This window comes from Diplotaxodon limnothrissa, linkage group LG20, assembly GCF_057381915.1.
Source record: "Diplotaxodon limnothrissa isolate DT_005_m linkage group LG20, D_limnothrissa_male_GT1.1, whole genome shotgun sequence".
Lineage (NCBI taxonomy): Eukaryota > Metazoa > Chordata > Actinopteri > Cichliformes > Cichlidae > Diplotaxodon > Diplotaxodon limnothrissa.
This window is the reverse complement of record NC_140615.1, coordinates 21135126-21423483: the sequence shown is the minus strand read 5'-3', so window position 1 is coordinate 21423483 and position 288358 is coordinate 21135126. Positions and strand designations below refer to the sequence as shown.

The following is a 288358-nucleotide window of genomic DNA, read 5'->3' as shown; positions in this document are numbered from 1 at the left end:
GTGGTATTTGCCCGCAAACAATACCTTTCAGCTAGCTAAAACAGAATATTATGCTATCAGCGAGCAACACGGCTAATGCCTTTCACACAGCTTTGTCTCAACTCCAAAGAGCCACAGAAGTAAAAGCTCATAATAATAATTGAAACAATCTTTGAAAAAATGACTTACCAAGCATGGCAAACAACTCAAATATGTAGAGCAAAATGTTCTGAAACGGCTTCACTTCAGCTTCGATTGGAGCCGTGCTGGGGGCGGAGTCTGTGAATTTACTCTGTTGGTGTCATAGCCCCTGTAGGAGTTCAGAGTTAAGAGGTCAAGAGTTAATGTTTCCATTGTAACACCCCCAGATTTGACAGAGAAACACTCATTTTTAACACTCGATTTTAACTACTATCATTTTACACCTCAGAGTTACATTAAAAGAATGTGACTCTGCTTAGAGTAAAATTAACTCTACTTTTGCAAGAAGACTATTAACACCAAAACATTTAACACTTTTGAATTTGCTGTGTAGTGTGTTTAGAATCTGTGTATAATAAAATGCTTCACTTTTGGGAGTAAAACACTAACACAACACAGCTTAATGTCTCAGTGGCAATAAAAATACAAATTACATTTTTAGTTTCCCACAAGAAAAGTTCAGTTAAATACATTTATATTAAAATGTGTTTATTAAAAGACCTTTCATTTCTGTTCTTGTAATAGTATAATTAGATATTTAACATAAGTTTGTTATCAGTGTATTTAATTATTTGTCGCTGCACCATCCTGGAAATAAACATATTAAATCACATTTACCAACCTGCTGTCATCATATAAAAGCTGCAGAAGAAACATGCTGTTGCCACTAACAGGCGGCTCCAAAGTGTGCATTCTCATTAATTAGCTGATTAAAAAGCTTAGACTGTTCACGTTGCACACATATAAAGTGCATCATTGTCATGCAACAGGTGCCAAGTGGGATCAACACTTGCAGATGTATTAAAGCCACTTGCAGCTGTGTAGTCATCATTCATGTGTCTAAACTTGAGAGGAGCACAATGTACGGGCCTCAGAAACCCCAGAGTTCATACTGAGGATGATGAGATGAAATAAAATGGTGAGACAAACCAGAGACCACCATCAATCTTCATTGGTAGTGCCCACTGTGTCCAAGTCTGAAGAAGGTGCATCAGATCAGGAGCAGGCTTGTCATTTTTTGACACCAAAAGATTTTAAAAATAAATTTTCCTTGTTGTGGTCATTATTTCTCAGCTATCTTGAAGGGAATGTCAGCCAAATTTAAACCAGGCATGTTTTCTGATGAAACTTTGGATCATGCCTTGCTCCCTATCTGCTGATGCAACTGTCAAGCTGGAGGTAGGTGGAGGTTATTCGACATTGAGGAAGCTATAAGCACTGTAAACTTTAATTTTTGTTTATTGTCTGTCATATACATGACGTTATAGAAGTGGATACACTTATTAAACATGGCTGTTTAAAAATAATGAGGTCAGAGTAAATACAAATAATCCCTGTGAGCCAAAAGCTCAAACAGTTTTTTGGACTCATACTCTTGGTATGATGTCAGTGAGAGGGGACATTACTAATTTGGTCACCTGAGGCACATAGCCCTGGCTGTGAGTACAGGAGATACAGCAACCTTCTGCCTGCTCAGACCTTCTGTTTGTGAAGCTAAGCCAATCAAAAGAAAATTGGCTTAAAGGTAGGGGATCTGAAACACCTTGTTTCAGAGACAGTGGACAGTGTGCAGAGCTGCACAAAGGCCTAGTATAAGATACATAACGATTATAGAGCAGAATAGGTCCAGTTTAAACTTAATAGTGCTACTATTGATTAAATGTGTGCCTTTCATTTTAAGTAGTTTAGGTCTTCCCGTTATTTATAGTTTCCATTCCCTTCACCCAGCCCAGGTTTTAAACATTAATTGTGTAGTATAGAACAAAGATGAGATAATGGACCACGCAGTGGTGATTATTCCAGCCAGTCAGCAGTTCTTTATAGCGCCGCTGAACATGTGCTGTTTGTGTGTAAAGAGAAAATTAAGTGCTCCTTTCATTCATGTCCAGATGCACATGGATGCTTCAACAATTCTCTGATTCTTCAAGTTTTGATGGCTGGTTTGACAGTCATTGTGAGCACAAATTTCCATCAACAAAAACAAACACATTACTGTCAATCTCATGAGAAAACCACAGTGCCAATCATCAGTGATGTAGAGAGAAAGATTAAGTGACAACAGCCTTCTCCCAGACATAAAAAAGCCTTTTATTGAGAATTCAAACAGGTGTCATACTGGTTTCTAAAAGGCAAAACAAATGACAGACTACTGAGCCGTAAATAGCACAGCAGACGATGGGAGATTGGCCATATGTCCACTGTGTGTGCGAGCGCCAGCTACACTGGCTTGGTTTGAGATTGGATTCTTTTGGGAGCGTCCCAGTAAAAGCTCCTCTGGGATGGTGAGAGATTCATCTACAACATCCGTTCACTCAATTTTGGTCAGCTGAAATGCTTAAACTGTGTACTTTTCTCCTCTGAGGTTTGCATGTATTAAAATGGCTATTTTGTTGAGTGTATCTGTCACTGCTAACTGATTAATAGAAACACTTTTGGTCCACAATGTTTTCAACACTGATATAAGTTTAAAAATCATATTTATGTGCCTCATTAGCCTTTTTTTTTTAGGTCCCTTTAAATTCAGTACCAAGAGAGTGCAGGGTCTGGGGACTTGTGTGTGCATGTGCATGGGTGTTAGCCAAGGATAGAGCATTCTCCGAGGAGGACGCAGCTCCATCTGGGCCAGAGTAATTGGTCTGCTATTCATATTCAGCAGTGTAATAGCCTCTAGCTATTCATACAGTCACACATGAACTAGTTACACTGAGGACAATCAAAAGATGGGTTGACCCAAGCGTCAGACCTTCATGAGGGGTACTGGGACAACATGTTGAGAAAATCTAACCTGGTTTGATGGGATGTATGAAAAGATAAATTATTTTAAGACTGAATTCGTCAAACATTATTCACAAGCTCCAAATCTGCAGCATTTAGCAGGAGATTTATAGTCTCTGTGGTGGAGAAATGCTGTTAGACTGTGCTAGTTATGAAGGCTGAAAAAGAGTGCCGGATCTCAGCAAGTCAGTGAGTCTTACATCATGATGAACAGCCATTAATAGATCCTGCTGCACTTCGAATGAAAAAAAAAAACTGCCCTCCTTTCCCTGAGAAAGGCCTGCAGCAGTCCTGCTCTCTCAAATGCATGCAGTGAATCATCAAGTGCAGTGGCAGATTATAGCAAACTGTTACCATGTTGAACAAATAACTATTTTAAAGTACCAAACAGCTGAGCGCATGTTCATGTATTTGTGCATAAACATTTCCTTGGCAGTCGCAGACCACAATAAAGCCTAAACTGGATCTATTTCAGCCTTAAAACCATTCCTCACCACCATCAGTGCAATGAACTGTAAAGCCCCCTGCTGTAAAAGAAAGGTGGAGCTGATGTTTTTCTTCTGTAAAAACACCTATAATTACCTGCGTAATGGAAGAAAGCCCCCTTCATCATCTGATCATTCCTCAACAAGATAAATACGGTGGTCAAGGCATTTAGAGACAAATGCTATCCTCTTGGTGACGAGGGTTTTGAGAGGTGTATTTATCATGGTTTGAAGTGGTGTCTGAGTCCAACCAAAGTACTGATTATTCAGAGTGAAGAGGAGCTGCCAGCCCATTACCTCCCAGGAAATAACAATATGAACACCCGCCTCCCCGGCCCTTCCCTATGTAGTCTGTCAGAGCTTGTCAGCTGCAGCACCATTCATTCAATCTCAACAAGCACCAGGATTCATTCCTCGTCCTGCGCTATCTCTCCCTCCTTTCACCCGCACTCTCCCTCACGCCGCCTCGCATTACCTCCCAATGTCTTGCAGGTTGCCCCCTCCTCCTTTCAGCCCCACCCCACCCGCTCACTTCCTCCCATTCTGCAAGCCTCCGCTGCTCCACCCCTCCACCCTACTTGGTCCTGATGAGCCATTGTGAGATTCAAGCAGATGGATGGGGAACAAAGGGGTGAGAGGGGGGCCCCCTCTGCCTGTCCCCCCTTGTATCACTGCCAACCAGGCTCTGGGTAATCTTCTCAAGCTTTCACGGCAGAGCAATGAATAACCTCAGCCTCCACTCTGAGACCCAGGCTCTGCCGCAGCCGCCCACCTCTTATCTCACCCTCTGCAGACTCGCCAGGGCCGGCTGCTCTCCGGATAGCATCTCTCACCCTCGCTTTCTACTCACTGTCTCTGCCCTCCACACCCAATCAGGGTATTTTTTTTTTTTGTTTGTTTCTTGGGGCGTGTTACAAGGCCCAAAGATTAATTGGGGCTGTGGCTGGATGACATCTGGTCCCAGCTTCATAAAAGTCTGGGTCCTCGAGGTCTGCCGGGTTTATAATGAAGTGTATATAAGTTAATTTTCTCATCAACAGAGCATTAATCAGAGCTTTTTCAATGACCATTTCAATGCTGATTCTGGCGGAGCTCAGGTTACCGTTTGGTAAATTTGATTACTAGAACTGGAGCAGAAAAAATAAAGCTGACGGGAGCGTTACTATAATAATAACTATAATAATAAAAAAAACAATCTGCCAACCTGTTTGCTGGGATATATCTAGAAATATTTTCATAGTGTCAACAAATCCTACAAGTATTGTCTGAGTAATAGTTTCTTTCTTTGCACCACAGACCTTTTCAGCTGAAGAGTGTTTCTACTGATACAGTTTCTTCAAGCTGAATCAACACAAACACAAAAAACAACAACAAACTGAACATTTTAACATTCATGAAGGTTTAACTTATAGCGGCGTGTTTTTCAAACTTATAATGAATGGCAATTTTGGCAGCTAGCGTATGATTGAAGGCCACAGAAGAAAAATGCACTCAAACACATTAAGTTAGTGCTTTTAGTGTTGTGTTCAAAGAACAATGGATTTTGTTGGTAACTGTCATTTTCAATGTTAGGAAGGCTCAGTCTGCTAGTATGCTAAAATGGAAAATGGAAACTGAAGAGAAATGTCTCCTTAGTCTAGTTTTGTCCGGCCTTATTTAAAATATGACATGAACTGCTGATGCTTCATTTGTCCTTGTCGCACTTTTGGGCCAGACAAAATGTTACCAACGGGTGCCACTGGCCCACAGCCAATTTTGGCCTATTTAACGAGGTATTCATGTGCAATAAGTACCACAGCATTAAAGAAAAGCAAATTAACAATACACATTGATGAACATCATCCTGGGGGTGTCAAATCTTGCCATCCTGTCAGATGCTCCCAGCATTGCAAAGACATACAAAAGGTGTTGTTTGACATCAGTGCCTTGATGCACTGAATGCAGCATTATTAGCTACCACAAGATAACTTCGCTTAAACAGTGATAAAGTCTATATTAGAATGTTAGGGATTATCGTGGTAGAGTATCTTTGTGCAGTTTGGAGGCTTTTATTTAGTTTATTTTACTACTTGGACTTTATTTGCTCTTTTTTGTTCACTTTTTACTTTCACTTGCTGCAGTTTAGATGACAAAAATTACTTGATTAGACTTTAGAAAAGATCATGGTATAATAACTGACTGAATGCATTCAAATGTTATGTCAAGAAATCCTTAACGTTTGAGATGAGGTGAGAGGAAAAGATCTGTTTCACTATTGCAATAACCCAGTGCACCACACCAGAGATGGCAAAGGAGGTCAACGTCATTTTCTTGACAAAATAAAAGTATTTGGTGCTCTTTGAAAACAGCATAACATAAATAAATTCAGGAAAACTACTGATAGTCCCAAATGTATTTAAGCCATTCATTGCACTTCAAATTAAAAAGGTTCTTACATTAAATACTGGGTCAGTGCTATTTTGTTGTTACTCTATTCATGGATTTGCATCATTCTTTAAAATACATAAACCTGCATACTTCTTCATACAGATTCTAATGATATAACAATAATTGTCTACTTGTTTCACAGCACTTGTGAGTGAACTGATCTAGATCTGAGCAGAAAGCTCTTCAGACACTAATAAGAGCTTCATGCTTGAGCCTCCACACCAAGAACAATCCACCTGTTCTGCTTTAAACTGCTCAACCACTCCACAGCTTCCTTGCATGGCCCTGTTAAAATATTGAGTATGTACTTAAGTGCTATTTGGCCAAGTGTCATTTAGGCTAAGGGGCTCTCCATCCACAAAAGATGTCTTGAAGAGACTGGATCAGAGCTGGTAGCGAATCACAGAGGAATACACAGGTGTTAAATTATTTACTTGCTATGAAATATTTATACTTTTGTCCCACAAACTACTAACTACGACTATGAAGTAGGGCTGTAGTTACAGTGAGAGCAAAAGCAATTTTTTATGTGGCATATTTCACTAAGATAATAAAATGATGAAGATTATTAAACCAACTCATAGTACAAATGGGACATTTTTATGTTTAGGCGAACACGCAGAGTGGATGTAAAGTATGCGTCGCTGACATTTAACTAATAACACAGCATTTATATAAGCTCAGACTTTAACACGTAAACATCCTGTATACAGTTTATAGCCCATCAGGCACTTACTTAGTTTCTTTCAAATGCAACATTTGGTTCTTCTTTTGTATTGAAAAAGATTTATTTCAGCATAAAAACAAAGCCCGGTGTGTGTGTGTGGAGGTGATCAACTGAAAGCAAACTGTCTGTAAACCTTCCATTTTGCTCTATAAACTGTGATGACATTATCTGATTAAATTATAGCTGCACTGACTTTCAGAAACCACTTGCCTGAATCTACAAGATTAGCCCACGATTAATGTTGGACACTTAATCCTTTAGTCAAATTCAACTGTTCAGAAAGACTGAAGAGGGGGAACACGTTTACTTTCTCCTCCTCCTACACCTGCCACCTGCTGTCGTCTTACAAGGCTACAGAGTGGAAAAGCAGCCTGTTAAACTACATAACTACACCGTGCATGTTTGCATCCTTTGTCCTTTCAAAACAGATAAAATGTTGAGAGCATTAAAGTCTGTCGTGGGCCTTTACGCGATCTGAAACACAAGAGCAACTGTGGTCCTGTGCAAAACACTCAAGGCTTAACAAACAGGCAGTGAAAGCACAAGAAACTGTCAGGGAATTTATGAAGGGAAGAAGAAATGTCTTTACAGAGGTCCTGACCCTGCAACAGAGCCAGAGTGAGTCAGACTGGGTACAAATTATATTCCGTCTTACTGGGTTTTTGAGGCACATCCACAGTTCTCTGTGTGTGGTTTTTACACACAGTCCAGGAATCAGCACAGGGAGATCAATGGCCCACTTTTTACTCACACTGTGTGTGTGTATATACATATATATGTCAAGCATATATCTAAATTGTTTGTATATTGAGTGCTTTAAAATATGAGTAACCAAAAGTTTCAATACTCTGTCTGAACGCCTCCTGTGTGGCACAGATGGTGCTGCTGCTGCTGCCATACAGCTAACAGAATGCTGGGTTATGAGAACCTAGTTTGTTTCTATTGATCAGTAGTGTAACTTTGTCTTTAATACAATGAAAAGACAATTATTTGATATCATTTGTTTCATGGAACTTTAATTAAGACACCTAGTTAGGTACGGATTGTTGTAATGTTAGAACTTTCCAGATTTATAAAATCCTTTATCAGAATATTATATAAAATTTTGCAGTTTATGATGATCTTAAACTGTCCTTCCTCTGCCCTTTGGTTTGCTTTCAGTCTGAATGCACCACCATATGATGGTAGAGGGCATTGAATCTCAGCATAAACATAAACACCAACCTATGTAAAAGTTTATGCTGCTTTTAATGCAATGTTTGGTATTTGATTCACACGTATTTCCTTCACACGTATTTCCATCGATGGTGAGCTTTATCAGAACTTCACCTATAAATATAAACAGCAAACAATGCGCTTGACTTAAATTTGACTGATATCCTCCTTAAAGCAGACTGCTTTGTCAGAGTTGTAACACTTTGGTTTTCTATTGTACTTGTGTCTTTGCAATGTGAGCTGGATGTCCTCCACAAAGCTCAGGTCGTTTCCTCTGAGCGTCCTTCCTCAGACGCCTCAGGACAGTGAAGTAGAACTCTTTGTTACCCCTCTGACTCTGGGGGATGAATTCATGCTGCACAACCCTGTGAAAGTCTTAAAGGCCAGTGCCTTCAGGCTTGAAAACTGGCCTCTTCAACTGTTGATTAGTCTCCTAATTATAGCTGGAGTCCAAGCCCTTAACCCTAGTGATGATCCTCAACATTAAAGTTGGGTCACTGTGAAAGAGAATCTGATGTTTGCTCTCTGTGAAGAAATCTATAATATATAATCACTGCTAAAGAGGTGAATGCCCATATTAAACATGGCCAAAGTAGCAAATAACAATGTAAGCTAAGTGAAAGTAATGTGCAGGGGACAACCAATCGGAAGAAAGCTGGCTCAGAAGGAGGAGGAGGAAGGGTGCTAAAACAGCTTGTTTCAGATGGAGTAAATCTCAGTAAAAGTGGCTGCACCAACGCATGTTACAAGATTTTTTTTTTAAAAGGTTATTTTATACTGTCATTCATGCAAAGCTACTCTAATAGGATCCAAGAATAACAATACAGGGTCAATAGGTGTTGGTTAGAGGGTTCAAAGACAGGACACAAAGGCAGACAATGTTTACTGTTGCAACAAACTGCAAATATGCATAAAAATCAAAAGTGAGGAGCTGGAGGAAGGCAAGTGGAGCTCAAATAGACAAACTAACAAAGGCAACAGAAAAGAGACATCTGGAAACATTCTTCAGAGATTTTGGTTCATATTGACAAGATAGCATCAAATAGTGGCTGCAGATTTTTGGCTGCACATCCATGATGTAAATCTTCCATCATACCACATCCCAAAGGTGCTCTACTGGATTGAGATCTGGTGACCTCACTGTCTTGTTCAAGAAACCACATTGAGATAATTTGAGCTTTGTAAAAAGGCATGTTATCCTCTTGGTGGTCACCAGGGGATGGAAATGGACAACAACAGCACTTTAGGCTGTGGCATTTAAATGATGTTCAGGTCCAACAAAGGATTTGTGCCATACTATTACACCGCCAGCAGCCTGAACTGTTGACACAAGGCAGGATGCAAATATGCTTTCATGTTGGTTACACTGAATTCTGACCCTACAAAAATCCAGATCATCAGGCCTGGCAACATTTTCCAGTCTTCTATTGTCCATTTTTGTTGAGACACAGGAAATGAAATGAGACACAGGTGGAAGCAATCAGGCGCAGGTGAAAACAATGAGGGCAGGGCAGACAATGACAAAGATGGGAAAGGACCAAAAGCAAGAAGTAACAAACAAATAAAAAACCCACGAGAAAACGAACCCTGAACCTAAAGCAGATAAGTAAAACCAAAACACAAATAATTAATAGCGAGACTTGAAGAATAACGATAAACACGATGTGAGAGAAACACAGAGGGAAAAAGAAACGCAACAAAACCAACAAATAAAACGTGGACCACAAAACACAACAAAGACATTACAAAAAACTGGCGCCATGACATGCGGAGCTGAAAGTGAACAGGTCTCCTTTAAATGTTTTTGTGAATGCAGGGTTGACGTATTTGTGCACAAACTGATGAAAAACCATATATGGCTTTGTAAGAATCTTGACTTTTTTCATCTTGAAGCTTTAAGAAGATGAAGCTGCTCTCCTGTAGCATGAAATAACATCACAACTCAGTGCTAACCATGTTACACGTACAAATCTGCTGGCAATGCTTTTCTTTTATATGCGTGTCATGAAATAGCTCAACATAGGCTTTTCAAAACAACTCTATTTTTATATTACCTGTCAGAGGAGTGTACATTCATGTGTCACATAAAGAGAGCTATCATCAGAGCTTTATGGATGTTTATGAAAGATGATGAGGAACACAGAATTGTAGCCTTATTTAGACAAAAAGGGTTTGCTGGGATATCAGACATCATCAAGTGACACTTTAGTCACACACTGAGCAGTTGTTTATACATAATTCCTTTGTAGTTTCAGAATCCCATTCTGCGGTTGATCATATTCTCTTCTATTTGTGATCAGACGCTGACCTGTTGTGCAGAGATGTGCATATTTACTCTATTCATAGGCTCCACGCAGCACACATGCTACAGGCACATATTCATTACTAAGTAGCCTGTGGCGACTGTCATGTGCAGACAATGGTAGGAGACAAAAACAGTCTAAGGAATCTTCCACACTTGTAGTCACACTGTGGAGATAGCACAGCCAAGGAGCAATTTATTTATCATATTCACATAATCTTATGAGCGTCGTATGTAAAATCACAGATAAGCCTCCTTATGTCGCTCAGATATTACTGCAAATGAGCATGTCTGAGAAATGTAACACCTTGCACAGACTCTTGCATTTTAATTTCTGTGGCATCTGTGACCGGTCCGTCTTGTCCCTAACCCCCTCGGGGGACCCCCAACCTATCTGCTGCAGATCCCCAAAACCCTGGAGGAGGGGAGGGAGGGGGGGGGGGCGAGCAGGGACACATTTGATTGATGATGGTGTGAATTAAACAGAAAGAGATGGAGAGAATCCTTTTATCAGGCCAGAAACACGAGTGGATTAAAATGTAGTTGTACAACCCCTCTGTATAATGCAGCAGCCTGGCCGCATATCACAAGGCAGCAGAAGCCAAGATGAGAGCTGCTTGTTATTATTGTCACCACCACGACATGAAACTTTGCTGAAGCAGGGAAACGGGGCAGAAACACGGGACTCGGGGCTGAAATCGAAGCTGAAATAAATGATGAAAAATGATTATTGTAGCTTTTGCTAAATATTTGGCAAAAAATCCCAACCTAAAACCTGCTGTTCTCTCCATTTTTACAGCTAACAACTGGAAATCTTTGAGTTTTTGGCTGAAAAGACAATTGAGCAATGGCCATGTGTCAGTGTTTTCTAACATTTAATTGAAAGCAAGACTGAATAACAAATGGTAACTCAATTGATCATTAAATTGACTTTTTCCTTACAACATTTTGTATCCTTTTATATAAAACCTCAGCATTTTCATAAAAGTTAAATTATCTTTGCAGAAGCAGATAATACGGTGCTTCTATTGCAATGAAAGTACAAAAATTTTTTAATGCTCAATCCTCTGATGACTTTCTTTGGTCTATAAAAGTAATATGCACTTCATTTGATGTAATCATGCAGGGACAAGCCCTTGACTGTCCTTAAACAGCATCACTGAGTCAAGTCCTCCCTGACCAAGTCTGAGACTTTAATGGACCTGCAGCGAATCTCCGTCTGTGCCCGACTTTCACTGCTGCTCTGCTGATGTTATGTGCCACTGCATAATTTATTGCTCTCTTTGCAGGCCTCTTCCTGCGCGTCCCCTTCTCGTGGTGCAGGTGAGAGTTCAGCTGTTTGGTTTAACACATCACTGAGAAAGGTCTTAGACCAGGCTCCATAACAGCAGACCCCACATGTGACAAATGCAATTAGAGGGAAATATGCAATTACTGCAATCCCCACTCTCTCATGCGGCCAGACAAGGACAATTTGTCAATGAGGCCCCAGTGGTATCTCCTGAGCTTGGATAGGGACCTGCAGGTACCATTGTCTGTGCCTCCTTCTCAAGTGCTGGCCTGTGATGTTGGACTGCCTTAAGCCCCTGGGAGGCCTGGCAGAGGAAGATGTATGGCCAGAGAAAAGATATAGTGTTCAATAATCAAAAACAAACCCCTTGTCTTTGACTCCTTCTGTTAGGGGCTCTTTTTCCCATGGACCACAGAGAGGCTGCATTTAATAACTACTGTCTGCAGAAAATGTTACAAGGAGCAACAGATAAAGTATTCATTTGTTTGTTAAGGTCCTGTTTCAGTCAATTCAATTATTACAACATGCCATATTTGTTAGCCTGTTATTACAAACTAGACAGTTCTGTTAAAAAGCCACTAAAACTAAACCTGCTAACTAACATGCTAACAAGCGTCCATATACTCCCCTAATTCATGCCTTTGTTAAATTTGCACCAGTCAGCATTTAGGCTTAGGGTTAATAGTTAAGCTAGTCCTTAGTTTAGTGTTTTTATGTCCACCATTGAAAGAATTGTGCAAAAACCTATTAAGCCACAACCCCCTTCTGTATTTTACCCTTGGACAATCACATTTGCATTCTGAAAGCTTTGACTTTCATGTGTAGAAACAGCAACAATGCTACAAAAAAGGAGATGTAATAGATAAATATGGCCTTAAACTACTTCTCATCAGGGTTACCATCGGAAAATGACTTTTTAAACTAAAGCAGGTGGCTTTATTTTGTGGACAGCAAACATAAATTAAATTAACGCTGCAACCATCCTGATGTCACTCATTGGTTTGTGAGGCCCTTATTGATCTTGCAGCCTCAACGTTAGCTGCCATGTTGGATCTTTGGAGCCTAAAACATTTGGATCAGAGTATGAAGTGGTGAGTTATGAGCTCCGTCCACATGAGTGCATCGCACAGACACCGAAATCTCCTAATTAGTTTTAAGTTTACGTTTAACTTTCACACAACAAGCCATACTGCTTCTCATATAATAAAATTTAAATACTCAACACAGAAAAGTCTTGGGACCTTTTTAAGTTCCATGACTTGAAATAATGGTGGTGGAGCCAAGCAAACAGCTAGTTTGCTAGCCGTAGGTGTTGGTAGCCACCTGTCAAGCAATCCCCTGTAGAGTTGTTGCAAAGAGGTGAACCTGTTACTGAGACCAGACCCAGCTTTTGTTGGAGGTTATAAACCTGCTTTTTAATAGAGTTTATTTGGACATGTTATCATAGAAGTATATAGGGCGAACTCTCTTTTGGAGCCAGTGGTGGAAACTGCAGGTTTCTGCACTTTTCCCAGCCTCCTAGTTTGGCTACTTGGCTACAGCCTGACAATATATTATGAAAAACAAAACAAACAAACATGATGATGATGTCACCAACTCAAGTTTTAATTTTTTAAATTTTAATCCTTTTATCGTTCCAATTATTTTATCATGACATCAGTGCACTGCTATTACTCAATATTACTTGTTTTTAAATCGCTCTTTTCGATGTCCCAGAGCAACCAGAGGTCCTGTGGATCTCACAGCAGGCCAATCAGCTTGACCAGTTCACCTGATACAGATAACAAATAAAGCGAGTGGTTTAATGTCTGTATGTGGCTGCAGATTGAAACAGCAAAGCACTGAACACTGGCTGACATGTGAAGCAGATGACCTGCTGCATGCCTTTGTGCCCTCTTTGAATGGACATGATAGATAGAACTGGAGCAATGGAGGCGAAGACGATGACAATTTGAGCACTGACCTGGTTTTCACTGTAGTCATCATAAAACACAGAGCCAGCATCCTGGGGACATGCAATAACATCAGGCCTTTGGTGTAATTCACTATCTCAGTGTGTGGCTATATAGCAAAACCCATTACATTTGCCTTGTAATTTGATGTCGCCCCGGCAAGGGATTCAGGTGACTGCGACCCCCGTTAATGGAGTTCCAGTGATAAGGACAGGTCTGTTTATTAGCCACATGCGGTCAAGCATGGCATGAACAGCTGAGCGCTGGCAGGTGTCAGGCCCTGCGAGGGCTCAGGCACCGCTGGCAGGCCTCGGCGCTCATTTCACGCATGTTATTGTCACACTAGCTAGGTTGAAAAAGGAGGTCGCTGGGTGCACAACAATATAAGTGCTGAGTGATGAGGTTTCCTCAGAGTCACAGTGGTGTGTACGACTGCCGGCAATCTGGGTTGTTTGTGGAAATCAATGAGTCATCTGGAGTTTTGTTTTCAGTCAAGACGGAGGAGGAGCTTTATTCACGGAACATCAAGATTTATTTTCTCGTTTCTGGAAGCCACCTAATTTCAAAAGACCCCTTGGAATTTACAAATTTACACTCTTGCACAATACCAGAACGTAGTAAATGATAAGTGAACATTAAGACAGAAAAACAAAAAGATCACCCACTGAAAGGTTATCTCTTCCTGAACGCGTGCTTGCAGACATTTACAGAGCCTTGAGGAGAAAATGAACTTCAAATTAAAATGTCTATTTGATGCATTATCCTAATAGGGACGGATGGGGAAAGAGAACTCTGCGGTGCTCTCATCCTTCAGCCTGAGGGGACAGACTTGGAGAGTTGTCATTACCAACTTAGCCCATCAAAATGAGCCTGTTGGGAGGTGGATTCACAGAGATTGTCTGCTGTTTTGACAGGTGTCTGTGCTGGTTAATTTATCAGGCAATTACAGAATAAATGGAGCTATCTTTACATGGGAAATATGATTGATTCTGTAAGAATTGCACAATAATTTAATTTCTTTTAAGAGTTAGATTGTTGGGTTTTGACTTGAGTATTGAAAAGAAAGCAACTTAACTGTAGCTTCAAGTATGTAAATACAGGTATATTTTATGGAATATATGATTTATTATATTTCTATGATGATCTTAATTTGTTTTCTTATTTCCAATATTGCCTTTTCCATAATGCTGCACTGTAGTCAACTCCACTTATTTTCAAAGATGCCAAATAAATACATTTCATTTAATATTGTTCACACAGATCACGTAATTGTTAGTGTAAAACGATTTCTTATAGCTTCAGAAACCGGAAGCTCTTGATTACTGTGATCAACAATCCAAACCCAAAGACGTATCACATGTAGGAGAATACAGGTGAATTACCATATTATTACAGGAGTACTCGTGGCTACAGCTGGAGAACCTTTCAAAAGGATTTATATTGCTATACTTTGTTTTCCAATGAAAAGCAAGATTTTGTTTTGTGTTGGAAATCTAGTGAACCAAATCGAGCCCAAACTCTCTCCCCACCATCTCAGCTTGATTTGTTTAGTTGAATTCACATTTTTTTAAAATCTTAACTGAATATTTTTTAAAGTTCACAAAAGTAATCTACACTTATAATGACAACATTTTAGTTAATAAAGTTCATTAATTGCCAGATGTTTCCAAATTCATGAAATAATCGTGTGCAAAATAAAATTTGGGGATTTGCTCTTGCGCAGCAGTGATGCTATCATGCTGATGAAATGTGTCTACAGACACACAAACACAAACTCAAAGGTACTAAAAAAAATGCCTTTTTTAATTTAATTAAATGTGGCATTCCTCAAAGGTCCACTAAAGCTTCCAATACATACATGTTTCACCTCAGCGAGGTCTTTCAAAAGTATGTCAAATGTTTGCCTTTTTGCACAAATGTCGGTGGATGACGCCCAGATTTTAACTTGCATTAAAAAATATAACAATGTAAAATGTATTATGGTTGCCTGTTAAAGTCAATATTGATTCTAGAATTTTGTTCACTTTTAAACCATTAAAAAGCTTTTCTCTGCATTAAATCAAGACCCTGGCTTGACTGTGATGGGTGATGCTGCTGGACGGTCCAAAGCCTTGGCTAACAAACAAAACTGACCAGACGTCTCCCATTAAAGTCCCCAAAACTCTGGGACAGAGTGCACAATGAGATCATACTGGCAACTTCTTTAATGTGACTTAAATCTGTTATTAAATTACCTGTATTCATTTTTTATTTGATCTGTCTAGCTTTTCCTTGTTATTTGCCTGTCTGCATAGCTTTGATTCTTTTTTAATAATTTTAATGCATTTTATTTGGGGCACTTATTTCCAATTCTATGTAAGAAGGACTTTCTTAAGAAAACTAGCATATAAAAGCAAGACTTACTACTAGTAGTTCCCACTAGAGTAGTTGTCTTCTTAACATTTTGCTAAGAAAGACGACATTCACATGCACATTGACAAGGTTAAATGAATGAAGTATGTTTTAGGGCTTAAAAATCAGATAATTCTCACATTTAATAAGTTGTATGTTGGAATTTTGGACATTTTTACTTGAATATATCAGTAACAGGTTTTTAGGAAAATCTTTATTTGCTATGAAATTAGCTAAGTGACTGTTTAAGTAATCGTTCAGGTTCCAGACTTAAAAATCTCTGCACTTTACAGTCTGTGCATCACAGCCATTATTGATGGGCCAGACAGCAGACGGGCAAGTAGCCTTTATGCAGCCTATATAAAGTGTGACCCAGGAGCCAGGGCTTTCTGTATGTGTGCCAACGTGGACGTGCTTCCAGCAATAGTCATGTTTCTGCCAGCTGCATCATCTGTGCCTGCACAAAAGCGTGCCCTTTGAAAAGCGCTCAACACACACAAAAGCAGTGATGCGTGGTGCACATGCCTCAGTGTGCAAACGTGCATGCTCACATTGCTCTTTGCACAACTTCAGATAACCAATAAAGCAGAGTGAAAAATATAAAGTGGGTACATTTCAGGAGATTCAATTTGAGTGTTTATTTTTTTTTAAACACTTCTTTAGATTAGATTAAATTGTTGCACACGTATTCAAAGAGATGTATTACTGAGGCTGGTTAGAAAAGATTTGAGGTGAAATCTAAATATGTAGCAGTAGATTGAAGCAGAAGCAACAGAGCTCATCTGTCCTCTAGCAAGAGACTCACTGTGAGTCATACCAAGTGCACACATCACTGTAGAGACACTCAATTATGATTCAAATCTCCATAACGGGGCAATAAAGCCATTTGTCATGTGACCATCTGCAGTGCATCTCCTCTGATTCTGCATGAATATAGTTAGCCCCTGTGAAAGTGCAAAGAGTGGAACGTGTGGATTTATTAGTGCCAGACTCAAACTGTAATCACCACAGAATCAGTGCTGTGCTGATAGATTAATTTCATTTTCTGTGAATTTCTGAAAATCTCCAGCAGCTTAGAAACAAACCCGAGCCCTGTAGCCGGCTTTGTTATACTTTTTTCTCCTTTAAATTTCCAACAAAGTGTGAAGGGAGAGAACAACACCAGTTTAGTCCCAGCACCGTAATTATCGCCTGTTTTCGTCTCCCAGGGATGTTCACGGACAAGGGCCTCATAACAGGTGACAGAATGCCTGCCAGCCGCCCCCGGTTCCCCGCCCCCACCCCAGAATGGTGACTATTATAAACCAAAAACGTATGCTCTCAATATATATGCAAATGATGCTTGGTCCCAAGGTGAAGTTCGCAGAGCAGCAACGCTGCTTGCCTCTGTTTTGCTCATTTGCAAAAATGTTGAGAGTAACAAAGACCACAGGAAATTGAAAAATTGTTACTAAGTATTAGAAAAAGCAATCATTTTCCCCAGGCAGCCTAATCCTGTGGAAATTGATCTCACCTCTCTCCCTGACACAGTAAGAAAAACACATAAGTTGAAAATGCCTGCCTCAGTGTTGCCTAGTGGAAAATTTGTTTGTTGCAGATTTCTTTTATTTATTTATTTTTCTCTAATATAACTGCACCGTGGCGCGATGTCAGGAACCAGTATCTTTGTTTGTCCCCTTGGCTGCAAACAGGTGTAGAGGATCTTCAAAAAGAAAATTAGTAACCCATGTGTAATTGTTTTCCAGACTTGCTCCTTCTGCCGGACTGCTGTATTCATGCTGCATTCATGCTGCGTGCGTGCAAATCCGTCCATTTATTATCTAATTTTAAACAGGCTGATATCATCTCACTAATGCATTGGCTCTTCCTTTGCATGGAAGTACAAATTAGAAACGACAGTCTATTACCCACTGCTCTGACCTTTGTGATGGAACATAATGTGAAAAGACCTACAATACCTGTATTTGAGGGAGGGCGAGGACACAGTGGTGATTAATTAACCCAATTAATTTAGACTAAGATTATCTGTACAATTATTTCTCGATAAATCAGAGCAAGGTGTGATGATGACGATTATAGTTAAGGTTTAATTACTGCCTTAGAAAATGAAATTGCTTTACTAAGAACACACTTACGCATTTTGCAGAAGAAGAATTGCTCTACCACACAATTGTTTACACAAAATGTATTCATTGTTAAAGACAGATTAACAATTTAGAAATATGCTTATAGGATTTCTGCAAGGATAAGAAGATCAATACGACTTCTACCAATTAGAAGGTATTAAAATCCACCAACCAGCACCTTCAAAACTCACAAATTTACCTCCTTTATGTGGTTTATTTAGACTACTACTTGGAGAGCATTATTAACTTCCTGGAGTCTCTGCTGGTTGGCACATGCCACCTCTTATAGAGTTGTTAAGTGTCATTTTTACACTTCAGTTTTAGCATGGATTAAACACAGTAAAGCAGACTAATTAGTGAGGATTTTTAATCACTTATACAGAGCCAGCAAAGCTGTTTCCTGTTTCCAGCCTTCACAATAAACTAAATTAGCCAGCAGTGTTCGGAAAGTTACTCCTGTGAAGTTTCCTGCCCGGCATCAACAAGTTGTCAACCTGCAGCTTGGATTTACTGACAATCAACAGACTAATATTGTTGTTAGTGAAGCGCTGAAATTCTCACACCATCCTGAGAAAATCTAGTTTATTCAGGAGGTTTATGATATCAGCAGGGAATTGACAACATATAGGACAACTTTGAAGTCAGCCTTCTCTTTGGAAACACCTCCAGCAAACACACCCTGGACCACAAAGTCTATTGAGCATAGACACACACGTCAGTGCTGTGTCTATAATTACTGTAATTACTGGGATTAGTAAACATAAGCAATCATTTCAAACTGTAATTTGAAAAAAGCAATCCCGCAACTGTACTACGTTACTATGTAATCTATAAATCAAGCATTACTTCAGGCAGGCCACAAAGTCAAACTCAGCTACAGTTGCTGCTGATCAGCTGATCTCAGTGCCAGGCACACTAGCTGATAAGCCTCTAAATAACAAATGGTAAATAGACTGGTTCTTATATAGTGCTTTTCTACTCTACCTGGGCACTCAAAGCGCTTTATTCAAAATCCCTCATTCACCCATTAATACAAGCACTTTTTTTTAAAACATGTAAGTACTTTCTATCCAACATTCACACACATTCAGACTTCGACGGATGCATCAGAGAGCAACCTGGGGTTAGCATCTCGCCCAGGATATATTTGCCATGAAGATGGAGCAGCTAGGGTTTAAACCACCAACCTTCCGATTAGCAGATGAAAGTGCTAATTCCTGTAGCTATGGGAAATAAAGTCCGCTTACATTTGCTGTTAATCTGCCACCCACTTTGCAACCCACCTCTACCCTAGCTCTTCTGATCATACTGCATCTAAAGCTACATCCACTTTGGAAATGTTTTGAATGTTCTGAATCACATTTTGCTACTGCAAGCAACTGCAAGTGTTTACGAGCGGAAAAAAGTGCTGGAAATGAGAAGTAGGTGGGATCCCAGATGAAATTTTCTGTACTTCTAGGCCAGTGACCAAAGTGAATTTCCAATGAGAGTGAAGAATACAGTGAAGAAAGTATAGTAAATATATTTATGGGTTGCCTAGGCAATCAGAAACTGGAATTACCAGCTTGAGGTTTCTGTTACTGTGATTTGGTAGTATATAAATAAAACTTAACTTTAACTGATTGGAATAGGGATGTCTGCAAGCGACCGGTCATCAACTTCAAAAACAATATCCATTGAATAAATCACTTCCATTGTGTACATAGCTTAACTGACTCAGTGTCATCTGTTGTCACTGATGCCTGCTCTTTTCCGTACTGCAGTCTTCCTCCTGCTGCACATATATCCATTGAAGTGTGGGGAGGTCCCAGAACAGAGTCATACTGTGAATACAGATTTCTTCAAATGGAAACACTGGTGGTTTTTTGACTATAGAGGTCCCCATTGCACTGAAGACACTGTTAACTTCCTATTTACTGTGCACAAAGTAATAAGTTAAGCTTTACTTTGATATCAGATTCTTGAATTAGATCAGGATTTATTTTTTTATAGTGAACAAAGACAAATTAAGATACTTGGTTTAAACTTTATTTCCTTTTTAAAAAAATAAGTATTTACTTTAGGTACCTAAGCTTTTTCTTAACACTGGGTCATTCAAATGTGACACTTAATCAGTACCTGGTGCATTTGAATTTGATGCCAATGGTCCAAATATGCAGTATGTGGAGAGCCATTGGTGTCACATCATGTTGTTGCATTGCCTCAAAGTTGAGATCAGAGAGCCAAGGCTTCTGGTGTAGTCAGCAGCCATCTGGACCAAGGCTTCCTGTTCTGTCCACTGGTAATGGTTTGTGAATGCAGACAATAAAAGTAAAAGCTTAAACAAAGAGCTAAAGCATCAATGGTTTTGAGATTACATTTTGCTAACTGAAATCCCTGTTTTGCAACCCAAGTCTGACTGCATGTGACCAAAACCTGCTTAAACACGATTGGTTATTAGCATTCAAGACTACAAGTGGACTACAACCAGAAGCCTTCTGGTACCAATAAACTACCGAGTCTGCATATTCATATCTGTCTACGTAGTTTAAGATTAGTTTAACTCAGTACCTGTCAGCTTCGCATCGCCAGTGGTTATTTATTGTATCATCTGTTCAAGTCACTGAATTTCCCTGACACTCCATGGTCTCTGGTCATCACGTTGCTGCTGTTTCTTTCTTCCCTTTAGTGGCTGACATGGGAGCTCCTGACTGAGGTAGAGATTTCATGTGGTTTATTGCTCACTTTCACAGGGATTATTTATTGAACTGCCAGCATGGCCCCTGCTCTCCACAGCCACCCAAAGCCTCTGTGTGACAGAGGAATTTATGTCACATGAACAGCATACTGAGCTCGAATTTAAGTGTTATTAAGAAATATCACTCATGCATAGGATACTATTTACAGTAATACATTCACACACACTGCGACTTCCTTTGACGGCACTTGAAGAAAAAATGATGATAGATTGTATGCAGGGTGTAAGGCTATAAGAGAGAGCAGGGAGGAGACAGAGGGGGAACTAGGTTTCAAGTATTCCACAGGCTAAATGAAGAACAAACATCCACCATACAAGACAGTGAAGGGGAAAAGATTATCATCTGGAGATGAAAGGCAGAGAGAGAGGGAGAGAGATCCATTCACTGCCACACAGCTGTCTTATTTGCAAGGTGTTGAGAAACCACTTTTTTTTCTCCAAGAGGATGAAAAGATTCTTCTGAAGCCAAAAGGGTCTGCTATCATTTTTGGGCAGCTTGAGCAGTAGAGATGTTATTAGCATAAATTATCTCCCCCACCAAAGAGATAGGAACATGCTAGCTCCTTTCTGCTTTTCACACTTAATTGCCCTATTTACTGAACAGTTGCCCGTGGACAACAAACGCACACACGCTCGGAGATGCATACAGGACAACAGGCAGACACAAGCCAAATAGGGCATGAGTGATACACGGAACTATCTGCCAAACAGCATTAGATACCGTGTGACTGGGGAGGCAGTTAGTATTTAGTATTTAGTATTTATTTATTTATTGTCATTGTCAAGAACAATGAAATTGCGTTTGGGGCTTCCATACAACCCAAAAAAAAGAAGAAAATAATAAATACCCCTTAAAACCCAAGTGTACATATTTAACCCAGTGTGACTCCAATGCAATAAGACAATCCTTAGCAATAATGTTCGTAGAAATTCAGACAAAGACCTGAGAAACATGACAAAATACAACAATGCAACCCATTCAATATTATTGTACTGTGAGATATGATATCAGATATGATAGTTATCTATTTAAGAAAGAGGGGGGGGGGGGGGGGGGCAGGAGGGGGAAGAGAATAAAGATATGATGCACCAATGCAGACCAGTTCATTGCTATTAAGAAGTTGGATATGGTTATTGTCCGTGAGAGGGGGGCAGAGAGTTCAGGAGCCTCACAGCCTGTGGATACAGGCTGTTGGCCAGTCTGGATGTTCTGGCCTGTATAGACCTGTATAGACCTGTACCTTCTCCCTGAGGGCAGCAGATGGAAAAGGTGGCGCGCAGGGTGATGTTGGTCCCGCAGGATACAGTTAAGGTCCATTCAGACTTCATGTTAAACTCGAAATCTACAGCACATTCATTACTGGTTTCCTGACCTTCTTCACTGAGCCACGTCTCATCACTGTCAGTGTAAAAGGAAGGTTTGCACCAAATGGAGTGAAAGAGCTGTGGCAGAATAAGGAAATAAATTAGAAGTATTTTGTAATTTAATAAATACATGTTGCATATTTAAGTTCTTTTTTTAATGCCATAAAATACCATTTCTCCATTTTGGTTTTGCCGATTTATTTAGTACACCAACAGAACAGTTAGATTCTAGCATCTGTGCTCATCATTCCTTGCAAATTATTATTATTTTTATGTAAAATTGAAGAGGGGGTATCTATGTCCTCAGGACCCCACAGGATGCCACAGACATTCAACTGTCTCTACAGTTTGTGTACCGCTGGGAAAGTGCTGTCTGTGGAAAATGTTTATGTCCAGGGAGTCGTTAACGAAGCTCAGTTATTTTAATCAGCTGCCTAAATCCAACATTTCCGACACTGCTTATTGACATCATGTCTTGTTGTGGTGTTTAACTGCCTTTGTGGTAACATGCTTTCGACAGTTTGCAGTGCATGCTGCTCTGCTTCTTTGTTGAACTTTAAATAGTCAAAATATCTCCACACTACTGCACAATTAATCCTTTTTTTTGGTCTTCATCCTTTAAGTCTTGGGTTTTGTCTGTCAGGATGTCTTTTTCGGTAACGCTGTCACTCAAGGTTTCGTTCACATTTTCTGTTGTCAATTGTTTGTTATGTCACTCACACTCTCAAGTAAGGCAAAAAATAGATGTTTACACTTAATGGACTCTTAGCTTTTCTTCCACTAACCCAACTGAGTCTTATTATATGAGCAGCTCAGGTTTCAGGTTTTATGTGTGCGAATCTCTGTGAAAAATCAAGTTTTCTGTGCAATAACTCTTTAATTATGTCAGGAGAAAAGACACATCTGTAATAAAATAAATGGATGGAGTAATTCTGTGGTGAAGCAGTGTGAAGGAACAAATCAACTAGACTGACTTCATTTATGTGGCTGGGCAGGTCATCTCCATAACCCTGGAGGGCCATACAGGATGTTAATAAGGCTGATAGTATCTCAGCCCTCCCACCATCTGACCAGAAGAGAAGCCCCTCCAGCCCCTCCAGCCTTCGGGGGTGCAGTCACTATGGTAACATCCTGAGGCACTGACCACATGTCAGTGGGAGTCTGGGGGCCATAAGTGGCCCAGAACTCTGGCATTAGGAGGAGAGCGAGGATGTGGAACAACTGGCAAAAAAAAAAAAGTGTCATGCTGCTGTAGAAATGTTTGAGGTGTTGTTTTTCACAGTTCATCTCTAACATGTAGCAGACTTGTGGCATGTATTCTATAATTTAACATTAAAATTCATATGAGATTACATGTTGCAGTAATTAATTAGCAGATCATATTAAAGCCATGTGGGGAACAGCCTGAGCACAGAATATTTAATGAGATGTTGGTGTAAACATGCTGGTTGATGCCTTTTCCAGTTACAGGTGGTTTTATTCCACAAAGCCAAATTGCCAGCCATCATTCTGGGAGATGTGGACGATATCAATATTCAAGACGGTTTTTCACCGGCATTAGAGCATTATAGCGTTTTTACAGTTTGTCTGTTTGTTAGCAGGGTTACTCTAATTTGCAATAATTTGCATGGAAATTTGACCAGAGTTGGAACTTGGCCCAACTGTTTGAAATATGGAGTCAAGAATTTATTTGAAGAATTCACTACTACTGTAAAATAGTCCAAAATAGTGCAATAAATCTTCATGCATAGATATCAGATTGAAAAATAATAAAGAAATTGCAGACATTGTCTTGATTTTTTTTCCCAAAAATGTCATAAGCTAATCTAAACCCAGATATCTTTGTGTAGATGTGTAGATGTAATTTACAACCTTAGCGGAAGTTTGTAGTCTGTCTTCATTAAAGGTTATGCACTTTGCAAGTACCTGGATTTCTTAACTGGATTATTCAAAAATGCTGTTTGATCATAATTTTATTTAAAATTAAACTGAAACACAGTTAAGACTAAACTAGTAACACGCCAACTGCTTTTTAAATCTGGAAGTAATGACTCACAGTGCAATCTGGAAATGGTTCCTGCAGCTTCTTGAGATTTGCACAACTTCCCCCAAAATCTGTTTCTGTTCATCACAATTTTTACAATGTCTCAAACTTCAAGATCACAGCACCCCCCCCCCCCCCACCCCCCACCCCCCACCGTGACATCTCAGTTAGTTTGAGGTCAGGATTCAAAGCAACTCACTATTCCAAATCATGAATTTTCTGTTACTGATATAGTTGTTGCATAGCATCTCTTAATGTTATGGCCTTTGACTGCTACCTTAACATTCCTCTTTAAGGCTTCTTTACACAATTGTAAAATTTGTTGTTGCCTGAATTTTTGCAATTAGGCAGCAAAATGGATTGGACCCAATTTTGCCTCAACTGCCTTTGTTTTTTGTGGCATAGATTGAGCAAAGTGCTGAAAACAGCCCTCCTTTGGTCTTTATTGACATGACAGCATCATCTCCACCATTCTCCTCTGCCCTCTGACATCAACAAATCACTTTTTTCCAGAAAAGTTCCATTTATTGGATATTTTCTTTTTTTTTTTGGACCATTCACTGTAAACCCTGAATATGGGTGTATTTAACAATGTGCCCAGGACTAAATTGGAGACTTACTAAGAAAAGACACCTTCTTTAGTACTTATGGTAAAATGTCAGATACACTTTTTTCCTAACTGTTTAATATTTGGGCTTTGTCCTACTGCATTACTTTTTAAAGCTTCTGGGAAACAACAGCAAAATGTAAACATTTTGTTGCACTTAAAACTGAAATCAGTTACAAGTGAAATTTTAGGCACTTCATCTTGCGATGACTCTATTTTTTATTTATTTTCTTAAAACTTTTTAAATATTAATTAAAAGATTTAAGAGGGTAGGAAAAAAAAATTCATATCGCTCCCTAACAAAAATAAATGTTACCCTTAACTAACAACTCCTTGAGCGTATCAGATCTAAAGTTCATGCTTCAACGACATACTGCACACTACGTTCTGTTGCATTGTACAAAGAGCAGAATAACAAGAGCTTTTGCCAGAGGTGCGCTGTAGTTCAGGAAGACACAGACTGCAGGTTTAAGAAGCTGCAGAAAAAGGTCAATATCAGTCAAAGAAAGGTTCATTCTTCATTTAACCTCCAGGCTCTGTGGAATGAAATCTGAAGAATAACTCAGCAGCTACACAGATGTTTGTTTTTTTCTCTCTGCAACATTAATGTATTATCACAACAAGAAAACAGCTGCAATTAGATCAGTCAGAATAGATTACACTGTGAGAAATACTTCCTCAGATGACTCATACCAAAGAGTGTTTACTAAAAAATGTATTTCACCAGAAAAACAAAACTTCACCGCAGTTCGTTGTTTCAGACAGTTATTCTTCCCCTGACCTTGCTCGTCCTTGGCTGTGGACTATAAGCCTGGTGACAGCGGCGTCAACTTGTCCTGTAATGTACAATCACATATTTGTGATAAATCCTGACCGCACAGATTTAAACCGTCCACTCTTGGCACCCGCTGCGGCCGATCCACAGGGTCACCGTTAGTGGAGAATATGATTTAGGAGGCCCGCAGGAAGTGGGCACGCCGAGACGTCTGAGTAAATCTACACCACCTTTTACCACTTTCAAGCTCAATTTTAAGAGTATGATCAACATGGAAAATCCATATTTATGAAATTAGTCAAAAGGTTCTCAAGAAAACTGACATTTTCAGGAGAATCCACAAGTGGCTCTAAACACTGAACATGTTCTCCTGATGTTGGACTTCTATAATATCTATAACAACTACTGTTAATATCCAAGATGCAATCAATAAAAAAGTGATAGTATTACCAGTTAAATAAGGCAGAATGTTGAAATAAAAGAAAAAAAAAGATTAATCAAGTTAATTGCCAGTAAATTAACCACAGCTAATTCTGACATTCAATTAATTATTAAAAGCAGGGAGAAGAGAAAGGTCCAACAAGCCGTACCAAAATAGCTTTTGATAGCATGAAAACTGAAAAGAAATTCTTAAAGCTGTTCAATTTGTAGATAAGTAAAATACTGTTGTTGTTGTTTCAGTTACAAAATACTCTACAAGCTACAGTTTTGTGCAGTCATTTTGTAGATCAACTGTGATCTGTTAAAAGTACACGCACATATAATAACAGCTTACTGACTGTCTACAGAAGAACCTGAAACTGTGCTTCTTAAAATTCTTCTTAGAAAATCTCAACTGACCCACATTTTGTTTTGTAAGTGGATTTTACATTAAACATTTTCAGGGCTTCACTCTAAAAAAAAGGGAAAAAATAAAAAGGAAGCTTCTTTTTCAGATTAGTTTTTATTCAGTGGTTTTACTGGTCTGACCCACCCAAAATAAAACTGGCCATATGTGGCCCCCGAACTATGAATAATTTGACACCCTGATGCACAATCAATTATCAAATATGTTATCTGGTAAAAGCTTTACACAGCTGGTATTTCATTTTTTTGCTGTTGAACTGAATATCTTGGGGTTTTCACTGATATGTAGAGTAAACAAGTAATCTGAAGATTTTACCTTGGGTTTTGGGAATCTCTGGTGGGTATTTTTAAAAAAATATTTTCTGACATTTTATAAATAAAATGTAAAAATAAAACATTTTATAAATAAAATGTTCAGTGAAAGAAATATCTGAGAAACTTTTGTATCATACTGAATTTTCTAGCACCGCTCAAGCCACAGGAAGAGAAAAGCAAAGCACACATGGACACACACAGATCTGATGTTACTTACAACAGAAAGAGGAACAATTTTCTTTTAATAGTCTTGACTCATATTTGTACAATAATGTGTTATTTAGTCAAACTAGTGATGTGATGCGAGTGCTTCCTGTTGACAGTGAATCAAACAGGTGCATCATTTGTGTTTTCTGCTTTGTGAGGCAACTGCAAGATTTTGTTTTGTCTTTTTTTTTCCCCGTGTGATGAAATCTCTAATGAAAAATGATGCAGCATAACAATCACGGTGTGAGCTAATGAATTCACACAAACACAAACCAACCCAGAGATATGCAGCCAATTTAGTGAGCACGAATCTAATTCTGGATTTCACCCTAATCAAAAAAGATGTAATTAATTAATCAGATAATTCACTGCCACGCATGGCAGGACACACATCTGTGCACTGGTAATGGGGAGGGAGAGAGCGAGAGAGAGAGGGGGAAGCTGAGCTGTGCGGCGCTTGTACTTCCCTGTAGCCAAGCTCGTCAGCAGTGCTGGAATCCAGTGCAGCTTTAAAAAAGGTCCAGCTCTCCCAGACGCTCTGATAGCCTCTCCTCTGTACTGTATGTGTGCTCTCAGCATGTGAGTACAGTGCGGCGTGTCGAAGGGATGGAAAGATCTGAAGCTGTTTGTGGTAAAGGAGGTGACATGAGGGAGGCCGTGCCTGTACAAGACAAACATAAACTGTGCCACTTCATCTGAAAACAATGGGGGACAGGACACTGAGTGTGTTCTCATCCACATCTCCATTGTCTACCCTCCTCTTTTACTCCTCCTCTGAGCATGGAGCATAAGAGGGGTGAAAGGGGGAGGGGAGGAGAGGAGGAGGGGGAGCAGCAGTGGGGGCAGTGGGGGTCTGGCTGTGTTCTTTCTCCTCTGTCTGTGTGCGAATGCACAGACGGTTCAGTAGTAATTTGATGTGTGTCCCCGGGGACATTTGATGGATTAAAGCTAAGCAGCTCCATTTCGCAGCACCACCTGATCTTCCACTGCCTGTGCCCCATATAAAGGCTGGCGTGATTGCTGATCTCAGCTAGTCTGACAGTCTCTCTCTCTCCCTCCTCTCTCTGTCTGTCTCCATCTCTTCTCTTCCTCACTGGTCCCTTAAGCCTGCTGCATCACAGGAGCTATCCAGTGCTGAACAGGATCGCTTTTATTTTTTATTTTTTTATTTTTCCGGGGGAAGCTGGGGGAGCCAGAGAGTATCACACAGCATTGCCGGCAGCCTTGTTGTCCACTGGTTTCCATTTTCTTTCTTATCTTATGTTTTTGGCTCTTGTCTTCACATTAACCACAAGGATTATCGTCAAGCCAGCTCTGCTTGTGTGCTTCCTCAGAAGGGTCTTTTCAGTTCTCTCATGCGTTTTTCTCAGCTCTGTGTTTTTATCCATTGAAACATGCCCCGCTCATTTTTGGTAAAGAAGATCAAGCTTGATGATTTCTCTTCGTCCAATGTGGCCACTTCCAATCATCATCACCACCTGGACGACTCGTTCACTTTTGCACGCTCCATCACAGACTCGGTGACCAGCCTCGGGGTTCGTCTCAGCGAGAATGGTGAGTTAACATGCCTCCAGTCCGAGCTGCTCCAGTTAAAGATGTGCTAGCGCTCCTGCCTGTAAACAGCTCCGGTGCTGATTTCAGCATGCCTGATATTTCCACACTTAGCACAGATGGTATCTTCTTTTTCTTTGTTGTTGAGTGAGAATTTCCTTTGAGTCAGCCAACAGCATGTTTGTAGCATGTAAATTAATTTAGATGTTACATTAAGCCAGCTGATTTTTGCACTGGTATCCTAAATAATCCTCTCCAGAGGCACCCCACCCCCACCAGTGTGCTCCCAGACTTTTGTTTTTTGACTCTAGTGAAGGACAGACGCAATTCAGGTCAAAGCCACGGATTAGTTTATGTAAATAGGGAGCAAAACGTGTGTCTAATCAGGAGAAGCTCCTGTTACGTATTTGTATGACTGCACCAACCTGTGGTGGCTGAACGCACATGGGCTGACTATATCTGGTCATCATGTGGACTAAAAAAATTCATGAATATGAGCGATGAGCATCAGATGATACATTTGTCCTTAGCTGTTATTGTCCTTGAGTTCCGATCACGGTCCGATCCTCCCTTGCCCCCCTCTTCCCATCCAAATGGAGCATGCACAGTCTCCCCACCCCCATCGCTCCACTACATCTTTCTCTTCCTTCCGGGCATTTGAAAACTAGCAGGGGTTAGAGTTTCAGCCGTGCAGGCCTATCGCCGCCACAAGAGACATTAACACAGTGTACAGTAGAGCCAGGAGGGAGGTGGGGAGTTGGGTTAAAGGGATAGTGAGGGGAAGGAGAAAAGGGAGACAAAAATGCTTGGGGCAGCAATGAGGCCGATCACGTGACAGATGTACAGTAAACACGAAGAAAGGCACATAGCTGCACTGTGGACACCACACTCACTGCTCGCACTAAGCTCCCGTCAGAGCTGTGAGGCGACCTTCACTTTCACGGTCCGCTTTAAGCCTGCCGCTTCCATTTTGTGGCCACGTTTGGTGGGCCATATGTGAGTCTTTGTTGTGGTTTCTCGGGATGTTTGCATGGCGAGAGAGGCTTCACGGTCCACGGCTAAATGCTGTGTTCATACCCACCTGTTATTCAACCTTGTCAGCAACAAGGTGAAATTCAAAAGACGGGGGATTTAAAAAAAAAATGTTATTCGGGGCAAAAGAGACTGAACAGGTTTACAAAACTCTAAATAACTTCCAGGTGAAGACTAAAAAAAATTATGTCTGTTAAAACGTTTTTATATATTTAATCATATAGTGCAGCTTACACTAATTCTGTTTTTTAGTTTTCCTTCTGCAAGATTTAAAATAATTAGAAATCCATTTGTATAATTTTTGTCACTCTCTATTGTTCTTGAATCTATTGTTCAACACCGTGAATAATGCATTATATTAAAAAGAAAGAAAACACAATAAGGCAAAACATTAATTTTGACAAAAGGTATTTAATTCTAACAAAAGAATTGTTCTTTTCATGCCGAGTTAAAAAAAAAAGGTAAAAAAAAAAAAGAATCCTCAGCGTGGCTGAAATCCCTAACATCAGCACTTCTGCCGTGCCAGGAGAGTTTCTTCCCCCCATTGTGGAGACATTTGACTTGAGTGTCTGTCGAACAACAAAGAGGGGTGGCTGAGAGGGTCCATTAATTACATGCTTGCTTTGCATTACAGAAATGAGTCTATGGGCTGTAAAGGCTGATACAGCTCGAGTCCTAAAGCTTCGTGTCTGACCTTGGGTAATTGAAACATAGTAAACAATTCCGCTTATACTGATGCAGCAAAGTATGCTTTGCTGATAAAAAAAAAAAAAAAGCAGAAAAAGCCCATGCTGCGATTTGTAGCATGCAATTATATTCATAACATTTAATAGTGTGGCTGCAAAACAGGTGGATTTAATTTCTGAAGCAGAAGCAGCACTTGCCTATTTAACTGTAATTATAAGAATATGTTTTTAAAGGATAAATAAACATGTGTTTTTTCTAATAATCTGGTTTTGAAAACAAGTGTTCCTCTCTTTCTGACAAACACCATCTGTGCATTTAAAAAAGTGAAGCCATGCAGTGCAGCACAATAATGTGTGCGCAGGCCTGGTGTTTTCCCTGTCCCCGGGTGTCATGGTCATGTCTTTGACAAAGTGGGTGTGTGAACTCAAACCCTTGGGAATGGAGACGCTGCAGTAAGAGAGCACTTCAACTGATTTCTTAATGGCTTGTTTCTTGGAGGTACTTCAGTGTGCTCATTGCTGCAGACAGGTGACCTTCTTCACAAAAAACGTGCATGATGCCATTTTGCACAATATCAAGCACGCACTCAATAGACTGCTATTGTGTGTTGCAGGTACTTGATCTGTTTCTTGCATTATTTCTGTCTTCTCCAGCACTCAGCTGTTCTAACAGCTGCACTATTTTTACAGATGATAGCCTATTGATCACTTCAAAACTTTGAATTTCATTAAAAAAGAAGTCAATACCTAATTTCCACTGCTTGCTGCACACGGTGCAGGAATGGCTTTTTTTCTGCAGTTATGCACTATTTGTCAGGGGAAGGAAATTTCACCACATTTTATGTTTGCTCGCTTATGTTTAACCTATAGAATATCAAGCCTGAAGGTAGTATATGCTCCAGAGATTCATAACGTAAGGCTAGATCGAGTTACGTTTTGATGCATTTAGCTGCCAGCCAGCCTTCTAGCTCCTGTAGCACTGAGCTGCTTCGGAGAGAAAGGAAAGACTTGAATGATGCCAATAAAATATATCACTCTGAAACCATGCTCTGCGCAGTTTAAATCACTTAGGGGCCTTGCTCTACTGCAGGGCTGCCCAATCCCAGTCCTCGAGAGCTACTATCCTGCAGCTTTTAGATGCATCCCTACTCCAACACAGCTGAATCAAATGAATGGCTTGTTATCAGGCCTTTGCCAAACACGATGGCATGCTGAAGAGGTAACCAAACCATTTGATTCAGCTGTGTTGGAGTAGGGATGCATCTAAAAGCTGCAGGACGGTAGCTCTCGAGGACTGGGATTGGGCACCCCTGCTCTACTGCATCATGTTTAAACCTGCTTGAAGAAGTAGCACAAAAGACCTGCATTAGATATGCATGTATCACATTAGTCTGTTTCACAACAAGCAAAGAAACACATTTAATTTGTTAAACCTGTATAAAAAGCTTTAAAATAAAATAGTAAAAAAAGGGGAGATTTTTATTCTAGGATTTAGTCTTAAAATATAATTCTCTTTGATGTCAGCAGTCGCAGTGAAAGACGGGCCAGTCAGTGAGCCTACTACATTTAAGAAGGATTTTAATATGCATCTTCCTACACAGGAGACTTCTTTGATGAGCTATTATCTAGCGCTCATCTTTATTGTAAAATTGCAACCTCTCTAAACGCAGCTGAGCTTGCACGTTTCCCTGCATCACTGAGCTATTGTCTGTACAACCTGTGGGTTGTGGAAAAAATGAAATTAGCTCTGCCACTCAGTCTTTCACCATCATGCAACACTACAATCATGTAATCATTAGCATGTCACTGTGTCCTTACTCATCACAACCCTTGGCCAACTGTGTTTGTGTGTTTCTCTTGTCCAGGATACATCCAGGATTACATCACGCCATCTGTATACCAGGGGGAGAAGAAGATGGAGCACAAGCTTGCTTCACCAGTGTCAGACCCCCTGTACACCCAGGTGAGCAGCGGAGGGGAGTACTGTGACCCTGACCTGAAGCACCCCGACAGCCCCCAGTCTGGCATGACCGCCAGCGGCTTCTACACTGGTGAATCGGAGGCCCTGGCCGAGGGTTACACCATGGATGCCTTCTTCATCTCTGACGGGCGCTCGAGGCGAAAGGGAGATGGGGAGAGTCGTGGTGGAGGCTCCAGAAGCAGCAGTGCCAACGGTGGGGCTCAGGAGAGGGGAGCCGGCACGCCTCGCCACACCTGCAATGAGTGCGGCAAGACGTACGCCACCTCCTCCAACCTCAGCAGACACAAGCAGACGCATCGCAGCCTGGACAGCAAGATGGCCCGCAAGTGTCCCACCTGTAGTAAAGTGTACGTATCCATGCCAGCGCTGGCCATGCACATCCTCACCCACGACCTCAAGCACAAGTGCGAGGTGTGCAACAAAGCCTTCAGCAGGCCGTGGCTGCTTCAAGGTCACATGCGCTCACACACGGGGGAGAAGCCCTTTGCCTGCGCCCACTGTGGCAAAGCCTTTGCTGACCGTTCAAACCTCCGCGCCCACATGCAAACACACTCTGCCTTCAAACACTACAGATGCAAGCGCTGCAATAAGACCTTCGCTCTCAAGTCCTACTTGAACAAGCACTATGAGTCAGCTTGCTTCAAGGGCTCTGCAGACGAAGATGACTCTGGATCAGACAACTAACCACAAGGAAGAAGTAAAACACTGAACCCCTGTTGTAGGTTCACAACCAATAACCCTGTTCACTCTGCCCTCCATGCCTTTTTTCTTCCCTTTTTTTAGAAAGCAATATTTTCACTGAGATTACGTGAAGAAACTAATGATTATGGCAAAGACAATTTCAGAAGATGCTGGATTTTTTTCCCTGCACAGTAGCTAATCGTCCACAGAAACATACAATCAAACAACCTTCCCCCAAATAGAGACTGTAGATGATAGATGTACACAATTCAGCAACATGCTTGCCACGGATGTGGGAACATGGAAACACACAAAGACATGCGTGCACACACAGACACACACAGACACACACACACGATAATATATGAGGCCTGGCATGTGAATTTTTATCAATGACTAATATGATATTGATATCAATAGTAATAATATTTAGAATCCTGATATTTTATAGGAAATAGTAATGAAAAAAGAAAAAAAAACATAAAAAAGGACTAACAGTGTTCTTTTGTTTTTTAGAGACAAAATGACCTCTTGTATTTTTATGCTGCTTTTTATTTGCTAAGAATTGAATTCTTTTGCAACTGCCAACATGAACTTTTTATGAAAATGTGAACTATGACAGTATTTGCAAAAAAGGGAGATCATTTTAAAAGGTAAAACACACAAACCCCTTTTCCACACCAGTGTTTCAATTCAATGGATGTTATTTTTCTATTTGATTTTTCTAAATTTATTTTTTTGTGCTGATTATCCCTTCTTAATCAAATGCTTCTTTGTAACTGTGGGTACTCACAAAAAAAAAAGCCGAGTTAAATAAGCTATTTAAGATCATAGGTCATCCAATTCAATTCTGCAAGAGCAGTGGTTTTAAAACGTTGGCCTGTTGAACAGGTTATCACGCACTCCGCCTGATCAAATTCATAGTCTCACCCTGATGCACAGACACTGAGAGCCAGACCAAATGATCTCGTCGTTATAATAAGTGCCATGTGCGGTTGACTCGTCTATAGCAATGAAAACTCGTTGTTCTTCCTCCACCGTGGTGGCTTCCATAAACTCCAGTCTTTACGAGCAATCTTCACCCAGTGTTCGAGGTGCTCCCCCCCCCTCCGCCAGTGTTACCTCAGAGTGAAGGTATGGACTCACCCACCCTCAGTTACAAAGTGACAGTCAAATTTTTCTGTTTGTCTGTTTTATATGTCGCTAAAAGCTCCGCCCACAGTTTAGATGCATCCCATCTATTTATCATGTAAATACTTTATTTATTTACCTATTTATCTATCTATTTATTTATTTACCTGATTTTGTGTATTTATTGAAGACTTGCTTATTTATCATGTATTTATTTATGGTTTATAATTTTTAAAAAAGGAACATCCATTGACCTTGTAAGATGCTGCTGATTTTCAAAGAAAATGTTTATATGCATGAAAACTGTAGAGAGTCCATGGGACTTAGTTTTTTAAAGAGGAACAATGTACAGTAGCAGCGCTAGAAGACTTCAAATGAATGACTGCAGAAGTATTTTTGTTTTTGTGGCAATAACTTACCTGACATAGCAATTGACATGTATAACAATCATAACTCCACCTAGGGCAATAAAATGAAACAACTTTATCTCACGGTTTCTCCAAAGTCCACCTCCCCCTCCTCTTCCTCCTCATTACTGAAGATTTTCCGGGACTTTCTGTCTTTAAATCTCAGGCGACAAGGAATTTTTATAAACGGCCGACATAGACATGGATGTAGATGTAAAAACAAGTCAAATGATGTAGGTGTAATCAAGTTACACCAAGTCTGCAAAGGTGAAAAAGCAATAATAATTGTGAGAAAGTATCAAAATCTGTTTGTATTCACCTGAAAGTATTACTGTTGTTCAGACCAAGCAGGTGCAAAAATATCTTCTGGCAGCTTGAGTAACTGAATTGCTAGAAGGTTTACAATAAATCTCATTTAACACACTGACATAATAAAGCAATTAAATATAGTTAAATAAAGTCGCAACCGATCCCAAACGTGTCACGTGCCGTTGAAGGAAATCTCTGAGGCAGAATAAAGCTGGCTGCACGTACATCTTAACCAGCACTAATGAAAATGATCTTGACATGAACTGCCTTGGTGGAGAAAGTTTTCAAGACTGTTGCAATAAAACGACGCGCTGTAATGCACTTCTAACTCCCACATCATTTGTCCCGCATCCCTCCCCACCCCAACAGCCGTCCTCATCCTGTCCCAACTGCTTCTAAACAGACGCAGCGAGGATGAGATGTGCTGAAGTGGGATTGGCGGAGGGTGGCGGAGTGTGGGAGGATAACAGGTGTTTGCAGACAGACTGCAGATAGGGAGCGTAATTGAGTCGGTGAGCGACCTCCAAGGGGAAGGTCAAGCACCAGCAGGCAAATGCACTGTCAGCTATTTGCATATTCCAAATGGATGGCACGATCACAGTAATGCTGAGCTTGCCCTTAATAAAACAAAAACACAATGCTGAGGATAAAAGAGCGTAAAGATGAGCTTCTGCTCTGTTTGTCCGTCCTCTCCTCCCCGTTTCACCATCATCCTGTCAATGCTCGCCTAACCGCTACAGCTGAATCACTGCATGAGAGCATCCAAACCACCTGTCTCCTGATTAACTTGCCGAACACACGTCGCTGTATTAGTGAACTAATGCAGAGATCACTGCTTCCAACTTATTCTATGTTTTACATTTCACCATGGCATATAAGGCATCTCCAAAACCTTTACTAAGGCAGAAGGCACCGAGATCATTAAAAAAAGATTGATTGGACATATATTATACCTGTAGGCTTCTATCTAAAACTGCGAGTATTACAGCTAGTCCTCAGAGAAAATACTAATTGCAGAGAGGGAGGCACAATTTGATTCCAAACTACTGATTTAGACGTAGGGAAACATTGTTCCTCTTTGATAATTTTGTAAATATATTTGTAAATATATCACAGCAATAATATGACAATGCATGTAGACATTTAATTGCTCTTTTTCTATTCATGCTGTCTTTTTTTATTTAAAGAAAAAAAAAAGACAAATACAGGTACCAATTGCAGTCTGGGTGGCCACATGAATCAGGGAGTGTCTTGATTAAAAAGCTATCTGTTGTAAGTTACAAACAAAAAAACCTTCAAACTCTGTGTATTCTCAAAGATTTGATCATGTTCTGTTTTTCTTTTTAGTTGTATTTTTTTTCTTTTTAATTTATTTTCTTCTATTTATGTGCCCGGCTTGGCTGCGCAATGAAAAAGTGCCAAAAAGTATGATTTCCATGACAAAAGCCTTCAACATATGGTTGGCTGCTTGAAACCTTCCATATGGTCCTCAAAGAAAAAAAAAAACTGATTAAGATTTTCCACTTTCATCCTCTCTTTCTCTCTATTTATCTTCCTTCTCTCTCTCTCTCTCTCTCTGTCTTTCTCTGTTCCAGCTGAGTATGAAGAAACTTAAGCCATGATTGCTGAGGGGTGTTTTGATTTTATCTTGTTCTGCTACAATTAATAATGATGACAACAATAGCAATGATAACGTTAATAAAAACAATAGCACAAGGAACCTGCAAGTCCACTCTTCCCTTTAAAACAGTCAAATATGATTTTATTAAATGATAACGGGGTGTTTTTGTGTTTTTATTATCAACACATGCACACACACATGTATCCTGCAGATGTTTGCCCACACACTTAGAAAATGGCCAGCCTGGTATCTGTTTGGAGTATCCCTTAGTCAACATTAGCAGAGTGAGTAATTGTAATTATGACTATAATGTGCCATCAGCTGTAGCCTCCTCTGTCAATGTTTGAGGGATTTTATGAGCTTTACTGTCAATTTACTAACTTTTAATTTCACCGCTCGGAGGCACAGAAATGCCAATATCCTTTGTTTTTCACAACAGCTCGGAACGGGAGTGGTCAGAGGACCTGACAGCACCAATGTAGCTTTGAATAAGAGTTCCTGAGATGTCGGCGTTATCAAAAGCAGAGGCATCTGTTCCACCACTATTAAGCCCTTCCTGGTCATTAAATTTTAATGGAACATTGATTTTATGCTGGAACTACTCTTTCTGAGTGACTCAAAAGCCAGAGAAAAATATGGAACAAAATAAAAATGAATCATGACAGCGAACAGGGATTATTATTCTGGGGCTTTTCTTGATTGGTTTCCAGGGAATATACAACACTTGAATTCAATCGCTTGTGTCCTTCAGTGTCCTCCAGCAGCACAGCAGCAGTATAATGAGACAGCAGGCAGAGCAGAGCAGGGGCTCAGAAACAAGACGCTTAGCTGCACACTCCTTCCTTCAACATGGGGAAGCGGTGATTATCCTGGCTCCTGCCTCCATGGTAGTTATCCTAAAGTTAAACACGTAACAAAATAAAGCGGCATATTGGTTTTCACGTGTGGAGTCAAATGACAAGTTTATAGCCAAGTGCTGATTAAGCTCGCAGCACTGCAGACCGCACATCAACATTCACATGCGGCGCTCACTCAAACTTTACCCCGGCAGATGTTGTCCCTTATCAGATTTTATGATGAAAGTAAATAACTGATTTCATTACACGGCAATGGACTGTAAAATGGGGACCCACAGAATCCAATTACATCACCCATGGGTGTGCTGTGTGTGTAACAACAGCCACTGTGAGCGATCGCCATCAGGAGGCAGGTAGGGCAACTGTGGCCCTGCATACTATATCACACCCCCTCATCTGCAACGCTCCAAAACCCGGCACACAGCCAGCACCTCCCACTGCCCTCTCGCTGGCAGCAGATCAGGTAAATTATTTAAAACAACCTGCAAAATTGAGCGTGCTACACCCACACTTCAAAGATATTGACTTGAGAACACCATCATCTTCTGAGTGACTGTCTGAGAGAAAATATTTCTGCCTTCTGAAGGAGTAAGGGGTTAATAAAATGCTACCGCACAAATCTAGAGCAACAGGAACCGTTAAACCTCGCACACTGGAAAAAGGGTAACACTGCACACAAAATGAAGTAGCTGTGTTTTCTTTACTAATACGTCAATATATTTGCCAATTTTGCTAATATGTTATCTGCCTTAATCATGCAGCGTTTGATAAAGGTTTGATTACAAAACTGTGATTTAATTTTTTTTTACTATATTATGACATTTGTTAGATTAATCAGTAAATTGGGAATCTAATAATAACAATAATCTTTAAAGTATAGTATGTGCTCTGTCCAGCATGATCTTGTCTAAAAAGTTGAACTTTAAAAAAATCTATCAAATAGAAATTAACCTGGAAAAATTTTAATACTCAAGTATCTGTGCAAGAATTTTTAAAGCAGAAGTACTAAAATACTTTGTTGTTGAATATTTATTTTAATTCTTTAGCAGCTTTTAAATGAAAGATTTGAATATTTAAAAAATCCAAAACACTCCTTTCCTATATTTTAAATATAAACTAACTGAAAAAAAACATCTGCAGTTTTTTTTTTAATTATTAATTTGATGTAGTTCAAATTCTGATTTGCTACTCTGCACAGGAAAGTCATACACAGGCTATTGTGGTAAACACGGCAAACAAGCAGAGCTTAAACAACAATTTTGTTAATCAGTGAGTCCTTTCAGGTGCTCAGTCCCAAACATTTCCAGGTTCTGGCTTCTGACATGTGAGACAAAAGAGTTTTATATAAATAAATATTTCAGTGTTTGGGGCACATGCCGAGATCTCTTTTTTTCCCACTGTTCATGGAATAAATGGCTCATTAATTCATCAAAGATCGGTCATAAAATAGACATGGATGCTCCTGCTGAATTTACAATCACTCTTTATTTCAGTTGCTGCAGGTGTCTCTCAGTTACTGGCTGGTGAAAAAGCAAACAACTAATCATTTTTGTAATTATCTAAATTATCATTAACTAATTCAACTCTCCTTTATCTGGTGCCGGCCCTTGCTCTGACCCTTTTCATACATCTGGCGCCATCTGTAGGCTGTTCACCAACTGTCAGCGTAAACAAAAAAAAAAAAAAAAAAACAGGCTTTGATGTTGATGACAGTGCTGTCAGTTCAACTGGATGATTCAGCTGAAGGAGAAAATCTGCTCTGCATCGTTTTCAAGCTCCTAAAATCCACATGCAAACAGTGCCCCACTGCATAACCAGCAGGTATGCACCCTGACCAAAGTCACTCAACAAGAGGTTGGTAAAACCAGCCAGGACCAACCAACTGTAACTGCCCCTTTAAGAGCTAACAGTTTGTCTTTTCACATTCTGCATCACAGGAGAGATGCTCATTAAAAGCGCCTCCATTCCTCACTGTTTCATCAAGTGAGACTGCCAAGCTCTTTAACTCAGTGTTCTTGATGTTTGTGCTGTTTGTGTAAAACCCATCTGTTTCCTCATCTCTCTGTTGGCAGAGGGTCCACCTCATCCGTATGCTTCTCTTTTTGAAGTCATGTCAAAATCGCATTTTTATGCATCTTAGATATCCAACTTGTCATCAGCACTCAGGCAAAAGTCAAGGAGGTTATTCCTTAAATAGCTCCTTTTTCCTTCATATACAATGTACGCAGTAACAAGGACAGCACTGCATTGCATTATAATTAGCAGAGCTGCAATAATTAGCTGATTAGCGTATAAGTTCATCAATCAGCAACTATTCTGATTACAGAAAAATAACAAAGCAAATTTTAGACCAAAATTCAAAATATTTACTTCTTAAATGTGAGGACGTTTACACAAACTTCAGATTTATTTATTTTTGTTCTGATGAGGATTAAAAAATATTTTACAGAATTTGCTGATTATGAAAAGGGCAGTTCAAACCCATATTCAATTGTTGTGCTTTTTTAAAGCATACTAATTAATGTCAGTTGAAACATGATAAGAAGATAGTACTGAATTGTGTTCAACTCGATGAATTCGGTAGGCATGTCTGATTATTTTATCACAGCCTTTTTGTCAGGTCACTCTAAAAAGGACTAGTGATTCATCTGAAAATGGAAATGTGCCTGTAAAATAGCAAATATGACCTTCATCGTTTTTGATGGAGACGCATTAAATGATCACGGTGTATAAATTCTGACCAATCTTGTAGGAGAACTGACTCTTGTGAACAATGAATCAACGGATGGACAGACAGACGCTTTGCCACATAAAAAATAATCGTTAACTTTCTTTATTGTGTGCTTTTTCTCATTTTTTTGTGAATGAATTACACTCAGAAGATGAGCGTTGGGTGCAGGCGACCATAATTGTGTAAAAGCTAACTAACAGAACAACTATCTAAGATTTTTCAGTACAATTGTGGCTTTAAAATAAAAACAATTTTCTAAATAAACATCAACATATAACAATATAACAACAATAACAATAATATAATTACAACAATATTAAAGAACTCAAATCATTTTCTGTCCTGTTATTTCTTGTTTAGCCAACTCAATTTTTAATACCTTTGTAGTTCAGCATATCACACTGGGAAAAAAAATTACTATAACTATTTTTGAACACACACATTGTCCTATACATGCATAGATAAACAACGAATAATTTAATAGGGATCACTTTGCATGAGCGTTACTGTCTGTCTGATTTAAAGAGGCCAGATGCTTATCCATCAGCTGTTATGTGTTCACATGTGTTTAAATATTGGCTTGCTTAAGTAAGTGGAGCGCCCTCTGTTGGGTTTGAGTTAAACAGCAGTAAAGACTCAGTGTAGTCAGTCACCTCCAGGTTAACTGATATTTACTGACTTTTGGAGGTTGTTTTGTTTTTCTTTTATGACTTCATGAAATGAGATCATCTACTGGCCGGTTCTGGTCCTCAGAACAAACTGTTTTGATGTGAGTTGCTGAGTTATAGAGATACACTCTCTGGTCACTTTACTAGCACACCTGTTCAACTGCAAATATCTAATCAGCCAATCACATGGCAGCAACTCAGAGCATTTAGAAATGTATACATGGTCAAGATGACCTGCTGAAACTCAAACTGAGCATCAGAATGGGGAAGAAAGGTGAATTACGTGCGGTATTTTCACCACACAACCATCTCTAATGTTTTGAGAGAAAGGTCTGAAAAAGAGAAAATACCCAGTGAGGAGCACTTCTCTGTGTGATCCCTTTAGCAATGCCAGAAGTCAAGAGGAGAATGACCAGACTGCAATCCTTCCTTGTATCAGTGGTTCAGGTTGGTGGCAGTGGTGGTGCAATGGTATGAGGGCATATTTTCTTGGAACCTTGGGTCCCTTAGTACCATGTGAGCATTGTTTAAACACCACACCCTACCTGAATATTGATGCTGACCCTGTCACACATCTTCTGACGGCTGCTTTGTCAAAAAACTCTAATCATCTCTTGGAACAGGAAATTCACATCATGGATGACAAACCTGCAGCAACTGTGTGATGCTATCATGTCAACATGGACTGAAATCTCCAAGGAATAGTTCCAGCATTGTCGAATCTATGCCACAGAGAATTAAGCCAGTTCTGAAGGCAAAATGAGGTCCAACACAGTACTAGCAAAGTGTATCTAATTAGATGGCCAGGGAATGCAAGTTATACCTTGTGGTGCCAAAAAAGAAAAGAAAACTCAGCAGCAATGTCTATTGGAAGAAATCATGATTTAGTTAATCAAACTTGCGTGCAAATCTCTTTCTATACCAAACCAGATCTGCCAATCCTATGATTCTGCAGAAGAATCACCTCGAGCGCCACAAGATGAGTGACGTTTACTTCTTATATGTTTAAGGGAAGACGGAAAACTCCAAAACCTGGAAACTCACACCAAACAATCTGGGAAAAACAGCACTATTGGAAGGAGGGAAATCATGTTAATTTGATTTTTGGATGAACTGTTTCTTTTGGCTTTACAGTTGGAAAAAAATGTCTCTGTGCTTTTGTTTTTGCTATAAGGTCAATGAACGGTGCACTGAGTGTGACTGCAGTTTAATCCACATCTAAATAACCTCTCTCCGAAGCACCACTTGTTCTCTCTCTGTAGATGAGATTTGGGGTGCAAATTTATTTCAAGGCGAGGAAGATCATTAAACAGAAATCTCATTCTCATGTACTTGAAGGAGATAGTGCAGAAAATAATTTCATAGATTTCGGCAGCGACAGCCATCGGCGAGTAATCAACATCACTGAGCGAATCAGTCACACGTTCGGCCGGAAACACGCAGACATCCGCTGTTGCTAAACTGTGCTAAGATCTCACACACATTCATCTATCACAAAGAAGACTGAAAAGCAGCATCAGAATAATTATCACTTTAAAAGCATGTCAACTTGTAAAAAAAATAATACTGCGTAGATAAATATAGCTCACTTCCTTGTCTGAAAGCTGGCAGGTAATTTTCTCCAGCTGCTCTAAGTGTGACAATCCCACGGGGACTGAAATCTAATATTAACAGCAAATCATTATGTGGGAACTGTTCTTCCGTGACCTGCCGCTGTACCTGTGTGACTAACTCAATCTAAGTAATTGAGATATGTTAACAACTCACATACCACCCTGCTGTGACAGCAGAGGGTCACGCAGAGTGTAGTGGGACTCTGAACACACTTTAACGCTGGAGATGATTTAAATGTCTATACTGCTTGACTGACACGGTCTCTTGTCTTCATGTGACGCTGGTTTCTTTTCAAACGGCTTTTGATTGGCGGCAAAGCAACAATTCGACTATGGTATGAAGTGGTGAATGAGAGGGGAGAGACATGTCACCGTACTTATTTACTATACTGCAGTTATTCATGCAGGGACACTAAATCGTGGAGCCCATGTCAGCATATTATGATCCATGTCACTATATTAGAGTTTAAGTGGGGTTTTCAGTATTCTGGTGTCAGCTAAATTGCTCTTTCGGAAACAAAGTAGAAAATGTGAGGCAGTTTTCAAAGCTAAGCTGTTCTCCAGTGAAATAATAAACAGATTGCTGTTTCTACACAATCACCTGACAATGAGGCAAAAAAAAAAAAAGAAGCTGATTACACCCACTGCAGCATAACAGGATCCATTTTGTTCATCTTTAATCTGTAATATTATATTATATGCTGATACCTCTGTTAATGATTACACACTATATATAGGCCACTTTCATGTTCTAACTGATCCCCGTGTGACCAATTAATCACCATAAAAGGCGCTGCCACTGCATTTCAAAGAATTTCTAATAATTCAATATACTGGGCTGCCTCTTCTGTCCAAGAAATCAGTTTTAATTGTCTCATTAGAAGATGATGCTGTAGCTTGCTGTAGCTGTGGCTTGGAGAAAACAATAGTTGTTTCCGCTCCACTGCCGCAGATCTTTTGAAGTTTACTTACCTGTGTGAGCCCAGACATCCTTTTTTTCCCATGTAGCCACAGCAACCTGGCTGGGTCTTTGAAATCCCTGCAAAAATAGAATATGAACAAGTGAGGAGGAGGAGGAGGAGGAGGAAGAGGCCCATATCGTGCAACAGTCCACAAAAAAAACAGTGACCTCATTAATAGAAACCACTGCCACCGAAGGGCTCTGGGGTTGTTGCAGCTCTACATAACTGCACGATTAATTTCTGGAGTGAATTTTAATGGGACACAGCAGTTTTGCAGGCATGCGTTATATCTACACGTCTTTAAATGCTACCAAACGCACACCTAAAGTTTCTACTGTGGTTGAAACCCTGTGACCGCTGCCCTCGAGAGGGCATGGCAATTGTGTGATTGACAGAGAGAATAACCAATCAAAACCTTTCATTTTTAACAACAGGAAGTAAAGAAACAGTCGAGTGTACTGTAGTCGGGGGGTATGCTAAATGTTTCGGCTGTACTGTGGTGCAAAATCTCCGCTGAAGCTGGTGTTTTTAACCGGCAGAAATATGTCGATAGCGCCCAGTGACCGTGGACCGGCGGGCGGTGACCAAAGCACCGACAACAGGTCGATTCACTCGGACACCGTGGAGGAGGTCCATAACATCCCGATGCAGGTCATCATCAGACCATTTCCTCCAGTGCTGGACGAGCAGAAAGTCCAGAGCCTGATGGACACAATAAGGGTGACACGGTTGTTTTATGTTATCATTTGTTTGTGGATGATGAAGTTTCAGGGTAAATATTGGCCTCAGTTTAGCCACACACCTCTGTAGTGACAGGTTTTACTATAACAGTGCCAAATACGCTAAACCAGGCACTGTTGCGTTACAAGAAAAAAACCCCCCCAAACATCTGCAAACATTGGAAAACGTCTTTGTTTTCCAAGTACCTTTTTAACTTCCCAAACACTGCCCCAACTCCTCCCAATAAATGACGTACTTGTGATGAAGACCGTTGGCGCCCCCGGTCCAGCTGAAGACATGGCAGTTTTTTTCCTGCATTAACCTGCATGGCTTCTCTGCTTTCTCCACTTTCACTGTATGCAAAACAACTACAGAAAAGTGGCTGTTACGTCATTAAAAAGAAAATCAAAAGAAGCTGGTATTTTATCAAGTGTTGACTTTTGTATTTTTGAGCCAATCACAATATAGGACATTGTTTCAGTATGATAGATAGATAGATAGAGATTACACAGGATTGGTGTTAAATGGTGGGATTTTCTTCAAAAATTAATATATATTTAGTTAGAAATAGTTCCTTCCTCACTTTATTGGGAAGATTTTAGAATTATTTTAGTCCTTTGGTTTATCAGATAAATAGAATATATGTATGACACTTTTTACTTTTTCTTGTCGCTTAAATTTCACTCCACACCTTGTTGTAGGCTTTAACTGACACTTTATCTTTCCTTCCAGGAGACGGCAGACATCAGCGTTGTTCCTCCTATTGATGTGCTCTGGATCAAAGGCAGCGAGGGAGGAAATTACTACTACTCCTTTGGAGGCTGTCACAGGTTTGCTGCCTATCAGAGGTTGAACATGCAGACCATTCCAGCAAAGATCATCAAATCTAACATCTCAGACCTAAGCACTTACTTGGGGGCTTCAACGCCTGATCTGCGGTGATGCTGGAGCAGCTTGGAGCTTTCCACCCCACTCCACCCCCCGCTTCAAATGTACTTGCCTCAGGTGGATCATACATAATATGGCTGTAACTCTCCTGTTGGTGACTGCGGAGCAAAGGCTTTGCCAGCAGGGGGAAATGTAGCTCTTTAGTTAAATATGTTACATTTTGTGATTTGAAACAGCTTAAATGTATGCATGTTAATTATGTGATAGCTTTAATGTTGCCAAATACCATCTGCACATACACATTTAACAGTTTTCTTAAAGTTCTTTATTTAAAAAATATGACAGCTGAGATTGGGCTAAGATAAGTTTTTTTTTTTTTTTTTTTTTTTTTTTTTTTTAACTTAAATCGACTTATAGTGTGAAAGTATGAAAGAGAAAATGAATTTAGCACATCTTCATCTTGGCTATAAAATGAAACCTTAGCATCGAGCCCAATAACAATAGACAAAAGTGAGAGTGTCGGTCATCTTACTTCATGTAAGGAGAAAGGCGAGATGAGCTGTCGGAGAAAACGAGGCACCAACTATTCCATAAACCCAATTTTAAAAGTATAGCCCTATATAAAAGAATTTACTACAAGCTCTCAATTTTGCTGGTTTTATTGGTGATCATGGAATAAATATTACAACTAATTTACCTACATTTATTAATGATTCATTTTTTAAAAAGAAATAAACACCAGTCTTAAATTAAATGAACCTTTTATCCATTTGCTTTTTTCCAGTCTGCATTCTCAGCTGTTTGCTAATATCATAAAGATGATGTGAAGAAGATTTTTATAATAACAAACTTCTTAAAAAGTGACATAAACAAAGACATGCTACATATGTATACGATTCAACGCTACAAAAAATTGTAAAGAGAATACGACTTGCATCAATTTTTTTTAAAGCATGTAGAGCCTCTATTTTCTCTTTTCCATCATCCTCTATGGTGTCACAACTCTGCTTCATCTAAATCTTTGCATATATGATGCCAGTTACTCATTATTTTGATGCTAGTTGTCTGTGGATGCTCAGATGCAAGTAGTGATCAGCTCAACCCCGTCAGCCTTTTAAATGATGAAGCAGTTGTTTTAGCAGTGTGTTTATTCTGTAAACATAATCGAGTAACCCCCCCCCCCCCCCAGTGGAAGATGGTTGGAGATGATCAGGTGTTTTCACAGCAGACGTTTCTACTTGTCAAAGTTGGAAAAAGCACAGCTGTTGCTGATAAAATGAACAACTTCTCATTTCTGTCGAAGCTCTCCTGTGACAGCGAGCCAGCCTGCACAGCGCGGCAGCAGAAACGGAAGCAGTGAAACTGAATTCAGCTATCATTAATTTTACTTATGTGCTTTTACTGTTGTGACACTTGCTTACAAAAAAAAGCCTGTTGTATCCACCAGTGGCTTTTCTTCAAATTCACCTCTTGAGGTGCTTCTGAGTACTGAGGAAGATTTAAATACACCTTCCCTGTCGCTGGTTGAAGTTATTTTTGTCTGAATTGTATCAGAAGGTCCCCGTGGATCTAGTTATAATTTTAGAATCAAATAGATGACTTTATGTTGCAGCTGCATATTTTCTTTTCAATAACTAAGAGACAATTACTGCAAACTGCTGTTTTTCCCTTTTTTATAAATCCCTGTAGCTCTGGTGTCACACAACCCTGCAGTTTTTCAGTCATATTCACCCACGTTGTTCATGCACAGTCAACTTTGATTTTGATGTTCCAGACAGCATAAGACAACGAGTTAATAGAAAGGAGCCTATAGACCAGATGGCTTGCCGAAGGAGTGAGGTGTTATGAGAACATCAAGCTGACAAAATGCAAGATGTTAAGTCTTGCTGAATCTGCTCATTGTGCTTGCCGTCAGTCTGTCTCTTTCTGTTGTTTCTTTTTTTTTTTTTTTTTTTTGCCTGTCCCATTTGGTTCTTTAGCCATCAGCATTGTTGTCTGAAGACCAACAAGGATACCCAATGGATTTACTTTGCCAAATGGATCTTCGTGGCATTGCCGTATTGGTCCATTTGGTCGATCTTTGTTTTTATTATTTATTATATTTTATTTTCAGATGTTACAGATGGGACAGACATGAGTGAGGGATAGGAAAGGGAGAAAGAAAGAGGAAGGAAAGGAAAAACAGAAGGGGAGAGGGACAGTGAGAAAGGGGGGGAGAAAAAAAATAAGAATCTCCTGGATCACCTGTTGAGAGAAGAATAGAAAACAAGCAAAAAAACAAAAAAAACCAAAGCAACATACTAAACACAACACCATCGCATTAATCTAGCTAAGTGTAAACAGCAGTAAATACTAAATATTCAATGTTGTTGTGCAGTACGCAGGACAGATGTGCTTCGAAGTAGTAGCCAAGAAAGGTGTAATTTAAGTCTACGAGCAGTGAACACCCGTGTGCATACCTGTGTGGATCAGCGTGCTTGTATTCCAAAGGTTTCTCCATGTAACGATCTGCTAGGGAGTGTGGGGGGGGCATAGCCCCGTCCTCCAGGGTATGAAGCAGGTATGGAGGAGATCAAAACTCCAGACATCCAGAGGCCCCCAGAACACAAGAGACCAAAGTGATCCCCAGTGTTGTTTCAAAGTGATCCCCAGTGTAACCGTCCAGATTGTGTTTTGACAAAGAAAGCAGAGGATCCTTCAACGTACTGGTCAGCTCGTATCAAATACTTTAACCAAGGCGATCTCAGATGCATACGAAAAATAACCCTGATTAGTTGCTCGCTCTTCAGGCTATGGTTCAGACTACAAATGTTTCTGTCTTGCCCTGCCTCACATAAATAAATGCACACCTCTTTTAACCACACAAACAAACAAAACCCAAAGAAAGAAACAAAAAAAGCAACATTTTACAACTTCAACCTAAAGTGCTCTATCTATGCAAGATAGCATGGGTGCTGTGTTTATTGTTGTGGTTGACCTTCAGGCAGGCCTTGCTTACTAAATCAAGCCAGACAGCAGTTCCTTTGCCTCAGTCTTAGAGGAAGGAACTGTCGTCTTACAGAATAATATAAGTACGCTATACATTGAGTCGTGGCCTTTCCAACATCAGCTGAGAGCAACCTGCTGATCTCCCTTTGTGGCCATCGAGGAAGTGAAGGGAGACCCGGTGCAGCTTTTACCGAGAGGCCCCTAAAGGACTCTAAATTTCACCTTTGAATCGTCGCGTGTGAGAAGATTTCCTGTGGCTCCCTCACTGTCTGGAAGTAACCGTATCCTCAAAGGGGTTTTGACACGCAATACTGGTATGAAAAAATACATTGCACCTGTTGCTTCAGGGGAGCGGTTTCCATGGGTGGTTCTGCACACTTTATCTTTGAGGATTTAAACAGATCAAGGGGATTTGAGGGTTAAGAAGAGGAACTGTTTGAGGCAAATGGATGGATTCTAACACACACACACAACTCACAAATGAATTTTGTTTTTGGGAGAGGTGGTTGGTGACGTTCTTGCCAATTGTTTGCCCGACTTGTGTTTCAGCCAATTTCCTGTTTCCGGGCTTAATCACATGTTGAAGGCTGTCATTATTCAGAAAGAGAGAGAAACGCCTACAGTTTATGAGTATTTAAAGAGCCTGCTCCTGTACCTGAGGAAATTGTTTTATTGATAAAAACAGTGCAACACATTGATCAATAAAACATTATGTGACCACAGCAGCGTGACGAGGCACCAGGATAGCACACGGATAAATTGAGGCCACGCCACTTCCATAGACTGGATTTCCATTTCTCCTTTACTTTTTGGCTGTTTGCTGATGTATTGCTTTTACTGGTATTTACTTCATGTTTACAAGCCTTTTATTTGGTGATGCTTTTTTGCACTGAACAGGGTTTGATGTAGTTACAAATATTTTAAAAAAGAAACACCGAAACAAATACACAGAAGTGGACAAATGAAACAAAAACTGGCTATTTTTGTATCAAACATCAGCATGAATAATAATGGAAGACTATAAAACAAACTGACTGATATTAAAATTTATGTTTTTGATGTGCACACTTATAAAATAGTTCTGACAGTATCTTAACTGTCTTTCCTTTTTTGTGCTATTTTGAGGGAACCCATGCAGATTGTGGGGCTCTAAGCAATAACTTTTATAATGAGGAGGTTAGGAAGAGTTAATAAGCATGTTGGACTTTAAAAGCTCTATTCACATTAAAAGCACTAATTAAGGAAAAGGTCATTAGATGAGTATCTTGTTTATGTAGCTGTTAGAGTGGCTTCTGCTTTAAAAATAAAAAATAAAAACGTTAGACTTCAGTAATGAATGGCTTTTGAACCTTTTCTGATTACAGCAGGCTTTGTGTCTGCAACACATAGACATCAAATATCTTGAATTCAATAAAAAAAAAACAACAACAACCAAAAAACATCAGAACATGTCTTTCATCTTCACTTTGTTTTCGTCATATCTGCTGGAAAAGAACTGGAGTATCATCTTCAGCATCCAAATCCTATTGAAAAACATTTTTATCATTGTTGAAATTATATGCCTGTAATGGTATAGAACTGTATGAATTAAAATGATGCAATTTTCTACAATACTAACCAGCTTATTGTTGTGTCAGATATTCCAGTAAAAATCTGTGTAGAAATCAATTTTTCTCCATGTTTGTGGATTTCATTTTTGTGGCAGATTCATCTTGAAATGCATTATAAAGTCATCAATCTTTATCTAGAAAGTGACTCAGTGGCGCAGTCAAACTGCTTACATACTATTAAGTTGATTCTGGCTTCCTTGTTTAGTTTGTCCACATTTTAAAATGAAGCTGAAAAATGATCTCTGGTTAGCCAGCTCACCCATTTGTTCCACTTGGGGAGGCATTACAGCCAAACCCTCTTGAAAGAGTTTAGGTTTAACTCCGTTTAAGTCGATGAGGACTTCTCACAGCTTCCTATCCGGAATTCCCTCAGACTGCTGGTGGCTGCAGGCGTGTAATTTGTGCCAGATTTGCAACGCCGTATCCACCCTCTGACCTAAAAACAGAGACACATTGTGCACAAACCTTCTACTCTATGTAGCTTTGTGAAAGTGTTCATGTGGCTTAATGACAATAGGCTGTATTTCACTCAGCCTGCAGAACTGTGATGTGGCTCTTTTGGAGAGTTTCCACTATAAATGATGATCAAAGTAATTGGAAAGCATTGTCAGTGATCAATTATCGGGTATTTAACATCTGCTTACTTCTCAAGAATTGCTCTGTAGACTTTAGTTGGAGGTGTAGGAAAAAGCCCAAGACGCCTGTTGTGGCATCGGCTAAATATGATACAGCCAGGGAACAAACAAAAACTCTATACAACATTTTTGCTCAGCTTGCATGTAATAACTTTAATGCAAAACAGAACTATTGTTAAAGGGAACAGAGTCTTTTCATTTTCAAAACCATATTTGCATTATTGGACTTCCTTAGAAAACCTACACTTTGGTACAGCCCCTCCATTCATTCACTTATGGAAACTTACTTTTGATTGGCTGCCCCTCATAAACTAACGATTGTGAAAAGGAAAGTGTGCGTTAATGAAAGTATGAATAGCAAGACTCATCTTCTCAAAACTTATTCATAAACCTAAAATCTGTAACAATTTTATTTATACAGCGCCAAATAACAGCAACAGTTGCCTCAAGGCACCTTATATTGAAAGGTAAAGACCCTACAGTAATATATAGAAAACAGGGAAAACCCTAACAATTAGATGAGACCCTATAAACAAGCACTTTGGTGACAGCGGGAAGGAAAAATTCCCTTAGAAGAAATCTCCGGCAGAACCAGGTTGAGTAAGTCCCTTCTGAGGTTAGGGGAGGAAAACAGGACAAAGACACACAAAACTCAACGCATCATGGGAAGCCGCTGGCAGCCTCGGGGTATTGCAGTATAACGAAGGGAGGATTCAGGGTCACCTGATCCAGCCCTAACTATATGCTTTAGGAAAGGAAGCTTTAAGCCTAACCATAAAAATTAGAGATGGTGTCTGTCTCTTAAATTTGAGAGTTGGTTCCAAACAAGACAGGTCTGAAAACTGAAGGCTCTACCTCCCATTGTGCTTTTATATACCCTAAGAACCAGCAGTCTGAGAGCAAAGTGCTCTATAGGGGTAATACAGTACTATGAGGTAATACAGTACTATGAGCTCTTATGTGTGAACTACAATTTCAAAAGATCTTTGAATGGGAGGAAGAAGCACGATGGTAAGTGACACAAGAGAAACGAAACAGACATTTAGAAACCTCTTGAGGTGGGTGATGCACCCAAAATCTAAGGTCAAATGACCGTGAGCATCTTTTTCCAATGAATCTTTACCTAGCCTTAGTGCTGCTGAAAGAAAAAGTCCCCAAATCCTAAAAGACCCACAATAAATAAGTCCCTTCTACTGATATTTTAATTTTTTCCAGCCTGTCTGTGGCTGCAAGCCTTGAGCTACTGATGATGTAATTTGATCACAAATGCAATACATCATCTGTAAAATGGCTAGTTTCTTTCAGTGTACCCAACATCACTAAACCGGACAAAATACTGCATTTACTGGAATCTCTTTGAGCTCCAGATTTAGTGTTAAAATGTGTATTTAGCACAGCAGGAAAGTGTGTCCGAGGTCAGCTCAAAATAAACTTCAGAGCCCATGCTGATTGTAAAAAAAGAAACGTGTCACATTGTGCAATAGTGTTGAGCCCACTGATGTCTTTTTAATAGCTTTTGAACAACAATGGAGCTTGATGTCACAGAGGAATAAACTATAATTGCTAATACACATGCAACACTGGTTAGTAGGAACTATCCATTGTTGATTTTCTAGCATATGAGTGGATTTCTTGACAGCAGAACAAACACAGTATCACCAGACATGCCCTTTGAAGGGATGTATTCATTAAAAAGGGCATTAATCATCTGTTTTGTGTCAGCAGCACAGGACATCAAAGGAATGGGGCAGAGCACCAAAGTGGTGTTGTCATGCTCTGCACAGCCGTCAGTGACATAAATCAGAATTTAAAGATAGAAGACTGGACAATACTGTGCCTTTGCCACCTCAGAAAGAAATAGAGTGAATTTCTTTCAACTTTTTTTTATCCGCTCTAATTGTGGAGTTAATTAGACACTAGCTCTTTGAAGTTGCACTTGAGCAAATATCTGTTTTGATCTAAATGTTCATGTCAGCGTATTCAAATACTCAGAAATGTCCATTTTTGATGTACAGTGCTTAACAAATTTATTAGACCACCACCCAATGTAAGGTCTATGCCACAGCCGCCCTACAGTTACAGTACTGATAATTAACCAGTTCATTTTTCATGGTTCTGTAATGGTTAACTCACCAGTAGGCACACCTACCTAAAACATTTTTTTTAAATGCTGAAATGTAATTATTGTAATTATTGATTAATTTTCAAATATATTGTTTTACAAGAAGCAGAACAAGATAGTAAAGTACTTCATTATCATTATTATTATAAGTATTATTAAAGCCACTTTTAAATGACTAACCATTTTATGCTTTAGTAAATTTACATCTATTTCACAAAGTATATTTTCTAAGTTTTGTTGCAGTAGAAGTGCTTTTGTACAGGAAAAAAAATGCATGGTGTGACTGTAAGTAGCAGTTCCTGCACCAACCTTCTTAAAATGTCGGTGTGTGGCATTAATAACAGATGCAGCCTGGTCCTTGGTAAAGGAAAATCAATGGTTTATTTCTGTTTATCCCAAGAGTGTGTACTAAATGTCATGAAAGTCCAATCAGACGCTGTTTTAACTTAGCACCAGACTCATTAGACTAGATACCTCATAGAAAAAGAGAACTTGAATGCAGGACACCAGCAAAAGAAAAAAAGTTCAAATAATTTTAATTCAAGGATAGAATCATACAGGAAAGCGTAAGTCATTAAGATAAAAAAAAGGAACTGGCAAGAGGAAGACATGAGAAACACCTGGAAGGACTAGAAAGCTACGCTACAGGAAACAACAATCTGGCCTAAAACAAAGGCGTTGGTTACCTGGCATATCAGTTGTACCTAAAGCCAGAAATGTCAGCCTCACCAGACAAAAATCACAGGATCTTAGTCCCGATTCTCATCCTCTTTAAAGACCACAAATTTATATATAGAATTCTGCACCCCTGACAGCCATCAACAGAACAGCAAAATGTGCAACAGCTCACACAGAAAACCTTCATCTGTGTGATCTGCTGTTCTCAGAGATATCTAAAGCGCAATGATACAGACCTCAGTGGGTGGCAAACACAACATGCTTTTACTTCATCACTCTAGATAATTTGAGCTTCTCCTTTTTGCAAAGGCACAAAAGTCTATCACAGTTCCATGAAATGCGAGAGTTGTTCTCAGAAAGCTTAATCTTGGTGCCAAGTCAGAATTCTCACAAACTACTGTAGGGCACGCGAACCGGAGCAGCTGCAAATTCACATACTGCACAAAGATAATAAATTCCCGGCAAGACTTCCTGATAGATGTAATTAACCGTACAGCAATCTAATTTGTTGGTTAATAGTTGAGCGGCTTCGTTGACCTTTAATGTGTTATTACTGGATCATCAGATTTCAAAACAAATTAAAATCGTTTGGCGTGTCTTCTTCTAGCTCATAATATTTTTAATTAATTCAGATGAAGTTGAATCTCTGGAGAGAGTATCTTAATTCTGAAGCTGAACATTCACACAGCCTTTAGCTCTGCGGGGTCCTGTGTTTGATTCATTTTGTTTTGTAAGCCCTCCCTCAGCAGACAGTTTGGGTGTCTGACTGTTGATGCAGCTGAGACACACTGAAGTGGCTGAATGTGCTGCCGACTTGCCTCTGCTCATGTGGCTTCAGAGACACTGAATCATCCGTTTTGCACCACTTTGTTTTTATAAACTATGGGCAGCAACTGATTAAATTCTTGTGATTCCAGGATCATCTGTTCATTGTTTGTTTACTCTTACTTAACTTTCTCCCACTGTGACCTGTGATCCTCAGTAAGAGCTAAAAACAGCTTTCAATATGGGGACACAACAGTATTTACTCAAGCTAGTCTAAGTCTGTTGCTGTGCAGTAGATATAGTTAATGTATTCTCCCAAAGAAGAAATAAAAATAAAAATACTTTATTCTTGTTATCATTGTTACTACTAGTACTACTACTACCAAATATGACAGTGGAGAAATCACTTTATAAACTGCATGTGTATGCTTTAAGTTAATTTCGTCTTAGTGTTTACCGATGTGCTTCACCAGCACACAGAAACAGACCTTGGTGGGCGGCAGAAACAAATTTACTGTAAAATAACTAGAGAGCAAACTTCAGTACCTAAATGCCTTTAAAGCTTTACACATTGATCAGTGCTTTGAATTTTGAACATTTCTAATCATGCAACTTCTAATGAAGCATTTATTATATATTAATTAAGAATGGTTGCATCTCATGCACTGGAATGTAGTAGATTTAGTTCAGTACTACACCTTGTACTTTGAATGCTTCTGTGTGATGCTACTTTACAGTTAAAATAAGTACAAATAAAATAAAACAAAAATAAATAGAGCAAAAGAAGTAAAGTGTTTTTTTTTACCCCACTTCCCCTTTACTAACAGTTATTAGTTTGGTTTTACATACAAGGCAAATCAGGAAATTAAAAACTTTAATATTTTTAGACTTAATGAATAATTTAAAGTGGTTTAAAGTAAATAAATACAACATTGCCATGCCACTTAATAAATTCTACTATTCCTACTAGCTACTACTGCTATTACATTAGATGTCATATTCCCATATGCTCCACCTTTTTGGTGACCACACTGTGTTTGTGAGTCTCCAGAGATCCCTTTTTCTTCTAAAAACTCTCTCTTGAGTCTCTCCTAACGTTTCCCCTTTAAGTGGAAATGACCACAGTTTATTGAGTCCGTTTCACTGGAGAGGCTAGTGTAACTGTAAATGTTGCTGTCAGCTCCTCCCATCCAGCTATAAGAGCCCAGCTGACCAGGTAGTCTGTGTCCATCCCTGAATAGGCCCTGCAAAACGGACTTATGAGAAATTGGTGAGCTTTATTAGAGCCGTACGTTTTTGGTTGTACGTAACAGACTTTTGAGATGTAGGTAGGGACGGTCCCTGAGGTTGTTTTCCGACTGGTTGCACAGCGGATCTGGAGTAAGGACTGGTAACTTTTTCAATGATGACTTTTGCCATGCTGCGGCCTGTGGCGACGCACATGATCTACTCGGACTTCACTGTCACCTCCGAGGACGATGAGAACCGCAGCGAGAGCGATGGCAGTTCGGAGCAAAGTTACTGTAGCTCCACCGACAAACGAAGACGGATTTCCAGCAAACTGGAAGGAGACTCCGCGGTGGTCGTGAAACAGAGGAGCGCGGCTAACGCCAGGGAGAGAGGCAGGACGCAGAGTGTCAACACTGCTTTCACGGCTCTCCGGACTCTCATACCCACAGAGCCCGTGGACAGAAAGCTCTCCAAGATTGAAACTCTTCGACTGGCATCCAGCTACATTTCTCATCTGGCCAACGTGCTTCTGATTGGAGACGGTGGCGCAGATGGGCAGCCGTGCCTCGGCGGGGTCCATGCGCAAGGAGAGTTTGGGGAAAAGCAGCCGCGGACCATCTGCACCTTCTGTTTGAGCAACCAGAGAAAAGGGGTAAATGTTTTATATGTCAGAGCTCGATTTAAAAGGCTTAGATTTAACTGCTGGGTTAAAAATTCCAACAATTTTATGTCAATAATCGTGCGCAATGAAATGCACCATGCCTATTACTTAGCAGTGCAGCTCATTTTTTAACCTATGTATTTTTTATGCTGATGTTTGTTCGCAGTATAACACAGTGTATTTCTTAACCATCACTTTAAATTCCTCACACATAGTGTCTTTTTAATTCTGCAAGAAAACCAGAGCTACGCAAAACACTTAGTTGTTGATAGGAACTACATTTATTCACGTGACATCGCTTTTGTAAGCCTTTATGGCGCAGATTTTTTGTTTTTTTGTTTTTGTTTTTTTGGAGTGCTTATATATGACCCAAGAATGTCTTTCTTTCCAGATCAAAGATGGAAAAGACTGTTTGAAAATGCGAGGGCTTGGTCCGCTGCGAATGACGCGCTGACTGAAGACCAGTGAATGACTGACAGCCTGAAAACCCTCAAAGACTTTCTCAGGGAAGAGTCGAAGCTGGTTTTGGAGAGCGTGCTCATCTACATGTACACATGCTGGATCAAATAATGGAACCAAAGAAAGGAATATTTATACTTGACTGGAAATTTACGCATAAGCCTTTCAAAGATGCAGTGCATTTTTAAAAAAAAAAAAAGTTGTGGATTATTTTTTGTTTGGTGTCTTTTTTGTTGGCAACATTTTAAATAAAATATATTTTATAAAACAAAAACAATTCCGTCTTTAAAAGAAAAAAAACAACAACAACACATTTGACTCAAACAAAATGATTTGAATCATATCATAATGTAGTTCAGATTTCCTGCACTAAAGAGGAGATTAATGGAGTGTATATATCTGAGACCAACAATCTGTTGAGGTCTTCTATTTCACCACCCACTTTAAAAAAAAAAAGAGTACTTCCAATATACAATAAGCAGCTGCAGTTTGCAAAATTGCTGCTCTTTTCTAATAAACATTTGAAAACATTGACTCTAATAGCAAATTTGGAGGTATAAATGTTTTTTTATGTCTTTGCTGAAAGATGTCAGACATACAAACATTTCCACTGTTTACAGTGATGGTGCCAGTGTGTTGTTTATGAAGCCTTGCAGACCCACGGCAAAAGGTTCGGGGTTTCCAGTGTCACTGAGTGGTGTGTTTTTCCCAAAACTCATGATTGGTGTTTTTTGAAGTCTGTTATCGATTAGTCACGGCAAATAGTAGCCCACACTCTGTTCAGAGCCCCCAACACAGCTGTTGGTATGTCAGAGGGATAAATCACTGCTGTGGGCCCAAAAGACAGGGAGATGGGGTGAGAGGTCAGAGGTCACAGTGTAGTATTGAAGTGAAAGCTAAGTGACACTTAGTGACTGCAAATGATGCAAATTTAATCTCAGAGCAGATTTTCAAGATATGTATCTTTTTATCATGTCATTTCTTATTAGTAGGAAACATCGCTGTATTTGATATTCAGGTTCTCACATCGCTATCAGCATGACAAATGATTACTGTTTTATTTATTTTCAGCTGCAAAAGAGAACTTTCTCTTGTGCTTGCCATCTTTTCGTGCACTCTGGTTTCTGTAGCACATAGCAAATTCAGATAGCTTTCACTGACAAATGCAGATAAAGTAAATGCTATCATAAAATGTCCCAGTAAAGTGTTCAGGCACCACATGCTGTCAGAAAAGCTCCAGTGTCCCTTGGCACTTGTTCTCTGAGCCCCTGAAAATCTACTGGAGGGAAGGAAGACCAGTCTTCCAAAAGATTTTCCCTCATTTGACATTTTGAGGATGATGATGATAATGATGATTATGATGATGGTGATGATGTTGGAGACCACTGTCTAACATGTTCGTCCACAATCTCCATAGCTATGCCAATATCAATCACATATCTATCACATTATCCCTTTTCAAGCATTCCAGTAGATATCATAATACTCCAGTGGAGGGGGCATTATCCTCCCAAAGGACACCTTTCCATGAGGATAAACAAGCTTTAAATGGATAAAGGTGATAATTCAGAACTGTAACTTGATTTGTAGTGCAGCTTTTCTCTAAGACACATACATGCACATCAGATAACTGGCAAGATGAAGAGTAGTTCAAATGCTTATTAAGTATTTACTTTGATTTATGTTTGCAGTGCTTTTATTACCTATAAACACTTTTGGATTAATTTTTCCAATGCGTGGCCTTCAATAACTTTATCTAAACCAGTATGATCCCCTGAAAGATAACTAACTAACTAACTAACTAACTAAATAAATAAATAAATAAATAAATAAATAAATAAATCAATCAAAATACAACCAGACTCAAATAGTGGCTGTGAAATGCTCCCCACAGCACAAAAAAGATCCCCTACCTGTAGGGGTCAAGGGTTCAACTTTTTCCTTTAATTTGCCATGTGTCTGTATTTCATAATGCTGCAAAGCAAAAGCCGCCCAGTCTCTGTGGGCTTCTTCTCCAGTCTGTAATGAAAGCTGTAACAGGCAGATTGCAGCTCAGCGACACACAGCTGAGCCCAAGTTCCCTTCTGGCATCTCTTTGAATAAGACTGCAAACTCAGTCCTCTGAATGACAGAAGAAAGCTCCCTGGTGAAACAGGAGGCTGTATGGAAAGTTAATTTTAAGGCAGCTAAAGGTGCATGCTGGGGGTCTGAGTTTCCTTTGCCGTCCCTCCCCCACCTGCTGTGTCAGGATAAGTCGAATTTGTCCTCCTCACCCAGGGACTGGGCCTCCTCAGATGGCTCCCTGAGGCTCCCCCCGGCAGGAAGATGTCACGTAGGCAGAGGAAGGGAAAACAACACGCAGCCGACCTCTCTGAGGAACTCTCTGTGCGGCGGGGCTTTGGGTCATCGCCAGTCTTGACATCATCCGGCACTGGGACCCAGATGTACGGATCTCTAGTGATGCTTTTCAGAGTGAGCGAACAAAATACTGAGTGTTCAATCAAATCAACAATTTTTTAGTTTTTACTAAGATGAAAGATTAAAAAAAACATGACGGAGATGATCAGAAGGAAAGGGCGGGAACAAAGAACCCAAGTAAAGTCAGTAAAAATCAGTCTGGATCTGTTTAACATGTCTGACAGGCGAGCGTCCAGAGGATCCACCTGGAGATCACTGCAAAGGTTTACCGCTTCACTTTGGTAAGTTTTTCCTCCTCCTCGGACATCCCAGTCCCAGCAGAGAATTTTAGCGGAGCTTAAATGAAGCCAGACGGCAGTTCCACCTCCTCCTGCCAGTTTTATGTTCTGTGACATGACGATAATAGATGGAGCTCTGCTGTCTTACCTAAAACTACTAGAAACAGAGCATTTTCTACTAAATTAGGTAAATTATTTCTGCTGTATCATGTATCTTCATCAAAGGAAGGTTTTATATTTTTCTTCTCTTTTTTTTTGTATGTATAGCCAACTGGATACTGGATTTTTCACATATTGCTCATTGCTTATTTTTCCAAACTTTCAAGCGAAAGCATTTTGGACTTCCCCAAATAAGTGTTGCATGACTTGGGTATGAGATGCTACAATAATGTTTAATTGTGCAATAAAATGCAAAGCTCCAACTGCACTGTGTGTGTACAATGTGTTTCTTTGTAATTCTCATTGAGAAGCTCAGCGCTTTATTGTACACTACAGATTTATGGTACAGAGTTATTCATGAATAAAAGTAGAGAAAAACTGGTGTCATTTTAGATCTCGTTGTTCTTCTTGGTGATTGACAGTTACTTAAGAAGAGGAAGTGGCACATTTTGGAAGCACAATTTAATGAGTACAACTGAGCTCGGTCTATGAAAACACCTTTGCAAATGAGACACAAATCACGGTTCCGGCAGCTCAAAGTGTTCCTGTCCTTGCCTCACTAACATAAAATAGAAAAAAGTTAAAATAGATGATCCAGAAACAGGAAGGATGTAAAGCATTTTTCAGCATCATCTGGGAGCCCAGGACTGATTCCCACATGGGTGCTTAGCTTCATCATTTTGTAGTCTTGCCAGAGAGCTGTTGTTAGACATAAACCTGCACATGGTAATATTTTAATGGCTTTTGCTCTCAGAGTCTGCTTCAGCATGTTTCAAACACTCGCTGGCTGGAGAGATGGCCCCTGGCTCCACCTGCATGTCAAAGATATTGATAGTTGTGAGTCACTTAGTGGTTCCAGGCTGAGATACCTTTCTTCTGATTTTACTGAACATGAACGCTTTCCCAAAAAGGAGGAAGAGGAGGTAGAGGAAGTCTGTCTGTTTGACCGTCAGCTGAGCTTCGGCGGGGGAGAAGCTCGCCAATGCAAGGAGACAGTTGTGTCTCCTCAAACATGCAAGAACAATTGTTTTCATGTGCCAGACAACTTGGCAAGGCCTTCAGAAGGAGAGGGAGGATGATGGAGAGTGAAGGGTGGGCGGGGAGAGCTGGTAAAAGGAAATCCCAGAGAAGAAATTAGGGAACAATGCACACCGTCTTAACACTGCTCTGTTCTGTTTCAGGCTCGGACAATCAAGCTTTAGGAGTCAGCAGGCTGCCAAAGCCCAGGGCTTGAGGTGAGAATCCAGCAGCACAGACTTGAGGGGTTTTTTCTTCCTTAAATAAACAATTGAACAGGCAGCATGATGCATCTCTGCAGCGTGTTGTGCCTCACAAAGACAGGATTTATTTCAGTCAGTTTCAAATGAACTGACCAAAACAAAACAAGACATTATCCAGATCAAATGGGAGGGGAAAAAAAATCTTCCCCACCATGTGGAAGCGTTCATTATTGGATGTTTAGAGGAAGTGTTTGTGTTCATGTAGATACATTTTCTCAGTTTCCCGCAATAAATTCTGTCCCACTATTTCACTATCTTCCCTTTTAAGTTTGGTTTTATTGCTTTTTCCTTGTGATTTTTTCTTGTTGGTATGTTTTCCTAGTTTATCCTGTTTTTATTATCCCATACTTGCTGTTAAATTTGTGGTTATCATGACATATGTTTAATTTTATCACTGATTTTAATTTGTTCTTTTTGTCATATGATCCCTGATGATTTTCTTCACATGGAAAGGACAGAGGATCAACTTCTGTCATGTTGCACCTATGAAACTTTATATAAATAAAGGCAACTTGACTAAATGAAAGAATTGTACAGAATGATTTTTTTTTCCTATTTAGAGGCTGCAAAAGGTAGCTGAAAACATGACAAACTGCAGAGTTTTTAGTTTCAAATTTTACCTCTGTTAATCACTTTGGAGCAGACAACCTTAGCTACACTAGAATGGCTGTAGGAACTTCATTCTTACTAATGTCAAGCGGGGGGGGGGGGGGGGGGGGGGGGGGGGCAATAACTGGAAATAATGTAACTGTACAGACATCTACAGGAAAATGGACCTTTAGCTCTCTTCATCTTTGACCTCAGTGAATACCTTTCTGATGAGTTTATGGTCTCATTTGCTAGTTTCAAGTCCTACTGAGCACAACATAGGGCTAATTTCATAAATTGTGGTCAAAATTACAGTCATAAAAGACAATGAAGCAGTCACATTTGGTTCTAAAAACTGTGTTTAAAACACAATTCATATAGAATTAATATAATGATTATTTTCTTGATTTTAGGACCTAGAATTGTGAAATATTTGTTGCATATTTTCATGCTAGAGACAACCATAAGGCAAGAGGCAGAGTACACCCTGGACAATTTGCCAGCCTGTCACATGGCTAAAACAGTGAGGCAGACCATTTAAAATCACTAAATAACCTCATAACTGCATAAATTAATGGCTGTTTTTTAGGTGCAAGTTTTCAAAATACAATGTATTTAATAATTTTTGTTGTTTTTACATATAAACCTTGTTTTGTAATATGTATTCGGTTGTCCTGCTGTGTTTTATTGTGTTTATGTTTCAGTGTTTTCCCTCCTGTTGGACAATAAAATGAATTGAACTAAGAATAATATGATTGGTTTTAAGTGTCTTTCTCTTTCTTAATTACTGTTTCAGGAACAATGTTATCGTGGAATAAATTAAAACAGGGTATTAGATCAGTCTATAACGTGACCCCCTGCTAGCACAGGATCACCGGTACTGTTATGGCCCATCAAAGAGCTATATATCTGTCAAACCCTAGTAAACATGCATGGTCTTCATGGGAAAGTCTCTGTGTACAGGGCCTGTGGGAGAGATGGCGGAACCATTGGGATGTTTCATTTCAGCAAACAGAGCAAACAGTCAGAGGATTTCCTCAATCAGAGGCGAAAGAGTTTGCAGTGAACAACCTCGCTGACAGAAACATGGAGACCTGCACAAGCAGCTGGGCGTGCTAACAACCTCTGGGATTTACTGTGGCGTGCAACACCCTTTAACAACAGGACTAAGAGGCAGAATCAGACACACACACACACACACCATACATTCACTCACTCACATTTACACCAGCAATTAAACCTTCAGAGAATCACAACTTCGATGAATCTTACAAGTTTTTGTCACTGACTTTTATGACTGCACTATTTCCTTATAACACATAGTTTGCATGAACTTTAAGACTCCCTTGAGCTTGGTTATGACGCTTTTCTTAATCCAGCACAGGAATATCAGCACATCTGCAGCGCAGAGATATTTAAGAAATGTGGAGTAGCATGTTTTTGTATAAGCTATTTATTTCTCATGCTGGGATTATTCCCTGTCACAGATCTGAAACCGCTCGCAGCTGCACTTAATGGTGTCCAATAGGAAGTGGCCAAAAAAAAAGAAAGAAAAAAAAGAGAAAATCCTCATTTCCACCAATGTTCTGCCTTAACATCAGTAAATGTCTATGTCCCTTTGCCAGCTGCTGCTGAATGAGGTATTGTTTAATGCAGATGGTGGAATCCAAAGACCTCACGCTTCCCTTTTCCATAAAGCGAGCCTGCTATTAATAACCATATATCGACCTCCTTTGTCAACAAGAGCGACGCGTACAAATAATATGCTTCAAGGAAGACAATGGGGAGTTCCCTGTGTTAAAAACAACAGGATGAGCCAGACTCATAAGAGTGTGTGTGTGTGTGTGTGTGTGATTAATGTGAGACAATCTGTCTGTGGGAGAAAGATCTTACTGACAGCCTTAAGATCTGTTTCATATCTAACATGTTTTGCATTCTTCCCTCTGGTCAGTGATACATTTTTCTCAAGGTGCAGCTGTACTGACCAACAAGACATTAGGTCCTGCACACATCTTTTACAGTTACGGCCACAATTGTTAGACAAAGACAATTTTTGTAATTTTGCCTCTGTGCACCACCACAGTGGATTTTAAAGCGAACAACCAATATGTGATTGAAGTGCAGATTTTCAACATTAAAACATTTTATATAAAAAATCTTGCATTACCTGTTTAAGTATCACACCCATTTTTATATATAGTTCCCCCATTTTCAGAGGCTCAAGGTTAACTGGACAGACAACATTTTACATATGAGCATTGTTTTGAACGCTGCAGTCAGAAGTCTGAAGTCTAGAACCACTGACATGATAAAATGCTCTGTTCGTTGAGATGCTCTGCTCAGCTTTTACTGCAGTAACCTTCAGCTGCTGCTTGTTTGTAGTTCTTTGTGGATTTAATCTGTATTTAATAACTAAAAAGCATGCTCAGTTGGGTTGAGATATGTTACCTTGATTCCTGGGTTGTTTTTGGAGTATACTTTAGGTCTTTCCCCATTTGCATTGTGCAGAGCTGTCTGGTCAGTTTTGTAGCATTTGGCTGGATCTGAGCAGTACAGCCCTGTGAATTCATTCTGCTACTCCTATCAGCAGTTGCATCACCAGTAAAACACTAGTGACCTGGTTCTACTGGCAGCCTTATATGCCTATGCCATAACATTGCCTATATGTGGCATGTTTCAGATCATGAGCTTTTTTTCTTCTTCTTCATACTGTACTTTTTTATCTCCATCATTCTGATAAAGATTCTCTTTTTTTTCATTTGTCCAAAGTTTTTGTTGTTGTTTCGTTTTATTTCTGAACTGTGCAGACTCTTCTGTAATTTGGCCTTCCAGTTCTTGAGTTTAACAACTGGTTTGGACCTCATCGTAAATACTCAGTAATTCCATTCATGAAGGCGTCTCTTGATTCTGTGGTCTTTCAGGTTTTTTGGGGTTGCTGAGCTGACCGGCCCATTCATTTATTTTGGCTACTCCTAGTAGTCCTAGTTCTTGCTCTCTGTCTCTCTGACAGGTTTATCTCATTTTTTTCATGTGACAGCCTTTTTTACTTACCTTAATTCTAATACTTTAATGCTTTAATACATTTTTTAAAATAAAAACTTTATGAATCAAAGCTGATTTAAGATCACCTTTAGTGGTGTCTAAAGGCAAATTGACAAAAACTGTCCCTTTGTCCAACAAGTTATGCACCAAACCTTTTTATGTTTTGTACTGTGAATGTTGTAATTACACATATAATGCTCATAAATTGGTTTCCTTTGTCTTATTGTATTATTGTTTGCTGTGTTTTCAGGTGGGAAAGCTGGTCAACCACAAATCCTTGTGTCCGCGTTTCAAAGTGTTTAAAGACAAACAGTGAAAGGAAACAAGAAAGGGTCTTACATGGTAGTTAGCTGCAGCAAAGTGTGAATCATGGAAAGTATAAAAGATTATCATGGCTTCTGCGTCTGAAACATGAAGCCGAGCAGGAGTACCCTAAATCTCTCTTTTTTAAAACAACCAGCAGGGGAGACACCTGGCCTGCAGCAGCTAGATTTCTTACTAAAATGAAACAAAACAAAATGAATAAAGTCTTTGGCTAATTACTTGTGTTTGACAACTCATAAACTCAACAGGAAAGTGTTAACAGTAGTCAAATCAGACATTTTACCACTGCTTTATGACTGAACATCTTTTTCCAGCCAGAATTATTGCCATCTGGTACCTTCATATAGAGTGCTTGTTTTTATGCACTCCTGCATTGTCCTAATTTTTCCGACCTGGACCTAATATTTTTCATGTCAGTTTTCTGAGACATGGATGAACACATCTGGCTTAACTAGAAAACACTTTGGAGCAACTCCTGTCGTTTTACGTCTACTAGATAAATAGAGATCAATAAATCTTTTTGTTTTGTTTTGTTTTGTTTTTTTGCCTGTCCCGTTTGGCTCTTTTGCCATCAGAATTATTGTCTAAAGGCAAAGAAAGATGCCCAACGGATTTACTTTACCAACTTGACCATCCCAGCCTTGCCATAATGGTCCATTTGATTCACCTTTTATTGTTTATTTTATTTTCACTTGTTGAATACGGGACAGACTTGACTGGGGGAAAGAAGGGGAGAAAGAAAGAGGGAAAGAGAAACAGCTGAGAAGAGGGACGGGGGAGAAGGGCAAAAACCAAAAACCAACAGAATGAGCAGAAAAAAAAGAAAAGAAAAAAAAATGCATATATCAATCACCTGGATCACCTGCTGAGAAAGAAAAAAGAAAACAAGCAGACGAGAACAAGAGTAATAGAATAAACAACATCACAATGATATATGGGAATATGACAGTAAATACTAAATATTAAACATTATTGTGCAGCACATAAGATCAACAGAACACAGTGTGCTTTGAGGTAGGAGCCAAAAAGGGTGTAGTTTGTGGGTGTGATCACCCGTGTGTACACCTGTGAGCATGGACGCGCTTGTTTTTTTTAAAAGGTTCCTTCATGTAATGATCTGCTAGAGGGTGTGTGTGTGTGTGTGTGTGGGGGGGGCACAACCCCGTCCTCCAGGGCATGAAGCAGGTATGGAAGAGATCAAAACTCCAGACATCCAGAGGCCCCCAGAACACAAGAGACCAAGGAAGACTAACAGAGGGGCAGCCGCGCCACTGTCCCAGAGAGAGCTGAGGAGAGTCCCAGATGAGGGCTCTCCTCAGCTCTCGGCCCCCGGCCTCTCGGCCGGGGGCACCCCACCTCCAAAGTGGCCCGAGCGAGCCCCAGGCTCCAGGCCCCGATATGCGGCCGCCAAGGAGTGAGCCGGTGTGTACCTGGACGCCCATCCCCGGACACAAAGAACCACCAACGCACCGATGTCTGAGGGAGTCCGCCACTGGCAGGGGAAGTGGTGGTAGGGGGAGATCAATAAATCTGCTAAACTTGACATAAAAATGCCCCACATTGCCTCAAATTATACACCTGGTATTTTCTTAAAAATTGCATCATCAAAAATGTATTTTATTCTAAAATGACTTGATCTGACATGAGAAGCTGGACTTTATATTTATCTCTGACGCAGGACAGCGTGAGAACAAAGTCTCACAATTTTTACAACCTTGTCCCCGACGCTGCTCTTTTTTCGGTACTGTTCAGATTTCTGGCCGAGGAGGTGGTGCTGCTGCTATTTTTAAAAATTCATTTTTATCTCAGATGATCTCTTTAAACTCCATTCAGATGGTGAAAACCAAAATTGGATGACTTAACCCTTTGTATGGTATTTTAACATATCATCCACTTGTGTCTGCTGCACTTTTTATCTTAGACTTTCAGGACTTTTTATCTTTGACTATTAAGTGAGGCAGCATTATCATTGTCTGGACTTTAACAGACAGCGATACCGAGTGTGAATGTGCTTGGCTCCATTCACCTTGCAGGACATGCTTTGGACTCTGCCTTCATAAATGCAGTCGCTTTCAGTGACCATAAAATCAGTCAAACACATTTTAATGTTACACAGAGATAAAACAATTAAGTACAAAATGCAGGTTTTGAACTGGCCTGGCCCTATCTGAAAAAGTAATTGCCCCCTAGCTGGTTGTGCCACTCTTGGCAGCAGAGAACTCCAATCAAGCTTTTGTGATAATTGGCAATGAGTCTTTCACATCACTGTGGAGACATTTTGACCCACACTTTAAAGAATTGCTTTAAATTATCCACCTGGGAGGTTTTTGAGCATGAACGGCCTGTTTAAGGTTATGCCAAAACAACTTAATAGGTTTTAAGTCCAGACTTGGGCCACTTCAGAACCTTCGTTTTATTTATTCATTTATTATTATTTTTGTGCTGGTGTGTGTTGGATCATTGTCCTACTGCATGATCCAGGTGTGCGTGAGTTTCAGGGTGCAAACAGTCAGCTGGACACGTTTTTCCTGGTAGAGAGCAGAATTCAGGCTTCAATCAGTTCTTTAGTTCTGGCCACTCATAGGAAGGCTTACCACTTATCAAAGTTTTCTCCATCTATTAGTCATGGCTCTCTGCATGGTTCACTGAAGTCTCAAAGCCTTATAAGTGGCATTGAGACTGATAGACATCAATGACTTTGTTTCATATATGTTCTTGAGTTTCTTCAGATGGTGGCGTGATGTGCAGCTTTTTCCTTTTCCTTGAGTCAGAAGTTCTCTCATTAATCATACCTGGACATGGCTACTGAAACTGAACTCAGCTTTTCTAAAAAACAGTTAATCTACGATTTAACGAGAGTGGAAAAAACCATGTGTGCTTTTTCATAAAGGGCAAAATTTTTGGACAGCCTCTTTTCTTCAATAAATGAACTGTATTTACTGAGGTTATCTCTGTCTGATATTAATTTTGTTTTATGATCTAAAACATGTTAGTGTGACAAATGTGCAAAAAATAAGAAATCAGGAAGGCAGCAAAGACTGTGGTACACACACACACTGCACCACATGGGGGCATGCTTTTCCACTCAGTAAATACCTCCCATCAACATGCTCGGCTTAAAAAGCCCCTTTTACAGGAAACTGGTAAACTATGACTCACTTTCAAGGAAAATGAGAAACACTTGTTACAGTGAACTTAAGTGTTGACTGACTTGTAAAAGATGTGCAGGCTGACATTGGTCATCAAGGTGAGTTAAATCTGAATTTTAGAGCATCATCAAAACTTTTTGCAGGTGCTTCCAAATATTCAAACTGTAGCTCTCTTCTCTCTGAACGCCGTGGTTTGTTTATCTCAGCTGTTGCTGTTGCATTATGCGAGCCAGAGTAAAAACGATATCGAAAGAAGCTGCAATGAAGATGTCTCACTTGAGTGTCCACTTTCTGAAAAGGACAGCAGTTTCCTCTCTGTGGCATGGTACAAGGTTAGTCATTTACTTCAGGCTTAAAAGTGTAGATTGTATTTTGTAGATGCAAATTTTGTAAACATCAAAACTGCTTGTGTTTGTTATTTAACAGGTAAACAATGGGAATAAACATGGCATTATCAGGAGGAGTAATGGTGAGGATCCAGTGTACTACAACTTTTCTCGTGAGGTCACATTTGGGGAGAAGCAGAATCTACTTCTGCGTAAGGTTTCACCTGCCGATTCAGGCGATTACGAGTGTACCATCAGCGCAAATGTAGGGGGTCAAAACCGGAATCACAAAGTCAGCCTGATCGTTAATGGTAAGCTTTCAATTAAATATCGCTGGCAGAAATATGAGTTTTCGCTACCTCAGGTAGCGCACTGGAACTGAGCTACATATGAGCCTAGACAATGTATTGACATATTTGTTGATCCTGAGAGACAGAGTCAGACTTTATGATTAACGAGTTTATTATGGCAAAGCATCGTCTTCGTACAGGGCAATTAAAGCTCTGTAGGATATACAGAATGTTAAAGGTTTATCAGGAAATGTGAATATTGAACAAATGTTTGCTAATTTAAATTTATTTATTGATAAATGTACAGTGAGGTGTTAATGAAACTGTATATGATAAACCTAAATATACTGTAAAATATATATACAAATATGTCCTCATATGGGACAATGATTTTATAACACAATAAAGCCATCATTGCTTAACAAAGTATAAAACACCACTGAGCAGACCTGTAAGTGTAAGTGGTATCAAAGCCAGTGCATCATATAATTCTCACACAAGTATCAGGAAGTTAAATCTATCTAACAGTCTTACATAATTTAACCCCCGCCTTACCTCTGCAAACTGTCATGATGCCACATCAAAAGGCAGGAAAAGCATTTCCAGAAATCACATTTTTTCCATTTCCACTGTGACATTTAAAGAGCATATTTTCCATCCAGGCTCTTTTATTAATTCAAGCAAACAAATTTCTAATGGGAAAATGTTTAATTAAACCACATTTGTAACCCAAATGCAGAAATTCTGCATAACTGATATCACAGTTTTTCAGGAAGTAATTTGAAATCAATTCAAACTGATATGTAAATAACCTCACTTTGTGCTATAGTGATTTTTTATTTTATGTCGTCTAAATACAGAGTGCGTGCCCACAGCTCCACTGACAACACTGAATTATTTGAACACAACAATGACAACTCCGACCAGTCCGCCATGCCCAACACAACTCGTGGACCTGCCGGTCACGTGGAGCATAGCTGGCTATGCAGCAGTGGCCCTGGCCAAAATAGTTCTGTCTCTAATCGTCATCTGGGTAAATATAGTCTTTTATTTTTCTGCACACAGAGGAGAAATTAATCAAAACATTTAGGGGATATTTTGGTACATGCAGCACTTCAGATACTTAAATAGTTCTAAGCCTATTTCACTAGCGCCTGATCACAGACACCATGGGGTAAATAGATTCAAAGATGACTTCTAAAGTCACAGCCACTTAATAATTTGACAGTTGCTAAGTCTTCTAAGTAACAGCTGAACCAAAAACATTTGTTCATGACCTCTTAATGACACATTAAACCGTTTCACATTGTTCATTTGGGGAATTTTCCTCAGTGTTTCCAGTAATGTGGCTTTTGATTTTTGGGGAAAAGAACAAACAAACAAACAGTGTTTTGTTGGTGCATACATCCCTGCTCCTTCATAAATAATAAAAATAAAGTTATTAATTTCCCCCCATTTCCTAGGTCACAGTCAGCAACTTGACCCCTTGCCCCTAAAATTGACCACATTTTGGTCTTGCAGTGCCTACCAGAATGACTAGTACTGTCTTTTTTATTGAGAAGACAGTTTCCAAATGTAAAGTAAACAAATTGAAACGAAAGCAAACAGAGAATTACACAGGACTCCAACTGTAATTTACAGGCTCATGATTGCTACCATAAATTGTTGCCTTTCAAAAAATCATCATAGACAGTTTAGAAAGGAACTATTGGTTAAGTTAGCTAAGTTTAATCAAAACAGATAGAAAAGGGATAAGACTTGATTTTCAACGCACTTGCAAAAATCAAACATCACGGTCTTTTCTGGTTTCAAAACAGAATCAGCGGTGAAGCTAAAATTTCTTCCATGTAAACTGATATTTAAAGTAGGATGTGTAGCCTGAGCTGAGGGAGCAAAACAATTAAAACATCTATGTCTTATCAGTTTTTATCAAGAAACATTCACGCATTCTGTCTGAAAACGTTGTGGTTTTAGGGACCTAGAAACACATCTGGTGGAAACATATGTAGGTAAAAACAGATAAGGCTGAAACTAGAACTGTGTGGAAAAAACACAGAGACAAGTAAAGAAGAAATTCAACTTTTTAACTTTGAAACTCAGATATGTTTTTAAGTGTCCTTACTTTTATTTACCAGCCCTAGAAAAGTTCAAGATGTGGTTAAAGTGAAGGCTTTCAGGTTCAATTCAAAGGGTTTAGCTGTTTCCTAATACCCCATTTCCAGAGGCTCACAAATCATGATGCAAAATAACAATGTCAAATATAAGGAATTCCTCTAATTATTGGATGAACAATTTTTTGTAGTCAACGACTGACAGAAGTATAGAAGCCACATCACTAAATCCTTGTCTTTCCACTCGCCATCATCTGCATTAAATGCTCTGCGTGGCCTTTACTCAAGCCGCCTTCAGTTGCTGCTCTCTGCGAGTCTTTTGGGGTTTGGTTTTGTATTAAATGACAGGTGTATTTAATCAGGTGACTGACTCGGCTCTTGAGTAATATCCAATTTCAAATTAAAAAACTCTTGGGGGTATTTTTTTGTATATGTTGGGTTTTTATCCATTTGCACTGTGGACCACAGTGAATCAGTTTTGCAGCATTTGGCTGATTCTGAGGGGAGAGTGTAGCTACGTACACTTACCAGTTACATCATCAATAAACACCCTGGCTCCACTGGCAGCTGTAGACTTTAACAATAATACGCCTACATTCTCAAGAGTGTTATTCACTTAGTTCATGTGAAGTTGCTCATCTTACCTAGAAAACGATTCTGCGATTTTTTACTTTAGTTGTCTTCATTGTCATTCTTCTTAAGAATGTACCAGATTTTTCTGTTTTGTCCTTTTCTTACTTTTTTTGCTGTCTTTTTTATTTTAATTTATTCAGAGGCCTAATGATGGCCTCCCTGCTCTGACATCTCTTTGGAACTCAGATTTTAAATTACAGTGAAAAACTCTATAAACATAAATTCAACACTTTAAATCTGCTTTAGATGATAGGTCTGCTTCATTTTGCAATGAAATATCAGGGGAACAGAGCTCACCTGTACATGAAACTTGTGCCAGTTGTGCAATTAATTTTGAGCCTCTGAAAATGGGAGATTATCTATAAAAATAATTAATCCCTAATCAGTTAATACAATGCTTTTGTTAAACCCCTTGAATTTAACATAGAAGGCGCCACTTCAATCTTGACTGTTTGATTTAAAAGCATGGTAGTATACAGATTTAGAGTATATTTCCCAGACTTTGTAGAAGTAAAAATAAAGAATTTGTATACAAGTCAAGAGAGCCTAAACAGACATTTTCAAGAATATATTTATGTTTGTGATTACGTGAACACAACAATGTAAACACCGCAACAGAAGAAACGACTGTGTATGGTATGATCACGCCCGCCGTGTTAAAAACACAGGGAAGAAGGGGTTGTTGGGTATTGTGGTGTGTTGCATGTGCGGCTGGCAGCTTGTGAGCTGCAGCCGGGCCAAATAAAAATGGTCTTTACCTTGCAACTTTATTGCAAGGTAAAGAGCAAGTACTTCATGAGAATCAGAAGGAAAAATTCCCCTTTAACAGGAAGAAACCACAAAACCACAAAACCAGGCTCACAAAGCCAGGGAAGTTTGATAATGACTAATGATTAAATGTGGAGTGGTGTATAAACATGAGAGTGAAAAGAGGTGAGTGAAGAAGAAACTAATAATGCCTAATTTCATTTAGTACAAAAATCAAACTAACTAATGAAGAAGTCCAGGAGCATATCTTTTAGTAGAGGACAGACATTACAGAGATAATTAGAGTAATGGCTTAACGTCACTGTTGACGTTACCTCTAATATTCTAAATACTATGTAAATAACCCAGTTAGTGTGAAAACCCCATTTCCTGTTAGTCAAAAATGTCACTGCCTTCCTCCAGTTAATAATGTGCACCCATGCAACAGTTTGGTTGATGTGGTTCATGTTGTTGAGAAAATGTAGGCAAACACCCTCTTTCTCTGCACTGCATTTCCTGTTTAACTCTGATGGTATTTCTTCCTACAATCAAAGCTGACAGTCTTGTTTCCAGCATAATTCCCTCAATGTATCTTGTACGTACATATATATATTTTTTGTGTGTGTTTCTTTGAAAATCCAGGTTATTCGTCTCAGATCTTCAAGGCAACGATATAATAAGTGGCATAACTGAACCAACAATACAGACCCTCTACACACAGCCTTCCACGCGAGCGGGGAATTTTTTTCTTTTTAATTTATTCTATTTCTAAATGAGTTTTGTAAGACTCATGTATTATTTTTTTTACATGTAAATTGTAACACAGTTTTTGAGACCTCTACATAATGAATGTAAATTTTCAAATGTAATAAATAATAAACACTCCGGTTTTAACAAATTCGTATTTTCTGGCAGTTATTTCATGTTTCGGGCGTTACAGGTTTAAAAACACGCCTCGTCTTTTTATTGGTAACAAGGAGGTCAACGTTAACAGGCAAAGGTACACGATTCGTTTTGTTTCCTGTGTCCTAGTTCTTTTCGTCCACCACAATTAGTTTCAGAAATCAAACGTCCACAGAAAGCAAAAGTATTGTATCAACTCTTTAAGAAGTATAATCATTTTTATGCATAGTCCTTTATTTTACAAAAGCTCAGAAGTATTTCTAGCCTAGTATATTCTAAACTAGTATATGTTTTTCATCTTCAGATGAAAACCTTTGCAGCCTGCCTGAAATCTAAGACCTACAGACTTCTAGGGTTGCTTTTGCAGTATGCTTTGAATCATTATCGATTTGCACTGTGAAGCACTCTCTGATGATCTGAGCAAAGCCCTGTGCACTTCAGAATTCCACTTGCTGCTTCCATCAACAATCTATCCTCAATAAACACTAGTGACACAGTACTTCTGGTAGCCTTACATGCCCACACTATGACACTGCCTCCTCTGTGTTCAATAATGTTGTTTGGCTTGGGGTGCTGTTTCTCTCCTTCTTCATACTGATTTCTTCCTGTCCTTCTGCTACAAGTTAATCTTGGTTACATCTGACCAAATGTTTTTTTCCTAGAACTCTTGAGGTTCTTTTAGATGCTTTGTGGTGAAGTGTGATTTAGCCTTCCTGTTCTTGTGTGTAACCAGTGGTTTGTTCCTTGTTCTAAACCCTCTGCACGAAGATGTCTCTTGATTTTAAACTTTGATGATGATAAAACTGGAGAGTTCTTGACTTCATTAGATTTGTTTTTCTTAACCATGGAAATAACTCTGTCAGCATGCACAGTGGTCTTGGGGCTTTTGTGGTTGCTGAGCTTGCAATTGCATTCATTCTTTTTAAGTATGTACCAGACTGTTGATTTGGCCACTCCTGACAAATTATCTAATAGTTTTTTTCTGCTTTTCAACCTAATCATGGCGTCTTTCACTTGCATCAACATCTTTTAGGACGTCAATGTTAGAGTTCCAAATGCATGTTTAACACTTGGAATCAACTCCTGATGTTCCAGTTTCTCTTAGTTTGTCGTGAAATAGCGAGAGAACAGACCTCCGTTGTTCAATTCCTCCTGAAAATGTGGCACTATACATAAAATTAGCTGGACATATAAAACTACTGCTATAGTCAGTAGTTTTATAGTTTCAGTTTCAGTAACGTACAAGAGGAAACCATTTTCTCTATTTTTTAAGTCTTGTTTATAAAAAGTTAAACACACCCTTACTGCTTCCATAGGAATTAAGAGGCCAAGTAACATTGAGGGGTGCTAATCACATTCACATGATTAACTGATCATCAGTAGGTGTAACCACCTTTATAAATGCAAAACATTTGGCAGTTTTCTGGTCTGGAGCATTCAGGTGTGTGTTAACACAATGCTACAACCTTCCCCTGAGTGGAGTTTTGTGCATATTGATCGATCATTATACAGTTTTGTTTGAAGAGAGAGAAAGACCAGAAAACAAGCTGGTGCTCTTTTATGAGGAAGTAACACCTATAACTAAACTTAGCACAAAAGGTAAGGAAACTTGTTCTTTGTTGTAACAATGCTTCTTGGCAAAAAATCTTATACTTTTGGAAAGCTTGTTTATTTCCCATCAAGTAGGTTGAGTTGAGTATGTGGGCTGCACCCATGAAAAGCTTCCCAGATCTTTTCTGCCAATGCCAAACAGGTTATGCTGTAATTAACTCTTGTTTGGTGTCATTTATTGACATGACTGAAGTCTGAAGAAACAAGATATATCATAATTTCACAATGTATTAATTTAATGAAAGCATGTAGCATGTGGAAAGCCATACACAGCCACAACAGCCTTGTTGTAAAGCACAGGCGTCGAACTCCAGGCCTCGAGGGCCGGTGCCCTGCAGGTTTTAGATGTGTCCTTGATTTAAATGGTTAAATTACCTCCTTAATATGTCTTGAAGTTCTACAGAGGTCTGGTAATGAACTAATCATTTGATTCAGGTGTGTTGACCCAGGGTGAGATCTAAAACCTGCAGGACACGGGCCCTCGAGGCCTGGAGTTCGACACCCCTGTTGTAAAGGCTCACCTTTCAGCACACTCACTTCACCAGATGCACCTTGTTTCTTTTCCTCACCTTTGATTGGGTGTGGTGCTTGCCCTTAATTGCATTCACCTGTCACCCGTTATAAAAGGACTGCACCTTATACTGCTGAGTTCATGTATTATTTTGAGTTACTTAAATCACACTTTATGTCTTTTCAGAAACAGCAGTCCATGTGTGTCTTTTCTTTTGCTCATTATTCAATAAAATGAGAAACTTGCAAGTGATTGCTGACTGTGCCAGTATTTGTCTCAACTCAGCCAGCGTGGTTTCATTGGTCAGTCTGGCAAGAACAGCACATCCAAGCAAATCCCACAAGTGTTCAGTGGGGTTCAGGTCAGAACTGCAGGTAAGCCATTACATGGACTCCCAAATTCCAGAGGTAGTCTCTGATAAACCCCACCCTGTGGGGGTGAGCGTTGTCATCTTGGAGGACAGAGCTTGTTCCTAGACTGTGGCGATATGGAATTTCCTCTGGTTGCAGAATTCCATCTCGATATTGCTCTACAAAGAGATTGCCTCCAGTCATAACGTGGAAAACAGGCCTGGCTGTGAAGGGCAGTCGTGGCAGGTCTACTGGAATGAGACCTATGAGACCAGAGATTAGCTGTCTTCAGTCTATTCCAGACTGTCTGGGTAGAGAGCTGCCAGCCATATCATCCTACAAACTTTGACTGAAAATCTGCAGGACAGCCTACAGTTTCCAAATCTTGACAGGGTGGTGAAGTTGCCCTATGGCATTGACCCTATCCAGATCAGTCAAATGTGGGCTGCTAGGTGAAGACACCAATTGACCACCGTAGCAGGTCCATGCTCATGGGTGCTGCTAATCAGGCACTTGGCTGTCAGCACCTCAGGTACCAGGGGGTCAAAACAAGAGTCAATAGCAGAATAACCAGTTTGGCATTGGCAGAAAACATTTGTCAAGTTTTTCATGGTTTAACCCACATACTCAACTCTGCTGCTCAAGCCACAAATGTACTTTCCTTACGAACATGGAATTGGTTAAGGGGGGAAATAAACAGGATTTCCAACATGTAATATTTATTGCCAAGAAACATTATTACATCAAAGAAATAAATCAGCCAAATAGAAATTTCCTTACTTTAAAGTTTTCAAAATTAAAATTTCAAAATTAATAGCATTCATTTTCACCCCCACAGAGCAGCTTCTTTTCGGTGTTATGACTGCAGTTTAAGTTGCAGATAATAAATATTTTAAACTTAGACACAGACTGAATGCTTTCTCCTTACATTATTTTTATCATAAACTCTGATAAAAAGCTCTACTGCTCCACTACAGATTCACATTTTAAAAACATGCTTAACTGCTTTCTTGCTGAAGATCAATACCCATCATGTCTGCCTGTATCATTATGATTAACTCATCCATTTTCTGGATCAGTAGCACAAAATATATATTTTTACAAAAACAGAAATGAGACTTCTGTGTTAAGAGGAACTAAACAGATTTACTGGCATTTCACAACACCGAGCTCTTCCTGTGTGTACCACCTTTAATTCCTGTTTAAGAAGTGAAAGTGTAGCATAAGCTTGTGCTCTACAGTCTGCACAGACTTGGACTATTGTTGGTGCAGGATTCTAGCAGCTAGAATAAATGGTTCACTCGGTAGAGTGGAGTAAATACCTACCTCTGAGTTCTCCTCCTGCTTTACAAAGTCAGACACAGGATACACGTCATTGTGTTTGTAAATACGGATTAGAGATTTTACAAGAGGTGAGGTGTCTCACTGGGAGCAGCATGTACAGTGTGGAAAATAATGTGCAGAGGCCACCATCTACTGGCAAATCATCAGAAAACATCACAGTCTGGCAAACCGGCACATCAGCTGACTTTTTTTTTGTGTCCCGTTTGGATCTTTAGCCATCAGAATTGTTGTCTTAAGGACAAGAAAGATGCCAAGCGGATTTATTTTACTAAGTGGATCATCATGGCCTTGCCATATTGGTCCATTTGATTGACCTTTATTACAATTGTGAATTTATTTTATTTTCAGTTGCTACAAACGGGACAGACATGACTGGGGGATAGGACAGGGAGAAAGAATGAAAGAAAGAGAGGGAGAGAAAGAAAACCAAAGGGGAGAAGAGACGGTGAGAAGGGGGGGAAGAAAGAAAAAAAAAAACACCTGGGTCACCTGTATGGAGAAAAAAAACAGAAGAGAAAGCAAACAACAAAGAGCAACATAATAAAAAAAACGGCACCATCACAATAAACTAGCTAGCAGTAGATATCAGTAGATACTAAATAATAAACGATATTGTGCAGCACGCAAGATAGACAGCGCACAATGTGCTTTGAGGCAGCAGCCAAGAAAGGTGTAGTCCGCGTCTGTGAACACCCGTGTGTACACCTGTGTGCATACCTGTGTGGATCAGCACACTTGTATTCCAAAGGTTTCTCCATGTAACGATCTGCTAGGGAGTGTGGGGAGCCACAGCCCCGTCCACCAGGGTATGAAGCAGGTATGGAGGAGATCCAGGCCCCAGATATCCAGAGGCCCCAGAGTACAAGGACCCGAGGAGGACCACCTAACCCTAACCCACCAAAGGGGGGGGGGGGGGGGGGGGGGAACCGTGCCACCCTCCTGGGAAGAGCTGAGTAGAGCCCCAAGGGAGAGGTCACCCCGCAGCTACGGAGCAGAGGCCAGAGGGGGTTGCAGTGGCGTGCCTGCGGGCTCTGCCGGCAACCAGCTGTGCCAGAGAGGACCGAGCTTTTAAATAATGTATGATGTGGTCTAATAATACAATGGCATAATGGCCTATGATTACAAAATGTTTGGATGCACTTTCAAATTGTGCATATGTGCTGTGTTTAATGCACCTGAAGAGCATTCAACATGAAAATAGAGTCAGGGGCCACTAGTGCAATGCTACCATTACACTACCATTAACAAAAGTTATATACTGAACAGGGTGTTCAGTATATAAGTAAGTACATTTTTCCAGCTCCAAATTAGGTTAAACGGAGCAGAACATTTTACAAAGCAATGATAATGAAATTACTTTAGTCAACCAGTTGGGTGCTTAGTCAAGAAAGTAACTTAAAAAAAATAAACTTCAATGAATCTTCTAAAACAGACCCCAACAGCACATGCTGACTCACAAAAAATAGCACTGGAAAGAGGGCTCAAATGTAGGACACTGAAGCCAGTTAAATACACAAACAAAAAAGGCAAGCCTTTGATGGCCAATGGAAAAACCAAAGATACAAATTCCAACAGGTGAGTAAATAAAACAGAAATTCACACACGGGGCACAAGAAGCTAGGGAAGGCCAGCCAGAGAGCAAACAGTGAACCAGTGTTATAAATGTGGAGACCTAATTAGGGAATTATGTGAATGCAGGCACAAGTAGGTGGGTTTTAAGTTTTGTGTCTTAATGGAATAAAATGATTTCTATTTTTATGTTGTCATCACATGTAGTGGTTAGAAAACATTTCAAGAGTCTGCAGGGCGAAGAAGGAAACGGTTAACAATGTTTCTGTCTTCTACCCTTTAAAAGCCGGCAACCTTTGACAACTTCTGCACATTTCAGCCCATTTTGACCTTTAAAACCTCTCATTTTTATAATAGGGTTAATGCATAGAGGACTCAGACGACCTTCAAAAGGTGTTTACTTAGTTTAAAACCACAAATCTCTCAGGCAATGGAAGAAAGGGTTATGTCCTTTATGTTTCCTCATATTTATACTCTAATGGTATTCTTTGTGTGGCAGCATCATGAAGTAGTCACAAAGTTCTAGGGAAAACAAACTTACCCATGGATGCTGACACAGTAAACACTAAATACAACACAAGTGGATGATTTTTGCAGCAAATACATAGCAGCAAAATAAGTTTTATTTGATCTTTTTCAAGTCTTCTTTGAAATTACTGTCAACAGTTTCTGAGAATAAAAAGCTTTTCTGCACTTTGCAAATAATGTTTGATGTTTTTCTTTTTACATATGTTTTATGGATTTAGAGAATAGAATAGAATAGAATAGAATGCCTTTATAGTCACAATACAGACGTACAATGAGTTACAGAGCATCTCCTACTCAGTGCAAACATGTGGGAGGAGAAAGGGAGGTGAGGTGCACAGTTTCAGCACTATATACATATGAACAGTAGTTAGAAAAAAACATTAAATAAACAAGTAAATAAAATAGTGTTATGTATTTACAGTGTGGGTTATTGCAGGTAAAATTAAGTATTGCACAGTGGTGGTTTATAGAGGGAAGTCCTTGGAATGGGGGGTGGAACTGTGTTATCAGTGCATGTATGAGTTCAGGGTGGTTACGGTACTTGAAAAGAAACTGTTCTCGAGTCTGTACACCTGAACACTTCCCCTGAGGGAAGCAAGTTGAACAGGTCAAAACCAGGGTGGGAGCTGGGGGATACTACGATACCCACCCAAGCCTCTCACCAAGGGCAACTTCAGACTGAGACAGAGTCCAGCCCCTTTCCAGGAGAATGGTTCCATAGCCCAAGCCATGCGTTGAGGTGAGCCTCACTATATCTAGTTGGTACCCCTTAGCCTCATGCACTAACTCAACCCACCAGAGAGGTGATGTTCCATGTCCCAATTTCTAGTCTTGGTAGCCGGGGATCAGTCTGCCAGGGCCTTCACTCCTGGTACGGCCACCAGACACTTGCTCTCAGGCACCCTCCCTGGGCCTGGCTCTAGGCCAGGGCCTCGGTAACCCTATCCCGGGCCGGGTGAACTGTTCCCTTGATCTTGCACTCATAGGGCTCTTCTGAGTCGCTCTTTGTCTGGTACCTCACCCAGAACCAATTTGCCATGGGAGACCATACCAGGGGGCAAAAGCCCCCAGACAACATAGCCCCTAGGATCCCTGGGACACACAAACTGCTCTACGATAAGGTAGCGATTCACAGAGGGGTAGTGTAGTTACCTGAAATAAAAAAATAAAAGTTACATTCTAAGAAAAACAGCAAATTTAAATACTTTATATTTAAAAACTAAAAAATGAAGTAAGAATGCATTTAATGTCTTTCTGTCTTTGTTAGGTTTAATTTCTTTATTTTTTTTATTTTTTTGATGTACTGTATTTGAAAACTAAGTGTTGAAAATTGCTACAGTGGAATAGAAGGACCTTAAAGCACACCATCTTTATGACTTCTTAGTATGACATTTCTTGGTATAGTGTATTCATGTTTAGATACTTTTACAAGCTTAACAAGCAACTCTGAGGTAGTCTTGTGTGACTAGTTTGTGTCTCTCTGTCCATCTGGAGCACAGAGGAAACTTGCAGGAGGAGAGTGGAGAATGCACAGGTGTATCCTTTTACTCTTGAAGTATAAAAGAGCCATGGCACACAGCTGGAACACACACATCATTTAGTTATTTAAGTTCACCAGCAGCATAACCTGTTCTTTAACTTGTACACGTCTGAAAAATAAAGCTCACATTACCCGGGGTTGGGCTGGGAAAGGCACACTGTAGCTGCTTCCTTGGCTGGAGTTTGGCGTCTTGTCTTGTCCTGTGTCCTTGACCTTCTTGCTTATTATTGGGTCTTCTCTTTGGTTTTATGGTTGCTTATTGTTATATTAGATTTTCAGATTATTTTATATCTCAAACTTTTGCTCCTCTTTATTGATACTTGTATTTTTGCTTAGGGCTTATTTCATATAATATATATAATAATAATATAATAATTCTTCAATAGCCTTGTTCCTTTCATCTGTGTGAAGTTTAAGTGGATTTTGGTATTTTATTTGTGTTTAGTAAGTTACTTCCTGTTTTATTTTGGTAGTAGTGATGGGATTTCCGGCTCTTTTTAGAGAACCGGTGTTGTGCCAAAAAGTGATTGTCTGCCAAAAAGTGATTTCCAATGTTTCTGTGTATTTTTTATGTGTAATATCTTTATGTATGTTTGTAAACAGAATTCGGTGAACAGGGTTTACAAAGGGGTTAGACATAGAATTAAAAAAATATCTGTTTTTCAAGTATCTTTACAACTCTGTGTCATTGTACTTACATTATAACCAATTCGGTCCTTTATCCCCACTTAAAATATTTTTACAAAACTATTGTAATAATTGCTGCCATTTCTGCTGTCCTCTTGGCCAGCTTACTCTTACAAAAGACATTTTTAATGTTAATGATATTTTTTAACTGCATAAATAAAGGTTATATAAAAGTCAATGCCAAAAACTGATTGCAGCTTCTACCTTGTTACATGAATGTTGTTTGTGGCTCAAGATGACTTTCTATCATCCATAAGGGATGCATTTGACATATGTTTCACATATTATAGCCCAGCAAGTTACTTATAGCAGTTTAAATACGAGCAATCAGTTTTTGGCAGACAATCACTTTTTGGCACAACACCGGCTCTTTCGGCTCGGATCACTAAAAAGAGCCAGCTCTTTCGGCTCTGAACTGGCTCTTCAGGTGGTATTGTTGCTTTAATTAATTTATTATTAACAATAATATAAAATTATGCACAAAAGAAATTACTAATGTAAAAAAAAAAGTGGTTTTATTTATATATGTTTATGTATAAATATATGTGCTGGCCCCTAGAGACAAAGCACGTACAAATTCCAAAAAGCACGTACAAACTCCAAAACACATTCCTAGAGTTAACTGAACTTCCAAAACAGAGCTACCTAGATCACTTAAATTACACAATTGAAAGCATATGTGTATGGTTTGTGCATTTATACACAAGCACTCATATATATTCAAATAATTTAAAAAAAAAAAGTTCATTTACCTGTTACTACCACACACCAAATCCGGTCGTTGGTACTTGCTGGCTTGTGTAGCCACTAGGTAACAAAAGCTCAACACTGCGCCCAGCATCCTGGAACACGTCTGTTGTGTTTTGTACGTGTTTTGGAGTTTTTACGTGTTTTGGAGTTTGTACGTGTTTTGTCTCTGTAGGGGCCACCGTAAATATACTTTTATTTATTCACTCCACATAAAATGTAATAAATAAATTATATATTACAAAAACCAACTAGTCACAGTTTAGCTTTTAACTATTTAAATTTTCAGCTTTTTCCTTTTAAACAAATTTAAAATGAAACAATATTAAACACTACAAACCACAACACAATTAAATATAAATTAAAATATGAAAACAAAAAGAAGATGCACATTCTCTGTCATGAATAAACTTTCTGAATCCTTTATCATCTGCAACTGAAAATAGTTGTGGATGATTACTGTACCTTTCTAATGTGACGTTGTTGTCCCTGGCTCTCTTTCTCTCTCTCTCCCTCCTGCTCGGTTCCTGTGCTACTGCGAGTAACTACCACCCCTCCCCCCTCTTCCCAGCGCAAAGCACAAGACTCGCATGCGGAGTGAAGTGGAAAAAAGTGCAAGAGAGGGTGAGAGAAAGAAAAAGAAAAAAAAAAACCACGGCTTGCCTCATTCATGTCAAAGATCCGGCTCTAAGAGCCATTTCCTACACGTCACTATTTGGTAGTCTCGTGCCTTTCTTGCTTCTACTTTTCTTCCTGTCGCTCTGGTTTCACTGTTTTTGACTTACCTATTTTAACTTAAAAAAACAAATCCTGATAACGGGTAATGTGTGAAACAGTATAAATAGCCTTGCCCTCAGTCGTTGGGCATCTGTTAGCCCTCCCTCTTGTTCCTTGTTTATTCTGAGTTTTGTTTTATTTTAGGTCACCTTTCTGTTTGTGTTGTGGACTTTGTATTTATTTACACTGCTTTAACAACTTTATTTAAGGTCGGTTTTGAATTTCGTCCTGCATTTGGGTCCAAATTCACCTTTGGTCTCCTTGTTGCACTTGAGCTATTTCTGAACAGCGCCCATTTTATTTTTCAAAAACGCAAAATCAGGCCAGTAGTGATCCACCATGTCAACTGCACAGTTTATTCAGATTTCACTTTTGTATTACAGGGATAAAATAATAATAGAAAAATGTCAAATGCTGTGTGAAACAAAAAATGTGGTCTGTTGTAGGCATTCAGTTGTTTTTTGACTGCGGGAAAGTGAGCCGTCATTTGTGAGCCGCGGTCAAGCCAAGGAAATTTATGCGGCGGATAAGAGGCGGCTGGCCTCTTATCCGCCACATAAATTTCCTTGCGCTTTTACACAAGTCTTTACAGTAGCGCCTTTTCGCTTTATATCCTGATTGAAAGCCTAGATCCGCGCGCACACAAATTACAATGGAACAATGGAAATACAGCCATCGTGACAGTCTGGTTGCATATTCAAAAATTCATTAAAAATCATTCTTAACAGTTGATGCCAAGCTTTCAACACAATCCTCTTCTGGAACACCTACTTTACCTCTGGGCCAGGTTTTACCCAGATTTACTGTAATATTAGTCAGAAATTACAGGAAATTTGTATTCAATGCAATACAGTTAATACACTACAATTATGTCTATTTCAGAAATTCATTAAAAATCATCCTGAACACTTGAGGTCCAACTTTCAACACATTTCTCTTCTGGGACACCTACTGTACCTCTTTACCAAGTTTCATCCAGATCTACTGTAATATTACTCAGAAACGACAAGAAACTTGTATTCAATTCAATACAGTCAATACAATTATGTCAATTTCAGAAATTCATTAAAAATCATCCTTAGTAGTTGAGGTCCAACTTTCAACACATTCCTTCTCTGGGACACCTACTGTACCTCTGGGCCAGGTTTCATCTCAATCCGCTGCATCAATAATTGTTTAATATTGATGGATCAAAAGTGCTGCTGAGAGAGTCATAACAGGGACTATAAAGAGACAGCATATTTGCTTGTCTTCACTGACTCGCTTTGAAATCCAGATTTTAATTTTGGAATATTAGGTGTACTTGTGGTTCCTATAGAATTTTAAGGTTGAACAGGAATCAGTCTTCATCTCTCAGGCCTCTCTTCTGTGGATGCAGCTTACATCATTCTGTACAATACGATAATTTTTAATTCTACAACTGTTTATAACCTGCATAGTTCACATTTCTGTATAGCTGTATATCTCATATTTCTGTATAGTTTTTTTTTCATATTCTGTATAGTTTTTCATATTTATATCCTGTTCATAGCCTGTACATAGCTTGTACTCACTACAGCCTGTACATACTTATAGTTATAGCATATTCATAACATACTTCATACCGTGTACATTGTAACATACCATAATAGACCCATTTCTGTAATATACTTACATACCTATATTATTGCTAATATATATTGTAATATATCTATATCATGGCTAAAGCACTTCTTGATGGATGCAAACTGCATTTCGTTGCCTTGTACCTGTGAAATGTGCAGTGACAATAAAGTTGAATTCTATTCTATTCTATTCTATTCTATATTAATTCAGAAGACAAACACCCGTCTCTGCTTTTGAGATTAGCATTAAAACCCTCAGTTTTGACAATTAATACAGTTATAGTGGATCAGGTGACCCTGAATCTTCCCTTATTTGTGCTGCAATAAGCCTAGGCTCTTGCGGGCTTCCCATCATGTATGAATTTTTTCCTTCTTTGCTCGTTCTGTGTTTATACACCTCTCTGCATTTAATCATTAGTTAGTATGTATCTCTTGCACAGTGTATATGTTGTCCTGTCTCCTTTTCATCAACCTCAGCCAGTCACAGTAGATGGCTGTCTCTCCTTGAGCCTGTTTCTGCCAGGTGTTTCTACCTCTTCAAATGGAGTTTTCCCTTCCCACTCACACTAAATGTTAGCACATATGGGGTACTTAAATTGTTGGGGTTTTCTTTGTATTATTGTTGTGTTTTTACATAAAGTGTCTTTAGGTGACTGTTGTTGTGATTTGGTGCTGTATAAATAGAATAGAATAGAATTGAATAGAATACTGTACTTCAGACCGGGAGATTGGCAAAATGTATAAATAGGATGGCGATTAGGGGAATTGGAGACAGCTGTGTAACACAGCAGGGATACATTGGGAATAAGAAGACAGTGGAAGTAAGACTCAACACAAGAAAGAGACAAGAGGCCACCAAACTAAAACACAGACTAAGACACACGAGCTTGACACAGACAAAACCATAAACAGACATAAATCTCCATTGTAATTTGTGTGTGTGCGCGTGCGACTGTTCGCGCGCGTGCACGGGTGCGCGGGTTTAGGCTTTCAATCGGGATATAAAGCGAAAAGGCGCTACCGTAAAGACTTGTGTAAAAGCGCAAGGAAATTTATGCGGCGGAGAAGAAGCGGCTGGCTTGACCGCGGCTCACAAATGACGGCTCACTTTACTGCGGTTATTATTTTTGCAGTCCGGCAGTTTCCAGTGTACTTTTTAAAATGAACGTATGAGCGGTGACATTTCCATCGCTGCCCCTGAAGATACCTCACTCCTGTCATGCAAGAGTCCATTCAATTGGGAAATTTGGCAGTAAGTCGACTATCCCATTTAACACACCATCACAGGAGGAGTTAACCTGTAGCAAAGCGTGTGGTTAATCTTCTCTGTGCTCAGCCACGGGCTTCAAAGTGCTGCCTCACAGGTTGCTCTCAGCCAGTCTGGACGTTTCCTAAACTGAGCACAACTTCAAGCCAGGAATGAGAATATCTGTACTGTCCAAGAAGCTGTGGTGCGTCCACAAACAGCTAATCCTTGTGCTCACTCCGCTCGTGTTTCTGCCTTTACTTTTTACTCTACCGGAGAAGGTGAGTGAATTTCTTTGTGCCACAGTTATGCACCCACTGTTTTCCAAAAAACTTACACACAGAAAGCACGGTTGTCCTATTATAAATGCATAACACAGGTGCAAGCAGGAGATTTATGTTTAAAATCAGACTAGTTCGCAAAGGGTTTGGTCCATCTTTATACTTGTTTTGATTAATCAGAAACTTACAGACATGCTTATATAAACTGAGATTTTTTAAGTAATAAATTTAGTCAATAATGCTAAAAACACTCATCTTCTACTGTCACTACAACCTCAATGCTTTTTACTCTTGGTTAAGCACAATAAAGCTTTTGCTGGGAGTATTTTCACTGTGCATACTCCGTGAATCATCTGATTCAGCCAAAGAGTCAATAATGCAAACCTAAAACTAAAAAGTGATTATTATGTTAATGCTTTCATGTTAACGATGTAAAAAATAATGTTGTCTGTCTGAAACACATATAATGTGAAGGATACACAAGTTACTGAAAACATAACGTGTAATCTGCTTTCTTTTTTCTTGTTAAGTCTTTGCTTTGTTTTTTAGCTGTTTTTTTGTATTATTGCACAAATATTATTGACATGTTACTGATCTTTTTAGGAGGGAAAATGTCTTTACGTGGTGGTGCTCATGGCTATGTTTTGGTGCACGGAGGCTCTCCCTCTTGCTGTCACAGCCATGCTTCCAGTCTGCCTCTTCCCAACACTGGGAATTCTTCCAGCCAAAAAAATCTGCCCTCAGTACTTCATCGAGACCAATTTTCTCTTCCTCAGCGGCCTTGTGTTGGCATCATCGATTGAGGAGTGGGGCCTGCATCGCAGAATAGCCCTAAAGGTCCTCAGTATTGTTGGAGTAAAACCAGCCTGGTGAGAAAATAACTTTATCAGAAGGCAGTTTAAAGCTGATGAGGATTCTGTATTTATCCCATTTTAAGTAATACCTGGAACTTATTTTATTTCCCTGTGTTGTGAACCTCTGTGCTGTCCAGAAATACCTAAGTCACCCTACATGTCCTTTTCACGTCTGTTTAAATAACATTGTCACAAAATATGGTAGCTAGTTAATTCAGAAAATTCTGCAACAGGGAGGGATATAATAATAAAACATAAATGTCTGAATCTTTTGCACAGAACTACATTTAATTATATTTTTATTTTCATACTTAGGGTTGTTTACCGAGTTTAAGATTGTGGACTGAATTGTTTTTCCAGGCTCATTCTGGGAATGATGCTGACCTCATCCTTCCTGTCCATGTGGCTCAGTAACACCGCCACAACAGCCATGATGCTCCCTATCGCAAATGCCATCCTGGAGAGCCTGTTTGGTGATCTGGAAACCCTAAAACAAAAGTGCAAGTCTGTCGAGGATCACGAGAGTGCCATAATAAATGGTACGCTGTCAGTTTTCAAACTTATACTGATGACAAATCAAGGTTTTCTCTGAAATTTACATCTTAATATACTGAATGAAAGTGATTATCCTTTGAGAGAAAACGTTTGGCCAATTTTAAATCTTTTTTTGGCTGAACCAAAACATTGTTTAATTCAGTCTTATTGTCTTCATAGTCATTCAAGCAGCAAAGGGCATTGCTGTGACAGGGGCGAATGAACATTAAACACTTCATCTTCGAATGAATAGTGAATGAAGACAGGTTGAACGTTTATCATCCAACTGTGTCTCTTCACAAAATGTTTCATTCTTGAAAGATGATTGTTGCATTGTTTTAACCTTGTTCCCAAGAGCCTTTAATATATAATCTAATATGTGAACTTTGTGCAGCGTTTCCAATGCACTGTCTGACAACAAGTTAGTGAATCCTGAAGTAGTAATGGATTAAGGGGGCTTTGTTGACTCAAAGTCAGCTATTAAATAAAACAAAAGTACACCACTGTAAAAGAGCTGAAACTCACAATTTAACTCATGTTTGGACACTTTGAAGATTGAGTAAGTTAGTTTCACATGTAACCCTGAACCCTGTCAAAATCTATTTGATTTATTTTCTTGCAGGTCAGTCTACTGTAAAGCTGCATTCACTGCCCTCAGTGCCAACAGAAAAACAAATAATGGCAACAGAAGGGTAAGAAGCATTTGTGTTTTGTTTTATATTTTTATTTTAAAGACATTTCACTCCTCTGATGTCTTTGCTAAATCATTACACAAACAATAGATGTTGAGCTTTGCTTAGCTTATGTCATGGTTGGCTGTGTGGCAGGCAAGCAAGCAGGAGTGGTGGACCCAAAATGCAGAACTCAGACACTGAAGTGAAACTTAAAGCGCAGCTTTATTGCTGAAAATTGAAAAACCTCGTACTAACTAAACTCACCAAAAGACAAACAAAAGTCTGAACAGAGGAACTGAGGACTGAAACACTGGAAAAGAAATACTAAACTGGAGCAGGAGACTCCATAAAACAGAAAGAAACAGACAGACTTGACACTGAACGAGAGACACAACCTAAGAACTAATCGCTCACAAAGAATAACTGAAACATAGAATAATACTAATAAACAAAGCATGACAAAAGGATCAGACTACAAAGGAATATAAGAACTGAAAATGCTGGGTCAAAGTGACCCAGGACTGTGACAGTACAGTACCCCCCCCCAAAGGGTCTGGCTTCTGACAGCCCTAAACAAAAAAAACAAGAGCGAGAAAACAAGAGAAACAAAACACAAGGATCCCAAGAACAGGAATTACTCAAAACAAATCCCACTGGGTCTACCATGAGTCCACTAATCAAAAGGTTCAGGAAGCCGACAGCACAAAAGTCAAACAAAGGGTACTCAGGGGGACGGCCCCGCGGAAGGTAAATGGCCTATATTTATAGTATTTATTTATTGTCAAGAACAATGAAATTGCGTTTGGGGCTTCCATACAAAAAAAAAAAAAAAAGCGCATTACTAGTCCCTAAGGACCCCAAAGCGCTTTACATATCCAGTCATCCACCCATTCACATTTACACACTGGTGATGGCAAGCTACATTGTAGCCACAGCCACCCTGGGGTGCACTGACAGAGGCGACAGGTAGCGGAAGGCAGCGGCAGCGGCGACGACAGAGCTGGTCCGGAGGCCGCCCACGATGGCGACGACGCCCAGCCAGTGGCCTGGAAGGCGGCCGGCGATGTTGAGGGGCTGGACGTACATTGGACCGGGCGAAGCTGAAGGCTCTGAGGCAGGACCAGATGAGAATGGCGCTGCAGGCGGCGGCGTGGAAGCCGGAGACGAAGGCGCTGCAGGCGGCGGCGCAACAGGCTGGACGGATCCCTTGGACCCTTTAGCAGAGGGTGACAGCTGGGCAGGCTCTCCAGAAGCCCCAGCGTATGAGGTAGATGCAGGGCCAGAGGTCATTGAGACCACTGGTTGACCAGGTGGGTGAGAGTACAGCAGGCTAGGGGACTGAATTGAAGTCTGAACTGGTGGCCGTTGAAACGGTTGTGGTGAGAGTGGAGTAGGTGATGGAGTAGATGACTGCACTGGCGGCCAGGCGGGTAACTGGGCTACAGGCAACGGGGACACTGGAAACTGAGCCGAAGGTGGCGACTGAGCAGCTAACTGAGCAGAAGGTGGCTGCTGGGCAGGTAACTGAGCTGAGAGCAAGAGAGCAGATGACACTGGTTACTGAGCTGCAGGCAGCAGTAATGATTGTGATGGAGGTTTAGCAGGCCGGGCGGCTAGCTGAGCTACAGGGGCTTGAGCTAGTGACTGAGCTATGGACTGGAAAGATGACTGAATTGATGGCAGGGTTAAAGACTGAGAATACCAAGCAGCGAGGGTTTCTAAGAGGGTGGCTGAGTCTACTTTGCCGGGGCCACCAATGCCAAATAATCCAAAACAGAGCCTCGCTCTTAGTTCTGTTATGATTCGAGACAGCTCACTGATGTCTGGAAAACTCGGGGGGAAACTTGTAGTTGACAGGAAATCATCAAAAAACACTACCTGAATCAGTCTCTTGGGAGTGTCCACAGCATGAATTACAGCCCGGCAATAATCCAACAGCTGCTCTAGCAACTCCTCCTCCCAGCCTAAAGGTGAGTCCACTGGGTCCATTTTGTGGTCGCGTCGTTCTGTCATGGTTGGCTGTGTGGCAGGCGAGCAAGCAGGAGTGGTGGACCCAAAATGCAGAACTCAGACACGGAAGTGAAACTTAAAGCGCAGCTTTATTGCTGGGAAAAACCTCGTACTAACTAAACTCACCAAAAGACAAAAGTCTGAACAGAGGAACCGAGGACTGAAACACTGGAAAACGGAGACGAAACACTAGAAACAGATCACACAGCCAGTTGAGGGTACAACACGATAGGGAACACAGGAAAACACAGGGCTTATATACACAGGGAGTAATCAGGGAATGGAAAACAGGAGGGAGACACAGCTGGGAGGGTTTGGGGTAACGAGACACGAGGAGCAAAGCTAGACACACTGAGATGAGGATCAACCTTTCACAATAAAATGGAAAACAAGAAACAGACACAGACTTGACACTGAACTGAACTTATACTGAACGAGAGACTCAACCTAAGAACTAATCGCTCACAAAGAATAACTGAAACATAGAATAATACTAATAAACAAAACATGACAAAAGGATCAGAATACAAACCATAATACAAAGGAATATAAGAACTGAAAATGCTGGGTCAAAATGACCCAGGACTGTGACAGCTTACTGCGAAGACTGGAAATGAGGTAGATGTAGTTCTAATGGCAACAAAATCCAAGAAACTATCCAGGTGCTAGTGCTATGAATATAAGGCAAGTTTAAAATACCCAGGATATATTTTCCTCTCTAGCATCATTTACCCTGATATCACGTTAGATGAGAGAGTGGTGTGATGTTCACGTTTTTGTGGTGTTATATGACAGAAGTGGCATATACACAGCCAGACAGAAGACATGTGGACAGGTCTACTTACAGCAGAACTGCAAAGACAAACTATAATATTAGAAAAGCTCTGTACAGTAGTGTAGTATTAAAAAGTGTTGCATGAATATGACGGTGCTGTGGAATGCAAAACTGAAAAAGTGTCATATAAATGCAGACCTTGCAAGTCAACAGACTTATAAGTAACATAATTCTGTCATTAAAATATGAGGACCTGACTGTAACTATAAATATGTTCTGTTAAATTAGCAGGCGATGCTGTTTCATGTGCATCTAAGAGTTTTTGCCTTAGTTTTTCATCTTCAGCCCAGGCAGTGTTAACTGACCCGTAATGAACAGATGAAAACCAAAAAACAGATTTCAGATTGATAAATTTTCTTGGCCTTATGCTTAGGTGCCCTGTTTCAGTGTTGTAGTACTATAGTTTAGGTTTACAGAACAATACGGTTGCTTTAAATTGCTTATAGCAAACAGGTAAAAAGGACCTGTCTTGACTGAGGCTCATCATAGAAAGAAAAGAACTTTAGATGTTCTAGTCCTAGAACATGCTGTTACCGAAGCACTGAAGCCTGTGCATTTTTCAGGAATGGAGGCAGTGATTTTGTACATGATGATCTCTGATTGTGAACATGACCTGCTTTCAATCAGGCTTTCACAACAAGGTTAACCCTTAAGTAACCCTTCTAACCCTTCTAAGCCCCAAATCCTGCTTCATAGTGCAGGCATCATTCCCTTCGTCTGTGTTAAATTTATTTTTTAATTACTGAGCTTTACATTTTACAGACTGTGAAATACAAAACTAAGCCAACACATATGAAGTTTGCGGATTCATTTTGCCATACAAACTAAAGAGTAATATCCAGCTGTGCAAACTCTGAAGTTTGTGTAATAATTCACATTTTATGTAAAATAATGCTTCTGAAAGGACTGATACACCAGAACTGACGGACCCGAGGACAGCTGAGGAGAGCCGAGCAGAGGCGCAGTATCAGCTCAAAGTCTGGAAGGGGTTTTTGATTTGTATCCCTTATGCTGCCAGTATCGGAGGAACCGCCACACTGACGGGCACGGCACCTAACCTCATTCTGATTGGACAGCTGAAAAGGTAACTCTTTTGTTTTTGTGTAGCATTTAAACAATGCTGATTCAGACACAGAAGTGATATGTTTCAGTGTGTTTAACAGTTATAATTTTGTCTTTCACAGCTACTTTCCAGACTGTGATCTTATCAATTTTGGCTCTTGGTTTGCATTTGCTTTCCCACTCATGCTCCTCTTCCTGTTTTTGGGATGGCTATGGATTGCATTTCTCTACGGAGGATTGAATACAAGGTTGTGTATCTTTTCTTGCTAAATTTTTCAATAACACCATCAGCATTACAGGATACAAAAACTGGACCATTCCATGAGTAAGGTCTTTATTTTATGAAAGCCAATGTTTACATTATGTGTTCAATTTTTTGCAGATTGTGCATCACAAAACAAGACAGGAGAACCCAGGCAGAAGCCAGAGCCAAGGCACTGATAAAGGAAGATTACAGAAAACTAGGGCCCATAAAGTGAGGACTCGTGTATGTCTTGAAATCTCATGCAATAGATGCTGGATGTAAACTTTCTAGGACATAGTCTTTGACTTACTCTTATTCTGCATTCATGCTTTCAGCTTTGCAGAGGGAGCCATCTCTTTCTTTTTTGTACTGTTTGCCGTTCTCCTCTTCACAAGGGATCCAAAGTTTGTGACCGGCTGGTCTGTGTTTTTTAAAAAAGGGTAAGAGAAGCTGACTTTTAAAACCTTGTATGAAAGCTAGCACATTGTATTCTGGTTCTGTGCTCTATTAGGTGTCCATTTCAATTTTGTGCTCGTCTTGCTGTCCTTCAGGTACGTTTCGGATGCAGTCACCGGTGTCATCATTGTGTCTATACTGTTCTTTTTTCCTTCACAAAAGCCTTCCCTGAGATGGTGGTCCGACCCTCAAGGTTAGTGATAGCATATCTGCTAAAATGCCATTTATGAGGCATCATTGTCTCATTTCAGTTCTATTTGTTACCATATATAGGATTTTCTGTCGCAATATTACAACTTTGATAAGTCAAAAGTTAATATCTAAGACCAGATATTTGTGGAAAATTCAAAGATTCTGTGTCTCTGTTTCTAGAACAGCTTTTGCAAAACACAGAAATTAAGCTGAGGAATGTTAATAATATAGATTAGAGAGTCTGAGGAAAGTTCCCGTCTGAAAGTGAGACTGTAGTTTCTCTGTTTCTGTGATTAGAATAATCTCTTAAAGCTATGTGGACACACTTTGGGTTTTTTTCTTTGTGTGTTTGTGTACTTGTATTTTGGATTACTCGTGTTGTAGCTACATGCCTGAAACGTCCATTTAATAATCAAATTCTGGTGAATCTTTTTGTCTTGGTGGACAAAAAAAATGTCTTATGGAAATCATTTTATTGATTTGGTTAACTCCAAAATGTGAATACAAATGCGAATCAGCATCCACTAAAACGGAGAAGCGTGTGTGTATGTGTGTGTATGTGTGCGTGTGTGTGAGTGAATGCTTATGTTATGTTCAGCTGGTCAAATAAACAACTTGATGCTGGAAAAGAAAGCAAGCCATGTGGTTCATCTGTCACTGAGGGTCACATTATTCGAATAGAGTGGGTTCACTCTATGTCAAACAGAGTAGGACTTTTAGCTCATTAAACTAAAAATAGAGCAAATAAATACAAAAATATGGTAAAACTACAAAAGAATATTTGGTAGAAAGCACTAAAATGTGTATGTTAACATGCCAAATATATTATATGGTAGACTATATGGTTTGCTGCTAAGCAGTTTGGTAGTAGTTTGATTTTCAACTCATCCATATGTTAACGTGTTCTTCACCACAACCCTAAACCCAGAGATACTTCTTCCGCCTCTTTAAGATTCAAGATTTTTATTTGCCATTTGAGCACAGGACCAACAGTCCATGCACACTGGAATTCTTGTGCAGAGCTCTCCGGGTCAAGTCAAACTTTTTACAAGATAAAGACAAAGCAACTAAAAAAGGAAAATAGAAATAAAGTAAGGAATGGAGATGTTATACTGAGGCAGAATCTTTTACTACTCATTATAAGGTTAACAATTAAGTTTAAGGATTTTAATCTCACATTGTATCGGTGCACAACAGCCTTTACATTTTTCTACACATGATAAACATTTTCTAATTGTTTTATCTCACATTTTTCCTCAGCTCTAAACACTCCTTATGTGCCTCTCCTTTCCTGGAAAAAAGCCCAGGAATCGGTTCCTTGGAATATCATTATGCTGCTTGGAGGCGGCTTTGCCATGGCCAAAGCTTGTGAGGTAAAGATGTTACATATAATATGTATGTAATACATATAATACATCAACAATGTTTCCTGTCTCTGTGCTAAGTTAAAACTGCTATGTGGTGCCTATGGTGGCAGCCAACTTTTTAGCAAATATTTTGGGACCATTTCCCCCAAAATACCAAAGGAAGCTGTTATTTTCAGTTTGCTTACTAATGTTTCTTTAAACCTCTATAGTTTAGAGTGGAAATGGAGGAAATTAAAGTCTACTAAGTCTGTTTATTAAAACGTGTCTCTGCTCTCCTTCGGTTGTCAGTGCTTTGTTTGATTCAAGTTCTCTGTTTTGGTTTCTTATGTTGTTATTTGATCTTCAACCTTTCACCTCTGTCACGTGGCATTCTGCAGGAGTCTGGACTCGCGTCCTGGATGGGAGGCCACCTCCAGCCTTTGGCTCAAGTCCCTCCTGCTGCAGCTGTGATGTTGATCACTGCTTTCCTGGCTTGTTTCACTGAGTTTGCCAGTAACACTGCCACCATTATCATATTTTTACCTGTCATTGCTGAACTGGTAAGGCTGGTCTTCAACCTAAATATATAAAATTTTGCATACAGTTTTAGACTGTATGCGAAATTAAAGTGAAAGTACAGTATATCATCAGATTATTTTTTTTATTCCTGTGTTATATTTTAGCTGAGAAAAATATCTTCACATATCAGTTTACCTGTGTGAGGTACAAACTCATTGCACCATGTCAGTGCAATCAAACTGACACAGATGACCATCAGGGAAACAAACTGGACGACTGTCTTACAAGATAAAGAAGTCAAAGTGAAGGGTGAACACTTTTTGCTGTCGACCTTGTCCTTTATGTCACTCAGAGGTTTAGTGGTCTTGTTAAACTTTTGCAATAGATGTTCTTATGTTTGTAGACTGTTGGACATTAACTGTTGTTAGACAATTATTATCTGGAGCTTAAGTACTCCAAGACAATGGCTACACAGGAAGAATAACCACTTAATAGCATGTATATAGGCTAGGTTTAAACTTTAGGATACTAAGCTGTTATTACAAACACAAACAGGCACAACACACATTTTGCTTTTACTGTATTTGAAGTTGTACACGCGCTAAAATAATAATTTAGTTTATCTTCTGGAGCTAACAAGTGAATGGCATTTCCTATATTTTTATTTTTCTCCCATTCTGCAGTACCTTCATTAGTGGTGTTATTATTTGTTATTTAACTGGTTACTGAATTCCCATCCTTGAGCTGAGTATTTTGGCCATCATCATCTTGTTTTGAAACTGGAAGTTACAAACAATGGGTGGCGCTGACAATAAGACTTAAAACTAGTGATTAAGACCACAAACCCATCAACAAAGTGTTAAAATAGTTTATAGATCGAGGGAGACAAACATCCATTTTCACACAGATCCCAATACAATTGTTTTGTAACTAGCAAAGTTGCCTCCATCTTGGTATACAGTCTATAATTATATAGAGTGAACATGTGATCACGTTAACACTAGCATTTAATAAAAAAAATAAAAATAACTATTCTGTACATAGTTAGTTCATATAAGTACTGTAACATGATTTTTCAGAAATGTAGTCAGTGATGATTAAGGCTTTAGGATTTAAACAATTTGTAGGCTAGGGTCCTAAAGCACACAATAAAAGAATTGACTGATTGACCGTTATTGCATTTACAGCCCATATTCGTTTCTTAATTAGTTTCTTAATTTTTTTAAATTAATTTTGTATATTAAATGTTAATTGGACTCCAGAGAGCCATGCAAACCCAACTCCTGTATTATCTGTTTTTGCAATGTATTGCTCCAAAATGAAGTATATAAAACTTTTATGCTTCTGTATTTTGCTGCCTTTGCCAAATGATAATGAATGTTCTTTTCACCTTTGTCCCCTTACTGTACTTTAAATTTAAGATTCTGGATTTTCACTCTGAATAAGCATAATGGGCCTTTTTATACATCCTGTCATAAACATCTTTTCCCTCCACAGGCTATTAATGTCTCAGTGAACCCTCTGTACTTCATGATACCTGCCACAGTAGGATGTTCATACGCCTTCATGCTGCCAGTGTCCACACCACCCAACTCAATTGCCTTTGCATCTGGACACCTTATGGTGAAAGACATGGTAAGATCCTCATTGGCTCTTGACGTTGAAAATATTACACAAAATTACAGCTTATGTTTTCCATTTCTGGTTCCTCAGGTGAAAACTGGCTTTGTGATGAACATCCTGGGTATCCTGTCAGTCACTCTGGCAATGAATACGTGGGGCATTGCCATGTTTAATTTGAATACTTACCCTGAATGGGCTCTCCCATTTAACAAGTCTGCTCTTGTGACCAATGCGCACTTATCTGTGGCTCAGTCGCTTAATGCCACGTTGTGATCACACACCAGATTTTAGCAAGAAGTTATTATAGAAGAAGTACCAGAAGAGTGAGCAGGGAGGAAAAACTGAAGTAGATACAGTTGTGATCAGAGGTTTACATGTACTCATCGTGGGCATGTGTGTCTCTGTAATTTAGGGCCTTTAATGATTTCTTTGAATTCGAGATTTTAATGGGTGGGATGATTACACAGCATACATGTTTCATTGGAATATTTGGGATTTTTGGTCATTAGACATCTACCAATGACAGTGAAGAATACTGTTGATTGACATAAATAAAGTAGTGGGTCACCTAGGCAACCAGGACCTGAAATGTCCACAAGTGACTAGGTGGCAACTTTAAAGCAATATATGCCGTGAAAATTGACCCCTTCCAACTGTACATATATTTCACATACATCACATTGGGAAGACAGGGAGAAAAAAGAACTCCACCCAGACTGAGCAGGCAGTTTGAGAACAGAAAAAACACAGCAACACTGAGAGCACATGAACACACCATACAACAGAAAGGACGGGCATCGGAGGCATTTGGAGGGGAGGAGGGGGATTGTACATCTGTCTGTCTATATATTTGAGCCTGTACATATACTTTTGACTTGTGGATTAGAGAAAATCCAAAGTAAATTCAAACTTAAGATGAGATAACCTTTATTAGTCCCTTGTGCACCTAAATATTTTTTTAAGTCATAAAAGACGCTGTAAAAGTCATTCCACCCATTAAAAAGTCTAGTTCAAAGAAATCATTAAAAGCTCAAAATTACCATGACATTCATGCCTATGATGAGTGTATATAGTTCTTCACTACAATTGTTTCTGTACTGTCACAGTCAGAAAACACATTTTTCCAGCTGTTAATGATGCTTTGAAAAGGTTATCATATATATATTTGACTGCCTTTTTAGGGTCTCAAAGGTCTAGATTTTAAGCTGTGAACAGATTTGGTACAAAAATGTTAAGTTTTAAAGACAATGAAGCAATACATGAACTCAGTTAATGAGAGTTGATGTATTGCTAAGTTTAAAAACTGCTGAAGTATTTTACTCTCTGCTTTCTTAAAACTGAATTAGAGCAACATCTAACCTCAAACACATGCTTTGAGCACTGAAGAGTGTTTTATATTTTTTAAATAATCAGTCAGACTGCGGAGTGTGCTGTTTGTATCGTTACTACAGGCTGACCTCTGCTGGAAGAAGGAATGAGACTGTGAATAACACTTTTTAAAGTATATATTATGGTTAAAATCACTAAAAGATTGTTACTTGTTTATGTTTCACATGGCACACTGCTAAAGCCATACCACATAAACAACATTTTAAATCATTTTCTTTATTATATTATGAATCTTGACTAATGAATGTGTAACTTTTGTTACATGGTGATCTGCACTCATATATTGTGCTGTCATAAATAAAGCCAGTTTGTAACTTGATGTTGTTTATGTATTTGTTATGCACAGTTTTGTTTTGTTTTAAGTGAGTTCCCCTGTTTGTATCAGGAAAGTTTTTTAAACTCTTGCTGGAACATTGCGGCCCCTGCACACACACATAGACACACAGTACAAAGCACAAAATTCCTTATAATGTTCTCTTGGTGTTCTCACATGCCCCAACAATTGTTAACTTGTGCAGTAATGTGCTGGTTATTCAGTGTAAGCGTTGCCACAGCAAAAGGTCTGTAGTGTTTAAATGTGAAATCAGAAAAGTTATCCAAAGCTAACAGACTGTAACCAAATGTACTAATTTGTACAACAAATACAAAGGTTACAGGCAAATAACCTTTGACCCAAAGCAGATTCATAACTGTGACTTGATGCTTTTATTTATTTTGTGTGTTTGTTATTCATAAAATTTGAAACAAAAACCAATTAGTATTTAAGACTCAAAATAAATAGGCCTACCTTTTTACCACAATAAGTAATTAAGTATTTTGTGTATCTTCTCTAACAACTCACACTGTGTTCACAGCCGACAGGTTAGCTTACTTGAATAAGTTAAAGTAGGCTTTGAGGAAGGCTTTTAGGAGCCATGGGTACTGTTGTGATATTTTGATACCACGGTTAGCATTTACAGGATATTGTTTTATACAGGAAAACTGTTACTCAATAAGGCCCATCTACTAGTTGTTTTTCTCTTTCTCTGTGACCCAAGAATTAATGTGTAAGACTCACAAGCTGGTACCCCAAGGTCGAAAACACCACAGAGACGAGACCACTTCCTTACTCCCATCCTCCCTTCTTTATCTCTTAGAAAAAGGCTCGTTAAAGGCCAGGTGGTTTGTTTCAGAATTCACTAATGAAAGAACTCTGTATTTTATGTCTAGGAGTGTATTTTGCTGGGATGATCATAAATTGTAGCTGAACTGATAAACTACACAAGGGATACTTTGCTCAGAAGGCAGGAAGACGTTTCCTTATTTAGTCTGTACCGGTTTGAACTGAGAACTTGCTGACACACGAACCTTTTTTTTCTCTATATAAACTGCTGTGTACCAAATAAACCTTTGAGTTGATTCTGGGAAAGCAATCTGAACAGTTTCTATATCACTTTGTTCTCCTAACTGCTCCCGATATCGTAACTAACCCAGCTGAACGGCATACCTGAGTGTTACTTTGAATAATTAGGAGTCTTATAAGGAAAGGACAAAACTCTGCTTATCGCTCACGCCACGGAGGAAACCCGGGACGGCAATTTCCTTCAGGTACAGCTTTCATTACAAACAGATATGCCAGCACCGAGTATCCATCATAGTCCTGAGTCCTGACTCAGTTTTGACTTCTTATGATCTTTTTAAACTTTTATTGTTTTTAGGGTGTCTGTCTGCCTTTGGGTTTATTGATTAGAATTGAATTCATTTGTGTTAGTTTATTCCTGCCTACTCAATTGTTTTCTGCCGATTACCCCTGTGTATCTTTCAGTATAAATAGCATCAGGTGTCCTTTATTGTGGTGTCTCATGGATTTGTTATTCTTCTTTGGATTTTTGGATTTTAGGTCCCTTTGCCCATTTAAATATGACAGCCCCTTAAACCTGAATTCTTTCTGATGTTCACCTGACTCACTTGGTTCCAACAGAAGTCTAAGGAAAAATAGCTTCGATCTCCTTCGAATGTTTGACCTCATTAAATTATTTCCGTACGTGTTTGTGGTCTCAACACTAGTTTAAACTCTTATTGACTATAATAGAGTGAACATCACAGTTCCTATTAGAGTCCAAAAGGGAACTAAAACAGGGTGTGCTTTCCTGGAGCTGGTGTAACAAAAGTAAGCCAGGATGTCCAAGCTGTTATGTAACAAATTAACAATCCCAAGACACAGTGCCAATAAACTTCCTACGTATTCAAGACCTGTGTGAAAATTATAATCCATTTGGTAGGTAAATAAACAAGGCTTTCGGATTGAAGATGTAACATTAGCTTGTCTGCAGTTTTAGGGTCCTCCAAGGAACCTTGTGATTTTTTTTGGCATTGCTTCCACCAAACCGAGTAACTAAGGACACAGTGGACAAAACGTAAAACACAAGGTGGTTACTGAATGTCAGCTTTTATTTGTTTAAACTTGAAGCAATTCTGATGTTTTCTGATGTTCAATTGGACAGAAAAGAGAAAACAAACCCACCTTCATGGATTTCTTGCCTCCATTCAAGAGCTAAAAAAAAAAACATGTTGTTGCTAGATATAATTGCCTAATATAGCTTATTCTCAATTATATTCTTAATTCTTAGCACCCAAGCTCAGCTGACACAAGACAGAAAGTAAATTTCAGTGGGGAACGTAACAATGACAAACCAGAGGAAAGATGACACACAAAAGTGTTATGTCATCTAAACTATTTTCAGTTTAGAAGAGGAGTTATAAGCAAAGTGCTCTGTTACTTGTATTGTCAGTGTCACCATCATCAAATCATTCTGAAAGCGCACTTTGGTTAGTGTGACCTGCCACATAGGGCTTATGAGTGTGTCATGCTCTCCATATGATTTTGTGTCATGTGTGGTTTAGATGCAGAGGGACTATCTTTTTTATTTTCCCACGTGGAACTTGTAGGCAACCAACATGACAGTGACTGTTGCGCAAAGTTCCCCTTTTTAGCCTTTACAGTCCACCAACACTTCCTGTTTATTTTCTCAGGCTCCTAATTTCTTAGAGAGGATGAAGATGATCACAGAAAATTTTGTTTTGCTTGTCAGGTAGGAGTTGATCAATTTTTTTGTTATTTAAATTATTTATATTTAACTGTTATTATTATTATTATTATTATTATTATTATTAAAAAACTTTTGTTTTCCACTGTGTCTTTTACAAACCCAGGCATTGAAAATGCATTATTTGTAAAATAACACGATAGGGAGAAAATAGTTGCATGGTTTTTTGTAACGTGCAGAGGGAAGAAAAAAATAATGTTTTAGTTTAGCATATGTTTCAATACTTTAGCCTTATAGATGTTGTTGTTTCTCCTCTGATCTTGAGTTTCTATAGATTGAGCATAACGTGTTGCTTTTTTAGATGTTTTAGCCTACTTTCCTTTGTCAGACAAGTTCTACTTTAGTGATTTCTTGATTCAACTGGACTAACAATTCAGGGCTGGTGGGAGGAATTAAGCTTTCCAAAAGAGTTAATTTGTGATTTAGGGGGAAATTACTTTTTTTTACATAGAGCCAGGTTTGAATAGCCTTTTTTCCTTTAATAAATGAAATTATCATTTAAACGTGTATTTTGTATTTGTTTGTGTTGTTTTTTATCCAATATTCAGATTTGTTAGACGATCTGAAACATGAGACAAATATGCAAAAAAAAAAAAAAAAAAAAAAATAGAAAGGGACAAATACTTCTGTACTGTTTAGTGTTAATAAGAAATGCTTAGAGCCACTTCTCTGTTGAATCTTTAAATATTCTAAATATAAAGTGTTGTATTGTTTTCTCCTCAGAAAGAGAGCAGGATCTTGCAGACAGGCCTTAACGTCTCTGCTGTCATACCTCTGGGAAGTTTACTCAGCACCTTCTCCTGCAGGCAGGGACATCCTCACTCTGCTGTCTCTCTGTTTCACACTTGCCTGTGTTACTGGTGGCTTGCTTCACCACTGGCTGTCAAAGAGTCTGAGATATGATTACGAAGCGTCGGTTCAAACTGTCAGTATCTACAGCGTGAGCATGTTTCTGGTCTCCTTCCTGTGTCATCCCCTGCGCTGTGTGCTAACAATGATTCTTCCTACAGTCTGCACCAAACAAGGACGGAAACTCCTCATCACGGCCTCTGTCATGATTTTGGTGCTGAATGTCATCCCTAATATCACAGTAAATGTGGGAGCAGTGGCACGCATCCTGAAATGCACTGCTGAGGGTTTTGCAAAGACTTTATTAAACTCATCTGAACCTTTGAACAAAGCCAAGACAGACCTTGTTGAAGAAGCCATCAAAGTAAAGTGGGAGGACTTGAGCATTGTTACCAACTTAAGGACTTTGGATCATTACACACATATTGATGTGTCAGATGTCAAAAGCATGTTTACTAAGATAATTGGGAAGATAGAGGTCAACTTCTCACATGCCAGGAACCTCCTCAGAGAATACAAACTGCTGTCAAACCGGATTCTTGCTGCCGTCTTTGTTGCACTGCTGATCGCTGAGTCTGCACGCTACTTGAAATCTTATCTGACATCAGTTCATTTTGATAATGGGTACATCTCCAAAGAGCTCTTGCAAAAAATGCCAGTTAATGAAAGGCCAGCTAAAAATAAAATCAATCTTGAAAACTGTAAAGTAATAAGTCAGGAATGTTCCTCTTGTTTCGTATCACTGATTGTGGTAACTTTATATTTCATTGCAATAACCCTAATAGTAGTTTTGGATCATGTTGTGTACTACATAGTTCAGATGATTGTGCCATGGTTGCTGGATTTTCCACCTACATCTGCTGTTATAAGTGTCAATTATAAGGTAAGACAGCACTCGCTCAATTTAATCTTTTTATTTTCTTTTTGGCTTTTTGGAGTCTTTTATAAATTTGTTTTTCCTTTTAGGTTCAGTGGTTCCCCCCTGCGTTTTGTATTATCCCACAATCCTGCATCAAACGGGAGCTGGTAAACTTCCACAGGGATTACAAGTGGAATTTCAGCCCTGGGCCATCTCTCTGTGATGTGACAACTTCAGCTCCAAACCTGGGAGTCACACTCCTGCTGGGATGTCTCTGGCTGATGAGCTACTTTCTGGTTTTCCTCGAGGTTTACGCAAGGCGGTTACGCAGAAAAATCTCTGCATCCTTCTTCAGAAAGCAGGAGGAGAAGAGAATAGCTTACTTGATGAGGAAAATGCATGTGAAGCAAAATAAAAAACACAGAAAAGGGCACATTTCTGTTCATGTGCAAGTTTGAATGACATGTAACAGCTAATGAATAGACTGCTATGGCAATGGGTTGCATGTTTAGCCCATTTGGATCAACTTATCTAGTGGTACTTTCACTTTGTGATGTAACCAAAGTCGTGTGGATGTGTAATTTTGTATATTGGTATGATCTGTCCTGTTAGCCTTTTAATTCCGAACTCTAATAGAACAGCTTTGCTTGATTCACAGTTCAAAAAGTTATCTTATACTGGGCTTTGGTGCAGCCCCTCTCTTTATTCTCTATCCCTACTCACACCCATCAAAGCCAACTTTAGTTGTTTTTTTTTTATTTGAGGCTTTTTGCAAACAAAAGGTTCATGCCCACAGAGCTGTGTATTTGTGTCGTATTAAGGCTGTTCAACGACTTCATACAAGAGTAGAAATAACAGAGCTGTCTCAATCCTGACCTTTTGGCTCACAGGGCTCACAATGTTTCTTGTTTCATTCGGTGGTCTTCGTTGTTTCTGTTTTGCAAAATGTAAACTGAATACAGTGCATCCTGTGTATGAGTCACAGTTATAACACCTTTCCTCTGTAAGCGAGTCAACACTCAACATACGCCTCTTCAAACCCTGTGGTTCAAAGCGATGCACCAACACTTCTGCTGAATCTGCATCTTGTTTTGGACAGAGACTCGCCTGGTAACTTTTCCCCCCCATGATATCATCACAGAGCAATGTTTTCCGTGTTCTCTTTTATTTCTTTTATTTCTCTGCAAGTTAGCCTTTTTTTGTTTTGTTGTTGTTTTACCATCCAGCCCCACTAGATGCCACCATGGTGCTTTGGACAGCTGGGGACAAAGACTAATAAGAGGTGGTAGTTCCTGTCAGGAAATGAACAGTAACAGGTCGGATCTTACAGTTTTTGGAACACTATACTGACCCGAATACCTTTAATAGATTAAATGAATCTGTTTCATCCACATGTTCAATGATTCGTCAGCTTATTTTAATCACAGTGCCCCTATTTCCTTTCTCTTTTGCATATCAGTATGCTCCTGCTTAAAATTCCCATGAGGCTGTGAGGGTTTATTTTAAGACCTCATCCCAGAATATTAATAGACTTCTTCATTGTCTATTTTTACTCCTGACTTTTGGCCACTTCACAATTGTCTCAGCAGTGTAGAGATGATAATAATAAATTATTCATGTTTTGTCTGATATTATGAGTTATTGCTCCTGTGTTACCGTATAATAAATAAAACAAAATAAAAGAAATCACTTTATCATCCTTTTTATGTATATTTTTCATAAACTCTGACTGATACCTTTGACTTGACAAATAATGTGGCCTTCTAAACACACTAACTATAATCCTCATTAAGCTTTCATAACATGAAGCAGTTCAATCAGAAAATTACCTGTTCTGTAAGTTTTTTTCTTCTTTGACACTGTTACATATTCATTACACGCAGTCTGCAGACTGAAAATCCAAGAATCTGCGTGCATTAGTATTCTCAGTGACAGCCTTGTCCAAAGACAGAGGGTCAAAAAGCTTTTTAATCTGTTTTCAATCACTTCTGATTTTGTGGATGACCAGTGTTATCATTTTTTCTGCTATGGGGAGCGCAACTATTTAACAGTATCAGCTCTACCCTCACATGTATAATGCCAGAAGCTGTAAAAGCGTTCCCAAATGTGCATCATGGGAATAGCAAGACTCTTAATCTTAGGATGTCTGTGTCTGTTTGTCCCTCTGGGGAGAAGAATTATTCTAATTCTACACACTTTAGAAAACTGGAGAATTTAATGTAAATTATACAAGGAGAAGAGTTAACTAAATTACATCTGGTGTCCACAAAGGCTGTACTTAATACAGCAATTAGTGCTATTTTAATTGCATGTTCAATCATTCCAGTGGATGGTGTGTTGAATTGCATGGTGCCTGCGCTGTTCTTTCAGTAATTACAGGGTTATAGCCACAGAAGCTGACATGATGTTCAGGGCTTGGATGGTAAGATAAAATTGATTTGTACGTGGTGACTGTAGGAGGTGGGTTTGGATATAATGGTGTGAGATGGAGGGAGGAGTATATTGGGAAAGGAGAGAGAGGGAGAGAGCGAGTGAGACAGATGTGGGCGACTGGAGCAACTCTGAAAGAGGATTAAGCAGTCACTTATATTTCCTGGGATACTGCACCTGGGTACTGCCTTTCACAAATGATGGTAAGCTGCCAATTTTTTCCCTTTATCATCTCATTATTTTATTTCCCTGAACTAAATCAAATCCGAACGTGCATTTTTGTTCCTTCCCGAAGAGTCTGGCATTTGTAGGAGAACTGGGAAAGTCTCACATTTTTGATCACCCTAAATGTATATTGCAGCATTACCTTGTGAGATGATTTTAAATGGTTACATTGCTGGAAATTATAGATTTAGTCTGCATGATGGCTTTTAATGCAGAGGAGAACAATCATTTCAATTTTGAGGGTTACATTTTTTTTTTTATCACATCCAAGCATTGAATAAAACCAGTGTTTAATAATGAACTGAATGAAGACAACATTAGCATTTATGAAGATGGGAGTTTAGCTTTTTAGAAGCATAATTGTAGCACCTTTTTAAATCAAGTTGCTGCTATTAATGTGTGCATTGATGGCTGTTAGGACTATTTCTTAAAATCTATTATCATTTACAGAGCTTGCTACAGTTATTTCATGAAGTGTGACAAAGTGATGTTTTCAAGCCTTGTGCCAGAATAATTGCAACAGGAGTCCATATAGGGAGGAGATTAAAGTGAGTGAATGGATCAACAAAGCGCTAGACTAAACATTTCACACAGTATTCTTATTTAAAAAGTGTAACCTTAACAAAATGCCTCATTTAACCCAAACTAGCTTGAACTTAATTGGCTAAGGTTATTGTGTGGGTCATTGTTTAACAAAAGCAATTTGTCAATGCTCATGTTTGTTCATCTTATAATGTATTATTATATTTTGTTGCATTTAGGCTGTCACACCAGAAAACCTTCAGGCGGTCTCTGTTGTTTCAATTTGACTTCTTGTTTATTTATTTACTAATTTTAAATTATTCTTATGATATGCCCCTTTTAATCAAGGCGCATCCGTACACTGGTTTTAAACTGTAGCTGGGAGAGGGAGTATTACACTTTTTTAAAATCTAGACAAGAATTAAAGGCTTTTACGAAAAGAATTGTAATATTGAACACCCTGCAAGCAAAACTGCTGTCTAATAATTTTGTTTCTCCACATTTTTGCCTTGAGGATTCCCATTTTGCCCCTGAAGATTAACTGAATTTTGGCAGCTGGACTTGAGCAAGATGGAGAACAACACAACCACCTTTCAGGATGTCAGTCGGGTTCTAAATCTGACAGAAATGCCTCTGAACCCTCTTGAAGAACAAGTCATAACGATATTTTTGACCATGCTCATTTGTGGAGTTGGGATTGCTGGGAATATCATGGTGGTGCTGGTTGTTCTGCGCACTAAACACATGGTGACCCCGACTAACTGTTACCTTGTCAGCTTGGCTGTCGCAGACCTCATTGTGCTCCTGGCTGCAGGCCTGCCTAATATCTCTGATGTTGTAGCCTTCTGGATATATGGCTACACGGGATGCTTGTGTATAACTTATCTTCAGTACCTGGGCATCAACGTGTCATCCTGCTCCATCACAGCGTTCACTATTGAACGATACATTGCTATTTGTCACTCCATAAAGGCACAGTTCATATGCACTGTTTCCCGAGCCAAGAGAATCATAGCTGGAGTGTGGATTTTTACCTCGCTCTACTGCACGATGTGGTTCTTTTTAGTGGACACAGATGAGACCGTCTATACCAACGGGGTGGTCGTCACCTGTGGCTACCGTGTCTCCAGAAGCCTCTACATGCCAATTTATTTCCTAGATTTCACTCTGTTTTACGTGATCCCTCTCATTGTGGCCACTGTGCTGTATGGGCTCATTGCCAGAATTTTGTTCATGAGCCCTCTGCCTTCGCATCTTAACGACCGAGCCGGAGGCGGGTCAGTTCACCAGGGGCACTCCAGTACCACCAACAAGGCCAACAAGGGTGCAGTCTCTGCAAGAAAACAGGTACTGCTAAGGTTATAAAGACAAGAAGCTTAGAGCAAAAAGGAAATAAAAGTAATAAAAGGGTTTTTTCTGAGTGGTTCTGAATAAAAATCCATAAACAGATTTAGGTTCAGTCCTAATAGGGTGCTTGTTTGGGTTCAAAGTGGCTTTGTGGATGGGTTTGACTATACCACAGCTAAATAACTCAACAGCCTGACAAGATAGTTCATAAACACGCTGAGTATTCCCAGAGGAGGAAACCAGTCTCTGCCATCCCCGCTAACCTGACCTTTGTAGTTTTGAGTGAACTAATAGAAAACTATTAGAGTGTTTGCCATGACATTTGGATTGGCCACTCACATCCCCCTCAAGGTGGGCTGTAATTGTTTTGTTCTTCAATTATGTTTTCATCTAGCCTAAGGAAACAATTGATCAAAATTTTCATTTGTCCAAATTATTTGTTCATAGCCAAAAGGTACCAACAATTCCCGTCAGCTTTCACTGATGCGACTAATTAACAAATGTCTTCAGGGCTAACTAGCAAAAGTAAGCACTATGAATGTCTTCAAGGACTTAAACTGAGTGCTATGATCTTCATATCAACGTATTATTTATCATTTGGCTCTCTGTGATAGCAGACTTTCTCACTGTGGTTGACAGGGTCTTTTATTCTCACTGCAAGCATGTTTGCAAACTATCCTGTCCTTATGTACAGCCTTAGAGCTATTTATGTGCGTCATGGATTCATATTGGGCATCCTCTACAACACTCACTTGACAGTAAACTCTGAGTCACGGCATGCAGTATGTCTGCTGAGATAATTCACATAATTGTATTCTTCCTCATTGTTATTCCTTATTTCCTTCCTCTGCTGTCTCAATAGATAACAAAGATGCTGGCTGTTGTGGTCATCCTGTTCGCTCTGCTCTGGATGCCTTACCGAACGCTAGTAGTGGTCAACTCCTTCATTGACCCGCCGTACCACAACACCTGGTTCCTGCTCTTCTGCCGGATGTGCATCTACACCAATAGTGCCATCAACCCCATCATTTATAACCTCATGTCGCAGAAGTTTCGTGTTGCTTTTAAAAAGCTCTGCAAGTGCCACTGGGGCCACAGGGAGGCCGAGTACAATGTGCCGATGTATTACAGTGTGATGAAGAATTCGACCCATGAGTGCAATGAACCGGTCACAGAGCAAGAAGAAGTCAGTTATCACATCACCCACAGGTCCAACATGACAGATGATGAAGCTCTCAGCATTTCTTCATGAATTTTCCTGAAGAAATGAAGCGTTTCAGTGATTGTGCGTGTTTTATCGGTCCATTGTTACTGGCTGTGGGTGCATGATAAATTAATTATGACAATGTTTAGGTTTTCTGTTATTTGCACCTGTTAAAAAATAACTACTGTGAAATCATTTTACGTGTGGTTTAATAGTTGTGGTACTTTGTGAAACAGTATTGTAACACCTATGTTGTAAATATCAGTAGAGTCTGTTAGTCCATGCGTTCATGATCTCAGTTACCTCGCCAAAGGAGGTTATGTGATTGATTCAGTTTGTTTGATTGCATGATTACTCAAAATGTTATAAATGGATTTGCATTTTACCAGAGGGGGGCAAGGCCCAAATGAGAAGTTATTAACTTTTGGAAATGCTCAAGATCCAGGACTTTTTGGAAGGATTCTTTATCGCAGCACTTTGGATCATATCTTCATAAATACATATCGAATTGAGTTAAGAAAAAAATGGGAGACACTGTCTTGATGTTATCAAGAAAATATCACAAAACATTTTGCAGCCACATATCCTTCAGTGATTCGTTTTACGCATAACGTGGAGGAAGTTTTTAGTCTTGGTGGAGCTATGAAGTCTCCAGCTCCTCTTGTTACAATGTGCGCTAAACAAAATGTATTCGTTCTTCCAAATGCTTTGTTTTAAGACACACTGGGGATTTTATGTAATGCATGCTTTGTGTGCGTAGCTTGCCTCAAGACATTGTCCAGCCTTTGTAACTAGTTGTGTCAAGAGCTCGTTCTCTACAGCTAAGCCTCTGCAATACATGGCTCTACAAATGTTAATAACAACTGAACTTCTGCTCTTAGTGTGCTGAACAGTCTGAAGTGGCCTATACTTTGCGATAAATCACACTTTTTACCAACACCAATGATCCACACACACCACAGTCCATTATTTTTCTCTTTTTTTCCCCACAAAGGACTACATTTACTACATGGAAACAAGATAATATAAACAGCTTAAAATTTACTTTATCTGTGGGCACTGAGCATTTCAGACTGTGCAAGTATATCTTCCATTGCATCCTAATTTCAACATGACTAGAGGTCCATGAAGCGAGAATATTTGAATTCCTGCACAAATATCGACAACTTTCAGTGTTTCAAGTACATAGTAGCAAATTCTTTTTTCTTTATATCCCATTAACCCTCATCGTCTCTTCCCTGAATTTAGACTAACGTATAATGCTAAAAACTAAGCAAATCTTATCCCCTCATCCATCCACCAAAATTATTCCAGACTACAAATGTCATGGTCCTGCGACCATGACTCAGTGACTTTATGTTTATGTACTTATTGTTATTACTTTCATTATTATTCATGGCTGTTTTGGGATGGTTTGTGTTTGGGATTTTAGACACTGGGTTCTGGGTTTGTGCTCCCTCTGTTGGTCCCTGGTGTTAGTGTTCCCCTGTCTCGTCAGGTTAATCAGGTCCAGCTGTTTCCCCCATCTGTGTGTGATTTCCCAGTGTCTCTTTGTGTATTTATACCGTGTGATTTCCTCTGCTCCTCGTCGCGTCGTCTGTGTTCCTACCTGTGTTTATCCTCTGCGTGCTCTCCCTGCTGTTCTCCCTTCGTGTTCAGGTTTGCCACTCCTTTGTGTAGTTTCACCCAGTTTAGTTCATCCGTAGTTCTGTTTTGCCATCTCCTCTTTATGTTTGTTATTATCAATAAATCACCCTCACACCTGAATGAGTGCTGCGCTTTGAGTCCTCCTTCCACTCGCCACACGGCCGCTGCCCCGGACCGTGACAACAAAGGATTTTTTTTATGCAGGACATGTTTGTATCATTACATTTTCAGTCCTGCAGGAAAGAGGTAATGATCACAGAAAGCCTGATGGCAAACACATCCGTTTTGATTCGAAACATTAAAATACAGCCAAAGGAGATCTAACAACAAGCAACAGTATTAAATAAATATTGTGATGCTAATTGGCATCAACAAGTTTGCACTCTCCCTTATCTTCTTATTGTTGTGGTGTGCTGCCAGCTGTATCAATGCGTGTCTTTGCACCTAAATATATGCAGGTCCATTTGTCACTTAGTATGTAAAGAACCAGTGTGAGGCCCATGTATTAAACATTTACAAATGTTTTGCATATATTGCAGTTATCTATTCTGTACTTGACTATGGAATTTTGTAAACAAGCTTGTGTTGCCCTGTGAACTGGGATTAACAAATCCCCTTTACACATCTAAATGTATTCATTATCTTTATGACAGTTTTGTGTGTTGAATTAAAATAAATCCCTACCATATTATTCAGGCATTTCTTTTAGAAAATAGGGATTTAATGTAGATTTGCTTTTGTGAAGTTGATTCACAAGTACAGTGGGGAATTAATTATTTGATCCCCTGCTGAATTTGTTCTGGTTTGCTCACAAAGAAATGAACAGTCCCAGAAATGCAGTAGTTTCAATAGTTTCATTTTAACCCTCTCAAGGCAGGCGTTGCAGATTTGCAACAGTTAAAAACTAACAACCTGATTACCCCACATACATATTTTATGAGGTTTTTTTTACTCAGAAGTACCACTGCAGGACTTGGTTGTGCATTAGCAACAAAAAGTTCAATTTGAGCCTGAGAGGGTTAATGGAGAGAGACAGAATATCAACCAAAAATCAAGAAAAAATGCATTACAAAAAAATTTATGAACTAAAAGTGAAATAAGTATTTGATCCCCAAGCAAAACCCTACTTGATGGGGAAACCTGCATTGGCAAGCACGGCGGAAAGATACTTCTAGTAGTCGGTCACCTGGTTTTCACACATCACAGGGGGGATTTTGACCCACTATTCTTCACAGAAACTCTCTAAATCCTTTATGTTTCTTGGCTGCCATTTGCTAAATGGCAAAGCTTCAGTCCTATCCACTGATTTTCAAAAGGTTTTAGAATTTCTTCTTCTTTAGCCACTTCTTTGTTACCTTGGTGGTATGTTTTGGGTCATTATCATCCTGGAAAGACACATCCATGCCCCACCTTCAGTGTTCTGGCAGAGAGAAAGAGGGTCTCAGCCAAGATTTTATGTTACATGGCACCATCCATTGGGCCTAAGTGTGAGAGCTGATGTTGTTCGCTACCCTTAGAAGAAAACAGCCAAAAAGCATAACGATTACACGTCCATGCTCGGCTGTGGGGGTGGTGTTCTTTGGGTCATAAACACCATTTCTCTTTCTCCAAACACAGCAGATCGAGTTGATCCCAGAGAGTTTGATTTGTGTTTGAGCACAGTATTTCCTCCCACGATTTCTGTAAATCATTTAGGTGTTCATTGGCAAACTTGACAGGCCATATCTGTGCCTTCTTCAGTAGGAGGATCTAGCAGCACTGCAAGACTGTGTAGCCACATAATGAGTTGGAGAATCTGTAATTCACTGGCTTACTGATTGTAACAGGATCAAATAACAATTTCCCCTACTATTGTTCTACAGGATATTTCAAGCAGCACATAGCTATTGTCCGTTTTCATCACTCTTAATAACCTATATCTGCTCACAATATGAATTAATTCCATATGCAGAGTTTCATAGTGAAGCACCACAAGAGCCTGACAAAGAGAATGAGGACGGAAACCTACAGCACAGAGCCAAAGAGAAGCAGCAGAAGCTGTTGACTGAACTCTAGGGTGTGAAAAAAGGAGCAATACTGTGTGTGTAGGTATAATAATAATACCACATGATTTATAATTCTCTCACATTGTTGTGGAGGACTTCTGACCCACTCTTCTTCACAACGTTGCTTCAGTTCATTGAGGTTTACAGGGATTTGTTTATACACAGGGCTCTTAAGTTCCTGCCACAGCATTTCAATCAGGTTGAGATCTGAACTTTGACATAGTCATTAAAAGAACTTGATGATTTCTTTTTCAGACATCCTAAAACAGATTTGCTGGTGGGCTTGAGAGCAAGCAGCTTGTCCTGTTCCATGACAGGATATACTGTGATAGGTCTCCACCAAACATGGTGCTCTGTATTATGGCCAGACATGTCCATTTTGATCTTGTCTGCCCAAAGGATACTGTTCAAAAAGCCCTCTGAACAAACCACCCAGTGACTGGGCTGTTTAGGTGCAGCTTTGCAAACTGTTGACATGTAGTTTTTAAAGAGAAGAGGCTTTCAGTTCTACACAAGCCGTGCTTGGTTTTGTTTCTCAGAGCCTTTCACAGTCTGACATTGGCATGAATTTACTGGGACATCACACTCCTGAGAAAATTGTAGCAGACCAGACCAGAAACCTGCCAAAATTGTTTTTACAAAGACAAGAGTACTGTATGGGTGACGTAAGGGTGTAGACATTAAACTGTGTACAATTCTGTGAAAATTACACTTTCTTTAAACTGTAGAGTAAATACACATAAAAATGTGTAACATACTCAATCAAAATCAAATCAAATCAAATCACTTTTTATTGTCACATCACATGTGCAGGCACACTGGCACAGCACATGCGAGTGAAATTCTTGTGTGCGAGCCCCACAAGCAACAGAGATGTGCAAACACAACAACACAAACGAGCAAAATACAAGAATGGCCAACCTGAAACTAATAAATATATGTACAATATATAATAGTGTATGCATTTCTGGATGTGTATACTAAATATTTTCCTACGTGTGTGTGTGTGTGTGTGTGTGTGTGTGTGTGTGTGTGTGTGTGTGTGTGTATACACATTTTTACAAATTAAATAGTAAAAAAATAAAATAAAATAATAATAATAATAATAATAATAAAATATATAAAATATACAGAGTTGAATATGTGCAAAACAAGTGGCATTTATATACAGTGTGGAGTGCATAATGTTGAAGTTCCAGTAGTGAAGCTGAGGTGTCTATGACGTGTTCAGCAGTCTGATGGCCTGATGGAAAAAGCTGTCTCTCAGTCTGCTGGTACGGGACCGGATGCTGCAGAACCTCCTTCCTGATGGAAGCAGTCTGAACAGTTTATGGCTGGGGTGACTGGAGTCCTTGATGATCCTCCCCGCTTTCCTCAGGCACCGCTTCCTGTAGATGTCTTGGAGGGAGGGAAGCTCACCTCCAATTATCCGTTCAGAGCACCGCACTACTCGCTGGAGAGCTTTGCAGTTGTAGGCGGTGCTGTTGCCATACCAGGTGGTGATGCATCCAGTGAGGATGCTCTCAATGGCACAGCGATAGAAGGTCCTGAGGATGCGGGGGCTCATGCCGAATCTTTTCAGTCTCCTGAGAAAGAAGAGGCGCTGCTGCGCCTTCTTCACTGTTTTGTTTGTGTGTACTGACCACGTAAGATCCTCAGCCAGGTGTACGCCAAGGAACCGGAAGCTGCTCACTCTCTCCACAGCAGCGCCGTTGATGGTGATGGGGGTGTGTACTTCTCTGCACCTCCGGAAGTCCACTATCAACTCCTTTGTCTTTGCGACGTTGAGGGTGAGATGGTTGTCTTGACACCAGTGGGTCAGGGCGCTGACCTCCTCCCTGTAAGCCGTCTCATCACCGTTGGTGATAAGACCCACCACTGTAGTGTCGTCCGCAAACTTCACAATGATGTTGGAGCTGTTAGTGGCTGTGCAGTCGTAGGTGTAGAGTGAGTACAGGAGAGGGCTCAGTACACACCCCTGTGGAGCACCAGTGTTCAGTGTGATGGGGGATGAGGTGATGCTGCCCAGTCTGACCACCTGGCGTCTGTCAGACAGGAAGCTAAGGATCCAGCTGCAGAGGGAGCTGCTCAGTCCTAGATCCTGCAGTTTCCTGTCCAGCTTCGAGGGAACGATGGTATTGAATGCTGAGCTGTAATCTACAAACAGCATCCTCACATACGTGTCTCTCTTCTCCAGGTGTGACAGGGCAGTGTGTAGTGTCAGGGCTATGGCATCATCAGTGGACCTGTTGTGGCGGTATGCAAACTGTAGAGGGTCCAGTGAGTCGGGTAGTGCAGAGCAGATGAAGTCCCTGACCAGCTTCTCGAAGCATTTGCTTACGATGGGGGTCAGGGCTACAGGTCGCCAGTCGTTCAATGAGGAGATGGTGGAGGATTTGGGTACAGGGACGATGGTGGCCATTTTGAAGCAGGCTGGGACTACAGACAGAGAGAGGGAAAGGTTGAAGATGTGCGTGAACACTCCAGCCAGCTGAGCCGCGCATGACCTGAGGACGCGGCTGGGAATCCCGTCCGGACCAGTAGCTTTGCGTGCGTTCACCTTCCTGAAGCACTTCCGCACATCCTCCTCAGACACAGTGTGCGCACTGACGTCATCCGCAGTGCGCACACTGTCCGGTCTCATGGTGTTCGCTGTGTCGAATCTAGCGTAGAATACGTTTAGATCCTCACACAGAGAGGCCGTGGTCTGCGGTGTGCTGGTTTTCCCTCTAAAGTCTGTGATCGTGTTTAGTCCCTGCCACATACTCCGAGGGTTGTCATTTGTCATGCATTGCTGTTCTTACGAAGTGTGTCAGACTATATCACTTTTTTTTTGCTACAAGAAAAACAGGAAAAAATACATCAATTCCTGAAATAGATGAAAGGCTGCAGGCTGCTGTTTCAACACCGTCCCCTGTTTGTTGTCAGTTTTCATAGAAACTGCCCAGACATGCTAAAGAAATGACTCAAAGTAACGCAGACCAAATTTGAAAGAGATCTAATTTCTTTTAAAGCAGCTAGTCTGACTAGTCTTGGTTACCACATGTTGAATTGTTGTTTAAAAACATGCTGTGCTTCAAGCTGACAGTTGTTAACATGGAGTTGTCTGGCTGTAGATTATTCAGTCAGAAAATAACTAGCAAGGAGGTTTACTGAAAGCAGCCCTCTCCATACAACAATTCTTTAACCTTTAAGGGACAATTTAGTATTTTTTTTTTTTATTTTAATTTTCCTCTAGAGTTTTCTTTGTCCCAACGATTCACATCTGCGATCCTAAACAGATTTGTCAACTGTCAGTTTTCATGTTAATACTGTTATAACCTTTAACAACATCAATGATTCCCAAATGTCACCAAAACAAGAAAAACATGCAAAAAGCTCAACAGTTGCCATTGTTTCACATCAAATTGAAATGCTAATGAAAAGTAGCTCATTTGAAATTTAAATGCAACTGAGAGAAGAGTGAAGTGTTTAAGGGGTGAAAATACAAAGATCAGATAATGCAGAGTGCGTTTATACAGAGTCAAAGTTCCTGACGTGTTTTACACAGTTTCTCTAACTTAGTGGAATCTCCTATTCAGTGTTTCTTTTATCAGTCTTTATGGGAAAAACAATTATCTGCAATCAGAAATTAAGACATTTCTGTTAAAGGGCATTTACTTTTTAATCACAGAACACACAAAACACAAACCACAGCTTGAATAATGAAAAACAAAAACTGGATAAGAGCTGAGTATCTCTTCAGCAGACAAATATGCACAAAAAAAATACGAAGGATATGAAGCCATTTTAACTCAAATTCTAATATTAGAATATTTTAAAACTCTAATTAAGTGGTTTTGATGGTTGAACTTAGCCAAACGGGAAATTAAAAAGTTCTACCACAGGGGTCAAACTCCAGTCTCGTGGTTTAAAGTCATGTGTTTGTGCAACTCACCCAAACAGTTTCATCAAACTGAAAATGTTCAAGTTACTCTAACATAGGCACACACATTGACAAGAGTGAAATGAGACACAAGGTGATATTCTTGGTGGTTTTATGTCATATTAGTATAATGTTGACACAAATGCTACAAAAACATAAGCTCCTTGGCAGAAGTAATAATTTGACTGGCTTTTAATGATTTGTGAAGTAGTTCTGATGCCTGTCCTTCTCATTACATGCACAGTCATTAATAATCAGGCTCCATCTTATCTTAAAGATGCCATAGTACCATATCACTCTCTCTATCAGAATGCTGTTCTAATCTAAGGTCTTTAAAAGTAGAACAGGAGGCAGAGCCTTCAGCTTTAAGGCCCATCTTCTGTGGAAGCACCTCCCAGTTTGGATTTGGGAGACAGACGCCCTCTCTGCTTTTAAGATTAGTCTTAAATCTTTCCTTTTTGACAAAGCATTGGGGCAGGATTGGCTGACCCCAAATCTTTCCTTAGTTATGCAGCACTGTGGGCTTCCCATGATGTGCTGAGTGTTTCTTCTTCTCTCACCATTTTCACTATATTTTATGCACCACTCTGCATTTAATTTTTAGTTATTAATAATTATTAATACCTATTAAAGGCTCTCTTTCACAGCTTGCCTTTGCCCTGGCTTCCTCACTTTACCCCTAGTTGGTTGCCCCTCCTTGAACTAGTTCTGCCAGGGCTTTCTTCTAGTTAAAAGGGAGTTTTCTACAATCATAAGGGGCCCAAAATGTGAAAAGAAAATATTCTTCACACATTCTTCCCACCCAATAAACCAAGACCAGCAGTGATATGTATGTTGATAAAATGTAACCGTATGGCAATTATAGTGCTAGCATTGGAAAATACATTTATTGAACCGAAGGCATTGTGTATTATTGTACCTACAATGATCATTTCCAGGCCCCCAGTTTTATCTTTAGCCTCCACGGAAGTATCTATGCATGATTTACAGTTCATAACAATCCCATGTTTGTGTTTAGTTTACCTTCTTTAGCTCTCCATTAAACCACATTTTTTTTCTGATTGGCTGCCCCCTGTAAACAGACGCTTTAGCCAGCAGTTGGGTGTGGGGTGCCTAGATAATAGGGATAGCCACTCTTAGTGACATCATACATATCCAAGAGTGGAGACTGGTGTCTGAAACAGAGCAGTCTGAAGCCTGGGATTTTGGTTTATAGGTGTTACTTGCACATACACCATTATTTAATACTTTGGAAATGTTCACTATCAAGGTTCTGAAGTAGGATTTTTTTTCAGTGCACTGATTCCACATTTATGGCTCTCCTAATTTACAGCCCTTACATTTGATAAATGTAACAGATCTGATGGGAATAAAGCCTAATGTGATTAAGAAATGAACCAAATTGTGTTTTATTTGTGTCACAGATGAATCTCAAAAAGCTCCTCTCAGCCTTTTTGTAAACATCATGCAGGTGATGTTGAACATAAAGAAAAGAACAGGCAGCAGCAAATGTTTTATATTTTAAACCCTTTTGATAACGGAGAACACGAGAAGCTGCTCTTCTGTGAGGATGAATAATTTGTTCATTTGTTATTATTCATTTATTTAATAACATGCGACTGTCGAGAGCTCTTGTCTTGTCAGTATCAACATAAATAATCAAAGGGCAGCCAGAGTGTTTGGTGTTGAACAGGAAGCCCATTACACTGTAATGAAGAGCCTGCTTATTTTTTCTTATCCATTAATCCTCCCATGTTTGAATGAATTAGTCTCTTAGAAGGTCCTTTAGCAAAAGTACAAAATGCTAGAGAGCCGACTTTATTGCGACATGAAGCTGGAAGACAGGGGATGGGTGAGCACATCTCACACTTTTCAGTACCCTCAAAGCAAAACTTTTGCTTTTGTTTTGTTCTTCAAAGGAGTCTGATGCGCACAGAAATAAACACCCTGGAGGTCTTGAGGTAAATAATATAAATCCATAAACATAACTCAATTTTTTACTGACCTTTAACTTAAAAAAAAAAAAAAGAACAAAAGCTCTTCGTGTTTTTGAACGCGGGCACCAATTTTGTAAGATGAAAAGGGAGCTGAACTTAGCCAAGCTGATACTTGATGTATATGCACACACGTTCAGTTTCGTTAAAGTGTGCAATACAGTACGCAAATATTTACCCCATAACTGCTGTCATAGTAATCTTTCTTACACCATTTATATAATTTCTTTAACTTTTTCAGGATCCAGTTATTTAAGTTGCATCTATAATGTATATGTTTGTTTTTAGCTCAACTTGTGATGCTTTTATTCTGAAGGTTTGAGTAACTCCTGCAAGCAAACAGCAAGCATGAGCATGTTTTGAAAGTCATGCTAATCAAAATGCACTTTAGCAGGATATTTTTAAGAAAACCTTTGATGAATGGACACAAATTTTTGTGCATATGGCCAACAAGAAATTTATTAGTTTTATCTTTGTTATTACTTTAGTAGAATTTCATTTTGCCAGCTGTGTCTTATATTAACATTCTCCATCTTGCTATTGCAGTGCATTTAGTTTTCAGCATTGCTTTTGAGACAAATCTTTGAATAAATCAGTTTGTCTGCCTGTAGTTCAAGAGAACAGTCATTTGACAAAGAGAGCACACCCTCACATTTGGCATTTGACAAGTCCTGTGGGTCTGAGATCTAGCTCCAAGAATATTGGACATATTAAAACAACTTAAACAGCCAACCCTATATGGGATTTACAACCTCATGCATTGAAATGTATCAGTTGAGCCATCAGCTGATGTGTCCTGGCATTTAATTAAAAAATTCATTGAATCTTGTTTTGACTTTATTTTTACTCCTTAATTAATTGTCCCTCCCTTTGACTTATCTCTGTGTTTATGGCTTCATATTCCTGGTTTGTTCTCCCCCACCAAAGGCAGGGAGTGTGGTCAAATTTTGTGTGATTGTAAATGGTAATAAAGGCTCGAGCTGATTTAATTTTGATGAAAATCGGGTCAAGCAACTAGTCCCAATGTTGACCTTGAAATTAAATTTTATAAAGCCATATTGAGAATAATATATGATATGAAAGGGCATGGAGAGAATTATACAACACTATTTTTATTTTTTCAGTACAATTACCTCTCTATTATTCCCTACAATAATACCCTAAACCCACATTGTATGAATATATCTTCAAATCTCAAGTTTTTCTGGCTTATAAAAGCCAAAGACTTCAGTCAGCTCTGCTCCCTCACATGGGTAAAGATAATAAAATATACCATTTAGTATGTAATGCTTTAGTGTCATAAGTCAAAAGTTAGACACTGGCATGTTGTTATAAAAACAGGCTAATGTCAGCATGTTGAAATAAAAACATCATAAAACATTAAAGTTTTAAGATAAGATGAGATAAGATAACCTTTATTAGTCCCACACGTGGGAAATTTGTTTTGTCACAGCAGGAAGTGGACAGTGCAAAAGTTATGAGGCAAAAATTAGAATACAATAAGAATAAATACAGTACACAACTGTACAGAATAGAATAAAATACTATATACAGTAGAATAGAATAAAATAAATATACAATAAGATAAAAATAGAATACAAATACAAATACTATATACAACTGAGTAAAAATACAACGATGACAGAAAGGATTATTGCACTTAGTATTATTGCATATGTATGGATGTGTGTGCTTGATCAGTTAAAGTCTTTATTATGGAGTCTGACAGCAGTGGGGAGGAAAGACCTGCGAAATCTCACCGTCCCACACCGTGGGTGCCGCAGTCTCCCACTGAAGGAGCTGCTCAGTGCTGTCACAGTCTGCTGCATGGGGTGGGAGATGTTGTCCAACAGGGGGAGTTGTCTTCTCTGGCTGCTTTTGTTATAGTAACTGAGTTTCCTTGTGAGTCTTCTGTGCTTTTACTTCCTTTATCTGAGTTTACTCCTTTGTGAGTGGTTGTTTGGCTTTAATTTTTTTCCAACCGAGCCCTGTTCCTACATCTGTATCACTGTGTAATTAGTCCTCCATGTATACAGTCTTGTCTTTTCCTTTGTCATATTTTCTGTTTTCCCTTTGGAATTCCACTTTTTTAAATAATAATAATAATAATAATAATAATGTTTAAATTCTTTTTTTTGTTTACTTTTCCTTGTATGAACAGATTGAGTACTCAATAGGACTCGTAAAAATTTTCAGTGTGATATTTTGCACTGCTTTTTACATCAAACAAATACACAGGCTGAATCTTTCCCTCATCTCTGCAGCTCAAATAAAATTCATACTGCTTGGATATATACACTGAAAGAATATATCATATATCCCCCTGTGAGTTTTCCTACCATGTGATGAGCCTCTCAGAATCAGGGTCTGATTAGCATCAGAGACCTGACTGAATGTGGAGGTTGTGGGTGAGGTTGCTATGAGACGGCCTGAACTTCATTCCTGGACTATAGATTAAAGTAATGATGGGTAAGAAGTATGCAGCTGTATCGCAGCTGTACTGTTTGTTCATGTTTACAGGAGCTGAACAACTCTTTGTGTTTGTCTGTGAAACCCTCTTCCTTCCATCTATGACTGTATCATAATCACAGTCAACATGTTTAAGTTGTGCTTTAATTTAATGCCCTCACTTGTTTTAGATCAAATTCTTCCAAAACTGGCTTCACGGATTTACTGGAACTGGTACATTACAACACATTTCACTGCACCTGTGGCAGGCAGTGGCCATTTCATTATAATGTTACCAGATACTGATACATATATAGATACTGTTGGTAAAATAAAATACTAAAATAGTGATGAAAAGTACCTACAGTTAGGAAAATTTGTTGAATTATGTAGAACCTTTGGTATGACTTACCGTATTAAGTAACACACAATAAGACACATAAATGTTACTACAGTAGATGCCAGATGTTACAAGTCTGTGACTTTTATTGCAGTCCTCTTGCACCAGGGGTTTGGTGAAGGTTGAAGTAGAATAATGCTTAATTTGAAATATCACAATTGTGTCCATTTATTGAGTCATTTGCCTATCGAGAGCCTACAGAGAGAGGTTTGGAACCAACGCAAACATACTCATGTGCAGTCTTCCAAACTCACAACTACACAGCGAAGGGAGTGGAAGCAGGTTTACCAGGAAAGGAAGAAGTGAAAAGAACAGTCATTGACTGAAGTGAATCATTTTCACTCAGTTTCACTTCATCTTTTTGTATATTATAAGATGGTGTGAAAAAAATTTGCATCCCTTCCAGATTTCTTTTTTTTCTGCATGTTTATCACACAGGTTTCAGATCAAACTCATTTTAATATCACACAAACATAATCCATGTAAATACAAAATGCAGTTTTAAATGATGATTTCATTTATTGTTTATTTTTCATTTATTGTCTGGCTCTATGTGAAAATAGAATATGTAATCAAGCATTTGTGATAACTGGTAATGAGTTTTTTTTTAACATCACTAGGAACAAATTCTAGCCTTGTTTGCAGAGTTGCTTTAATTAAGCCACACTGGATGGTTTTTGAAAGTATGAACAGCTTGTTTTTGGACAATCTGATTTATGTCCAGACTTTAACTACAACGCTTTCACCTGGGATGTTTCATAACATTTTGCTGCTGCATAACAAACAAGTATGGTTGGGGCACAAAGTGATGTCTGGACATTCTTCTTCAAGATTTTCTGGTAGAGAGCAGAATTTATGGCTCCATTTGTTACAGCAAATCATGCAGAACCTGAACAACCCCAATCCATCACACTACCACTATTGTGGTTTTTTTTTATTGTTTATGTGATGTTCTTTTTGCAAAATGTTAGATTTACGTCTGATTTAATGGGACACAAACCTTCCCAAAAGTTAAATTTTTGTCTGATCACAACAGAATATTTTCCCAAATAATCAAGATGCTTTTTGGAAAATATGAGTCTAAACAATAAAAGGTGAATCAAATGGACCATTATGGCAAGGCTGGGATGGTCAATTTGGTAAAGTAAATCCGTTGGGCATCTTTCTTTGCCTTTAGACAATAATTCTGATGGCAAAAGAGCCAAACGGGACAGGCAAAAAAAAAAAAAGAAAAAAGAAAAAAAAAAGTATCTCATATATGTTTGCAAAAGGTTTAAACTGAAAAAGACCCAATTACTTTTTTTTAAATTGACATTTAGGAATCACTGTACAATACCATCAACTTCAACAATTTGTCACTACGTGCATTTTTCTTTTTTCTGTATTTAAACAACTAAAATATCCATACAAAAGGAATGAAAGAAGAAAAAAAGAGGAAAGAAAGAAAAAAAAATATGAGTCTTTGTGTTATTTTTGGTCAGCAGTGGTTTTTACTGGGGAACTCTCCCATGGTCTCTTTCTTATTGTTAAATCATGAAAGCTTACCTTAAAGTTACAGTGTGTAAAATCTCACCACTAGATGTCAGTAGATATAAAATGCATGTTCACGTCTGTTTATTCTGGAGGAACCTGTAAAACTTGGTAAAAAGAAATCCGATATGAGTCAGTGACACTCACGTCTGTCTGATGACAGCAATACTGAGGTTAGTTGTTGAGGATCCTCTAAACGTTTCCCTTACTCAGGTTAGCTTTCACTAATATTTTAAAAAATTTAAAGAATACAGAAAAATACGTAATCAGGAAGGAGGTAAATTTTTCACAGCATTGTAACGTCACTCTCCTCCACAGCTCGCTGATGGACCAAGAAGAGCATACGCATCTCTGCAGGTACATACATTAGATACACATTTCAAAGCTGCCCATGGAGTAGTAGCAACATGCTACCACTACTGAACCATCATTTTTATGATATGAATTTTTATTACAAGTCACCAGCTGCACATATGGCCCAGGTTGTCGACCCCAAGCAAAGAAATACAACAAGAATGACCACTTGACTGTTGGTCTCCAGCTATCTGTGTCTGCAATGGAGTATAATCAAGACTTGATAGAACAAATCTGCTGAAGAGGTCAATGTGAAGAGCTGTGGAGCATGTGGGAGGACAGAGGTCTGATGGAAAAGGCAGAGTGGCTGAAGCTGAGCTGGAGAAGGTTTGCTTGGCAAAGATTGGATGGTTTGTAAAGACGAACTGATTTGGTATAAACAGCAGACACTAAAGCCTTGATTATACTCAACTGCCGACATGGACAGCTGTAGACCTGAATCCCGAGTAGACTTTCCTCTCATACTTCCTTCTTCACTTGAAGTTCGCTTGAAGTCTGCTGCCTGGGGTGCATGTTTAAGTGATACACTACAGCATAAATTCTCTGTAGCCAAGTCCAGAGGATCACAAAAAAAAGAAAAAAGGCACACAGATCATCATCTGATGGGGAAATTTACATCACTTGCACCTGAGTGGACAAGAGTGGAACGAAGCGGACTCGCCGTCATGGAAAGTGTGATCGAAACTTAAGTGCAAACTAAATTGCATCAGAACAAGAGGCCTGGCATGGCTATCAGTAAAGTAGTGAAAACAATGTAGTAGAGAAGAGCTCAAAAACCAGGGTAGCTTTTCTGCATGATGATGAGTAGGTGAGTCACAGGTGTGCATACTGATTAAGAGGAACTTTGAGAGCAGGACATCAGGATGCCAGACTACCACACACAAGAGGATGAATAGTGTATTCCTGGGCTGTGGTCAAATGGTTAATTTTGCATATGAACCTTCCTCAAATGAGTGAATCAACCTGGAAGTATCTGAACAGCAGCCATAACAACAACTAGTTTTAATGTCTTTTTTTTTTCACTTCATGCCATAACCTGATGACTTGGGCTGGACCTTGAATAACAACATATGTTAAATCTGCAACATAAGTAGGCAATGATAAAATCTGCTTCTAATTAGGGGCATTTCCAAGATTTGTTTTAAATGCAGTGACATGGGAGGTGTCTAACAACCTTTTGCAGGCTCAAGAGAAATCAGAAAATTTACATTCATGCATAAAATCCAATAAAATTTCCTGAAAACTGGTTGAAAATTCACACATCTTTTTTGTACAGTTTGGGTGAGGTTTGACACACCATCCAAACCCCACCCTTAGCCCCGCCCCCTTTAAATAAGGTACTCTGTAAGCTCTACGACTATCAAAATGATCCGAGTGAATTCAGTTAGAATCAGGTCTGTCTGTTGCTTTATTGCCAGCCTTCAGGGTTAAGATTAATGACTTTTACTTCAGACACAGAGAGCCATTATAAAGGTATGAGTCACATTTGATCATGAGCAGCTAATCAGTGTGACAAGCATTTCATTTCACTTTACAGGCTAGATATTCCCCTTTCTTTAAAAATCAAACCTGTGTAGGAAATTCATGACTATCACCGATTCTCTTTTATTTGATCTGCATGAAACAACACAGTATTAACACGTTGGGCAAAGTATCTACAAAGATCTTTGTGTGATCTTTCTGTAGTTTTACCACTGCAATAATAATAATAGATTGCATTTATATAGCGCTTTTCAGGACCCCTCAAAGCGCTTTACAATACCACTATTCATTCACTTGCTCTCACATTCATACACTGGTGAAGGTAAGCTACAGACTGACAGAAGTGAGGCTGCCATATTGCGCCATCGGCCCCTCACCAGTAGGCAAAGTGTCTTGCCCAAGGACACAACAACCGAGACTGTCCGAGCCGGGGCTCAAACCGGCAACCTTCCAATTACAAGTCGAACACCCAACTCTTGAGCCACGATCGCCCAACTGCAGATGTACATTAATAAGCAGCTTTGTAAGAGTCTGGTCTGAGCAATGCTGGTGCCTTTTCCTCATGAGCTGTCTTTTTGATGATTTCCTTTGAGATTAAAGACAAATGTTTAGAAATTGTAAGACTTTTTTTTACTGCCTTCAAAAAAAAAGAAAATTATATGACGTATATGATGTTTTTTTTAACATGTCTGAAGATGTGCATTAATATGTGAAGATACAGATGTGGCATTGAACATGGCACACTATGAAAGCATACAGAATGCTTCAGTTGATGTGCTTTCACCATGATTGAGTAGAAACATTTCAGTGTTGATTAACGGTATTTAAGGTGTTGTAATGTGAACTTTAATGAGACCCTGCTGTATGTTCATATTTATGTTTGAGACAATATTATTGCGTGAATTTATACATAAAATTCTAAAGCACACACAAACGTGAGTGAAGCAGGTCATTTAACCTAGATAAGAATTTCAGAATCAGAATCAGAATCAGAATACTTTATTGATCCCTGGGGGAAATTATTTTTTGTTACAGTGCTCCATTTTAAACCAACATTAAGACAAGACAGACAATACACTAACTAAGAATAGTACAATATATACATATATATACATACATACATACATAAGTCACTCATAAATAAATAGTTGGAAAAGAAACATGTGTAGCTGTAGCAGCAAACAGTGTGTTAAGTGGATGCGTTGTACAGGGAGATGGCCACAGGCAGGAATGATTTCCTGTGTCGTTCAGTGGTGCTTTTCGGTAATCTCAGTCTCTCACTGAACGAGCTCCTGTGACTGACCAACATGTCATGGAGTGGGTGGGAGGTGTTATCCAACATTGGTATTTTAAAGGTAAATTAAAATATGCAGTAGTTTGTCTTGTAAGTGCATCCGCAGTTCTGCCTAATGCTGCTTCACGTGAATATCCATCAGACAGACAATGTTTTCAACCAGCTGACAACATGTACTTTTACTGATTCCCTGCAGTATCAAATAAAAACTGTCCATAAATACCTGTATATCAAATAAAACATGACAAATCACAATAATGAAATCCATATATATACACACAGGAAACATTCTGTTTGTATGTGCAATATCTGTGATGATTCAACTGAAAGGTAGATGTTTGCGATTTAGTGGTGTCTGGATGTGCAGGGTGTTGTGCTGTGGAGTCTGATGGCTGATGGCACCGAGGATCCCCCTGAGCGCATTAAGACACTTGTCTGGATGAGTCTGCAGCCAAAGATGCTCCTGAGCTGTCTCAGCTCGGCTACAGAGGATCAGAGGATGGATATTCTTCAAACAGAGCGGTCACGCATACTCTGTCAGTGTCACCGCCACTACCAAAGTAGATCCATGATGTCCACATTTATACCTAAAACTGTCTGATAGTGTTAGACCTACACAAAAAAGCTGTGTGTTGATGTAGTGTTGATGAGCTATTATTATTTGAAGTGTTAAATAGGTTCTAGTGTTCTTATATATAATTAAACAAATACTGGTTTTCTATTAAAATGTGTGAACACTGATAATAAAGTTTGAAAATGATTTATACTCATGATTTAGGTAAAATAATAGTTGAATATTTTCTTTATTTTTTTTTTCAGGACATTTTGGGGCCTGAGGCAACAACGCAGAGCGCATAGAAATTACAAAAGTAGGCCAAACTAAGTAATGTTGCATCTAAGGGTGTATTGTTGTTGCCTGATGGACAAAAAAAAGCAGTTAGCCTTTGGAACAGTACAATAAAGTGTATGACAGCATTAGATACTGATGAATATCACATGCAAAAGAAGAGTGGAGTCGTCAAATCACATCCAGAATCAAATTATATATGCTTTTTGACCACAGCTTTTTGTCTGCCAAAATTCATACAATCAGTAAAACCTAGTTCTAATGGGTGTTCAAAGCACTCCGGGTACAAACACCGCTCTCTGAGAAACAGTCAACCCGGATCAATACATCTTGCATTGCAATCAGAACAGTCTTAAAAAACACACACTCACTCTGAAGTTTTTATGAATCGATTGATTGTATTTTTTTTTTCCTTTGGGACCAACAGAAACATCAGTAGAGTGCTATAAATGAATATTTTATATGTGCCTTGAGGGGAGAATTTTTCACTACAATTCTTCTCTTACCTGTATCGCTGCTTTTTACTCTTCACTGTTGCCAAATATTGCTCACGGGGAATTTTTTAAATCACTGGGTTTTTCTCATATCTTGAACAGCAGTTACCTTGCAGTGTAAATTTCCTGAAAAGACTTTTGTTTTTATTTTATATTATGGTTTGTAATCAAAGAATAGAAGTCTGCTTTAATGCAAATAAGCCAACATTATCATGAGTGTGCAATTTGCTGACATATGTGAATCCTTATATGGAGGCTATAATTATTATTCCTTATACTAAAGCAATACTTGTTATTCTGTCACTGATAAATTCAAAAAGTGTGAAAAAAGAATCGAGCTGAAAATGTAGAGGTACTGAACTGAACAGTACTGAACAGGCCGATCACAATATTTGTGGACTACATCAATGAGGCAGTTCATTACTCAGTAACTCAATGGAGAAGCTAACTTTTTAAACTACAAGTTACATTAGTTTTGCATTGCCCCTTAAAATGGTCTGAAGTGCATTTTCTCAAAAATACCAGTTAGTGATGTAAACCTGAGGTTATAGTCTCACATCTACACAAATCCTTGTCCAAATTAGGACATGCATACACTCTTTCTCTTAGTTTTTATGTATGAACACAAAACTTGATGATGGCTTGAACCCAACAGAGTTCAGTGAATGTTTTTGCAGATGCTACAAGGGTAGATGAGTATATGGAGGATCTCAGGAGAGCTGATGCTAATGGGGGTGGGCGGGAAAGAAAAAAAACATCTATCATGTGGCACATGAGAATGAACAGTAGTGGCTGGGTTATAGCAGAAGCCTTGAGGCAGAACTGAGGTGCAGATGAACCAGGTGTTTGTTCCCCAACAATGAGACCTTAAACATAACAAACCACATTACAAACACAGATCACTACATGTGGCATCTGGTTTCAGCAGCCCCTGCTGCTAATATGCAGCTTTTCATAGACAGCTACACATTAACCTGCAAGTCAAACCAATGTTTGTTAAACTTTATTACTTAACATCAGCCTAAAAAATTTGTAATCAATAATATAATATAAGTTTTTATTGTCATTGCCATTACAAAATTTGCTGTGTACACGAAAAACAATATTTCCACACACCCACACGCTCATGCTGGAAAAACAATACATGCAAATAACAATTAGACATCCTCACATGCTTGTGTAATCACGCCAAATACCAATATGTCACACCCATTTCCACACTTACACATAAATCACCCACCTCTGTCTACGATAACTGCAAAGTACTCTGATAGGAGCATCAAATCCTGTGCTGTAAAAATAAAATAATAAATACGACTATTGCACCTGATGTCTACAGGTTATTGCACACGGATACGACATGACATGCAATACTGCACATACTGTTACGAAGCTGTTACACCTGAGCCTGACCAGTGTGATGTAAATGTTATAGTCAGTGGTGTAGTCCTGAGATTATTAAGATGCGGATGCTTGTAAAGTGCTGAGCGCTCTTAGCAAGAAGTGTCTTCTCGATGTCAGACAAAGTCATCACCTTAGCCTACAGGTTATCATTTAAAATAAAAGTTTGTATACCTAGTTTATTGCTGCGTTAATTACACTTTGTGCCACCTGGGACCTTTAAAACATGTTCAGGATATCTGGGAATCTTAGACTGAACACCTTAAGGAGTAAACTAAAATCCAGTATTCTTACAGATTACTTTAGGTATCTCTTAACTTCTATTCTATGTCTTATTCATCAGTACAAGATGGGAAGCTATGGCACTAAATACAAATTGCAGTTGTGGCTTTGCTGACATTTGATTATAAAAGTCACGGTAGCTCAACGGTGGCTCAAGGTAAAAATGTCTGATTAATCAACCACTCTGAGAGGAACAGAATGACAAAGGTGCAAAACAGCAATCAATACCTGGTGAGACATTTCACTCAAAATTATCATAAATCATAAATGTCAGTTTTGTGGTGGCTCTACAAGACACCAGAATTCAATATCTGGACAACATAAACATCTGTACAAGATTTCCCTTTGGGCGAAAGAAGCCGACAAACCGACCGACAGATCATCAATACCGTCTCTAAAGCTGAACCACTATATCGGCACTGCTAAAAATAAACAACCTTCCACCTTTTATCACCAAGCTCTTTTGTCAGTTTTCATCTAATCTCTCAAGTTTTAAAAAGCATGGTGTTGTTTGATCTGCCAAAGCAGACAAAAGACATATAAGACCAATGAAAGCATGACAAGCTGGTACTGTCCTTATTAGACGTCTCACTGGAGGAACTTAATTCTGAATGACAGCTCCATTTCACTGCCTGTGTCAACCTTATTGCATCTCAGTGTCCCGCAGTTGTATGGCCATGGCTGCTGTCATGATTAATCTGCTCCATCTCCCCTGACATCTGATTTTTGTGCCATAACTCAGCCGCTGACTTGAGGTGAGTGTTTTTTTCACACTCTGCTGTTTCTGCTCGTGTGTCTATAAATAAGACTTTTGCTGCACTGTAAACTGCCCGGAGCAGATCCCTGTTGATTGAGTGCTAACTTACTACTTAATCTCACAGTAAGTACATGCTCTTACTATGCCAGCCTGTGGAGGGAAAATGTAATAACTAAAACGTTATACTCGGCGAGACTGTCTTTTGAAAATAAAGGATTATCCGATTTGACAAGTGTGGCATCTTGTTTGTCTGAATTTGTTGCCTCGGCCCAGTTCTCCCACAGAAATAATGAAATAAACTTGAACTCAGTGGCATCTGAAAGCAGAAGAGACATAAAAATAAACCCACTAACTAGTCGTGCTTGGACTAAAATCCTTCTCTGTATATGTGAAAATGAGCACAGCTTCATTTTGATTTGTTGCCGAAAGCAAAATGAAAATATTATTACTATTTAATAAAGAACCAGTTATGCAGACCAATCTTAGTACTAATGAAAGAATAAAAAATATACTGAGACTATAGCTTCATAATAAGCCTGTGCATACATATCGATGTATACAATTCAGGTTTGATAACAATAAAAAACAGCTAAAATATATCAACTTACTTTCTGCACTTGCCCTACAGCCTTAATTTTTACTTCACTTGACCTCCTCAGTAAAACGCACCTGCTCCCCTACGTCTCACTCTCTTCACTCCCTTTGTTACTGTTTACTTTTTTCCCCCTCTGTCTTATTTTTTTTTTTTTTTACAGTACCTTGATTTCTAACTGAAGTATGAAATATTTGCCTTAAATAATTTCCCTGATAATCTTTGCACTGTTCTCATAGATTTCAAGCTGCATCATTGTTATGGTTGATTTTACCTCCAGTGCTGAACTGCCTCCCTTCTCTCTTTCTCCTTCCATTTCGCTCGTGTTGTCAGCACCTCCCCCCTGGAGGCATAGCTTCGACCGGTCTCTTCTGGCTTCCTGGTTGGTACACCTGCAGTTGGTCACTCATCATCTACTTTTTGCAAGATTTTTCTGCCAGTTATGTGGCACTGACTGTGTGTGGCAGCATTTTTTCAGGCCCCCTCGTGGTATTTCCTGTCTACTTTTAAAAGTTTGAAGTGTGTTGTCCTAATATCTCAGATCTTCTTTCAGTGCATCAGACAGTGACCAATGCCTCCAGGCTCCTCTGGTTTGGATATATGTCTGCCCACTCTGCACCTGCCTCCCCTTGGACCGTTCATTCATTCATCCATCCATTCATCCATTCTTTCCCCCTTATCCAACTCAGGGTCACAGGGGCTGGAGCCTATCCCAGCAGCCATAGGGCGAGAGGCAGGGTACACCTGGGACAGGCTGCTAGTCTACTGCAGGGCTAACACATAGAGACAGACAACCATTCACACCTTTGGGTAATTTAGAATTACCAATTAAAGTAAACCCACTAAGTGCATGACTTTAGGAAGGAAGTCAGATTACCTGGACAGAGAACCCATGCAGACACAGGGAGAACCTGCAAATTCCAAACAGAAAGACATTGGATTAGAAACCAGGACCTTCTTGCTGTCTGCCAACAATGCTAAGCACCATGTTGCTGTGCTTCCCCCTTAGACCATTATTGTGTATTTGTGAATAAACATTTTAAACTATTCTTTTTTAACTACCGTTTACTTACCTGCCTCACAAATCTTCTTGTTTATGTTTTTTATATTTATGCAGAGCGCCTTTTAAAGGAGACTGTTGTTGTTTTGCTCATATTAAAAATGGCCAAAATTTCAAATAATGAAGCCACTGTCTGTAGTTTAATTTTTTCTACTCTTAGACATCAGTTTGCAGATATCATTAAATGATCATCTATGGCACAGAGCCCTGTCTGAGCGCACGGAAGTCCTACATCTTTCGTTTATCAGGGCAGGTGATAAAAAGAGAGCTGGGTTGAAGGGAAATTGATAAGCGCTAGAATGAATTGTTTCAGGCAGTGGGGTTTTCTGAGAATCATGCAAATGCACACCAGCAGAAAGCACAAAAACAAGGAAGATACAAAGCAGAAAAATAAAACAACAATTCAAAAAATGCACGATAAGTCTGAGAAATCGATAAAGGTAAAAAGGAAAACAGGGCAGGTTAGTCGTCATTAGGCTCAGGTAGGAGAGAAACACAAAGGAAAGCAATGAAAAACAGTGACAGTGATGACAGCACAGACAATCCCAAAGGAGGGAAAGGAACAAAAGCAGACAGTGAAACCAAAACAAGTCAAAAGAAAAAAAACAACCTTCAAAGTAAAACAGGAAGTAGCTAACAAACAAAGAACTATCAATGACCCATGAAGACAAGCCCTGATGACAGAGACAAGGGCACAAGGAGGGCACAAACACAAAGAAAGCAACAAATATAACAGGGAACAAAATACAACGAGCACATGTAGGTCCCCTATGTAGCATGCAGCTTTGAGATAAAACATTAATTTTAGCAATTGCAGTCCAGATGTAGATATGAGCTCAATAAGTTCAATAAGGAAGTTCTCTGGTCATTCATTTACCTGCATTCACGCTGCTCTTTTTTCTGCATTACTTCCTCTTTCCCACGCAGTCAAAGATATATATGTTGTCATCACTCTGGCCCAGTCTTTTTCTCACCTGCGTTCTGGGAGCCAGTCAGCCTCTGTTCCACATAGTTTAAATCTCAATGCTCTCCTGTCATTCTGCCTTTCAGACTTTTACTTCCTGCCTCCTCTACATCTCCACGTCATCCTGACCATTTCTGCCACCACCAGCGTCTAAACTCCAGGAGGGTCCTCTTCTATTCCTTGCCATTGTTGGACTCCACTATGCTATGTGGCTTCATTGCAGTCTAATTACCAAATACATTATTACTCTAAATTTCAATAACTCATGCTCAGTTCCTTCAAATCTTGACTTATTGAGATTTGTAGGCATAATGTTGCCTGCATGCTACCACCTTAGTTTAGCATGCTAAGATTCTGATTAGCACTAAAAACAAAGTATAGCTAAAAGTTGTTGTTAAATTTCAACCTCATGGTGGCAGTAGAGGAGAAGCTCAGGGATCACTTAAGTCAGTATGCATCATCCCTTTAAGACCACAAGTACCTTCACAAATTTTAATGCAGGTTCATATTATATATAGCACTAAAACTTTAAAGGCACCCACTTTAACATGGTTAAAACACACACACACATTTAGAATACTGTTTGCAACCCATCATGAAAAGGATTAAATTACATTTTTGTGGGGAGATCCTATGAATAAACACAAATCAGAGCCTAAAACAATATTGTTTTGGTGCAAACTGAATTTAACCTTAATGAAAAGTCACACTGACTGAAATAAACTCTGAACTGTGCTGTGGCTCCAGCAGGATCCTGGGTAGTGAGAGTTGAACTCTCAGCTGGTCCGGCCTTGGACTTGGTAGCAGCTTTGTATTGACGCTGGGGGCAGATGGTCTCTCTCTCTCTCAGAGTCAGGCGTCAGCTGTTCACAAGCACAGATGAGGGACTTACTGCGGTGGACATTGATTTCACACACAGCTCTCAGAGAGAACAACATAAACTTTTGACAAACTATGGACCTCTCTCTTCTTCCCTGGGGTTAACAGCTAATGAGGATATTTTGTTTTTCGCAGAAAGTTTACTTCTACAGTGTGAAGATATGTGGCATTTGAGGTAGGTCACAGAATTTTTAAAATTATGTTTTCATTTAAGAGACTGTGGTTTCTTTATTGTTTGTAGTTATTCTGTTCAGCTCTATAGATAATCATACTGACTGTTTCTGCAATGAAAACAAAACATTTTTTTGTCACTGAATCTCACAAACTAGTAGAAAAATAATTATTTTAGTGGCTTTTCCTGTATTGAAGCTGTGATTTTTTTTTATGTTTTTAATGTTACAAGGATTATTTAGCTGCTAGAAAATGTGTTTATGCTTTTATCTATATAAGAGGACACAGGAGTTGACAGGAGGATCCCTCACCTGCTAAAGCCCCTATAATTCCATTTGCTGACTGTAGGATCTGCCTGAACAGCTAATAAAGTCTTTACAATAATACACCCTGTAGCTAGACAGCTGCACTGTAAGCCAAGATGAAGAGTGTGTAAACACGATCTATGCAGTTAATAATGAGTGTATAAAATATCTAACAAAATAGTTTTAATTTAGCTGATAAGTAATCCTATTCTGTTTTTCTAGTGGAGGAAAATAGGTTTATGCTTTGCATAAATGTCTCCATCTTTGAGTGAAATGTATACCCCAATTTCACTCAAATTAATCAGGAAATATTTTTCTTTTGAATATTCATAATAACTATCCACAACATTAAAGTGATGCATCGTTAATTATAAGCTACAGTCCTTCTCCAGAATGCAAACTTTTAAATCACTATGTACTTAAAGGGTTTTCTGAATGCAGAACTCATTTGTTTCTGTACTGTTTTAGCTAGTTTTACTTATGCTAGAGGCTAGAGTACATCTATTCCACCATATAGAATATACTGTATTATTGTTGAGCTGTTTTTTTTCATTATCTTGTGCACTAAACTTAACCATACTTAACCACATGTTCAGGACAATACATACGTATTACAATGGCATCAAGTCACAAGGTCATTTCCTCATCTGTATCCTGTTCTTGAACAAAAGAGAAACTCAAGGGGAACCCCAGTTTCCTCCTTTGGTTCCTGAACAGGGAATTGGACATGGGAAAGAGCAACATCCTCTCATAAATTCACCCAAATATGACTGATGCTTCATTTAAAAACTTTATGATGTCTCATATGGAATGGAAGTTGTGTTTTCATTGGAGAAATTTCCGGGATAGACGAGACTTGATGTTTAATAAATCTCAAGTTAGTGCAGGAAAAAATAGAACTGGGTCTGTGTTTGTCTTTGCTGTAGAAGTCATAAACAGTCTTTTCTTTCTGCAGGTGCACAACAGGAAACAGTTTAGTACATGCTCTTGGTTCAGGAGCTTCCTCTTTCCCTGGATACAAAATGCAGGCCGTTCCAGTTTTGTCCTTTCAATGAGCAAAACAGATTCACGTCCACACCAGCTGCTCACCACCAGAAGTAATAACCCTCCAAGATGGCACTCACTTCACTCTATGTTACTGAGAAACCAGGAGCTGGCTTAAGTGAAGTGGACATATGTACACTTGAGATTAATATGAAGTATGAAGTCATCCCATCTATTGTGTGCTCTGTTTGCCTTTCATTTGGCCTCATCTACTGCTTTTCCGGTACGTAATCATAATGTTATTAACGTCAAATTTAAGGAAAGACTACTTAAATTTTTTACATCTAACTGTCCACTCCGCTTTTAAATGTTTCAAGAGCTCACCTGATGGCTTAAAGCCTCAGTGGCAGGTGTCTGCAGGCTGCCAGGGGTTTAGGGTGGATAAGCCCAAAGCTAGAGAAGGCAGATGGGTAGTCCTGTGTCTGAATTTGACAGAGACAGCATATATGAAGTGCTACCTGTTACACACTCATGGTCTAAAGTTAAAGCTGAAGTCTGCTCCTGTCAGCACTGACAGTGATTTGTTTTTATGTAGAGGTACACAGGGAGAAAATATACTACAGTATTAAAACCAATATTTATTTGGTATTACTGAGAAAATATGCAGAGAAAAATTCAATCAACACAAAAACTGAGTGTGATAAAGAGTGTTGTGTCACAAGGACCTGCAGCCTAAAACATGTGACATTACGCAAACACACATGCTGCCAAAGTCTGTTTTTCCAGTAACACTAACGCACTGTGAGGAAATGTATAACTGTCAATAATTAATAATGGGGAATTTAAAAAAAGCAGTTTTAGTGGTGCAGACAAAGAGAGTGCTGTCATAGTTGTATTCACTTATGCAACTCTGTGGTTAGTGATTGCCATGCACATGCAAGTGGCCTGCCCACAGAGACTCAAAGGACACCAGAATACAAATGAGTCATGTGAAGCATTGGGCAAATGTACAGCAGAATTACACTGCAAACAATGAGTTTTGTCTACTATCATCCACAACCATCCACCCAAAAAAATTCATCAGAAATCTAAAACATTGCCATAACTGTCTTCACCATACGCCTTTCCATATCACAAAATAAATATCTTTTGTATTCATAGACACTAGTAAACATGTCTCTCACTATAACTAAAGGTAACCTGTGGTATTAGCCACAAAACTGTAAAGGAACGAGAGCAATCACTGTAGTCTCCCCACCTGGAGCTGGAGATGAATTGTGGAACAAATTTGTGAATGAAAAGGTATTTTAGTGTGTGAACCATCAGCATCTGCAGAGTCATCCAATCAGCTCTTATTGTTGTGGCTCATATAAGGTAAAAAAGAAAATAGTGGACCTAATATTTCATCTACCTTGGATAATACACATTTTTAATCTGTTTTTTACAGATTCTTTTATTGTTTTTGTTTTTGTTTTCTTAAACATCTGTCCTGTCCTTGTAGCAAGCAGAATCATGGTCTGAATGCTTTGTTGTGCCAAACACATCTGCTTTCCCAAGAGGAGCACTATGGGCTCTCTGTAGGCTCCTTTTGTTAATCTTATTGTTTTATTTATTTTATTTTTTATTATTCATGCTATTATCTATGTGGATATTATGCTGAAGCAGAAAGGACATGAAAGATAGAAAAAGAAAAGGAGAGAGAGAGAGAAAAGAGTGGGTATGGGAGGGAGGAAAGCTGGGAAACAGACAGACATGCTGGGTCTCCAACTGCTACATCTAAAACAAAGCACATTTAAAAATCCCACCAAAACTACAATAAAACTAAAATAATATTATTATTATTGCTAAGTTACAGTGCGTCACTTTATTTCTGTTCACACTGCAGCTGTAAGAATGTGACTTTCCCAACTCTGAGACTAATAAAGTTTATTTGATTTTATGAAGAATAAAAACATGTTTGTTTGATGTGTTTTGGGCACAGTTAACAAAAGAATCTTTGCAATGCAATTTTTTACAATTACATAACTGTAACTTTAATATAACAGTTAAGGGGACATAATAAATGACTGAAGTGTGGTGCTTTACATTATTGCATTACTAACAAATAAAATGTAGTTACATTAACCCATTACATCCTGCAAAATCCTGAAGAAACATGACAAAAATATTAGGTGATCTAAGCACATAAGCTAAACCTAAAACCTACAAATACAAACCAATATTCCTTAATTGATCCAGTGATGCCTATGCTTTGCCTGCTTATTAATCAGTATTAAAACTAACACTGGAGCTGGTTCTAACCTTCTTTTATTACCCTCCCCCAGGATACCGCTGCTTCAAGATGGTCATGTTCTTCTCAGGCTTCCTGTTAAGCTCGGCAGCCATGCTCCTCTTGTACCATAAAGAACCTGCACTGAGCACCCAGCTGCAGGCAGAGACCAAGGCGGGCATTGGCCTTGGTGTGGCTGTGCTGTGTGGACTGTTGACCATGTTAATGACAACTGTGGGACTCCTCATCAGCGGCTTACTTCTGGGAAGCCTTCTCTCCCTCTCCATCTTGGTGGTTATTGGACAATTTCACAGCCTTACTCCAGTTTGGGTGCCTCTCAGTGTTGTTCTAGCTGCCAGCATGGCCGCTGCTGTCTTTACACTCCAGTGGCAGAAACTATTCAGCATAATCTTCACTTCTGTGTTTGGAGCAACTGCAGTCATGCTGTGTGCAGATTACCTGGTGGGGGCATTTGTATTGCCAGATCAAGTGTATGATATATTTTCTCAAGCTGCTCCACGACCACTCTGCTGGTTTGACTGGGCTGTCACTGGAATCTGTCCTGTTTTGAGTCTCACCGGAGTGCTGGTGCAATGGTGGTTTACTGCCAAAGGAATGTCACACAATGGAAGTAAGTTTAATTCAATCTCTAACTCAAGGCTGTATTCACAACCTCCCTATTTGATGTTGTGTATTCATGTTTTATGTTTTTTTGTTCTCCCCTTTTAATGCATCCAGGTGCACATAAAAAACAGAAGAAATATGCAAAAAAACATGCAAATAAAGAGTCAAGGAGAAGACCTCAGCATCACCGCCAACGGAGGCCTCCACCCCTGAAACGCTATGCTGGGGATGTCCTGGCACCGGTCAGTGGCTGAGATTCAAATGGTTGATGTGCTTTTTGGTTCATATTTTATTTATCCATTCCAGATAATAATAATAACAGATGCCAAGGCACTTGGTTGTTTATCCATATCTACATAAGTCAAAAATGTAAAAAAATCTTTATGTTTTTATTGCTATTTCCTTGAATTATAAGAATCAAGTCAGTAATGTTGTGAAGAGCATTTTTACCAACTCTAAGTCATTAATAAATATTAAACTTAGCTATGTACCTAAAGGATTTAGTTATCCTTTGCTTTATTGCCTCCCACCTTTACTACTGCAACTTCCTGATATACAGTGCAATTTCCCAATTTGCATAGCCTGAAGCAACAATATAGGGCTACCCTCTTGTGGTGTCACCACCCAGAGGAGGGGTCAGACACAATGTGTGTTGGATGGCAATCAAGGGCTGCCAAAGTGCTTCTGGCAAATTGTCAGGCAACTCAAGAGGAGAAAGCAGTATTATACTCAAATGGTGCATAGTGCAGGTGGGAGCTGCAAACTTCAACTCAGCACATAGGCAGTGGAAGGAATACCTCAAGGATCACATCAATCCCATCGACATGGATGGATGAGGGGGCAACTTGGCCATCACTAAGGTGAGGTCACCATGATAGTTAAACCACTCCTTCTTAAGGCACTGGATGTTGTGTGACTGACACCCACAACATGCCTTTGGAAGGTAGAGACAGTGTCTCTGAATTGGCAAACTTGGGTGGTAGTTCCTCTCCTCAAGAAGGGGGACTGGAGAGCATGCTCCAGCGTCATGGGGGATCACACTTCTCAGCATCCCCAGAAAGGTCTTTGCCAGGGTGCTGGAGAGGATAGTCCACCCATAAGTTGTGTCTTGGATCCAGGAGGGGCAATGCAGTTTTAGTCCTGGCCGTGAATTCCCGATTAGCTCTTTGTCCTCTCAAGAATATTCAAGAGTGAGCAGGAGTTTGCCCAATCAGTTTACATTTGTTTTGTGAAGGCAATCGACTTCATCCCTCGGGATATGCTGTGGTGGGCACTTCTTTTTATGGACAGAATTTCTAGGCAAGTGACAGAAGGCTCCCACTTTGGTGGTTTAATGATCTCATCTCTGCTTTTTGAAGATGATGTGGTTCTTTTGGCTTCATCAGATGATGGCCTCCTTTCAGGAGGTGGTTAGGGTAAGAGAGGTCTGGGCTTCTCTGCTACCCCCACGACCCAACCAGGGATAAGCAGTGGAAATGGATGGATGGATGGATTTTATTTATCATTTATTCTTGTTTTTGAATTCTTTTTTTTTAAGTATACAATTGTTTATGTTGCTCTGTTGCTGTTTTATTTATCGTATTTTAATTTAAGTTTTTAGGTAGTTTTGGGTTTTGAAATTGGGTTGCTGGAGACCTTGAATGTAAATACGTTTGCCTGGAAATGATTTGGGTTATCTTCTGTCTCTTTCAAAATATGCTAGATAAATAAAATTGACATGACACAAGTATACATTAGTATTAGCACACTTTTCATACATGAACTGGTAAACAAGGCCCACTGCAGCTTTGTGGAGCACCAGAGTGTTCTAGGTTCTCACTGTGTATAATTTGTCTCCATGGTAAATGGCCAGTTTAACAACAGTGCATCCTCCTTTTGTTTGCCTTGCAGAGTTATCTTCAGAGCCTTCAGGAGCGTCAGATGGGAACCGGCTCCTCTAAAAGCACCGTCAGCACTATCACACACACTCTAATTGACTTTGACTTTGAAACAGGCTCCATGGTGCCTCTGACCACTTCCTCTCCAGTCTTCACAGTTTGATTAACATGGCTTCAAGCAACTATAGGTTACATATGTCTGAGGAATAATTAATCATTTGAATTTTTGACCATCACAAACACCTTTCCACAGTTTCAACTTGTGGTTTGAATCCTTATTACTGGCTTCATCAGATAACAATCAGCATGCTCAGACTGATATGAGGTACTTGGAGATCATCCCCTGAATGATGACAAGACAAATTAATGCAACCTCAACACAGCATCAGGCCCATGACTACTAAATCCTTTGAGCAGTTTAACTCTCAGATGAGTTCTTTTGTTTCATGCAATATCATTACAATCTTAAACACTCTGCTTATGTCACTGTGTACATACATAGATCAGTAACACATCTAGATTGCACTGAAATGTAATCATTACAGCTACAAAAGATAAATGTGTGCCAGCACATGCAATGAAACCAAGGATATACATAAAACATATAATTCTGAACGGTAGACCAATAAAATGTTGATCAGACAGCTTCACAGTCAGCTGTTTTGGGTATTGTCTTATGTTAAGAGTCATTAAATCAGCAACGTGATGTTTATGCAATCATACCAAAGATAAGAATGTCAGCAGCATCGAAAACACTGATGGTATTAAAACTGTGAAGAGTGTGTTTAGTTGTTTATGAGTTCAAGTTTGAATTTGAAAACCAGATGATGTGTTATTTCATCTTTGAAGGTTACATCCTTATTTTTAAGAGATTAAATAAAACATGCTTTTCCTCTGCTCTGTACTGTTATTAATCCATCTATACTCCTCTGGTGTGTTGTCCTTCTTTGAAGATATCTGTTCTGGAGAGGCTAGATCAAAATTCTCCTATTTGTAGGTCACAAATACATTTGACTCAGAAACTGTATCTCCTCCAAAAAATCATGACTAGGTCACAAAAAAATCCACACGCCTTCTTGGAGTAATTGTGCAGCTGTTTTCTGTACACCATTTTGTCACTGCTATAAAAGAAGAATGCAGCTGGCCAGCATTACAGAGCGAGATGTCATTCATGTTTACATTCTCTGACCTTTCACAAACAAGAACCTCTTGTGTCTAAATGTTAAATCCAGTTTTAAAGCTTTTACTTCAGCATTTCTTTAGCATGTTGCATGTTTTGGAATCAGAAGTGACCAAATTTAGACAAATGGGCTGAGTTATCTACTAATATTACCATTAGCTTGATCCGTAAACTGCATGGATGCATCATGCAGACACAGATACCTTATAATTAGTGCTAAGCGAGCCATGTGATTTGGTATATAAATGTATTAAAAATGCTCCAAAAGATACAAACAGATTTGAGAAGTTTTTCAGAGTTGATAATAGACAGCTACCAGCCTTGAAAGTTTAAACAGTTCAAAAAACCTGTAATTATTATGAGGGATTTAATTATAGAGAACAAAGCCATTTTTGTACTAGACTGTAAATATGCCATAGCTAAACTTTGGCCTTTTAACACTGGAGTCTCTGAGTACAGACTCACTTTACGGAGCCAGCCTCAAGTGGTCACTTGAGGAACTGCAGTGTTGACTTCGATTTGCAGTCCCTTCTGGATGTTGCCACTTGGTCAATGCACTTTGTTCTATACAGTTTTATGGTTGTGGGGTTCAGGTTAGCAGAAAAGAAGAAAACAAGAAGTCTATGAACACTATGAAAATGGGTCCAAGATTTCTGGAACATTGTTTTAATTATAATTTAATTTTAATGTATGAATATGTCAGTTTTGTTCTTAACCTTCCCTTTATTCACACTTGTTTAAACGTTAATTCCACTTTTTTCCCACCCTTTGTTTTTTCAGTTAATGTCGCTACTGTTCAGCTATGTTAACTTTGCACTTTACGTGCAAGGATTTAGAATAGAATAGAATAGCCCTTTATTGTCCTTGTACATGCATAATGATATTATGGACATTTTTGTACAGAATGATGTTTATCGTAGCAAAAAACTTCTCCACAGACATTTTAAAAGAAAGTGGAAATGACATTTTTCACATTTTTGAGCCGTTGTCTTCTGTCTGAGTAAATACAGTTTCAATTTTTTTGTTCCTTCTAATTTTCATTTCATTTTGAATTAAAGTTTTCATTTCAGTGTAGCTTCAGCTAGTTTCCGCTGGTTTGCACATTTCACAATTGAGCTTTTTATGGTCTGACGATGTCCAGTTTTAATACAGTCTTTTTTTTTTATGTGGGTGGTATTTGTTAAGGGCAAGTGCTAAGAAGTCCAGAATAGATATTAGAACACAACAGTGTAATCGAAAAATTACGGTCACGGAAAAACACATACAACAAAGTCTTCTGATGTTTCCAATAGAACCACACGGCAGCAAAATTAATTCTTAGTTTTCTGAATGCACAATATAATTTTCAATCAGCCTATTCAAAGTCTGATTTTTATTTCAGTTATTTCAATTGTTCACATCGAGTTGTAGTTTTTAGTTTCATTTTAATTAATTATAATAAACTGGTGCCTAAATAAAAGTGAACACAGAAGTTAGGTATTTGGAAGATCTCCATGTGGTGAAAACCGCCTGCTGATCTTGTTCACGTGTCTGAAGTTGACTTTCTTATCATGTAAAGTGACCTTATCCTTCAAAGACACTGCATGCACAACTACACAGGTGTTTTCCACCTGCTCTGACTTCTTAAGACTCCTGCTTTGTTAAGAGCAGCGTGAGCTTCACAAAAATCTGTTTTGGTTTTATTTGATTCGTTTAGATTTTACCAAGACTCCTTTATCTGGCATTTGTGGCCAGACGTTAAAAAGGGCACCCTAACAACATTTGATATAACTCATATAATATACTGACATAATGTACACATACACCAATAAAATGCAACCGGGGGAAGGCTACAGAGAAGTATTCCTCACGTGTTCTGTGATTAATGTCCTCTCCTCTGTCATCCTGGTTGATTGGTCTGTTTATTTAATGTTAAAGTGGAAGAGAAGCAGAAGTATGTATAATTAAAGATAACTATTTTAACTAGTTACTAGTTTATTTGTTAGTTTAATTAGGTAAGTGGAAGCTTTAGTATTCCTTTTTTGCTCAACATGACAGGACTGAGAAGCAAATATCATTGCACACACCCACATAACCAATACCCATACTGTGAGCTTGTTTCACTGTTATTAAATCAAGTCATTGTGCAGATAAGGCTAATGTTGAGTCCCCAGTGGCCTCTGGTGGCTCAGTCATCACACTGCATCCAGCGCAAGGCAGTGTTGAGAGGGTAGGTCTTCTCCACTGCTTGGTAGTTTTGGTTTACACGCCAATACTCGGTGCCTTTAAATATGTATACATAACCATTAGTCCACGTTAGTGCAGCATCAGTGTTGCTGGGCATCCCTTTGAAGAGTTGTCCAACTGGTTTAGGGTATGATTTGAAATCCGTCGGAGCAATTTCATCCCATTGCCAGTATCCAGAGCCCTGAAATAAAGAGCAAATTATTGACTGAGTTCAGATATCAAAAACAACAAAAAGACTGAAAATCATCTTACTTTGAAAAAGATAATCTTCTGGTTCTTATTGAAGTAAAAAGCAGAGTCAATATTTGCAGGGATGTTGGACAAACGTTTGGGGAAGCCCTGGTCAAGTTTGAAGCCTGTGTATCTCCATAATTTGTCTCCTGTGAAAGGATGTTTGCAGAGGAAAGACACTTGAATTCAGAAAACACACCAAACAGAACACACAGCTGGAATTAAACATTCTGAACGCTGCTGATAAAACTACTGAATAAACCTTTCAGAAAGTAGGATTTGCCAGTTCGCGGAGAGTGAACAGCTGCACTGAGACTTCCTGGCAGCTCCTTCCACAGTGCGGAAATCTGGATGGGAGTGTTGTAGTCAGAGTTGGACACTGTCCACACATACTGCCCACTGAAAAAGTATGTCTTACGCAAAGGACCTGCAGGGGCAAAATGTAGGAGAAAAAATATCTTTAGAAGCATCTTCCTGTTTTGTTAAACAAAATACAGAGCAAAGCATATATAAAGGAATTTGTATTAGAGCATCAGAGTCTCTGTACCCAACATAACTGCATCCACAGTGGCCTTGCATGGATTTGGAATAACTCCTCCTGGCCTTGACTGTCCTGGATTTCTGGATTCAGGAATCTTCTCTGGCTTTCCTGAAAAGGGATAGCATTGCAGGTTGCATAAATAGTACTTCAAAGATATATTCATATGGTGCTGTAATAACATTTTGGCAATACCGTATAAAGCTTGGATCCCTTGTATGTCATCTGGATGAAGCTTGAAGTCAGAGCGGTATCCATTGTAAACAGGTCCCATCAGTGCATTGTAGTACTGTGAGTGGCCCAGGCCTAGAGCGTGGCCAATTTCATGAGCTGCTACAATCCTCAGGTTGGAGCCAGAACTCTTCCCTTCTGTCCACAGTTCATCCTCATCGAAGTGCACAATGCCAGACTCGGGGGCATCAGCATGCGCTAAAACACGGCCTAAAGATGAAGCAAGGATTCTAATTAAATACCAGAAGTCACTCAGATCACAAAACTTTGGAGTTTCTTTGTTCATATGCTGGTCCTACCTCGGCCATCAAAGGGTACTGGACACGTCTTGTCTTTTCTGTGAAATGAGATTTTGATGTCTGCTCTTCCTTGATCCAACTCTCTGAACCTTAAAGGTGACACATCACTCCAGTACTTAAAAGCATTCTGGATGGCCATGCGAGTCTTTCCCTGACCCAGATCAGGAGTGTAATTGTAAATGCGGTACGTCAGCATTTTCTTACGCCAGTAACCTGTGAAATTATAATTCAAAATCCTTTATATGCACATAAACTACACATTAAAAATCCAATATGTATACCGTTACCTACCCAGGACTCGATATTTGAGAGATTTGTTATCGAAAGAATCCTCGAGGCCACATCGAGGTTTATTCATCATTGCCAGCGTGGCTAAATCCAGTTTTCCTGATACCTGCAGGTTGGTCACTTTCTGAAACATTCTGACATTAAAAAAAAAGTTTGAACTTTCAACTGAAATGAAGTCTAAATAGTAAATGAGGACAATGTAAACTGATAAGATGGTTAACCTTAAAGCTTCCGCCATTTGCTCATGTGAATAATCTTGAACTTTACTGTCCAGTGGGATGTGCAGGTAGCCATACTTCTTTAAGTAAACCTAAAAGAATGGCAGACAGTGTGAGGGATATTAAATTATTGATCTCTACTAAACAGATTAAAACAATTGTTCTTTCTTTTTTGACATGTTACTTGACTATTTTTGGTGACTGAAACTAAATAATCTCAGCATGGGTGAGGTGAGGTTGACTGAATATAGATGCTCCATTACCAGCTGAGGAATTACTTCCATTTGTGCCAATTATATAGAGATCTGGCCTTACAGTGACATTGGTGAGCTTAAGACAATTAAAAATCCAGTTTCTGCTGATCTCTGTGGAAGTAATGTTAAAACTGGACAGCAGTGCATGCTCCAAGTATTTCTATTTTAATTCTCAGTGAATTGTATGCAAATTCTAGACTCGGAGACTGTGATTTTTACATTAATATTTTAGATTATATTCCAGCAGATCCAGCTTGTTTTGTATTTTCTTACCATGGCTTCTGTGGTATCTTTTCTGCTCAGGGCGATAGATGAAGCTGTTATCAACAAAACAAGAAGCACCATTAACTCCAGTCTGTATTCCATTTTCCAGTTTGGGTCTTTTTCCATTACTAGATAGAAAAAACAACAACTTTGAATCCAATGCGGCAAGTTGATCTTTTCAACTGATAAATAAGCTGTGTGTCTTTCCAAACATCATTTTATCCATCTTCTCTGTGTTCGTTCTTCTATAACTGTGTCAAAGTTGGTGTCTTAGTATTTATACTGTCAAGTGTCTGTTCAGGACCTGCCTCGAAACCACATAATAAATATTTACAAGGAATGTGATGTGTCGACTGCAAAACACCAACACATATTTCAGATGTTAACCACCTGATCACGCCTTCTGACACCATCATTTAGAGCCATTTGTCTTGAAGGGTGTAAGAATAACTTCAGAGTAATGTTGTTTACGTCAAAGGAAGCAAATAAATTAAGAATGAACTTTTTTTAGAATGTGGATGAGCTGCCCACTACCTAATAAAGGTGCCGTCTTGCGACCAGTTATGTCATTGTGGTGGAAGACAAGCACTTTCTTGATTTTTAATTAAGCTGTATTACTTTATAACGGATGTCTGTGGTAGATGTAACAGAAATGCTACCGAGTTGCTCACATGTGATTCATGTTTGTGAAATCTGCACTTTATTCCACAATATCTGAGCGTTCTTTATCCTGTGGTTGCCGTATAAAAAACAACAACAAACCACACATCCTCAATGAGACAACAGCTAATTATATTGTTCTCAAAGTAGGAGCCCATTCAAGCAAAAACAATGACACCCCCGTGTAACCATTGCTACAAATCGTGTCTGAGACAGAGTACGCCTCCTCCTCTGCTGTTTCATTGTGGAATAAAGGCTCATAAAAACCGAGACGGCAAAACTCCTGGGGTTTAAAACATTTACATCTCCTGGTGAGACCATCCCTGATTCCTCACCAAGAAAGAGAATTTTTATCTAGCCTCTCTGGCTCTTTAAGGCATAAGCTTTGTCATTGATTGACTAATTCTAATGGAGGAAAGCAAACATATTAAAGTGGATCTATCATGATTTTCTTGTATGCACCATCAAGATGGTGGATGCCTCTATTAAACACAAAGTTTAAAAAATGAGATCAGTGTTATTGTGTGGTTAATAGCTTACATACACGCATCATGGGCATGAATGTCAGGGCAATTTGGGGTTTTTACTGATTTGTTTGAACTGCTTTTTCCAGGGTGGATGATTGTGCAGCATACACCTTTTCTTTAATCCAAGTGGGGTCAAAAGTATACATCCAAACTGTCACCGTCAGATGAGAGGACACTCATTAGGATATTCATGAACAACACAGGAACCACCAAGGCTCAAACCTCCAATCACACATCTGGACCCATCTGGCCGCAATGACTTGGAATGGATAAAGCAGGCAAACATTAAGCTTCTGAAATGGCCTTCGCAAAGCCCTGATCTCAATCTTACTGAAAATTTGTGGACTTTGAAAAAAGCCAAGTCTGTGTCAGGAAGCCAACCAATTTAAAAGAACTCTGTCAACTCTGCCAATAAGATTAGTCAAATATCAGCCAGAATTATACCAAAGTTTGTTGATGGCTACCAAAAGCATTTGGTTGAGGTGCAACTTGCTAAGGGACATTTAGTCAATTACTAGAGCAAGTTTTATGTAAATATCTGAGCCTGTATGTTGTATACTTGTGTACCCTGTGTGGATTAAAGAAAACCCAAAATAAATCCAAACTTGCACACCTAATTGTATGCTGTACGATCATTCCAACCTGGAAAAAGAACGGGTTAAAGAAATCTTTAAAAGCCCCAAATTACTATGGCATTCATGTCATATGAACATTTGGCCACAACTGTACAGGTAATCCCTGTGAGCCTGCCCAGGTTTCAGACTGGAAAACAGCTACCAGTATAGACATTCAAACATATTAATAATAAAGATAGCCTATATAGGGACTTTCCTGCTTATATCAAATACTGGACAATCGTCAGAACGATGACTTTGAAGTTTTTATAAGTGGGGTTTAATTTATTTAAGCTTTAGGTACATTTTTATCAAATGACTAAACATAACAGAAGAATATATCGACTTAAGTTAATACAGACCCCTTTGCCTTGACTACATGTGGATGACTCATTCTTACTTTATGTTACATCCCAGCGGTCCATTTTGAGCCAGAAAAATCATTAATATAACATCCTCATCAGGACCACTCATCCCTCAAATATAGGCTATCAACAATTCTACAACAGCACACTTTTTTTTTGTTAGTTTTGACCCTATGCCAAACCCTTTGCATGAAAGGGGTAGTCCAAATTTGTCTGGCCTGTCCAGCATTAAGTGTCTCTGTCCTGGTGTTCCTGGTGGCTCTCTAGATCACTCAATGTGCTTCCTACCCTCTGTATTTTTTAATGGTTTTTTTTTTTTCATATTAAAGCAAATGTTACTCAAAAGGATTAATCAGTGTATTTGTTTCAGCTGCTCCCGTCAAGGCTCACTATGGCATATCATCTATGCACTTAGTGTAATGGTAGCAAAGCTGCACAAAGGCATACAAGGAGTAGAGGAACATGTCAAAGACATGGCTCATGAGTCTGTTTGTAAAGTGCTGGAACAGCAATGGAGCTCTTTGGATACATTTTTGTTTTTTCAATAGGAAGAGGGCCATGTGACACATCAAACTTATTGGTAATGTCACAAGAAAAACAATGGTGTGCTCGGTTTCAACGTAACTTTATTTTTTCATGAGTTATTTACAAGTTTCTGACCACTTATAAAATGTCTTCAATGTGCTGCCCATTGTGTTGGATTGTCAATGCAACCCTCTTCTCCAACTCTTCACACACTGATAACAACACCGCAGGAGAAATGCCAACACAGGCATCCAGTATCCGTAGTTTCAGGTGCTGCACATCTCGTATCTTCACACCATAGACAATTGCCTTCAGATGACCCCAAAGATAAAAGTCTAAGGGGATCAGGAGACATTCAACTGGCCCACGACGACCAATCCACTTTCCAGGAAACTGTTCATCTAGGAATGCTCGGACCTGGCACCCATAATGTGGTGGTGCACCATCTTGCTGGAAAAACTCAATATCCAGTGGCCTTGAGGTTTCCATTGATGAAGAATGGACCCACTATCGTTGTACCCCATATACCACACCAAACCATCACTTTTGTTGTTCCAACAGTCTTGGAGGGATCCATCCAATGTGGGTTAGTGTCAGACCGATAGCGGTGGTTTTGTTTGTCAACTTCACCATTCACATAAAAGTTTGCCTCATTACTGAACAAAATCTTCTGCCTGAACTGAGGGTCCTGTTCCAGTTTTTGTTTTGCCCATTCTGCAAATTCTGGGGCCGATCTGGGTCATCCTCGTTGAGATGCTGCAGTAGCTGGAGTTGTAAGGTTGCCATTTGTGAGTAGCTAATATCCACAGAAGGGATGTTCGACTAATGCCACTCTCCAGTGACATGCGGCGAGTGCTACGCTGTGGGCTCTTGCTGAATGAAGCTAGGACAGCCACTGATGTTTCTTCATTAGTGACAGTTTTCTTGCTTCCACATTTTGGCAAATCCAACACTGAACCAGTTTCATGAAACTTAGCAAGCAGTTTGCTAACTGTAGTATGGGAGATGGGTGGTCTCGTAGGGTGTCTTGCATTGAAATCTGCTGCAATGACCCGGTTACTGCGTTCACCAGATATCAACACAATTTCGATCCGCTCCTCACGTGTTAACCTCTTCGACATGTCAATGGCTGTGAACAAAGAGAAACTTGTAAATAACTCATGAAAGAATAAAGTTACGTTGAAACCACGAGCACCATTGTTTTTCTTGTGACATTACCAATAAGTTTGATGTGTCACATGGCCCTCTTACTATTGAAAAAACAAAAGTTGTATCAAGATGGCCGACTTCTAAATGTAATTTATAGATAAAAACAAAAATATAGATCATCACCCCTAGTCTTATTTTCTGAGCAAGTAAATGCTTTTTAAAACATATTCCACTTTAAAAACACAAAAGCACTTTACACAGCTTGTATTTTAATAAAAGTAGTGACTGTGAAGACTCAACATTAGTGAGACTACAAGAGGGCATCCAACCATTGACAAGAATGTTAATTTCCAAAACAGAAAGGTTAACAAACCAGATTTTCTTTGACAAAAAAATTATTTTTTCCATGTTTATTTTTTTCTGTAAATGAGTCCTCGTGATGTGATGAAAAGTACAAAACGGAGAGGACAGACACGCACAAAACAATTCACAATTATCCGTTTAAACATATTTATGGATGAAGAACCTCTCCTGTACAAGTATATGAGGAATCACAATGTTATTTATCAGAATCTATAAAACAACCTTGTCCGTGGTTAAGATGCGACACCTGCTATGCAGACGGTGCTGGGGCTGTGTTCACTTCCCAAGTTCATAACAAATATCAAATAGGTACAATATGTTTAATGGAATCTATGATCACAAAAGCTGCAAGGGTCCCTTCTTGTGTGTAGTTTGTACGTTGAGTTCATCCAACTCTTCTGCTGTCTTTTATTGCTTCAGGAATCCTGCTCCAGCTGCTCTAATTCCTCTTGTAAGGCCTTTGCCCGACCCAGCTTCTCCAACTGATCCTTTGTTGGCTGTTTTATTTCCCCTGAGTCCACTTTCTGCTGCAACTCCTCAACCTGTCGCAGCTTCTTTTTTACGTTTTTGATCTTCTTAGCCTTTTCAGCCGCCGCTGCTGAAGAGTCAATGGAAGAAGCCGCAGAAACAGGCGCCGCCGTCTTGTTTGCAGACTTGTCGCTCTCTGAAATGGACACATTCTCGACAGCGTTGCTCACCGACTCCACGTCCGCATCTCCATCCTGGCCCTGCTGCTGCTGCTGTTTTCGTTTTTCCTTACGTTTCATGTTGCGTTTGGCAGACTTTGAGAGACCAGCTGTGTCACTGTCCCCACACCCGGGGATCTTCTGCTGCTGCTGTTGTGTTGGTTGTGCTGCATCAGTTGGGTTCAAACCAGGGGGCAGATCTGGTTTACTCTTAAAAAACTTGACATACTTGTTTTCATACCTAAAGCAAGAGAAATGCAATTTAAATAATAGTATATGAGTAATTTTTATTAACGATGCAGCCCTACAAATGCACAAAAAGAAAGTGTGTACACTGTAGGGAAAGAAGAAGGGCGCTTACACAGGGACTTCTTCCTGGGGCACATAACCGTCCTTCACTCGCCTCGGCTTCCTCCAGGTTCCATCAGGTCGCTGAGTAGCAGCAATGTATTTCCCTGAAGCGAAACAGGCAAAGCATTTTAGAGATGACATACACCTTTGTGCAGGAGTGACCTGAAAATGTCTACTGCTTCTATTCTCACTGGATATTTTCCATGTTTTCCCAGAAAGGCAACACTGATGATTTAAAAGAAAGACTTGGACAGTGTGAGATTCCTGCAGCCCCAAGGCCCCGACCAACTACATGTATTAACTGTGAATCTTACGTTAATACAGTGCTTTTTATGGATTTCCATACATTTTAGGCATTTTAAAACCCATAAAATGTGATACTAACATGTTCCTACTTTGCAAGATTATTTTAGCAAATCTCAAAAGTCCACCATAAACCAAGGAGCTAACTCTAACTTTAAAGGTCTCTAACAAATCCTTATGCTAAGAGAGGAAAATAAAGACATTTTCAGCTGCATTTACTTTTTCCCCAATTTGTGGACTCTAAATTGGTTTGCATTGTTCGGTTCAGTTCAAAGTTACATACCAAACTTTGGACAGCTTAATACAAATAAGCACACTGCAAGTCATTATATTTTTGAGTGCATGGAAAAAATGTTTCAAAAGGCACTAATACCACAAACAAAGCCAAGGTCTAAGCAGTGAACCATGAAGCCTAGTAAAAAATAAACAGGTGACTTATAGCAATATACATTCCCTTTAATGTGTTTAATATGTGCATCCAAGACAACAACTTGATGTAGCTGAAAATAAAGAAAAGAACATTAACCAGTCAACTTAGTTTACAAGTATGTGCATAGAATACATTCTTCATGTCACATTGTGAACCACTTAAAAAGTTGTACACATATCAATCGAACGACCCCACAGTCACAGAAACTTCACACCAAAACACAACACATGCAGAATCATTACAGTGAGCAAGTGTGAAAGTGGCTTTACTGCAGATCATCTCAACAACAGTGCTAGAGTTTTCTTTAAATGCAGGGACATATTTAGTTTATTGCACACAGAGGTAAAACTTGTTTAAGGACTGTTATAAGGTTTACACACCACTAGATGTCACTGTGCTTGTTTGGAAAATAAGTGAATAACAAATCAAATTTATCTGCTTTTATTAATTCACAACTCTCCGTTATTTTTAACAATTGTACAGTCAAAAAATGTTTTTTATTTACTACAGATGTTCTTTGGATTAAATTACAGCCTCTAAACGGACTTAATACAGTGACAGTCTAACACAACATCAGCTTAATTCACGGCATCAGCAGCGTTAGCTCTAGCTGTTGCGGCCACTAACAGATTATCCCTCTACACGGAATTTAAAGTCAAATATCCAGATGTTTTCCTAAGCACCATGGAAATGTGTGTCTGACACCTATAAGCGTTATGTTAAACGGTGATTTAACTCTAATAACTAAAAAGTGCGCCTGGAGTGTTTAGCAACACGCTAACTAGCTTTACGGAAGACTTAGCCATTTTTAGTTACTAGCATTAGCTAGCTGCAACATAGAAAACCTTCAGTTGGCGGTGTCGGGGAACTATAAACGATGAATGCTGCAAAGGCGAAAGACGGGCTATCTCTCCCCTGTAGCTGTAAGATTTAAAATGTAAGATACATTTTCTTTGAGACAAAGGTCTGGCACATGCATCAGCCTTACCAGATTCATCTGTCACATAGGGGGTTGCCATTTTGGTGTAGTGAGCTACTCCGCTCCCCTCGCTCTGGATTACTATCTATCGGTAATGGTGTACCCAAAGGTCCCCTCCTTTACCTCGCTCACTCACAGCACCACACTTACAGCTTTTTAAACATCTGCTTTAAAGTTATTTCGCCGCTCGATGTGTGCCCGATCATGACAGCACATGTGTATGGCTGTTAAAGAGGCTGGCGGGCGGTGCAAGGTAACACAACGAGCGTACCCTATTCTTCGACTTCGGAAATGACGACGTGGATTCTGGGTTGCCAGGTTTGGACAGTATGCGTATTGTTCTCACGTTAATAAAAAAATACAAAAAGAAAAGTCGTGTTAAATTTGTTAGTTCTTAAAAACCTCCCTTCTTTCTATTCCAAATGCTATTTTTTTCTTCTTTCTGTATTTTTTGGAAGTCTGTCCTTTGGAGATAAATCTAATCAGAATCAGAATCAGAAAGGGGTTTATTGCCAAATGTTGAGCAGGTTTACAACATTAGGAAATTGCTGCGGTGCTTCAGTGCAAACATAGTGTAATAAATAGCACTTAAATAGTGTCATAAATAGCACTTAAATAGACATGAAAAAATAAAAGTAGGGATAAGAATTAAAAGTGCTACGTAGAAAGATATGTGCATGAGCTATACATGAGATATATACATGAGAATAAGAATTAAGAGTGCTACGTAGAAAGATATATACATGAGTGCAGGTGGTGATCAGTGCCAAACATGGAATGATGCAGTGACACAGCGTAGGGTCATGTGTTAGTGGTGGGAACAGTCATATGGTTATTGTTCATGTGTCCAACAGCAGAGGGGAAGAAATTGCTGTCAATATCAATTTGATTAAAAAAAAAAACCTTCTCTATTTTCTCTCTATTGAACTAACAAAGATCCAGATTATACTTTCCAGTATGTACTCGTGCTGTTTTTTTGTTGCCCGATCTTGTACACTTAATCTTTTTTAAACCAAAAGAATAACTCCTTTTGAAAAGCTGTTAAACGATAACAGATTGATATTACATTGATAGATTATTAAACATTTGTATGGCAGAGCTGCCATAAATTAGTCAATTGTTCACTTCGTTGATTAAAAGAAAAGTAATTTGCAATAGTTCTGAGTTATTTTCATGCAAAGTATAAAAATATTCATTTTCAGCACAAATACCATTTCACTATGTATTATTCTGTAACTGTTAGAGAGCCAGACACAATTGGAATTTATTAGCTCAGGTAACAATGAATTGCTTCATCCACTGATGGAAAGGACCCTGGATGTGCCTGTAAAACTTTTAATTATTCTTCTATTTATTTTGTTTACTATTTTATTATGTTGTTTTGACATAAGCCTGGGCATCAAGTGTAATTACAATGTACTGGGGGAAATTAGTCTGAAATATTTTAAAGTTTCACTTTGAATTTTGCACTTTTTCTTAAATGCATTGTTCTTAATTATTTTGAATAATAACCAAAAAATGCATGAGTTTATTCACTAATGCAGTTCCATGCAGCTGTAAAAAGAATTGCGGTAAAAAATAAAAAAATAAATTTTATATATATATATATATATATATATATATATATATATATATATATATACTAAAACTAACCTAAAAACTAAATGTACTAGCGAAAAAGTAAACTCAATGAAACTATATATACTCATAAAATGAGTAAAGTTCAAACACAGGAAATGTGCATTTGTTGACTCTACATGTGAGTTAACTACTAGTTAATACTTTTTTGTCTGACTGTAATATCAGGGTCTTTAGGGTCCACACGACTGCTCTGCATGTCGTGCAAGACACTCACGTTAACCTAACCCTACTAACTGCATGTATGTGGATAGGGGGGGGGGGGGGGGGGAGCTAGAGTACCCGAAGAAAGCATGCAGTCTACGCAGAAAGGCGCTTGGCACATGATGGATGGTGGAACTCAGGACCTTCTTGTTGTGAGGCAACAGTGCTAACCACCTCGCTAAATATAGATAATAACTCAGCATTTTTATTTACAAAGGAAATCCTACATAAAAAAGTAAAACCAAATATTCTTGTAGAACAAAAACTAAATTTAAGAAAGCTAGTCGATCTTGCAAAAAAAAAAAAAAGTAAAGCGAAATAATACAAACAATCCTAACTACAGTAACTATGCTGTAGCACATTTCACATCCTGTTTGAATGTTATAAGGGGCGTTCTTTCAATCCAATCTGGCAACCCGAAGTAGTCTGGTCGAGGAAAATATTGCCCACAGCAAGACTACTTGGCATTAAAGACGGCTGGTGGTAGGAGCTGCGGACACTCGTTTCCAGAAGCTACTGTTCACTTGCTGCCGCCAACAAGTACGTATTCGTGATTTTTAGATCATATTTTTGTGCTATTAGACTGAAAAAACATGCTTTAACAGCAGCGGAGTATTTAACGCTAAAGTTAAGCAGCCGAGTGATGGCTAGACTTACAGCACAAACCCGACTAATAAAAGCCAAGCGGTCTGCTAGCTGCGCGCTAACGTTAGCCAAAGCGGCATCCAGAGGACCCTCCAGAGAGGGGTTGTTTGTCTGATGTGCTGTATTTAGCTATGCATACATTCTCCGTGTTTTTTGGGGAGCTAATTTAATGCGACAGAGATTTTTTTTGCGGTCAGCGAGGCAGAGCCTTGCAGAGATGCTATAAACGTTAGGTAATGTTAGCACGCTAACGGTAACGTAACCTCCGGACTTCAGCCAAATACGTGCAGTGAGCTGCTCTCTGATGAAAGACTGGACCGAGACCCCCATTGTGCAAGTTGCTTTCAGTCAAGAGTTTGCAAAAATGCGTAGATATTCATTAAAAGCGAACAAATAAAACAGTGACATTACATAACAGGCTGAATTGAGCGGATCGTTCCGCTACAATAAACGCGAAGTTCGGGTTTTTTTTTATGGCCGATCTTTGTCGTGAAGGTCCTTTCACAAAAGATTGGGATGTTTTTGGGGGTTGTGGGGAAGCCTTTCCGCTTCTGTAGCGATCCTTATTACTCAGGCTTTGAGCTGGAATATAATGCAAGATGCTAGTTAAGATGCAGCAACGGATGAGGGGGTATTTATATCTCTCTCCCTGATTAGCCAGCTACACTTAACGTCTTATAATTAAAGGAGGTAGTCTAGGTTTTCTAGTCATGCCCGACAGGTTTAATTAACTGTGAACCTAGCGATCACTGGCTTCTCTGGCAGCAATTCAACAGAGATTAAATTACAGCAAAGAAGAAAAAATAAAAAATAAAAAAACAAAACTACCTGGTGATTGGATTGTGTGTGTGTTGTTTATCAGTGCTTTTCCTCTTAAATCTGCCACACACGCATGTACCTTCCTTGAAGCCCAAACTTTTTTACGTCATGAGTGCTGTGTTGGCATTTTCTTCTTAATGGCATCACTCAACAGGAGTGCACCTGGCATTCTTGAACGCTGGAGAACCATCCCTCTTGATAAACACAGTACATCTCGGTGCCTTTGCATGAGTGGCTTGTGCAGTGTCACTTGTTGATCGTGCGTGTATATGTGAGTTTGACGTCTGTAAAGGTGTGGTGGAACTGGGACTATGGCATGCCAAGTCCTAATCAAGAGGGTGTTGGCTTCTACAGCCTTTTAAGTTTCCGTTTCTGGTGAACCAGGATCAGAAAGGGAAACCTATAAGCTACAAATAGCTGGTCCATAAAACTGGATCCAGACTACTGGAGGTCTGACTGAAGCAATTTTAAGGCTAGAGTGGGCATAATTAAATAAAGTTCACATAAAGCAGCAGTGAGACGGGCAAGAGAATGTGTCTGCTATATTGATTACTAAGCATGATGACTGTAAAATTTCCAAGAGTGTAATAGGGATTTGCAGATGCTTTTTTTTTTTCCCACAATGAAGAAATTGCAAAATTGTACTTTCGGTAGTTTTGTCTAAATTAAGAACCCATGTCATTATACCAAAACCAAACCTTATGTAATTTCTGACATCACCGACTCTTATTCTTCCTGTTTAATTTCCAGTAAAGAAAATAAGTTGTAAAAGTGTCCAAAGGTATTTTAAAAAAGAAAAGGAGAAAAAAGTCATTTTAGACTTCAGACCCAGTGTAGCCGTCATAGAGACTGCCAGAAAACTTAGAATATTCAAAGTAGTTTTAAATCACACACACAATTTTTTTTTTTTTTAAATACACTTTCAGATATTTGCACACAGTTGTCACCAGCCCAATCAAACGCTGCACACTGCAACACCATTGCCAGCACAGCATTATCACCCACCACTCCTGTAGACAACCGAGAAAAAGGAAATACCCCTAAAAATGTGTTAATCTGAAACCCTGCTAAACTTTTCTTCCCAACTATATGCAGCTTTTCTGCCAAGGACAATATGAACTGCAGATTTTTATTTATTTATTTATTTATTTTTCTTGAGGACTCTCCGCCAGACAGACAATTTATTGAAATCTGTTTTTCATTCATATTTCATAGCCAGAGGAAATGGATTTAGTTTGCATTCTTTCTTTTTTTTTTTTTTTCTTTTTTTTTTCTCAAATCATCGAAAAGGGAATGGTGGTATCTGCATTTTTACTTGGTACAGCATGACCACAGTTGGGGTTTCCTTTTTTTTTTTTTTTTTTTTTTTTAATTTATTTTTTTTAATGTATTTTATTATTCCTACATTTAGATACTGACACGAAACCACTTCTTTATCACTAGTTCTGAGTTGTTCTTTTTCTTTCATTCCACAGATTTAGTGAGGGTAGAGAAAAGGGGAAAACTTAAATCTTTGACTGAATGGTGACGGTCTGGATCTGAACCTTGTTCTTCCAACCCTTCTGCCAGCTCTGAGCTTCATTGAGCTCTTCCCTACCGAAAGCAACTCCAACTGAAAGTTTTGTCACATTTGGACCTGTTAGCTCTGCATCAGCTTGAATATATTTGAAGGAGTATACACTGTAGAAAATAAACAGCAGAGATTTTCTTGGATACTTCTGTGTGACAACATGGCAAAGAAAAACAGCCAAAAAGGTAAGGGTTAAGACAAAATATGTAATGTAATTTATTGTAAAGTACTTGGAAAGTTCTTGATTTAATCACATATCTTTATAGTTTTCTTCCAAGGAACCAGACTTTGTTATTTATTTTAAAGTGGTTTTCAGGAATAGCTCTCCAGGTTTTCTGAAGGTCTTTCAAACTTTTTCTTTGGACAATGACTGCTTTTTCACCCGTTTTCAGTTAAGTCTTTCTACCTGACAATTTTCAGAGGAATGATGTGTTTGTTTTTCAAGCCACTTAACACTGTCATATGAATCAAGCATTAAAAGGTGCTTATCTGAAAGGAGGAACCAGTGTTGTGTCCACATATACCAGAAAAGGTTTGCAAAGAACCAATTTTATATTGCATCTTTAGGAACTTTTTTTTACTAGCAGCCTGTTGCAAAAGCACATCATTTGTTCCCATTGTTTAGTTCAGTCCTTGAAAAATGCCAAGGATAACACATTTAAGATGTTTTTTTTCACCACCGAGGTGATTTTGTGCTATTAGCTTAAACCTTGGCATATCTCAGGAGTGTTCTTCTTTTAAAATATTTTTTTTTTTTTGAAAATGAGGAAACTTGAGAAGCAGATGTCAAAAGAACTGGGAGGCATTAAAAAAAATCTATCTACAGCAGATGAACGGTGTCAACGACAGAAATGGTCTCAGTAAAAGGGTGGCTGTTAAGAAGCCATTCTTAAGGAAGGAAAATGGCAGAGAAACAGCTGATGTATAGCAAATTACACGTCTTATAGACTGATGAATTCAAATTTGAAAGTTTTGGTTCAAATAATCATCATTAGCCATCTGTAAAACACAATTGAGGTTCTGTAACGTTTTGGGGCTACATTTCAGCCAGTGGTGTTGGGGACCTTTTCAAAATTGGACTTACGAATGCAGAAAAGTACAATCAGTTTTTGAAACGTCATACGATGCCGTCTGGAAAGCATCTGATTGGTAGTAGCTTCATTCTTCAGCAACACAATGATCAAAGATGTTGTTAATGCTGTAAAAAGGATACCTGGATACAAAAACAACCCCAGACCTCAACATTATTGAAGCAGTGTGGAATCTATTTGATAGAGAATTGATCACAACATCCAGACAAGAGCTTTGTCTTTCATGAAGCCTGGAGAACTATTCCTGAAGATGACTTAAAAAAACAAAAACAAACCTTCTCTAAAAGAGTTCAGACTGTGTTACACAATAAAGGTGGTCATGCTAGTGCTGACTTTCTCTCAATACGATATAGCCTTTATACTGCATTTCCATGTACCCGTTTCAACGAATTGCTATGTCCATTTCCCTAGCAAAAGGGACACGAAGGATGGTGCAATACTTTTGCACAATACTGTATCTCTATATGGTGCACAAGAATTGAGTTACAGATGGGTCACAGCAATAAATTATTCAACAAATAAATGTATGCATGATTGTTTTCAGCTAGAATCTAATGGAGTTGTCCTGAAAGTACGTGCAGATGGCTGTACTTTTACAGCGAATTGGAGCTGTGGATATTTACAGTGACATTAACCTACTTCCATGCATGAGAAAAACAACTTTTACAAGGGCTCAGCAGTTTCCTCCCTCTTGTGTCTTTCAATGGCTAGAGATTAACTGTGGACTTCACTCTGACTCTTCGCATTCAGCTGAAGGCCTTTTGTTTATCATTTTAAAGATTAGTGTCATCTGACCTTACAGGAAGAGATCTCATTTTACCTTGACTCAGCTGCTTGTCTCAGTGAGCCAGATTTATTCTCCTCCTGCTAGAAGAAACTCTGAAGTTTTTCCTTCTTGAAAGAATGTCTTTTTGGATGCTATCATTGGTTATTAGTCATTAAAATGAGATCCGTGTTCCAGACAGTTCAGGCACAGATGTGATGAAGTCTTCTTTTTTCTTTTTTTTTAAGCGCTTCCTTTGTGCTTGTATCTGAAGTAGTTGTGCTTAAATAACACATCGTTCCACCTCCACAGTCCTGTGAGGCTGGCATCTTCATTTTTCATATTTGTTTATTTGCATACAGGAAGCAAAATCTATTTTCTCAATTTCATATGTAAATATTTTGTTTTTTATCATGTAGATTAACATGTCACGTCACATGTCTGTTTCACAATAATAATTCTGCTGCTGTAACCTGATTAGTATATTTATAAAGGTGGCCAGCAACTTTGTTTTTTTTTTTTTGTTTTTTTTGTTTTTTTTCCAGGAAATCTCTAAAGATGTCTGCTGGTGGTTTTGTTTTGCAAATGATGCTCTACAGAGGTTTGCAAGTACAATTGAAGGGTTAAATGGACAATGCAGTTGAGTTTCTACTATATTTTTCCAGATACATCCGGAGTGGTGTTTGATACCCGTTCAAAAATGGTCATGTCCCAGGGTGGAACGGCTGAGAGGATGAAGGAGAAGGTAAGAAATTTACACACTCCTCAGGAGTAGTGCTGCAATTTTCTTTCTTTTTTTTTTTTCCTTTTTGTTTCTTTTTTTTTCTTTCTTTTTTTTTTTTTTTTTTTGGAGGCCTTAATCTGAAACATCAAATTGCAAAATATTTGTTCTCATTTGTGGATATGGCTGTAGATGGAATTAAGATTAGAATGAAATTATAGAAGAATCACAAAATACATTCAAGAGATTACACGAGGTTTTAAATTGCTGAAATTGCGTCTTTTTTTTCTTTCTTCAGCAAAAATCGGCACAATAATTGAACACAGTTATGAGCTTTATATTAATTTAAAGATAATGTACACTGCATAAAAGCTCAACTGAAACAAAATGCAAATACCTGAGTAAACAGATATCTGTAGACCTGCATGTGAGTCAGTGCTATGAGCTTGACGTCACTGTCTTGCAGTAGATCAAAAATAGCATGTCAGCATTGATAAATAGAACTGATAACATTGGAGGCATGATTTTGATGGATTGTACTATCTCAAACTAGTTCTCTATTCCCATCTCTAACCATTGGATTCTTATCTGCTGCCAAAGTTGGACGCTTCTAAAGCTTGACATTCAGTTTCATTTACTGTGAGATGTGTACAGCAGGTTCCTGGAAAGTAGCTTTTTGGCGACAGTAAACATGAGAGGGCAAATTGTCAGAGCATGATTTATGTTGAAGTAGAGCAAAAATCAGATTCACCAGCTTAACAGATATCTTATCTTGAAAAATGAGAGCTATATAGGTATGTATCACTTAATCCCATGCCAGGAAGCATCTTTAAAGCTGTTAAACTATAATTTAACAGTTCTGGGGAGTTTTATATAGGATCCCAAAAATTATTTTACATTTTTGTTAAATTAAATGGTGAAAAGCAAAAATATTTCATTAAAGCGTCCGATAGATACACTCACTGGCCACTTGGTAGTCCCTACTTTAATTCTTTGTGGTATTGGTTCAGCAAGGTGCTGGAAACATTCCTTACAGGTTTTGGTCCATATCAGCATGATGGCATCAGACAGATTCTGGTGTTTGTTTAGATTTAGATCCATGATTGCGTTATGCTGACTGTGGAGGCTTTTTGAGTGCAGTGAACTAATTGTCACGTTGAAGAAACCAGTTTCAGATGATTTCAGGAACCATTCACCACACTTCTCCTAAGTCACCTTTCTTCCTCATTCTGATGCTCAGCTTAAACTTCAACAGGTTGTCTTGACCTTGTCTACATGCATCATATGCTTGTCTGATTATATAGTTGCATTAACAGTCGAATTTTCGAACCAGTCGAACAGTTGTATTGACTAAAGTTGCCATGGAGTGTCATTCTTTCACTGACCAAAATGAAAGCTTTGTATATTTCTACATTAATAGTGTATTATTAAGAGTATGCATTCATGTCCTACAGCCACTTCTTACTTAAAGTGTATTTTCAGTAAATGTTTGAGGGCCCTTATGCTTGTCAGTGCTAATGTTCACTATGCTTCACAGATCAGTGCTGTCAGGGCGGTTGTCCCCAACAAAAGCAACAATGAGATTGTGCTGGTGTTACAGCATTTTGAGAACTGCGTCGATAAGGCCGTGCAGGCTTTTTTAGAAGGTATGAGGACACCAAATCTCTGAAAGTTACTGTGATGTTGTGTGACTGGATATTTCTGTAAAAGTGAATTTGTAATTTGGTATTTAATGGAGCTTACTTCACTCACTCCACAAGTAGAGTTGTGTTTACATACACAGGTCGTGGGCATGAATTTCACTGTAATTCTGTGCCTTTAATGATTTCTTTGAACTGTCCTGTAATTACAGTGTACATGTTAACATGTACACTGAACTTTTTTTTTTTTTTTTTTTTTTTTTTTGTCTTTAACCTTAAATTGTTTTCACCATCATGCCTGCCATGCTTTGCATTCTGTAGTTGCGTATCATTTGCATGCCTTTGGTTTGGCAGGTTTAATTATAGCAAAGGAGCGTTGTGTCTCTACGTCAGACTACTCTTTTGTTTCCTTAGTTAGCCGTGTCTAAACAACGCCTCGAGGCATTCATATGTTCAGATGGTATTACAAGATTTTCAATCTGCCATGTGTCAGCGTGTACCTTCGTCATCATTGTTTGGTTTACACCGCAGGCAGTGCAGCTGAGATCCTGAAGGAGTGGAATGTCACTGGAAAAAAGAAGGTGAGAACCACAAAGCCTACGTCTTAAACATCTCTTTGTTGAGTTGGCATATTTATGTCACTGTTTCTTAGTAAAAGATTTAGTTTCAAATCATTGATGACATTTTAATCTGCTCTCATTGGTTCTAAAATGCATGGATTTGTTTAGTAAATTCTTCTGCCAAAAGCTTAATTTTCATTTAAATCAAAGCTTTCTCTTTTCTGCATGCACTGAATTAGTTGATATCACTGCACTGATACTAAAAAGATGATAAAAAAAAAAAAAAGAAGGCTAACACTGATATCCTACTGTTCAGCCCAAGAAGAAAAAGAAGCCCAAACCTCAGCCAGAAGCCCCAGCAGAACCTGCTCCACCTGAGGCCACATCGCCCGAAGAGGGCAAGGACGAGCTGAATGGCTTTCATGCCAACGGCTCAGTAATGGACGGAGAGTCTCTTGATTCGCTGAGTGAACACTTGGACTCTGCCTCCCTGGATGCAGCCGAGCTGGACTCTGAACCTGCTACATCCGAAACCACCGGTAAATGCAACTGTTCGGCTAAAATGTGATGGATGGATAGAGTAATTTATGGCCATGCAAATTGCTGCTCTTACAACCTGAACCTTATTTGACCCTTTAAAGTAAATCTGTTCCTGGACAAATATTTTTGTTATATGACTTAACTGCAGGAAGGTTACCTTAAGTGAGCCAAGGACACAGTGTGAAAGTCTCATTAGATTTTTATCAATGAAACTTAGATTAGAGCAGAGCCTGTTGCTACATGCTGGTAAAGAGTTATTTATTACTTAACTTGAAGAAATTAATTTGGTGTTATCTATTCAAAATCAAAGTTCAGTGGGGAAGTGTGTACTTGTAATCTTAGTGGTTTAAAAATGTCCTCCTGAAATGTGTGACTAGGCAGTTTTTTTGTGGGGGGAGTTAACTTTTAAAGTGAACCACATGGTCTGCTGACTTAGCCTGAGTGGGCAACTTGCTATTTTATTTTATTTATGATTTAGCCACAAGCTCTTCAGGCCCATTTGACTGTTTCCGTGTGCTGGTCGTTGGTACAAATGCAAATAAATCTTAAAGAGAGAATTCTTAATCAAATTATATCCAGAGGTCTTTCAGTGTGCTTTGGTGAATGCCATCCCTCATTTCCCTTCATAAGAGTTGCATGCAACCAAAGCATGCTCAAATGCTGTCAGAAACCAGTGCAGCAAGTGCTACAAGCGTACTACAAATAGAAAATACCAAGAACCTTGTCCCTAATAGATTCTGCTTCTTCACATGAGGGTAGTTTTATAATTATTTACTTTGTGTCCTGACAAGTACTTTGTTTTCTCACAGGTGCAGAAGCAGAAAGTCAAGGTAGTGCTCCAAGTCCCACCTCTCAGCCAGGAGGAAGAAATCACCAGGCTCCCAGAGGCAATAAGTCACGACAAAGGCCAAACTCAAATTCACATCATCCCCCTGCCTCATTAGCATCTAACACAGATGAGCAAGGATCATCAGGAGTAAAGAAGATGGGTTAGACATGGCTCTTATTTCCAGAAGCCCATTTTATTCTATCCATATTGTTTCTTTGTGCCTCACAACCAAGGGCAAAGGTAACATGAAAACAAATGTGTCATAGCCCCAAAACTCTTGCTTAACTTTTCCTTATTCTCTCCTTCTCAGCTTCCAACATTGATCGCTCTGTGAAGGACCTGCAGAGATGTACTGCATCACTGACTCGCTACAGGATGGTGGTCAAGGAGGAGATGGACTCCTCAGTAAAGAGGATGAAGCAGACATTTGCTGAACTACAGAGCTGGTATGGGAATTCATTTTAAATCTGCCTGTTGTCATACAGTTGATGTTGAAGTAAAATTGTTTTTTCATTTAACAATCAAAAAGTATATTGATATTATATTGACAATATTCTGTGCTGTTAATAGTATATTTATAAACACTACTTCCAAATAACATAAAATCATAAAGCTAGTCTGCAGGTCTCTACAGATGTCTCAGGTAGTTTGATCTAAAATTAATGTCTGAAGTTGTAAAAACACTGCTTTTAATTTTGTGTGAACTTCTTTAAACTTTGTCTTGCTAAACAGGACCCACAGTGGGGTTTTTTGTTGGTTTTTTTTTTTTTTAAAGTGAGTGAGTAGAAACAAATCAGGAAATAATTGTCACTCCTGTGACAGTGTCAACAAGCCTCTATATTCGTAAGACAACCCTGAAATAATTTAGAATCTTTGAGTCTAAATAGACCGTGACGAGAGATGCATTAAGAAGAAAATTGTTTCAGAAAAGCAAAGAAGAATGTAAAAATAGATCTTTGTTCCAATTTGATTTCTCAGATTTGTGTTGCATGTTCACTAAAGCAGTTCAGACATTATTGCATTTTTATAGGTGCTGTTCAGTTACCTTTGTCCTTCTTGGTGGTGCAACTTTGCATAATAGTAAAAGAGGTCCATGTGTTGAACCTTGGATTGCTTTCATAGAGCCTCTGGTGTGTGCAGAAAAAAAGACTGATTTAGAACACTTTATTAAAGAGAATAACAAACTAAATATTTTACATATTATTTCATTGTAGTAATTTGTCTTTAATCCCTGGATTTACACTTGCAGTTGAATTTTTTTTTTTTTTTTCACATTAGGCATACAGTTCATGTTAACTGGATTTACAAACCAGTTTAATTGTCCAGTTTTAGTGGTTTGTCTACTTTAGGGTGTTCTTTAAATGGCTTACAAACTTCATAGGTACTGCTGGTCTGAGCAAGAAGAAAAATCCATGCCCGTTAAGCCCCTAATAATTCATCTGGATAAGATGACTGTCGTGATCATTCTCATGAGACTTTAGTAAATGCTGAAGTAGCTGGCAGTAGATTATGAGCTCACTAATAACTAATTGGTTGAAGATTATCTGGGTTTAGTCCAAGCTGGCAATTACAGAGTATCGTCTACAAAACCTCAGGTTATTAGGTCTAACTCGGCAAAGCAAAAAGATTAACTGAAACATTTGCACGTTGATAAAGTGTATTCCTTATAAATTCTCATAGAGCGCAGCCATTGTTCATCTTTCAAAAGCTGAAACCTGATGCTGTGGTTGACTGTGAGGATATCCATTCAGCTCCACTCTTGGCTCCAGACCACTGCTGCCACTGACTTATAAAACTTTTAACAGTTATTCACTTTTACAAAGATAAAAGACAGATCGGTTTGTTATTGTTCAACACCTACAACTCTTAAGAGGCTCTTACTTCAATTCCGTGCCTAAGACTTCCACTTCTGTGAAACACTCATGAAAAAAATTTTTGTTTTATTGTCAGTAAACTAGAAGATTGTATTGAGGCAGCCGGTACAAAAGCAGGTAGTTGGTTATTGTCGAAAATGGATGATAAGCACCGCTGTGTCGTATTTCAACTTTTTAGAAAGAAAAGCTACATTGTGGCTTTCTTTTATTTGTAATCTGTGAACAACCATCAGCTGAGAAACAAAACTGAAGCGGTATAATTAGATTTACAAGTGTGGACAAGAATTTTAATTTCCATATTTGCTTTGTGCGTTTTATTATGAGTAATGATGATACCATCTATCATCATTACTCAGACACTCAAAGTTTGCCATGGGTGTAGTCTAATTCTCGTTAGTATCTCACAGCAACCTTTGAGGCATACAAGATGGCCATCTACGTAACGGCTGACTCTGTAATGCTACAGAGAATGGAGCGAGATGTCCTGAGTGTAAAGCTCAAACTCCAGTAAATGTGTTATCCCATCAAGACTGAAGCGTTTATGCCAGCAGTTGTGTTCTCAGGTTCGGGTTATTTGTTGTCTAGCAAGATTACTCAGTCATGAACAGATTTACATGGATATTTTCTCAGAGGTGGAGCTTTGTCCAGTTTAGAAGTAATCAACTTTTGGAGTCTGGATCCAGGAATTTTGGAAACTATTCTTCACCATGAGAGGAGTCAAAATTGTGCATTTCCTTTGGTGTCTCTATAAATGTATGCTGAATTAAAGTGATAAAAATAATCATTATTGATGTTCTTAAAATATTAAACTAATCAATATTCCAATATCCTTCTGGCTTAATTTGTGCATGGTGTGGAGGAATTTTCAGCCTTGGCAGAAGTCTGCTGTCCCCAGTGGTCTTATTGTTTAACCATATTGGTATTTTGCTGCAATATTAGTGCAAAGTCGGCATGCACAATCTTGTTTTAGAGAAGATTCTAGAAAGTTTACCCTCTTTTCTTTATTTTTCTAGTTTAATGGACAGAGAGGTGACTCTGCTGGCAGAAATGGACAAAGTGAAAGCTGATGCCAGTAAGTATTGTATTTTCCAGTATGCTTGTCACATACCACCCTGCAGCTGCTTGTGTTCTTCTCATGATATGATCACCTGACTCAAAGGCCCCAAGACTCTGACCTAAATCACTTCTGGAGGTTGTAAAAGAAATCTTATGGAACAGCAAGTCCCAGTTTCTTCTAAACTGCAGTGTTGCCTTAAGGTCCTGATACACCTAGAGCGTGCGTACGTGCGTGCGTGTGTACGTACAATGTAGGCCTCATATTTGTACAACTAGGCCATTCTCTCTTATTCTGTCCTCTCAGTGTAGAGTGTTGTGTGTTCCAGGCCTGGAAAAAGTGAATAGTGTCAGGTGTCAAGGGAGACTCAATGCTGTCTTTGTGCAAGGCGTGTGGTGAATTGAGAGAAAAGCAAAGAAACTCTAGTCCTCATCCGATGTTACAAAAGCCAGGTTTTCTCAAAAGTTACTTTACTCTAAGAATCTCTTCCTTCAGGAGAAAGTGATACAACTGATAATATATATGTATATTTATTTTAGATTATATGTTTCAAATAGAGAAAAAAATAAGTATTTGTTAAACCTCTTTCCTGGCTGTGGGACTGTATCAGTAGTGCTAAGGACCAGTGGGTACTTCAGATGTCCTCTTTAAGATTAGTCTGAGTGGGACATGTCATGTGCTTGTTGAAAACACAGGTGTATGATTGTTGCTTTTACAGCCGTGATTGGACACTAAGGAAGGAGAGGAAAAGACTTGTATCAATTGACTAAGTAGCGAGAGCAAGCTAGAAAGGATTGGGAAAGGTTAAAGTGATTAAGGATAGAGATTGAAATGTGCTAACAAGTGAGCAGACTATGTTGAGAAGATGGAAGGACTTTGAAGACCTTCTGAATGAAGAAAATGACAGAGGAGGCTGGATGGAGGAAAGTTGGGTAAGGGAGTTCAGATGAGAATGAAGTGAGGACAGCCAAGAAGATGATGATGAGTGGAAAGAAAGCTGGATCAGGCAATATACCTGTGGAGGCATGGAGATATTTAGGAGAAAGGGGCTATGGAGTTAGTAGATGATGATGATGATGATGATATTAGTAGTAGTAGTATTAAGTAGGTTAACAGAATCTTGGAGAGTGAGAGCATGCCTGAGGAATGGAACTGTACTGGTACTGATTTTCAAGAACAAGGGTGATGTGCAGAACAGTAATAACTACAGAGGGATAAAACTGGTGAGCCATACCACAGAGATGTGGGAAGAAATTTTTGAAGCTAGATTAAGTAGGCTAGTGACAATTAACAAGGAGCAGTATGGCTTCATCCTGAGAAAGGCCAGTGCAGATGCAATGTTTGCACTGTCTTTTTGGATCTAAAGAAAGCTGGTGAGGTGGAGGTGGAAGAGAGCCTGGAGAGGTGTGGGTATGTGTTTTCAGCCTATGCTTTGGAGAAAAGAGAAATGAAAGTTATTAGATGTAGTTAAGATACAATGAGCAGAGGTGGACAAGTTTAAGTACCTGTACTAGTCATTCAAAGCAATGAACAGGGTGGACTGGATGGAGTAGGTGGAGAAGAATGTCAGAGGTGATTTGTGACAGAAGTATAGCAGAAAGTGAAGGAGAATGTTAACAAGATGGTAGTGAACACCTGCTGATAGCACTAACCAGTGGCAGCGTGTAAGATTTTCACTGATGGTGACCACCAGGTTGGGCAGATTGAGCAGTTTAGAGAGAAAATTAGAAAAGCAAGGCTAAGATAGTTTAAGCATGTTCAGAGGAGGGATAATAGATATATTGGGGGGGAAAGGATGTTCAATATGGAGCTGCCAAACAATAGAAAAAGAGACTGTACTGAGAAATTTTGTGTTTGGTGAAGATATGAAGAGATGACATGTCTTCAGAGGTATGTTATTTTTCTCACAGAAGAGAATGCTGGGGGTGGGATGTGCGCAGATGGTCCGTTGTGGTGACCGATAAAGGGAACAGTTGATCAAATAAGAAGCTGTATTAGTGCAGAAGCTCAGAGATTTAGACCAGCGTTTATGTAGAGTGAGTGGAGATGCGAGTGGTGACGCCTATTGTTAAAGACAGTATTGCAGGTGAATACTGCCATACCTCAGCACCAGTATGAATGGAGTCAGGGTTGTGGTGAGGTCACAGTTGGCAGCCATCATAATGGGCCCTCAACTGAAATCTTTGTCATTTTCTTTGAACTGGGGACCAATTGCATATTTCTGCAGGGCAACCCATTATTCTAGTTTGAGCTTCATATTTTGTTCTTTGATTCTAGTAGAGCAGCTTTGGATGAGTCATTGTTCATTATCATCCCTTTTGTCTTATACTGGGCCCTGGTGCTGTCTCTCAGGTTATCATTACCTGAAACAACCTGTTTTAGTTCCCATCCCTTCCTCTTTAAGATGCTGTTCTTTTGATTGGCTGCATTTCACAAACTGACGGAGTGATGAGTATTTAGATGAAACTGAAAGATTACGAGACCTCTTTATTTTAAACTTAAGCAAAAGAAGAGGGTCGATTTTGAATGTATTTTTACTTTTTGAAGAAAGGAAATTCTGTCTTGTCTTTGCTTCCTAACACACAGGACAGTTTGTCTTTAAGAGAAGGCACAGTTTTTAAAGTAGTGGGTGGCCTCAGACTTATTTTGTCTGCCAAATTTCCAAATTGGCTGCTGGACGTGTCTCACAGTGAGCGCTAATGCAGCCAACTTTGGACTGACTAACTGAAATGTTCCTCCTAATTTAAAGTTTAGAGTTTAACAGCTCAGAATCACTTTAGGTGCAGCTCTGTTTTTAAACTTTTGCTTAAATGTGTGGAAGACATAATACAGGCAGACATTTGACTGCATAATAAAAACCCTCCTTAAATTCTTTCACATCTGTTCATATTTTTGCTGCTACGTTTCAGTGATGATCTTGGACGCTCGGCAGAAGAGAGCCGAGGAGCTCCGGCGGCTGACAGATAAGTCGGCATCCATGTCAGAGGAGCAGCTGACTGAACTGCGTGCAGACATCAAGGTACCTGCACAGCACAGCTGCTCCACTTTGATGCTGTCTTTCAGCATCAAAGTGGTGTTTTATTTCATAACCGACTGAATGGGAAATTGGTGTTTATTTTTAATTAATCTACAACTCAAGGCAGATTCTCCTACTTATGCTTACAAAAGTAGAGATGAAAACAACAAATTTTGAGACACAACGTGGGTGGGTTTTTTCCCTGACTTTTATTTATTTATGTTTTTATTTGCAGCACTTTGTGAGCGAGCGTAAATACGATGAGGACCTTGGAAAAGCTCTAAGATTTACATTTGATCTTGAACCGCTGAAGACGAGCATTGCAGGGTTTGGATCAGGTACAGTATCAAAGTCATCTCATTTATTTCTCTTACTGACCTGTGTTCAGCTATGCCTCACGCTCGACTGGGACACACCTTTCCTTAAATCACAAAATACAAGACCAGCAGGCTAGAAATGACTAAAGCAGTAATTATTATGATATGGCAAGCATGCAGTACTGAATGAGCAGAGCGCTATTTTTATGGTTGGAAACTATAGTGGAGCAATAAGGAAGCTTTGATAATATTGTTAGCAGCTCTGTTTATTAATTAACCTCTGAAGAGGAGGATGTCAAGTTGGCTGTTATGAGGGAGAAAGAGGTTTGTGCGTGTTCTTTTTTTCTTTCTTGGTCTCTGCATACTCGGACCGGTCTGCAGAAGCTGCTGTCCCATCATGTCAGACATTTGGTTTATTTGTATTTTGACCGTGACTGTGCTAATCAGAGCACTCTTTAAGCAGTCTTATCTGACTCTAAAATCTTAACCCAAAAATTGTGATTTCATGCTATTTAAGGTTCTGAGAATGCCTCTAATGTAGATCTGTCTAAAACAAGTTTTTAACACTTTATTTTATGCAATTAGCACACTTTTTTTCTGCTTGGTGAGAAAGGTTGCTTGGTTTACCATTTTTGACCATAGCCTATATTTAACAGAGGGACGTAGACACCATGACTTCACGTACAGGTTTTGGATTTCACCTTTTGAAGACTCAACTTGGTGTTTTTGCTACTGCCGTGTTTTGTGCTGTCAGAATTTGCCATATTTAGACCATTGGTACAGTGTTAAGTTGTCACCTTAGAGCCCAGTCACACAGGCCTGTGCAAGACCAGATGGTGACCACCTGACAACCTCTGGTAACTAGGAAACGTATTGCCTAACTTGCTGGCAAGTGGTTGCTGTTGGTGGGTGAAATTAGTCAGAAAGAGGTGCTGCACTGAAACCACCTCGTGACCACTTTGGTTGCTAGCAGTTTGTTGCAGTTTCACTGTGCAAATTGCAGTTTTTTGTAATTTGTATAACGTCTGTAAAATGCTCTACAACTACTCACCAAGTGGTAGTGAAACTTTAAGAAGTGCAACAGCTGAATGTTCTCCCCAGAGAAAAGCAAAGGTTTCTCCTTATGAAACGTCTAGTTTGGAGATAAGGCAAAACTTTTACTTTGAAGGTGAATGCTGCTGTTTCTTTAATCACATTGCACTTTTTCCAAGTTTTACTACAGCTCAGTGAAAAGTTTACAGCGTTTGCAGACAAGCTGGAAATCCATCATGGCAATCTACTAGCAACCGAAATCATAGTAACCAGATTTCTGGTGAAGCCTCCTCTTTGCAACTGTTTTCACCAATTGGTAACCACTCTCTAATTTGTTAAGAATGCACTTTTCTTTCCCTAGTAAGCAGTGGTCACTTGGGGTCACTGACCATTCATGCCTCTGTGACTGATGACTAAGGCTTGTAAAAGCTTTGTTAACAAGTTGTATTCATAAACTGTACAAGTGCAATGCACTGGGACAGATCATTCATGATGTTCGATGTTCATTAGTGTTACAGAAATATAAATACTAGAATTTCACTCACCAAAATTAAGGCATAAACTTGTGGGAGGGTTTTTTTTTTTTTTGTTTTTTTTAAAAACCTCACAGCAAGCCATATTAATAATTAGATAAGGCATTAAAGTACTCCAAAAAACAAACACAGTGGAGTGGTCCAGTTCAGTGACTGTCACTGGCATAGGTGAGGCCTATTAGCTGCAATTTCCTGTTTTAAGACACACCTGTAAATGTAAGTCTCAACAGTTAGAAAAAAATGAGTCACTTTAAATATCTTTTCAAAAGGAAAACTATTAATAGATCCCAAATAGTTTCTATAACAGGGTGTAAATGTGTTTTTTGATGCTGCCATTGACTTAGTTTTAAGTAACCATTAGAGGAAATGTAGATTTTGGCACTTCTGCATTTGCTTCATCTTTGAGCCCCAGAGGTTTCCGCTGAGTGTTGACTCACTATGTCGATTTTCTCACAGTTTACCACCCACGTACAGGCTACTCAAACCGATCCCGCTGTAGCTCCACATCATCTTCTGTCGCCAGCCCCACCCTGCCGGAGACGCCTGCTCCTACCCAGATCCAGAGCAACCACCCAAGTGAAACCCGTCCTCCACCAGCCAAACAGGTCAGCTGGAAAGCTGTAGTTTGTCAGACATTAGACCAAATGCTGGTTTACTTCACTGACAAACTTTAAACTCTCCCCCTCAGATTTTCCAAGGAAACAGGCGTACCTTCCACGGACAAGGTTATCACACAGGTGGTCAGCGGTATAACGGTGGTTCCTACAATGACAGGAACGCTGGTCGTGCAAACCACCGCCATCAGAATGATGGTGCCTCCTCTGGGCCTACATCACAGCACTCTAACAACTCAAGAGGTCCCTCGCATTCCTCCACATCCTCTCACAACCAAGACCGACCCTCTCACAATGGGCTTCCCCAAAGGGTTCCACGAACACATGGTCCTTGACATTTAAAAAAAAACAAAAAATCACAAGCTCAATCAAACCCATCAACTAACCCTTGAACTCCTCCTTCTCTCCACATACCCTTCCCCAACCCTTCACCTCCTCCCCACCTACTAACTCCTTTTAATGAAGAATAGAATACAAGTTTACATATTTCTGTCAGTTGAGCTGTAGTGCCGCCTCGCCACATCAATCAATTCATCCTTCAAACTTGAAAAGCGCTCACTGTTCTATAATCGCTCTTCCTCTTTCTTTTCTCGCTCCTGATGACGGTTAACAGTTTCTATCTTTAGGCCCCTTTTGAGAGATCTTACTGTCATGCTATTGTCAGTCTCTGATATTAGTTTTAGCAGTTAAAGCAGACTGCCAGAGACTGACATGATTACCTGCAACAATTTGTGCACTATTGAAGTTGAACTCTTAGTACTTTTTCTATTTTTACTGTGGCTTTGTCAGCTCTCTGATTCGAACCTCAGATCTTATTATTCTGCTTGTCTCCCAGAACCATTTCAATGCCTTCACCACGGAAAGCGTTGTGAAAGTGTAAAAGCAGTTCTAGCATTAGCTGGGACTTCTGAAGAGTAGACATGCAATCAACACTACAAACTGTCATTAATCATTGCAAGGTAAAGAAAAAAGAGACATATCAAACTGTAATCCAGAGCTTTTTGTACGGCTGCTACAAACTGTAGGGAACTTGTTAACGCTAGGACTTGGCTGTATTAAGAGTAACACTGTGGACACAGATGGTTACCCTTTTGAAAGGAGTAGTTTAACATTTGTCAGTGCGCTTTCCCTCACTCTTTGCTCTGAGTTGCATAAGTAGATTAACACACGTGTACACTAAATATGAATCTGGCAGCTGATTAGATTAGCTTGGTGTGAAGGCTGCAGAAGGAGAGTAACTGCGTTGGCTGTCTTAATGTGGCAAACTGCACCTCTAAATTCACTAATTCACACAATCTTTTCTGGGGTTTTGCACAAAACTGGGATTTTTCTGGGGGGTTAAGTTTGAGGCTAGCTGTTACTCATTTCTGGCTTTAATGCTGAACTGATTGGCTGCTGCTTGTAGTTCCTTATTTAATGTAAGCACAAGTGTGTTATCTACCTCCTCATCTGACTGCATGGAGGTGATAAGTGCCTATCCCAGTGTCAAATGTCAAACTACTCCTTTTTAATATTGCCTAAGGCAGTGATGTATCGCCCTCCCACTGGCCGCCGGAGTTATCATGTGTGCTGTTTTTTGTTTTTTCTTAGCTAGCTGTCCATTGTTTTATAACAAAGAGGGCTCATTACCTTTTGTAGAATAATGTTAAATATGTAAAAACTCTCAACAAAGGAAAAGTCCTTTGTGGTGCACATGCTTTTTCATAGTTCTGAACATTTATTCACAGGCCGTTTGTTCTTTGTGTTTTTCTTGTTATATGCACACGAATGGCATATTAATGTCGTGCTTGCCTTTAGTCACAGACTTCACATTTGCCTTTCTAGAAACATGGATGTCTGCATCATGATGGCTTTGTAAACAGACGGTACTCATAGAGCAGATATGTGATTTATGAATATGTGCAAAAACAAAGTGTAGGATCTATTCTTCCCCTTCTCCTGCCTGACTGATATAGATATCAGCCATTCACTGATTTATGGATATTGGCATGTATGCTGTGTGATACAGAAACTCTTTTTTTTTTTTTTTTTTTTTAAACAACATAATGCAGAAAAAAGATGCTTGGGGTACTAGAATTAAAAGTTTGTCCAGCAGTGTGACTCCATTGTTTACAAAACTCTCAGCAGTGCCTGCTGCACCACTGAGAAGATGGTGTGGAGTCGAGAAGTGTCTCCACATTAAGTTACGACCTAGTTTGTGAAATACATTACTGGAAACTTAATAATGACCCCTGTATTTTCAATTTCAGTAGATCCCATATTTTGTGTGTGTGGGGGGGGGGGTATTGGCTGATATGTCGATATCTAGCGTCAGTTGGCTCTTCTTTTTATGTCCACTCTGTGCATCTATGGAAGTAAAATTGAGTAAACTGATGAATGCATTAGAGGGTTGTATTGATTTCTTAGATCTTTTTTTTTTTTCTTTTCCCTGCCAAGTAGCTGCTGCTGTTGGGGCTCAATCTCATCGTAGTGTCCAGTTTGTGAACAAAAGGCTGGCGAGTACCTCGTCGCTCATCCTTCGACACTACCCGTTTCGAAGTCGTTCTCTCACAGTGGGCTCTTAGTTTGGGACATGGACCCCCTGGTGATTCCTCCTCTTATAATCCTGTAGTTAATGTACATATGAAAGGCTGTAGTGGAAAATCGGTTGTTACATTATTGCTGCATCTTCTTCATAACATATTGTCTTCCTTTGAGCAGATTTTTTTTTTTTTTTTTTTTTTTTTTAAAGGGGGGTTTTTGGTTCTTAAAAGAGTTTCTGGGCATATGGAGCTTTTTTTTCCTGCCCCATTGAGATTAACACTCTTTACGTAGTTAAATTAGTGAGTATTTGTGTAGAAAAGAATGCAAACTGGTTTCTGAACTTTGGTAAATGTTTTCTAGCTTGTCTTGAAAGGATGATTTAGCGTTATGGGAAATGAGCTTTTAGCTTGTTACAGTAAGACAAAACTATCTGGAACAATGAGTTAGCTTGGTCTGGCATCAAGCCAGGAATTGGGTAGATTCCTTTCACATTAAACGGGCCCAGATTGTGGGTTTTTTTGTTGTTGTTTTGTTTTCCCTCCTAACATTTTTTTTCTTTTAAGACAGCTGCTTCAGAAAGAGAAAAAACTAGCAGTTTTTGCTTTTCATGCCAGGTGCTTCTTTTTTTCTTTTTTTTTACTTTTATTACAGCATTAAGGTTGCTTCTGTGTCTTTTCAATGATATTTCCATTCTTGCTCCTTGGGACCACTGGGTGGAAAAATAAACAACCACTGCAACTGTGGCCCTGTGCAGCAGCAGTAGTTGCAATGAGTGTTTCCAGTTTTCTGGTCTCAGGAGGGCAGTAATGAACCACCCGTCTGTTTAAAAGCAGCTCTCAGGTGTTGTGGTTTGTTTTTGGGGTTTTTTTGTGTTTTTTTTCTTTTGTTGTGGTTTGGGTTTTATTGTTTTGGGGGGGGGGGGGGTTGTTTTATTTTTACTTGTATCCATCCTAGACTACAGTAAAAAACTTTTCATTTCCAGTGTAACTAAATTGTCTGCTAAGCACCTCAATAACAGAAGTCACAGCTGCATAGAGCTGCAATAACAGAGTCACTGGATGCATCTGTCACACTGCTTGTGAGCTATCCTATTGCAGCTGTGTAAAGTAACAAACTAGAATCGTTAAATGCAGTAAAGTTATGAATCTAAAGTTATTGTTTTTTACAAATGTTGTAAATCTTTAATTCGGGAACAAATTCACCCCTTTTGAATATGGTTCTCTGGCACGCAGCCTGACCCTGCAAAATAGTCACATGTAAATTTAAAAAAAAAAAATCTTCAAAACATTTAATGTGATTTATGGGCGTCGGATGTGCTGATTAGGTGCATTGTGTTACAGCTGGATAAAGCCAGACTGGCCTATGCTAAGCAAAGCTAACCCTGTTCAGATAGGCAATTGCTCTTCTCATCCAAACTTGCTGGACACTCCATAAGACGGCGAGCGCATTTCCCAAAATGTTTCCTTTTAAGTGCATGCACAGCTGGTAGGGGGGTTATATCATCACAAAGATCTGTATAGACTGAAGTTGTACCAAAATCTGAGCCAGCTCATCATCGACGGGCTGCGGTATGAAGTGATTTAAAGCTGCAGGACAAATGCTAAACAATTCATTAATTATCTCATCTGCAAAGTTGTTTGCCTTCCTTCAACCACCCTTTGTTTTACATTCCTAACTGTAGGGATATTAAGTTATCGCCAAAGAAACTATCGTCCTGTGCAACTTTTCTGCCTGTTTTTTTTTTTCCTTCTTTTCCTCTGCCTGTAAAGAATTCCCACTGGGATAAATCAAACAATTCACATTCTTTTTTTTTTTTTTTTTTTTTTTCAATCCTTTATTTGTTTCCTTACTGTATATACATATATGTAGGTATATAATTTGTGCTCACATAGGGCATTGTATGTGATATTCATATTAGGCCTAATGGAGGTTAAAACATAAAGTTCATTAATTTCTTCCAGTAAACCCTTTGTCCATCTTCTCAAAAACCTTTCTGAGACAACTGTAAACTCAAGTGCCTTTTTCTCTTTTCCCACTGATTTATCAAAGTCCCCTCCACCAGAGTATGGACCAAAGACATCAACCGTCCCCAACTACCCAGCCCTCTTTCTCCCTCTCTCACTGAATGGCACACTTTCCATTTACTACAAATAAACAGTTTGCAATACTGAGTGTGTATGCTTTGTTTTTTGTTTTTTTTTGTTTTTTTTTAATTTATAGAGTTGCATTATAGAGTTTTCCATTACTGTCTAACCAGACCAGGACCTTGTGGCTTAGATTTCATGACTTCATAAGAAAAAGAAAAAACCATACCCAAGGATATCATGGTGTACATCTAACACCCTTCACATGCTACAAGCTGTTAATCCCTTAAATATGTACCATTAAATCTACAAGAGTGACAAAAGTTGAATAATGTTCCCTACTCCTTTGTTGGTAAATATGGACAGAACGGATGGCAAACAGATAAATGACATCTCCATGCAGTACCAGAAACATCAGGTAGAGGGAACCGTTACATTCAGAATAAATAGACATGATTTGGGAAGGTTTGAGAGTCTTTGTGTGATAACTGAGAGCCGTGAACCGAGTATCCTGAGCTGATATCTGAAGGGCACTTATGCCGAATTAGTGAGAGGGTAACTTAAAGAGAGTTTTAAAAAGCTGCACGTCTTCTGGCTTCCTTCAATGTTATTCACTTTCTCCTCTTGCCTTAGCAGTGCAGGTTTTTCTCCTTCAATTTCATCAACACTTTGTCTGCAGTAAAGGTATTTCCTTATCTACAAAAATTGGGGTTAAAGGTATGAAGATTGTGTTGCGAGACCACATGGCTGGTTCCAAATTATTCAGATTTCCTGTGTGATATACTAAAGATTATTTTTTTTAAACAAGTCAAAGGTTTCCACGCAAATGTAAGTGAAATAAAAATATTGTAGTAGTGAATGAGACATGCAGTAGCAACGATAGCATAATGCCAGAAATGGTATACGCATTGCAACAGATTCAAAGGTGGATGGTGAAAAGAACAAACTAAATTAATTGTTAAATTTAAATGATTCTCTGAACATCCATGGATTATAGTTTCAATCTATTTTAATCAAGATTTTCATGGATTCGTGCACATTCTCCACTTCCTGGTATCAAACAACAAACATTTTACAGTGCTCAGGATGACTTCATCTACATGCAACAATTTTGACTTTTTCCTTTTTTTTTTTTTTTTTTTAACAAAAATGCTTCAAATTCATATTTTGAATGATCACTTTCCCCCCTGTAAACCTCTCTGATATAAAAAGCTTACATTTAGATATGATAAAAACAACTGAGTCACTGACTCAAAGCAAATAACTATAAAATATGATACAAAATAAGCAGCCCGAGCATCTTCAGGTCATGGTGTTGCTCACAGTCCCATCACAGAGGGAAGCACAGCAGCACCCGTGGATGGAAGGAGAGTGCATTCAGTCCACTCAGACGGACTATCTCATGTCCGAATCTGGGACTTTCCAGTTCAACTGGAAGCCTTTGTCGTAGACTTCGTAGAGCACTTTCGTCACGTAATGATTCCCTCCTTCCTGATACAGCTCCAGGTACTTCCTGTAAAGCTTCAGGGCCGTGCATGAGTCCTCCGTGCTGTCGTGGGTTTCTCCCTGGATGTTGAGGCCTGTGGACATGAAAAAAAAGGTCAGGAATGATTAAAATGAAAGTGTTCAGCTTCAGATTACAGTGTGGATATGAGGAATTGACACGTACTCTTTAGTGCATGAACTCAAAAAAGCCTCTAAATACTTTGTTGTTCAGATTTAATTCCAAGATGGGTTTGATGACAACTAAAACATCATGAACTATACTGACTTCGGTAACATGAGCGGATTATTCAGTTTACATATTTGGATCCTAATCCCTCTCACTGTAATAATGTGATTTAATTCGATTAAAGACTCATATTTGGATTATTTGGATTTGATTTTGTTTTTTTTGTTTCTACTAACTTACCAAGAAAATACCAAGCAAGGAATTTCAGAGAAATCATCCTCTTGTAGGGCAATCGGAAGAGGTCGACGGTGTCGATAACTTGATCTTTGGGAACCTTAAGAAACAGAAAATAAAAAACATTAAAATCAAAGCACATCTATAAAAAAACATCTCTAAACTATATGAACTAATTTGAAATATATAACAGATGAAATAACGTACCACTAAATTAATGACACGAAAGTCATTCTGCAGGCCGTGGCCGACGAAGCGAACTCCTGCATCGATGAGGAAGCGTAGCTTCAGGTAGGTCGACTTCAGCGTGGTCACGTGCTTAGAGGATACTGTGGCATCCAGGTCTCCAGGTTCGATTCCAGAATATTTTGTCAAATAGTCGACCACCTGGAAGAACAAATTGACAAGTTAGCGGGTGGATCCTTGAAACATTATATATTCATTCTTTTAGGTCATCGTGGTCTTTTCTCTCTGCAGCTTCTCACCTGCTCCTGAGTGGAGATGTAGTCATCGATGAAGGGGACCCCCTCGTTGGGTCCCTGACCCCTTACACAGGTGATCCTGGCCACAGACATCTGACTGGGCGTGATGGTCGATTTGGTGCCGTCGCTATGCAGCACTGCTTCCTCCTGCAAACGCACACATTCAGGGGTCAATTTTGTTTTAAATACTTGAGTCAGATTAGCTGAACTACTGAAAATATGTATTAGGAATATTTAAAATTGTTTTTGATCCTATATTATAATTAATGATGGTATCATAGCCAGACTTACCTCACTGAGCTTTACAAACTCAGCGTCCAGCCCCACCAGGTCACCAGCCTGCGGCATCTCACTGACTGTGAGTGGGATGAAAGTGGCGTCTGTCTTGCTCTGCTTCTGAGTCCGATATAAGTCGGATTTGACTTCAGACTGATTGTGCTGAAACTCACTGCGGAGGTCGTATTTGGTGTGGTAGTTTCTCTTGGCGTAACACAGGATGGCTGGCACTTTCCAGCTCACATCAAACTGTGCAGCCTCAGTCTGAAAACAAAAGGAGAAACATTTTTAAATGACTGCACACATTAAAGTTAGCATGAATAAACAAGCAGGAATCTTATCTAGGATCCTTACCTGCTCAATCGGCTCAATGAGGAAGTCATTGAAGAGGTACCACTGCTGGCGAGAGACTCCCTGAAATAATAAAATCATTTTGAATGTTAAAAATGAAACTTTTTGTAGTCAGCAGATGTCAAATTTTCTTATCTAAGCGTCGCTCACCTCTTTTCTTTGATGGTAGGTCTCACCCACTTTGATGTGTGCGACCAGATTACCACCCGCGCCAGTGTCCAGGATGTGCGGCACCGTGGCCACCAAGTCATACAGAGAAGCTCCCTCCGCCTGTTCAGCAGCACTTAACTAGTAACAGAAAGTGCAAATAATTGTAAGATAAACTTTTTCATTTCACAACAGTTGAGAAATTCATGTGTTACAGAAACAAAAACACTAAAACCAACCTATAGTTCAATATCTACAGATTAGTGTAATAATGTTTTAAAAATATTGCTCCTGGAAATATGGTTTTAATCTTGAAGTGAAATTTTAACTTGGTGATGAAAAGTTACTCAATTATTTCTTCAAGTGCAAAGATCAGCTGAAAATCTAAAGTCCTCACCTCCTCGCCCTCAGGCCAGCTGCTGATCTCCAGTCTCTGACTTTTGCTGAGGGACATCTTGAGAGTGGCGGGGATCCACACGTGACGCTGATCCTGATCTGTCTTCTGCATGGATTTGTTGAAGGTGTACTATAAAAACAGAAACATGGGCAATCATGTAAATAATGAACAGATAAATCATTACTTTCTTTTAACTGTATTTAAACACGGTGAATCAGTGGCTTACCTCGGCCTGAACCTTCCAGAATTCAGCCTCTTTGCTGCTGTTCACCTCACAGTTTATCACCAAAACATCTGGGAGACGTCGAATGTTGCGTGTCTGCACCTACAGTGTAACACAAAGAAATGATTACCCTGCACAACAGGTAACAATCAACCATAAATGAATTGTCATTATGAGTGAATGAAAGCTGTAACTCACTGTGGGCTGATACTTGTCACAGTTTCCACACCATGTGTGAGATCTCTGCTGCAGGCAGATGCTTTTCTTCAGGATCTCAGCAAAGTCGTGCTCCTTTATTCTTTCTCCTGAAGTGTCAAAGTACAATGAATATCAGTGTATACATCAAATCAAGCAGATATTTCCCTCTGCTCATTCAAAAACTAAATTCATTCAAACCATTATATAATCATTAATAGTTCAAGTTTCAAAGACAGAGTAATTCACAGTCACAGATATCCATGCTCTCAGTGCTCTCAGACTCACCTTGAGAGTCAGGGTAATGCATGTTGAACAGCAACATGAGGGAGGAGTAGACTGTTTCTATGCCACAGAGACACGGGCTGCGGTTCTCAACTTCAGAACAAAACAGCTCTCTAATGACAGAGTCGCCAGGGGAGCCCAGAGAACTGCAACACAAACACAAATCAGTTTCAGAAACCAGAAGGAAAACTCTGCATTTATAAACAAACATAATGATAAGACTGGGACAGTGTCCAGTAAGAATGCAGGTCAACAACGATGTGTTTTACCTGCTCCTGGTCGTCCTGTAGGCCCGTGGATCCTCCTGCTCCTGTGTCTCCTGGAAGAGCTGGTAGAGGATGAAGTGATTCCATCTCTGGATTAAGCGACCTAGCTTGACTGTTCCTGTCGTCTCCTCATAGTTTGAGAGGATCAGGCCCATCTCTTTGGCTTCAGGGACGTTTCGAAGTGCTCTGAGGAAGTTGCTGGCCTTAAGGAAGAAGACATTAGAGGTTACTTTGGGCAGTCACAACAAAATGAGATTTCAAAGTAAGAGCCTTGTAATCCCCAACAGATTGAAAAAAAAGAAAGAAAGAAAGAAACTTACCTGACATGGATCTCCTTGTGACAAATCCAACATGTGGAAGAGGAAGCCGAGTTCACAAGCCAAACAAAACTCCTTGTGGCACAAATGATTCTGAACAAGGCAGCGAACTGGCTCCAGGAAGTATAACACCTAAGATGCAAACATAAAAGACCCATGGAACATTTGACAAATTGTCTCATATTAAAAATTAAATGTACACATTGTGAATCTTCAGCTTCTTACCTGGATCATGCAGTTACAGTAGGCGTTGGGAATCTGCGGCTCCAGGCCAGCAAACAACGTCCTGTTGTAATGTTTGAAGTCAAAATCTTCCCGTCCACGTTTAGAGTATTTAATTGTCACCTGAAGCACAACAAACACATCTTCGTCACATGCTTTGGAAATCAAAGCTTGTAGCAACACTCTAGAAATTGTTACATCTTAAAATTAAGTGTATCTCTATGAACACCAGGGTGAAATGTAGCAAGTCCAACCTTTCTGTACTTTTCGGGAACAATGTGAAGGAGCGGCTCTTCATCACTCTCTGTTGGAGATTCAGGGATGTGGTTGTAATAACCAGGTGACCCTTCTTTATTTGCAGGGACCTGCAAACAACAAACAGGAAAAAAAACTTAAAATACACCACGTGGAGATGGGTTTAACTTTTTTTGTAAATTTATTACAATATTGTAAAAATGACAGTTTAAAAGAGAAACAAGTTTTTTTTTACATACCTGGTTACAGGGGCAGGCAGAAGGATTTTCCACATAACTGTTGAAGCCAACAGTTTCAATAGTTTGTGGGATTTCTGGGTCCATCCCAGGAACCCACCTGTTGAAAAGAAACATGTTTTAGATGGAAACCTTTAATGGGAACTACGTGAGACTCTAACCATTTATATCAACTGGGGAAGACTCGACATTATCTTACAAACTTTTATTGAATCTGAAAACAATATGTATGAACGCTCTAATGCAAACTCTTCAGTCTCGTTAGTGATTGTGTTACCTTGAGCTGGGTGTAGCCTGGGCAGTGGGGATGGGAGAGCAGGGCTGCAGGTTATGATTCCAGGCCAGCTGAGGCTGTGCATCCACAACGCAGGGCTCTCTGGAGTAGACGTTAAACATAACGTCCCGAGTATCGGACCAGAGACGCACACATCCCCCCGAATCTCCAAAGGCTAAGGCTTGTTTGCTGGATGAGACCTCAAAACTTGTGAGACAGTGGCCGTTTGTGTTGACGTGGAAAATATCCGCCATGTTGGCGAGGCCAGTGGGCTCACAGAACTGACACTCACCTGGAAAAAGACACAGAATGCAGGCAGTTATAGCAAAGCCACAAATCACACAAAGAAATTGTGTGTCACATTTATTGGCCAAACATAGTAAGACTATGCTACAGAAAACTGGACTAAAGAATCCTGAAGCCAGCTTCATACCTGTCTGTGAGATGATTGCGAGCCGTGACGTGTAGGTAGGAATGAAGCGCACAAAGAATGGATCCACATGCACCCAAAGGGGGGTTGCAGCTCGCATCATGCGGAGGTCATACACCATCAGGAAACGTTCATTCAGCCCTCGGCTGGAGAACCCACTCACAGCCAAAAGGTTTCCGTGAACATCAAAGTCTGACAGGCCGCCAGGAAATGCGTCAAACTTTTGTGTCCTAAATGTGCGCAAGTCTCGAAGGGTCACCTGTTATCAGCAGAGGGTCAGTGTTAGAGAGATATAAACCAAACCTCATCAAACTGATCCAATCAGGGGATACTTACTTTGCCAGAAGGGTGCCCAAAGACGAAGAAATGATTGGTCTGACGCATTAGTGTCACTCCAGGTGCCTCCACTGTGAACTGGAAGGACAATCAAGACAGCAGACAGTCAGACACTCGCTGTGAAGTCAGTTGTATGATGTGCCAGTGGTGTAAGCATAGATAGTTGTGGATTTTGATAAACATAAGCCTGGTGTCTTACTTTTTGAGTTTCTTGAAGTGTGTTCATGTCAATTTCAACCACATAGTTTTGTAATCCCCCCATGAGCAGCATGTTATCAGTCATGAGGAGATTGTGCATATCAGCTCCTTTCTCCATCCTGCAAAGCACCAAAAATGGCCATTAATTCAATAACATAAGGAATAATTTCACAGCTTCAGATCATCAACAGTCAATGTAACACTTACCGATAATCAAACATGACGAGGCCTCCACGAGTGTAACATCTGAGGTTGCACTCAGAAAGGAACAGCACGCCTGTTTCCAAACTCTGTATGTGTCTGATGGCATCAGTTGCGTGCACTTGGAAAGAAGAGTAGTGTGCCATCGTAGGTCCAAGGAAGGATTTTACATGACCCTAAGAGAAGAGCACAAATATTATTACAGAGTGCAACATTTAAGGTGAATGTAGAAGAAACAAACTCTGCTGAAGCATCATTTTGGCTCTTACCGTGTAGTTTCCCATCCAGAGCATTTCCTGCTGCTGGTCAAAATGTGTTGCAGTGACGGGGATGCCAGCTTCTGAAACTTTACTGTGCAGCTCAGAAAAAATCCCCTTCCTTACATGCACAGGTTTAGGAACGGTCACAGCCAGCTCCTGTGTGTACACGCCCATGTCTTGGTGGAGGTTTGGATTCAGATATGAGTTCATGGAGGGTTCCAGTCCCCCAGGAGTCCACCGAGGAGAGCAGTGAGGAGTCCAGTGAGGAGAGTTCATAGTCCTGTGATGGTTGGCCCAGTATTCACCTAATCTTGTGCTGAGAGCTTCAAAAATCTTCTTGAGTTCAGCTAAATCAGCCTGCAGAGGAACTGGAACTTCTGTAAATAGTAGTGGAGAGAGCCGAGTATTTAACCTCCACTGGGATTCAAGGCGGTCCTAAGAGTCGTTGACTGTCCCTGTATTCAACGTTAGGCTCACAGGTTTTAGGGTCTGAATCAAGGTGGGTGTGGCTGAGTTTACATGAATACAGGTGTGAATTCTTTGGGAGACGTGGGCATCATATCATCATTAAGCCCACATTAAGGTGTCAGAGGGGGGTTGACCCAGTTTTTGCCTGAGCGTATTGTTTCTGAATTGCACCAAGATAATGAGTTTGATCAGACTGGGAGGACCTCGTTTAGCACGCTTAATCCACACCTTGATTAACAGCCGTCGTCAACATGTCGTCAAAAGCACCAAATTCCTTGGTGTCCGAGATGCACCAGATGTTGAGTTTGATTCTTCTGAGCTTCTCCAACAAATCTGCTGCATGTCGGACGACAGTTATGTTACACATATTGTAACAAACTAACCATGATTTAATCAATTAAGTGGTCCTTTAGCATGACTGTTGTTAAAATTCACTGGATTAATGTCAGAGTTCAGTCTTGATCCTGTGTATCCAGGTAGTTGTTCTGAAGTGGTGATCAAAAAGTTGTGGAAATGGATCCATATAGATGAAAAAGATTATCATCAGTGGTGAATTCAACATTTCAGTAACAATTAAAATAAAAATTTACTGGATTAATCTCAGAGTTCAACATTGATTAAATAAAATTAAAGTTTTAAACTTTACAGGTTTTATTTTCTCATCCAATTAATGAAAAATACAACTTTTGGTTTAGTCCTAGCTGAAACCATATAATCCAAATTTGATGCCCTCATTGGTTGAGTCAGTTCAATTGAAGCTGATAGTTGACTGTTGATTAAAGATAGTTTCAGCTATTGTCTGTTATCTGTTTCCGTGGTATTGATTAATCTTGGAATGGTGATTGTTTGGTTTTAATTAACAAAGGACCATCAGCACTCTTCCAAACTGCATTTGTGTGAATAAAATAAATGACAACCAACATTCAAAAACACAAAAATTAGCATTTTTATTGATTTCATCATGTTCCTGTTTCCATCAGTGGTTTATTCAACAAACTAGTTATAACAAGTTTATGATCTTACAATAAAGACACTTAAGTCATTTTCCTCAGCCTGTGCTTTTCTGGGTCAACTTCCTGTTTCATGTTTGACCCACTCACCTGTGTCACAGCAATAGAACATGAAAATTTAAGCTTTTTAACTTTTTTAGCAAAGAATTTAACTCATCGGGCGAGGAAATAAACCCTGTGTAGCCTTAATTCAGCTTTTAACATGTTTAGTGTTACTAACAAAGAAAAGATCCACAGACATGATTTGGGCCGAAACAAAAGAAAAAGTCTTTTATGGGGCAGGGTTGTTGGAGACCAGGCGGGGCTCATTTATGATTCACACCTTGATACCAGCTTGAAACCTGTGACCCTAAAAAACAAAGACAAGCTCAACGACTCTCAGGACCACACCAACCATAAAATTAAACAACAGTTTGTCCCATTTTTGGAAAACATCTTTTGCTCCTGGAGTAAAATAAAACAAATACTATAAAGATTAGTTTCATGTGGTTTGAGCGACTTCCTGTATCTGTCCTTGTGACAGCAGAGTTAGAGAAAGTGTGCAGCAGATTAGTTTGAATTTCAAACACAATTTTTCTAAATGTTGAAAAATCCTGAATATTTAAATACTGTTTAAGTCTTCTCTGATCTTTTATCTGACTTACACTGCAGCTGCCATCTTGTTTTTAAAAATGACTGCCCTCCAGGAAAAATATAATACATATATTTGTATTACATGAACATTGCCAAGTAATTTACTGGCTAATAACTTATATTTATCAATTACATTTAGTACATTTAGGACCTCTGAAGGGTAACATCCTCTAGTGTCTCAAAAATGTTTTTACTTGCTGGTTTGACACAACCTGAGCTGTGATCTGATGAATGTTAACATTCAGTTCAACCTTTGTCCCATTTATCTACATTATATTTCATCCATATGCACAATGAAACAAATTGTTTATACATTTCTCATTTTACTCAGCTTTTCAATCAGGTCCCAATCAGATATTCTTTCATTGATGTTTTGAATATGAGAGAGGGATCGAAATAATAATGATCGAAAGGTTGCGCTCCCGCTCTGTCTCTCTGTTTCTGCTCTTCAGGAATAATTCTGATCAGTTATGGAACATCAAAACTGAGCTGAACTTGTCGGTCTTGCATTCACTGTAATGTACGGTTATGTTGGTTGTTGCTGTAGTTTCCCTGCTTTGTTGTTCTCTTCTTGCATGTTTTTCCCCTGGCAGGTGATCCAGTTAATTTTAGTGTCTTTTCTCTCTGTTCCATCTATTTTCTTTCCATTCTCCTTTGTGGAGCCTCTTCCCAACTTCTCTCGTCTTTCTCTTCCTTGTCCACCGGTCCTGTCTGTTTAGATTGTAGTAATTTAAAATAAAATAAAATAAATAATAAAGATCGAAAAAGCTATAATAATAATAATAATAATAATAATAATAATAATAATAATAATAATAATAAAAACAAGATCCATTCGCGCAGGTACATTGCTACACGCGCAACTTAAGTTGGTGATTTGGCGTCAGTCCCAACCATTTCTAACAGACGAGCTCATCCTTATAGAAAACCGTGTTGATTCTCCTGCAGCATCCTCTGATTTATCTGAACTGTCACACTGTTTTCAGAGAGAATCTTTTATAAAACTTCTTACACTCTTGTGTGTGTACGCCGCTGCTTTGCGCTGCGTTTGGCTGGGAATTGCTGAAATTAAATGTTTACATCTTTGTATATGAATCACATGAATTAGCGCACTGTACATCACCCAAAGAAATTTCCACTCACACGGGTAAATTCATCATAAAACTAACATTGCACCTCTTCGGGTAACCACGAAAGCAGCTTTGTGAGCCAAAAGAGGTTTTTGCGTTGCGCGGACTGATACTAAATCTGGACCTGGATATCAGCTTCACACCAGCCATTCGTAGTGTTATAAGTCTACTTCACGATCTTCTGAAGAGTCCTGAGTGTTTGGTGACTTCTGACTGACTTTTAAGTTTAAACAATACTCTGGCACGGAAAAGGTTACGGCTTTCTTTGGACTTTTATACCCCTGAAAAAATGCTTCCTCTCTCTCACAGAATCTGTTGTTTTCGGAGCCTTGAACTGGTTCAAAGGCCTTGACTGTCTTACTCGCCACATATTGACAAAAATATTCGTACTGATTTATTTTAGTATTATTATCGATATTACAATATTTCTGAGACTGTAATAGCTCGTTTTTAAGCCTCCCAGTTATCAGTATTGTGATCACACTATTGCTTTAATATTATTGAGACTACACAACACATTCATCCCTGACCTCCACATATCCAGCTGAACAGGATTACTATACTCTGTGTAGATTTACACATTCTTTCGTGGAACATTGAAATAACTGTGTTGTGTAGTTTTTTAACATATCTACTGGATCATTACTAACTGTATGTTTAGTTTTACTTGTAGAGTTGTTGGTAAGACCAGACAAGGAGCTCGAACAATTTCATTTTATGGTTCCCAAAACAAAACAAGCCGAAAAACAATGAAAATAATGTCAAAAACGTTTAGAAACAACTGTGTGGAAACGGTAAGAGTGTGCAGATCATCCAGCAGGGGGCACCATTATATCAAAAAATCGTTCAAATGTGACTTAAAGCTTTATTAAATGAAGCATGTCTATTAAAGTATAGTTACTACTTTTGGTGGTGGCTGTAAATGCTGCACTTGAAGCACAGTCCTTACCAGTTAGAGCATTTTAAAGATGTCGAGGTGAAATATTGAGGACAATTTTTTCAAACTTGCTAAATGTGTCATTTATAGAAGAGAAATAACAGCTTTTGAAAAACTTTACGTTGATCTGAATTCTGAGAAAGCTACAAAAATCCAGCTGGAAAATGAACAGTGCAACAGATTTCACAGAATCTGGCGGAAAAAAAACAAACTAAATTCATTGTGGTTGGAATCTGTTTTAATCAAGATTTGCATGGATTCATGCACATTCTCCACTTCCTGGTATCAAACAACAAACATTTTACAGTGCTCAGGATGACTTCATTTACATGCAACAATTTTGTCTTTTTCTTTAAAAAAAAAAAAAGCTTCAAATTCATATTTTGAATGATCACTCCCCCCCCCCTAAACCTCTCTGATATAAAAAGCTTACATTTAGATATGATAAAAACAACTGAGTCACTGACTCAAAGCAAATAACTGTAAAATATGATACAAATTCATTTCCAGTGTAACTAAATTGTCTGCTAAGCACCTCAATAACAGAAGTCACAGCTGCATAGAGCTGCAATAACAGAGTCACTGGATGCATCTGTCACACTGCTTGTGAGCTATCCTATTGCAGCTGTGTAAAGTAACAAACTAGAATCGTTAAATGCAGTAAAGTTATGAATCTAAAGTTATTGTTTTTTACAAATGTTGTAAATCTTTAATTCGGGAACAAATTCACCCCTTTTGAATATGGTTCTCTGGCACGCAGCCTGACCCTGCAAAATAGTCACATGTAAATTTAAAAAAAAAAAAATCTTCAAAACATTTAATGTGATTTATGGGCGTCGGATGTGCTGATTAGGTGCATTGTGTTACAGCTGGATAAAGCCAGACTGGCCTATGCTATGCAAAGCTAACCCTGTTCAGATAGGCAATTGCTCTTCTCATCCAAACTTGCTGGACACTCCATAAGACGGCGAGCGCATTTCCCAAAATGTTTCCTTTTAAGTGCATGCACAGCTGGTAGGGGGGTTATATCATCACAAAGATCTGTATAGACTGAAGTTGTACCAAAATCTGAGCCAGCTCATCATCGACGGGCTGCGGTATGAAGTGATTTAAAGCTGCAGGACAAATGCTAAACAATTCATTAATTATCTCATCTGCAAAGTTGTCTGCCTTCCTTCAACCACCCTTTGTTTTACATTCCTAACTGTAGGGATATTAAGTTATCGCCAAAGAAACTATCGTCCTGTGCAACTTTTCTGCCTGTTTTTTTTTCCTTCTTTTCCTCTGCCTGTAAAGAATTCCCACTGGGATAAATCAAACAATTCACATTCTTTTTTTTTTCAATCCTTTATTTGTTTCCTTACTGTATATACATATATGTAGGTATATAATTTGTGCTCACATAGGGCATTTTGTATGTGATATTCATATTAGGCCTAATGGAGGTTAAAACATAAAGTTCATTAATTTCTTCCAGTAAACCCTTTGTCCATCTTCTCAAAAACCTTTCTGAGACAACTGTAAACTCAAGTGCCTTTTTCTCTTTTCCCACTGATTTATCAAAGTCCCCTCCACCAGAGTATGGACCAAAGACATCAACCGTCCCCAACTACCCAGCCCTCTTTCTCCCTCTCTCACTGAATGGCACACTTTCCATTTACTACAAATAAACAGTTTGCAATACTGAGTGTGTATGCTTTGTTTTTTGTTTTTTGTTTTTTTTTATTTATAGAGTTGCATTATAGAGTTTTCCATTACTCTGTCTAACCAGACCAGGACCTTGTGGCTTAGATTTCATGACTTCATAAGAAAAAGAAAAAACCATACCCAAGGATATCATGGTGTACATCTAACACCCTTCACATGCTACAAGCTGTTAATCCCTTAAATATGTACCATTAAATCTACAAGAGTGACAAAAGTTGAAGAATAATGTTCCCTACTCCTTTGTTGGTAAATATGGACAGAACGGATGGCAAACAGATAAATGACATCTCCATGCAGTACCAGAAACATCAGGTAGAGGGAACCGTTACATTCAGAATAAATAGACATGATTTGGGAAGGTTTGAGAGTCATTGTGTGATAACTGAGAGCCGTGAACTGAGTATCCTGAGCTGATATCTGAAGGGCACTTATGCCGAATTAGTGAGGGGGTAACTTAAAGAGAGAGTTTTAAAAAGCTGCACGTCTCCTGGCTTCCTTCAGACAATGTTATTCACTTTCTCCTCTTGCCTTAGCAGTGCAGGTTTTTCTCCTTCAATTTCATCAACACTTTTTCTGCAGTAAAGGTATTTCCTTATCTACAAAAATTGGGGTTAAAGGTATGAAGATTGTGTTGCGAGACCACATGGCTGGTTCCAAATTATTCAGATTTCCTGTGTAATATACTAAAGATTATTTTTTTTAAACAAGTCAAAGGTTTCCACGCAAATGTTGTTAGGATGCCTGGGTCGTTGACCCAGGGTTTTTGAGTGTATGATATTATTCATATTTTCTAGTTTTTTGGTTTCTTTGAGTTCTGTCTCATGGTTTATGTCTCTGTCTTCTTTAGTTGCTCTGTCTCCCCTATCACCTGCATCCCCTTGTCTAGTTCGCGTCTATGTGTATCCTTAGTTCCTATATCCCCGTGTCCACTCAGTGTTTGTGTCTGCCCTGGTCCCACGTCTCTGTTCCCTCTGTAGTGCCTACATGTGAGGCTGTGTCTTTGTTCAGTCTGTGTTATGTGTTTCCTGTTTTACTTTGAAGGTCTCTGTCTTTTCTCAGTGTGTTCAGTTTACGCTTCTTTGGTCTCGTCAGTTCTGATTTGTCCCAGCTGTGTTTCCCTCCTGTTACTCATTCCCTGGTTGCTCCCTCTGTGTATTTAAGCCCTGTGTTTCTCTGTGTCCGTGTCGCGATCTACCGTTTATTTTGCTGTGTGTTTTGTCTGTCCACCGGTGTAAGTTTATTTTGAGTTTTTTCAAGTTAGTGATGGCCAAATGAAGCTTTCCGAAGCACTGAAGCTTGTATTGAAAAATGGTTCATTACTCGAAGCTTTTCAACACAGTCCTCTCCGGTGACATCTGGTGGCGAATATTTTGAAGAGCAGCTTGAATCTGCAAAATAAAACGGACTGCTCAATCATCACTGCTCACTCAAGAGTGGAGTTCTCTCCGATATTGGGCCACCGTTCCGTTGCTTTGAACATGTAATTGGTTTTGTCTTCTCGATTGGGGGGCTGAAAAAAATGTAATGCATATTTGCGTAATACATTTTGATCAATAAACTTTCCCTATTTAAACATTTATTTATTTAATACATTTATTTAAACATGCACTATGGTGTGGCCTTTCTTTGCTCATAACTCCTTGATGTTGGTAAATACAATAAGTGAGCAATATATACATTATACATATGATAACGCACAGCACATTATGGAGTATGCCCCTGCTGTGAAGTCCTGCCTCCATCTACTTGTCATTTAATCACTGGACAGCTGGACAGGTTCATATAAAATATTAGATTAGGCCAATTGTCCTATACATATTTTTGACCTAGGGGTGGGATTGATTGTGAACTGGAAAGGGAAAATGCTTAGGGGGCTGAGTACGGCTGCATCGTTACTGATTTGTAGAATCATTTTGATTCGATACAGGATCCGATTCAATTTGATTGGAATCTGGAAAGTTTTGCCTCAGTCAGAAATATTACAATTCTGGTCATGTATCAGTATATATCCATAATTTCGTATCTATTAAAAGAAAGCTGACACATGTGAGACTTAATTAGAGATGTAAACAGAGAGTTATGAAACCTGCAGCTGCAGAAGCCAGCGGGAAAAAAAGAGGCAAACACAGCGCGGACCCGACGAAGCACCAAAATCTGATTCTGACGCGTCGGGTCCGCGCTCTGTGTTCACGTTTGTATGCAGAATCCGTAAACCTGCTCCCAGTTACTGTTTTAGCTGCATGGTGTTTGACGACATGTTGTGAGGTTTAACCTGAGATGCTGGCGTTTCAGGCATAATAACGTTAATTTACAAATCGACACGGGATTTTAATGAATCAATATCACTTTATTCAATTTAGCATGGATTGTAATCAGAAAAGCGATAATCAAAACCCACCCCTAATCAAGAACTTGCAAAGTAAGAACATGATCTATGTAAGGTAGCCTTTTTGTTATTTACAGTTAAAAAGAGGATTAGTGTTACTGTGCGCTGGCTGAGTCTCTTTCCTTTCTTAGAAATAGTTTCTCCTGCTCTGGAGAAAATCCACTTGCATGGAACAGAAGAGGCTGTGGAGTGCAGGAACCACACTGCAAGCTGGTAGATATGCAGGTATTCCTGGGTCCTGCAGACTATCACCTAAAAACAATAAACAAAATGATTTTCTAAACTGTAGCAATGTAATGTACGTATAGTGTCAAATACATTTTTGTAGTCTTCATCAGCTTTAATTCACATGGAAGTGTTCCTAAAGTCATATAAGATAAGATAAGATAAGATAACCTTTATTAGTCCCACACGTGGGAAATTTGTTTTGTCACAGCAGGAAGTGGACAGTGCAAAAGTTATGACGCAAAAATTAGAATACAATAAGAATAAATACAGTACACAGCTGTACAGAATAGAATAAAATAATATACTATATACAGTAGAATAAAATAGAATAAAAATATACAATAAGATAAAAATAGAATACGAATGCTATATACAACTGAGTAAAAATACAACGATGACAGAAAGGATTATTGCACTTAGTATTATTGCATATGTATGGATGTGTGTGCTTGATCAGTTAAAGTATGCTGTAATGGCATTTCCATTATGAAAACATGATTTTGGACATTTCAAGTTTTTCACTTCAGCAGATAAAATGAATTGAGCAAAATCAACTCAAAATATCTCCACACGCCAGAACATCCTCTCTTCCTCGCTGGCTCCATATCTGTCAGTGGAATGATCACCTCTTCGCTCTCTGTCACCATCAACACACTCCACGAATCCCATGGATGATTCACTTCCTTATATCCATTTGAATCAGGTACTGAAGCAGTTACGTGCGTAATGAAGCTTCGGACGTCACTGGTCACGTGATTTTTGCCAAACGAAGCAAGCCTCGACACAGTGCTTCTGAACCAGTGTGTTGTTTTTTTCGACACAAGCTCCGGAGCGTCAGCTTCAAGCGGGCCATCACTATTTCAAGTTATGTCATGTTGCGTTCAGAATTAAAGCCTTTTTTGAGTTCACGTCTGTCTCCGGAGTCTGCACCTTGGGTCCTATTCCTGCCTGCACACAGCCCCACCTAACAGAAGATCGCGACCAGAACATGGACCCTGCAGACTCTTTTTCCTTTGAGTTCAACGGCGAGATGGAGCGGCTGGTGCGCCTGCTTGACCGCATTGCTCAGGCCAATGATTTGAGGACCATGGCAGTTGGGCTAAGTGCTGTGGATGCCATCATTCGGAGCAACCCTCGGCTTACTCAGTTTTCTATGGACACAGTGCTGGGCAGCTCCATAGCGGCCTGGAGGGAGCAAGTCAGGGCTGGCGAGCTTGCTCTCTCTACCTTCACTTCCACTTCTTCACCGCCGCCCCAGGACAACACACACTCACCACCTGCCTCGTCGCTACCTCAGACTGCCTCTCCTTCCTCACACCAGCCAGGACCTTGTTCGCCTGCCTTTTTCCTGGCGGCCATGTGGTCGGATGAGGAGGAGGTCTCCGTATCTCCACCAGTTTCACTTCCCTCATCTAGAAGGAAGCGACGCCATCGTCACTCCTCTCCTCTGTCATCCGTTCAGCCTTCTGCCACGTCAGCTGGAGGGCCCAAGGAGCCCGTTCAGCCTTCTGCCACGTCAGCTGGAGGGCCCGAGGAGCCCGTTCAGCCTTCTGCCACGTCAGCTGGAGGGCCCGAGGAGCCCGTTCAGCCTTCTGCCTCCGCTGGAGGGCCCGAGGAGCCCGTTCAGTCACCTGTCTCCGCTGGAGGGCCCGAGGAGCCCGTTCAGCCACCTGTCTCCGCTGGAGGGCCCGAGGAGCCCGTTCAGCCTCCTGTCTCCGCTGGAGGGTCCGAGGGGGGGCCCGTTCAGCCACCTGTCTCCGCTGGAGGCTCCGAGGGGCCCGTTCGGCCACCTGTTTCCGCTGGAGGCTCCGAGGGGCCCGTTCAGCCTCCTGTCTCCGCTGGAGGGTCCGAGGGGGGGCCCGTTCAGCCACCTGTCTCCGCTGGAGGCTCCGAGGGGCCCGTTCGGCCACCTGTTTCCGCTGGAGGCTCCGAGGGGCCCGTTCAGCCTCCTGTCTCCGCTGGAGGGTCCGAGGGGGGGCCCGTTCAGCCACCTGTCTCCGCTGGAGGGCCCGAGGAGCCCGTTCAGCCACCTGTCTCCGCTGGAGGGCCCGAGGAGCCCGTTCAGCCTCCTGTCTCCGCTGGAGGGTCCGAGGGGGGGCCCGTTCAGCCACCTGTCTCCGCTGGAGGCTCCGAGGGGCCCGTTCGGCCACCTGTTTCCGCTGGAGGCTCCGAGGGGCCCGTTCAGCCTCCTGTCTCCGCTGGAGGCTCCGAGGGGCCCGTTCAGCCTCCTGTCTCCGCTGGAGGGTCCGAGGGGGGGCCCGTTCAGTCACCTGTCTCCGCTGGAGGGCCCGAGGAGCCCGTTCAGCCACCTGTCTCCGCTGGAGGGCCCGAGGAGCCCGTTCAGCCTCCTGTCTCCGCTGGAGGGTCCGAGGGGGGGCCCGTTCAGCCACCTGTCTCCGCTGGAGGGCCCGAGGAGCCCGTTCAGCCTCCTGTCTCCGCTGGAGGGTCCGAGGGGGGGCCCGTTCAGCCACCTGTTTCCGCTGGAGGCTCCGAGGGGCCCGTTCGGCCACCTGTCTCCGCTGGAGGGCCCGAGGAGCCCGTTCGGCCACCTGTCTCCGCTGGAGGGTCCGAGGGGGGGCCCGTTCAGCCACCTGTCTCCGCTGGAGGCTCCGAGGGGCCCGTTCGGCCACCTGTTTCCGCTGGAGGCTCCGAGGGGCCCGTTCAGCCTCCTGTCTCCGCTGGAGGGTCCGAGGGGCCCGTTCAGCCTCCTGTCTCCGCTGGAGGGTCCGAGGGGGGGCCCGTTCAGCCACCTGTCTCCGCTGGAGGCTCCGAGGGGCCCGTTCGGCCACCTGTTTCCGCTGGAGGCTCCGAGGGGCCCGTTCAGCCACCTGTCTCCGCTGGAGGCTCCGAGGGGCCCGTTCGGCCACCTGTTTCCGCTGGAGGCTCCGAGGGGCCCGTTCAGCCACCTGTCTCCGCTGGAGGGCCCGAGGAGCCCGTTCAGCCACCTGTCTCCGCTGGAGGGCCCGAGGAGCCCGTTCAGCCACCTGTCTCGTCAGCTGGAGGGCCCGAGGAGCCCGTTCAGCCTTCTGCCACGTCAGCTGGAGGGCCCGAGGAGCCCGTTCAGCCACCTGTCTCGTCAGCTGGAGGGCCCGAGGAGCCCGTTCAGCCACCTGTCTCGTCAGCTGGAGGGCCCGAGGAGCCCGTTCAGCCACGTGCCACGTCAGCTGGAGGGCCCGAGGAGCCTGTTCAGCCTTCTGCCTCTGCTACGCCTGGTCCAGCTTCTGCCTCTGCAACGCCTGGTCCAGCTTCTGCCTCTGCTACGCCTGGTCCGGCCTCCGAGTCTGCAGCTCCGCCTGGTCCGGCCTCCGAGTCTGCAGCTCCGCCTGGTCCGGCCTCCGAGTCTGCAGCTCCGCCTGGTCCGGCCTCCGAGTCTGCAGCTTCGCCTGGTCCGGCCTCAGCCTCTGCAGCAGCCTCTGTTCCTGCTTCGCCTCAGCCTGGTCCGGCTTCGGCCTCTGCAGCTCCGCCTGGTCCAGCCTCCGAGTGTTCAGCTTCGTCTGCTCCAGAGGTCTCCATGCTGTCTGTTCCTGCACGTCCTGTCCGGCCTGCTCGTCCTGTCCGGCCTGCTCGTCCTGCACGTCCTGTCCGGCCTGCACGTCCTGTCCGGCCTGCACGTCCTGCTCGTCCCGTCCGGCCTGCTCGTCCTGCACGTCCTGCTCGTCCCGTCCGGCCTGCTCGTCCTGCACGTCCTCTCCGGCCGATGACTGGACATCATTGCTGTCATGGACGGCCCCCTGAACTACGTCGCCGTCGGTGCCTCCCGCCCGGCCGGCCTCCTGATCTGCTCGGTCGCCGTCGGTGTCTCCTGCCCGGCCGGCCTCCTGATCTGCTCCGTCGCCACCGGTGCCTCCCGCCTGGCCGGCCTCCTGAACTGTTTTCTGGGCTCTTGGGCCGTCAGCCTCCGGGCCGCCCCCCTGAACTGCCCGGGTTTGGACTATTGTGCTGTCAGCCTCCGGGCCGGCCCCCTGAACTTTTTGTGAACTGTTTTTCCTGGCTGCCTGCGCCTGTCATGAGCCTGTTTTTTGTTCTGTTGCTTTCCGGGCTCCAGTGTTTGCACTTTTTTTTGTTTCTGGCTCAATGTGTTTCATTTGTTTCGAGCCCTCCATCCTGTTTCCCCCGCCGCCCACCCTGGTTGGGTTGTTTTTGTTTTTTTTTATTTTGAGGTTTTGGTTTGGGCTGTCTGGAAGCCAGCCCTTAAGGGGGGGGGGGTACTGTTAGGATGCCTGGGTCGTTGACCCAGGGTTTTTGAGTGTATGATATTATTCATATTTTCTAGTTTTTTGGTTTCTTTGAGTTCTGTCTCATGGTTTATGTCTCTGTCTTCTTTAGTTGCTCTGTCTCCCCTATCACCTGCATCCCCTTGTCTAGTTCGCGTCTATGTGTATCCTTAGTTCCTATATCCCCGTGTCCACTCAGTGTTTGTGTCTGCCCTGGTCCCACGTCTCTGTTCCCTCTGTAGTGCCTACATGTGAGGCTGTGTCTTTGTTCAGTCTGTGTTATGTGTTTCCTGTTTTACTTTGAAGGTCTCTGTCTTTTCTCAGTGTGTTCAGTTTACGCTTCTTTGGTCTCGTCAGTTCTGATTTGTCCCAGCTGTGTTTCCCTCCTGTTACTCATTCCCTGATTGCTCCCTCTGTGTATTTAAGCCCTGTGTTTCTCTGTGTCAGTGTCGTGATCTACCGTTTATTTTGCTGTGTGTTTTGTCTGTCCACCGGTGTAAGTTTATTTTGAGTTTTTTCAAGTTATGTCATGTTGCGTTCAGAATTAAAGCCTTTTTTGAGTTCACGTCTGTCTCCGGAGTCTGCACCTTGGGTCCTATTCCTGCCTGCACACAGCCCCGCCTAACAAATGTAAGTGAAATAAAAATATTGTAGTAGTGAATGAGACATGCAGTAGCAACGATAGCATAATGCCAGAAATGGTATACGCATTGCAACAGATTCAAAGGTGGATGGTGAAAAGAACAAACTAAATTAATTGTTAAATTTAAATGATTCTCTGAACATCCATGGATTATGGTTTCAATCTGTTTTAATCAAGATTTTCATGGATTCGTGCACATTCTCCACTTCCTGGTATCAAACAACAAACATTTTACAGTGCTCAGGATGACTTCATTTACATGCAACAATTTTGACTTTTTCTTTTTTTTTAAACAAAAATCCGTCAAATTCATATTTTGAATGATCACTTTCCCTCCTGCAAACCTCTCTGATATAAAAAGCTTACATCGGACAGTCTCGGTTGTTGACAAGACACTTCACCTACCGCCTACTGGTGATGGCCAGAGGGGCCGATGGCGCGATATGTACCTACCCCAGGGCAGTTGTGGCTACAACTGTAGCTTGCCTCCACCAGTGTGTGAATGTGAGAGTGAATGAATAGTGGAATTTTACAGCGCTTTGAGGGCCCCGAAAAGCGCTATGTAAATGCAATACATTATTATTTTTATTATTATTATTATTATATTTTTGCATGCTGTAGCGCCATTTGTGGGAGCATTTCAAGTTACTATACATTATATCAATTCAACCGTTATAGCCCAAATTTTAATACTATGTATGCATTAAGTCCATAGAAACTACATAAATTGCAAAAAAGTGCAATAAACTACAAAAAAATTGAAAATTGTTTTTGTTTTTTTAAACATATATTTCTAGTTAGAGAAATTTAAAAGGCTTATCCCTCAAAACTGTAAATACAAAAAAGTTACACAAAATAGTTTCCAACCATGGGAAATTTATGTGTCTTCATAGTTTTATCTTTGAGATACACCAATTTTTATATACAGGAGGAAAAAACGAATAATGCAAATATGCAAAAAAACAAAACAAAAGAAAAACAGCATGTGCATCAAAATAAACTATTTCCAGCAGTGCAATTTGAGTTCTAAGCATCACAGAAACAATACAGTCAAAGTCAAACATAACTTTTAAAAACATCAGTATAGCAAAATGACCCAGAACCGTGACAACTGTGCTAAAATCACTGCGGAAACGAAGCCCGGTATTGTCACGGGAACATCCATTCATCCATCCATTTTCTTCCGCTTATCCGGTGCTGGGTCGAAGGGGCAGCAGCCCAAGCAGAGAAGCCCAGACATCCCACTCCCCAGCCACCTCCTCCAGCTACACCAAGGTGTTCCCAGGCCAGCCGAGAGATATAATCTTTCCAGTATGTCTTGAGTCTGCCCTGGGGCCTCCTCCCGGTGGCACATGCCTGGTAAACCTCACCCAGGAGGCACGCAGGAGGCATCCTTATCAGATGCCCGAACCACCTCAACTGGCTGCTTTCGATGTGGAGGAGCAGCGGTTCTACTCTTAGGCTGAACATTTCACCCTATCTCTAAGGGAGAGGACAGCCACGGTTCGGAGGAAACCCATTTCCACCATTTGTATCCGCGATCTCATTCTTTAGGTTACTACCCACAGCTCGTGACCATAGGTGAGGGTAGGGACGTAGATCGACCGGTAAATTGAGAGCTTCCCTTTTACACCCAGCTCTCTCTTCACCACAACAGACCGGTACAACATCCGCATCGCTGCAGCCGCTGCACCAATCAGTCTGTCGATCTCCCACTCCCTTCTCCCGTCACTCGTGAACAAAACCCCGAGACCTCCTCCACTTGGGGCAGGAACTCGTCCGGAGTGGGCACTCCACCCTTTTCTAGCTGAGGATCATGGAGGTGCTGATTCTCATTCCCACTGCTTCACACTCGGCTGTGAACCGTTCCAAGGCGAGCTGGAGGCCATCACCCGGAGAAGCTAACAGAACCACATCATCTGCAAAAAGCAGAGATGAGATCCTGAGACCACCAAAGTGAAAGCCTTCCGCCACTTGGCTATGCCTAGAAATTCTGTCCATAACAATTATGAACAGGATCGGTGACAAAGGGCAGCCCTGGTGGAGCCCATCACCCACCAGAAACGAGTCCGACTTATTGCCAGCTATGCTGACCAAGCTCTTGCAACGGTTGTATAAGGACTGAATGACCCGTAGCAACGGGCCAGAAACCCCATACTCCCAGAGCACCCCCCACAGGACCCACCGAGGGACACAGTCAAATGCCTTCTCCAAGTCCACAAAACACATGTAGACTGGTTGGGCAAACTCTCATGCACCCTCATTGTAGAGACATGTCAACCAAGACAGCCCTACAACATCCAGAGCCTTCAGGAACTCAGGACGGACCTCATCCACCCCAGGGGCTCTGCCACCAAGGAGTTGTTTAACTGCCTCAGTGATCTCGCCCCCAGAGATTGGCAGGTCATCCCCTTCGTCGTGTCACGGGAACATGCGTTAATTAATTTGGTGATTTATTAAATGTATAAATGATATTATACTTATAACATTATACTTATAACACTTATATTCTAATCTGCTGCTGAGTCTCTTATGCTGATGGAAATGCAGATAACACAGAACATGCAGGAACACCTGTTCAACCAATCATGTTCATTCCACTATGCATTCCTGAAGCGTTCATTTCTTTTACAACAGTGTTGTGTTTGGCTGGTATGTCTTTATTTTCTTTATTCCAGAGATTTTCACTTCTCTGGAATAGTTGGCACTAATAAGGATGATTTTCTGTAAAAGAGTATTTATATGACCAATTAATCAGACTCGTAGATGATGTTAGATTAGTTTGATGCTGCCAATGCTTTTATTTAACCATGCTGGGAAACACTGGGTTAACTTAGAGAGCTGAGAACCAGCTTTGTGTGACTGTTTATCCAGTTCCCAGTGTTAGGGTCAGTGATTCCAGATAACGGAAAGATATCCTGGATATGCTGACCTCACTCTGTAGTATGCAGGGCTCTGAGACAGCAGCTCGACTCTACATTACCCTCATGCTTAATATTCACAATGAAAATATTAGTCGAACATCGTGAAGTCTGTATGTGTTTCTAACAAGCTTTGTATAGTTAAACCTAACAGTTACTACATGATGGAAACAACAATGTTATCTGTTTTTATAAAGATTATGCGTGAATACACAGGGCACACTGATTATTGACTATTTATTTCCTCCCTCTTAAACATATTCTTATTGTTAGTTTAAATTCAGAATTGGCAACTGAAACAAAGTATGTCACATACGAACATCAGGAAATAAAGACCCAATAGATATATTCTCAGTAAATGAAGTCGGTGTTCAACCTGTGAGAGGTGACAGTCAGCGGGGGCTATGACAGTTGTGTACCGGGACCTGCACTTTGCTGGCGGTATAACAGCTTGAGCGCTATTTCAATAATTATTGAAATATTTATTTAATATAATTAATTTAAATTTAAATTAATTAATAAAATATTTATCAATTCATTCATTTTGTCACTCCTGGCCCTCCATAACGATAAGCGATGACAATATTTGCAAAACTATTTGAACAATCAAATAATGTGTTTGTACATTTGTACAAAACGTATTTGCTACTCAGATTATTTCTTTCAGTCGCTATTGAGACATTATGTATGTGATGCTTCAGGTAGGGTTCAGTGGCTGTTTTATGTTTGTTTTTACTGTAAGATTTGTGAAATGTGTATATTTTATCAAGTCATATTTGTGTTGGTAAAATCCCCTTGGAATATTTTCCCGCAAATAATCATTCTGATGGCTGACCTGAACCAGCTATAAAAGAAAGCATAAATAAATGGATTTAGCATTGAATTTGCCAATGTAAGCCAGTTAAGAGTTTCAATTACAGGAACTGGTACAGAATCACTGGTAAATGGTGGGAATGTGATGCAAAGAAAAAAAGGACTCCAGCAAAATATAAAAACTCCCAAAACAATAGCCAGAGTTTTGGTCGCCTTTCTCTCCTTGATACTGGCAGTTTGTCCACACTTTGTGTTCTGGATGCTTCTTGCTTGCCTCAAAGCAACAAAGAAAATCTTTAGGTAGATACAAAGCATTATGGTCACTGGCAGGTAAAATGATAACATGGGTCCAACAGTGCTTTCCATTAGAATGTCAATCAAACATGATTCCTCACATTTTTCATTATTAAATCCAGCAATGGTGACACTAATTCCAATTATCCCAGAAACCCCCCAGCTCATCAGGATCATGAACACAACAACACGATGGCTGATTTTAGTTTGATATGTCAGAGGCTGGCAAACAGCATGGTATCTGTCAATAGAAATACAGCAGAGGTTCAGGATGGAACATGTGCTCAGTGAAATATCAAAGGTCCCTCGCACTTTGCAAAACAAACCCTCATGATAAAGACATGAGCTGAGAGAGAATGCCATGCTGAGAGGAAATGCTATAATCCCAACGAGCAGGTCAGCCACAGCAAGAGAGAGGATGAGAGAATTAGTAGGAGTATGGAGCTGTTTGAAGTAAATCACAGAAATTATTACAAGGAGATTTCCACATATTGTTATAACAGACAATAATGCAAGGAATGCATACAAGAATACACACATAATGGAAGGGCTGTTTGTCAGCATGTATTTGGAGTCTTGTATTACATAACAGGGATGTAGATCATTTACAATGTTGGTCATGTTCATACTGACCTTTTGTTTCATAATTAAGCAGCTTAAACCAACAATATGATTTTTTCTGCTGCACTAACCTGGGACTTGACTTGATGTAGATTGTCCTTCAGTGCAGGTCAACTACTGATTGCTAAGAAGAGCGAGAGTCCAGACTGAGTTAAAAGAGGTTGTCAAAGAGGGAAACAGCATTGAGATTTGGTCAATTACACAAGCTCAAAGGATAACAAACAAAACTGGGAGCATCCAGAATACCCGAAGGACTCAATCAGGAGTCTCTTGTCAGAAAAGGTGACAAAAAATATATGAATGAAAAACAAGGTAACGTGTAAACAACGTACTGGAAGGATGAATCATAATTTATTCAAAAGCCATTCTCTCATGCAATTTTCTGGTAATTGTGGTGTTTTGGCATATTTTCTAAATATTAAAGCCATAACACAGGATTCACATTATTTTCATTTTCATCACAGAACTCACCAATAGATATAGGAAGATCCAGAGCATCATGCTGGTTTTGTAATGACTCTTCTTTGCCAGGGAAGTGAACTTACTCTACTACCTTATCCACCAATTGATCTGAAATTGGTGGATAAGGTAGTAGGGTAGATAATTGATGGATAATTCCTTCACTTTAAGGACTCAAAGGTTTTAAGTTTGATTTGTCACCTTCCTTACGTACTCTTTTGGTACAGGAAGTGCTGAATGAAAACAGACCAACCATCAACTAGGGTTAGGGTTAGGGCACAATTCAGTGTTGCTTAAAGAAATATCTAAATAACTGATCACTAATCAGTGCCAGTGTATTTAGATTTAAAAAATATTTAGATTTAATATCAATTTTATATTAGTAAATATTTCAATTTAACATTCAGTCATAACACTTGAATTCAGATGTAAATGTTTGTAAAATTTCCTGTGGAAAAAGGGTGTGTTGAAAACATAATAATCAGAGCCCCATATCCTAAAGATTTTTTTAAACTGTAATTGCTAAAGTTAAGACATATATGGGATGGGTGGGGTTGAGTTGATAATAAATCAGTGCTATCCAGTGACCAATAATAAAAGTTGTCATGTTAAATATAACAAGAAACTAACATCTAACCAGATTATTATGTTTGCAAAGATGGGAATTTCTGCAGAGTAATACTTTATCAAAGGCTGTGTGAATGAGGAAATGAAACCAAGTCAGTCAGCTGGAACAGCTGTAGCAGGACAGGAGGAGTCAGAGAGAAACTCAGAGTTTGTTGAAGATAACTTGCCAGCATGCAGCTTCACTACTCAGGTGACTGTCTCAGAGATCTAGGTAACCCTCTTTGTCGAACAGAAAACCCAGTCGCCCCTATCTTTCACTAAGTCTCCTGTTTAAAAATAATAATATTTTTATTAAATTGTTGGTAATCAGGCAACAAAGAAAATAATAAATTTAACAGTTACATATCAAAAACAATCACACTTTTAAAGAGTCGATTGTGCCGTTCGAACTATAGAATTAGGGTAGAGTTAGGGTTACAATTGTCACCTATGATGGCTCAAACCCCAAAAGTAAAAAAAAAAAAAAAAAAAGTCTAAAATTAGATCAAAGTAAAATTCATTAACAAATAAGGAAATTTACTTTTTCATTTATTTCTTGAGGAAAATTACCCACTAGTGAGTGACAAAGGTTTGTAAATCTCTCTCTATATATATTTTAAAAAGTTCTCGCCACTCGTCATGCAGGTGGTCTTTATCCTTTAAGCCTGGATCTTCTACCAAAGGCTTGGGAGCTTGAGGGTCCTGAACAGGATCTTTGCTGTTCCTAGGACTGCGCTCTTTGGGACAGAGATCTTGGATGTTGTTCCTGCGATCTTTTGGAGCAACTCACCCAGCCATGGGTCACTGTCCCAAGTGCTCTGACTACCAGGGATCACTGTTGCCCCACTGTTGCCTTCACCCTCCACCACGTTGTTTCATCCTGGATAGTGGTTCTGACACTCACTAGTTCTCAGTCACCTTCCTTAGCATACAATCTCAGGGTACTGGATTTGGGGTAAAAACTTCCATGCACGGTAAAAAGCTTTCTTATTTTGATGATAGTGGCTTCTCCCTCTTTCTTTGGTCATCTTATTATCTAAGCAGGGTATCTGATAACCGGCAGGACGTAGGTGTTAATTGTATTCTTTCCATTCAGCTGACTCCTCAGGACTTGCCGGACCCTCTGCAGGTATGTTGCAGCTTTCCTAGCAGCCTTTTCATGATTTGCCTTTGTGATTGGATTTGCCTTCCAATAGCACAATGCCCTTTGTTGTGACTACTTTCCCTCTCATTGATACCATACAATTACACTCCGATATCATTGCTATAAGTGCTCGTGGTTGTGTATCACTTGTTTGATATCACATTCACTCCTTAATGTCATGAGGTTAGCTTCTAGAATGAAAATTTTCATCAAACAAATTGAATGACAAATAATGATTAAAAAACAAAACAAAACTGCATGACATCTGAAGCAAATATCACAAATTTTAAAAAATGAAGCAAATATGTTTCTGGATCCAGGAGCTAAATGCATGCATATTATGAATTTAGTTCCTGACAGCCCTGTTTGGTTTTCTGTTTGTTTTTGGATGCCTCATTTCATGAGCTGTCTAAAAGAATAGTGTACTTTCTAAACATATGTTATCAGCCAATTTGTAAATAACAGATTAGATCGTGTTACAGTATTAGCTAAGGTGAGAGCACAGATTGAGCTCAGATAAAAGCACTATACAGGGAGTGCAGAATTATTAGGCAAGTTGTATTTTTGAGGAATAATTCTATTATTGAACAACAACCATGTTCTCAATGAACCCAAAAAACTCATTAATATCAAAGCTGAATGTTTTTGGAAGTAGTTTTTAGTTTGTTTTTAGTTTTAGCTATTTTAGGGGGATATCTGTGTGTGCAGGTGACTATTACTGTGCATAATTATTAGGCAACTTAACAAAAAACAAATATATACCCATTTCAATTATTTATTTTTAACAGTGAAACCAATATAACATCTCCACATTCACAAATATACATCTCTGACATTCAAAAACAAAACAAAAACAAATCAGCGACCAATATAGCCACCTTTCTTTGCAAGGACACTCAAAAGCCTGCCATCCATGGATCCTGTCAGTGTTTTGATCTGTTCACCATCAACATTGCGTGCAGCAGCAACCACAGCCTCCCAGACACTGTTCAGAGAGGTGTACTGTTTTCCCTCCTTGTAAATCTCACATTTGATGATGGACCACAGGTTCTCAATGGGGTTCAGATCAGGTGAACAAGGTGGCCATGTCATTAGTTTTTCTTCTTTTATACCCTTTCTTGCCAGCCACGCTGTGGAGTACTTGGACGCGTGTGATGGAGCATTGTCCTGCATGAAAATCACGTTTTTCTTGAAGGATGCAGACTTCTTCCTGTACCACTGCTTGAAGAAGGTGTCTTCCAGAAACTGGCAGTAGGACTGGGAGTTGAGCTTGACTCCATCCTCAACCCAAAAAGGCCCCACAAGCTCATCTTTGATGATACCAGCCCAAACCAGTACTCCACCTCCACCTTGCTGGCGTCTGAGTCGGACTGGAGCTCTCTGCCCTTTACCAATCCAGCCACGGGCCCATCCATCTGGCCCATCAAGACTCACTCTCATTTCATCAGTCCATAAAACCTTGGTAGTAGGCTTCCGAGCCTATACAGCTTGGAGTAAGACAACATGCATGAAGAGGATGATGTGGACAAAATACTCATTTGCCTAATAATTCTGCACTCCCTGTAAAGTTAGCCTTGCAGATCTTTATTTATTTTAGCACCACTGGCAAGAGTTTCTAAATTAATCTTACTGACACCAACCATTAGTATGACACTGCAGGCGTGTTTTTGATTTTGATATTCTGTAACAGAGGTGCACAAAGCACTTTGTGAATAGACAAACAGACTGGCCACACAGTAAACACCTGTCAGCCAGTTTGAGATACTGAACAAGGACCATGAGGCACTGTCTGCCTTAACAAGGACAATCAACATAGTTTTTTACACATTCAACAAATGTATCAACCTACATTCGTCTCAGCGAAACCAGACAGACAGGTGTGTGACTCACACAAAGCAATGAAGGAAGTTTATTTTCTCATGTGGTGCTGTAGTCTGTATGTGAAGGTGTGCTCTTGTATTGTTCCAGGGATTTCTTGATCCATGTTTGAGGTACTGAGTCATAGGTTTTCTTGTAGTGAATCCAGACTACAGTTTGTCAGTTTGATCTATCTACTAGTAGCAGGTGTTCTGCCCCTCTGATGTTTCTGTCAATTCCTTTCTGTGCCCGTTTCATGTATTGAGCCATGTGCCTGTTATTCATAGTCACTATGTTGCTTGACAAGGGCTTCCATACTAAGGCAGGTTATTGGCCAGTAGATGGCTGGTAGTTGGATGGGACCAATGCCTTCTGGCGATCCTTGGGGACCAGGACTGTCCGGCATTTGGTTAGCCACTCTGGATGTGTCTTCTCCCTTACCAGCAGGTTCATTTGTGCCACCAGACACTGGTGCCTCTTTAGCTTGTAAGTGTGAATCATGTCAGGGAATGGTTCTGTCCAACTCTTCATACAATATTGGCGACTCTGTCTTGGATGTCTGCCACTGCGATGGTTATTGGATACTATTCAGAGAGTTTGCTCTAGTCTGCTCTTAGATCTACTAGCCACTGAGCAGTGTCGCTATTAGTGGTGTGCGGATCGATGTTGAAATATCAATTCTTCCGATACCAGTAATTTATGTTCTAGAATCGATTCTCATATTAAAATATTGATATTTTAGTACTTTGGGAAAAATTTGTAGTTTTTTATTAACAGGAACACAGTGGAAAGAAACTGTATCATTCGGATCGTCTAAATTGGAAGGAACTACTTCCTGGCCAGGGGCCTTTCATAGTCATATGCAAAATATGGCTGTATAAATGTGTCGCAGCCCCTGGCCAGTGTTGCCAACTCCTCAGTAAGGAAAATCACTATTGGCTATCCTAAAAATCTCTAGAAGTCGCTATAGCATAATCGCCTAATTTGCATAATTGGTCATGCTAATGCAATTGTAACCCACGTTGTAGGAGAGAAAAAAAGAAGAGACATAAAGTGAGTAAAAAAACGTCCTAAATGCATTTAGAATTTATTTAGAACTACAAATTAAATTTCTTTTAGCGATTATTGTTTTTTTTAATGTCCCAATTCTAACCCTGCTCCTTTATCTGGGCTTGGACTGGCAAAAGTGACCCGAAATAGGCACTCTGGTGGAGTTACTTTGTGCGTGTGTGTGTGTGTGTGTGTGTGTGTGTGTGTGTGTGTGTGTGTATTAGAGATGGACCGATCCGATATTACGTATCGGTATCGGTCCGATACTGACCTAAATTACTGGATCGGATATCGGAGAAAAATAAAAAATGTAATCCGATCCATTAAATATCACGAAAGCACCTCACAAAACTTGCAACACACCATAACTCACCTCAGAACGTTAGCACGTCGGAGCAGTATGCATCACGTGATAGAGCGGCTGTGGCATGCGGGACCTGTCGGTGGTCTGGATAGCATTTGGAGCTTCGCTAGCAACCCGGCATTTCATCTCCGACAAAGTTATCCCGAGAGAGTGCGTGTGTGTGTGTTTAAGTAGTTTTAAACCTTGTGAGCCACAAAACAACATAACAATAAAAGAAGAATTGATTGCGTTACAGTCATTGCGGGAGCAGAGGTTTCACTCATGCACGATCATTTGCAGTTTGGACGCATAGGTGGGAACATTTCCTGCCCTGATAGCAGCTGGGGGAGGACTATCCTCTGCCTGTGAGCGCTTTGGCACGGGCGAGGTGCCCACGGCAGCACCCACTGCTTGTTGAGAAGAGCAATACATACTTTCACGTCAAAAGTTGTCATAAATAAGTCTCCAATAACACCAGAAAAAGTCACCAGGTTCGTACAGTTTTTGGGTTCGGGGACCTTAGTTTTACTGCAACTTAGTATAGTATGGTACTGTAACATGTAGCTGACTTCACTAATGAACTGAATGAATCAAAACATGTAATAATCACAACCTACAGTTTTGAGATTTTCTTTTTTTTATTATTTTCTTGTAATATTACATTTTTGCTTCATTTCAATTTTTTCCTAAAATTATTATAAATAACAGCACTAGTAATATACAACATGATTTAAAATAAATAGTTTAATATGTGATATCGCAAATGCAAACTCATGTGTTAATTATGTCTCAAAAGCCTTAATTAAAGGTGTGATTATATAGTGTGAGTGTTGCTGGGCCCTGAGTTAATATGTTACCAAACAACAAAACACAAATATATTCTCCTTCCCCAGATCATCTGAGGTGTTCAACATGGGGCCTCACTCTTTTCCAGCAATAAGAAAACTAAAAAAACAAACCAATTAATGGCCATTTAATGATCTGAATAAAGTGAGATTATACCCACAGAGTCCAATTAACATGAAAAAAGGAAAACAGACAAGGGAATACATTCTGTGTATTTACAGGAACACATCAGAAGTTCACTTCATCCACTTTATGATGTTAGTTACACAGATATCTAAACAAATAACTATCAGATGAGTACCACAACTTTGGAACTTTTATAGCACTGGTAATATGTATAATAATACATAATACATAATAATTCACATAAACTTACCACAAAACATAAACCATGTTTGGCTCATTGTTTCTTTTCTGCAACAATGGTTCTTGGCAATAAATTTTATTCAACTGGAAAGCCCATTTATTTGCTTTTTACCAATGAACAATAAAATGTGAAATTTTTCATCAAACAAATTGAATGACAAATAATGATTAAAAAAAAAAACCTGCATGACATCCTAAGAAAATATCACAAACTAATAAAATAAAGCAGATATGTTTCTGGATCCAGGAGCTAAATTCATGCATATTATGGGAGAAATTTTCAGATTTGGCACCCCTGTTTGGTTTTCTGTTTGTAAACACCAGTCAGCCAATTTGAGGTACTGAACGAAGACCATGAAGCACTGTCTGCCTCAACAAGGACAATCATCAACACATTGAAGTTTATCAAGTGTATGATCTACATTTCTCTCAAAGAAACCAGACAGACAGGTTTGTGACTCAGAAAAAGCAATCAAGGAAGTTGGTTTCTCATTTGATGCTGTAGTCTGTATGTGAAGGTGTGCTGCAAAATGATTATGCTCTCCTGACAAGAGGCTTTACAGACGGCAACAACGGCAAAAGGTAATCAACTTAATGTAGAATTTCCATTACTCAGTGTCTTTTATATTGTATTATTATTCCTCATATCTTCAGACCAATTTTAAAAAAGTATCCTAGAATGTTTACCGACATATCTAATATCTAGCTATTTTGCATTTACTGCTATTCAATAAGCAGTATTGAATAGCATACTGCTATTCAATACTGCTAAAAACAAACAAATAATTAACTTTGCAAGCAAACAGCAATAAATTAAATATTTTGAATGTTTGCTATCTGTTATCGTATGACAGCTGAGACAAGCTTACAACTCCTGCTACCCCGAATAGGGTATGTTGAGGAAGACGGATGGATTAATGGATGGATGACTGGAGATAATACACTTTTCAATTCAGGAACAAACATCAATAACATCAATAACAGATCTGAGACAGTCTCAGAGGTACACATGCGCATTAACTTATTAGTTTCCTTTTAAAATAAATTATAAGACAAAAATCTTATTAGTAAGGTTGAACTCTTGGGGTATAATGCTGCTAAGAACTGTGAAACATTTATCGAGTTCATGATCCAGAACAACTAATAAACATGGGCAAATTTCAGCAAACCAAACGCCATCTTCACCTAAACTTAGACTAATCTCATTGTTACGTTTTTATGTCTGTGTCATTTCTCTAACTTAACGAAATTCTACTCACACTGTGCTGCTAAAGTCAAAAGTGAGTGTTTAAATTCTTTACCACTGCTGTACATATAAACTTTATTTTAATGCACTTAGTATGTATTGCACAACACAGTGTCTTTGTTTCAAAGTCTGACATAATTAGGGATGGGTATCGAAACCCGGTTCTTGTTGAGAACCGGTTCCCACTGTTTCAATTCCTTGAAATTGTTTGCCATTTTTGCAAATGATTCCCTTATCGATTCCAGTTACCGCGAATGATGTCACCACGTTGTGGAGCGTCATTTACCTGTCAGGAAACACGGCGCCTAAGCAGCTCAAACGCTCAAATGTTTTGTTATACTTTATGAGAACAGGGCAACTTGCAAAGTAGATATTTCATTTAAGGGAGGAAACACTATGAATATGCAAAAGCATTTGCTCGCGATGACCTTAAATGAATGTCATGTTTTTAACCCTTTCAGGCTCAAATTAAGTTTTTTGTTGCTAATGCACAACCAAGTCCTGCAGTGGTACTTCTGAGTAAAACAAACTCATAAAATATGTATGTGGGGTAATCAGATTGTTAGTTTTTAACTGTTGCAAATCGGCAACGCCTGCCTCGAGACGGTTAATTCCGCCCCGGACTCGTGAATCACAACCCAGCAGCAGCGGTGACGTTGCACGTCCTCTCCCGTTAAAGCAGCAGGTAAATAATCAACTAACAGTGCATATTATGTTAGCGCGATCTGCCTTATTACAAAACCTGCCATTACTGTGTGTTGCATTTAGGTGACCATGATGAGAGAGAGCCTCTCTCATCATGGTCAGAGTCTGGCTGGCTCAGATGCTGGCAGTTCTCGCTGCAGTCTACGGGTAGTGTCTCCTTTCAGGCCAGGATAGACGAATGTCACCGAGCAGTGACTAAGTTTGAGGTAAAAGGCTTGCACTGTTAGGAGTTGGGTTCTGGTTATGTGGTGTTTTTGTCTGTATGTGTTTTTTGGTGCCTCCCTTTTTGTATAGGTAGGCGGGGCAGTGAGTCACTGAACCTGGCACACCTGTTAATCATCAGATGCAGTAGCGGTTTTTGATACGGGCAACACAGGCGGTTGCCTCCCAGTCAACACACATATGTGGGGCCTAAATAGGGAGCAGCAGGGCTAATATTTGGGGCCCACTTGGGAAACCCAACTAGGGTCCAGCTAATTTTGTCCTCAGTTTCCATGGTGGCCCCAAATGTGTTTTCCTAGATGGGTTTATGCTGGGTCCGAGATAAGCCCCAAATCAGGCCCAGCCAACAAATGAGTATGGGGCCCAGATGGGTAGAAGCGGGTCTGATGGTTGGGGCCCACTTGGGCTACCCACCTGGCACCCAGCTACTTTTGTCCTCAGTTTCCATGATGTCCCCAAATGTGTTTTCCCAGATGGGTTAATGATGGGTCCCAAATCAGCCCCAGACAACAAATGAGTATGGGGCCCAGATGGATAGAAGCAGGTCTGATACTTGGGGCCCACTTGGGTTACCAACCTGGGACACAGCTATTTTTGTCTTCAGTTTCCATGGTGGCCCCAAGTGTGTTTGTCCAGATGGATAATGAAAGTAAGCTATAATTTAAATCACCTGTACAACAAAGCCAGTTTATCTTTTTTTCCCCTACAGTTTATAGGAAAAACAAATGCAGCAAACCACAGCTTCTCACTCATTCACCAATCCATTGGTCCTGAAAGAAATAAAATAAAATAAAAAATTAGTGCATTTTTACAAACAAAATCAGATTTGCGATAGTACTGGAGTTGTTTTGGAGGTTGTGCTGTTCAAGTTGTTTGACCTCCTACATTGAACTCTTTGAAGACCATGAGTATTCATGGAAACAGAAAAGCTATTTACAAAAGGATTTACCAAGTAGGCACTCAAAAATACATACATGAGGTGATCAGGGGAAGTGGAGACACATGAGGACACAGCTGACTAGAATGAAACATAATGACATTAAAGGGGAGAGTAAGACTAAACACGTAGTACAAAGAAACACAAGACCTTTCAAAGTAAAATAGGAGCCATGGGGACACGAGCCAACAGGGAATACTTAACACAGGGATGACTACATAAATGGATCTACTAAAATGGCCTGTATTTATATAGCGCTTTACTAGTCCCTAAGGACCCCAAAGCGCTTTACATATCCAGTCATCCACCCATTCACACACACATTCACACACTGGTGATGGCAAGCTACATTGTAGCCACAGCCACCCTGGGGCGCACTGACAGAGGCGAGGCTGCCGGACACTGGCGCCACCGGGCCTCTGACCACCACCAGTAGGCAACGGGTGAAGTGTCTTGCCCAAGAACACAACGACCGAGACTGTCCAAGCCGGGGCTGGAACCGGCAACCTTCCGATTACAAGGCGAACTCCCAACTCTTAAGCCACGATCGCCCGTACTAAACAAGGACTAAAGAAACCTAGAAGCTAATACCAAAGAAAGAAACAATGAATATCAAAATACAAGGAAAACTCAGAACGCTGGGTCACACGACCCAATACCGTGACACAACTGTGATAAGAAAATTAAAACATCAGTTACTATTTTCTTATCTAAGAACAGGAAAGATTATTGGCACTCGAAAATTCTCATACTGTATATAGACCATCAGTTTTTTGTTTTTTTGTTTTTTTGTTTTTTTGCTTAGTATTACAAGTTGTTGACTTTGACAATGTTTGAAGTTAAACATTTTTAAAACTCTGTTTGCATGCTAACAAATAAACATTGACAGGCTGGTATGATCCAAATACATTTAAACAAGTTGAGCAGCACATTATCTGGAAGGCAGAAAACCTTTTGCCTTCCTGTTGGCTCCCATTTACAGAAGGAATGCCAGCAGCATGACACCGTGAATAATGACTGATTTTATTAAAAGGACTTGTGTTCTTTTCTCTTTAGTTAGGATGACATTACGAAAGGTCTCGTTATGCATCGTTATTCTCCTAGTCATATGGAACTGTCTTAAGTATGAGAGACACAGAGAGTTTCTAAACGGCTTCTTTGAGGTAAGAATAAAAATGAATGAATGTATAATGATGAAAAAATACAGTGAAACAAATCATTTTCCTCCTGGATTTTCTTCCAGGAGTTAATGAGTGCAGAAGAATCCAGCATTCATCTAAGACAAAAAAGAGAAAGTGAGTAAAATTTTAGCAGTGTTACTACAACGTAACACATGTTTGTTGACTAATAATATAATTATATAATAATTGTATTTATTAAAAAAAAACATGCTTTGCAAAGTGCTTTGAAAAACTAGACGAGGGAGGATATTCAATGAACAAGCAGAACTGAATAGCAATAACAGTATCTGACCAAGTCCAGATTATCAGTGTTATCATTGCTTTATGGTTTGTTTGGGTTTTTCTTTTTTTTTTCTTTTTTTTTTACCTTTAGCTTCATCAAATTCCACTGAGTATGAGTTCCAAGCTGTTATAAGCGTCTCAAATCTGGAACAATTCCAGTCGATACTGAACACTCTCAGTTTTCCTTTATTGATCAACGCCACTGGTGAGATTACAGGCATTAATACAACAACAGGTAAAACATCCATTTATGTTGCATCTCCATTGCTTGCCAATCTTATTCACTCAAAGTGTCACATTGAACCATTGTGTTGTGTTCTTCTCAGTGTGTTCACCAAACATAACTGCAAACATAACTGGATACCAGTGCACATGTGAGGAGAGCTTTGCTTGGTCATATAACAAATGCATTGACTATGAGGCCTGTGATGCCATCGTTGGTGATACGTGTGGATGCATTAATGGACTTCCAGCAGATGGGCAATATTGCCAGTTAAAAACCAGCAACCCAGGTAGGACTAGGCAAACATGTATCACATGTGATAGGTAAGTAAGTATGTAATGTAAATGTAAGTACATTTATCCAGCATATGTAGTTAGACTGAGGTTTCTACGTCTGTGTTCTGTGAAAGGATTTAATAATGTAATTTTTTTTAAAGTGTAAAGGATGTTGATTTGAATTCTATCCTAAAGCCATAACTTTGTATAAAAATGGTAAATGGCCTATATTTATATAGCGCTTTACTAGTCCCTAAGGACCCCAAAGCGCTTTACATATCCAGTCATCCACCCATTCACACACACACATTCACACACTGGTGATGGCAAGCTACATTGTAGCCACAGCCACCCTGGGGCGCACTGACAGAGGCGAGGCTGCCGGACACTGGCGCCACCGGGCCCTCTGACCATTTGTATGAAATTTGTTTCAAAGGTTCAGTTGCTGTAGTCGCAATTTTCTTGTTTACGAGAGATATTTAAAATTTATGAAATGTTTGAGAAATGTTTTCTCAGTGTCAACACTAGCTACACCAACAGCTATATCACTAAATGATATATCACATGTAATTTAATATACATGTGATATATGTATTTCACATGTATATTATATATATAAAGTTGCAACAGAAGTAGAAACATCTTAAATAAATGGGGTGCTTGTTTTTTGTCTCCTCTACAGTGCCAGTGGAGTATGATATAGACTTTAACTTGCTCTTGCCAGTATCCAGCCTGCCCCCAAATTTCATTGATCTGTTCAGAAACTATGTGGGAAATTTGTCATTCCCCAAAACCATCACTCAGTCTTTAATAATTGAAGACTTGAACTTCACCACATGTAAGAATTTTGTACTCGGACAGATTTAAATGTGTTCATACTCTGGTGCATGGTTTATGAGGTGTGTTTTGTCATTGTTTTGAATTACTTTAACAGGGTGCTATCCAAACTCCACCGGAGGAATGCAGTGTCAGTGTGAGGACCACTTTGGTTGGTCATGTGAAAAGTGTGGCCTATACGGTGCATGCAGTAATGTCACCTCACAAGCCTGTGGATGCATCAAAGGGGTTCCTCCTGATGGAGAGTTCTGTGAACCAAACGCAAGTAAGAAACTTGCAGCTGAAGAAATAGAAGCATTTTAGAAGCATATTAAAGAAACATTAACAGATCTAACATTGCGTTCAAAATCCTTACTGACATTGCTATGACATAACCAAAAGTTATGGACTTCCTCTGAGTGGGGAGTTCTGTCAACCAATCACAAGTAAGAACTGCAATTGTCTAGCTGTTGGATGAACAGACTACTTCCTTTATCAAATAGATGAATGAACTTTTCAACTGTCTGATTACCTAACATTGTGTTATGAGAGTGATTAGACATTAGATATGAATTGCTCTGTGGAAACACACTGCAATTAATTCTATACTCACTGTATTAAAGAAACATTAACACACCTAACACTGCATTCATTATCCTTGCTGACATTTCTATGACATAACCAAAGTCATGGCGTTTAGTTTCTGGCTTGAAATTTAAATAATTAAACATGTAATGTTTTTCCACAGGTGTCGCTCCTTGCCCAACACCACCTCCTGGTATGACAAACATCTTTGTTATTCATTTGTGGAAGCACAGTTCAATTCATTCTATACACACTGTATTAAATTATCTGATTGTTTGTGTTCAAAGACACAAATGATCTTGTTATGTTTAATTTGTATTTTGGGTGTGTTATCAAATATCAATATGTAAGAAATTATTTTTACAATGGAAAGTGTATACAATATGTTATTTAGAGAGAAAAACGTGGAGGCCATCAATTTGGCAACAAAGAAAACACTTTCAAAAGATATGGCTACTGTTGTGCTTTAGCTCAGCCGCTGCTAATTTTCTAAAACTTACCAAGTAGCTTTTTAGGCATTGACCTAAACCCATGTGTTGGTAATGGATAAACCTGGACAAGTAACATACTTTAATAAGTAATGCATTCTTAAATGATAAAGGTATTTGAAAATCTGTAACATGCATGAGTCGAACTTGGGTCAGTTTTACATTTTCACGTAAATATAGTTTCCCATCATTGCAACAGTTGTATGTGATGGATTTCCCCTTTTCTCCTTCACAGCACCAGTGGACTTTGATATAGACCTTGAACTGCACATCCCAGCATCTAGTGTGCCCCAGAATTTCAGTGTTGTGCTCAGAAATATTCTGAGAAATTTCTCCTTCCCCAAAATCATCACTGGGTCTTTAACACTGAAAGACTTGAACTTCACCACATGTAAGGACCTGATCTTATTTGACTTCCAACACTCCAACACATTTAATGCTGTTCATATGGTGCTGTATGACTTGTGAACTGTGTTTTGTTATTCTTTTAAATGTCTTGAAAAGGGTGCTATCCAAACTCCACTGGAGGACTCCAGTGTCAGTGTGAAGACCAGTTTGCTTGGTCATGTGGCAAGTGTGATGAGTACAGCACATGCAGTAATGTCACCTCACAAACCTGTAATTGCATAAAGGGATTTCCTCTGAGTGGGGAGTTCTGTCAACCAATCACAAGTAAGAACTGATATCATCTAGCTGTTGGATGAACAGACTACTGCCTTTATCAAATAAATGAATGAACTTTTCAACTGTCTGATTACCTAACATTGTGTTATGAGAGTGATTAGACATTAGATATGAATTGCTCTGTGGAAACACACTGCAATTAATTCTATACTCACTGTATTAAAGAAACATTAACACATCTAACACTGCATTCATTATCCTTGCTGACATTTCTATGACATAACCAAAGTCATGGTGTTTAGTTTCTGGCTTGAAATTGAAATAATTAAACATATAATGTTTTTCCACAGGCGTCGCTCCTTGCCCAACACCACCTCCTGGTATGACAAACATCTTTGTTATTCATTTGTGGAAGCACAGTTCAATTCATTCTATACACACTGTATTAAAGAAACATTGACAGATCTAACACTGCGTTCATTATTTGCAAATTCTTTAAATGTGACACACATTTATACATTCTTATTCTTTAAAAGAATACTGTACAGGATGTTCTAAACATCACCTCTATTGTTTCTTTGTATGCCTGAGATATAGTGTAAACTCTTAAAACATAAAAAATTGTATTTGAAGAAACACCAGACGAACTGAGCATCCCAGTCTCATGGCAGTTTGTGAAGTCATCACTACAGAATTATCTGATTGTTTGTGTTCAAAGACACAAATGATCTTGTTATGTTTCATTTGTATTTTGGGTGTGTTATTAATTATCAATATGTAAGAAATTATTTTTACAATGGAAAGTGTATACAATATTTTATTTAGAGAGAAAAACATGGAGGCCATCAATTTGGCAACAAAGAAAACACTTTCAAAAGATATGGCTACTGTTGTGCTTTAGCTCAGCCGCTGCTAATTTTCTAAAACTTACCAAGTAGCTTTTTAGGCATTGACCTAAACCCATGTGTTGGTAATGGATAAACCTGGACAAGTAACATACTTTAATAAGTAATGCATTCTTAAATGATAAAGGTATTTGAAAATCTGTAACATGCATGAGTCGAACTTGGGTCAGTTTTACATTTTCACGTAAATATAGTTTCCCATCATTGCAACAGTTGTATGTGATGGATTTCCCCTTTTCTCCTTCACAGCACCAGTGGACTTTGATATAGACCTTGAACTGCACATCCCAGCATCTAGTGTGCCCCAGAATTTCAGTGTTGTGCTCAGAAATATTCTGAGAAATTTCTCCTTCCCCAAAATCATCACTGGGTCTTTAACACTGAAAGACTTGAACTTCACCACATGTAAGGACCTGATCTTATTTGACTTTTGCACTCCAACACATTTAATGCTGTTCATATGGTGCTGTATGACTTGTGAACTGTGTTTTGTTATTCTTTTAAATGTCTTGAAAAGGGTGCTATCCAAACTCCACTGGAGGACTCCAGTGTCAGTGTGAAGACCAGTTTGCTTGGTCATGTGGCAAGTGTGATGAGTACGGCGCATGCAGTAATGTTACCTCACAAACCTGTGATTGCATAAAGGGATTTCCTCCTGATGGAGAATTCTGTGAACCAGTCACAAGTAAGGACCTTGTCGTTTTTATAACAAGATGTATTTTTTTTATTCACTTTAAATTCATCAAGTTTGCGTCATGAGTGTTCTCCGTGTCACTAAAACAATATAAGGAATTCTTGAATGTTTCTCCACAGATATCATTCCCTGTCCACCAATGCCAAACACAACAACACCAGATCCTACAACTACAACACCAATGCCAAACACAACAACACCAGATCCTACTACTACAACACCAATGCTAAACACAACAACACCAGATCCTACAACTACAACACCAATGCCAAACACAACAACACCAGATCCTACAACTACAACACCAATGCCAAACACAACAACACCAGATCCTACTACTACAACACCAATGCTAAACACAACAACACCAGACCCTACTATAACAACACCAATGCTAAACACAACAACACCAGATCCTACTACAACAACACCAATGCTAAACACAACAACACTGATTCCAAACACAACTACACCAGATCCTACTACAACAAAACCATTACCAACAACTGCACCAACACCAATTCTAACCAATACAACAATTCTGATGCCAAATACAACCACACCAATGACAGACACAACAACAACACGGGTTTCGAGTACTACAAGAGTGCCAACTACTACAAGCACAGCGATGTCAACTACAACAACAACAGCAAACACAACTACTACAATAACACCAACTACTGCTTCTGTTACAACAGATCAATTGACCATAAATGTGGAATTTAGTGACACATACAATAATCCAAACAGTGTTTTTTTCAGAAATGTTAGCACTGCTGTAAGTCTCAATTAGCCCCATCTTTGTGTCATTCAATTTTCACATAATCTCAAACTACTCAATTCAGGTGGTTTAATTCATGTTTGGCAATGTCACTATCTCAAACAGATTCAAGCAGAAGCACAGAAGAACAAAATCACAGCACAATTAATTAAATTCCGGTAAGTCACATTATCTTTTTTAATATACCAATCCTAACAATTGTTTCTTTGTTTAGGTTTTTTTGTTTGTTTGTTTTTTTACAGTTGTTACAGTCTTTGAAAAGTTTCTCCTCTGTGTCAACACTGCAAGTCAAAAGAAAAAATCATTATGTGGCTACCTTGAAGCTTCTTAACATAAATGCCCTACAAAAAAGGGATAACTACAACCTAAAGTTCCACTACCCATGAATCACTTACACACACACCATACTGGCAAAAACATCTAGTATAACATCTGTATAATCATCACCTTATACAGAGGCAGACTGAGACTCTAATACAGGCCAAGAACTTGACTTACAGTTTTTTACAGCCGCTAGGACACATTTCTCAATACTTAGGTCACTTTTGCAAAACTCTTCACACAATTCTCCTAACTGACCTTCAGCTTGGCAAAGCAGTTCATTTCACATTCAAAATGCACTACAACTACCAAAACACTTTATTCAGGTCTCAAATAAATTCATTCTTCCAGAACACTAGCAAAGGTTGACAGCCGACAAACACACTTTGTCACCCACAAAACAATGACCTAAAAAACACTAGCAACATGTAGCATTATACAGTGTTTTCTTGTGTAAAACAAGGACACATCTCTGTTTATAATTTCAATATATGTTACTGGAATGAATTAGACATCATGCAGAATTCGTCAATATTTGTTTATGTATTTTTAGTTTTTTGCACTAAGTAATCCCAAAATACAAGAATTTGTATACACACCATCCACTGATACACATACAATAGTAATGCTAATCTACTCGGTCTTCTCCATTTGGCCACAGGTTCCCATCCACATCACATCTTATGTCATCTAGGGCAATACACCTAGGAAAGAATCTTCTGGCATGCCAGAATTGAAGGAGTTGAAAAATTGAAGGAGTAACACCTGTGTAGATGTTCATCTACAATGAGAATCAGCTGTGGCTGGTTAAACTGCATTTTTAGATTTACAGTTTTTTCTGATTGCTTAAGCACATTTTTTGTAACTATTGGCTAATTTTGCAAAACTCTTCACACAAATAAGAAAACCTGTCACCCAATAATCAAAACATTGTAGTTCTCTTGCAAAAGCAAACACAGCTAGATTAACTCTTCACACCTTCGTAAAAATGGTGTTTCCGTATCAAACAGTACACACAAGCCATCATCTACTAAGCACACAATGCGCCAACTGCACATTGATGGTATGAATACAAAACACATCTGGCTTTTGCTTTCTCTGTGCACAAGGTAGGCTATGTCAGTTTGAGCTCATACTTCTGTCATAGATCCATAAGCATGGAGGGATCCAAACTTCAAGTACTGGGCCCTGTGCTTCGTACGTCGCTTACTACATCCAAGATCAAATGAAACATCCAAGACCAAATCATCGCGCTAACTCTGAGCTCGCTATTCCGGTTCCCCGAACACACCTGTTGTTGACGATTAGTATAGCTGGATGAAGTAATGTGAGATCACTGGGTGGCCCAACAGGGGCTACGCATCGATAGTAGAAACATTGATCGGCAACCCTTTGATTGGTCGGCGAAAATGTCGAAGGAGCGCGCTCGGTATTTTTCGGCAGCAGAGCAAGAACTCTTGAGTGAGGGATTTCAGGAGTTTCAGAGTTTAATTAAAACGCAAGGGAACACTGCAAAGGCTGCAAAAGCAAGGAGAGAGGGCTGGCAGAAAGTTGCTGACAAATCAAACTCGTAAGTAATTCAATAATAACAATAATAATGGAGTGGATTTATATAGCGCTTTTCAAGGTACCCAAAGCGCTTTACAATGCCACTATTCATTCACTCTCACATTCACACACTGGTGGAGGCAGCTACGGTTGTAGCCACAGCTGCCCTGGGGCAGACTGACAGAAGCCAGGCTGCCATATTGCGCCATCGGCCCCTCTGGCCAACACCAGTAGGCGGTAGGGTAGATTTATCATATCACACCATATTATCCAATATTATATTACATTATATTATAATATGTTATATTATATCCCCTTTCACATGAGAGCCACAACAGGACCCACTAGAACATGGGAACAAGTAAAAGTGAAATATAAGAATATTCTACAGAATGGTAATATTTATCACTTATATTGCTTGTCGTCTCTTGGAAAGAGACCCTGGAATACTCTGTTTGTTTGTTCATAACAGCAACCAAGAAAAGGGCAGAGCAAAAAAAAAGACAGGTGGTGGTCCTGCACCCCCTCGTCAACTGGTTAAGTGAATAATACCCTCACGGGAAAATCGATATCTCTCTATGAGCACACTGTCGCGCTGAGCTAAAGGATCCTGTCTGTCCCGCAATATACGCTGAATTCTGAGGACTCTCCTTATCAATCTTGCACCTTCCGCAATGGGTTGCTCGCGTAAACGGACAGGATATGACTGCGACAGACTTCCCAAATCCACCTTCGCTTTTATAGCCGTGGTCTCTCATCTTGATTACACGAAGTAATTTACAATTACTACTCTGAAATATGAATTACATCTGTAATAATCACATACATGTAATAGAATGTTAATAGTACATTTCCCTTTTTTAGGGAATGACCTGTATGTATCTGTGTGAAATCAATAAAAGGATCAAGTGCTGCATTATCTTTAGTTACATTGATGTTATTTATTTATGGTGAAACAGTGGTGGAATATCGCTGTTGCTTTCGTATGAATGACGCGGACATACCTGCGTGGCCGCGATCTAATCCTGTTTACATAAAGTAAACCTGCTCCCCAGCAGGTTTACGCTTACGGCTCTGTTGCTATGACAGCAAGTCCCGGATGGGCTTCGGGGAACCGAACGATCCAGGATCACGCGAAATCGTCAACAATCTCATCCAGCTAACTCACTTAGCGCGGTACGAAGAACAGGCCCCTGGTGTTTATTCAAACACATCAAAACAAACACAAGTGTTTATTTCCAAGTATAGGATTATTTGCAATCGCCATAATGACTATATGGGTTACTTGGTCTGCAGTGAACATGCTTCCTCTGCCCCAGCATCTGGTCATCTAGCAATTCTGTAAAGTAACAATTTCAGTATTTTTACATCAATGGTATTGGTGTGTTTCTCATTGGCATATGGCAGTGCTACAAATCTTTGTGCGAAGTGACTGTACTAACCGATTCTCATTTCAAGATGTCCTTATGGTACTTGCTACAGTGTAGCGGCTCGAGTTAGGCTGGACCCGTTGGCCAGCTACCCTCAGGGTCATTCCACGGTTGATTACATGGTCCACTATTGTAGCTCTGATGTCATCAGCAATTCTATTTCTTACTCTTCCTACCCTTCCTCTCCCCCCTCCTCGTCTTCCTCTTGCTCCTCCTTGTCCTTGTCGTCCTCTTCATCCTACGTCTTCACCTCCACGTCCTCTTCCTCGGCCTCCTTTACTTCTCACTCTTTCTGCTCCCTCCATTGTACTCCGCACACACAGCTTACCTGTATTATAGTGCTTAGGCTGATTGCAAAGTGAACTAATTATCTAAAAAAGTTTTCACATGTGAAAGTGTGCCAGACAGTTGGCAAATTAGTGTTAATGATAGCCATACATGTGTATACTTTTGCTAGGAGTGTGCTGGAAATTTGGTAATTGAGTGTTGTGTAGTTAATTGTGCCTACAGTTTTGCAAAGTGTGTGTTACAAAATTGCAAACTGAGTGCAAAGCAGTTTTTGTGCTTTTAGTTTTGCAAACTCAGTGAGTGGTTTTGCTGTAAGTCTGAATAGTTTTAGAGATTGTGCTACAGGAATCACAGTTAGGGTTTAAGCATTCAGAAAAAACTGTAAAGAATAATATAAGTTTCTACATGCTCCAGAAACCTTCAGATAAAATTCAGCACTTTTCCTCGACATTTTGCCGCAACATTTCAAAGAGCCGTAAAGTAAATAAACGGCAGACGTTTCATGCATACGCAGTACAGGAACGTAGCTTTTTCAGTGTGGATGAAAACAACTGAAAATGATAGTGTGGACGCGGAGTGTTTCTAGACATAAACACCGTTTTCAAATTTATCCAGATTAGTGTAGACGTAGCCTAAGCTGGTGGTGAGGAAATTCACGTAAATCCAGATGAGGCAACCCAGGAGCCGTAAAGGTAGGCACATTCAACTGCCACATCTATAAAATCAGTTTTCCTGAGTCATCTATGGACTTGGTGAATAGCAAGGTTAAACTTTAGTGCCCAGGAAAATAGGTCCCAGAGATCTGTTAATTTTAAGAGCTAGAACAACCTGTAAGAAGCATTATGAGATGTGATATTCATACCCTAGTTTTACTTTTGATGCTTCACAAAGAGTTAAAAGAAAAAAAAGGATTGTCCACAATATTAGACTTTAAATGGAGATTGGCATTTGCTTTGCCATGCTTAATCCTTCAGTGCTCCTCACTTTAAAAACAAAGCAGATGGAACATTTTGAGGAAGAGTTTGCTCTCTAAATGGTTCATCTGCTTGTGACAAAATCCGGAGAGCAGTTCTTTATTAAGAGAAACATCACTTTATACGCTTTCACAAACTTTACTCTCCCCTTTCCCTAGTCCTGTTGAAATCACTTTTGACCCAAATGACACCAGTTGCACCATGCTTAAATCCTTTTTTTACTGTTCATCGTGACCTTTGTACAAAAACACCTCCTATTCATGATACTATTGCACTTCATTCATTCAGAATCATTACAGAATGATTACTTCCACTTATTTTGTTACATTTATAATCCTGAATTTTAAGAAAATAACCATAGCGCAAACAAATTTTATATATTCCAGAACTCCATACTTTACCAATAATTATACGGCTAAAGATTCAGCACCTTATTTAGACCGACTCAGGCGGATGAGGCTTTGAGGATTTCAGTCTCTTCAACAGTCAGTCGTATACAGTTTTTCTGGCAACCACCAGAGCAAGATCGTATACAGAGAAGCGTTATTAATCACTCCAGTGCTCTTGAGTCTACTGGCAGCATGCTTTACACCACCACATCCTACACTTTGCATTGCAATTGATGATGTAAGGCTTGGCCATGGAAACCCATTCCATGAAGCTCTCTACACATTATTCTTGAGCTAACCTGGAGGCCACATGAAGATTAGACAGATTTGTCTAAGTATCTGACAAGTCATTGGCTGTAACAATTGACTCTGCTGAAACTTGGCAACATCTGAGCACTATTTTATATTACCCATCACATAAAATCCCCACTGATTGTTTGCCACTAATAATTGTCTCTAGAATATTCAGTACTAAGAAAGGTTCACAGCTGTACCATTCTAGAATTCACTGAGAATGACCCATTTTTTCACAAATGCTAGAGTTCAAATTCAGATTTTATTTGTCACATACACAGTTCAACATGTAGGGAAATGCTTGCGCCCAAGATTTAAGTGGGGGAGTGAAAACCTTTGGCAATATTGTGTATCTAGTGAGCGACAGTTCTCTGTAATAAATAAATAAATAAATAAATGAATGAATTTTAAAAATGCATTGCTAATATCAAAGCTCAGAGGAAAGTGCCCTAACTGCTTTGAGCAGATAGGAGGGAAACAGCAACTCAAATAACCACTTGTTGCAACTAAGCAGTGCTGGGGAGTAACGGAATACATGTACCAGCGTTACGTATTTGAAATACAGAATATGAGTAACTGTATTCCATTACAGTTACCATTTAAAATGATGATATTCAGAATACAGTTACAAATAAAGGAATTACACAGCGGTCTTTTCCTGTTTCATATGTTAGGCAATGCCCTCTCTATTTTTGGTAATTCCACGCCAGTGGAAACCCAAACAAAAATGCATTAAGAGGATCTAATGCCTGGGTCTCAATCTTGCAGCCCATGTCACCCCTACTTGCGGCCTGCATAATGACATGAAGAAATATTTTTCAAAATTATTATTCAAAAAATTATTTAACCCACTGGGGTCGACGGACACGCCGGCACGTCAAAATCGCATGACCAATTTAAGATGAAACAGCAACAAGATGCAGCAACCCAGAGTCTCCTTTTCAACCAATACCAATACTTTGTTCAAAAACTTAATGTGTTATTGTATTTCAAATTATAGCTTCATAATGATTACAGGACATCAGACTACTTGTTCTCATTGTTTAGTTATAAGAATAATCACATAGAAATTAAAAAACCTGAAGTTGTGTGTTAATTGACGCTATTTGAACACGTATATCTTTTCATTTTACATGTATATACTTGCCTGGATATTTCAACAAAAACATTCAACATTCACACTTTCACTCATTCACAGAAGTGCTCTGCCACACTACAAAGGCAATCAGGCAGCTAACTGGGGAAAGGGTAGTGTGCCGTGACTTATGAGATGAAATCTCTGAACACATTTTAATCACCACTATATCACTGTGATTGTGATCACTGTGATCTACATGTGTTTTGAAACTGGGTTTTTGGCGACCTGGTATATGTCAGTGTTTCTGTCTGTAGAGCACACAAAAAGGTTCAGACATTTTTCATTGTGCATGGTTGAGGTTTATTTTTTCCAAAGGAAAAAAGGTCTACATATTCAACTTGAACGATAAAAGCAAAGTATCGATCCAATTTCCTTTCCTTCCTTAAACAGCTCCATTTCCTTCCAATTCACCTCTGTGTCAATTTCAAGATCCTGCTTCTTACTTTCAAAGAGCTTCATAACCTCGCTCCTCCATATTTATCTGATCTTCTCCATATGTATGCCTGACTACAGACCTGTTGGGTCTAACACTTAAACGCCGCTGGCTCAGAGACCAATCATTTGTGTACGACCACAGTGCTTTTTGTCTTTTACTTGCTGCAAGGGGAGCCTGAGCTCTTCATCTGATCTCAGCCAACTCCAAACTCTGGGACCCCTCTCACAGTCCTTTTATTAACATCAGTATTTACACAAACATCTCATTAATCATGCGACAGATAAGACACCCACCTGTGAACATGGGACGTGTGTGTCTGCGATGTGTGAGCATGTGATGTCACCAATATCCTCAGTCACCCCATATATGGCGTAACATTTTAACGAACCAGTGTTTAGAAAACAGAGCTGAGCATTCTTGCTAAAGATCTAATCACCTTGCTAAAGATCTAATCATCTTGCACAATGACAACCATATTGATGCACAATTCTCTAACAGGACTTTTAGTTGCTCTGCCCCAAGACTTTAGATGCACTTCCACCAGCTCTTCAAACTACAAACTCTCTCTGTACTTTTAAAACACGTCTCAAAACCCATCTATTCAGAACTCCATACCCTTTTATACTTGTTTATATACTTTCATGCTTGTTTTTTTTTTTTTAACCTTATGTTTAAATTTTGTTTTGCTATACTTTATTATATTGTATTGTTGTATTATTGTAAGGTGACCTTGGGGGTCTTAAAGGCACCTATAAATAAAATGTATTATTATTATTATTATTATTATTATTATTATTATTATTATTATTATTATTATTATTGTTATTATTAATAATAAGGCAAGGCAAGGCAAGTTTATCTGTATAGCACAATTCAACAACAATGTGATTCAAAGTGCTTTACAGAGACATTAGAAACAAAAACAAATAAAAAGCATGATTTAAAATTGATTAAAACAAGCAAACAAACAAACTAATTAACAAACAAACAAAACAGTATATAAAATCAAAACAGATAAAATCAGAACAATAGATAAAATCAGTAGTTAAATGTAAGTTTTGAAATTTAAGCTTAAAAGTTTTCTTCTACAACATCAGCTGTAACTGCTGCTACTTCACTGATGAACAGTTTAAGCACACCATTAACACGGAAAATAAATTATCAATAATCCATTTTAATAGCAGAAGTCTGTATGCCAACTTCAACAATATAAAGGAATATCTAAATGAGTTGGCAAATCCATTTGGAATTATTGCCATTTCTGAAACATGGATCAATGCGGAGAAAGGAATGGACTTTGGACTGGAGGGATATGAAGTGAATTTTGTAAATAGAAGGAACAAGAGTGGAGGGGGAGTAGCTGTGTATGTGGATAAAAACCTAAACTACAAGGTGGTAGAAAGTATGACAACTGTAATTGATAATTTACTAGAATGTATAACAATTGAAATTTATAAGGGAAAAAGAAAAAAATTTAATAATTAGCTGTATATATAGAACACCTGGCTCTAGTATTCAAGTATTTAATGACTTCATAGAGGAAATATTCTCTAAAACAAATCAAAAAGTTATGTTTATCTGTGGTGATTTTAATATTGACCTGTTGAATCCAAAAAAGCATAAAATGACCGACGAATTCCTAAACACTATGTACAGTTTGAGTTTACATCCTAAAATAACCAGGCCTAGCAGAATTACACCACATTGTGCCACCTTACTTGACAATATTTTCACTAACAATATGGAAAACAACATTGTGAGCGGATTATTAATTAATGACATCAGTGATCACCTACCAGTTTATGCAGTTTATGACACTAATTATAAGAAAAATCAGCATGAAGAACAACTGAGATACAGACGTGTAAGGACAGAAGAAACTATGTGTCAAGAACCGAAGTTCAACACACAAGCTGGACCCAGGAGCAGAACACACACACAGCGGTACGAGAGAAAAAATAAACTTTATTATAACTGAGAGTGTCCCGGGAGAGTAGAAGGGAGAAAACGCACGGAACCAGAGAAACCGAGGGACCGGGAGAAGAATCGCGCAGGAAATGCCGAGAGCGGGACCGTGGGAGGCTGAAACAGAAAAAGAAAAAAGGATTATTGGGGTGCGGGTAAACCGGCAGCATACGAGGGGAGGTAGTGTACGCGTCTTACGATGATAGCGGGGCCAAGGGAACCGGAGGGAGGGGTGAGGGTCCGTGGGGAGAAGCTCCAGAAAGGGCGAGGCGGCTGGGGTTGATCGTGATCCAAATTCTGGACAGGCAGGTGGACAGGCTGGTGACTCAAAACACGCCGAGCAGTGATCGCTGAAGGACGATTACGGACTGGCGTGGAGCAGCAGGCTGGGCAGGATTAAATGGTCCACCTGGTGATCGCCTGGGATGGGATGCAGGTGTGGAGTCAGCGGCCATGCCCACGGGAGTGGGCATCCCATCAGCACCTCAGACGCCGGGCCGCGGACCATGACACTATGACTGCATTTAAGAACGATCTATTAAATCAGGACTGGGACAATGTGTACAAAGAAGCTGATATTGATATTGCATATGGCATATTTTTAAGAATATTCATGGAGTTGTACGATAAAAACTGTCCAACAATAAAATACAACAGAAAGCACAAATATTCAGATAGACCATGGCTCACTAAGGGTTTACAAAATGCATGTAAAAAGAAAAATACACTCTATAGGGAATACCTAAAACAAAGAACAAAAGATGCTGAAAATAAATATAAAAAATACAAAAATAAGTTGACCAATATTATACGTGTATGTAGAAGGGAGTATTATAGTAAAATATTGAACAACAATAAACATAATATGAAAGGAATATGGGATGTTTTAAACGGTATCATTAAAAATAATTCTGGACAACAAAGTTATCCACAATACTTTATCGATAATGGCAATATTATGGAAAACACTGCTGATAAGGTCAACATTATTTTGTAAATATTGGACCAAAACTGGCAGAACAAATTCCTGAGTCACTGCCATCAGTAGAATGTAGTGAAAACCTGATTGATAGGAACCCTAACTCAATGTTCCTCACATCAGTGGAGGAAAAAGAAATAATTGACATTGTACACATGTGTAAATATAAAACATCTACTGATTGTAATGATATTGACATGAAAATCGTCAAGAAGGTCATTGAAGGAATTGTAGGACCTCTAACATATATTTGCAACTTATCATTTCAGACGGGAAAAGTGCCAAACAAAATGAAAATAGCTAAAGTTGTGCCGCTGTATAAAACCGGGGATAGACGCCACTTCACAAATTACAGGCCTGTTTCTTTACTACCACAATTCTCCAAAATCCTAGAAAACCTGTTTAATAAACGATTAGACAAATTCTTAGATAAATATAAATTACTCTCTGACAGTCAATATGGATTCAGATCAAAAAGATCAACATCTCTGGCATTAATCGAATCAATTGAGGAGATTACGAATGCTATAGATCAGAAACAGTATGCAGCTGGAGTATTTCTGGATCTCAAGAAAGCATTCGACACAATCAATCATGACATATTAATTAATAAACTGGAACGGTATGGGATTAGGGGGGTTGTACTGCAATGGGTGAAAAATTATTTAAGTGACCGGAAACAATTTGTGAAGCTGGGTGTCCATTCCTCATCATGCTTGGACATTGCTTGTGGTGTTCCACAAGGCTCTGTACTGGGTCCAAAATTATTTATTATTTATATAAATGATATTTGTAAGGCATCTGATATATTAAAATTCGTATTATTTGCAGATGACACAACTATTTTTTGTTCTGGGGGGAATCTAAAGGAGCTGCTGGATACAATTACTTCAGAAATGTGCAAAATTAAAAAATGGTTTAACAGGAACAAACTATCGCTAAATCTAAGTAAAACTAAAATTATCTTATTTGGGAATTCCCTTAGAAATGCACAAGTGCAGATTCATGTAGATGGTGTGGAAATTGAAAGAGTACTTGAACATAAGTTTCTTGGTGTGATTATAGATGATAAATTAAACTGGAAGTCTCATATAAATCATATACATAACAAAATTTCAAGAAGTGTCTCAATCTTGAGTAAAGTAAAACACATTCTGGACCACAAATCACTCCACATTCTCTATTGTTCCCTGATTGCACCGTATTTGAATTACTGTGCAGAGGTTTGGGGCAATACTTACAAATGTTCGCTATCATCAATCTTTATATTACAAAAAAGGGCCATAAGGATAATCCATAAAACTGGTTACAGAGATCATACAAATCCACTATTCTTAAAATCAAAAATTCTAAAATTCACAGATCTGGTTCATTTTCTCACAGCACAAATTATATATAAAGCAATAAATAACCTGCTTCCTGACAATATTCTAAAAATGTTTTCTAAAAGGGAACGGGGATACAATTTGAGGGGGGAATTAAATTTAAAACATCCTCGTATCCGTACAACATTAAAAAAATTTTGCATCTCTGTGTGTGGAGTGAAGCTGTGGAACAGACTAAGTAAAGATATGAAGCAATGTCCAAGCATGGCGCAGTTTAAAAAGCGGTTTAAGGATACGGTTTTTACAGGGTACAGGGAAAAGGTAGAGATTTGATAGGGTGTTCTTGTCTAATATTTTCATGTGTGTGCGCATGCACGGGTTTGTTGGTATGGGTGTGTGTGTGTGTGTGTGTATATATGTGTGTGTGTGTGTATATATATATATATATATATATATATATATATATATATATATATATATATATATATATATATATATATATATATATATATATATATATATATATAAAAAATTGTAGGCTGTGTATCCTTGAGGTGTTAATGGGGTTATTGAAAATGTGTATATGTGCGTATGTGTGTATATACGTATTAGGGGTGCAACGATACACAAAATTCACGGTTCGGTTCGATACTTTGGTGTCACGGTTCGATATTTTTTCGATACAAAAAAAAAATGCTCATGCCTTTTAATTTGTCATTTATTAAAATTATAAATATATATTTTAACACAAAAGTACAGTTTTTAAATTTAACCCTAACCCTTGTGCGTGTTGTTTTTTAGCTCGTCATATTGCAGCCACAGAAATTCTTTTGTCCATGAAACCATAAAGCTGCACTTTCTTTTTGCCTTATAGTCTGATTTGTCATAACTTCTCCGTTTTGTGGTAAGCTTTTCTTTGGCTGTCACTTCTTCACCCTGACCTGTCTTATTTGGCTCAGCAGAACTAAAATATATATCTGTCTGTGAAGGTTCTCAATCATCCAGGTCATCGTAGTGAAATATATATCCTGCCGCACTCACATAAGCTCAGCGATTCTCTGCGCGATCAACCTCTCACATGTTTAAGCTGCGGGAGATTTCACTTGTCATGTTTGCATAGTAAGCTAACAATTAATAAGACGATGTCAGAGGAATTGGTGCACAAATTATCATCACTCACAGATCAGTGCTGTCGCTCTCTATACACAGTTCGCGCGATTGCAAAGTGAAAGCAAAAAAACAAGCGCAAATTCAAACACGATTTCAATATGTCACATATTGACAGTGGCTCACCCAATGACATAATTACCCAGCTACATTTCTGAAAGAATGCAAAAGCATTGACATATATTTTTCCTTCCTACAATAGCCCGACAGGCAGGGGAGAGATAGCCCCGGGACGTCGGGCTAGCGATATTGCGAGCCCTGTATCTGATTGAGGAATCACTCATCTTTGGAAAAGAGAGTCTATTACAGAGAAATGTCTCTTTCCAAAATAAAAGCTATACTATCCGCTTCTTCTGGGCTATATTCTCAGCTAGGGCTGCTCAATTAATCGAATTTTAATCACGATTACGATCTGGGCTTTCAACGATCATTAAAAATGACTGAGCCGATTATTAGCCCCTCCCTCATTTATCCGCGACACCTTAAAGGCCGGTCCGTGAAAATATTGTCGGGCATAAACCGTCCGTGGCGCAAAAAAGGTTGGAGACCGCTGATTAAGAGGACCCGAGGGAAGCTCGGAAAGCTAAGCAGAAGTTATTTGGAGAGTGACTGCCGTTGGTTGAAAAGAGAGTTTAAAAACAAACTTCAGTGGTGTTGCACACTATTTTATATTATTTTTTTAAAGTCATTGTTAACCCTTTAAAGCCGGTCAGAGCTGCACGCTCCGTTTTGTGTAACTATTGTTAAATCCCTGTAGAACCTGAACCATGTAAGCTAGCGCAATAATTTGTTTTGCATATGAAACCGGAGGAGTTGTACTTACATCTGATGCCATCAGCTTGTCCTCGGTCACGATTTCCTTCCACATATAGCTTTGCAAAAATTGCATAAAAAGCGCTTGCAGGAACAAAAGCATAATATTCCAGAAACACGCTTTGCCGTTCCTATCAGCTGTTCGTAACACTTCCCACAGTGAAATGATGCACCTGCTGTTTTCTTTGCAAATTTGCATCATAGGATTGTTTTTTGTTTTTCCTGCAGTGTATAAAAATTGCTGTATCTCCAAAATAAAACTATGAAGACACTCAAAATAAATTTCCTGTGGTGGGAAACTATTTTTTGCAACTTTATTGTATTTAAAGTTTTGAGGGATAAACCTCTTAAATTTCTCCAAGTAGAAATATATGTAAACAAAACAAAAGCGATTTTCAATTTTTTTTGTAGTTTATTGCACTTTTTTGCAATTTATGTAATTACTATGGACTTAATGCATACATATTATTAAAATATGGGCTATAACAGTTGTATTGATGTATAGCAACTTGAAATGCTCCCACAAATGGCACTACAGCATGTAAAAAAATAATATAAGCTCTGGTGGACTTGGTTCTATAGTAGGTCTTAAAGGGTTAAATAAATATCGTCAAATAATCGTGATCTCAATTTCAGTGAAAATAATCGTGATTATCATTTTTGCCATAATCGAGCAGCCCTATTCTCAGCAGCATATTAAACATATCAGGTCTCCATAAGGAGAATCCTGTGCTAACAGCTGTCTAAATGACTCGGCTAAAGTTTGTAGCATGCATGCTTGTTGTTTTTGTCTTTGCACTAGGATGATGTCGGTGTAAATGTGCAGTCATATTCGTTGTGTTCCCACTAGTGCTTTCAGGTTAATCTCGTTGAAATAACCTTAACGCCACAACACGGCAAATCTCCGTTAACGAGCTACCCTATACAGAGGGGCTAGACGGCCAACACGTTAACGAGCTAACTGCGCTAACACACTAGCTCCCACCCATGTAATTGAGCATTGCATGGCACATCCAACATACTGTTTTACTTTAGTCCATGACTCGCTTACCTTCAGGGTCATACGTCACATGAAAACCAAAATAATTCCAAACGCCAGATCTGAATGAGGGTGGGGAGGTCCACTTCTGTCTCGCTAGCTTGCCCTGCGCTCTTCCTTCTGACGATGCTGTCTGTGTTGAGTGCTCAGTGAATCTGCGTTCGACTACTCCGCCTAGGCTGCACTCTCGAGCCTAGGCGGAGTAGTCAAATGCAGATTCACTGAGCGCTCAACACAGACAGCATCGTCAGAAGGAAAGTTGATAAAATAAATTACAAATTTTGTATTCTTTTTTTTTCTCCCCTTTGGTTTTCTTTCTTTCTCTCCCCCTCTTTCTTTCATTCTTTCCCCCTGTCCTATCCCACAGTCATGTCTGTCCCGTTTGCAACTGAAAATAAAATAAATTCATAATTATAATAAAGGTCAATCAAATGGACCAATATGATGATCCACTTAAAATAAATCATCTTGGCATCTTTCTTGGCCTCAAGACAACAATTCTGATGGCTATAGATCCAAACGGGACACAAAAAAAAAAAAAAAAATTGAAAAAAAAAAAATTTTGAAAAAAATTGTATTGTTCGATACATATGGGTACCGAACCGAAAGCACTGTATCGAACGGTTCAATATCGATACGAATATCGTTGCACCCCTAATACGTATGTATGGATAGATAGAAACATATATGTGTATATATTTAAAAAAAAAAAAAAAAAATTACACATAACATATAATGTAATTGCAAGGAGGTATTTCTGTAGTCTATTGATACTAGATAGTGGAAAAGGGGTGGGATTAAATAAGCTTATGCTTCTTCCTGCTCCTTTTTGAACATGGACGTTATTTGGAGTTGTGGTTGCTCGTTTTCCTTTTGTTTGCTTTGTTCATTTGTCTCTTTTAATTCTATTTTTTTTATACTTTTTCAACATGTTCAAAATAAAGATTCAATCAATCAATCAATCAATCAAAGTGTGGATTTGGTGCTTTATTAAAATGTAGCTGAGAATAGGTGAGTCTTCAACCTGGATTTAAATAAACTGAGTGTTTCAGCTGATCTGAGGCTTTCTGGGAGTTTGTTCCAGATATAAGGAGAATAAAAGCTGAATGCAGCTTCTCCGTGTCTGGTTCTGACTCTGGGAACTGATAAAAGACCAGATCCAGATGACCTGAGGGATCTGGAAGGTTCATACTGGGTCAGGAGGTCACTGATGTATTTTGGTCCTAAACCATTCAGAGCTTTATAGACCAGCATCAGAACTTTAAAGTCTATCCTCTGACGGACAGGCAGCCAGTGTAAAGACCTCAGAGCTGGACTGATGTGGTCCACTTTTTTGGTCTTAGTGAGGACTCGAGCAGCAGAGTTCTGAATGAGCTGTCTGACGGATTTTTTAGGTAGACCTGTAAAGATGCTGTTACAGTAATCAAGCCTACTAAAGATGAATGCATGGACTAGTTTTTCCAGGTCCTGTTGAGACATCAGAGCTTTTATCCTTGATATATTCTTGAGGTGATAGTAAGCTGATTTTGTTATTGTCTTAATGTGTTTTTCTAAGTTTAGGTCTGCATCCATAACTACACCCAAATTTCTCGCCTGGTTTGTGGTTTTTAGGTGTATAGATTGAAGTTCTCTGGTGACCTGTAATCGTTTTTCTTTGGCGCCAAAGACTATTACCTCAGTTTTGTTTTTGTTTAGCTGGAGAAAATTGTGGCACAACCAGTCATTAATTTCCTCAATGCATTTACCAAGAGCCTGTACAGGGCCTCGGTCTCCTGGCGACATTGTGATATATATTTGTGTGTCATCTGCATAGCTGTGGTAGTTTATTTTGTTGTTCTTTATAATCTGTGCCAGTGGGAGCATGTAAATGTTAAACAGAAGGGGTCCCAAGATGGAACCTTGGGGAACTCCACATGTGATACTTGTCTGCTCAGATGTGAAGTTACCTATTGATACAAAGTATTTCCTGTTTTCTAAGTATGTTTTGAACCAGTTTAGTACAGTTCCTGAAAGACCTGCCCAGTTCTCCAGTCATTTGAGTAATATGTTGTGGTCATAATAATAATAATAATAATAATAATAATAATAATAATAATAATAATAATAATAATAATAATAACTTGATTTTACCAAATGGTAAACTACTAACTCGTAAATTGAAGAAAAATGTGAGGTTTTTGGAGAATTCTTTTTAAGTTAAGTATAGTGCAAAGCTATTTAGGGGATTGGATTCCAAGTGCTAGTAGACTGAAAATATAAAACTATGACTCAACTATCATTGACTTATCTGTAGGTGTGAGAGTGAAAATGTACATTACATGCCAGAAATGTTAGCGTTTCCAATCCTTTTCCATATTATAGGAGTGGAAGCACCATCGCTGAATATAATGTCACTGCTGCTACTACAGTCATCCAAACACTAAACAATGGAATTTTTGACCAGCTAGCAAAAATCTACTCTATGATATCAGATGGTAAGCACTTGTCTACATTTGTGATTTTATTCAATTTTACATATATGTTTAATGTCATATCAAAAAACACATGAGATCAGATGATTGTTTAATCATTTTTTTATATTTATGTTCATTTTTATAGAGCCACGTTTTCTGGATTTTAAAATTGAAGGTAGTGGATTTTGGGAGGATAAAGTCAATGTAACATGTGGCCATCCACCATTGGATCTCTTTGGTACTGACTGGAGAGCAGAGTGGAGACGTGATGGCAATGTCATAGTTGCAGATGGAGTACATACCATTTCAAAAAACAACAGTCACTCAGTCTTATCTGTGTCACAGTTCATTCGTGCTGACAGTGGTAAGAAGCAAACAACTGCATTCCATGGGGAAATTCACAAATCATATACATTTAAAATGCGAGTGCAGTCTCAGCATTTTTTAGTGATTCAGCAAGTGCAATTACAACATTCTGATTGGCTTAAGGGTAAAACTTGTTTGGTTCAGAAAAAAGCATCACATGTATCTTTTATCATAACTCTTTTACGTGGCCTATCGACACAATTTAAAATCTGGTATATAGTTTGAAGTCCGCACTTCTGACCCAAGTTGAAATGGAGTCGCTGGGTCGCTGCAACCCCAGAGGGTTAAGGAAAACGTTGTTACTGCAATGGAGCAATCAATATTAGTGCAGAAGGACTGAAATCATTTGATTTAAATAGTTAAACCATTGCTGTTGCACAAGCCTTTCTCAAGAGAAAGAAATACCAAATTACAAGTGCCAGTGTAAATGTGTACTTGTGTGAACACAGATGTCAACTAATTCATATTAGAAATCCTATTTAAATTTGGAAATAAGTGGTTGCTGAGCTCTTAATAATATAACAGTAAAATAAAATGTTGCTAGACAGAGAATGGTATTCTTGAAACAAAATGGAGCAAAAACTCGTTATCAGCTACATTATTGCTTTTTTGTAGGAAACACTGAATCTGCATAGGAGAACCAGCCATATTACAACTGTATAATACAGAAATAAGTGACACTGTCAACCCATATATTATTATTTTTGTTTGGCAACACTATTTTATTTATGTATATAATAATTTACTTTCATTCCAGGAAATTATGAATGTAGGCTCATACGGGAAAAGGATGAATCATTTTATCGCCAACGATCCAATGGAGCCTTCACACTCAAAGAGAAACCCTTGATCAGAGTGGACCCAATTCAAAAATTTTTGAATTGTAGTGGTCAAAATGTGCCACTAAGCTGCACTGTCAACAATGACTACAATATTAATTTCACAAACGTGAATATTAGCGGTAAATCTGAAACAAAGAATCAACAAAATGCAAATCAGCTATTGGGAAATAATTTCTCTGCTCATCTTGCAATACTTACGTTATTTACTAATATGAGACAAAACTTTTTAAAAACTAGTCTGATTAATATTACATCAGATCTGAATGTTTAGCTTGTATTGCTATTCATATTGACTTTGTTGTTTCTGCGATTTATCCAAAGGTAAAAAAAGCATTTCCTATCAATATAAAACTGATAGCTGTACAGACAAAGAGCAGGATACAATTACCTGTCAATCAACTACCTATCCTGAATTCAAAGAAACAATAACACTCAGGTTTTACAAAGGAAGTGAGTATTAACACATTATAAAGCAATTTATTAAATTCAGGTTAAAAATTATCTACATTTAATAAGGTCTTTTTTTTGTTTTTGTTTTATTAGATCCTCAAATGTGTGATGATAAAGAATTTGGAAAGGCAGTTAGTGACTCCAGAGCCAGAATACCCTGTGCAAACAATGAGGAAGGAGAAAAGAGTGCATTGTGCAACATCACAACATATACTGAAATACGAGACACCTGCATACTGCAACCCATTAAGGAGCTGCTTGACCAATCTGAGGTGACTTATATAAACTGCCATGTTCTTTTTAGTTCTTTGTATTGTGGAAAATGTACCTTAGAGATAAATCACAATATTACATATTTTAAAGAGTTTAGAAAGTTCACCTAAGTGAAGCCACAAAAATATTACACAAACCTCTCTTTAAGTTACTCTTTTAATTAAAGTTAATTTGCTATGTGTTTTACTTGACAACTGTGACTATAAATTTCAAAACTAGATTATATCAAATGGTAAGATAGGCTCTTAAATGACTAATTTTTTCTACTCTACATTTCAATTTTGCTGATGATGGAAATGACCATGTAATGTAATGTAAAATATAAATGGTTCTCAACACAATCCTGTTGATTCTATTCTGGGCTATAATGGAAGATGAATCCACCTCTCAAATTATTACAGCTCCTTCAACCAGTTTCCAAATGGATGGTATCCTGTTAGACAGCAAAACGATCATGGTCTTAGGATTAAGTGGTGTTTTTATTTCTTGGTGAACATACTTGAGTTTTAGTTGACTTTAGTTTTCTAGTGTTAGTTTCAAGTTCCAGGGCTCTATGTACTACAAAGTAAGTTAAATATATACAGGGATTCTTTCCATTATTTGGATTCAATTGCCCTAACGTCAAACATCACAACTACTAAGTTAACTAAGTTTCAGCTATAAAATTAGAGATATAATTCTCCTCTTTCAAGGAACATTTGAATTCTCTCTCTAGCCCAAAATGGTTAAAGCATTACAGTGATGTGAACTGCACATGTTAACTAGTATCTAGAAGAAGCTGATTTTTCTGTCTGTGTTCAGACAACAGTACCTTCTGAATGCGTTGTGCTAACATGATACTTAAAATATCACCATAAAGCTTGTCTTCTCTTCCTTCCGAAAGCATCAGAGCTGGGGCAGGTGCTGTGCCAATGGTGAAAAAAAAGAGTTAAATAAATGTTTAAATTTGCATAACGCAGTTTTAGTTATTATTCTTTCAGCTGGAACCTTGATGTTGTTTAATAGTCTGAGAATAAGTAAAATACAAATACAAAATGTAGGAAATGTAATATTCCCTAATTTAAAGTAACCAATTTATATTGTCCACAAGTACAAATAGATGCCCCTAAATTGTACGTGCTTTGGAGTTTGTATGTGCTTTTCGAGTTTTGGGAGCTGAAAGAGCCGGTTCTCTAAAAGGAGCCGGAAATCCCATCACTACAGAAAACCCTGGTTCACCCCAAAGTTACCCGGATAAGACAAAGTTCTGCTTCATAGTACAAACCTCAGAAAGTTAAAAAGAAAAAAAAGATAAAAAAGGATAACCAGTACACCAAAAAACCCCGCACAACAGAAATTAAAGTAAGCTGCAATGAGTCAATGCTTATCAAGCCCTTTAACTTTGTGCAATACATGTTTTACAGTTTTATACCATTTGTGATGACAGACAAACTGTTAATACAATTTGTGATGACAGACAAACTGTTAATACAAAATAAACTTGTCACCCATTTAATAAAAATAAAACTTGTCAAATAAATAACCACAAAGTAAGCAGGTAGTTTAAGTTTATAAAGTATGCACAAAAAAACACTTTTTCAATAAATAACCACAAAGTAAGTAAGTAGTGTTTCTTTGTTTTGCCACTACAGCACTATTTACAATTTGTGATCAGAAGACATGGAAAGCACAAATGAAACACGGTATTAGCGATGGTAAATTCGATTCTTTTTACTGAATCGAGTTTTAATGAGTCACTTACCAAAGTGAATCGGTTTTTTAGTCATTTGATTCACTGTGTCAGTTGACCAGAGAGTGCAAAAAATGTACATTTTCAATCAAACTTAATTTGTTTCCCTTTTCATGTAAATCCTACTGCTAAGATGAATGATTCTAAAAGAAAACAACAATTTTATAGAGCAAAAAAGAGCAAAAACATTTCTAAAATTAAGCAATTTCCTATCAAAGTTGCTTAATAAACATTTATTTTATTTTATTTTATTTTATTAGTATTTTCCTTAAATGTGTTAAATATATATTTTCTCATCTAAATGTCCACTGAGCTGTGAGCCAGGGGGCGGTAATGCGCCTTAACATTGGTTGCCAACCAAGAAGAAGAAGAAGCTGTGAGCCAGGAGGGAGGGGGTGAGCGAGTCCTAAGTGATTCGCTTAGGCAGAGCGATGCTACTGTGAACCGAGGAGCTATTTTCTTGATGTGAGCTTCTACTCAGGGTTTTTTCTTCCAGTTCAGAGCAGAAGTTTTTTTGTTACGATACTGGATGTTGTGTTTTTCTCCACAATTTTAATTATAAGCTAGATACATTGCTGCTAACAGCAACAGGGATGAGTCAGTGAGTCAGTTGGGCTTGTGAATCATGATTCATGAGTCAGTAAAGTGATTCTCGAGTATTGAACGATTCGTTCATGATTCGCGCATCACTACACGGTATTCACTGTTCGGTTTATAACTGCAGGCAGATTAAGGTTAAAAGACTGTAGTAAACGTAAGCCAGATTCTGTGAGGATTTCTACAAACAAAAACCTTTGAGATAGGAATTAGTAAATAGGAAGCCCAAGTTTGTCATTCTAACTTAAACATTGAGTTAAATTGTGAAACTAAATACTTTTTCTCTTCAACTCTTGCAGGTCTTGACTGCCACTACACTGCCAGCATTTTTGCAACAGCTCAGCAATGTTACTAATGGGAATTCTGAGCAAGTGGTTAACTCACCTAAAAATATTGATGCTGTTGTTCAAATCCTCAGAAATGTAGCCAACAGAACAGAATTATTCAATATCTCAATCAATGAAAACTCAATGAAGGTACATGCTAGTTTACTGAAGTTTGAGTATTCTAAATAATACATGCTTTTTTTAAATTTTGTATTTGTTTATTCAATCTAATACTTTTTTTTTTACTGTAGGATATCCTGATAACTGCAGGTGTTCTCACCACAGATCAGGCAAGGGACTCATGGAACTTTCTGAACAAAAACAATGAAAGTATCTCGTATAGCATCTCTAACCCTGACGGCGTTAGTTCATCATTATTGCAGTCTCTTGAAATAATAACAAAACACCTTGCCAGTTTCAATAATTCTGGTATTGACACGCCTTTTATCATCTTGAACAGAACTATATACACAAACCCTATCATTGGTGATTTTAATTCTTCAGTGGTGATAGAAATACCACAGAATGAGGGTAAAAATAAGTCAATCACAGTGATAACATTTGCCTCGCTGAATAATGTACTCCCTGCAAGAGAAATAGACAATTCATCGATTAAGGTCATCGGTGGCAGGGTTGTACTTGTTCAGTCCAGTGGCCAAATCAATAATATCTCTTTGACATTTGATATTTTAAATGATACACTGAGAGATCCAAAATGTGTCTTCTGGAACTTCAGTCTCCTTAATGGTCTCGGAGGATGGGACGATGAGGGCTGTGAAGTGGTAAATACAAATGAAACTGGAACTGTCACCTGCAACTGCAACCACCTGACCTCATTCTCTATCCTGATGTCACCAAACAGTCCAATTAGCCCAATTTTGGACTATATAACCTACATCGGAGTTGGCATTTCCATGGGTTCCTTGGTCATATGTCTCATCATTGAAGGCCTCATATGGAGAAAAATAAGAACGAATGAAACCTCTTACCTGCGTCATGTTTCCATAGTTAACATTGCTGTGTCCCTCCTGATTGCAGATATTTGGTTTATAATTGGAGCAGCCATTTCAGATGCAAATCATAAAAACCACTCAGCATGCACTGCAACTACCTTTTTTATCCATTTGTTCTACCTAGCTCTGTTCTTCTGGATGTTTGCCTCAGCTTTGTTGCTGCTCTACCGTACAACTAATGTCTTTGGTGGGGGTTTGTCTAAAGCATCTATGCTGGCCATTGGATTTTCTCTAGGCTACGGAGCTCCTCTAATCATAGCAACAGTAACTATAGCTGCAACTGCACCAGACAACAAATATATCAGAGAAAATGTAATCTGCTGGCTCAACTGGGATGAGTCCAAAGCTCTACTGGCGTTTGTGATTCCTGCACTTTCAATAGTGCTGATAAATCTCATTATCCTGGTTGTGGTTTTGTACAAAATTATAAGGAGAAGGGTTGGAACAACTGCTGCACAAGCAGGTGAAAAGAGCGTTTTACTGGTTATTGTCAAGAGCTTGGCTGTGCTTACACCATTTTTTGGAATAACTTGGGGTTTGGGAGCTGGACTTCTGGTGCATCCAAGAGACATAGGAATCAATATTGCATTCGCACTCTTCAATTCGCTACAGGTACAAATAAACTTTTTACCTTTTTATACCATAATAGCAGAATCTTTAATCACTGAATCCTTGATAACGGACATTACTCTGTCTTTTAAAAAAGGGCTTCTTTATTTTGGTGTTTGGAACACTGCTGGATGGTAAGGTATGTACAGCTCAATTTTAAGTCAAGTTAATGAATAAGTGCTTATTGTTGAATTACTTTAAATTAATGTTAAATGATATAATTTGGTTTAACCAACAAAGTGCTTAATGTCTACAAACCTTTACTGACAAAGGAATATGAATTGTAATAATACTACACTAAAATCCTCTTGTCAAGTCAAACTTCTGCCTTTTAGTGCCATTTCATGGTTTCTCTGTAAATCCATATAAATGACTAATTCAGACTTGATGGTGAAAGTAGCAAACAGCAGGTGGGCCCACACTTCAATAAATAACAGTTATATGTATGTGTTCGTATCCCACACAAGCACACAAAAAAGCAAGATAAACATCACCATAGACTTACAAAAAGATTCCTTTTAGTGTTTGGCTGGGCATCATGAATTAATTTACTTTTACAGCTAACTTGTGCAACTTCCATTGTAGTGTAACATTTGAGATTTCACTTACCAGGTGCGGTCAGCAATATCATCATATGCACGACCGTCCAGAAGTGGGACAGGGGTAAGAACAGTTTTCGTGTTCCTTTTTTCTTTCCTTATTTTTGGATCTCAGCCAACTTGTTTTTTGTTTTGTTTTGTTTTTTCAAATATTGCATGATTTGTTTTTTGTATTGTATTTTAGAGCACAAGTGCTGGAAACTCATCGTCAAGTGGACTTCGATTTTTAAGGAACTGGAGACGTGGAAGAGGTAAATAACAATTAAAAAATTAACATAAAGATGCAGGAAAAGCTGTGTGTTGTTAGGTGTGCTTGTACCTTAATCAGGCAGTCCAACACAGAAAACAATTGGATGGGTTGCACATTAACACAAATTAATTTTTTTAATTTTATTTATTCATACAATTATTTTACTTCTTACTTCAGTGTCTACTGTGTATTATTTTTTGCCACAGATTAACTATACTGCTCTGTTTTTTTTAGATGGCTACAACATGACATCCAGTGCATCCAGTGATTTACATTCAGCTAGCAACACATAATGAATGCAGAAATCTGTGGTTATTCAGATAACCAACAAGAAGTCAGGCTTTTCTTTGTTCCTTTTTTCCATAGTATCAGTGAGTTAATCTGTTGTGTTTTTATTAATAGCTTATATAATATTTAATCCCAGAAGAATTTGGCTTGGTTTTTAAGGAAAACAAATAAAGAAAAATATGTGTGATCACCAAAATATTTTTGAATGGCATAATAAATTTTGGAATTGTAATCAAACTTTAAAAAAAATTATGTCATCGTTTTCATCTTTGATTTTGATTTGCATGCATTATTATCAACACAGCACAGAGCATAGATTTGTAGTTATACTAATAGATTTTTATCAATCTATAGATGTTTTTAAAGAAAAGAGTTGAGTGTTCTTATATTCTAAAGAGTGAGTAGATTTGATGTCTGATGTAAACATAAGTAAAACATTGTACTCGCAATATACACAGAAATACAAACTACCTTTGTTTAAAAAAACGTTTTTGTGTTGGGGACATCTACTCAAAATCTTGCCGTTTCATTCTGTGTCAGTATGTATCATGGCACACAGTCCCACAAAGATCCACATGAAAACTGTTAATTGAGCTGTAACAATTTCATTCATTTGTAATTCAATAATTTCTGGTAATCTTTTATTTTGTGCATTTTGTGAAGTAGCCATGTGTTGTAAAGATGAAACAGATGTCAGGGAACTGTTGCACATTAGGTAGATCTTAATGCTGAAATTTCTCATACTCATGTTAATTTTACCCATATTTATTTTTTTCTTTGCAGAACAGATAACTGTTATTCTAATTAGCACCTTCATAATCTTTACTGGCTACTCAAAGATTAACTAAGTATGCTTTCTGTGCGCCTTTTGTGCATTTAATGTGGTATGTTTTTGGATAGCTTTGACATGCCTTAATTTTGATCCTGATTAATAATGTATACAACTAGCTTTCTATTACTTTCTATTACTAATTATGTCCTGAATTTGTTAAACTTTTATTCAGAATTTGGTGATTTAAATCTTTTAAAAATACCAATCTTGTGTCAAACTCCAGCTTCACACACCCTGTTAATCTGGCAGATTTGTTTGAAGTATCCTAAAATCCAAATTCCTAAAACAAATAAATAAATAAATAAATAAATAAATAAAATAATAAAAACCTGAATTGGAATGACACACAGACGAAGTTCCTAATAGTGGTGTGCGGATCGATATTGAAATATCGATTCTTCCGATACCAGTAATTTATGTTCTAGAATCGATTCTCATATTAAAATATCGATATTTTAGTACTTTGGGGTAAATTTGTAGTGTTTCATTAACAGGAACAGTGGAAATAAACTATATCATTCGGATCGTCTAAATTGGAAGGAACTACTTCCTCTTACGCCTTTGTCATTTGTGAAATACGGCTGGATAAATGTGTAGCAGCCTCTGGCATGCACACTCACAGCAATGGCTGAGCATAAACGGAGTCATGTGTGGATGTATTTTACCTCCACAAACAGCTAAGACGCGGTTTGCGATACATGTGGCAAGACAGTGAGGTGTTGTGACAGCACCATTAACCTCGTCAAACACCTGAGAGTAAATCATAGAATATGATGAGCTTATGTTGAGGCGAACTGAAGAGGAGTAGAGGGACAGACTCAAGCGCAGACCACAAACTCCTTTCGAACAAGAGTGAATTTATTTACAGTGATCTGCCACAGTGCAATATATATACAAAGGTGTTTGGGGGAAAGGGCCAGGGTTCCAGGGTCCAGGAGTGAAAGGGACCGGAGTCCAGGGGAGGGGGTTTCCACACACAAACAGCTCCTCTTTTCTCCACCACTCTTCTTGCTCAGTCACAGTTGCACAGGGAACGGGTCCGGTGCCGATCTGCGATGCGTTTGTTGTTCTCTTTTGTGCGTAGTAGGGCCGCTTGAGTGGCCCGCCAAACTCGACAACACCTGTGTAAATTCATTTCTTTTGAATTAATCCCTTCTTCTGAAAAAGAACCTCTCCTGGTTTAAATGGCACTTTGGATTTCCTTACTTTCTGTTCCGCTCCCAACCCCAAATAGATGCTGACAAGCTGACACAGTAACATGGAAGAGGAAAAGAAGTTGGAAGGAAAAAAAAATAAACCTAATGCCTAAAAATGTAAAATAAGATCAATAATAATAATAATAATGATAATAACGGTAAAAGATGAAGCAACAAGTTTTTAGTTTCTTGTTTATTCCAAATGATCATCCAGATGTATGTGACATGTGATGACAAACACCATGTTTGTCATCACATGCTTAAACTCATCATATTTTTACATATGCTGAACAGGCAGTCAGACATGCTGTCACTGTGGGGTAGATAACTGCATGAACACCATACGGCAGGGGTCTCAAACTCCAGTCCTCGAGGGCCGCCGTCCTGCAACTTTTCCATGTGTCCCTGTTGCACAACCCGTTCTCACTCCCGACGCGTAACACACCTAGTAGGTCATTAGCAATACTATAGAACTTGACTGCATGCTGAGTTGGAAATTCAGCCATTTGATTCATGTTACAGCAGCTCATGAGTGAATGAACATGGTGCAATAAAAGTATTTTTAGAAGTATATGTTTCCAAATACATGCATTTACTTACTCGATGTTACAATATTTCTGAGAGCTCGTTTTTAAGCCTCCCAGTTATCAGTTTTGTGATCACACTATTGCTTTAACATTATTGAGACTACACAACACATTCATCCCTGACCTCCTCATATCCAGCTGAACAGGATTACTATACTGTGTAGATTTACAAATTCTTTCGTGGAACATCGAAATCCATTGTGTTGTGTAGATTTTTAACATATCTCCTGGATCATTACTAACTGTATGTTTGGTTTTACTTGTAGAGTTGTTGTAAGACCAGACAAGGAGCTCGAAAAATTTTATGGTTCCCAAAACAAAACAAGCCAAAAAAAAAACCAATGAAAATAATGACATAAACCTTTAAAAACAACTGTGTGGAAACGGTAAGAGTATGCAGATCATCCAGCAGAGGGCACCATTATATCAAAAAAATCGTTCAAATGTGACTTAAAGATTTATTAACCCTCTCAGGCTCAAATTAAGTTTTTGTTGCTAATGTACAAAAGAATACCTCCAGTGGTACTTCTGAGGGGAAAAAAAACCTCATAAAATATGTATGTGGGGTAATCAGGTTGTTTAGCTTTTACTTGTTGCAAATCTGCAACGCCTGCCTTGACAGGGTTAAATTAAACACATCTATTAAAGTATAGTTACTACTTTTCAAAGGTGGTGGCTGTAAATGCTGCACTTGAAGCACAGTCCTTACCAGTTAGGGCTTTTTAAAGAGCTCGAGGTGAAATATTGAGGACATTTTTTTTCCCCCAAAAATGTTACATGTGTCATTTATAGAAGAGAAATAACAGCTTTTGAAAAATTAAAAATCGATCTGAATTCTGAGAAACCTAAAAAAATAAAAATAAAAATCCAGCTGTAAAATGAACAGTGCAACAGATTTCACAGAAGCTGGTGAAACAAACTAAATTCATTGTGGTTGGAATCTGTTTTAATCAAGATTTGCATGGATTCATGCACATTCTCCACTTCCTGGTATCAAACAACAAACATTTTACAGTTGTTACACCCCAGCCCAGGGAAAACTGGCGTGCAACAGAAGAAAAATAAAAATAAGGAGAAATGCCCCCACACTCCCTGCTCTCAAGGAAGACGAACCAACAAAAAACAGCTACCACGGATTTCACAACAGCCTGTCAATTTATCAAGTCCCAAAAGGTAGCAGGCGTCAGGGTGAGCATGGCCAAAACAACAAACAAAAACTCTAGAAATGAAATGCAGCTGGCTTACCTTCACAGAAAACCCCAAACGAAAATTACAGGTGTCTTACCTGCCTCCCTAACCAAAAACAGGAGAAAAGGTTCCCAAAGAAAAATGGCTTCTCACCCCTACAGCTACCAAGTAAGACAAAGTATCGACAACTATTTACATCTATATACAACAAACTATTTACAACACAGGGGGAGATCGCAACAATCCATCCATCCATTCGCTACCGCTTATCCTTTTCAGGGTCGCGGGGGGTGCTGGAGCCAATCCCAGCTGTCATAGGGCGAGAGGCAGGGTACACCCTGGACAGGTCGCCAGTCTGTCGCAGGGCTAACACACAAGGACAGACAACCATTCATACTCACATTCACACCTAGTGGCAATTTGGATTATCCGATTAACCTATCCCCACAAACTGCAAGTCTTTGGACGGTGGGAGGAAACCGGAGTACCCGGAGGGAACCCACGCAGACACAGGGAAAACATGCAAACTCCACACAGAAAGACCCGGCCTGATGGTGGAATTGAACTCAGGACCTTCTTGCTGTGCGGCAACAGTGCTAACCACCGTGCCACCGTGCTGCCCACAACAGCAACAATGACAAACTGAAATATAGGGCTTAAATACATAGAGGGAGCTATCAGGGAATGGACAACAGGAGGGAAACACAGCTGGGGCAAATCAGAACTGACGAGACAAGGAAGCGTAAATTGAACACACTGAGATAAGACAGACCTTCAAAGTAAAGCAGGAAACACATAACAGTCACGCCTAAACAAAACACTGACAACATTGGATTGTAACACAGTGCTCAGGATGACTTCATTTACATGCAACAATTTTGTTTTTTTCTTTTAAAGAAAAAAAAAAGGTTCAAATTCATATTTTGAATGATCACTTTCCCCCCTGTAAACCTCTCTGATATAAAAAGCTTACATTTAGATATGATAAAAACAACTGAGTCACTGACTCAAAGCAAATAACTATAAAATATGATACAAAATAAGCAGCCCGAGCATCTTCAGGTCATGGTGTTGCTCACAGTCCCATCACAGAGGGAAGCACAGCAGCACCCGTGGATGGAAGGAGAGTGCATTCAGTCCACTCAGACGGACTATCTCATGTCCGAATCAGGGACTTTCCAGTTCAACTGGAAGCCTTTGTCGTAGACTTCGTAGAGCACCTTCGTCACGTAATGATTCCCTCCTTCCTGATACAGCTCCAGGTACTTCCTGTAAAGCTTCAGGGCCGTGCATGAGTCCTCCATGCTGTCGTGGGTTTCTCCCTGGATGTTGAGGCCTGTGGACATGAAAAAAAAGGTCAGGAATGATTAAAATGAAAGTGTTCAGCTTCAGATTACAGTGTGGATATGAGGAATTAACACGTACGCTTTAGTGCATGAACTCAAAAAAGCCTCTAAATACTTTGTTGTTCAGATTTAATTCCAAGATGAGTTTGATGACAACTAAAACATCATGAACTATACTGACTTAATACTGAATACTTAACTTAATACTGACAGTAATATGAGCGGATTATCCAGTTTACATATTTAAATCCTAATCCCTCTCACTGTAATAATGTGATTTAATTCGATTACAGACTCATATTTGGATTAGATTTTTGTTTTTTTTATTTCTACTAACTTACCAAGAAAATACCAAGCAAGGAATTTCAGAGAAATCATCCTCTTGTAGGGCAATCGGAAGAGGTCGACGGTGTCGATAACTTGATCTTTGGGAACCTTAAGAAACAGAAAATAAAAAACATTAAAATCAAAGCACATCTATAAAAAAACATCTCTAAACTATATGAACTAATTTGAAATATATAACAGATGAAATAACGTACCACTAAATTAATGACACGAAAGTCATTCTGCAGGCCGTGGCCGACGAAGCGAACTCCTGCATTGATGAGGAAGCGTAGCTTCAGGTAGGTCGACTTCAGCGTGGTCACGTGCTTAGAGGATACTGTGGCATCCAGGTCTCCAGGTTCGATTCCAGAGTATTTTGTCAAATAGTCGACCACCTGGAAGAACAAATTGACAAGTTAGCGGGTGGATCCTTGAAACATTATATATTCATTCTTTCAGGTCATCGTGGTCTTTTCTCTCTGCAGCTTCTCACCTGCTCCTGAGTGGAGATGTAGTCATCGATGAAGGGGACCCCCTCGTTGGGCCCCTGACCCCTCACACAGGTGATCCTGGCCACAGACATCTGACTGGGCGTGATGGTCGATTTGGTGCCGTCGCTATGCAGCACTGCTTCCTCCTGCAAACGCACACATTCAGGGGTCAAATTTGTTTTAAATACTTGAGTCAGATTAGCTGAACTACTGAAAATATGTATTAGGAATATTTAAAATTGTTTTTGATCCTATATTATAATAAATGATGGTATCATAGCCAGACTTACCTCACTGAGCTTTACAAACTCAGCGTCCAGCCCCACCAGGTCACCAGCCTGCGGCATCTCACTGACTGTGAGTGGGATGAAAGTGGCGTCTGTCTTGCTCTGCTTCTCAGTCCGATATAAGTCAGATTTGACTTCAGACTGATTGTGCTGACACTCACTGCGGAGGTCGTATTTGGTGTGGTAGTTTCTCTTGGCGTAACACAGGATGGCTGGCACTTTCCAGCTCACATCAAACTGTGCAGCCTCAGTCTGAAAACAAAAGGAGAAACATTTTTAAATGACTGCACACATTAAAGTTAGCATGAATAAACAAGCAGGAATCTTATCTAGGATCCTTACCTGCTCAATCGGCTCAATGAGGAAGTCATTGAAGAGGTACCACTGCTGGCGAGAGACTCCCTGAAATAATAAAATCATTTTGAATGTTAAAAATGAAACTTTTTGTAGTCAGCAGATGTCAAATTTTCTTATCTAAGCGTCGCTCACCTCTTTTCTTTGATGGTAGGTCTCACCCACTTTGATGTGTGCGACCAGATTACCACCCGCGCCAGTGTCCAGGATGTGCGGCACCGTGGCCACCAAGTCATACAGAGAAGCTCCCTCCGCCTGTTCAGCAGCACTTAACTAGTAACAGAAAGTGCAAATAATTGTAAGATAAACTTTTTCATTTCACAACAGTTGAGAAATTCATGTGTTACAGAAACAAAAACACTAAAACCAACCTATAGTTCAATATCTACAGATTAGTGTAATAATGTTTTAAAAATATTGCTCCTGGAAATATGGATTTAATTTTGAAGTGAAATTTTAACTCAGTAATGAAAAGTTACTCAGTTATTTCTTCAAGTGCAAAGATCAGCTGAAAATCTAAAGTCCTCACCTCCTCGCCCTCAGGCCAGCTGCTGATCTCCAGTCTCTGACTTTTGCTGAGGGACATCTTGAGAGTGGCGGGGATCCACACGTGACGCTGATCCTGATCTGTCTTCTGCATGGATTTGTTGAAGGTGTACTATAAAAACAGAAACATGGGCAATCATGTAAATAATGAACAGATAAATCATTACTTTCTTTTAACTGTATTTAAACACAGTGAATCAGTGGCTTACCTCGGCCTGAACCTTCCAGAATTCGGCCTCTTTGCTGCTGTTCACCTCACAGTTTATCACCAAAACATCTGGGAGACGTCGAATGTTGCGTGTCTGCACCTACAGTGTAACACAAAGAAATGATTACCCTGCACAACAGGTAACAATCAACCATAAATGAATTGTTATTATGAGTGAATGAAAGCTGTAACTCACTGTGGGCTGATACTTGTCACAGTTTCCACACCATGTGTGAGATCTCTGCTGCAGGCAGATGCTTTTCTTCAGGATCTCAGCAAAGTCGTGCTCCTTTATTCTTTCTCCTGAAGTGTCAAAGTACAATGAATATCAGTGTATACATCAAATCAAGCAGATATTTCCCTCTGCTCATTCAAAAACTAAATTAATTCAAACCATTATGTAATCATTAATAGTTCAAGTTTCAAAGACAGATTAATTCACAGTCACAGATATCCATGCTCTCAGTGCTCTCAGACTCACCTTGAGAGTCAGGGTAATGCATGTTGAACAGCAACACGAGGGAGGAGTAGACTGTTTCTATGCCACAGAGACACGGGCTGCGGTTCTCAACTTCAGAACAAAACAGCTCTCTAATGACAGAGTCGCCAGGGGAGCCCAGAGAACTGCAACACAAACACAAATCACAGTTTCAGAAACCAGAAGGAAAACTCTGCATTTATAAACAAACATAATGATAAGACTGGGACAGTGTCCAGTAAGAATGCAGGTCAACAACGATGTGTTTTACCTACTCCTGGTCGTCCTGTAGGCCCATGGATCCTCCTGCTCCTGTGTCTCCTGGAAGAGCTGGTAGAGGATGAAGTGATTCCATCTCTGGATTAAGCGACCTAGCTTGACTGTTCCTGTCGTCTCCTCATAGTTTTTAACAAGTTTTTTCTAGTTTGATGTCTTTAGTGTGATGATGTTATTCTGATGTGAATAACTTTTTTATTTATGCTCTTTTATAAATTAATATTTTATGCGTATATACATGCCTTGTTAGTTTCTTACTTCATGATATACAAGAAAACATTGACAACTGTGATTAATAAAGAATTGTCTAGCAGACCAACCACTTATTAGATCAGAACTTTTAAACTTACTGACAACTGGGCTGAATTAACCACCCTGCTCGCATTTCTGTTGTTTTTAACAGAGGCAGCCCAGTTACTGTTTTTAAACTGTTCTTGTTTTTTTTCAATCCCTCTGTTGTGATATTTTGATACCATGGTAGCATTTACAGGATATTGTTTTATTGTGATATTATACAGAAAAGAGTTACTCAATAAGGCCCATTTAATAGTTGTTTTTCTCTTTCTCTGTGACCCAAGAATTAATGTGTAAGACTCACAGGCTGGTACCCCAAGGTCGAAAATACCACAGAGACGAGACCACTTCCTTACTCCCATCCTCCCTTTTTCTTTATCTCTTAGAAAAAGGCTCGTTAAAGGCCAGGTGGTTTGTTTCAGAATTCACTAATGAAAGAACTCTGTATTCTATGTCTAGGAGTGTATTTTGCTGGGATGATCATAAATTGTAGCTGAACTGATCAACTACACACAGGATACTTCTTTGCTCACAAGGCAGGAAGACGTTTCCTTATTTGGTCTGTACCGGTTTGAACTGAGAACTTGCTGACACACGAACCTTTTTTTCCTCTATATAAGCTGTTATGTACTAAATAAACCTTTGAGTCGATTTGGGAAGACAACCTGAAGCAGTCTGTGTTTCCTTGTTCTCCCAAGCTGCTCCCGACGTCGTAACTAACCCAGCTGAATGGCATACCTGAGTGTTACTTTAAATAATTAGGAATCTTAGAAGGAAAGGACAGAACTCTGCTTATCGCTCGTGCCTTGGAGGGAAAACCGGGATGGACATTTTTTCCTTCAATTTGGCGTCAGAAGTGGGATGGACTGACAGAAGGTAAATATGCGTCTTTCATATTTATATAAAGACCGTATTATACCTCTCTCAGTGATCGATCCATAAAAAAAACGGGATATGCTGACGAAGTTTCACTTAGTGATCCAGAGAGATACACTGACGACTTCCTCAGTCCCCGAATAAAGTAAATTAACCCTTGTGTGGTGTTGGTGGACCCGCTCAGAAAGACACAGGAAGTTGCCTGTTGTCTTGAATATTTTAATTTTGTTAAAAAAAAAAAAAAAAACACGGGTCTCAAGGGTTAAAAGCAGTAAATTAAAAGCAGAAAGACACAGGGAGTTGCCTGTTGTTTTGCGAGAAGTTGCTCGTTAAGCGAGAAGTTGCTCGTTAAGTGAGAGTTGCTCACCCAAACAAAAATTGCTAGCAATAAATTTAAAGTGACCTCAGCTGTGCCGCAGCGAAAATACTAACCTAAATCCTCCTAGCGTGTAAACCCCTCTGGAAATCACTGAACATGGGTCAGAATAATTCAAAGACCACAGACAGGTCCGATAAAAAATCTAAAGTACCTGTAAAACCAAAAATTAATAAAATACAAAATAAAGTCTCAAATAACGGCTCAGTACAACTCCCATTTCCGGTTACATGTAACCTACGTCCGCGAATCGGTGAAGACGTCCATGATCACGTATCCAGAACGTGTGGAAGTGCTTATGTGACTGACTTTGTTTACAACTTACGGACTGTAAGTTCAATGCATTCTAATTTATTTCCGGAGCCCTATCCCGAACGATTATCGCCAGAAAACAGGTCAGTAAAACTGAAGGCCAGTGCAGATACTACCACGAAAGCTAAAAGTGTTAAGATAAAGTTGAATTTTGATGTAGAAGGCTCAGAGGAAAGTGAGAAACTAATGTATGCAGGATTACCCGCTCCAGCACAGCAAGGAAGTTTCAGAGGACGGAAGGATAAAAGTAGAGATATGTGTTTTTATTGTGGCTCAGTTTTCCAGCAGCCGCAGACACCCGGAGCAAAAATGAATTTGTGTATTTCATTTAACATAAAGGGTGAAATGTTTGCTGACACTGATAACAGCTTATGTTTTCTCTGCCCTATGTACCGACATGATGGAGAAGGAACATCCTCTGTGTCAGCTGGACCCTCAGCAGAGAATGAACTCAACATCCTTTTTGTCCGGTACTCTATGTCACACACTGTGCCAAAAAAACGTGTACAAATACAACAAGCCACACTTTTGTTTCTCTCACACTGTTCAACAACATGATAACTGCTCACACAAGTGAAGGTCAAACAGTGATTTTGTCACATAACTCAGACATAGTTTATGACATAACTACACCATGTCGTCACATAGATCTAACCTACCCTATCCACTGTACTATTTCTGCACTTACGTTGCCAGCTGAATACCAGAATATGACATTGTGGTCAAAAAGTGAGAATGATATAGGATTTATTGACTGTACACTTTATCACGTACACCTATTAAAACACAACAAGCCAGTATATGTCAAGCAACATCCCATTTCTGCCGAAAAAGCCGCAGCCCTAGATGTCATGATAGGAGATTTATTGACTACAGGAGTAATAAAGCCTACAGTATCTCCATATAATACTCCTGTCAATCCTGTGCCAAAGCCTAACAAACCTGGCGTATGGCGTTTCATACAAGACTTAAGGCAAATTAATGCAGTCAACATTCCTCTGCCACCTCTCGTTTCAGATGTTCACAGCATATTGACATGCATTGCATACACATTTTACCGTGGTGGATTTATGCTCCGCTCCTTTTTCTCAGTACCTGTGCATGAAGACACACAGCCGTTATTTGCATTCACACATAGAAATAAGCAGTACACTTGGACTCGTTTGCCCCAAGGCATGGTAGACAGCCCTGCTGCTTTCTCAATGGTGGTTTGTGCTACCCTGGACAGCTTCACTCCTCCAGGGCTGTACTGGATGACCTCCTCCTCTGTGCTGAAAGTGAAAACTATGTCAAACTGCTACACACATGCTTCTCCAGCACCTCCAAAAGACTGGCCACAAAGCATCAGCAAAGAAAATGCAGTACTGTCAGACTTCTGTTCAATATTTGGGATTCACACTGTCTCACGGAAAACGTTCCATGACTGCAGACAGGGTCAAAGCTGTGACCTCCGTCCCTCGTCCCACTACACAGAAGGAAATGTTGTCCTTCCTGGGCATGGTGAACTATTGCAGACAGTGGATACCAGACTGTTCTTTTCATGACCACATTCTGCGTGACTGTTGTAAAAAAGACAAGCCTCCTCGAATACTGTGGTCCACAGAAATGACTGCCTCTTTCAATGCATTAAAGGGAGTGCTGACCTCCGCCACTCAAAGGTGCTGCCAGCAGTAGTTCAGGGGATGCCGGCCTGCCTGAGGGCAGTAGCAGCTTGCTCTATCATGATAAGGGACTGCGAGAAGCTTACACTCTCACATGACACTATTCTACACACCAATCACCAGGTCACGACCATTCTAGCAAACATAACTACACAACATATGCAAACCTCACCATAAAAGCGAGCAGCACACCTGATTCGCCAGCACATTTATTGATCCTATGCTGTGTTCTTATGACCGACAGGATGGCTCAGACAGGCTTGACGATCATGACTGCATGACACGTATACAGGAATCCACAGCACCACGTCCAGATTTAGAGCAAACACCTATCCCAGACTCAGCCACGGTTTATGTGGACGGGTCCTGTTCAAGGCCGAGTGACAACTCATTTCTTTGTGGCTATTCAGTGGTGACATTGCCTGACATCATACTAGAGGCTCACTCATTACCATTTCACTCAGCACAAAAAGCAGAGCTCATGGCTTTAATACGCGCCTGTGAGCTACATTTGGATAAGCATGTGACAATTTACGCAGACAGCCGCTATGCATTTGGCGTTGTGCATGACTTTGGCACATTGTGGAGACAAAGAGGATTTAGATCTGCTGATGGAAAATAAATTGCTAAATTCTGATTTTGTTCAAAGACTTTTTCAGGCTATACAGCTACCATCGGCCGTTGCAGTTGTAAAAACGAAAGGACACAGTACAGCTGACACAGACGAAGCAACAGGTAATGCTCTAGCAGACGTGACAGCCAAAGCTGCAGCTGCATCACAGCTCCCACCTCCACAGGAAGTATTATCTGTGCCCCTACAGCTGCCACTTGTTACACTCCCAGACTATTTAGACACAAATGTTGATTTAAAATTCATACAAGAGCAAGCCTCTGCATGTGATTACACCTATTGGGAGAATAATAACTGTACCTTAGATGACAAGGATGGCCTATACAAAATCTTAAGGGTTTGATTGCCCTCCCATATTCCCTGATGCCAGTCCTTGCCCGACATTTTCACTGTGTGAGTCATGTCGGACAAAGAGGGGTAATAGGGGCAATAAAATCAAGATTTGTAATTGAGAAAACATTGCATGCAGTAAAAAGCATATTAGCAACCTGTCTAACATGTGCACGAACTAATGTAGGGAGACCAAAAGCAAAACATCAGCATTTACCACAACCAGATTTTCCATTTGATACATTATGACTCCATCTGCAGTAACCAAATTATTTCCATTTGAAATAAGACTATTTCCAACACCATGGTCAGCTTCCAGAGGGGCACCGCTAGTAGAAGGTGATGTATATTGCATTGTCCACTGATGTTCACAACCTGGTAGAAAAACTGAATAATAACTATCAGAAAGTTTGTCTCTCTCAGCCTTTCCCCTCCACAGTTCCACCAGTGGAGACAAGGAGATGCGTGTTGGAGAAGTTGCTAAAACCAAGGACACTCTGGGAGGCCACGCGTGTTCCAGCCCCAGACTGTACTGGCAGTGACGAAGAACCAGCATCCTCACAGACGGACAACCTCAGTGGATTCATGCCAGCAGGGTTAAGACCAGCCCAATCGGACCATCTCAGGCGTCGGATCAAGCAGATGACATCTCCGGCGGGCCAACGCCCGGAACCAGAGCAAATAAACACACGGGTAGACGACATCTCCGGCGAGCCAGCGCCAGGATCCAATGTACATACACACACACAATCACTGATTAACACACAACGCCTGAAAGAACAACGACAAGGTACTCAAACATCCAGCAGGAACAGAAAGCCAAAAGTACCACATGATGTCTAACCTGATAAAGCCAGACTCATTTCATCCTGATAATGGAGAAAATGAAATGCCCATTGTCATCATACGACGCTTATTCTGTGTCTCTAGAACCTGGGACCAGGCCAGAAGACGACTGAAGAACTGTCTTTCTTATATATTTAGGTTATTTATCATATCTATCGCATTAACCTTAGGATTTCTCTTTGCTATTTTGTATTGTAGACTGCAACCATGTTCACATTTCTGCAGGTCATATTTTGCTGACGATACCTCATGCTCTATTTTGCAAGACACCTACTTAATGCACTCATTACGTTCCCTAAAATCAGTAAATAGCAACATAGACGCCACTAATAAACCATTTTATGCACCCCATAGAGCAGGAGCTAACGCCTGGTATGAAAATGCCAGAATAGCCGCTCGTGATTTAGGAAACAGTAAGTGTTATGTCTGTTCAAAGGCTAATCCAGAACAGGTAATAGTAGGATACCCCATATCCGGTTTCCCCCTCACTGAGGGACTAGAGAAAATCGGCGGAGATAATGCTCTCTTTAAAGACGCTTTACAGTTGACTCTGAGCCCTCTCGACTGCCTACTTAGACACACACACACACCAACTAACCCTGAGACTCCATTAGGCGAATTATTGAAGTTATCTAATGACACCGCAGGGACCTGCGCCCCAATGAAACGCCCCAAGAATAGGTTAAAGCCCTCACTGCCCTTAGGACAGATCCCTCTCCATTTTAATACTAGTATGATATGTCTGCGCAGACTAAAGTTAACTGGCCCAGACACACACATAGATTATACAAAGGATAACTACACATTCTTCTCTGACTCCCCAGGTGCACGCTGTAATGAGACATGGCTAGCTGTCTCTGTGGCTGAAGTTGTATCATATCTGGAGGAACACACACACAGTTCAAGTTCGAGCAGAGAATCGATCATTGTTCCCCCAGAGGGTGTCTTAAATGATACTGACTGGGGGGAGTTAGTTAAATCACATATGGTCACGCGCCTAACTAGAGCAATCCCTAACGCTTATTGGTTGTGCAATAATACCCTTAGATTAGCTTTACCTGTTAATTGGACCGGTACCTGTGGTCTAGTGACCGTTGATGTATGCTGTACTTTCATTCCCGATAATACCGCCCCTAACGGTTCATTCACACAAGCTATGAATAAACTTGAAGCATTGCAGATAGAACTAATTGCCGATACAGGCCACGGTCAGTGGCTAGACAAGTGGCTGCAGGACACGTTTGGAAGATGGAAGGAACTAATTGTAGCCTTTGTAACCGTTGCAGCATGTATTATTTTGTTTTCGATGATTATTGTCTGTTGTGTGATACCATGTATACGCTCTCAGAATTTTTGATATTAAGCTTGCTCGAAGGACCAGTTACAGTTATGATTTGTCTTTATATTATGTTATTACATTCTGTCTTTATACTATGTTATCATTTCATGATAAAAGGAGAGAACTGTTGTGATATTTTGATACCATGGTAGCATTTACAGGATATTGTTTTATTGTGATATTATACAGAAAAGAGTTACTCAATAAGGCCCATTTAATAGTTGTTTTTCTCTTTCTCTGTGACCCAAAAATTAATGTGTAAGACTCACAGGCTGGTACCCCAAGGTCGAAAATACCACAGAGACGAGACCACTTCCTTACTCCCATCCTCCCTTTTTCTTTATCTCTTAGAAAAAGGCTCGTTAAAGGCCAGGTGGTTTGTTTCAGAATTCACTAATGAAAGAACTCTGTATTCTATGTCTAGGAGTGTATTTTGCTGGGATGATCATAAATTGTAGCTGAACTGATAAACTACACACAGGATACTTCTTTGCTCACAAGGCAGGAAGACGTTTCCTTATTTGGTCTGTACCGGTTTGAACTGAGAACTTGCTGACACACGAACCTTTTTTTCCTCTATATAAGCTGTTATGTACTAAATAAACCTTTGAGTCGATTTGGGAAGACAACCTGAAGCAGTCTGTGTTTCCTTGTTCTCCCAAGCTGCTCCCGACGTCGTAACTAACCCAGCTGAATGGCATACCTGAGTGTTACTTTAAATAATTAGGAATCTTAGAAGGAAAGGACAGAACTCTGCTTATCGCTCGTGCCTTGGAGGGAAAACCGGGATGGACATTTTTTCCTTCACCCTCCTTTACGTTCAGGCTGCCCAGACATCCACTGCATGTCTTCCTGTTGCAGGTGTTTGGAGCCTGACAGGAAGGGCATGGTTTGGTTTTTGGCTTTGTCATTTCTGCAAATGAAAATGGAACATGTAGGGATTATTTCAGGTCTGTTTTGGTGAAATGATTACAAAAATAATTTATGACCAAAGAAATAACTTATATTACGAGGCAGTATTACACCATATTTAGAAAAAAAATCAATTACGAGATTAAAGTCGTTAATATTGAGTTAATTACGTGAATAGGGTTAAAAAAACTGAATTGATTACAGAAAAGATACATTGCTAAAATCGAGCAGCACTAACATTAGCTGGGTGGCCAAGCAAGTGTCTTACACATGAGAATACATCACCAAAAAAAATTAAATAAACTTTTGCAGAAGTAGTTCTCTTGGTACACAGACTGCTCTGTGAAAACATTTCAAGTTTAATATCAGTTTAACATGCAAAATAAAATTTGCAATTTGTAATTACATAATTAAACACTGGGCCAGTTTATTTTCGTATTATCGCTGGTTATTATTTTAGAGTAAATAAAGGAATAACGGGTAGCACCAAGCTGTTGTTATCTTCATTTCCATAGCAACGGCGTTTGAGGATTATGGGTAGTGTGCAGTTACGGGATTAGTGCGCCGTCTGCATAAATTGGTCTGATTGGTTGGAGCCGAGCGCATCCAAAACTAACAGTGGTGGAGTGGTGGATGAATCTATAAATGTGTTTTACGTGTGAAATGAAAATAATAAACCTAACAAAGGATTATATACGTTAAATCTGCGCACTTTCAGCTCGTGAATCACTTTGGAAAACACTGTGTGATGGCCACAACATGAAGCGATTTTATTGTTGAATTATCAGTGATACTTTCATGTGTTTTTGTTGAGAAATGTTAACGATGTCATTAAAAGAAAGCATTCAATTGGGGGGGGGGGGGGAAACCCTAAGCATTTATTAAACCTCATGTTTTCCTTTAAACGTTTTATTTTGCTTTATATTTTAGTGATACTCTGGTAGAGAGGCTCTTATACTGTTAATTCAGCATATACTAAAAAAAAATAAAAGCCTTTAAAAGCCTATTTCTGGACAATTATTATTTTATAATTATATAATTATATAATCAACTATTTTGCAATACTTCCAATCAACACACATCAAAAGAAAAGCTTGTGATGGCATCACATGAGATAACTTAAAGCTCAAAGGCTGTTCCATTGACATGTAACCAATCACTTCAAAGCACAAAACCTCTAATGTCATAGTCTTTGTGTGTGTGTGTGTGTGTGTGTGTGTGTGTGTGTCCTGTCTGGCACTGTAGCAATCAGAATTATTGTCTGAAGGCCAAGAAAAATGCCCAACAGATTTACTTTCCCAAGTGGGCCTTTTGCTATACTGGTCCACTTGATTGTCATAGTTTATTTGATCTTTATTACTTATTTTTATTCTAAGTTATTGTAATCAGGCCAGACTCGTGGACGGGAAAGAAAAACAAAAAGAAAAGTTCAGAAGAAAGTTAACAGAAGGAGAGGGAAAGAAAAAGGAGAAAAGAGATAGAGAGAGAAAAGACAATGAAAATCTGCTTCATCACCTTTGTCTTTGTGTCCTTTTTTTTCTCTTTTTCTTTTCCTGGATCACCTGTTGAGAAAGAAAAAAGAAAAGAAGCAGAAGAAGACTAGAGCAATAGAATAAACAACATCACGATGATCTATGGGAATATAACAGTAAATACTAAATGTTAAACATTACTGTGCAGCACGTAAGATCGACAGCGCACAGTGTGCTTTAAGGTAGGAGCCAAAAAGGGTGTAGTTTGTGTGTATGAGCACCCGTGTGTACACCTGTGAGCATGAGCGCGCTTGTATTTAAAAGGTTCCATGTAATGATCTGTTAGAGGGTGTGGGGGGGCCACAGCCCCGTCCACCAGGGCATGAAGCAGGTATGGAGGAGATCAAAACTCCAGACATCCAGAGGCCCTCAGAACACAAGAGACCAAGGAAGACTAAAAGAGGGGCTGCAGCACCACTATCCCAGAAAGAGCTGAGGAGAGTCCCAGATGAGGGGTCACTCAACAGCCGCGGAGCATAAGCTGTTGAGTGTTCATATAGATTTTAAATAACATACCAGTTGATACTGACATATTTTTGTTACATTTGCAGTGTTGTGGTGTTATATTCTCATGATTCTGTTCATTTTATGAGTATATCCTTCTGCCTTGCTTCACATATTTAATGCTGCTTGGCTAGTTTTAGTCGTGCTAGCATCAGTACAGGTAGAAACAGAGAAACATCAGAGAATCTGCCATGCATCGCCCCATCTAAATACAAATGGAAAGTACGAAAATAAAAATATAGATAACTTTATTAAAGCAATCAATGTTCCCAGTGTTCCCATGGTGAAAACACATTTTTTCATATTATGTTCAAGTCAGTTGTTATCCAATTTTAAAACTATAAAATATAATAAAGTCTATTTTTAGTTTATTTTGTTAATAAATAGATTTTTTTAGGATTTTCAGAAACACTAACGTTATACATAGCAAAATATCTGTAGCCGTATGACAGCCATGTATAGTAGAAGTCCAAGATATTTCTACAACTCTAGCGTTAGGTTCTTCCAGTCAAACTTTTTCCCCTCACTGTAGATTTCTTGCAGTGTTTGTGTTTGTACAAAAGTGTTGCGTTTTTCAGCCCCCGCCCGCCCCCCAAATAATAATTAATAACAATAAAACCTTGCATACTTTGAGGATAAAAGTTATTTTATAAATGTAGAATGCAGAACTTTAATGAATAATAGTGAAGTTTGTTGAACTGAGTAAAAAGAAACCAACTGATAATTCAGAAGTCTTTTTGACAATCAAAAACAATAATTTTAAATTATAATATAATTAAAAAAATAATTAACACAAAGACGAAACTTAGCTTTAGCAAAGTTGCCATTTTTTTATTTAAAAAAAGTGAATTACTCTTGTTTAGAGGCTCTAGACGAACTTGGTCCTACACCCAGGCCATTTTACCCTTCTATATAGCTTCCGGAAAGTTTTCTCTGTCTTTGAGTTCTTTTGGACATGTTTTCTTTCAATTTAGAATAAGAAAAAATATTTCTTAATCGCGACATTTTTGCTCCTTCATACCAACTCGAGTGTTTTTCCCCCTTTCTTCTTCGGTGCTTAACGGCAACTGGCATCCTTTTCGGCGCATTACTGCACTATCACTTTGAGGTCACTCAATACTGTCGCCCTTCCTGTGCCACTGACATTATGTACTCGAGCCAGCCGCCGTAATTTCCACCACCTTTAGAGTTACCTCCCGTGTATGGCAATGGGAATGATTTATTCTTACAAACTTCTTACAGTATGTTTAAAAAGAACAAAGAAAACAAAATGAATGCATATGAAATATAAAATACTAAAACAAATATAATAAACGAGAGTATATATACTAAACCTGTAGGCATTAATTATTTCATGCGTGTAGTTATTCGTGACTGCGCTACACACTGAAAGCAAACTTCTGACAAGCGTCATAATTCGGTTACAAGAAACGTTAAAGTTTCATAACTGCATACCTGTGTCTAATAACAAATGCATAAATGTTGTTGTTTTTTCATAATCAGTCGCACGGAAGTAGCTGTCAACGTGCGTAATCTGGGCGCTGCAGCTTTATAAGCAACTTTCTGGCAGACAATCACTTTTTGGCACACCACCTGTTGAGGATCATGGCCTCAGATTTGGTGCTGATTCTCATTCCCACCGCTTCACACTCGGCTGCGAACCGTTCCAGTGCGAGCCAGAGGCCATCACTCGACGAAGCCAAAGAACCACATCAACTACGAAAAGCAGAGATGAGATTTTGAGACCACCCAAGTGAAAGTCTTCCGCCACTTGGCTACGCCCAGAAATTCTGTCCATAAAAATAATTACGAACAGAATAGGTGACAAACGGGCAGCCCTGCTTAATGATATACAGCAGGAGAATGCATGGAGCACCTGTAATAAATACTGTATCAATAACAAGGTTAATAAAGTGTATTTCTTAACCTTTCAGTTTGTGGGTAATGTCGCAGGTTTGTTGTACGGACCTGTTTACACTGTCTCTATAAGTTTTGTAAACCAAAAACAAACAAACAAAGGCGTCTGTTTAGTCTCTTGGCCACACAACAACAACTCACAGCAGAGCAGGAGTGGAGGGGGAGGGGCGCGGTTGGCCGGTTAGGCTGTGACTGGACAGCAGGCGGGAAAGTGATGTGACGGAAGTGAAAGGAGAGCAGAAGTAGATGGCGGGAGAGATGATGTAGAGGTGAAATAAGATAACGGGAGGAGGGATTTCAAGTGATCATAAAATCCAGAATGGCCGTCGTTTGGTGAGTGGAACCAGATTCAGCAACAACACCAATAAATAAGCATGTTGGGAGATTAGGATGTCATCCAGGGAAGACGGACGTTGTTTTGCTGTGCTGTATTTTTATGTGAAGTGTATATATTTATTTTTTATATTGCATGTATTTTGTGCAGTGTTTTATTTAGTTTGCATGCTTTTAGTTGCCGGCAAATTGTCCTGGAGAGACTCCGCCTTTTCCCCCGTTTTTACTAATTGGACACACCTGAGAGAAAAGAAAAGGTAATTTACAGAGTGCTCAAGGACACATAAGAGGTTTGGAGCCGGTGTTCAACAAAAATGTAACACGGAGAATGCGAGACAGACAGAGGAAAGACACAGACGATCAGAGGGGAGAGAGTAGAGATGATCAGATGGAGCAGACGACCAGCGACTGGGAAGAGAGATTACCAGCGACTGGAAAGGGGAAACGATCAGAGGAAAAAAAGGCAGATGACCAGCGACTAGGGACGCGTAGCGGCAGTCTGGTGGCAATAACGACAAGAGCCAGCTCGTGCACTGCGGGAGAACAGAAGCAGTGAGACCGCGGTGCCGATTGCAGTTTGAGGAAGTGGCGGGCGGAGTTGAGAGCTCTGCCCACCCGGGTAAGTCTTTGACTTATCCTTTTTATAAAGTAAACTGCCAAAGGAATAGTGACTGCCGCTCCCTCCCTTTCTTCAGTGCACCAGGACGTGGAATGCGGGGAGGAAGGCGAGGACTCCGCTGGGTTTCCCTCTTTTAATACTACGCTGGACCTCTTAGTTTTCTGTGACTTTTAGGCCGTGGTGGATTCCACTGGACTTTTAATGTTGTGTGTTATTGATTTTTATTGTGTCTTCCCTTGGCCAAGGTTGTTTTAATTCATTTTATATTTTTAACTATTTAAACATAATAAATTATATTTTTAATTCTACAGTTTTTGTATCGTGTGCTTTTCCCTCGGCGGCTCCACTGCTCTGCCCGCTTTGAGGAAGGTTTCCTTCCTTTTAAAAAACACAAACCATCTTGGAAACATAATCAGCCTTTCCGCTCCGGTGTCACAAACACAATGCCAATATTAACAAAACTAACAAGGTTAGGCCAAGTGTTACGACCCGGCTTGGGGCCATGGAAGGTAACATAAACGAGCCCATCACAAGGGAGGTCAATATAAGAAAAGGGTTTATTACAAACACAGAACTGAAAACTGTTAGTGTAGCTTACAGCGAATCACTAATTAAACAACACAAAAGAACTCTCACACATTCAAATACAAATGAAAACTAGCCACTCAGGCAGAAACACATCTCAAGGCTACTCATGCAGAACTCCCACGCTTAACCTGAGTTAGGCAAGCGGGGTCAAGGACAGAGGCAAGAGGGACAACTTGCCTGCTCAGTCCAAAAACATAGTCTTCCCCTGAGTGAAGGATCCTCAGGCTTTTGTTGCCACAATGAACACAGTTAGTCGCTTCATTGGTCCCTGGAGCACCACAAATCCCCAGGCAGTCAATGGTCTTGAGGACTGGCACATTAAAATCTACATGCAAGTGGGCAGGCACGGGTCCCCAGCCAGCCAATCGTCTGTGAGTCCTGGCACGCTTGGATTTCTTTACAGGATGGCCGGCCACTTCCTCCGAGACCAGGGGCCTTAACACCAAGTTAAAAAAAAAAAAAAAAAAAAAAAGGAAATTCAGCAAAGCTTGAAAAATAAAACTGAAAACTAGAATAAAAAATAAAATCAAATGTCCATCAAGATCTTTACAACCAACAACATAAAATTTATCTTGATTGGCTAGTCTAATTCAAATAAATAACCCCTAAAGCCCCGCCTAATGAGAAACCTGACGCAGGGTCATTTGCATACTAACAGTGATTGGATGTTTAGCTCGGGGGAGGGTGAGTGCAGTGTGAGCCTGCGCACAAACAGAGCACGGAGGGAAAGAGCGAACGAGAGGTGAAACCTATAATCTCATGTGTGCCTTTTCCAGTGGATTTTTCAACTACTGTAGTAAATCCTGTCCATGTTCAGTTTGTGGGTAATCTATTAATTTCTTTCTCAACTTCTAAAAGAAAACAGATTAACCAGTCTCTTCTCTGGGGATCAGAATGGGTTTCATAAAGAAAGGGATGATGGATAGTTTATTATGTTTGGAATCAGAAATCAGGAAAGCTCAAACAAATAAGGAAATGATGATAGCTGTCTTCTTTAATACAGGCATACAACGTGTTATGGAAAACATTAAACCCAGAAATCTAGGCGTAAATGGAAAATTGTAGTATTGAATTATAAGACTGATGAAAGAATATAATTGTCTTCCCTGCTATTCTCCTGTTCACACTCCAGTCCAGAAGGTGGGATAAATGCATCTGTAAGCTGATATGTCAAACGCCATCAACCCCCAAAGAAGAAGGGAGGAGGACAGCACTACTGTGGTAGTGGAGCAGTGTGTTTGCAGACATAGCTGCTGCTGAAGAAGCGGACTGAACCTAGAGAAGAGACAGAAGCTAAAGTATTGATCCCGTCAAGTTAGTGTGGATCTGATACCAATATTAACATCTGTGTCACTTCTATTGATGCTTGTATTGATCCGCCCAGTCTCAGTTGAAGCAGCAATGAGTTCAGTACAGTATCTGAGAGAGTTCATCAAGGAGAGACTAACTGCTGTTTATGAAGAAATCTTCTCAGAGGTTCAAAAAACCATCATCCAGTATGAGGAGGAGATCAACCGTCTACGCAGACAGGATATCAACCGGAAACCTGACAGAAACTCACACATCATAGGTATGGACATGTTTTTAACAATGTGCTGTTGAAGCTGAGATTCTTCAGTATGATTAGCTTTACTAGAATATGTTAAACTGGGTATCCTTTGCTCATCCCAATCGGTCGCAGCAGATGGCCCGGCCCCTCCCTGAGCCTGGTTCTGCCGGCGGTTTCTTCCTGTTAAAAGGGAGTTTTTCCTTCCTACTGTTGCCAAAGTGCTCACTCAAAGGGGGTCATATGATTGTTGGGTTTTTCTCTGTATTTGTTATTGTAGAATCCACTGTACAATATAAAGTGCCTTGAGGCGACTGTTGTTGTGATTTGGCGCTATATAAATAAATAAATTGAATTTATCAGTGCTGTAGTTCAATGTTCAGTGATGGACTATGTTGAACTGGTGCAGGTCGATGGTCACTGATAGGTTAGGTTTTAATACATTTTAATTCATTTATTTATTTAAATTTTTTCTCTAACAGATTCCAATGTTGAGTACATCAGGCATTAGTGTTTTAGATCATCTGTAAACACTGAGATTGTGCAGTAAAATATAGTTAGATGTCAGCAGAATACACATTTAACAAGTTGTTAACAGCCTTCTCTGAAGTTGAAGTGAAGTTTCATTTAAAAAAGGATTTTACACACTGTAACAGGGCAGCCCTTAGCGGCTGGAAACACAGTGAGACAGACCAAGGCAAGCGTAGTGGAACAAAGTATTTATTTGCTATATGGCTCTCCTTACAACAATTAACTTGTCGAGCTTCTGCACAGCACAAAAAAAAATCCACCCTCTAATAGTGATGGGACGTTCTGTATCGAGGCTTCGGAGCGTGTGTCGAGTAATGGAGGGGGCGTTTCCGCGAAGCGCGTATCGAGGCTTGCTTCATTTATGGGAGGAGCTGAAAACGATGACGTCCGAAGCCTCGCTGCCCGGCTGTACCACGTGACTGGTTCATGAAGTGGTTCGAACTTTGCCGCGAGATATGACAGCGATATAAACCCCTCAGACTTCATTCAAAATGTGGGTGTTTGATGGAGAGTTGCGGTTAGAGAGAGTTTGGAGACCGTTTGGAGGTTTATGAGAGTGAGGAGAGAAAGTCAGGAGAGAATGGAGCCAGCTAAGAAGAGGAGGATGTCCTCCCCTGTGTGGGAACATTTTGATTTTATTCCTCCCAACAAGGTATGTAAATTTCTACAGAAGATGTATTGTCATGATACTGATGGTGCAATACAATTTATGTTGAGCTGTCTTGACTTTTGTACAAGGTGAAGTGTTTGCTATGTGCCAGGGAGCTGGGATATAACAACAACACCTCATCCATGCTTAGGCACTACAGAGCTTTGCATGAGAATAAGAGGAACACCGATTGTGGAGCAAGACCAGGTGAGCCATCAAATGCAATGATAATATAGCATGCAGTAATGTTACTAAATGATATAACAATATTATACAACTGTTATAAGTTACGTGTGTGATATTTATATTTGTGCTTTGTCTTTATTGTCTTTCCTCAGGAGAACAATCTCAAATAGATGAAGACCTGGTCAGCATGGTGATTGAGGACTCCCAGCCATTTAGCATTGTGGAGGACAAAGGATTCAAAAGATTTGTTAAATCATTAAATCCCAGCTATGTTCTCCCCACTAAAAAGGACGTAAAAGCAGTGAAAATTTAGTTTTTACAGAATAAAATGTGAACAGGCAGGACTGAGGCTCAAAGCCTCAGTGTGTAGCTGTCCATACCTCAACGTTACAAAAGCACAACTACTGTCCACACCCCAACCACACCTCACCTCACAGTAAATGATCATTTCCATTTCAAGCATTTCCAAATAATCATTTCCCATACTGCCACTATAAATATACACAGTATACTGCCATCACTACAATATACATGTTTTACACACTCCTTTTGTTGTTGACATTTACAGGCTGTGTGCAAAATGCCACTCTCTTCAAATTCATGCCAGCTATTATTTTCACGTCCAGTAGGTGTCCTGCTAGAGCAAATGAAGCTTCACGAAGCTTCGCGTTGGGGTGAACCAATTGGATGAAAAGCTTCAGTGCTTCATGGGGCTTCATCTGCCCATCACTACCCTCTAATGACAACTGGCAGCCTTAAATATGTTCAGCTGTCACAGACTTAACCATTATTCCACTCTCAGGTCAATTCTTAAATCCCAACCTTCCACCACAGTACACAATATATCAATAAGAATAAATAAATACATAAATACATTTTCACATTTACATATTAATAAATATTTCACACTTTAATGTTACCCCAAACCCAATATTATAAAAACCCAGAAACCCAAGCACAAAAAGATTCACCACACTCTCTTTACCAATGGTCTCTCCCGGAACCTTTAAATGGTGTCTGGACCCCAGGGGAAACATTTGCCCAAACACCTTGAAGAGGACACAGGCAAGAAAGGTGAGTAATCATTAACTTACAAACACTTATTTGCACCACTTTTATCCCTAGATTTCACACACACATTTGCCTTAGTTTTCCTTATTGGTAAACCTTAATCACAATCTCAATCACCATTCTTCTCTCCTGACAGTAGTGATGGCCAAATGAAGCTTTCCGAAGCACTGAAGCTTGTATTGAAAAACGGTTCATTACTCGAAGCTTTTCAACACAGTCCTCTCCGGTGACATCTGGTGGTGAAAATTTTGAAGAGCAGCTTGAATCTGCAAAATAAAACGGACTGCTCAATTATCACTGCTCACTCAAGAGTGGAGTTCTCTCTGATATTGGGCCACCGTTCCGTTGCTTTGAACATGTAATTGGTTTTGTTTTCTCGATTGGGGGGCTGAAAAAAATGTAATGCGTATTTGCGTAATACATTTTGATCAATAAACTTTCCCTATTTAAACATGCACTATGGTGGCCTTTCTTTGCTCATAACTCCTTGATGTTGGTAAATACAATAAGTGAGCAATATATATAATATACATATGATAATGCACAGCACATTATGGAGTATGCCCCTGCTGTGAAGTCCTGCCTCCATCTACTTGTCGTTTAATCACTGGACAGCTGGACAGGTTCATACAAAATATTAGATTAGGCCAATTGTCCTATACATATTTTTGACCTAGGGGTGGGATTGATTGTGAACTGGAAAGGGAAAATGCTTAGGAAGCTGAGTAGGGCTGCATCATCACTGATTTGTAGAATCATTTTGATTCGATACAGGATCCGATTCAATTTGATTGGAATCTGGAAAGTTTTGCCTCAGTCAGAAATATTACAAGTCTGATCATTTAACAGTATATATCCATAATTTCGTATCTATTAAAAGAAAGCTGACACATGTGAGACTCAATTAGAGATGTAAACAGAGAGTTATGAAACCTGCAGCTGCAGAAGCCAGCGAAAAAAAGAGGCAAACACAGCGCGGACCCGCCGACACATCAAAATCTGACTCTGACGCGTCGGGTCCGTGCTCTGTGTTCACGTTTGTATGCAGAATCCGTAAACCTGCTCCCAGTTACTGTTTTAGCTGCATGGTGTTTGACGACATGTTGTGAGGTTTAACCTGAGATGCTGGCGTTTCAGGCATAATAACGTTAATTTACAAATCGACACGGGATTTTAATGAATCAATATCACTTTATTCAATTTAGCATGGATTGTAATCAGAAAGGCGATAATCAAAACCCATCCCTAATCAAGAACTTGCAAAGTAAAAACATGATCAATGTAAGGTAGCCCTTTTGTTATTTACAGTTAACAAGAGGATTAGTGTTACTGTGCGCTGGCTGAGTCTGTTTCTTTTCTTAGAAATAGTTTCTCCTGCCCTGGAGAAAATCCACTTGCATGGAACAGAAGAGGCTGTGGAGTGCAGGAACTACACTGCAAGTTGGTAGATATGCAGGTATTCCTGGGTCCTGCAGACTATCACCTAAAAACAATAAACAAAATGATTTTCTAAACTGTAGCAATGTCATGTACGTATAGTGTCAAATACATTTTTGTAGTCTTCATCAGCTTTAATTCACATGGAAGTGTTCCTAAAGTCATATGCTGTAATGATATTTACATTATGAAAACATGATTTTGGACATTTCAAGTTTTTCACTTCGGCAGATAAAATGAATTGAGCAAAATCAACTCAAAATATTCCCACAGGCCAGAACGTCCTCTCTTCCTCGCTGGCTCCATATCTGTCAGTGGAATGATCACCTCGTCGCTATCTGTCACCATCAACACACTCCACGAATCCCGTGGATGATTCACTTCCTTATATCTGTTTGAATCAGGTACCGAAGCAGTTACGTGCGTAATGAAGCTTCGGACGTCACTGGTCACGTGACTTTTGCCAAACGAAGCAAGCCTCGACACAGTGCTTCTGAACCAGTGTGTTGTTTTTTTCGACACAAGCTCCGGAGCGTCAGCTTCAAGCGGGCCATCACTACCTGACAGACAACCACCACATTCCTTGACGAGGAACAGCTGTGCAGGATCTGAAACAAGGCCACCAACTGACCCTAAAATTCCCAATAAATAGTCAACAAATATTTAAACTTCTTGTGTGCAAATCCATGCTTAAAGTGCAATGCTCATAAATTGCTTGATAAGGTGCTTTTAATAAAGTGAAAGGTGTGCTCTAAAGTGCTATACAGACAATACAATATAAATAAATACAGTAAGGGAGTCCTCTTCCTTACACACACTGATGTTTTCATGGTGGTCACATTGCATTTTAGTTTGGTGAACTTTGTGTCTTTGCTCACAGTGAGGATCCTTGCTGTGAGTGTGCACAACTATTTCCCTGAGCGTGCGTGTGCGTGGGGCTCGTAATGGGTCATATGATAGGCTGATCACCATTTCTTGGTTTTTGATTCATGCTTTTAAAAATATTAGTTTTTATATCACTGTTATGTTCCCCTGAGGGGTCTAGGTGGTGAGGGGGAAGTAACAAAAAGTGTCCGGGTGAGGAAAAAGAGTTAAGGAGGCAAACGGGTTAAATTAAACAGTTTTATTAAAGTAGCTCAACTAAAAGAGCCGCTATCACCATTTAAGAAAACAAACAAAACTCAGGCGTTGGTCAATAAAGTAAAACATAAGCCAAAAAGAAAGAGCAGCTCACTAGCTACAGACACGCAGCTCACTAGCTGCAAACCACAATAACACAGCTCACTAGCGGCAAACACCACAAACTCTCAGCTCACTAGCTGTAACCACTCACATGGCACTCTGGCCCAGAGCTCACCTTTCCCTGGGGTTAAATACCTTTAATTACTGATGAGAGTCAGCTGTGTAAAAGGGAAAGGTGGCACCTCAAGCAGAAGCGATTGAAGGACACTCCCACACAGGCACCTTCAGGAGGAGGCCCTGCTAGGGCCGTAACAATCACTAAATATAAAAAATATATAGTTTTTGTATCACACAATAGTGATTATTGTTCTTGTGTTTCTTTATTCCTCAAGACCTCCCAAAACAACATGACTGTAAGGAAGAGGAGGATCTGGATGAGCAGCAGGTCTGTAACCAGGAGAGGAACTCCAGTCTGGACCAAGAGGACCCAGAGACTCCGCAGATTAAAGAGGAAAAGGACAAACTTGGCAGCAGTCAGAAGGGAGAGCAGCTTGGGCTGAAGCAGGAGGCTGAAGGCATTATTGTCTGGACTGATAAAAAGCAGCTCAGACTGCTGGAGACCATCTGGAAACCTGTGATAAAGTTACACAGAATAGGTATGTAAAACTATGTTGATTTAATAAAAGTGAATATAACTCACAGACAGCTCAGTGGACCAGTGGTTAGCACTGTTGCCTCACAGCAACAAGGTCCTGAGTTTGACTCTACCAAGTAGCCAAGCCTTTCTGTGTGGAGTTTGCATGTTCTCCCCTTGTTCACTATCCAGAGACATACGAACAGCCGGGTTAGGTTAGTTGGTGATTTTAAATTGCTCATAGGTGTGAATATGAGTGTGAATAGTTGTCTGTGTTTCTGTGTTGACCCTCCGACAGACTGATGAACTGTCAGAGAATTGAAGGTCAAAAAGTAATAAGCAACATGAATGAATCTCTTCAGCCTGATTTTCTGTTCTTTATTTAAACACATTTCCACCATTAACCTGTGCAAAACGGTGAAAATTAGTACGTAAAAATTCACCAGAATGAAAGACGTGAAACATCTGGGTTTCAAATTTCCACTCACTGGTCAGACAAAATCTACACAGAGACACAAAGTCAACAACACAAGTTTCATTTTGTTCTGTTATCAGTTTAAGTTAAAGAATTATGTTTCCTCTGCAGCATGGAAATGGTAAATTTGAACAGTTTACAGGTCTGGGTAATATGAATAAATATTTCTATTCTGTTTTGGAAAATATGGAATTCAGAGTTTCTAAAGTTAAATTTGTTAGACAAGAAGAGTGTTTTCATGGCATTTCAAGCACAGCCAAAACGTTTACTACTGTGTAAGAGAGCTCTTCCCCAGCATGCCTTCTTGTAACTGCGGCCAATTCAGACATCCACATTCATTTAACAAAAAACAACATCTATTTATTTTATATATCAAAGACATAAGAAGCTGAACTTTGAAATTTGCTAATAAGAGTGTCAGAACTAAACATTTGCATCAGTGCCCAAATAATTTGTCACGTTTGTAGACTTTAATTTTAGTGGTATATGTGAGCAACAGGCTCACTATGTAGAGACCTGCTAATGGTTCAGACCAGTAAATATTTTCTCAAATGTTTGTTTTACTATCATCTTTTCCCCTTTGTGCATTCAGATGCCCTACAGCAGCATGCTTTTGAGGAAGAGGAGGTTCTTACAGACCAGCAGGTCTGTAACCAGGAGAGGAACTCCAGTCTGAACCAGGAGAAACCAGAGAATCCACAGATTAAAGAGGAAAAGGAGGAACTTGGCAGCAGTCAGAAGGGAGAGCAGCTTGGGCTGAAGCAGGAGGCTGATACCTTCATGGTGACACCCGCTTATGAGGAAAGTGCCTACAGTAAACCAGAACCAAACAGTGAGCAGCTCCTTTCTCACAGCTCTCCTGAAGCAGAGACCCGAGATAATGAAAAAAGTCAGCATGTGGTCTCAGGAACTACTAGAAATACAGAGCTGAATGAGAGACGTCACAGTCAAAGAGTAGACAACCTTCCTGTGTCATCGAGTAAAAGTAGAACGGACACAAAGAACAAGTCTGTACAATGTGAAGTGTGTGGAAAAACTTTACAGGATGAATACAATATGATTACACATCTAAGAGTTCACACAGGTGAAAAGCCGTATTCCTGTAGCACCTGTGGGAAAAGATTTGCTGACTTATCAACATTCAAAAAACACAAGAGAATTCACAAAGGTGAGAAGCCCTATTCTTGTGGCACCTGTAGGAAAACATTTGCTACTTCATTAGAAGTCAAAAAACACACGAAAAGTCACACAGGTGAGAAGCCGTACCCTTGTAGTACCTGTGGGAAAAGATTTGCTACCTTATCAAAGGTCAAAACACACACGAGAATTCACACAGGTGAGAAGCCGTATTCCTGTAGCACCTGTGGGAAAAGATTTGCTACCTCATCAACATTCAAAACACACATGAGAGTTCACACAGGTGAGAAGCCGTACCCTTGTAGTACCTGTGGGAAAAGATTTGCTACCTTATCAAAGGTCAAAACACACACGAGAATTCACACAGGTGAGAAGCCGTATTCCTGTAGCACCTGTGGGAAAAGATTTGCTGACTTATCAACATTGAAAAAACACAAGAGAATTCACACAGGTGAGAAACCGTATTCTTGTAGCACCTGTGGGAAAAGTTTTGCTGACTTATCAACATTCAAAACACACACGAGAATTCACACAGGTGAGAAGCCATATTCTTGTAGCACCTGTGAGAAAAGATTTGCTTCCTCATCAACATTCAAAAGACACATGAGAATTCACACAGGTGAGAAGCCGTATTCTTGTAGCACCTGTGAGAAAAGATTTGCTTCCTCATCAACATTCAAAAGACACATGAGAATTCACACAGGTGAAAAGCTGTATTCTTGTAGCACCTGTGAGAAAAGATTTGCTACCTCATCAACATTCAAAACACACATGAGAATTCACACAGGTGAAAAGCCGCATTCTTGTAGCACCTGTGAGAAAAGATTTGCTTCCTCATCAACATTCAAAAGACACATGAGAATTCACACAGGTGAAAAGCCGTATTCTTGTAGCACCTGTGAGAAAAGATTTGCTACCTCATCAACATTCAAAACACACATGAGAATTCACACAGGTGAATTCTCCTATCTCCCCTTCTCTGAAGATAACCGTATTGTGAAGAAGCAGCATAGCTTGAACTAAGTTGTCACATGCAACGTGGGGTTTTTTCTTTCCTTTTTTTTTTTTTTTTTTTTTTTTCTTTCCTGCTTCCTCTCTCGGCCACATTGTTTATGCTGCGGTTGACAGGACAACCAACTACTGGACATCCAGGAGGATGTTAAAATTCAACATATCTCTCCTGACAGCTTGTAACGTTGCAGAAAGGAGACTTTTGTGTTTTTTCAATGTGTTGGTGACTGCATAAAACACAAGTTAAGAGAATAAAAGGATATGGTTTAGTTAGCAATCATTTTTGCAAGCTATAATTTTATAGTTAGCTAATTTAGTTGGCTAATTTACCAGCCACATAAGCCCTGGGAGTTTTTGTGTTTCAATAACATTAAAATCAAATGAAGGTTCCTCCATTATTCAAATTCCTACTGATGCTAAATAAAGTTGACCCTGATGGATAAATTCCATGGCTGTTCCCTTTCATGAGTGAGTGATATTGGTTTTTGGTGTCTTCTCCCTGTCGTATGATGAGGGTAGAGCTGTACATTTTAGTTAGAACATGGTTTATCATATTTAGGTTGAAACTAACTTGCTAAATTCATGTGAACTTCTAACTCCACTGAACTTGGTGAAGTCCTTATTGTAACACCTCTGAGAACAGCTGCACATTGAAAGACCGTTTTTAACTCTCAGAGGTGCCTCAGTTGCTTTGACTGTGGGGACTGAAGGAGCATCTGGATCTGGAAACTTCAAACAACATCAAACAAACAACTTCAGACAGGACAACAAATCTTTCAGCCAGGTATTGCCCCTTGGTAGCATAAGAAAGAATGCAGCTTTAAGACACTTCTGTGTCAGCTTCACTATTAAAAACCTAAAACACATCCATCTTTAATACGATCTATTATTGTTACCGATATAACGTCTGAAGCAAGAGAATCACTTACATTTTAAATGAAGCAAATGTGAAAATCAACCATAAATTAAATTATATAATAAAACAGTATCTAAAAAGAGCTTCTTGCATTATTTTAATAGTCAAGATCAGCGCCTCTTAAAACTTAGAAAGAAAAATCTAAGACCAAACCACATCAACACAGACAAATTCAGCGTTTATTCTGATCTCAGTGCAGCTCCTACAAGCAAATATAACGTTTTCAATCCAGCTGCTGATTAAACTGAATAAAACTTGTCATAATAAAACTTTTTGCAAAGCACTTGACAGCAGTCAGACACTTTTCTTTTTCCCTGCCATGTTTTCTTTACAGCCCAGGTTTTACTGCTCAGGAAAAACAACTCTAAGGGGAAGCCTTTGTTACTCAGTGAGAAGTCAAGACTAGGGTTATTTTTTAAGCTCATTTAAAATACCTGCTGTACAGGCTATAAAAAAAATGTACATTTATGATCACTATATCAACAAACATGCACAGAAATACACAATAAAAACATAACACTCAATAAAACAGCTGAAACAGCTAAAGCTGAAAGCCAGTCAGAGTAAACTGATTTCTAACAGAGTCTTAAAATGATCAGACACCTGTTATGTTAATCGGGGAGGTTATCCTAAAGATTAGTGGCAGCCACCAAAAAGACTCTGCCACCATGTTCACGAGATACTAGACATATTTCTTTGGCTGAATGTGATTGTGCTGCTGATTTTTGCTGGATGTTTCACAGATGTGCTGAGCAGGCTCACTTTGACTTAAGCTACCACTGTACTGATTCTTTGGTAAGTGTTGTGTTTCCAGGTGCTGAATTGTACTATATGCTGTTTAGCCAACAGAAAGCTGAATTTCATTTAAAATACACTTAATGACAAAAGATACTTGACTGTTGATTTGGTTTACCATTAATAATCCTGGAAGTTAGACGACCTCTGGAAGGTGGACTAGCTTTAGATGAAAACCATACTCAGGTCTCTCCACTTATGCTTATTTTTAACAGTGGACGTCTTTCAGGATCTTTCTCCACCAACCAACATGGAATCTACTGCCTTCATCAGATGCTGCTCTCCGCATAGTTTCATTTGCCTTTCATGATAAAAGTGACCACTCCATGAGAACCATGAAATACTCTTCAGCGTGTGACACAAATTTCCCTCTTGAATTCACAATGTGTAGTTTCATAAGCATTATATGTCTAAATGATGCAACACAGATACTCATTTTTTCTTGAGCCACAAGCATGTCTGCAAGAAAAATGTCATCTTACCTTTCTCTCGTTGAGCAGGCATTTCAACTCTACTAAGTTAGGAAAATAAGTGAAAAAGACCAAACAATTGATCCAGGGCAGGCAAAGGCTCTTCCATGCTCACGAACAAGAGAGTGTAAGGTGAAGATACGGGTTATTTGAAATCAGCAAAGCTTCCAGAAGAGCTTGTGGAAGATAGACTGAGAGAGAAAGAAAGGAGAATAATTTCTGATCATTCTTTTTCATGTCCACAGGCCTCAACATCCAGGGAGAAACCCATGACAGCACGGAGGACTCATGCACGGCCCTGAAGCTTTACAGGAAGTTCCTGGAACTGTTTCAGGAAGGAGAGAATCATTACGGGACGAAGGTCTGACACAGTCTGACTTACACTTCAGCTGCCATCTTGTTTTTAAAAATGGCTGCCCTCCAGGAAAAGTAACATACCTGTATTTAGTCAAAGGAGCTTGCAAAGAAAAGCGTCTGGACTTCTTTAAGTTGCTTGAAGACGTTTCACCTCTCATCCGAGAAGCTTCTTCAGTTCTAAGGTCAAATGGTGGAGAGTCCCAGATATAAACCTAGTGGGACTAACCCCCCACAGAGGGACAAAAGGACCCCCTGATGATCCTCTAAATGCCTGAGCCAAGGTGTGAAACTGGGTGTGGGTCCCAATCAGCCAGAGTTTCGGGTGAGTTCATTGTGAAACCTGGCCCCACCTTATCATGCGAATTCCTGAGATCAGATGGCCCAGGATGTGAGTGGGTGTTGGATATTCACAGACGTGGACTACAGCTTTCTTGGCTGCTGCCTCAAAGCACATTGTGCGCTTTCTATCTTGCGTGCTGCACATTATCGTTTATTATTTAGTAAGTACTGATATCTACTGCTAGCTAGTTTATTGTGATGGTGCTTTTTTTTTATTATGTTGCTCTTTGTTGTTTGCTTTCTCTTCTGTTTTTTTTCTCCATACAGGTGACCCAGGTGTTTTTTTTTTTGTTTGTTTGGGTTTTTTTTTCTTTCTTCCCCCCGTCTCTTCTCCCCTTTGGTTTTCTTTCTCTCCCTCTCTTTCTTTCATTCTTTCTCCCTGTCCTATCCCCCAGTCATGTCTGTCCCTTTTGTAGCAACTGAAAATAAAATAAATTCATAATTATAATAAAGGTCAATCAAATGGACCAATATGGCAAGGCCATGATGATCCACTTGGTAAAATAAATCTGCTTGGCATCTTTCTTGGCCTTAAGACAACAATTCTGATGGCTATAGATCCAAACGGGACAAAAAGTAAATAAATAAATAAAAAAGGATGTGAGTGGGCGTTAACGCATCTGGGAAGGGATCTCAAAACTGGATTATAGATGGCAGAGAGTTGGTGTCGTAAATCCCCGCCTCTGTTCAAAGATGGTCGCTCACAGTGGACATAGATGGCTTCTTTCACTCCTCTTTCAAACCATCTGTCCTCTCTGTCCAAACTGTGAACATTGGCATCCTCGAAAGAGTGTCCTTTATCCTTAAGATGCAGATGGACTGCTGAGTCTTGTCCTGTGGAGGTGGCTCTTCTATGTTGTGCCATGCGCTTGTGAAGTGGCTGTTTGGTCTCTCCAATGAAGAGGTCTCGGCATTCCTCGTTGCACTGTACAGCATACACCACATTGTACACTCATATGTTTTGGCGTTTTGTCTTTCGGGTGAACCAGTTTTTGTCTGGGCGTGTTGCTGGGTCTGAAATGCACCAGGATGTCATGCTTGGAGAAAACTCTCCTGAGTTTTTCTGATACACCGGCTACAACGTCTTTGTGATGGACCGAGCAGTGAAGGAAACTTAGGCACAGGTTAAAGTCCAAAAAATGATTTTTTAGTTAACCCAAAAAACACAATTGGTTAACTCATGCAAAAAGAATCAAAATCTTGGGCCCATAAAAAGAGGTCAAACTAACAAAACTCTACTCAAAGTTAACAACACAACTGATAACTCAAACAAACTGACCTAACTTAATGAGACAAAGGGGAAACTTAAATAGTGGCTGATCAGCCCACAAAAACAGGAAAAGGGGTAAAACACACAAAACCTAACTAAACCAAACATAATGAACTCCAATTCCCCCCCATGGTCCTGAGTTATGGCGTGAACCAATTTGTAGCCTTCCTTTAAAGCTCGCTCTGCCCCTTTTCCACCTCTTGGCTCCTTAATCAAGGGACTGGAACAGCTGCAACTAAGGTAACTCAGAAAACAAAAGATTAATCATACATAACAGTGTAAACTAAAATGTGTGCACTTATTTTAGAATGCAGCGTTATGTGGATATATTAATTAACTAAACCAAAACCAGTTATTTATTGTCCTGTAAATAAATTCCTATATTTAAAGAAAGAAATGTGAATGCAATGTTACTTATAAGCCTCTACACTAACATGGTGGGTATTACCACTGTGTGGCTGTAAGTGCAGCCATCACAGTCTTCAAGTAACTTAAAGAAGTCCAGACGCTTTTCTTTGCAAGCTCCTTTGACTACGATGACCTGGATGACTGAGAACCTTCACAGACATACCTGTATTTAGTTTGTTTGCACAACCAAAAAGCAAAAACTCAGAAGACCTTTAAGACCTTTAAATAATGCATATTTAGGACCTCTGAAATTCAACATCCTCTAGTGTCTCAGAAAATGTTTTCCTTGCTGCTTTAACACAGCCTCACCTGTGATCTGATAAATGTTAAGATTCAGTTCAACCTTTGTCCCATTTATCCACATTATATTTCATAGATATGCACAATAAAACAAATTGTTTTTATTAAACAGACAAATTTTATACATAGTACATATAATTTGCAAATTGACAGAAATCCATGAGAATTAATTGTCAAAGTTGCCATTAAAGTCAAGCATCAATCTTTGCTCATATTTTTGTTATTGTACTTTTATGTTTAGCTGTGACTAACTGAACACATTTGTGTCCTGCTTTGAATGAAAGGGTCCATTTCTCATTTTAATCATCTTTTCAGTCAGGTCCCAATTAGGCATTCTTTAATTGTTAATAGGTAAATATGAGGGTTGGGATCAAAATGTTGTGCTCCCTCTCTGTCTCTCCATTTCTGCTCTTCAGAAATAATACTGATCTTTTATGGAACAGCAAAACTGAGATGAACTTTTCTTTTTTAATATCCTCACACAGATCGACCCATAATTGAAATTGGAGCGATTTTCGTCTACTTCGTTTTTTTTTCTTCTCTCAGTCAAAACATAACCACGATATTCAAATATCAAAATGCAGCTGTTAGTGTGACCTTGTCGGTGTCAGACTCCAGTAAGACACAGCCTCACACAGCCTGCAGAAAATAACGAGCAATTCGCGCAGTTACTTTGCTACACTGCTCTCGTGCTCTGGGGGGCTTGTAGATGTCTGGGGCCTTGATCTCCTCCATTCCTGCTTCATGTCCTGGGGGGCAGGGCTCCCCACACCTACTATTAGACAGTTACACGGAGAACCCTTGTGAATATATGGATCTACACGCACACAGGTGTGTGTTGTCGGACTTGTGTGCTGCTCAGTAACATTCAATATTTATTATTTACTGTTACTTGTGGTTATGTTGGTTGTTGCTGTGGATGCGGATGTGCTCATGTGTAAGCCGCTGCTTTGCGCTGCGTTTGGCTGGGAATTGTTGAAATTAAATATTTACATCTTCGTATATGAATCACATGAATTAGCGCACTGTGCATCACCCCAAGGAAATTTCTACTTACTAAATCTGGACCTGGATATCAGCTTCACACCAGCCATTCGTAGTGTTATAAGTCTACTTCACGATCTTCTGAAGAGTCCTGAGTGTTTGGTGACTTCTGACTGACTTTTAAGTTTAAACAATACTCTGGCACGGAAAAGGTTACAACTTTCTTTGGACTTTTATACCCCTGAAAAAATGCTTCCTCTCTCTCACAGAATCTGTTGATTTCGGAGCCTTGAACTGGTTCAAAGGCCTTGACTGTCTTACTCGCCACATATTGACAACAATATTCGTACTGATTTATTTTAGTATTATTGTCGATATTACAATATTTCTGAGACTGTAATAGCTCGTTTTTAAGCCTCCCAGTTATCAGTATTGTGATCACACTATTGCTTTAATATTATTGAGACTACACAACACATTCATCCCTGACCTCTACATATCCAGCTGAACAGGATTACTATACTCTGTGTAGATTTACACATTCTTTCGTGGAACATTGAAATAACTGTGTTGTGTAGTTTTTTAACATATCTCCTGGATCATTACTAACTGTATGTTTAGTTTTACTTGTAGAGTTGTTGGTAAGACCAGACAAGGAGTTCAAACAATTTCATTTTATGGTTCCCAAAACAAAACAAGCCGAAAAACAATGAAAATAATGACATAAACCTTTAAAAACAACTGTAAGAGTGAACGGTAAGAGTGTGCATATTATCCAGCAGAGGGCACCATTATATCAAAAAATCGTTCAAATGTGACTTAAAGCTTTATTAAATGAAGCACATCTATTAAAGTATAGTTACTACTTTTGGTGGTGGCTGTAAATGCTGCACTTGAAGCACAGTCCTTACCAGTTAGAGCATTTTAAAGATGTCGAGGTGAAATATTGAGGACAATTTTTTCAAACTTGCTAAATGTGTCATTTATAGAAGAGAAATAACAGCTTTTGAAAAATTGAACGTTGATCTGAATTCTGAGAAAGCTGCAAAAAGTTAGCTGGAAAATGAACAGTGCAACAGATTTCACAGAATCTGGTGAAAAAAAACAAACTAAATTCATTGTGGTTGGAATCTGTTTTAATCAAGATTTTCATGGATTCGTGCACATTCTCCACTTCCTGGTATCAAACAACAAACATTTTACAGTGCTCAGGATGACTTCATTTACATGCAACAAGTTTGACTTTTTCCTTTAAAACAAAAACAAAATGCTTCAAATTCATATTTTGAATGATCACTTTCCCCCCTGTAAACCTCTCTGAAATAAAAAGCTTATATTTAGATATGATAAAAACAACTGAGTCACTGACTCAAAGCAAATAACTATAAAATATGATACAAAATAAGCAGCCCGAGCATCCTCAGGTCATGGTGTTGCTCACAGTCCCATCACAGAGGGAAGCACAGCAGCACCCGTGGATGGAAGGAGAGTGCATTCAGTCCACTCAGACGGACTATCTCATGTCCGAATCCGGGACTTTCCAGTTCAGCTGGAAGCCTTTGTCGTAGACTTCGTAGAGCACTTTCGTCACGTAATGATTCCCTCCTTCCTGATACAGCTCCAGGTACTTCCTGTAAAGCTTCAGGGCCGTGCATGAGTCCTCCGTGCTGTCGTGGGTTTCTCCCTGGATGTTGAGGCCTGTGGACATGAAAAAAAGGTCAGGAATGATTAAAATGAAAGTGTTCAGCTTCAGATTACAGTGTGGATATGAGGAATTGACACGTACGCTTTAGTGCATGAACTCAAAAAAGCCTCTAAATACTTTGTTGTTCAGATTTAATTCCAAGATGAGTTTGATGACAACTAAAACATCATGAACTATACTGACTTCGGTAACATGAGCGGATTATCCAGTTTACATATTTGGATCCTAATCCCTCTCGCTGTAATAATGTGATTTAATTCGATTACAGACTCATATTTGGATTATTTGGATTTGATTTTGTTTTTTTTGTTTCTACTAACTTACCAAGAAAATACCAAGCAAGGAATTTCAGAGAAATCATCCTCTTGTAGGGCAATCGGAAGAGGTCGACGGTGTCGATAACTTGATCTTTGGGAACCTTAAGAAACAGAAAATAAAAAACATTAAAATCAAAGCACATCTATAAAAAAAAATCACATCTTTAAACGATATGAACTAATTTGAAATTTAAAACTGATGAAATAACGTACCACTAAATTAATGACACGAAAGTCATTCTGCAGGCCGTGGCCGACGAAGCGAACTCCTGCATCGATGAGGAAGCGTAGCTTCAGGTAGGTCGACTTCAGCGTGGTCACGTGCTTAGAGGATACTGTGGCATCCAGGTCTCCAGGTTCGATTCCAGAGTATTTTGTCAAATAGTCGACCACCTGGAAGAACAAATTGACAAGTTAGCAGGTGGATCCTTGAAACATTATATATTCATTCTTTCAGGTCATCGTGGTCTTTTCTCTCTGCAGCTTCTCACCTGCTCCTGAGTGGAGATGTAGTCATCGATGAAGGGGACCCCCTCGTTGGGCCCCTGACCCCTCACACAGGTGATCCTGGCCACAGACATCTGACTGGGCGTGATGGTCGATTTGGTGCCGTCGCTATGCACCACTGCTTCCTCCTGCAAACGCACACATTCAGGGGTCAAATTTGTTTTAAATACTTGAGTCAGATTAGCTGAACTACTGAAAATATGTATTAGGAATATTTAAAATTGTTTTTGATCCTATATTATAATAAATGATGGTATCATAGCCAGACTTACCTCACTGAGCTTTACAAACTCAGTGTCCAGCCCCACCAGGTCACCAGCCTGCGGCATCTCACTGACTGTGAGTGGGATGAAAGTCTTGTCTTGCTCTGCTTCTCAGTCCGATATAAGTCAGATTTGACTTCAGACTGATTGTGCTGACACTCACTGCGGAGGTCGTATTTGGTGTGGTAGTTTCTCTTGGCGTAACACAGGATGGCTGGCACTTTCCAGCTCACATCAAACTGTGCAGCCTCAGTCTGAAAACAAAAGGAGAAACATTTTTAAATGACTGCACACATTAAAGTTAGCATGAATAAACAAGCAGGAATCTTATCTAGGATCCTTACCTGCTCAATCGGCTCAATGAGGAAGTCATTGAAGAGGTACCACTGCTGGCGAGAGACTCCCTGAAATAATAAAATCATTTTGAATGTTAAAAATGAAACTTTTTGTAGTCAGCAGATGTCAAACTTTTCTTATCTAAGCGTCGCTCACCTCTTTTCTTTGATGGTAGGTCTCACCCACTTTGATGTGTGCGACCAGATTACCACCCGCGCCAGTGTCCAGGATGTGCGGCACCGTGGCCACCAAGTCATACAGAGAAGCTCCCTCCGCCTGTTCAGCAGCACTTAACTAGTAACAGAAAGTGCAAATAATTGTAAGATAAACTTTTTCATTTCACAAAATTCATGTGTTACAGAAACAAAAACACTAAAACCAACCTATAGTTCAATATCTACAGATTAGTGTAATAATGTTTTAAAAATATTGCTCCTGGAAATATGGTTTTAATCTTGAAGTGAAATTTTAACTTGGTGATGAAAAGTTACTCAATTATTTCTTCAAGTGCAAAGATCAGCTGAAAATCTAAAGTCCTCACCTCCTCGCCCTCAGGCCAGCTGCTGATCTCCAGTCTCTGACTTTTGCTGAGGGACATCTTGAGAGTGGCGGGGATCCACACGTGACGCTGATCCTGATCTGTCTTCTGCATGGATTTGTTGAAGGTGTACTATAAAAACAGAAACATGGGCAATCATGTAAATAATGAACAGATAAATCAGTTTCTTTGTTTCTTTTAACTGTATTTAAACACGGTGAATCAGTGGCTTACCTCGGCCTGAACCTTCCAGAATTCGGCCTCTTTGCTGCTGTTCACCTCACAGTTTATCACCAAAACATCTGGGAGACGTCGAATGTTGCGTGTCTGCACCTACAGTGTAACACAAAGAAATGATTACCCTGCACAACAGGTAACAATCAACCATAAATGAATTGTTATTATGAGTGAATGAAAGCTGTAACTCACTGTGGGCTGATACTTGTCACAGTTTCCACACCATGTGTGAGATCTCTGCTGCAGGCAGATGCTTTTCTTCAGGATCTCAGCAAAGTCGTGCTCCTTTATTCTTTCTCCTGAAGTGTCAAAGTACAATGAATATCAGTGTATACATCAAATCAAGCAGATATTTCCCTCTGCTCATTCAAAAACTAAATTAATTCAAACCATTATGTAATCATTAATAGTTCAAGTTTCAAAGACAGAGTAATTCACAGTCACAGATATCCATGCTCTCAGTGCTCTCAGACTCACCTTGAGAGTCAGGGTAATGCATGTTGAACAGCAACATGAGGGAGGAGTAGACTGTTTCTATGCCACAGAGACACGGGCTGCGGTTCTCAACTTCAGAACAAAACAGCTCTCTAATGACAGAGTCGCCAGGGGAGCCCAGAGAACTGCAACACAAACACAAATCACAGTTTCAGAAACCAGAAGGAAAACTCTGCATTTATAAACAAACATAATGATAAGACTGGGACAGTGTCCAGTAAGAATGCAGGTCAACAACGATGTGTTTTACCTGCTCCTGGTCGTCCTGTAGGCCCGTGGATCCTCCTGCTCCTGTGTCTCCTGGAAGAGCTGGTAGAGGATGAAGTGATTCCATCTCTGGATTAAGCGACCTAGCTCGACTGTTCCTGTCGTCTCCTCACAGTTTGAGAGGATCAGGCCCATCTCTTTGGCTTCAGGGACGTTTCGAAGTGCTCTGAGGAAGTTGCTGGCCTTAAGGAAGAAGACATTAGAGGTTACTTTGGGCAGTCACAACAAAATGAGATTTCAAAGTAAGAGCCTTGCAATCCCCAACAGATTGAAAACAAAGAAAGAAAGAAACTTACCTGACATGGATCTCCTTGTGACAAATCCAACATGTGGAAGAGGAAGCCGAGTTCACAAGCCAAACAAAACTCCTTGTGGCACAAATGATTCTGAACAAGGCAGCGAACTGGCTCCAGGAAGTATAACACCTAAGATGCAAACATAAAAGACCCATGGAACATTTGACAAATTGTCTCATATTAAAAATTAAATGTACACATTGTGAATCTTCAGCTTCTTACCTGGATCATGCAGTTACAGTAGGCGTTGGGAATCTGCGGCTCCAGGCCAGCAAACAACGTCCTGTTGTAATGTTTGAAGTCAAAATCTTCCCGTCCACGTTTAGAGTATTTAATTGTCACCTGAAGCACAACAAACACATCTTCGTCACATGTTTGGGAAATCAAAGCTTGTAGCAACACTCTAGAAATTGTTACATGTCATATTTAACTGTATCTCTATGAACACCAGGGTGAAACGTAGCAAGTCCAACCTTTCTGTACTTTTCGGGAACAATGTGAAGGAGCGGCTCTTCATCACTCTCTGTTGGAGATTCAGGGATGTGGTTGTAATAACCAGGTGACTCTTCTTTATTTGCAGGGACCTGCAAACAACAAACAGGAAAAAAAAACTTAAAATACACCACGTGGAGATGGGTTTAACTTTTTTTGTAAATTTATTACAATATTGTAAAAATGACAGTTTAAAAGAGAAACAAGTTTTTTTTTACATACCTGGTTACAGGGGCAGGCAGAAGGATTTTCCACATAACTGTTGAAGCCAACAGTTTCAATAGTTTGTGGGATTTCTGGGTCCATCCCAGGAGCCCACCTGTTAAAAAGAAACATGTTTTAGATGGAAACCTTTAATGGGAACTACGTGAGACTCTAACCATTTATATCAACTGGGGAAGACTCGACATTATCTTACAAACTTTTATTGAATCTGAAAACAATATGTATGAACGCTCTAATGCAAACTCTTCAGTCTCGTTAGTGATTGTGTTACCTTGAGCTGGGTGTAGCCTGGGCAGTGGGGATGGGAGAGCAGGGCTGCAGGTTATGATTCCAGGCCAGCTGAGGCTGTGCATCCACAACGCAGGGCTCTCTGGAGTAGACGTTAAACATAACGTCCCGAGTATCGGACCAGAGACGCACACACCCCCCCGAATCTCCAAAGGCTAAGGCTTGTTTGCTGGATGAGACCTCAAAACTTGTGAGAAAGTGGCCGTTTGTGTTGACGTGGAAAATATCCGCCATGTTGGCGAGGCCAGTGGGCTCACAGAACTGACACTCACCTGGAAAAAGACACAGAATGCAGGCAGTTATAGCAAAGCCACAAATCACACAAAGATTTTGTATGTCACATTTATTGGCCAAACATAGTAAGACTATGCTACAGAAAACTGGACTAAAGAATCCTGAAGCCAGCTTCATACCTGTCTGTGAGATGATTGCGAGCCGTGACGTGTAGGTAGGAATGAAGCGCACAAAGAATGGATCCACATGCACCCAAAGGGGGGTTGCAGCTCGCATCATGCGGAGGTCATACACCATCAGGAAACGTTCATTCAGCCCTCGGCTGGAGAACCCACTCACAGCCAAAAGGTTTCCATGAACATCAAAGTCTGACAGGCCGCCAGGAAATGCGTCAAACTTTTGTGTCCTAAATGTGCGCAAGTCTCGAAGGGTCACCTGTTATCAGCAGAGGGTCAGTGTTAGAGAGATATAAACCAAACCTCATCAAACTGATCCAATCAGGGGATACTTACTTTGCCAGAAGGATGCCCAAAGACGAAGAAACGATTGGTCTGACGCATTATTGTCACTCCAGGTGCCTCCACTGTGAACTGAAAGGACAATCAAGACAGCAGACAGTCAGACACTCGCTGTGAAGTCAGTTGTATGATGTGCCAGTGGTGTAAGCATAGATAGTTGTGGATTTTGATAAACATAAGCCTGGTGTCTTACTTTTTGAGTTTCTTGAAGTGTGTTCATGTCAATTTCAACCACATAGTTTTGTAATCCCCCCATGAGCAGCATGTTATCAGTCATGAGGAGACTGTGCATATCAGCTCCTTCTTCCATCCTGCAAAGCACCAAAAATGGCCATTAATTCAATAACATAAGGAATAATTTCACAGCTTCAGCTCATCAACAGTCAATGTAACACTTACCGATAATCAAACATGACGAGGCCTCCACGAGTGTAACATCTGAGGTTGCACTCAGAAAGGAACAGCACGCCTGTTTCCAAACTCTGTATGTGTCTGATGGCATCAGTTGCGTGCACTTGGAAAGAAGAGTAGTGTGCCATCGTAGGTCCAAGGAAGGATTTTACATGACCCTAAGAGAAGGGCACAAATATTATTACAGAGTGCAACGTTTAAGGTGAATGTAGAAGAAACAAACTCTGCTGAAGCATCATTTTGGCTCTTACCGTGTAGTTTCCCATCCAGAGCATTTCCCGCTGCAGGTCAAAATGTGTTGCAGTGACGGGGATGCCAGCTTCTGAAACTTTACTGTGCAGCTCAGAAAAAATCCCCTTCCTTACGTGCACAGGCTCAGGAACGGTCACAGCCAGCTCCTGTGTGTACACTCCCACGTCTTGGTGGAGGTTTGGATTCAGATATGAGTTCATGGAGGGCTCCAGTCCCCCAGGAGTCCACTGAGGAGACCAGTGAGGAGTCCAGTGAAGAGAGTTCATAGTCCTGTGATGGTTGGCCCAGTATTCACCTAATCTTGTGCTGAGAGCTTCAAAAATCTTCTTCAGCTAAATCAGCCTGCAGAGGAACTGGAACTTCTGTAAATAGTAGTACTTGCAGGTTTAATCCCAATCTCTTGAAATGCAGAAAACTGGAGTCCAGATCTAAAGTCTGATGGATAGAGCCACGTATTTAACCTCCACTGGGATTCAAGGCGGTCCTAAGAGTCGTTGACTGTTCCTGCATTAAACGTTAGGCTCACAGGTTTCAGGGTCTGAATCAAGGTGAGTGCGGCTGAGTTTACATGAATACAGGTGTGAATTCTTTAGGAGACGTGGGCATCATATCATCATTAAGCCCACATTAAGGTGTCAGAGGGGGGTCGACCCAGTTTTTGCCTGAGCGTATTGTTTCTGAATTGCACCAAGATAATGAGTTTGATCAGACTGGGAGGACCTCGTTTAGCACGCTTAATCCACACCTTGATTAACAGCCGTCGTCAACAGGTCGTCAAAAGCACCAAATTCCTTGGTGTCCGAGATGCACCAGATGTTGAGTTTGATTCTTCTGAGCTTCTCCAACAAATTTGCTGCATGTTGGACAACAGTTATGTTACACATATTGTAACAAACTAACCATGATTTAATCAATTAAATGGTCCTTTAGCGTGACTGTTGTTAAAATTCACTGGATTAATGTCAGAGTTCAGTCTTGATCCTGTGTATCCAGGTAGTTGTTGTTCTGAAGTGGTGATCAAAAAGTTGTGGAAATGGATCCATATAGATGAAAAACATTATCATCAGTGGTGAATTCAACATTTCAGTAACAATTAAAATAAAAATTGACTGGATTAATCTCAGAGTTCAACATTGATTAAATGAAATTAAAGTTTTAAACTTTACAGGCTTTATTTTCTCATCCACTTAATGAAAAATACAACTTTTGGTTTAGTCCTAGCTGAAACCATATAATCCAAATTTGATGCTCTCATTGGTTGAGTCAGTTTAATTGAAGCTAATAGTTGACTGTTGATTAAAGATAGTTTCAGCTATTGTCTGTTATCTGTTTCAGTGGTATTGATTAACCTTGGAATGGTGATTGTTTGGTTTTAATTAATAAAGGACCATCAGCACTTATCCAAACTGCATTTGTGTGAATAAAATAAATGACAACCAACATTCAAAAACACAAAAATGAGCACTTTTATTGATTTCATCATGTTCCTGTTTCCATCAGTTTATTCAACAAACTAGTTATAACAAGTTTATGATCTTACAATAAAGACACTTAAGTCATTTTCCTCAGCCTGTGCTTTTCTGGGTCAACTTCCTGTTTCGTGTTTGACCCACTCACCTGTGTCACAGCAATAGAACATGAAAATTTAAGCTTTTTAACTTTTTTAGTAAAGAATTTAACTCATCGGGCGAGGAAATAAACCCTGTGTAGCCTTAATTCAGCTTTTAACATGTTTAGTGTTACTAACAAAGAAAAGATCCACAGACATGATTTGGGCCGAAACAAAAGAAAAAGTCTTTTATGGGGCAGGCTCGTTGGAGACCAGGCGGGGCTCATTTAACCCTTCTGATTCACACCTTGATACCAGCTTGAAACCTGTGACCCTAAAAAACAAAGACAAGCTCAATGACTCTCAGGACCACACTAACCATAAAATTAAACAACAGTTTGTCCCATTTTTGGAAAACATCTTTTGCTTCTGGAGTAAAATAAAACAAATACTATAAAGATTAGTTTCATGTGGTTTGAGCGACTTCCTGTATCTGTCCTTGTGACAGCAGAGTTAGAGAAAGTGTGCAGCAGATTAGTTTGAGTTTCAAACACAATTTGTCTAAATGTTGAAAAAGCCTGAATATTTAAATACTGTTTAAGTCTTCTTTGATCTTTTATTTCACAGTCTGACTTACACTGCAGCTGCCATCTTGTTGCCCTCCAGGAAAAATATAATACATAAATTTGTATTACATGAACATTGCCAAGTCATTTACTGGCTAATAACTTATATTTATCAATTACATTTAGTACATTTAGGACCTCTGAAGGGTAACATCCTCTAGTGTCTCAAAAATGTTTTTACTTGCTGGTTTGACACAACCTGAGCTGTGATCTGATGAATGTTAACATTCAGTTCAACCTTTGTCCCATTTATCTACATTCTATTTCATCCATATGCACAATGAAACAAATTGTTTATACATTTCTCATTTTACTCAGCTTTTCAATCAGGTCCCAATCAGATATTCTTTCATTGATGTTTTGAATATGAGAGAGGTATCGAAATAATAATGATCGAAAGGTTGCACTCCCTCTCTGTCTCTCTGTTTCTGCTCATCAGGAATAATTCTGATCAGTTATGGAACATCAAAACTGAGCTGAACTTGTCGGTCTTGCATTCACTGTAATGTACGGTTATGTTGGTTGTTGCTGTAGTTTCCCTGCTTTGTTGTTCTCTTCTTGCATGTTTTTCCCCTGGCAGGTGATCCAGTTAATTTTAGTGTCTTTTCTCTCTGTTCCATCTATTTTCTTTCCATCTCCTTTGTGGAGCCTCTTCCCAACTTCTCTCGTCTTTCTCTTCCTTGTCCACCGATCTAAAACATGTTTCTTTTCAACAGGTGGGCTTCTGGGATGGACCCAGAAATCCCACAAACTATTGAAACTGTTGGCTTCAACAGTTTTGTGGAGAATCCTTCCGCCTGCCCCTGTAACCAGGTATGTAAAAAAACTTGTTGCTCTTTTAAACTGTAATTTTTACAATATTGTAATAAATTTACAAAAAAAGTTAAACCCATCTCCATGTGGTGTATTTTAAGTTTTTTTTTCCTGTTTGTTGTTTGCAGGTCCCTGCAAATAAAGAAGAGTCACCTGGTTATTACAACCACATCCCTGAATCTCTAACAGAGAGTGATGAAGAGCCGCTCCTTCACACTGTTCCCGAAAAGTACAGAAAGGTTGGACTTGTTATGTTTCACCCTGGTGTTCATAGAGATACAGTTAAATATGATATGTAACAATTTCTAGAGTGTTGCTACAAGCTTTGATTTCCCAAACATGTGACGAAGATGTGTTTGTTGTGCTTCAGGTGACAATTAAATACTCTAAACGTGGACGGGAAGATTTTGACTTCAAACATTACAACAGGACGTTGTTTGCTGGCCTGGAGCCGCAGATTCCCAACGCCTACTGTAACTGCATGATCCAGGTAAGAAGCTGAAGATTCACAATGTGTACATTTAATTTTTAATATGAGACAATTTGTCAAATGTTCCATGGGTCTTTTATGTTTGCATCTTAGGTGTTATACTTCCTGGAGCCAGTTCGCTGCCTTGTTCAGAATCATTTGTGCCACAAGGAGTTTTGTTTGGCTTGTGAACTCGGCTTCCTCTTCCACATGTTGGATTTGTCACAAGGAGATCCATGTCAGGTAAGTTTCTTTCTTTCTTTGTTTTCAATCTGTTGGGGATTGCAAGGCTCTTACTTTGAAATCTCATTTTGTTGTGACTGCCCAAAGTAACCTCTAATGTCTTCTTCCTTAATGTGACCCTGACCAAATGCTACAGCAGCTGGACCCACAACAACAACCTGAA

At 39.5% G+C, this 288358-nt stretch overlaps 18 protein-coding genes across 18 annotated transcripts; 12 read left to right on the top strand and 6 right to left on the bottom strand.

Annotated features, from left to right (window-relative positions):
* The first annotated feature begins 28161 nt into the window (after window positions 1-28161).
* Window positions 28162-32701, top strand: scrt2 (scratch family zinc finger 2). The gene is made up of 2 exons (XM_085345321.1): window positions 28162-28321; window positions 31902-32701. The coding sequence occupies exons 1-2, from the start codon at window positions 28162-28164 to the stop codon at window positions 32699-32701; spliced, it is 960 nt and encodes a 319-aa protein (XP_085201447.1).
* A 10744-nt stretch (window positions 32702-43445) lies between these two features.
* srxn1 (sulfiredoxin 1 homolog (S. cerevisiae)) lies at window positions 43446-44956 on the top strand. Its single transcript, XM_085345326.1, has 2 exons — window positions 43446-43717; window positions 44450-44956. The coding sequence occupies exons 1-2, from the start codon at window positions 43478-43480 to the stop codon at window positions 44657-44659; spliced, it is 450 nt and encodes a 149-aa protein (XP_085201452.1). The 5' UTR covers window positions 43446-43477; the 3' UTR covers window positions 44660-44956.
* A 9685-nt stretch (window positions 44957-54641) lies between these two features.
* tcf15 (transcription factor 15) lies at window positions 54642-55983 on the top strand. Its single transcript, XM_085345325.1, has 2 exons — window positions 54642-55285; window positions 55686-55983. Exons 1-2 carry the CDS (start codon window positions 54806-54808, stop codon window positions 55746-55748), a joined length of 543 nt encoding a protein of 180 aa, XP_085201451.1. The 5' UTR covers window positions 54642-54805; the 3' UTR covers window positions 55749-55983.
* Window positions 55984-67043: 11060 nt separating this feature from the next.
* On the top strand, window positions 67044-71791 carry LOC146610837 (uncharacterized). The gene is made up of 5 exons (XM_085345324.1): window positions 67044-67089; window positions 67198-67323; window positions 67418-67628; window positions 68468-68640; window positions 71741-71791. The coding sequence occupies exons 1-5, from the start codon at window positions 67063-67065 to the stop codon at window positions 71789-71791; spliced, it is 588 nt and encodes a 195-aa protein (XP_085201450.1). The 5' UTR covers window positions 67044-67062.
* Window positions 71792-84541: 12750 nt separating this feature from the next.
* On the top strand, window positions 84542-96133 carry slc13a3 (solute carrier family 13 member 3). Its single transcript, XM_085345313.1, has 13 exons — window positions 84542-84796; window positions 85400-85665; window positions 86011-86189; window positions 86807-86876; window positions 90608-90787; window positions 90888-91013; window positions 91148-91240; window positions 91345-91449; window positions 91561-91658; window positions 92918-93030; window positions 93402-93563; window positions 95020-95157; window positions 95236-96133. The coding sequence occupies exons 1-13, from the start codon at window positions 84689-84691 to the stop codon at window positions 95416-95418; spliced, it is 1821 nt and encodes a 606-aa protein (XP_085201439.1). The 5' UTR covers window positions 84542-84688; the 3' UTR covers window positions 95419-96133.
* A 4433-nt stretch (window positions 96134-100566) lies between these two features.
* Window positions 100567-101786, top strand: ocstamp (osteoclast stimulatory transmembrane protein). Its single transcript, XM_085345319.1, has 2 exons — window positions 100567-101352; window positions 101436-101786. The coding sequence occupies exons 1-2, from the start codon at window positions 100567-100569 to the stop codon at window positions 101784-101786; spliced, it is 1137 nt and encodes a 378-aa protein (XP_085201445.1).
* A 3289-nt stretch (window positions 101787-105075) lies between these two features.
* Window positions 105076-107104, top strand: LOC146610834 (thyrotropin-releasing hormone receptor). Its single transcript, XM_085345318.1, has 2 exons — window positions 105076-105852; window positions 106715-107104. Exons 1-2 carry the CDS (start codon window positions 105076-105078, stop codon window positions 107102-107104), a joined length of 1167 nt encoding a protein of 388 aa, XP_085201444.1.
* Window positions 107105-131440: 24336 nt separating this feature from the next.
* On the top strand, window positions 131441-138314 carry LOC146610833 (transmembrane protein 198-like). The gene is made up of 5 exons (XM_085345320.1): window positions 131441-131626; window positions 132883-133194; window positions 135236-135811; window positions 135919-136046; window positions 137695-138314. The coding sequence occupies exons 2-5, from the start codon at window positions 133041-133043 to the stop codon at window positions 137842-137844; spliced, it is 1008 nt and encodes a 335-aa protein (XP_085201446.1). The 5' UTR covers window positions 131441-131626; window positions 132883-133040; the 3' UTR covers window positions 137845-138314.
* Window positions 138315-141028: 2714 nt separating this feature from the next.
* Window positions 141029-143536, bottom strand: LOC146610832 (matrix metalloproteinase-19-like). Its single transcript, XM_085345317.1, has 9 exons — window positions 143420-143536; window positions 142896-142984; window positions 142678-142808; window positions 142387-142599; window positions 142052-142297; window positions 141866-141967; window positions 141581-141745; window positions 141340-141467; window positions 141029-141268 (listed from the first exon to the last, which is right to left on the bottom strand). Exons 1-9 carry the CDS (start codon window positions 143534-143536, stop codon window positions 141029-141031), a joined length of 1431 nt encoding a protein of 476 aa, XP_085201443.1.
* Window positions 143537-147515: 3979 nt separating this feature from the next.
* On the bottom strand, window positions 147516-150609 carry pym1 (PYM homolog 1, exon junction complex associated factor). The gene is made up of 3 exons (XM_085345322.1): window positions 150372-150609; window positions 148661-148754; window positions 147516-148540 (listed from the first exon to the last, which is right to left on the bottom strand). The coding sequence occupies exons 1-3, from the start codon at window positions 150400-150402 to the stop codon at window positions 148030-148032; spliced, it is 636 nt and encodes a 211-aa protein (XP_085201448.1). The 5' UTR covers window positions 150403-150609; the 3' UTR covers window positions 147516-148029.
* Window positions 150610-152651: 2042 nt separating this feature from the next.
* Window positions 152652-171854, top strand: spats2 (spermatogenesis associated serine rich 2). The gene is made up of 13 exons (XM_085345315.1): window positions 152652-152744; window positions 155144-155423; window positions 157758-157837; window positions 159351-159459; window positions 159985-160034; window positions 160330-160552; window positions 161363-161542; window positions 161693-161828; window positions 164270-164328; window positions 167220-167329; window positions 167562-167664; window positions 169665-169813; window positions 169897-171854. Exons 2-13 carry the CDS (start codon window positions 155399-155401, stop codon window positions 170155-170157), a joined length of 1485 nt encoding a protein of 494 aa, XP_085201441.1. The 5' UTR covers window positions 152652-152744; window positions 155144-155398; the 3' UTR covers window positions 170158-171854.
* Window positions 171855-175824: 3970 nt separating this feature from the next.
* On the bottom strand, window positions 175825-181962 carry LOC146610829 (PAN2-PAN3 deadenylation complex catalytic subunit PAN2-like). Its single transcript, XM_085345561.1, has 22 exons — window positions 181696-181962; window positions 181433-181602; window positions 181227-181344; window positions 181028-181105; window positions 180695-180950; window positions 180265-180553; window positions 179991-180087; window positions 179751-179861; window positions 179500-179619; window positions 179278-179406; window positions 178961-179160; window positions 178695-178837; window positions 178410-178516; window positions 178215-178313; window positions 177989-178117; window positions 177595-177732; window positions 177448-177507; window positions 177109-177357; window positions 176821-176964; window positions 176543-176722; window positions 176342-176435; window positions 175825-176009 (listed from the first exon to the last, which is right to left on the bottom strand). The coding sequence occupies exons 1-22, from the start codon at window positions 181960-181962 to the stop codon at window positions 175825-175827; spliced, it is 3363 nt and encodes a 1120-aa protein (XP_085201687.1).
* A 9211-nt stretch (window positions 181963-191173) lies between these two features.
* Window positions 191174-197482, top strand: LOC146610828 (uncharacterized). The gene is made up of 7 exons (XM_085345560.1): window positions 191174-191641; window positions 192773-192925; window positions 193196-193546; window positions 193619-193713; window positions 193813-194318; window positions 196700-196776; window positions 197312-197482. The coding sequence occupies exons 1-7, from the start codon at window positions 191174-191176 to the stop codon at window positions 197480-197482; spliced, it is 1821 nt and encodes a 606-aa protein (XP_085201686.1).
* A 1246-nt stretch (window positions 197483-198728) lies between these two features.
* LOC146610827 (trace amine-associated receptor 1-like) lies at window positions 198729-199715 on the bottom strand. The gene has a single exon (XM_085345559.1). The coding sequence runs from the start codon at window positions 199713-199715 to the stop codon at window positions 198729-198731; it is 987 nt and encodes a 328-aa protein (XP_085201685.1).
* Window positions 199716-210485: 10770 nt separating this feature from the next.
* LOC146610826 (uncharacterized) lies at window positions 210486-240235 on the top strand. The gene is made up of 26 exons (XM_085345558.1): window positions 210486-210635; window positions 210716-210767; window positions 211027-211170; window positions 211262-211447; window positions 212116-212271; window positions 212368-212535; window positions 212633-212695; window positions 212998-213027; window positions 213558-213713; window positions 213827-213994; window positions 214297-214326; window positions 215101-215256; window positions 215369-215536; window positions 215665-216326; window positions 216435-216487; window positions 232797-232909; window positions 233034-233252; window positions 234012-234215; window positions 234418-234546; window positions 234640-234818; window positions 237445-237621; window positions 237723-239096; window positions 239191-239232; window positions 239706-239756; window positions 239877-239943; window positions 240177-240235. The coding sequence occupies exons 1-26, from the start codon at window positions 210486-210488 to the stop codon at window positions 240233-240235; spliced, it is 4956 nt and encodes a 1651-aa protein (XP_085201684.1).
* Window positions 240236-245184: 4949 nt separating this feature from the next.
* Window positions 245185-248425, bottom strand: LOC146610825 (PAN2-PAN3 deadenylation complex catalytic subunit PAN2-like). The gene is made up of 12 exons (XM_085345316.1): window positions 248346-248425; window positions 248074-248216; window positions 247789-247895; window positions 247594-247692; window positions 247368-247496; window positions 246974-247111; window positions 246827-246886; window positions 246488-246736; window positions 246200-246343; window positions 245922-246101; window positions 245721-245814; window positions 245185-245369 (listed from the first exon to the last, which is right to left on the bottom strand). Exons 1-12 carry the CDS (start codon window positions 248423-248425, stop codon window positions 245185-245187), a joined length of 1608 nt encoding a protein of 535 aa, XP_085201442.1.
* A 14353-nt stretch (window positions 248426-262778) lies between these two features.
* On the top strand, window positions 262779-271287 carry LOC146610824 (uncharacterized). The gene is made up of 6 exons (XM_085345314.1): window positions 262779-262986; window positions 268411-268674; window positions 269720-270351; window positions 270436-270547; window positions 270716-271051; window positions 271136-271287. Exons 1-6 carry the CDS (start codon window positions 262779-262781, stop codon window positions 271285-271287), a joined length of 1704 nt encoding a protein of 567 aa, XP_085201440.1.
* Window positions 271288-281435: 10148 nt separating this feature from the next.
* LOC146610823 (PAN2-PAN3 deadenylation complex catalytic subunit PAN2-like) lies at window positions 281436-284761 on the bottom strand. The gene is made up of 12 exons (XM_085345091.1): window positions 284495-284761; window positions 284232-284401; window positions 284026-284143; window positions 283827-283904; window positions 283494-283749; window positions 283064-283352; window positions 282790-282886; window positions 282549-282659; window positions 282298-282417; window positions 282076-282204; window positions 281763-281962; window positions 281436-281637 (listed from the first exon to the last, which is right to left on the bottom strand). The coding sequence occupies exons 1-12, from the start codon at window positions 284759-284761 to the stop codon at window positions 281436-281438; spliced, it is 2037 nt and encodes a 678-aa protein (XP_085201217.1).
* Between the last annotated feature and the right edge of the window lie 3597 nt (window positions 284762-288358).

Bases quoted from the DNA above. Each gene is read 5' to 3' on its own strand.
- LOC146610829 (XM_085345561.1), bottom strand. From the start codon at position 181,962: ATGAACTCTCCTCACTGGACTCCTCACTGCTCTCCTCGGTGGACTCCT. The intron at 180,088-180,264 runs GTAACACAATCA...TCTTTTCAACAG, and splicing joins CAGGCTACACCCAGCTCAAG to GTGGGTTCCTGGGATGGACC. The intron at 176,965-177,108 runs GTAAGTCTGGCT...GTGCGTTTGCAG, and splicing joins AGTTTGTAAAGCTCAGTGAG to GAGGAAGCAGTGCTGCATAG.
- spats2 (XM_085345315.1), top strand. From the start codon at position 155,399: ATGGCAAAGAAAAACAGCCAAAAAG. The intron at 155,424-157,757 runs GTAAGGGTTAAG...ATATTTTTCCAG, and splicing joins AAAGAAAAACAGCCAAAAAG to ATACATCCGGAGTGGTGTTT. The intron at 164,329-167,219 runs GTAAGTATTGTA...GCTACGTTTCAG, and splicing joins CAAAGTGAAAGCTGATGCCA to TGATGATCTTGGACGCTCGG.
- LOC146610837 (XM_085345324.1), top strand. From the start codon at position 67,063: ATGTGCAGGCTGACATTGGTCATCAAG. The intron at 67,324-67,417 runs GTTAGTCATTTA...GTTATTTAACAG, and splicing joins TCTCTGTGGCATGGTACAAG to GTAAACAATGGGAATAAACA. The intron at 68,641-71,740 runs GTAAATATAGTC...TTGAAAATCCAG, and splicing joins TGTCTCTAATCGTCATCTGG to GTTATTCGTCTCAGATCTTC.
- LOC146610825 (XM_085345316.1), bottom strand. From the start codon at position 248,425: ATGGAATCACTTCATCCTCTACCAGCTCTTCCAGGAGACACAGGAGCA. The intron at 246,344-246,487 runs GTAAGTCTGGCT...GTGCGTTTGCAG, and splicing joins AGTTTGTAAAGCTCAGTGAG to GAGGAAGCAGTGCTGCATAG. The intron at 245,815-245,921 runs GTACGTTATTTC...CTGTTTCTTAAG, and splicing joins TTCGTGTCATTAATTTAGTG to GTTCCCAAAGATCAAGTTAT.
- ocstamp (XM_085345319.1), top strand. From the start codon at position 100,567: ATGTTTCTGGTCTCCTTCCTGTGTCATCCCCTGCGCTGTGTGCTAACA. The intron at 101,353-101,435 runs GTAAGACAGCAC...TTTTCCTTTTAG, and splicing joins TTATAAGTGTCAATTATAAG to GTTCAGTGGTTCCCCCCTGC.
- scrt2 (XM_085345321.1), top strand. From the start codon at position 28,162: ATGCCCCGCTCATTTTTGGTAAAGAAGATCAAGCTTGATGATTTCTCT. The intron at 28,322-31,901 runs GTGAGTTAACAT...TCTCTTGTCCAG, and splicing joins GGTTCGTCTCAGCGAGAATG to GATACATCCAGGATTACATC.
- LOC146610834 (XM_085345318.1), top strand. From the start codon at position 105,076: ATGGAGAACAACACAACCACCTTTCAGGATGTCAGTCGGGTTCTAAAT. The intron at 105,853-106,714 runs GTACTGCTAAGG...CTGTCTCAATAG, and splicing joins CAGTCTCTGCAAGAAAACAG to ATAACAAAGATGCTGGCTGT.
- pym1 (XM_085345322.1), bottom strand. From the start codon at position 150,402: ATGGCAACCCCCTATGTGACAGATGAATCTG. The intron at 148,755-150,371 runs GTAAGGCTGATG...GTTTCGCTTCAG, and splicing joins CTATGTGACAGATGAATCTG to GGAAATACATTGCTGCTACT. The intron at 148,541-148,660 runs GTAAGCGCCCTT...CTCTTGCTTTAG, and splicing joins CCCCAGGAAGAAGTCCCTGT to GTATGAAAACAAGTATGTCA.
- LOC146610824 (XM_085345314.1), top strand. From the start codon at position 262,779: ATGCTTGTATTGATCCGCCCAGTCTCAGTTGAAGCAGCAATGAGTTCA. The intron at 262,987-268,410 runs GTATGGACATGT...TTATTCCTCAAG, and splicing joins CAGAAACTCACACATCATAG to ACCTCCCAAAACAACATGAC. The intron at 271,052-271,135 runs GTGAAAAGCCGC...GAATTCACACAG, and splicing joins ACACATGAGAATTCACACAG to GTGAAAAGCCGTATTCTTGT.
- LOC146610827 (XM_085345559.1), bottom strand. From the start codon at position 199,715: ATGAAACAAAAGGTCAGTATGAACATGACCAACATTGTAAATGATCTA.
- LOC146610833 (XM_085345320.1), top strand. From the start codon at position 133,041: ATGGCACTCACTTCACTCTATGTTACTGAGAAACCAGGAGCTGGCTTA. The intron at 133,195-135,235 runs GTACGTAATCAT...ACCCTCCCCCAG, and splicing joins CCTCATCTACTGCTTTTCCG to GATACCGCTGCTTCAAGATG. The intron at 135,812-135,918 runs GTAAGTTTAATT...TAATGCATCCAG, and splicing joins AGGAATGTCACACAATGGAA to GTGCACATAAAAAACAGAAG.
- LOC146610826 (XM_085345558.1), top strand. From the start codon at position 210,486: ATGACTGATTTTATTAAAAGGACTTGTGTTCTTTTCTCTTTAGTTAGG. The intron at 210,636-210,715 runs GTAAGAATAAAA...ATTTTCTTCCAG, and splicing joins TTCTAAACGGCTTCTTTGAG to GAGTTAATGAGTGCAGAAGA. The intron at 212,272-212,367 runs GTAAGAATTTTG...TTACTTTAACAG, and splicing joins AGACTTGAACTTCACCACAT to GGTGCTATCCAAACTCCACC.
- srxn1 (XM_085345326.1), top strand. From the start codon at position 43,478: ATGTTTCGGCTGTACTGTGGTGCAAAATCTCCGCTGAAGCTGGTGTTT. The intron at 43,718-44,449 runs GTGACACGGTTG...CTTTCCTTCCAG, and splicing joins GCCTGATGGACACAATAAGG to GAGACGGCAGACATCAGCGT.
- tcf15 (XM_085345325.1), top strand. From the start codon at position 54,806: ATGATGACTTTTGCCATGCTGCGGCCTGTGGCGACGCACATGATCTAC. The intron at 55,286-55,685 runs GTAAATGTTTTA...CTTTCTTTCCAG, and splicing joins TGAGCAACCAGAGAAAAGGG to ATCAAAGATGGAAAAGACTG.
- LOC146610832 (XM_085345317.1), bottom strand. From the start codon at position 143,536: ATGGAAAAAGACCCAAACTGGAAAATGGAATACAGACTGGAGTTAATG. The intron at 142,985-143,419 runs GTAAGAAAATAC...CCATTCTTTTAG, and splicing joins AAGATACCACAGAAGCCATG to GTTTACTTAAAGAAGTATGG. The intron at 141,269-141,339 runs GTAAGATGATTT...TCTTTATTTCAG, and splicing joins AGAAGATTATCTTTTTCAAA to GGCTCTGGATACTGGCAATG.
- LOC146610828 (XM_085345560.1), top strand. From the start codon at position 191,174: ATGGACCCTGCAGACTCTTTTTCCTTTGAGTTCAACGGCGAGATGGAG. The intron at 191,642-192,772 runs GTTCAGCCTTCT...GGGCCCGTTCAG, and splicing joins ACTCCTCTCCTCTGTCATCC to CCACCTGTCTCCGCTGGAGG. The intron at 196,777-197,311 runs GTGAACAAAACC...CCCTCATTGTAG, and splicing joins ACTCCCTTCTCCCGTCACTC to AGACATGTCAACCAAGACAG.
- slc13a3 (XM_085345313.1), top strand. From the start codon at position 84,689: ATGAGAATATCTGTACTGTCCAAGAAGCTGTGGTGCGTCCACAAACAG. The intron at 91,014-91,147 runs GTTGTGTATCTT...AATTTTTTGCAG, and splicing joins TACGGAGGATTGAATACAAG to ATTGTGCATCACAAAACAAG. The intron at 91,241-91,344 runs GTGAGGACTCGT...TCATGCTTTCAG, and splicing joins AGAAAACTAGGGCCCATAAA to CTTTGCAGAGGGAGCCATCT.
- LOC146610823 (XM_085345091.1), bottom strand. From the start codon at position 284,761: ATGAACTCTCTTCACTGGACTCCTCACTGGTCTCCTCAGTGGACTCCT. The intron at 283,905-284,025 runs GTAAGACACCAG...TTGTCCTTTCAG, and splicing joins CACTTCAAGAAACTCAAAAA to TTCACAGTGGAGGCACCTGG. The intron at 281,963-282,075 runs GTAAGTTTCTTT...TTCTTCCTTAAG, and splicing joins CACAAGGAGATCCATGTCAG to GCCAGCAACTTCCTCAGAGC.